At 45.7% G+C, this 227,500-nt stretch overlaps 2 protein-coding genes across 4 annotated transcripts; one reads left to right on the top strand and one right to left on the bottom strand.

Annotated features, from left to right (window-relative positions):
* Positions 1-75,838: 75,838 nt before the first annotated feature.
* PCMT1 (protein-L-isoaspartate (D-aspartate) O-methyltransferase) lies at positions 75,839-146,286 on the top strand. Of its 3 annotated transcripts, none has more exons than XM_075339814.1 (8): positions 75,839-76,187; positions 102,338-102,442; positions 111,621-111,652; positions 117,115-117,219; positions 133,908-134,028; positions 138,502-138,587; positions 142,385-142,554; positions 145,460-146,286. In XM_075339814.1, exons 1-8 carry the CDS (start codon positions 75,914-75,916, stop codon positions 145,470-145,472), a joined length of 906 nt encoding a protein of 301 aa, XP_075195929.1. In that variant the 5' UTR covers positions 75,839-75,913; the 3' UTR covers positions 145,473-146,286. The 3 variants fall into 3 exon arrangements, with proteins under 3 accessions (XP_075195929.1, XP_075195931.1, XP_075195930.1); XM_075339816.1 differs by having other exon boundaries at positions 75,847-76,187; positions 142,385-142,610; XM_075339815.1 differs by having other exon boundaries at positions 75,899-76,187; positions 142,385-142,603.
* Positions 146,287-151,002: 4,716 nt separating this feature from the next.
* On the bottom strand, positions 151,003-197,851 carry LRP11 (LDL receptor related protein 11). The gene is made up of 8 exons (XM_075339813.1): positions 196,951-197,851; positions 189,338-189,495; positions 173,343-173,484; positions 167,464-167,598; positions 154,434-154,628; positions 153,833-153,889; positions 151,868-151,960; positions 151,003-151,259 (listed from the first exon to the last, which is right to left on the bottom strand). The coding sequence occupies exons 1-8, from the start codon at positions 197,636-197,638 to the stop codon at positions 151,105-151,107; spliced, it is 1,623 nt and encodes a 540-aa protein (XP_075195928.1). The 5' UTR covers positions 197,639-197,851; the 3' UTR covers positions 151,003-151,104.
* Between the last annotated feature and the right edge of the window lie 29,649 nt (positions 197,852-227,500).

Raw genomic sequence — 227,500 nt, 5'->3', positions numbered from 1 at the left:
TTGAACCTGCATCAAAGCATCACAATTGTCACGGCACTTCTGTGAGGGTATGGGTGCTCAGGTAGGGTCCAAGTCCATATGAAGAAAAATAAGCACCAGGCACTCCAATTGATGTGAAAAAAGAATACATTTTCTTGCAACTTCAAGCAGTTCAACATTTCGGTCGCTGATTGGACCTTCTTCAAAAACCTGTCTTATGATGGTTGAAACAAGCGGTGGATACCACATGTTATACTCTTGCCCATTCAGTGACGTCAGCCAGATTACCTTATCTTTATTACAAGCGGTGTATACTGCACATCTCTTTTCTGCCCTTTCTGGAGCAATCCTCATCATTACTGGTTACTGATTCACACACAGTTTGCTATAGGTGAATTTCCATTCAAAACCTTTTTATAACAGGTCCACTTCCCACCTGGTTTCTTATCCATACTTGAACTTCCTTTGTTCGCTTTTCAACCATCATAAGACAGGTTCTTGAAGAAGGTCCAATCAGTGACCGAAACGTTGAACTGCTTGAAGTTGCAATAAAATGTATTCTTTTTTTACATCAATTGGAGTGCCTGGTGCTTATTTTTCTGCATCAAAGAATCAGACCCGATATATGACCAACCAGGAAGTCATACATCGGCAATGAGTTAAAAAATCAGAAAGTTGTGTAAAAAGAAAATACAATAACTCTAATTGCAGGCTTAGATTTTAGTTTCCGGATTTAAGGCAGTCCAAGATGCACCCAATTTATTAAGAGGTGTGCGCCTTTAGTTTAAGACTAGTATTATATAACTCTATTTTTCGTAAATGGTATCTGGTATGTAGAGATGAGTGAACCTTTTGAGGTTCGGTTTGCCAGGTACATTTAAACCTTAGATAGATTGTTTTTTTACATTGACTTAAATCGAACCTCAATGGAAGTCAGTAATTGGGCAGTTCGTGGCTCCACCCACATGCTGCCAGCCATAAGCAGAACATTTCCGAAGGAGAGTTGGTGGGATTTTAAAAAAAAATAATTTTTTGTTTGTGTGGCTCACTGCATCTGATCACACTAAATTTTACCCCAAATGTGAGGCGATCAAACACTGCAAGGGACTCACATGGAGTTGAGCATCACTCATACCCAAGCACAGCGCTGTTTGCATGAGTGGTTTGCACTCGTAACTCCCTTGAACTTCGAGCCCAAACTTTTTTTTAGAAGTCGCTTTCCGAACCCAAACCTGAACTCCAAACATTGAACCTCAGAATTGCCCATCTCTACTGGTGCGTATGCATATTTATTTAAGTAGCTTTTATTTAGGACAAAAACAGAATCTACGTTTTCTGAAAATATTTGATAGAGGTTTGACAAATGTTTAATTTAGAATTTAAACATTTGTTTAGTAATGTGCAATAGAATGAAATACAAAGTAAAAAATGGCTAGAAACCCATGACAGCAAATGGGTTAGGCCATATCACTATAAAAAGAAAAATTCAAATCCCTTAAAATCCAAAATTGTATTTATTGATAGATTAAAACCACCCAAGTAATCTATCAATAAATACAATTTTGGATTTTAAGGGATTTGAATTTTTCTGTTAACTTTAAATTACGCATTCCCGCATACATTTGTGCTTGTTAAATTTTGTCATATCACTATAAAACTCGAAATGTACTCATAGTGTTCCTTAAAGAAATTGGCGATGATTGGAAACAGACTGTCACTACCCCTGTCCAATGGTGTATCTAGGGTGGACACAGCTAACAGGGTGATGCCATGGGGCCCTGTGATGCAGCGGTCCAAGGTGTCTCCCCGGCGGTTGCATTTTGCCGCCCCCCATAGTGGGAGTTTGCCGTACTTTGAGCTGGCTCTCAATCTGACAGCAGGCTCAGTGAAAGTGCAGCACGCCGGCTACAAGTGATCTTTCAGATGCAAGTACAATTGAAGCCATGACCACCAGCACTTTGGGGTCAGGACAAAGGCAGCAAGTTAGTTGATCACAATGCTGACGTCACTCATCAGCGCAGCATAGACGACAAACGTATGGTGTGGTAAGTGCTCCAATGGAGCTGAAAAAAACAGAAGACACATTGTAAAAGAGGGAAGAAATTTGAGGACACAGTATGAGGAGCAAGGGTGGGTAAATTTGAGGACACACTACAGGGAGCAAGATGGGATGGGTGCGGAGGGAGTGAAAGGACAGTATGTGGTAAGAAAAATGTGAAGGGGCACAAAATACAGACTGGGTAGTGTGTGGGCAGGAGGTATGGAGAGGGGGCAGCATGGGGGGGACAGTGTGAGGCTACAGAAAGGAAGGGACAAAAATTCAGGAATCCGGCACAGCACCTTCATAAAAAACGAATTTTATTATTCCAGTAAAACCCAATAAAATGGACAGGACGCGTTTCGGGGACAACCTTGTTCACAATCCGTGAAGGGAAAGGAAGGGACAGTATTCAGAACAGGGAAAGCATGATGACGAAGCACAGTATAGAGACTGGGCAGTGAAGGGGGACACAGTGGGAGAGGGCAGTGTAAAGGGGGGTGGGGCAGTATGGAAAGAAGAAGGCATCAATCATATTTTGTACAGGGAACACAGTGAGGGGCAATTATTTATTCAGGGATACAGCATACAGCAGATATTATTATTCAGGAGCATTTTAATGAAACTGGTATTTTTATGGGTAACATGTCAAAATGTGCTGCAGAAGACCGGAGCAGATGGAAGTCTGCGGAGACAAGCTGTAGATGTGAAAATCATCATAGCATCTCAACAAGATGAAGAAAAGAAAGAAATTAACTCCAATCAAAGACGTCATTTATAAGGTACAGTGGAACCTTGGTTAACGAGAACAATCCGCTCTGGGAGTGTGCTTGTTAACCAAGTTACTCGTTCAGCAAAGCAAGATTTCCCATAGGAAATCATTGAAATGCAGACAATTCGTTCCACAACTTGTTAAATCTCCCATCCTGGTCCCCTGTTGTGCCATTCCACACACGTTCAAACACACACACACACAAACATGCACAAACACGCACAAACACGCACGCACACACACATATTATGCGCACCTTACCTTCCGTTCCATCGCCGGCTCGCTGGATCTTGTAGTTCGCCGGTGCGGGCTGTGTATCGGGTAACTAAGGCGACCAATGCATGACCTTCAGCTCCCAGCGCGCTGACGTCAAAGGCAAAGCAGCTTGCCTCTGATTGGCCAGCGCGCTGCCTTTGAGTAGCGCCTGACAGGGGAAGTTCCTCCGTCGTCGCCGATGGTTACCGGATACATATCCTGGAGCGGCGAACTACAAGAACCAGCGGGCCGGCGATGGAACGGAAGGTAAGGTGAGCATAATGTGTACCTTCTGTTCTACTGCCGGCCTCCTGGGTCTTGTAGTTCACAGGTACAGCATGTGTATCGGCAAGCCTCGCGACGAGGGAGGACCTTCCACTGTCAGGCGCTACTCACAGGCAGCACACTGGCCAATCAGAGGCAAGCGGCTCTGCCTTTGACGTCAGTGCGCTGGGAGCTGAAGTATCAGTCACCTTGGTTACTCGATACATGACACTTCCAGGAGGCCAGCGAGGGAACGGAAGGTAAGGTGAGCATAATATATGTGTGCGTGCGTGTTTGTGTGTGTTTGTGTGGACTGCAAGAGTGGGTTAGAGCGCGGTGGATGTATGGAACCAGAAGTGTGTGCGGTGAGTATTTTGCTCGTACAACAAAGCTTTCTCATAAACCGAGTTACAAATTTACAGAAAGCTTTGCTTGTTAAGCGAAATTCTCGTTGGGTGTAAATGATTATTTGTGATACTGATTAATTCTCATTAGTTCTTTGGTTCCTATAAGGTTTGCCATCTGGTGATGACTGATAACTCCCAGTATCTCCTTTCCATTGTTAGGGATGTACTGGAAATTATAAGTTCACGCAATACAAATGTATATGATTTTGACTTGGCATTTTCATTGACAGACCATGTACTGATGGTCTTGTGATGTATTCCTCTACTTTGAGGGGTTTGATGCTTTGTTTCTGTACTGATGATGGAGGTTCTAGTGATGTGTTTCTGTACTGATGGGGGTTCTCATGATGTATTTCCATACAGCTGGAGGCTCTAATGATATATTCTTGTCCTGTTTTAGTTCTGATCCTGTAGTATACACATCTAACAATCCATAACTTGTAAGATTATGTGATACATGGCTATGATAATTAAGTGTTGTGCTGTCTGACAACTTAGGAGTACTATGTTTTTATTTATGTTAGCAGCATTAAAGGGGTTATCCAAGTTTGTGATGAGTCTGCAGTATTTCCATGTGACTGCAGACCTCTGAATTCTCGCAGCTCATGCACTGCACACTGTCAGGATAGTCTGGTGACGGCAGCGAGAGTGGGAAGCAAGAAAACAACAAGTAGGCAATTTACATACATCCAGACAGTGATGACTAGACATGCGTGGACTTGCTCAATGAAAATGAAGTGAACAAAGTCAGACACGTCTAGTCAGAATGTAGCCAGACGTATGGAAATGTTATAATTGTGCTCCCATGACTAACCACTTACCACTGGCAAGGGAGAATCCTAAAAGTGTGCAGAGCACGATCTGTGAGAATTCAGAAGTCGGCAGTCACCTAGAGTGACTGCAAACTTTCATCTCAAACCCCATTAATTATAATATATACTGTATACGGTATATCTATCTATATATATATATTTTATATATATATATATATATATATATATATATACATACATAGCTATATATATATCTATATATATATATATAAATATACGGTAGCTATATAGATATGTATGTATATATATATATATATATACTTATACATGTATATTTAATTATATTTATACATTTTTTATATATATATATATATATATATATACATATATATTTCCATATATATACAGTACAGACCAAAAGTTTGGACACACATTCTCATTCAAAGACTTTTCTTTATTTTCATGACTCTGAAAATTGTAGATTTGCATTGAAGGCATCAAAGCTATGAATTAACACATGTGGAATGAAATACTTAACAAAAAAGTGTGAAACAACTGAAATTTTGTCTTATATTCTAGGTTCTTCAAAGTAGCCACCTTTTGCCTTGATTACTGCTTTGCACACTCTTGGCATTCTCTTGATGAGCTTCAAGAGGTTGTCACCAGAAATGGTCTTCGAACAGTCTTGAAGAAGTTCCCAGAGATGCTTAGCACTTGTTGGCCCATTTGCCTTCACTCTGCGGTCCAGCTCACCCCAAACCATCTCGATTCGGTGCAGGTCTTGTGACTTTGGAGGCCAGGTCATCTGGCGTAGCACCTCATCACTCTCCTTCTTAGTCAAATAGCCCTTACACACCACAGTTCAAAAGTTTGGGGTCACCCAGACAATTTTGTCTTTTCCATGAAATCATACTTTTATTTATCAAATGACTTGCATAATGAATAGAAAATATAGGCCAGACATTGACGAGGTTAGAAATAATGATTTTTACTTGAAATGATAATTTTATCCTTCAAACTTTGCTTTCGTCATAGAATGCTCCCTTTTGGCATTCTAGCTGTTAATTTGCAGAGGTAATCTGGAGATATTTCACGTCATACTTCCAGAAGCCGCTCCCACATGTTGGATTGATGGGCACTTTTTGCGTACCATACGGTCAAGCTGCTCCCATAACAGCTCAATAGGGTTGAAATCTGGCGACTGGGCTGGCCACTCCATTACAGAAAGAATACCAGCTGCCTGTTTCTTCCCTAAATAGTTCATGCATAATTTGGAGATGTGCTTTAGGTCATTGTCCTGTTTTGTAGGATGAAATTGGCTCCAATCAAGAGCCGTCCACAGGCTATGGCATGGCATTGCAAAATGGAGTGATAACCTTCCATATTCAAAATCCCTTTCACCTTGTAAAAATCCCCCACTTTACCAGCACCAAAGCAACCCCAGACCATCACATTACCTCCACCATGCTTGACAGATGGCGTCAGGCACTCTTCCAGCATCTTTTCAGTTGTTCTGTGTCTCATAAATGTTCTTCTGTGTGATCCAAATGTGTCGCCCAGGGCTAAGGGATACTCGGTCCCAGGTCCCATGTATGGGGATGCTGTGCCACGGTTGTATAATGGCCGATGCCCGCTTCCGTGACCCTGGGGACGCTTTTTAAAAGGGGGTTATATACAGGGGAGTGAAAGAGTTTGTACTGTGACGCCACTTGCGGGTTGCGGTTATGGTGATGGAACCACCGCTGCACAGTCTATTACCTCTGGGGCTGATGGTGGTGGCAGCCGGGATGGTAGGCCCTCCGCAAGTAGGGCTGGGCCCCAGGGAGTGAATGGTGGGATCCGTCGCAGAAAGAAGGGAAACCACATGGTGGGAATGCAGTGCAATTTCTGTTTACTAAGGACAGCTGGTTCAGACCCCTGGTCCCTTTTGTCCCAGTGCCGGTGTGGTGACCTGGTAGTCTCTTTCCCCAGCACCTCTCTTGTGTTGGTGGGATCCCGTAGCCTGGATCGTTTGTGGGTCCATTACTGTCTTTTTGCTGTCTCTCATCCGTACGGCGGCAGTCCAAACCTTGTATGGTCGGTGTTCTGTTTTGGTCCCTGGCTCAATCTTTACTGCTGGTGCTCCTGGATTCTTGGGTCAGTGAGGTCCGTGAAGGTCACCTCACTGTGCAGGTATTTGTCAGGTTGCCTAAAGCTATTGCCTGACCTAGGGCCCTGGGCCCCATCGGTGCTCTGGTTCCAGAGGTACCTGACTGTACTGTCCCTGGCAACCACTCTCCTTGCCACCTGGGTCACCGTTACACGACCTCAATCTGGAGACACGTCGGTCCCCTTCAACTGTCAATACGGGACTCCTCTGTCTGAGTGTCTGTCTGTGTCTGCTTCTCTCCTCCTACTGGGCTGCCTTATAGTGGACTGGACTGGCTCCGCCTTTAGGTGGCCATCCATTGGGTCCCGGACTAGTAAGTCATCCCTAATGGAAAGTGGGAAACTGGGTATGTTATGTGTGTTGTTGGTACTGGCACTGGGTTTCAAGCTCCCTGGGGGGTAGGCCCTGCATCTTTGTCAGGATGCATTACCTAGTAGTGCCCTGAGGGGTTCAGGGGCGCTACACAAACACCTCAAACTTTGATTCGTCTGTACATAACACTTTTTTCCAATCCTCCTCTGCCCAATGTCTGTGTTATTTTGCTCATATTAATCTTTTCCTTTTATTAGCCAGTCTCAGATATGGCTTTTTCTTTGCCATTCTACCCTGAAGGCCAGCATCCCGGAGTCACCTCTTCACTGTAGATATTGACACTGGCGTTTTGCAGCTACTATTTAATGAAGCTGCCAGTTGAAGACCAGTTGAGGACCTGTGAGGCGTCAATTTCTCAAACTAGAGACACTAATGTACTTGTCTTGTTGCTCAGTTGTGCAGCGGGGCCTCCCATTTCTCTTTCTACTCTGGTTAGAGCTTAGAAAAATAAAAGAAATAAAAAAAACCCTGTTCCAACAATAAATAATAATATTGTCACTGTAAATATATAAAAATTATGTACAAGGATATAATAAGACCACCACTGTAGTCACCATCAGAACCACTAGGATAAAACTAACACAAAAGAGCCCGACAAAAATGATCTGAGTCTCACAGATCTCATTTTCGGAGCTGTGATTTTCACAGATATGAGAATGGATCTATGAAACTTTAAAGGGTGCTTTACACGCTGCGACATCGCTACCGATATATCGTCGGGGTCACATCATTAGTGACGCACATCCGGCGCCGGTAGCGACATCGCAGTGTGTGACACCAAGGAGCGAAAATCAACGATCACAAAATCGTTCAAAAACGGTGATCGTTGACACGTCGCTCCTTTCCTTAATATCACTGCTGCCACAGGTATGACGTTGTTCGTCGTTCCTGCGGCACCACACATCGCTATGTGTGACACCGCAGGAGCGACGAACATCTCCTTACCTGCGTCCACCGGCGATGCGGAAGTAAGGAGGTGGGCGGGATGTTACGTCCCGCTCATCTCCGCCCCTCCGCTTCTATTGGCCGGCCGCTTAGTGACGCCGCAGTGACGTTGCTATGACGCCGAACGCACCTCCCCCTTGATGGAGGGATTGTTCGGTGGTCACAGCGACGTCGCTGACAAGGTATGTGCGTGTGACGCTGCCGTAGCGATTATGTTCGCTACGGCAGCGATCACCACATATCGCTGGAACGACGGGGCGGGTGCTAACGCTCGCGACATCGCTAGCAATCACTAGGGATGTCGCAGCGTGTAAAGAACCCTTAAGAGTCCGTGTGCCGTCAGATAAAAAATGTGTGGCAACACACGAACATAGCACACAAATGTGAGAATGTAACCTAAGGGGTTTAACATATAACTGCATTACTCCAAGTCATACAGTACAGAATAAAAATTTTCATAAAGTTACTTACTGCTGACATCTTATCTGATTAGTTTTCTGTTGTTTCTTTTGGTCAGATCTTCATGTCGCCATCTTCCAGCCACAACTTGTCTTGTCACACTGAAAGCCCTGAAAATAACAGTCACATACAAGTGCATCTAAATAAATTAGTATATCATCAAAAAGTTTATTTATTTCAGTAATTCAATACAAAAAGGGAAACATATATTATATAGAGTCATTACACACAGAGTGATCTATTTCAAGTGTTTAATCTGTTAATGTTGATGATTATGGCTTACGGCCAATGAAAACCCAAAAGTAATTTTCTCAGAAAATTAGAATATTATATAAGACCAACTGGAAAAATGATTTTAAACTCAGAAATGATGGCACCTACTGAAAAGTATGTACAGTAAATGCACTCAATACTTGGTCGGGGCGCCTTTTGCATGAATTACTGCATCAATGCGGCGTGGCATGGAGGTGATCAACCTGTGGCACTGCTGAGGTGTTATGGAAGCCCAGGTTGCTTTGATAGCAGCCTTCAGCTCGTCTGCATTGTTGGGTCTGATGTCTCTCATTTTCTTCTTGACAATACCCCACAGATTCTCTATGGGGTTTAGGTCAGGTGAGTTTGCTGGCCAATCAAGCACAGTAATACTGTGATAATTAAATGGTACTTTTGGCAGTGTGGACAGGTGCCAAGTCCTGCTGGAAAATGAAATTTCCATCTCCAAAAAGCTTCTTGACAGAGAGAAGCATGAAGTGCTCTAAAATTTCCTAGTAGGCGGCTGTGCTGACTTTGGTCTTGATAAAACACAGTGGACCTACACCAGCAGATGACATGGCTCCCCAAATCATCACTGATTGTGGAAACTTCCCACTAGACCTCAAGCAGCATGGATTGTGTGCCTCTCTACTCTTCCTCCAGACTCTGAGACCTTGATTTCCTAATGAAATGCAAAATTTACTTTAACCTGAAAACAACACCTTGGACCAGTGAGCAACAGCCCAGTTCTTTTTCTCCTTGTCCCAGGTAATACGCTTATGGCGTTGTCTATTGGTCATGAGTGGCTTGACACAAAAAATGCGACAGTTGTAGCTCATGTTCTGGATACATCTGTGTGTGGTGGCTCTTGAAGCACTGAATCCAGCATCAGTCCACTCCTTGTGAATCTCCCCCAAATTTTTGAATGGCCTTTTCTTAACAATCCTATCAAGGTTGTGGTTATCCTAGTTGCTTGTGCACTTTTTTCTACCACTCGTTTTCCTTCCACTCAACTTTCTATTAATATGCTTGGATACAGCACTCCGTCAACAGCCAGCTTCTTTAGCAATGAACCTTTGTGGCTTACCCTCTTTGTGGAGTGTGTTAATGGCTGCCTTCTGGACATCTGTCAAGTCAGCAGTCTTCCCCATGATTGCGTAGCCTATTGATTCAGATTAAGGGACCATTTTAAACACTTAAGAAGCATTTGCAGGTGTTTTGTAGTAATTTTTCTAATTTTCTGAGATAATGACTTTTGGGTTTTCATTGGCTCTAAGCCATAATCAACAACATTAACAGAAATAAACACTTGAAATAAATCACTCTGTTTGTAATGAGTCTATATAATATGTTTCCCTTTTTGTATTGAATTACTGAAATAAATTAACTCTTTGATGATATTCCAATTTATTGAGATACACTTGTATATTGTGTCTATACAATTGCATCTTGAATAAAAAATCCCACAGACTGTGAGGTTATCAGGGCCATATCATGAATTGTGGGGTAGGGAGAACAATACGAGGGTCATATAATGAATTGTGGGGTGGGGAGGATATTATTAGGGCCATATAATTTGTGGAGTGGGGGAGGACACTATGTGGGCCATGTAATGAAATGTGAGGTGGGGAGGAGGCTATGAGGCCATATAATGAATTGTGGGGAGGAAGCTTTGAGCAACTTAGCATCGTCCCTCACCATGCAATTAATTTTAAAGGTAATTTGTCAGGTTCCCCATACCCTCCAACCCAGCAGCATTTGTATCTGTATGTCAAAGTTTCCTGCCTAACCCGCCATGTGTAAAGTTAAACTGAAAAATTAATCTTTAAAAAAAGCATTTCCACAGGTTTGCACTGAATATTGAGAGAATTAGGAATAGCAGCTTGTTACCACATGACTGTAAGGCCTGCAACACACATCCATGTTTCCGGTATGTGTTTGGTACGTATTTGCACGTACTGGAGACATGGAGACCAATGTTACTCTATTGTTGATGGCACACAAACGTAAAATCACACGGAACGTGTGTCCGTGTCGTAAGTACGTGTGTGCGGTTTTCTACACGGACGACATGTCCGTTTTTGTCCGGCAGCACGCAGGCATGGACCCGCTATAGTCTATGGGTCCGTGCCTGCATGGACCGCACACGGAGTATGTCCGTGTTCAGCACGTATCGTCCGTGTCCGTTTTTAATCAAAAAATTTGAAACACTTGTTACCAATCTATTAGGTCAATTGTAGGCCATTAATTCTGGCGCCAAACATACATTTCCTGTCTCATTTGCACGCCAGACAGCAGATGGGCACCTGTCCTCTCACTGCAGGGGAACTTTGAGCTCAGAGAACACCACAGGTACTGATCATGGCACCCAGAATCGATACAGAGAGGCTGATTGGAGAAGTAGAGAGGCATCCAGAGCTGTGGGACACACGTGATGATGGCTACCATGACAGACTAATGGTGGAACGAGCATGGATGTCTGTGGCTTAGCTAGTCTACCCCAGGAATGGATGGTCTCAATGCACCCCTGGAAGGAAAAATAGATATGGTGAGTACAGATATTTTCATTACTTCTGTCTTTACCTACATGTGCACATTCTGTAGGCAGAATCTAGCCATATTTGTATACTTTGTTTGGCATGTATTAATGGGCCTGACTCATTTTGAGCTACACTGGAGACTTACAAACAGGATAGTGTTGTTACTTTGGCTTTAAAAATAATCCTTGTTGTTTTGTAGTAATGTCATCATGTGTATATGGGTTGCAAAGCACTTCATGCATGTACAAAAGGCATTTCAGGCTGCTAAAGCATTATTCAAACATGTTGTTTTTTATTATTTTTTTCTAAGGCTTTTTTAAATGTGCTGTTAAATGTCTATACATTAATCTTTTATTGGTTTTTTTTCATGCATTACCCTTGTTGCCACCATTTCTGTAATGGTAACTGTAAATTGTAGTTTGTAATGTACAAGATTTGCGTAACATATGGCACTTCATGGGTTTTGAAATATTTAGGGTCTCATGGCTTACTGATGTTTTTTTTTGTTTGTTTTTTTTAAACCAAGTTGTAAGTGATAAATGATTATACATTGGTTTAATCTGTGTAATGGTGAACTGGTTTACTTCGTCGTGTTATTTTTGTTATTATGTCACTATATGATTGTCATGGATTGCAGTATTAATCCACGTGATTTTGTTAACCTAATTATTGAATAGTTTGGGAGACAAGATCAATGTGCCTTTTTTAATGGAAAATATTGTGTTCATGATGTTGATATATTATGATATTATGGGTTGTTTTTTTTTAAACAGTGGATCTTGTGAAACGCCGTTGGCGGTCTGCACGTGACCAGTTCAGAAGAGAATATAACCCAGTGCCAACCACAGCTGCAACATCCAAAAAAAAATATGTGCATTATGCAAGACTCAGCTTCCTCATGCCCATTATGGAAGTCTAAAAGTAAGTTTTAACCATCATATCACATGGCGGTCTTTATTAAATGCACACACTATTTTTTATTTTTTTTTCATTACACAAAAGTACAGAGGATAATCTAGAAGACAGTGAGGAGGCACAGTCAGCAGTCTTAACAGCTACAGCTACCTCTGCTTCCGAGATGGAGCCAACCTCCTACCAACCACCCCCAATCCCCAACGCCAGCCAGCCAGATGCAGAAGAAATGTCATCTGATTTGGGTTTGGGAACAAGTCAATCCACTACTGTAATTCCAGGCCAGTCTACAAGTCAACAAAGTGGTCCTTCACCAGTTCTTGCAGAGAGTAGTCCACAGCAACCAACAGGCCCACAGCCAAGAATAACAACTAATACCATGCGCACTATAGCCCAATCTATCCATGGTCGCAGGCATAGGCGTTTTGAAGATTTACGGTTCCTGCCTGAGATCATTCATACAAGAATAATACACATGATGAACTCACTGATACCAGAGAGTGATGGAGAGAGATTTTGCCGCTCCCTTACTCCCTCTCTTGCATTGGTCCAAGCTGATAGGCAAGACAAGTTAAGGGCATCCTTAATAACACTGATATCTGCTACCCAGTGTGAGCCTGAACCCATATATTGTTTTGAAGTGATTGAGCAATGGAAAGCAAATCCACGTGGCCCACACACAAACACAATCCTACAAACTGTGGAAACCCAAACAGATGAACATTACTCAAATACACAACTAAATACTGTAGTGCAACCAACACATATACAGTGGCCTTCTTCTTCTATGGGAAGGGATGTACAAATTAGGCCAACAATTGTCCCTCATCAAACTGGTACATTAATGATACAAAAGCCATCTCAACAGCCATCATTTAGCCCACAAGGCCCCCAACAGACACCAATACAATCCTCTTTTACCTATCCAAGTAATGTTAGTAATGTTCATAGACTACCTCAAATGATCCAACAACCTACATCCTACCATGTGCCTAATAATCCACAACAACAGTACTTTCAACATCAGCCTTACCCACCTAACTAGACATACACACATACTCAGCCTCTTCAAACACATCAATATGTACCACCTACACTTGGTCTTCCATCTGCTCAAACAACTGCATCATTATTTGTTCCAAGTACAACAACTGTTACTAGTAGAAACATTGATCAGTCACTCACTACAACATCTAGTGTTGTGCAACAAACATATTCAGTAGGTGTCAATGTAATGGAGACTACACAAGAAAGCATCACTAGCCTAGAGGATTTAGTTGACTCATAATGTGATTAAGTATGCAATGTTAAACATTTTGTTATGTTTTCAGGGTTATAGATGGTCACAAAACATTTCAAAATGTTAAACTTTAATTACTCTATATGCATGGGGAAATATTTGTCATTATGTTTCCAATATTTAAACAGAAAGTTACTCTATCACTTCCTAAACATTACCGGCCTGTAAGAATGTTGCCTTGCTCTGGACATGGTGTTTTGTCAATTTATCAGACAAAACTGTGGTTATAGAAAAAATGCATGCACATAAACTACTACACTAACATTCAAACACCCTTATTACTAAAAATCTACGCATTATGTATTATCTGCATATGGTCTGGTCCCATACTTGTATTCCAACAGTGTCAAACAAATCATGTTTGCGTGACATTATTGCATAATACAGTATGGTGTTTTGTATGGGATTATGTCCCTGACAAAAATCTTTAGAAAAAATAATAGAATACAGTGTGTTTTGCAAAAGAAAAAAGACATACATAGGCACAATAAACAATCTGGACTACAATTTTTTAAAAAATATAGCAATTTTTTAAATTACTCAGCTACATTCAGAAGTAATGTCACTGTCAAAACCATATTTACTTAATTTTTTAACAAAAAAAAAAAATATTAAACAATAGCTTATTGGTAGCTGAAACACAACAAAACAACAAAGTACACCAAACAATATACCTATGTATGGTGATTTTCTCCTTTGTATTACATATGTGTTTGTAATTATGTACCTGAGATAACAAAATATATAACAATGTCAAGTTTATACATGACTATGGAGATGTAAACTAAAATAATCCTTAAACTGATTCCTCACTTGTAGACCAGAAGAGGACAAATTGGTTCTTATAGTACCATTATTTACAAATGTGGCATTTAAAACAGGCAACTCTTTCATGTCTTCGTCATTGCTTTCATGTAATCTACAGTAATTATGTAACACTACTGTAGCTTTCATGACAGCCTTGACGGTGGATGGTTGGAGTTGGATGGTGGTTTGAAAAATGCGCCATGTTGAGGCCAAAATGCCAAAGGCACGTTCAACATAGCAACGTGCTCTTGCCAAATTGCTATTAAATTTGGCTTTTGATCTGTCCAGCCCCCTTCTGGGATATGGACGCATCAAATGCCTAGACAAGACAAACCCCTAATCTGCAACCATGACAAAAGGTAAAATAGGCCCATTAGTACCAGGCAATGGTCTTGGTGCAGGAAAACTTAAACTATCAGACATTAATCTTCTTGCTAAACGTGAGCTTCTGAAAATGCGCGCATGTGAGGCACTGCCATAGGCCCCAATATCAGTAAAAACAAAGCAGGTGTTTGTATCTACCATTGCCAATATAACTACAGAAAAAAACTTGTGAAAATTATAATATCTTGATGCAGAGTTAGGTGGTTTCTTCACTCTAATGTGTTTTCCGTCAATGGCGCCAATACAATTTGGGAAAGATGTTTTCGCCAAAAATTCATCCGAAATGTGCATCCAATCCTGTGTAGTTGGCTGCTGCATGACATGATGCCTAAAGGTCTCCCATAGCACAGTGCAGGTATGCAGTATTATCTTGCCTATTGTAGACCTTCCCAATAAGAATTCGAAATGTAGACTGCTGATGGATTGCCCAGTTGCAAAGTAACTGAAATTGAAACAGAACAAGACATTACTTTGTGTAATCATTACAGTTGGTTTTCAATACAAATATTTGTGTCATGCAGTGGCTGGCAACATACTCTGTATGACTATTATTTTATTGTTTTTGTGGTTAAAACATATTTGTTGATATTTACTTTCCATATTGGAAACAAATACACTGATCTGTTTAATAAACAAGATTGTTTGATGTTTGTCTCTTGTGTGTTATATTTTTTAAACAATAGAATGGTATGTGTAAGCACTCAGACCATTAGCATTGTTTACAATGAGGTTATGTCGTCTATAATCATTTTCAGCACACACAGAACATAAAAAAAACATAGTTTAGCTAAATGCATGTCTTTTTTTTTTTTAAATTTTACAACATTTTTGCCAACACATGAGTATACATAACAAAACCTACCGTAAAGTAACCAACAGTCATTCCTCAGGGGAGATGCTGAGGCGCATAGAGGTATCCTGATGCTTCAGACGATTATACACAAGGCCAAGGATGTTGTCAAATGAATTAATGGTGAGATGGCAGTAGGCTTGGAATTTTGCAAGAAATTTCCGCATTTCGGCATAGAGAATATTAAAATGCCCATGTGTTTTCCTGAGCTTCACAAGGGGGTGAATCCACATCCTTTTCTGTTTTCACAGGGTTTTTAAACACAAAAACAAAATCGAGAAGTTAATTGTCCAATTACACACAACTGAGCACATCATGATGGGTTAACAAGGTTAATAGTGGTAAAATACGGTTCTTAAAAAACGGACCGCACACGGACAGCACACGTGCATATTTTATGACACTACGGACATCCCACACGTACACACGGCTCGCATACGCCATCACACGGATGCCATACGTACCGGAGAAACGCCCCTAAAATACGGAACACGGACCCGAAAAATGGAACGTGAGACACGTACGCTTTTTATGCGGAAGTGTGTTTTAGGCCTAAGTGTGCAAATCACATATGAATGATTGGTCATATGAAGACTTCTCAAATCACTTTATGGGGAGCACTATACTGAATTCATGCCCCACATGCCGAAAAACCTTGATACACCTCTGCTTTGTCCCTTTCAGAAAGTGGAAGATCAAGAATAAATTTTGTAACGGCTCTAGCACTTTTATGTATCCAAGTGATTATCTCCAAGTATATAGTGGCAATGGTTCATGCATCCAATTATTTTTTTTTTTACTTTTGCTATATGTAGTGGCTAATGGCTGCTCAAAAAATAAAGAAAAGTGGCCCTCATATGTACTTGAAGCTTAACATATTTTAAAATGGCAAAAAATGGTATGAACACAGAATTAGTGAACTTTCTCGGTATATGCGAGACACCATTAACTAGGCTAATTTCAAAACAAAATATTACTAAATGTGTCAATTAAATGTTCACATTTTACCAAATTATCCCCCTCAATGATTCATGCTATTATTTCCTCTCATTGTAATAGAGTTGAAAAGCTTTTGACAGCTATACAATGCATATATCGCGAAGAAATAAATAATTAAAAAAATAATTCTTTTTCTATGAAGCTTATTCACATGTATGACTAATATAACTAATCCCTTAAGTTGTACTTCTTAGAATGGAAACTGCTGCTGTAAAGTGTATATGACAAAACATAAAGAAATAAAAGAAATTAGAAAAAACTAAAATTCAAACCAAACAAGACAAAAATTAAATGATGTTTAAAATATATCCCATTTACAGATCATCTGTTTCTATTTAAAGGGATAGTACATCATCTGTTTCCTCATTCATCTTACACCTATACTATACCAATGAAAGGAATAGAATGTCATAGGGTACGGTACCACTTACGCATAGGTTCAGATACACGAGCATCAGAAGCGATATGCTAATGACCCTCTTCTGCGAGTGTGAGACGAGGGTCATGCGACTGTGATCCGATCTTGAGATCGGATCAGAGCTGCGGAGAAGAGGGGGGGAGCCCTTTCTCCCTCTCTTCCCTGGCCTGTCTCTGTGTACATCGTACTGCAGTCGGATGACATGAGAGTACAGTGCGATGTTTCACACACTCCCATAGACTTGTATGGGTGTGTGTGAGCCGAGAGTCACTGCCAAATGCAGCATGCTGCGATTCATCTCTCATGACAATATGGCATGAGAAGTCAATCTCCGATGGACACTGCCCCATAGTTTTGCACTGGTGCCAGTGCAATCCGATGTTTTATTGGATTGCACTCATCTGTGCAAAACGCAAGGGGAATTGTATCCATGTAGTCATTCTCATGCAATCCATAGGATTTAAAAGGATTCAGTCAGCAAGTTTTCGCTATGTAATCTGAGGACAGTATGAGGTAGGGGTTCAATCACTGAATTCAATGATGTGTCACATGTCAAGCTCCAGTGCTGTTTACATAAAAGGGTTGTCCAGTCTAAAATGATAAGTCTGCACTTGCTCTATGTCACTGCAGACTTATGAGTCCATCCAGGGCACACACCGTGCGCTGCAAGGATTCGCTGGTTTCTTACTTTGGGAACAGCGCTCACGTTATGCGATATGCATGTTTCCATCCAGAACCCCACTAGTGGGAGTGGCCTCGCTCAATGCAAGTATATGGAATAGTAGGTGCGGCCATCTAGTCGGCACAACCTTGCTTAATATATTACAAACCCACTTGTCGGATTCTGGCCGTGAACATGGATATCGCACAATTGCAGTCACATGACCACTGTTTCCCCTATTCAGTATATTGTGATCCTCAATACTTCTTTCTGGGTGTATTCAGGAAGATTGGCTAAAAACTCTACAGGGAGGGCCATAAGTATGGATACACTCTGATAAAATGGAAGTGGTTGCTGATATCTCCTTACCGTTTGTGGCATATTAGTACATGGGAGGGGCCAAACATTTGAGGCCGGGTGATGCCCATGGCGGCCATCTGCAAATCCGCCGTTTTGAATTCTACTTTACTTTTTTCAATGGAAAGGGGGTCTTGTGACACATCAAACACATAGAGAATTGCACAAGAAAAACAATGGTGCGCTCATTTTTAACGTTTATTATCCAGTTATTGACATGATTGTGGTTTGTTACATGGAACAATGACAGTAACCCACTAAACGATGTGCTCAAAGTGCTGCCCATTGTGTTGAATTGTCAACGCGATTCTCTTCTACCACTCTTGACACACTGAGAGCAATACACAGATCTAGGATCCAGGATATGGGGCACCTGAAACAACGGATACAGGAGGCTAGTGGTATAATTTCTTCTGCGGTATTGCTCTCGTTGTGTCAAGAGTGGGAGAAAAGAATCGCGTTGACAATTCAAGACAATGGGCAGCACTTTGAGCACATCCTTTAGTGGGTTACTGTCGTTGTTCCATTTCACAAACATGTCAATAACTCAATAATGAATAAAGCTATGTTAATAATGAGCCCACCATTGTTTTTCTTGTGCAATTCTCTATGTGTTTGATGTGTCACATGACCTCTTCCCATTTTAAAGTTGAATTCAAAATGGTGGCTTTGCAGATGGCCGTCATGGGCGTCACCCGCCCTCAAATGTTTAGCCCCTCCCATGTACTAATATGCCACAAATGGTCAGGTGATATCAGCAACCACTTCCATTTTATCAGCCTGTATCCATACTTATGGCCCACCCTGTAGATTTAAAGATGTTAGAAAGTTTTGAAATTCAAATTCGCAAATTGTCCTGAATTATCCTAAACAATTTAATGTGATTTGCTGGGAATTCTCAATACAGCAAAGCCTATAATTGTCCAGAAAATACGAGTGTAAGGTTATGTTCACACGCTTTTTCTGGAGCCAAAACCTGTTCTCTTGGTAGTAAAAAAAGATCCTTCCAAAAAGCAGCTTTTACTGCGTTTTTGCTGTGATTTTTGGTTGTGTTTTTGGTGTTTCATTTGTCTACATGTTTATTAAAGTTAGTTTCATTCACCACAAAAGCAGAAAAACGCAGCAAAAATGGAGCGGTTGCATTTTTCCACTTTCTCATTTCTTTCAATGGCGAAAAACACTGCAAAAACACTGAAAGCATTGACATGCTGCTTCTTTCAAAAAGGCAGCAGTTTTACATTTTAGTCAGGAAAAAAAAGCAAGTGTGAGTGAGATTTCTAAAATCTTCTAGGTTATGCTAGTACTGTAAAAAGCATCTTTTAATTGCATAAAACTAATGAAAAAACACTGCAAAAAAATTGCTACATAAGGGCAACTTATGAAAATAGCCTTAAACTCTAAGATCTCCTAATACTTTATTCAACTCCTTTTCAGCTCTTTAAAGCACCACTCCAGAGGGTTTTTTTTTTTTACTTCACCACTGGGGTGCCCCTAGTCTTTAATACACTCTGCAGCATCTTCATCTGTTATCTGCATCGCTGCAATCAGTCTTCTCTAGTTTGTGACCTGCTGGCTGCTTTAGTGTTTCATGCAACGCACCGGAGCTCACAACTTGATGAAAGTCTATAAGAGCCTTGTTCTGGCTCTCATAGACTTGTATTGAAAGCTTGTGTCTTAACTTCTGACTTCAGGCCATTCAGAAGTTGCAGTAACAAGATGCCATCGCAGGACCAGAGAGATGCTGAAAAATGTGAAGATGCTGGAGGAGAAGTATAATACTAGGGGAAAGCACCACTCCAGCATATAAAAAAATGCTGGAGTGGTGTTTTAACCCCTTAAAGATGAAGTCAATTTTGTCCCTAATGACCAAGGCCAAATTTTACAAACCTGACAGTGTCACTTTATGAGGTTATAACTCTGGAACGCTTCAACAGATCCTGGTGAATCTAAGATTGTTTTTGTGACATATTGTACATCTTGATAGTGATCAATTTAGCATAATATTTTTTGCATTTATTTGTGAAAAAAAATCGGAAATTTGGACAACATTTTTAAAATTTCGCAATTTTCGAATTTTATTTGTATGCCCTTAAACCAGACAGTTATGTCACACAAAGTAGTTAATAAATAACATTTCCCACATGTCTACTCTACATCAGCATCATTTTTGAAACATCATTTTTTTTTGTTAGGAAGTTAGAACGGTTAAAAGATTATCAATAGGGATGAGCGGAACGGTGAAAGTTTAGGTTCACCGGGTTTACTTCAGTTAAAATTTCGATTCGGAATCCAGACTTGACCCGAACTTGACCCTGAACCCCATATAATTCAATAGAGACCAGAAGATCTGTTCTATAAAATGGCTGTAAAATAGTTGTAGTAAGTGATGGGGACTGTAAGACCTAAGCCACATGGCATGAAAATCGGGGAGAGTGGAATGTGATAAAACATTGCATTCCACTCGGACCAATATTAGCCTATTTCCCAGCACCCATGAGCAATTATTTTCTCAGCCCTAATCGGACTGAGAAAACAATCGCAGCATGCTGTGACTGTAATGCGATCCTTCTTTCTCTTGCACACCGGTATACCGCGAGTGCAGAGCGAGAATAGCAATAGCCGGCAACAGAGGAGAGAGGGAGATAAATCCCTCCCTCCCCTCTTCAGCGTCAGCCCTCCTCAGAGACGGCCCACCCCCCACAGTTGAGGTCTGATCGCATGATCAGACCTCAGTCGCAGTGACACGCGCATGATACTCGGCTCCCGCTGTGCTGCCAGCGTGAGCCAAGTGTTATGCAAGGATCGCAGTAGTAACCCATGTGACCCCGGCCTTAAAGGAAGCAAAATAGGGGCAATTATCCTGCAAACAAATGTGGAATATTTAAAATGACTTGGGGACCTGCTTATTTTTGATAACCGGGCCATGTACAGCAGACATCTTCGGGCTGCAACCCTCAGCTGTGAGCTTTACCATGCTGGTTATCAAAAATAGAGGGGATGTAAAACGGCTTAGGCGTTCCAATATACTTGATAATCAGCCAAGGTAAAAAAGACAGCTGGGAGCTGGTATCATCAGGCTGGAAAGGTTCATGGTTATTTGCCCCCTCCCAACCTAAAAATAGCAACCTGCAGCTGTCACAAAAGTAGCGCATCCTGTTGTGAATACGTTTTCCAGTTTGGGGCTCCCTCTTGTGGTCAGTGCTGGTGGTGCAGTTGATGTGTGGAATGAAAGCCACACACCTGTGGAGGACTGGCAATCAGGGTCAGATTGGACTAGTTAACTGAATAGTTTTCTCTTGTTACTTGCCGGTGCTCAATGGCTCCTGTGTGTTAAGGACATTCTATAACCAGCTCTGCTCACTACCAGAACTCCTCTCAGATAAGTTGTCTTTGAATGTCTGCTGTTTGTTTTCCACTTTCTTGTTGTTTTTTCTGCTTTAATACTAATTCTTGATTCCTATTTTGTCTGTGTGAACGTCTTGGTGGAATGGGATCATTCCCTGCTGGGAGTGTCTGTATACTTAGCGCCATGATTCTGCAAGGTATTGTGTTTGTCATGCTTGGTATTAATTCAGTCCCTCATCTGTAGTAGTGTTTTTGGATTCCAGTAACATCAGAGTGCTGATACAGTGGGGGAGAGGTTGTGTGACCTCAGGATTTTTCCATATCAGAAGTGCTGGTATTTATTAGGGTTTTTTACAGCTGCAGACAGTTGCTCCTTCCTATCCTTTCCTATAAAGATAGTGTGGGCCTTACCTTTGCTGAATCCGTCTTTTCTAGCTTTGTATTGTGTTTTTCTATATCACCGTAGCCTTTACATGTGGGGGGCTATCTATCTATCTTTGGGCACTGCTCCGAGGCAGATTAGCTTTCTTATATCTCTATCTGTGAGAGTATTTAGCTCTCCGGCTGTGTGAAGATAAATAGGTCATCGTAGGCTCGTCCCATGGCTACTTCTAGTTGTGTGTCAGGATTAGGTCTGCAATCCATTTAGGTTCCAGCCACTCTGTTACCATTTGGGATACCGCATTTTTTGATCCTCCTTGGTCCCTGAATCATAACAGCATCCATTAGATGCGCCAATTCTGGCACGTTGCTTAACTCTTCCTGATTGCTAGAGAGGTGGCAATCAGGTAACACGATTGAGGATTATGTAAGCTGTGAATTGACAGCTGGCATCAAGCCCCGTGGTTAGTAATGGATAAGCATCTATCAGGCATCCATATTACTAATCCAGTAATTATAAAATTAAAAAAAACACACAGGAAAAAAATAGTTATTTGAATAAACACTCCCCCACACTCCCTTGTTCGCCAATTTATTAATGAAAAAGAAATCCTCAAAGTTCCGACATAATACAATTGCACTGCTCTGTAGAGCACATGCGATTGAATGAACGCAACTTCAAGTCACCTAAGAGGACTAGTAAAAACAGTAAAAAATTAAAAAAAAGTTTTCAAAATATGAGAAAAAGAAAAAAAACATAAAAGTACAACTCACCCCGCAAAAATAAAGCCCTCACATGACTATATCAATGGAAAAATAAAACAAATATGACTCTTGGAATTAGAGGAGGAAAAAAACAAAAGTACCAAAATGAAAAATTGCCCGGTCCTTAAGAGGTTAAAGGGGTTTCCAACAAATAAAGTTAATTTTAAAGTAGACTTTTTCAATAGATCTTGGAATAATAATAATTACCATAGTTGTATGTGTTTAAAAAATGTTCCTGTGCTGAGATAATCTGTCATTGTGTTCCTGCTAAGTACTGTGTAATGGCCGTGTCTGACTGTACAGGGACATGGCCTGAACTTATGACATTTCATGGCCAGGAGAGGATGTAAAAGAGAATACAAATAGTTCACAATGGGATCACAGCTGATTCTTTTGTGAGGTAAATCATTTCCTTGCCTGTTTTTAAAAAATGTTTTACCTCAAAGAATAATTTGCGATCCCATACTGTAATGTCTGTATACTCTTGTGTCCTTACCTGCTCAGCAGATGTGGTATGATCAGACCAAGTCCCCGTACAGTCAGACACGGCCATTACACAGTAAATAGCAGAGACACATTTATAAGATTATCTCAGCACAGAACACTTTCCATAAAACACAGCCAATTGTGGAAATTATTATTATTATTCTAAGATCTATTGATTAAAATGAACTTTAAAATGACTTTGTTGGTGGGAAAATACGTTAAGGCCATGTGCGCACTAGAAATTGACTTTTTCTAAAGGAAAATCCGGACCCTCTGAAAGAATCCCACACCTGCAGTAAAAAAACGCACCAAAACCGCAACGAAATCTGCATACGGTTTGGTGCTGATTTGCCGCGGTTGGTCCCTGCGGGTTTTTACCATTATCTATGTCAAAAATCGCAGGTACCTGCAGAAAAGAAGTGACATGCACATTAATTCCGCATCAGAAATTCCGCGGGTAAATCTGCAGGTATAAAAAAACGCATTGTGCGCACAGCATTTTTTTATACCCATAAGTTTTGCTGGGGAATGACTGCAGAAATGTTAGGCACATTTTCTGCAGCAAATCCGCGGTAAACTCCACGGTACATCCACAGAGTGCGCACATAGCCTAGGCCCAGTGCCCACACTGCGTATTTTGATGCGGATTTTGACGCTGATTTTCAGAAATCTACAGCAAAATCTGCATGTCCATTGTGAAGCCAGTAAAGTCTATGAGAATTCAGAAGTGCTGTGCCCACGCTGAGTATTTTTCCCTTGCTTATTTGTTGCAGATTTCTTTTTTTCTGCACCAAATCTGCACCAAATGCGCAAGGCAAAAATAAGCAACATGGGCACAGCACTTCTGAATTCTCATAGACTCTGCTGGCTTCACAATGGACATGCAGATTTTGCTGCAGATTTCTGAAAATACGCATCAAAACTACACAGCGTGGGCACTGGGCCTAAGGGTTCTTTAGAAATACCTGTCCAATTTTACTTAAATTAGAACATCAATTTACATTGAGCTGTGAAAATGGCCAAATGATATTAACCCCTTCCCAACATAGCAGATTTTAATTTTTTGCATTTTTTCCTCCCTTTCTTTTAAGAATCAAAACTTTTTTATTTTTCTGTCCACACAGTTTCAGTATATGAAACCTATTTTTCTGTGGCACGAGATGTACTTTTGAATGACACAATACATTATACCATATAATGTACTGGAAAATAGCGAAAAATTCCAACTGTTGTGAAATTACAAAAAAAAAATGTTAAATTATTTTTTTCTTTTAACCGTTTTTTATGGTGTATATTGTGTGTTAAAATGACTTGGCAATATGATTCTCCTCGAAACTATGATTATGGTCATACGAACCTTGTCCATATTATTTATTTTAGTGGTAACAAACTTTTTGGGGAGATTGTAGCTTTATTTTCCAAGATCTGTAACATTTCCATTTTACATTCGATGCAGCTCTGCCGGGTAAGATATTATTACTGATTGCATTTTGTGTTAGACATGACATTTTGATTATTTTTTACAGCATTTTTTGTGCAGTTATGGAGACCAAAAAAACCCCACAATTTTAGCATCTTTAATTGTTTTTTTGTTTACAGTGTTTGCAGATTGCTTTGATTTTTAGATTTTGATAGATTGGACTTTTATGAACATGGCGATACCACGTTGGTGTTTTTGTTTTTTTTTTGTTTTGTTTTTTTTTTTTAAATATTTGAATATGTATGATTCTAACATATTTTTTGGGGAGCTTTTTTTCATATTTTTAAAACTTTTTCCTACTTTTTATGTATTTGTTACCTGTACTTAAATCTACGATTGTCTATCGTGTGTGCAATATACAACAGTACCACAGTATTAAGGCAGAGTCACACTTGCATATTGCTTCTGATGCGAAAACATCGGATGCGATATACTAATGACCCTCGGCTCAGGCTCTGCTGCGAGTGTGAGCCGAGAGTCATGCAACTGTGGTCCATTCCTGAGATCGGATCACAGCTGCGGAGATAAGGAGGAGATTAATCTCCCCATCTCCTCCATTGTTAGCCTGTGCGTATATCACACTGCATTTGGATAACATCCAAGTGCAGTCCGATGTTTCTCTTGCACCCATAGACTTGTATGGATGCAAGCGATGAGAGACTCGCAGACAATGGCAGCATGCTGTGATTTTTTTCTTCAGTCCACTGACACTATCAGGCTGATTCTCTACATACCATTAGTGGTCAGCTCGGATGTTTACATTTTGAAATCCAAGAAAGTAAAGTTTATAAAATCGGCAGCTTCTTTAGTGACAGCAGCTATGGATCAAACAATATTTGTGGGGTATACATAGTTATCCCCTCCCTCTGTTTGTATAATACTTATGCTCATTCTAACAGAGGGAGGGGATAACTATTAATATCCCCCAGATATTATCTGATCCTCAGCTGCTGCAACTCAAGCAGCTGCTGATTTTATAAACTTTACTTTCTTGGATTTCAAAACATAAACATCCGAGCTGACCACTAAAGCTATGTAGAGAATCAGCCTGATAGTGAAAGTATAGCACTGGCTTTAGGTTATATACGAAAATCCTGGTGATTGGTTACATTTAAATGGGGCAGAGTGCAATACGAGATTTTCTCATATTGCACTCATACGAGTCATTCTCAATCGTGACTCTGCCCTTAGACAGAGAGCCATTATCTGCCTGGTACAGGGATGGCTCAGCCTTTTAGCTTGCTCCATACATGTACGGTGGCTAACAGTGGGGGTTAAATCTGCCTTATCTGCCAGAAAACTGAACTGAAATGCATAAAACTGGAAATAACTTGTAAAAGATTTCTGAAAGACAACTGTAATATAGGGAATAGATAGCTTGTATTCCCTGCTTTACGACAACGATGAGAATTTGGGTACAGTTCCACTAGCGTATAGCTTCCTATGCAAGAGCATGGAAAGCGATATGCTAATGACCCTCTACTGCGAGCATCAGCCGACGGTCATGCGACTGTGATGCGATCTTGCGAGCGCGTCACAGGTGTGGAGAAGATGGTGGGAGCATTTTCTCCCATCTCCTCCACTGCCTATCTCTGCGTGCACTGCACAGCAGTCGCATAACATGCGAGTGTAGTGGGATGTTTCACATGCTCCCATAGGGTTATATGGGGGTGCGTGAGCCAATACTCGCTGCCAAATGCAGCATGCTGCTATTCATCCTGCATGGTGCGATTGCACAGAGAGCACAATTTGTGTCGAAGAAAAATAATCAAGAGGACACTGCCTCGTTGATTAACATTGGTGCGAGTGCGATCCAATGTTTTATCAGATCGCACTCGCACATGAAAAACGCAAGTGGAAAAGAGCCCTTAGTCTCACAATACACTCATGTTTCCCCTTTTGTGGGGATGGGGGATGGAAGGTGTACAATGAAAACCACAGGATCTGCCATTGACAAAAAGGAAATTGTCACAACTCAACTACAGCACTAATAATAATCATAAAGGCCACATTCACATTTTGAGTATTTGGTGAGTTTCTTTCTTTTGTATTTATAAGGCCATGTGCACAAACTGAGAATTTGGTGAGTTTTTTACCTCAGTATTTAAGGCCAGAATCACACTTGCTAGTGCCTCGCCTGTAACTCACGCGAGTCTCTCATGATAGAACCCGGCATGGCCGCACACTATGCATACAGGAGCGTCTGAGCTGCATAGAGATACATGCAACCGACCCGCTCCTGTCAGGGGAGTGCGCGGCCAAGCCGGGTTCTACCATGAGAGACTCGCGCGAGTTACACGTGAGGCACTAGCAAGTGTGATTCTGGTCTAAGGCCACGTGCACACATTGAGTATTTGGTGAGTATTTTACCTCAGTATTTATAAGGTCACATGAACACGTTGAGAATTTGGTAAGTTTTTACCTCAGTATTTGTAATGTCACGTGCCCATGATGAGTATTTGGTGAGTTTTTTACCTCCGTCTTTATAAGCCAAACCCAGGAGTGAGACAATCAGAGGAAAGTATAATAGAAACACGGGCACCAATTCTGCATTTTTTACCCACTCCAGGTTTTGGCTTACATATACTGAGGTAAAAAACTTACCAAATACTCAACGTGTGAACGTGGCCTTACAAATATTGATGTAAAAACGCACCAAATACTCAATGCGTGTACGTGGCCTTACAGATCCCGAGGTAAACGAAACTCAATAAACACTCAACATGTGTATGTGGCCTTACAAAAACTGAGGTAATAACTCACCAAATACTCAACATGTGAACGTGGCCTTACAAATACTAAGGTAAAAAAAAACTCACTAAATACTCAACATGTGCACATGGCCTTACTAATACTGAGGTAAAAAAAAACCTCACCGAACACAACGTGAGCATGTGGCCTTACAAATACTGAGGTAAAAACTCACCAAATACGCGCGTGTACGTGGCCTTAGGCTATGTGCGCACTTTGCGTTTTCACCTGTGTTTCCGCAGCGTTTTAAGCTGAAGCGTTTTCATGCCAAAAGGCATGCGTTTTGATTTTCCATAATAGTCTATGGAAAATGGTGAATTTCTGTCCGCACTTTGCGTTTCAAAACGCTGCATTTAATTTGCATATTTTGTGGCAAAAACCTTGCGTTCAAAGAAGCAGCATGTCAATTGTTTTTGCCATTTCTGCAGCGTTTTGCTAACATTGAAGTCAATGAGAAGTTGTAAAAAGCAAGAAACATCAAACTTCTAGCGTTTTACCTGCTTTTTAGCTGCAGAAACACTGCGTTTTAGAATACCAAAACGCATGCTTTTCTGACATTAAAATAATGGAATAATATGTCCCTTTACACACAAACATAGGCTGACAATTATATTAATGAAAAAAATAAATTTATTGCTATTTTACCGCTAAATAGTATAAAACCGTTATAATTATATGAAATATAACTATTTTCTTTATTATTTCAAAAATTATGTGTTCCTTTTTTTTCCCTTTTTTCATTGTGTTTGACTGTTTAAACTTTATTTAGCAGTGTCTTTATGTTCAAAACACATCTTTCAAAACGCAAGGGAAAAGCATGTAAAAAGCGCTGAAAATGCCGCTAAAACGCGGTAAATACGCATGCGTTTTTAGCGCTATTTTGTGGTCAAAAGCAACTTTGGCAAAATCAATTACTGCCAGAGGATGCGTTTAGAACTGCAAGTAGGACGACGCAAAGTACGGACATAGCCTTACAAATATTGAAGTAAAAAAACTCACAAATAACCTGTGCACATGGCCTTAAGCGGGCTTTACATGCTGCGATATCGGTCCCGATATCACCAGCGTGGGTACCCGCCCCCATCTGTTGTGCGACACGGGCAAATCGCTGCCCGTGCCGCACAACATCGCCCAGACCCGTCACACATACTTACCTGCCCGGCGACATCGCTGTGACCGGCGAACCGCCTCCTTTCTAAGGGGGCGGTCCGTGCGGCGTCACAACGACATCACTGAGCGGCCGCCCAATAGCAGTGGAGGGGCGGAGCTGATCGGGACGTAACATCCCGCCCACCTCCTTCCTTCCGCATAGCGGCCGGGAGGCAGGTAAGGAGAGCTTCCTCGTTCCTGCGGCGTCACACATAGCGATGTGTGCTGCCGCAGGAACGAGGAACAACCTCGTTACTGCTGCAGTAACGATTTTTGAGAATCGACCCCCATGTCACCGATGAGCGATTTTGCACGTTTTTGCAACGATGCAAAATCGTTCATCGGTGTCACACGCAACGGCATCGCTAATGCGGCCGGATGTGCGTCACCAATTCCGTGACCCCAACGAGTTCGCATTAGCGATGTCGTAGCATGTAAAGCCCCCTTTACTCAAGCCAGAAAGCATGCTTAGAAAGTTCTCCCATAGTAGTTAATAAAAATCTTCATACTATTGTCTTATTTAGGCTATGTGCGCACTTTGCGTTGAGGTAGTTGCATTTCAAAACGCATCCTCTGCCAGAACTTGTCTTTGTCAAATTTGGTTTTGACCACAAAAACTCTAAAAATACGCTTGCGTTTTTACCGCGTTTTAGCCGCGTTTTGGCAGCGTTTTTACCGCGATTTACATGCTTTTTCATTGCTTAAAGTCAGATGCGTTTTGAATACAAATACACTACTAAATAAAGTTTAAACATTAAAACACTATGAAAAAAAAGAAAAAAATTATTACAAATATCATGATTAAAATCATATACAAAATAGCTAATTTTAATAAAATGCTAATTGTGTTGTAATATTTATGTGTAAAATTATGTTAATTTATTGATTTTCATTATTTTAATTGTCGGACTATGTGTGTGTAAAGGGACATATCATGTCCTTAATATAATGTCAAAAACGCATGTAAAACGCTAGGATTTTGATTTTGAATGCGTTTTGAAACTTCTCATTGACTCTAATGTTAGCAAAACGCGGCCAAAATGGCAAAAATAATTGACATGTTGCTTCTTTAAACGCAGAGATTTTGACAAATTTTCAGCACCTAAAACGCTATGGTTTAAACAGCATTGTGCGCACAAAAAAGCCCTATTTTCCATAGACTTTGCTTGAAAATCAAAACGCATGTATTTTTGCATTAACACGCTGAGTTGAAAACTCTGCGGAAACACAGGGAAAAAAAGCAAAGTGCGCACACAGCCTTAGCCATTGTGACGGCTGTAAATTGCATGTCTGAATACTGACAATAGAAGCTTGTGCAAGACGAACCCCAAAATCATGTATAGAAAATAAAATGCAAAATGTAAGATCAGAAACTAAAAACAGATTAGCAAAAAATAGAATATGTTTTACTATCTGGCTTCAATTGGTAAAAAATAAACATTCCCTTTGAAGATGACTCTGACCAAAACTACCATATAACAAAGAAGACAAGAATGAGGATGAAGAACTTCAGTAGGGATATACCTTAATGACTGGCAACAGTGTGCTGTATTCACTAAAGCCTGTCACCTGACAATGCCATTAAGCGTGCATATTCCTTTCAGCCTTTTATACAGCACTTCTTGATTTTAATTCATCACAATAGCAATGTATAAGGAGTAATCATATGGTGAACAAATATTAAGCTGCATTTGCAGGTGATCTGCTATTATACATATGTAAAAGAAAATTGACAAGAACCTCGTCAAAATACAAAGAAGTATACAAATCCTACTGCACACTGATCGCTATGGTGTATGTATATGTATAAAGCGCTGTGAAATTAATGGCGTTAAATAAGCGAGTAAAATAAATATCGCTGAAATCGGGGTCTCTGCCCTTACATCATGCTATTATCAGATGGAGGAGATAAATCCTGGTAGCACATTCCCTTTAATATGCTCCAAATCGGTGAGCACCAGGGTTCTGAGACCCCGACCTATTGCTCATAAGACCGCTGACAAGTGCACAGCTCAGGAGGCAGGAGTATAGAGCTCCTCTATAAACATGTACACAAAGTGGAGTATGCAGTTTAGGGTACAGTTCCACTAGCGTATAGCTTTCATTGCGAGAGCATCAGAAGCGATATGCTAATGACCCTCTGCTGCGAGTGTTAGCTGAGGGTCATGCGACTGTGATGTAATCTTGTGATTGGATCACAGCTGTGGGGAAGAGGGGGGAGCACTTTCTCCCCATCTCCTCCGCGGCTTGTCTCTGCGTACATTGCACTGCGGTCAGATTACATGTGTCGCGGGCGGCGGGACGCTGCGCTCGCTAACGCTCGGGTCCGGCGCTGCTGCTGCTCGGTGGCTCGAGCAGTGGGCCGGATCCGGGACCTCGAGCGGCGCTCCTCGCCCGTGAGTGAAAAGGGCGTTGATTTGTTTTGGGGATTTAGTCCGTGATGCCACCCACGAGTTGTGGTGAAGATGGGCACCACCGCTGCTGGTGACGGGGATCCCGGGAGCGATGGTAGGGAGCAGCTGAGATGTTGTTTTCCCCCTCCGTGGGTAGGGGTTGGTGGTCCCGGGGCCTGGTGGTGTGACGGGGAGGCAGGGTCGGTGAGGTGCAGGGCTGCAGGGACAGCGCGGCACGGTGCCGGATGGCACTGGTGTACTCACTCAGTAAATGAGGTACAAAGTCTCCGGTAAACCAAACGGCTGGATGGACGGGTCCCGCAGCCGGCTGCAGTCTCTCTCCCCGGACAGGTGATGGTGGCTGTCTCTCCTTGCACATTTGTGTACTGAGTTGACTCCAATGGCTTCCCAACGGTAGTCCGCTCCCCGGTGTATAGATACCGGAGGAGCCCGTTTTGCCTGCAGGCGCTGGCCCTTGGATTTCTAGCCAGTGGCAGTGGCTGTATATCCTCACGGTGTGAGCGGTTGCCTTCAATCGGGACTTGGTTGTTAGGGAACCCCGGGGGTTCCTGTCACATTTGGATTTGACTATTGACGGCGGCTCCAAGCATGGTCGGGGTCCGATGGCCCTGCCTGTGTGTGCTTAGCTTCACTCCGTTCCCTAGTCCGGTACCGGTGGGCCGCCGCCCAGCCCCGGTACTTACGGCTCTGCGGAGTTCCACCAACTCCTGCAGACGGCCACCACCATCTGCCAACCTTGCTGTAAGCGTCCGGGCTCCGACCCAGACACCTCAAGTGTTTTCTCCTCTCACTTTCACCTCCAAGACTCAACTGTCACTTTTCCCGCCTCCAGGCCTGTGAACTCCTCGGTGGGTGGGGTCAACCGCCTGGCGCCGCCCCACCTGGTGTGGACATCAGACCCTGGAGGGAGGCAACAAGGGTTTTGTGTCTGACTAATGTAACTGTCCGGGGGTGGGGTGTGTGTGTGTGTTGTCTGTGGCTACCTGGCTAGTCCTGGGCACCACACATGCGATTGCAGTGCTATGTTTCACACACTCCCATAGACTTATATGGGGTTGCGTGAGCCCAGACTCACTGCCAAACATAACATGCTGCAATCCATTCCGCATGCCACTATGGCATGAGAAATCAATTGCAGATGGACACTGTCCCATAGTTTTGCACTGGTGCTAGTGCAATCTGATGTTTTATCGTATTGCATTCGTCTGTGCAAAACGTAAGTGGAACCGTACCCATATAGAAAGTCTAATGATTAGAGATAATCAAATTTTTTGAATTCGTATTAGCCAGGTTCAACAAAATTTACAAAAAATGTTGATTCACAGTGAATCAATTCCCCATAAGTTGCAATACTGCAAAGCCTCTAACTGCCCTGAAAATACATTTGTAAAATTCTGAGCTCTCCCAGTACTGTATCCGATAACTTTTAAGCTCTTTAAAGGGAATCTGTCAGCAAGTTTTTGTTATGTAATCTGAAGACACCATGCTGTAGGGGTTAACAACACGCAGATTTTAGCAATACTTCTCTTATGACACTATGTGCTTGTCACAATGACTTTGTGATAGCGGGTAAACCAAGGCACCTAAGTTGTCCCTAAAGCTAGGATGTCTTATGCTATCTCTATTCTCAAGGACCCCTAAGGCTATGTGCACACGTTGCGTCTTGTCCCTGCAGACATTTCTGCAGGGATTTGACAGCACATGTGCACTTCAAATTGCTGCAGAAACACTGCATAATGGATGTAGTGTTTCTGCAGAAAAAAAGCCGATTTTATGCGCTCTGGATGCCGCCTCTCCCATAGACAGAGCAGGAGCTGTATCCAAAGCACAGTTACGCTGCGGCGCAATACGCAGCTTAAATGCATGAAATTTGGCAACGTGCGCACATAGCCTAATAGTGGAGATGTCTGAGTCTCTTTCCTGGCCCTGCTCCTGAGCAGTCCTGAGTGTAACGTGGCAGGGGCGGCTCAAAGAATTGATCAATTATTTGCTAAAAATCTCATTTTGTATTATAATATAAAATAAATCCGTGTATTTGCACTTTTTATATGATACATCTCATTCTCAGATCGTGCTGGCTCTCTTTTCTCAGATGAGGTAGCAAAATCCTGGTGACTAATGATGTACTCGGCCCTGCACAGTACTCAATCGAGTAGCAGGGTGCTCAAATACTCGGCTGAATATCGTGGATACGCGGATGTGTCATTCATGAAACATCGAGCACAAAAAGCACAGGGTCGCTTTATTGAATGATGGGAGCCAGCACCCCAGTGAGAGCCACTTGAAATCTCTGAATGGCACTAACTTGGTGTAAAAACATTTTTGGATGTAGTGTATTAAAAAAACAAACCCTCTCTCCCCTTGAAATGCTCTGTTTATGGCTGACTGCATGTGAAGGAAAGCAGACCTGGCCACTTATTGACTTCTATTATACTCGTTACTCAAGTTCAACCGGTCCAAGTGTCTGACCAGCTCAACTTGAATAATGAGCACTGGAGCATCTGTCATAAGTGTGTCATGGCCTGATGTGATTCTTGGGGGGACCTGGGATCACAAGGTCACAGTGTATTGCTGATCGCAGTTCTGCTTTAGTGACCGATTGTCATTTACCCTGAGTTGGAGAGTATTTATTTCCATCTCGTACTGAAGGGGTTAAGGTTCATTTCTATCCTGTAGTTATCTAACAGGTAGTTGTAACCTCAGCTACAGGCACTCTGTTCTACTATAATTATTCGCTCCTCACTCCTCCCTATGCCAGGTATAGCTCATATCTATATGCCCCTTTGGAGAAGCTGAGGTGTCGCTTCTGTTGCAGCTGAGAAGTTCCTGCTGGTGAAGCTGTGGAGTATTATTTGTTGTGTCTTTCCCTATCTGTTTGTCTTATATTCCTCATGTTGTCTTATTGCAGTGGTGAGACTAGTGTCTCCTTGGCCTTCACTAGTCAGGGTGCGTTCAGGGTCAATGAGGGCCTAGGCACATGACAGCACATGGGGAAAGGACCTGACTGGAGATGTTAAGGTGCGCAGCGATCAGCCTCCAGTGAGTTTCAGAAGGTGATCCTGCTCCCTTTTCCCTAGTGCCAGGGCCTTCCGTTGTAATGTTACCCTGGTATTCCCTCTGTGTTGCGCTGCTCACAGGGAGTCCTCTCATACCTTTCGTGACACCTGTAGTCACATTGTGACAGCATCGTAGTGTTCACTCACCATTTGAAGTACTGAGCACTGTACTGCTCACCCATCATTACTGGTGGCAGATTCCCTTTAACATAAATACATACTTAGTGTCACGCGCAAGTGCCGCAACACACAGGATACACCAAGAACACAATACAATAGTGGCGTCATGATCCAGGACCAGTATTCTCCGCTCCAGAGTTTTCCAGACCCAGCCTGGTCATGTCAGGGGGTAACTTCCATCAGCCTCTTTCTGGTTTCAGGAGTCACTATATCTGGTCTCTGCACTTGCATTCCTGTGCTGGTTATAGTTTTGCTCTGTACCCTGTGACTGGCTCTGGTGAGATTTCCTGTTTGATCTGACTCCTTGTTACAGTACCCTGACCTTTACCCTCCCCCGTTTGTCCGTCTGTCCCAGTCCCTGACTTCCTGCTCCTGTCTGTTGTTTGTGTTTCCCTCTGCATACCTGATCTCCCAACTTCTGACTAGGTTCTGTTTTCTGACTTGATTTTGATCCTCTCTTTGCAGTGACTTGACTTTCCTGGCTAGACCCTGACTGTTTGCCTATTCTATTGCCCCCTGGTGGTTCGCCTGTTAAATGCCTGCTGAAGTTACTCTGCTGTACTTCAGCTGCCTTTCTGTTACAGTGTTACTTTGACTTTCCTCCACTATTCTGCTGCCACCTAGTGGGGAATATGCTGCACTAAGTCTTAGTAGCCCTTTGTACAGCGTGACAAGTGGGCCCTGGCGATAGGAAAAGTGAAGCAGGGTCATCTATTAAACTCACTTGGAGCTGATCTTTGAACTCCCTAACTTCCCTATAAGGGTTCTTTCACCCCGTCACCAATCTCGTGCCTATCCCTGTCTTTCCATTGACTCAGCCCTGTCTAGTGAGCAGGGCAGCGGGAAACCTCTCTAGATTAAACACACAGAGAGGATTAGACAGACAGCGGTAAAATAAACAACAATCATACAAAGCACTCCAAATGACAGGAGAAAGCAATGAGGAATGGAACAGAGGGACAAAACCAAAAAGCAATAAGGAAGGGGAAAACACAACACAATTTTCACACAGCAAATAATCTCTCAATGACTTCCTGATCCACAGCTCATAGGTTTCCTCTGGAGGCAAGCTAAGCAGAAGCTATCACCGGCATTTACCTGTTAAGAGAAGAGACAAACAGGGGTAAGTGTATTTGTATTTGGGATGACAGGTAATATGAAACTTGGGGGTAAAGAGATTTATTTTGTTACCTGATGGTAGCACTTTTTGTTGACTAAAATTGGATAATTTGAAGAAAAAGTGTAGTTAAGGGTGGGTTTTTAAAAAAAGAAAAAAAAAAAAAAAAGGGAAAATGCAAAATCATCAATTGGAAAAAATATAAAATGTGTGAGATTATCTTTGTGAGCAGTGAGGAGGGCTCACTATCCATATAGCCTATATGGATGGAGTCTTAAAAACGACTTGTAGCAATGAAAATCGCAGGTTATCTATTTATAGTTCAATTGTAAAATAAATCCTGATAGTAATGGAGGTAGATACCTGATATGTTGTACTCCTTTGAATTCTATCCAATAGAACCTGATCCTATAAGGAGTTCAGAGGCAAAAAAATGTATAAATAAAAAAAAATTAAAAGTAAAAAAATATTGTATGTATGTATGTATATATATATATATATATATATATATATATATATATATATATATATATATATATATATATATATATATGAAAAATCAACTAAAAATTAGTTTTTATATAAATGTAAGTGGTGATGAAAAAAGCCGAGGGAGAGAAATATAGTATAGAGTATAAGCACAATAAAGGCTCAAAAACAAAGGAGACACCTAGCTAATCACAGTGCATGTGTGCAGGGCTTACATGCATAAATTCTGAGCCATTGTTCTTGAGGCAACAAGCGTTGGTCAGCTAGTAAAAGCTGGAGAAGTTTAGGGGATTTAATTAAGTCTGTTCCGTAAATGGAGCTGCAAGATTAGACGTCTCTTAGGTAGTGGAGTGAAGTTCCCTGGAACTAAGTGGGGCTGTTGGGGACGAAACCTTAAGTGGTCTGCCGGTGCCTGGCACTCTCACCTAATCACTGTTTTCATTGTGAAGGTGATGGTTCGTCCGATGTCCGTTGTTTGTCGGGGGAGCTGTCAACTCATCAGATGAGCTAGGTCAGCGGGGCAGCCATGTGGAGTGCGACGGCGTCGGCTGCAAAAACAGAAGAAAACTAGAGGCTCCGGCCGGAAAACCTCGTGTCAGTCTCGTGTGCTGTCAAAGTCAGTGACGTCACTGGATAGAAGCGGGAAAAATTAAATGAATGCGAGGATGCACCAGACCACAAGATCCTACGTGTTTCGAAGGGTCTCAGACCTTCTTCATCAGGGATGACGTCTAGGTGTATACCTCGAACAAAAAAAAAAAAAAACAAAACTTTGAAAGCTTCCGTTGGGACAGTGTGTATATTAACCTGAAGCCTGAAAGCATCATCATCACTATCAAACATGGAGGTGCCAGCATTATGCTGTGGGGTTGCTTTATGTCAACAGGGACAGGGAAACTGGTCAAAGTTGATGGAGGATGGAGCAAAATACAGGACAATTCAGGAGGAAAATCTGTTAGGGGCTTCAAAAGAATGGAAACTAGGGCATAGGTTTAACTTCCAGTAAGACAATAATTGTAAACATACTGACAGAGATATAATCTATATATATAATTGCTTTATTCTGTCTGTCTGTCTGTCTTGCTCCAAAATTGTGTCTCGGTGAGTGTCATTACAGTGACAACCGTCTGATTGGCCGCTGGCTCGGCCTGGCCCCGCCCCCCCACGGATTGGTCGCTCGCCTCGGCCTGGCCCCGCCCTCTGCATGGATTGGCTGCTCGCCCCGCCCTCCGCACGCATCGCCAGACATAACCTTGCGCTGCTGGAATCGTGACGGAGCCAGTGTACGCTGGTAACCATTATACACATCGGGTAACTAAGGTCCCTTAGTTACCCGATGTGTATCATAGTTACCAGCATACACCGGCTCCGTCACGATCCCAGCAGCGCCAGACATAACCTTGCGATGCTGGGATCGTGACGGAGACGGTGAACGCTGGTAACCATTATACACATCGGGTAACTAAGGTCCCTTAGTTACCCGATGTGTATCATAGTTACCAGCATACACCGGCTCCGTCATGATCCCAGCAGCGCCAGACATAACCTTGCGATGCTGGGATCGTGACGGCGCCAGTGTACGCTGGTAACCATTATACAGGTTAGTTACCTGATGTTACCCGATGTGTATCATAGTTACCAGCGTACACCGGCTCCCGGTACACATGTGCAGGGAGCCGGCATTATACTCCTCTCCCCCCAGGACTACTCCTCCTATTATAGTCCTCCTATTATACTCCTCTCTGAATATAATAGGAGAACTATTATAGCATGGGGGATGGAGCACGATGGGGAGTGCGCAGCATGGGGGATAGAGCACGATGGGGAGTGCGCAGCATGGAGGATGTAGCACGATGGGGAGTGCATAGCATGGGGGATGGAGCACGATGGGGAGTGCACAGCATGGGGAATGGAGCACGATGGGGAGTGCGCAGCATGGAGGATGGAGCACGATGGGGAGTGCACAGCATGGGGGATGGAGCACGATGGGGGTTCGCAGCATGGGGGATGGAGCACGATGGGGGTGCGCAGCATGGGGAATGGAGCACGATGGGGAGTGCGCAGCATGGAGGATGGAGCACGATGGGGAGTGCACAGCATGGGGGATGTAGCACGATGGGGAGTGCGCAGCATGGGGGATGGAGCACGATGGGGAGTGCGCAGCATGGGGGATGGAGCATGATGGGGAGTGCGCAGCATGGGGGATGGAGCACGATGGGGAGTGCGCAGCATGGGGGATGGAGAACGATGGGGGTGCACACTTCCCCCCCAAAACACACACACACCGCCATAGCGCACCGCACAACACACCACACACACACACTGGGAACCACAAACACCGCCCTACACAAGCACCCACAAACACAGACAACGCCGCACACACACAACACCCAACACACAAACACCGCAGCATACACAAATATACGCACATACCGCGCAACACACACACATTGCACAAAACATACCTCCCCCAAAACACACACACGCACCCCACACCCCCCACAAACCGCGCAACACACACATCACCACACACACACAGCGCTCCACAAACAACGCAACACACACAACGCAACACACAAACAACACCACCCTCACCCCCCCCACACCCAGACAACACCCAGAACATTTACAGCGCCCTACACAAACACTTGGCAACTACACACAACAACATCTATATATATAACAAAAATCATACATTAACTACACAATAAATTCTAGAATACCCGATGCGTTAGAATCGGGCCACCTTCTAGTGGTATAATATACAGCATAAGATATTCATGTGTTTGAACGGCCCAGTAAAGATCCAGACCTAAATCCCATTGAGAATCTGTGTCAAGACTTGAAAATTGTGTTCACAGACGCCTCCATCCAAACTCACTGAGCTAGAGCTAGTTTACAAAGAACAATGGGCAATAACTACAGCCTCCTAGATGTGCAAAGCTGGTGGAGACATCATAACTCAATTCCTAGCCGTAAACATAAAGCTCTCCAAAATCTAGACAGAAACTGGACTCCTCTGTCGGATACAATGTTTTCAGGGATACCATGCAAACGAACCACCTGACGGAGAAACAAGGGCACCAACTCCGAAGACGATGGCAACGTAGGCAGTGGCACCAAATGGACCATTTTGGAAAATCTATCACAGATTACCCAAATTACCGTCATCCTCTGAGAAACAGGGAGATCAGAAATAAAATCCATTAAGATGTGAGTCCATGGTCTCTTAGGCACCAGCAATGGCAATAACAATCCACTAGAACGAGAACAACAAGGCTTGGATCTAGAACAAATCTCACAGGATTGCACAAAACTCCTCACATCACGAGATAAAGAAGGCCACCAAAAGGACCTACTCACCAAATCCCTGGTGCCAAAAATCCCATGATGACCAGCCAACGCAGAACAATGAATTTCAGACATCACTTTACTCCTCCACTGGTCAGGAACGTACAATTTCCCCACAGCACATCTTTCAGGTTTGTCCTTCTGAAATTCCTCAAGAGCTAGTCTCAAATCGGGTGAAATAGCAGAGAGAACCACTCCCTCATGCAGGATGGTAGCAGGCTCAGTCACATCAAGAGAATCAGCAAAGAAACTCCTAGAGAGGGCATCTGCCTTAATATTCTTAGTGCCCGGAAGATAAGAGACCACAAAATTAAAGCGCGTCAAAAACAAGACCCATCTAGCCTGCCTGGGATTCAACCTCCTGGCTGATTCGTGATAGATCAGATTCTTATGATCGGTGAGTACAATAATTTGATGTTTTGCCCCCTCCAACCAATGTCTCCATTCTTCAAAGGCCCACTTCATGGCCAATAATTCCCGATTCCCCATATCATAATTTCGTTCCGGTGGTGAAATTTTCGGGAAAAGAAGGCACAAAGTTTCATTTTAGAAGTCACAGAATCTCTGTGAGACAAGACAGCCCCTGCTCCGATCTCTGACGCATCGATCTCCACCTGAAACGGAAGAGACACATCAAGCTGCCGCAAAACTGGAGCAGAAGTGAACCTCCTTTTAAGCTCCTGAAAAGCCAAGACTGCCTCTGGAGACCAATTCACAACATCAGCTCCCTTTTTGGTCAAGATCAGTCAATGGCTTGACAATACCAGAAAAATTACCTTTACAATAGAAATTAGCAAAACCCAAAAACTTCTGAAGGGCTTTCAAAGAAGTAGGCTGAACCCAATCATAAATGGCCCGGACCTTGACCGGATTGATTTCAAGAAAAGATGGGGACAAAATGAACCACAAGAAAGACATACGCCAAAAAGACATTTCGATCCCTTAACATATAGCGCATTATCCCTGAGAACCTGAAACACTGTCCGGACCTGTTCAACATGAGAATCCCAGTCGTCAGAAAAAATCAAAATGTCGTCCAAATAGACAATCAAAAACTTGTTAACAAAGTCCCGGAAAATATCATTCATGAAAGATTGGAAGACGGAAGGGGGGGCATTAGTGAGCCCAAAGGGCATCACTAGGTACTCAAAATGCCCCTCAGGGGTAATAAACACTGTCTTCCATTCATCACCCTGCTTAATGCGAATGAGATTATACGCCCCTGAAGATCGAGCCTAGTAAACCAACTAGAACCCTTTACTCTAGAAAACAGGTCAGAAATCAGAGGCAATGGATACTGATATTTAACCGTAATTTTATTAAGGAGACGATAATCAATACAGGGCCGCAATGATCCAGCCTTCTTGGCCACAAAGAAAAAAACGGCACCCAAAGGTGAAGATGACGGTCTAATGTGACCCTTTTCCAATGACTCCTTAATATAAGTCCGCATAGCAGCACGTTCAGGTACAGATAAATTGAAAAGCCGTCCCTTGGGAAATTTACATCCAGGCACAATTCAATAACGCAGTTATAGTCCCTATGCGGAGGCAAGGACGCAGCCTAGGTCTCATTAATCACATCCACGAAATCCGACAAATAGTCAGGGACCTCCTGTGTCTGAGATGAAATAGACAAAACAGGAGTATCACTATGCACACATTGACAGCCCCAACTAGTCACAGACAAAGATGTCCAATGCAGAACTGGATTATGGGTTTGCAAGCAAGGGAAACCCAGTACCAAAATGTCATGCAAATTATGCAACACCAAAAACTTACAATCCTCCTGGTAGTCTGGTGCAACCCGCATCGTCACCTGGGTCCAAAACTGGGGCTTACTTTCAGCTAAAGAAGTAGCATCAATACCCCTCAAAGGGATAGGAGCATACAGCGGCACCATGGGAAAACCACAACACTCAGCAAACCCAAAATCCATCAAGTTCAGGGCAGCTCCTGAATCAATAAAAGCCATAGCAGAAAATGATGACAGGGAACAGATCAAAGAAACTGACAAAAGAAACTTAGGCTGTACATTACCCAAAGTAAATAAACGGGCAAATCATTTTTCACTCTTAGGGCAGACGGAAATAGTATGACAGGCGTCTCCACAGAAGAAACATAGCTTATTACGCCATCTAAAATCCTTCCGTTCAGCCTTAGAAAGGACCCTATCACACTGCATAGGCTCCGGAGACTGCTCTGAGAGCGATACTTCGCTCGCATTGTGTTACGTTCACATAAACGTCTGTTAATCTGAATGGCCAATGACATAGAGTCATTGAGACCAGAGGGGACAGGAAAACCCATCACAACATCCTTTACAGGCTCTGCCAAACCCTTCCGACAAAGAGCCGCAAGAGCCGCATCGTTCAATTTAATAAGGACCGCCCACTTTTGAAATTTCTGACAATATATCTCTCTGGGTTCCTGACCCTGGATCAAAGCCAATAATGTATTCTCAGCTTGATCAGTAGCATTGGGTTCATCATACAACAACCCCAGAGCCTGAAAAAAAATCCACATCAGCAAGAATCAGATCTCCAGGCGCCAGGGAAAAAGTCCAATCCTGGGGGTTACCACACAACAGGGAGATAACAATCTTGACTCGCTGCATGGAGGACCCTGAGGACTTTGGTTTCAAGGCAAAAAATAACTTACAATTGTTCTTAAAGTTCAAAATTTTAGACCGATCCCCAGAAAATAAATCAGGGACAGGGATCTTAGGTTCTACAGCAGGTGTCTGAGCAAGATAATCGGATATATCCTTAACCTGAGAAGCAAGATGATCAACTCGATCAGCCAATTGTGTAACATCAATTGCAGCACAAGATCCTCCATGACACCCAGAGAAAAACAAGAAAAATACAAAAAAATAATAATTCTGACACACTTCCTTTTTTTTTTCTCCTTCTATTGAGTACCTTTGTATCTTAAATATGGCCGGTGATACTGTTATGATTCAGTGACCGAGGAGGATCAAAAAAGGGCAAAAATTAGGAAACCCAGAGAATCATCAGAGTGGTTGGAAACTCAGCTGACTGCAGACCTGTAACTGACAACACAAGTAGAAGTAGCCGTGGGACATGCCTACGATGACCTAGTCACCTCGACACAGCCGGAGAGCTAATTATTCCTAAAGAGAGAAAAACAAGGAAAGCTAATCTGCCTCAGAGTAGTCCCCCAAAGATATAGATAGCCCCCAAACATGTAAAGCCGGGGAGACAAGATGAGACACAGTACACAGGTAGAAAACAGATTCAGCAAAGATGAGGCCCAAACTATCTATATAGGAAAGGACATAAAAGTGCACTGTCTGTAGCCATGCAATACCCTAAAAAAAACAACACACCTGATATGAAAAAAGCTGAGACCACACGGCCTCTCTCCCACTATGTTAGTACTCTGGTGTTACTGGAATCCAAGTAAAACACTAATATAGAGGAAGGACTGACATTAATACCAAGCATGAAAAAACAAAAATACATTGCAGAATATGGAGCAAGGTACACAGATATTCCCAGCAGGGAATGATCCAACTCCACCCAGAACTCCACACAAGCAAAACCAGGAAACAAGCCTTAAGGCCACTTTACACGCTACTAAAGCGATGTCGTTGGGGTCACAGAATTTGTGACGCACATCCGGCCATGTTAACGATGTTGTTGCATGTGACACCTATGAGCGATTTTGAATCGTCGCAAAAACGTGCAAAATCGCTAATCGGTGACATGCCCCCCTATTTCCAATTATTGTTGCTGCTGCAGGTACGATGTTGTTCATTGTTCCTGCGGCAGCATACATCGCTATGTGTGACACCGCAGGAACGAGGAACCTCACCTTACCTGCGGCAATGAGGAAGGAAGGAGGTGGGTGGGATGTTCGGCCAGCTCATCTCCGCCCCTCCACTTTGATTGGGTGGCCACTTAGTGATGTTGCTGTGATGCCGAACGAACCGCCCGCTTAGAAAGGAGGCGGTTCGCCGGTCACAGCAACGTCGCTAGGCAGGTAAGTCCGTGTGACGGGTCCGCACGATTTTGTGCGCCACGGGCAGCGATTTGCCCGTGATGCACAAACGATTGGGGCGGGCACGTTTTAGTACCACAAAAATAAAACAACAAGAAAATGGAAACAAACCAGCAAGAGGTACAAAGACAAAACTTATCTGCAAGGAGTTCAGGTAGAAACAGAAGATAGGCCAGGCTCCAGAATGTCCACAGCACCACAGGAGACAACATTAATCACCGGCCCAGACCAAGAGAACACTACTCAGTTATAGGCCCAGTCTGAGCAGCCTGAGCAGCACTGGCCACAAGAGGGAGCCACAAACCAGAACCCAGTCCAAATGTGTTCACAACAGCAAGGCCTAAAGGGGCCTGGCTGCATCCTGTACAAAAAAATATGAGTTTTTCGTAGGTATTATGGCCAGAATACGGAAGCCTACAACCCCATACCTCCCAACTTTTCAATAAAGGAAAGAGCGACAAAGCATGCGGCGCGCGCAAATTTTGACCACGCCCCTAGCGACACCCCTAGCCACACCCATTTGGCAGTAAGGGTCATTCAGCAGATGCACTGGACTGTTCATTGATATTCATAGCAGTCAGAATTTTTTTATATTTCTTTGTGTCACTATATGACATGTTGCTTATTTGTGCCTATAAGGCCGTGTTCACACTCTGCATAAATTCTGTTTCTTTTTGTTTCTGCCGCTGTCGGCACCAAACTACACAATAACAATCTTCTCATTTTTGATGCATTTTTTCTGCCTTTTCTCCATTATTTAATGTGTTTTTGGTTCAGATGTGAATCTGCGTTTTTAAGTGTTTTTATTTTACACAGAAGCTTTTTCCTGCATTTTTTTTAAGCTCCACATAGAAACCTCCAGAGAAAAAAACCCCGAAAACCGCAGAATTCAGCGGCGTCTTCTCATGGAATCACATCCACTTTACTTGGACAATTAAACACAGCAGAATAAATGTGCAAAAAAAAAAAGCAGAAAAAAAAATGCAGCATTTACACTACATGTGAGCACGGACTAATTATCCAAGCAAAGTGGATGAGACGTCATGAAATCTCCGCCCCTTTTGCGTGTAAAGATGCCGCTGAACTGTGCGGATTTGGTGGGGTTTTTTTCCTTATAAGCGGCAGGATTCACATCTCCACCAAATTCACATTCACATCTGCACCAAACATGTATCAAATAAAGGGACAATGCATAAAAAATACCGCAAACACGCAATAATCAGAGGAGATTGTTATTGCACTCGTGGTGCAGACACCTGCAGAAAAAAAATGCAGAATTTAGCTACGTGTGAACACGGCCTCAGTGATACATTTTTATTATATTTTTTATGGGTTTTAATAAAGAAAAATAATAAATTGCGCCATTTTTTTCCCGCCATTTACCGATCCCCATAAATAATATGATCGCTGTGTTGTTCGGGTCGTTACGATTAGAGGGACACCAACTATGTCCATGTTATTTGCTGATTTGTGATGTTTATTATTTTATAAAAAAAAAAAGTGTAATAAAATTACATTATTCTATTTTTTTTATTATTTTTAGTAATTTTATTACAAGAAATAAAAACCCCTCTTTTCCTCTCCCTCTAGAATACAGAACATAGAGACACTGCTGTGTACAATGGAGCTCTGTGTCCTGTGTAATCTGCTGTGTAATCAGGGCTTCATTGTAGGTTCATTTATGCAAAATCCTCCCTCTGAAATCATCACTTCCCAATGGCTCAACAGCTTAGATCAGGTAGAAAGGCTAGGAGGCTGCTGGACACAAGTTTTGAAAGTTGCTGGTTTGAATCCAAGGTGGTGAAGATAAAAAAAAAATGTATTTGTATTTTTTTTCCTCATTGCTTTATGGTAGTTTTATAGCAAATGAATCTGACTCTTTCCTTCACCTACAAAGAGATGCAGTATTTATCTATCTATCTATGTATCTATCTATCTATCTATCCCTCTATCTACTCATCTATCTGTCTTTCTATCTATCAGTCTATCTATCCCTCTATCTATCTATGATTCTTTCTATCTAACTATCTATCTATCCATCTATCTATGATTCTATCTATCTATCCCTCTATCTATGATTCTATCTATGATTCTATCTATCTATGATTCTATCTATCTATCCATCCATCTATCTAAGATTCTATCTATCTAAGATTCTATCTATCTATCTGAGTCTATCTATCTATCTACCATGTATGTATCTATTATCTGTCATGTATCTATATATCCCTCTATCATCCATCCATCCCTCTACCATCCATCCATCCCACTATCATCCATCCATCCATCCATCCATCCCTCTATCATCCATTCATCCCTCTATCATTCATCCATCCCTCTATCATCCATGCATCCCTTCCTCTATCCCTTCCTCTATCTCTTCCTCTATCCCTTCCTCTATCCCTTCCTCTATCCCTTCCTCTATCCCTTCCTCTATCCCTTCCTCTATCCCTTCCTCTATCCCTTCCTCTATCCCTTCCTCTATCCCTCCCTCTATCCCTCCCTCTATCCATCCCTCCTTCCATTCATCCATCCCTCCATCCATCTTTGCAGCTGAATAATCTGCTTCTGGTTTCTCACCTGCAATATAGAGGTCAAGATAACCAAATCTTCCTATGCTTTTCAATACAGGCAGGCTCAGTGGTAGAGCTGCTGCCTATGGAACAATGAGCTTCACGGTTCACGGGTTCGAGTCCTGGCCGCCCCGTAAATCCAGACCTGATGAGAATTTAATTTAGTCACTGTACTGAGGGGAGGAGCCAGGACATCCGCTGTGAGCCGCGGGACACACCTCTAAAATTGGGGCAGTCCCGCAGAATCTGATGATCTGGGAATGCTTCAGCAGGGCTGGAATTGGGCAGACTAAACTTTGCCGCATACAAGGTTATTCTGGAAAAACAGTTGCTTCCCTCTGCTCAGGCAACTCTGAGGGTTGTTTTTTCCAGCAGGACAATGCGCCATGCCACACAGCTAGGTCAATCAATGTGTGGATAAATTACTACCACATCAAAACCCTGTCATGGACAGCCCAATCTCCAGACCTAAACCTCATTGAAAACCTCTGGAATGTAATCAAGTGGAAGATGGATAGTCACAAGCCATCAAACAAAGAACTGCTTACATTTTTGTGCCATGAGTGGCATAAGGTCACCCAAAAGTAGTGTGACAGACTGGTGGAAAGCATGCCAAGACGCATGAAAGCTGTGATTAAAAATCATGGTTATCCCACAAAATATTCATTTCTGATCTCTTCCTGAGTTAAAATATTAGTATGTTGTTTCTAAATGATTCTGAACTTGTTTTCTTTTCATTATTTGAGGTCTGAAAGCAATGCATTTTTTTTGTTATTTTGACCATTTCTCATTTTCATAAAATAAATAGAAAACTTTTTACTTGGAAATTTGGAGACATGCTGTCAGTAGTTTAAAGAATAAAATAATAATTTACATTTTACCCAGAAATATACCTATAAAGAGAAAAATCAGAAAAACTGATAATTTGGAAGTGGTCTTTTAATTTTTGCCAGAGCTGTGTATATATATATATATATATTTATATGTATATATATATATATATATATATATATATATATATATATATATATATATATATATATGTGTCATATGAAAAAGTTTAGGCACCCCTATTAATGTTAACCTTTTTTCTTTATCACAATTTGGGTTTTTGCAACAGCTATTTCAGTTTCATATGTCTAATAGTTGATGGACTGGATTGAATATATTTCTGGATTGAAATGAGATTTATTGTATTAACAGAAAATGTGCAATCCGCATTTAAACAAAATTTGACCAAAAGTAAAAGAGCAAAAGTATGGGCACCTCAACATAAAAGTGACATTAATATTTTGTAAATCCTCCTTTTGCAAAAATCACAGCCTCTAGTCGCTTCCTGTAGCTTTTAATGAGTTCCTGGATCCTGGATGAAGGTATATTTGACCATTCCTGTTTACAAAAGAATTCCAGTTCAGTTAAGTTTGATGGTCGCCGAGCATGGACAGCACGCTTCAAATCATCCCACAGATTTTCAATGATATTCAGGTCTGGGGACTGGGATGTCCACTCCAGAACATTGTAATTGTTCCTCTGCATGAATGCCTGAGTAGATTTGGAGTGGTGTTTTGGATCATTGTCTTGCTGAAATATCCATCCCCTGCATAACTTCAACTTCGGCACTGATTCTTGCACATTATTGTCAAGAATCTGCTGATATTGAGTTGAATCCATGCGACCCTCAACTTTAACAAGATTCCCAGTGCCGGCATTGGCCACACAGCCCCAAAACATGAAGGAACCTCCACCAAATTTTGCTGTGGGTAGCAAGTGCTTTTTTTGCCTCCATGCATAACGCCTTTTGTATGACCAAACAACTCAATCTTTGTTTCATCAGTCCACAGGACCTTCTTCCAAAATGTAACTGGCTTGTCCAAATGTGCTTTTGCATACCTCAGGCGACTCTGTTTGTGGTGTGCTTGCAGAAATGGCTTCTTTCGCATTACTCTCCCATACAGCTTCTCCTTGTGCAACGTGCAGTCTATTGTTGACCAATGCACATTGACACCATCTACAGCAAGATGAAGCTGCAGGTCTTTGGAGGTGGTCTGTGGATTGTCCTTGACTGTTCTCACCATTATTCTTCTCTGCCTTTCTGATATTTTTCTTGGCCTGCCACTTCTGGGCTTAACAAGAACTGTACCTGTGTTCTTCCATTTGCTTACTATGTTCCTCACAGTGGAAACTGACAGTTTAAATCTCTGAGACAACTTTTTGTATTCTTCCCCTGAACAACTATGTTGAATAATCTTTGTTTTCAGATCATTTGATAGTTGTTTTGAGGAGCCCATGATGCCACTCTTCATAGGAGATTCAAATAGGAGAACAACTTGCAAGTGGCCACCTTAAATACCTTTTCTCATGATTGGATACACCTGCCTATGAAGTTCAAAGCTCAATGAGGTTACAAAACCAATTTAGTGCTTTAGTAAGTCAGTAAAAAGTAGTTAGGAGTGTTCAAATCAAGAAATTGATAAGGGTGCCCATACGTTTGCACCGGTCAAATTTTGTTTAAATGCGGATTGCACATTGTCTGTTAGTGTAATAACCTGCAGGTAACGGGATACGCAAGGACTGCACGGAACCACGGGGGTTAATCAATGCAAATTTAATAACATATTGCACAACACAGGTGGAGGAATAGTGCGGGAAAGGAAGGAGAGAAAAGCGGGAATGTGCACAGCAGTAGATATAATGTAATATACATACAACCACTTTGAATAGCTTGTCAAGGGTGGGAAGCCTCAGATTGTACTCCCAAAAGCAAAACACAAAAATCCTTATTAAACAAAAAAACTGCAGGGTCCTTGTTACCTTACTTGCATAACACAGTGCAGAGTCTTTTCCTATCTGTCCCTAACTAAAAGTAGTGTGCACACTTAACTGCAGGTTTCAGCGTGGGGTACCTCGTCACCGTTGGGGCCCGTATTCCGCCGGCAGACACCTCTAAAGTTCAGTCTTTGTCCTGTCTCTGTAATTTGCCCGTGCTGTCTGGCTCCTCGCTCCACATCCAGCCTTTCTTGGATCTGTGTCTTGGGGAGATGTCACGCAACACTCAGGTAATTGGACCTTGTTCAGCAGGGCAGAATGCGGCCTTGCCTCCTTCAGCACGTCCGAACACACACACCTCAGCATAAACAGCTACCAAACAAAACTAGCTCCTCCTCACATCCTGTTCAGGACTGTACCAAGTAAATCAAGCAGCAGGGGTTTGTGCCCGCTGTTCTTTGTTTTGACAGCAGGTGGCAGCATAACAAGAAACGTTCACAGTCTTCTAACCTATATATGTAAATGTTAACAGGTCTTACATTAGTACAATAAACCTCATTTCAATCCAGAAATATTACTCAGTCCATCAGTTATTAGATATATGACACTGAAATAGCTGTTGCAAAAACCCAAATTGTTATAAAGAAAAAAGGTTAACATTAATAGGGGTGCCCAAACTTTTTCATATGACTATATATATATATATATATATACTGTATATATGTATGTATATATATATATATATATATATATATATCTACAGTATTTATCTCTCTTTATATACTGTAGATATCTCATATTTCTATCTGTCACTATTTCTCTCTATATCTATTTTTTATTTATATCTCAGATAGATAGATAGATGAGATATATAATAGATAGATACACCCTGACAAAAGCCCAAATAAAAGAGATCTCAGAGAGCTGCAAGATGCAATACATCGAGGATTGGAAGAGTGAATTAGAGAACTCCCAGAAACTCACCATCTACCGGTCACTGCAGAGGGACTACACTCTGGCCCCGTATCTGGAAAGGTTACACCACCCCAAAGACAGGCAGAACCTGAGCCTGTACAGACTGAGTGCCCACAGCCTAGAGGTGGAAACAGGGTGGCACCGACAGACATACAAGCCACGGGAGAACAGACTGTGCCAGCACTGCCAGCAGGGGGCTCTGGAGGACAAGGCGCATTTCCTGCTGCACTGTAACAAATACTCAGCAGTGAGAGCCCCCCACTTCCAGATACTTACCACTCATAACCCGGACTTTCCATCCATGGACGAGGAGATGAAACTCCGCTTCCTACTGGGGGAAGAAGAATCAACTGTGGTGATCGCCACCCAATATGTCACCACTTGTCATAAGCTGAGGGGAACATAAAGCCCCTAAAAGGACTTCAGAGCCCAAATTGTGCCCCTAACTCCCTATAACCCTGATCCCCTCCCACCACACTCACTGTATTTCCCTTGCTTTGGCAATACTAATTGTATTTTGGTCCTGCCATTAAAGCATATTTGAATTTGAATTTGATACTGTATAATAGACCTACAGATAGGTGCATAGATAGATTCTTGATAGATATGATAGATAAGACAGATATCTATAAATAGATATTTATAGAGATATCTATCTAAATCATATCTGTCTCTATCATATCTGTAGTGTGTAGCACATAATACATTTATTGAGTGTGCTGAGGCATTGGCTGAAATTGTATCACAGTCAGACAACACAGGAGGCAGCAGTAGAGAAGTGCCTGAGCAGAGCAGGAGCTAGATGACATCAGAGGAACTTGTGCACAGGGCGGGGGGACGGAACTGTGTGCACAGTGCAGGGAGGCTGTGTGCCAAGCTAGTAGCTGACCAACCACTGAGAAGCAGAGCAGGAAGACAGATCAGATAAGCCTGTGTGAGGAAGGGCATCGTTTGTGCTGACACCCTTAGGCTATGTGCGCACGTTGCGTACTGTCCCTGCAGACATTTCTGCAGCGATTTGAACAGCACACGTGCGCTTCAAATCGCTGCAGAAAGAGTCCGTAATGAAAAAAAAAAAGCCGATTCCATGCGCTCTGACTGCAGCCCCTCCCATAGACAGAGCGGGGACTGCAAGCAGAACGCAGGAAAGAAGTGACATATCACTTCTTAGAACACGCGCTTCGGGCACCAGCCGAAGCGCTGCGCTCTAATACGCCACGTGCGCACGGCTCCTGCATAATCTTCATAGATTATGCAGGGGATGCAGGACGCATGCAGTTACGCTGCGGTGCAGATCGCAGCATGTAAATACGCAACGTGCGCACATAGCCTTACAGAGCTTAGCACTGTGCAGTAGCCTGAGGTAAACTGATCCTGCATCAGCTGCTGCTGGGAACTGAACACTGTGTAGTCTCTGCCCCCACCCTCAGAAGGCTGGATTTAGCGTGTGTGGAGCTGAATACAGATTTTCTCTGACAACAATTTTTCCCTTGTCATATCTTTAAACTTGTCAAAAAGCTGGATATTGACTAAAAGGGCCACTTAATATGGTGGTTATGGTGGTCTCCTAAAAAAAGTCACCCCTTGGCTGGGCCCTCCCCGGAGGGATATCTGGATGGTTTCTGTGTTGAGACTCCTAACAGAGGCTCCACGGACCTTTTTGATTAACAATTTATGTCTGATTTAGAAACAGCCTAGGGGGACATCTCCAAGGAGGTTTTTGAAAGGTTTATTTCCTGATTTGAATTATAAAGTATATTTGAAAGTTTCTTAAAATTGCTTGCCCAACATTATTATTAGACAAAAATGAAAACGACAGTTATGCTTTAAGTCATGCTCATCTGAGCATCCAATGCTTGTTACGCAGGGCCGTATTTGGGGTTTATGCTGCCATAGGCACAGTCAGAGGTGGCGCCCCCTTATGATCAGTCAGATTAAGGATATGTGCCCACAGCATTTTGTTTCAGCCAGATCCGCCCTGTAACCCGCCCAAAAAACCCAAACTCTAAAAATAAAAAGAATGAATTCATACACTGCAATGTAAAAACGACTTGCTGTCCATATGTTCAGTCTTTGGAGTTTTTTTTTTAAGCGCGTCAGGTTTCCTCATGAAGCCGCTAAAAGTGACCGGTCCATTATATGGGCGGCTGCTGCTTGGATGCTGCTTACTAGTTTATTTAAAAAATAAGTAAAATCCAGTAGCTAAAAGATGTTGGAAAAAAACAAGAAGCAACAGCAAAAAAAAATATTTGCTTCAGGATAAAATGATTACTGTCCTGAAGTGTTTTCTGTCTGAATAACTCAAAAGGAACAAGACGTGTGCACATGCCCCGAGACTGCCCAGAGCCTTCAGATAGTAGTTAAGACCTCCATACACATTAATCTAAAGTTGTCTAAACCAGTCAATATTGACAGGTTCTGCTGACAGCCCAATGTGAATGGGGGCTCTAACTTCTGATTGTCGGGGGGAATAAGGATCCAGCATGTCCAAATAAAGTGTAGATTCGATTATCCTCTAAATGATAAGCTGCTGGCACTAATAACACTTGGCAGAATGAGGACTCCTGTATATGGGAGAGCCGAGCAAGATAGCTGCCAGTCGAAAGATCAGACGATAGTGTATGGGGGCTTTAGTATATTGCTTATTAGGCCGGGGCCACACGGGGATTACTGCGATCCCCTCGCATGACACTCGGCTCACGCTGGCAGTACAGCAGAGCCGAGTGTCACTGTGACTGAGGTCCGATCGGACACCGCTTTACTGCTAGTGCAGTGCGATTTTTCTCTCGCCCCAGTCACTTGAATGGGTGCGAGAGAAAACAGGATTGCATTACAGTCGCAGCATGCTGCAATTGTTTTCTCGGTCCGATTAGGGCTGAGAAAATAATCGCTCATGTGCGCTGACACACAGGCTAATATTGGTCCGAGTGGAATGCATTTTTTTATTGCACTCCGCTCGCACCGTTTTTCTTGCCATGTGTCTTAGGCCTTAGGCTGACAGACATGCAGATAGCTGTATTTTTAGTCCAGCACACTGTCCTATGTTTTAGGATCAAGACAGAAGGTAAAGATTACAACATCCACATGACTGTCACCAGAACCACCATCAGTACAGTAATACATCACTAAAACCACACTAAATACAAGAATACAACACCAAAACCACAGTTAGTACAGTAATAAATCACCAGAACTACTGTCAATACAGTAATACATCACCAAAACAACCATCAGTACATGACTACATTGCCAACTTTGTACAGCAATCAAGTGCAGTGTCAGGTTAGACCCATATACACATATGTATTGCATGAACGTACAAATCCCAGTATGTCCTTAACAATGGTAAGGAGATGCTGGTAGTGGTTACTAGCCATCATTAGATTGTGAACCATATAGGAACTACAATACTAATTAGTCGAAGGCAGTAGACGTAACTTTTGGAGGATATCTTATATGTTTAGGTCCATTAATTCTGAGATTAGTAAGGGCAGAGGTGGGCATCATGGGGTGTACTTGAGACCCCCACCAATTGCTCAAAAGACCTCTTAAGTGCACAACTCAGGAGACAGGACTGTGAAATTCTAATCCTGGCATCCATTCTGTCTGCATGTTCTGGTACTTGGAAACACTTGGGGCCACGGTAGTCTGACCCCCAGCAATTGGAAAATGATTTCCCATCTCAAGGATGGGGGGTAAGTTTCCAATGTGAGACAACCCCAAGCAGCATTAACACTGCAGCCAAAGATGGGAAACTGATTTATCTAAACAGCGTCAATCACCCGATGCACGAGCAAAAACTTGCATTCGTCAGGTGAGATGATTTTTAAGCTGACTGAAAGGGAATCTCTCACCCCAAAATGACACCAAGACTGCAGAAATATTTATATGTGGGACGTGGTCCATGGAGAAATAATCCCACCTATATAGAGTTTAGTTTAAAAGGAACCCGGTCACGTCATTTTTTAATATTAAAGTGCCCCAAATATCTTGCTAGTCAGATAATGTGCATCACTTACACTGCGTCACTAACAAGACATTGGGGGCAGTTTAATATCGAAAAACTGTGCAACAGGTTCCCTTTATTATTTACTGAAAAGCCACATTTATTTAGTATGAAAATGAGGACATTTCTGCGCACCCTCGGTGCGGCCTAAGCCTTGGTGCACCGATACCACCTAATATAGGAAAATATTAGCCAGCCCTATGTCTTGATTTATAGTGATCAATTGGAAAGAGTGAGCACCGTAACATCAGATCTCCTGTCTGCACTGCGCCCAACACTAGTGGAGCACAGAGGCACACTCCAAGTGTCAGTGCATGTGTGCAAACAATACAGGAGGAGCACAGCTGCATACTCCAGTGTCAGTGCTGTGTTCTGATGCCTGGATCCTGTGTCTGCAGCTGCCACTTGATGCACCTGGAAGTATAGCAAGTGAGCGGCTCCAGTGGGGAGGGGGACACGGCGCTGTGATCTGCTGTCTGCTCACTTCAACAACCTTCATCATTAAATCTGCAGTCAAATACAGGCAGCAACTAGTTGTCAGAACATTCCTGCAGTCATATTGTGTGCGCACCCACGCTGACACTGCAGTCACACTGCGTGCACACCCACGCTGACACCGCAGTCACACTGCGTGCACACCCACGCTGACACCGCAGTCACACTGCGTGCGCACCCACGCTGACACTGCAGTCACATGGCGTGCGCACCCACGCTGACACTGCAGTCACACTGTGTGCGCACCCGCACCGACACTTGGAGTGCTATTCTGCTCCTCCAGTGTCAGGACACGTGCAGAAATACTAAGTGATTTTATACAGCACTGACTCTCACCAAAGGACGTCTGTCAGTTAAGAAGAGGGATTGTCTTTAGTATGCAAATAGGAGGGTGCACCGCTGCACCAAGACATCAGCCCCACCAGGGGGGACAAAACCGTCTGCATATAAAAAATAAAATATTAAGTTAAAACTGTATATGCCAGAGCGACGTCCCCTGTATAAATGTGTATGCAGATTAATTGGCATTTTGGGAGTAAAAAATTTCTTAAAAATGTCATTGCTCTTAGCAACACATTGTCCTGCATCTCCCAAGACTTCCCTCTTGTCTGGTCTGCTGCAGAACATACCGAAACGGTGCCCATACAGGGAATCTGTCACCAGGTTTTTGCTCCCCCATCTGAGAGCAGTATAATGTAGAGACAGAGCCCCTGATTCCAGTGATGTGTCACTTACTGAGCTGTTTACTGTCATTTCCTCTGCTGCACATCTAGCAGTTATACAGACCTCATGAATATGCTGGACTACCTGCAGCACACCAAGTAGTCCTGTAATGATAAGCTACTGCTGATTAAACAGTGATTTTAGCAAAACTACACTAAGCAGACCAGTAAGTGATACATTGCATGAAATCAGGATTTCTGCCCCTACATTATGCTGCTTTCAGATTAGGTGGCAAAAACCTGGTGACAGATCCTCTTTACGACAAACCGTGTCAATATAATGCTGCTCACTAAAGAGTAACCACCCTAAGTAAGCCCAAGGCTATGCCCAAGAAGCGCCCCCCACATCACGCTCCATGCCCCCCATCCTCCATGTTGCGCCCCCTCACATCACGCTCCATGCCCCCCATCCTCCATGTTGCACCCCCCCACATTACGATCCATGCCCCCCATCCTCCATGTTGCGCCCCCCCACATCACGCTCCATGCCCCCCATCCTCCATCTTGCGCCCCCCCACATCACGATCCATGCCCCCCATCCTCCATGTTGCGCCCCCCCACATCACGCTCCATGCCCCCCATCCTCCATGTTGCACCCCCCCACATCACGAGCCATGCCCCCCATCCTCCATGTTGTTCTCCCCCACATCACGCTCCATGCCCCCCATCCTCCATGTTGCACCCCCCCACATCACGAGCCATGCCCCCCATCCTCCATGTTGTTCTCCCCCACATCACACTCCATGCCCCCCATCCTCCATGTTGCGCCCCCCCACATCACACTCCATGCCCCCCATCCTCCATGTTGCGCCCCCCCACATCACGCTCCATGCCCCTCATCCTTCATGTTACGCCCCCCCACATCACGCTCCATGCCCCCCATCCTCCATGTTGCGCCCCCCCACATCACGCTCCATGCCCCCCATCCTCCATGTTGCACCCCCCCACATCACGCTCCATGCCCCCCATCCTCCATGTTGCGCCCCCCCACATCACGCTCCATGCCCCCCATCCTCCATGTTGCGCCCCCCCACATCACGCTCCATGCCCCCCATCCTCCATGTTGCGCCCCCCACATCACGCTCCATGCCCCCCATCCTCCATGTTGCGCCCCTCACATCACGCTCCATGCCCCCCATCCTCCATGTTGCGCCCCTCACATCACGCTCCATCCCCCATCCTCCATATTGTGCCCCCACATCACGCTCCATCCCCCATCTTCCATATTGCGCCCCCACATCACGCTCCATGCACCCATCCTCTATATTGCGCCCCCACATCACGCTCCATCCCCCATCCTCTATATTGTGCCCCCACATCACGCTCCATCCCCCATCCTCTATATTGTGCCCCCACATCACGCTCCATCCCCCATCCTCTATATTGCGCCCCCCCCCCCGGGCTGTTTGTTTGGCGCTGTCTTCGGCTGTAAAGTGCCTACCTGCTCCAGGCTGAATCTCCAGTTTGCGGCGGCGACTGAATCTCTGGTCCTCGGCGGGAGCGGCGGCGGCTGAATCTCCGGTCTTGGGCGGCAGCGGCTGAATCTCCGGTCCTCGGCAGCGATAGCAGCGGCTGAATCTCCGGTCCTGGGCGGCGGCAGCGGTTGAATCTCCGTTCCTCGGCGGCGGTGGCGGATCCATTTCCCGTCCTCCTCTGCGCTGCGCTGCTTCACGCTGCTATGACCTCTGCAGAGTGAGCGCACGGCCGTACGTCGGGGCAGGGAGCTGATTGGAGCTTCGCTGACCCGGAAGTTCTGGCGCGCTCATAGCTTCATTTATATTTGGGTGTCTGATAGACACGAATATAAATCACTGCGGTGTGCCCTTCCTCCTACAATAAAGAGTTTGGATGAGGGAAAAAAAAAATTTTATTTTTTTTTAGTTTCGGTCATAGCGCCGCCTCCTGGAAAGCGCCGCCCCAGGCACGTGCCCTCCAGTGCCTAATGGTAAATACGGCCCTGTTGTTACGAGCACCCGAGCATGGTAGTGTTCTCTCATCACTAGTGTTCCTAATGATGAGCAATCACTAAAGAGCTCAAGAGCGCTTTACTCAAGCAGGTCAGATGCTCTGAGGGGATTGAGTCGAGTAACGAGTATAATGAAAGTCAATTATTGGGCAGTCCGGCTCTCCTTTCGCATACGGCCAGCCATAAACAAAGCATTTCCGGGGGAGGGTGGGCTGATGTTTTTTTTTTTATTATTTAACACAGCATCCGAACATGTTGTTTTTACCTTTACTGAGAGCCATTTAGACACTGCTAGCGGCTGCCATCATTCACTGACCAGAGCTGGTTGTTTGTGTTGGATCATTCACAAACGACACATCAGACCACCCACCATACTCAGCCAAGTACCGAACGTACTCAAGTACCCCAATGCTCTATTGAGAATGGCGCAGTGGCGAGCATGCTTGCTCATCATTATTAATAAATAACATTTCACACATGTCTATGCTTGCTGCTCAGTACTCAAAATGATGAGTGAAAACTACGATGCTCCAGTGCTCATTACTCCAGTCGAGCTGGTCAGATGCTCGGACAGGCTCAATTTGAGTAACGAGTATAATGGAAGTCAATGATTGGGCAGTTCAGCTCTCCGCCCACATACTGCCATCTATACACAGCGTATTTCTGGGGGAGGGAAGGCGGCTTTTTTTGACGCCCTACATCTGAAAATGTTGTATTTAACCCCAGTGTAAGCCATTCAGAGACTGCAAGGGTGCCTGCTCGCATCATTCAGTAAAGTGAGCCTAAGCTTTGTGTTAGATATTTCATGAATGACACATCCAAGCACCCGCGGTACCTGGTCGAGCACCGCGAAAACCAGAGTACCCCTATACTCAATCGAGTACCGAGCAGTTTGTGAATACTGAGCAGTGGCGAGCACGCTCGCCCATCATTAATCAGAATCATTTTTAAAACATTATTTTTTTTTGTTAGAAGAGTGACAAGATTATCAGTAATGATGAAAACTCTAAATATATCACAATTGCGGCACCTAGTAAATGTAGTGATACATCTCAGGAATCAGGGTCTCTTTCCTATATTATGCTGCTCTCAGCTGAAAAAGCAAAAATCTGGTAACAGATTTCAATTAATTAACCCCTTCCCTACATTGGACATACTAGTATGTCATATTTTACATTGCGTTCCAAAAAATAGATGCATCGTTACATCATGTAGATCATACAGGCACAGTAGTTGTGCCCGCATGATCGCCGCTGGGAGCTCAACTTACATGACAGCCGAGACTGGATGTCACAGCCATGGCAGGTGTCTGTGTACCGCCCCGGGGCTCGGCCGGCTGCCGAGCCGCTCGGATCCGTGCTCGTTGGTGGGTGGCTAAAGCTCCTCCCGGACCCGGGGGTCACGTCGCTCTGAAGGGAAGCTGGTGCTACGTGTAGGGATTTCGGTGGGGAAGGTTCACGGCCGAGGCTGTGGAGTTTAGGGGTGTAAGTTCGTGACGCCACCCACGGGTTGTGGTGAATGTGGACACCACCGCTGCCATTAACAAGGCTCCTGGGGACGGTGTTATGCAGCCTGGTGTTGACCCCTCCATGGGCATGGGGGTGATGGTCCCGGGGCCCGGTCGTTGCGAGGTGTGGGCGGTGTGGTGCGGTGCGCGGCCCGAGGGCACTGTTGTACTCACTATGACAGATACACCGGAGTCTCTGGTAAACCAAAAAGGATGGTGGTCTGTGCCCGCAGCCGACTGCGCTTTGCCCCTTTCTCAGGTTGGTGGTTCCCGCCTTTCTCCTGCACCTCTGTGGTACAACTTCACTGCCTATGCTTCAGCAATGGTAGTCCGCTCCCCGGCTTTATGTGTGTTGGGGAACCCATTTGCCCGCAGGCGCTGGCCCGTGGGATCTCTGTGCCTGTGCGGTGGCTTTCTATCCCCCTCGGTGTGCTGTTGCCATCTTTTGGGTCTTGGGATGTGAAAGGACCTAAGGTCCTGACTTCAATCAGTGAATTCGACGTGGTCCAGTGGCTTCTGGACCTCGTTCTGGGTCTGAGTACCCCTCCTGGTGCTCCGGTTTCCAGTTGGCTCCCCGGTTCGGTACCGGCGGGCCACTACCCTGTTCCGGTCCCTTACGGTTCCACCAGCCGTCTTCCCGCTCCTGCAGGCGGCAACCACCGTTTGCCTCATGGTCACAGGGAATCTGGGCTCCTACCCAGATCCCTGACAGACGTTAACACACAGCTACTACTCTCCTCTCCTCCCTAACAGATCTGCTTCTTTGTGTTTTTCCCGCCTCAGGCTCTCCGAACTCCTCAGAGGGCGTGGCCAACCGCCTGGCTTCGCCCCCGGGTGTGAATGTCAAGGCCTGAGAGGGGTGACTCAAGGGTTTTTAGGTTGGCTGGTTACACCTATTTAGGGGCTGGTGTTTGTGCAGGGGGTCTACCTGTGACTACCTGGCTAGTCCAGGGCATCACATCTGTTACGAAGCTCAGGGTCCGAGGCCGGGTTGTAGGGTCAGGCGGGATCCGGAACCTGCTGAGCGATGGAACGGGTCACCGAATGGAGCCAGGGACTGGAGACTGGCGGAGCTGCAGAGGTGGTGGAACATCCGCCGAAGTCACCGTCAGGGTCCAGGGATGGACTTGGTTCGGAGCGACTGGCGTGGCAGGACAGGCTCTACGAGACAGGACAGGGTTAATACAAGGCAAAGCACAGGGCAAAGCAATATGGGGACCTGAACACTAGCTTGCTAAACACGTAGAACAGGCCCCGCCCACCAGGAAAGTGCCTCTTAAAATACCCTGTACCTGTCTATGCAATTTCCTGTTTCTAGGTGCTGGCCCTTTAAGAAAGGGTCAATGACCGCGCGCGCGCCCTAATGCGCATGCGCGAGGCCCGAGTACCAGAAGCCAGTCCAGGGAGCGGTGCGGAGGAAGCAGGGGTGCCCGGCTGGAAGTCCCACGTCGCAGAGGAGCGCCGGTAGCGGGGAGCTGGACGCATGGAGGCCGCAGGCGGGGAAGAGGAGGCCGGGACCGGAGTGGTGAGCAGGGGACGCCGCCGGGGAGCGGAGAGCGGGGCCAGGGGACCGGGAAGCGTAACAGTACCCCCTCCCCCCCCCCACACCCCACGCAAGCGGGACAGGAAGGCACGAATCAGAGGAGTGCCAACATTCTCCCGGGGCTCCCAGGATCTATCCTCGGGACCATAACCCGCCCAGTCTACCAGGAAGTATTGCCGACCTCGCACGCTCTTCATGGCCACGATATCCCTTACCGCATAGATGTCATCGTCAGCAATAGGAGGGGGAGCAGTACCGACCTCAGCGGAGAAGGGACCAAGGACAACAGGCTTGAGTAAGGAGACATGGAAGGAGTTGGGTATCCGCATCGTGGCCGGGAGCTGCAGCTTGTAGGAGACTGCATTGATCTTGCTGATGATCTTAAACGGCCCGATGTAGCGAGGACCCAACTTGTACGAAGGTAACTTCAATCGGACATATCTGGATGCAAGCCAGACCAGATCACCTGGGGAGAAACACGGGGGATCCAGGCGCCTCTTGTCCGCATGTCTCTTCATCCGCAATGAAGCATGTTCTAGGGAAGACTTGACAGAGTTCCATATAGCTGAGAAGTCCCGAACCAGAGCATCTGCTGCGGGGACGTCGGAAGCCGAGGATACTGGCAACGGGACAGAAGGCTGCAGTCCGTAAACGACCTGGAAGGGAGAGCTGGGGGTGGACTCGCTGATGTGTTGGTTGTGGGAGAATTCAGCCCAAGGAAGGAGCGTGGACCAGTCGTCATGATGGATGTTGACGTAGTGGCGCAGGAAGGAGGTCAGGATCTGATTGACCCGTTCCACTTGGCCATTCGACTGAGGATGGTAGGCCGAAGAAAAGTCCAAGAACACTCCCAGATGTTTGCAGAGAGCCCTCCAGAAACGCGAGGTAAACTGAGTTCCTCTGTCGGATACAATGTGTACGGGGAAGCCATGCAATCGGAATATGTGCTGTATGAAGGAGTCAGCTAGCTCCTGGGCAGAGGGCAGCCCTGCCATGGGAACGAAGTGGGCCATCTTTGAGAAGCGATCCACCACAACCCATATGACCGTATGTCCGGAGGATAAGGGTAAGTCCATAATGAAGTCCATTGCGATATGTTGCCACGGAACGGAAGGAATGGGCAAAGGCAGAAGACGTCCATATGGTAGGTGCTTGGGTGTCTTGTTCTGGTCACAGGATGGACAGGCTGAGACGAAGGTTGCGATGTCTTTACGGAGGGACGGCCACCAGTAGTGACGGACAATCGTACTCCAAGTCTTCTTCTGACCAGCATGGCCGGCGATCTTAGAGGCATGGCCCCAGTGCAGGACTCTCTGTCTGTCAGTATCTGAGACATAGGTTTTCCCAGGGGGTATCTGAGTTAGAGCGACAGGAGTCCCCGGAATGACTTTACTGGGGTTGATGATGGGCTGGTATGTCTCCTCCTCCAACTCCACGGGCACGAAGGACCTGGACAAAGCGTCTGCCCGCACGTTCTTCTCCGCAGGCCGAAAATGGAGTTGGAAATCAAATCGAGCAAAAAACAAGGACCAGCGGGCTTGTCGTGGGTTCAGTCTTTGGGCAGACCGCAGGTACTCCAGATTCTTGTGGTCCGTGTATATGATCACAGGGTATACTGCTCCCTCCAAGAGGTAGCACCATTCCTCCAAGGCCAGCTTCACGGCCAGTAGCTCCCGATCCCCGATGGTGTAGTTGCGTTCGGGTGCCGAAAAGCTCTTGGAGAAGAATCCACAAGTGACCATCTTTCCGGAGGGGGAGTTCTGCATCAACACTGCCCCGGCTCCGGAGGAGGAGGCATCCACCTCTAAGGTGAACTGTCGGTTCAATTCAGGGCGATGGAGAACCGGGGAAGAAGCAAACGCCTGTTTCAAAGAGCAGAACGCGGCATCGGCCGCCGGGGACCAGTCCTTAGGATTAGCTCCTTTCTTAGTCAAGGCAGAGAGAGGTGCAGTCAAGGCAGAGAAATGCGGGATGAATTGACGGTAATAGTTCGCAAAGCCGAGAAAGCGTTGGATAGCCTTCAGTCCGGAAGGAGGAGGCCAGTTGATGATGGCAGACACTTTCTCTGGGTCCATCTGCAGGCCAGTGTCCGAGATTACATAACCCAGGAAGGGAAGAGATGACTTTTCAAAGATGCATTTCTCGTACTTGGCGTATAGACGGTTCTCTCTAAGCCTCTGGAGAACTAGCTGCACGTTCTCTCGGTGGGTTTGTAGATCCGGAGAGAAGACCAGGATGTCGTCCAGATACACCACGACACAGACATAGAGGAGATCTCTGAACACGTCGTTCACCAGTTCTTGGAAGACTGCCGGAGCATTACACAGACCAAAAGGCATGACACACTACTCGTAGTGCCCATCCCGAGTGTTGAATGCGGTTTTCCATTCGTCTCCAGAGCGAATGCGAACCAGGTTATAGGCCCCACGGAGGTCCAACTTGGTGAATACCCGGGCTCCTCGGAGCCGATCGAATAGTTCGGGGATAAGCGGCAGAGGGTATTTGTTTTTTACGGTAATCTGGTTTAATCCCCGGTAGTCAATGCAAGGGCGCAGATCACCTTCCTTTTTCTTGACGAAGAAAAACCCTGCTCCGGCAGGGGACGAGCACCTCCGAATGAACCCTTTAGCCAGGCTCTCGGTGATATAGGCAGACATAGCTCGTGTTTCAGCAGGGGACAAGGGGTATATCCGTCCTCTAGGAGGCGTAGTTCCTGGCAGTAAATCAATGGCACAGTCGTAGGGACGATGAGGCGGTAGTACCTCTGACTCTTTTTTGTCAAAAACGTCCGAGAAGGACCAGTAGGCAGAAGGCAGTCCTAGTAGAGACTCTGGAACCGGAGGGCGTCGGACGGGCTGGATGGATTTCAGACATCTCTCGTGACACGAGGAGCCCCATCGGGTGATTTCACCTGTACTCCAGCTGACCGATGGTTCGTGTGTCCGTAACCATGGGAGTCCCAGCAGGATCTGATGAGACATGCGCGGGAGGACGTAGAAGGTGATCTTCTTGGTGTGCAGGGCACCGATCCGTACTTCCACAGGCTTGGTGATCAGTGAGACGGTGTCAGAGAGGGGTCTCCCATCTACAGAGGAGATCACCAGCGGTTTCTCTAGTGGGAGGACAGGCACCTGGTACTTATCCACCGTGGCCTGCTGGATGAAGTTGCCTGCTGCTCCGGAATCGAGATACGCCTCTGCCGTGAACCGGGTCTCTTCTGTAGTGACTTGAATAGTCCAGGTAACGGAGTCTGAGAGAGTCCCAGCACCTAGGGTGGCCTCTCCTACCAAGCCTAGGCTTTGGAGTTTCCCGGCTTCTCGGGACAGGAGCGTAGCAGGTGTGTGCCATCACCGCAGTAGAAGCAGAGACCCTTTGCTAGTCGTTCTGCTCGGCGTTGCTCCGACTGCCTCAGGCGGTCAATCTGCATGGGCTCGTAGGTAGACGAGCCAGGTGACGCCAACTGGGGAGCGATGGACTTCTGTGGTGGGGAAGGAAGAGTGCCGTATCGGACGCCTCTCGCGGGACACCTCTTTGGATCGTTCCTGAAAGCAAAGATCCATTCGAGTCGCTAGAGCAATCAGGACATCCAGGGTGGACGGCACGTCACGACCAGCCAGCTCATCTTTAATACGACCCGAGAGTCCCTCCCAGAAGGCGGCGGTTAGGGCCTCATTGTTCCACCCGAGTTCCGAGGCCAAGGTGCGAAAATGAATGGCATATTGGCCCACCGTCAGAGTCCCCTGACGTAGCCGGAGGAGGGATGAGGCAGACGCGGAGGCGCGTCCGGGCTCGTCAAAGGTGCTGCGAAATGCCTGCAGGATGTTGGTGGTTACCGGATCCTCCTTCTCCCACAAGGGGTTCATCCAGGCCAGTGCCTCTCCCTCTAGATGGGACATCATGAACGCGACCTTGGCTTGGTCAGAGGCAAAAAGGTGCGGCAGCAGCTTGAAATGGAGGGAGCATTGATTGATGAATCCCCTGCAGGTCTTGGGATCTCCGGCGTACCGGGGTAGTGAGGCCAAACGAAGTTTGGAAGCATCCGAGGAGGCTACCACGTGTTACGAGGGGGACCCGGGGAAGCGTGCCAAGATGGGAAATGGACAGCTTCCGCCAGTCAAGGTCCACTGTGCGGTGTAAGGGACCGCTGCTCTGGTCAGGAAAGAGTGAGCGGGTTGCTGCTAGTGATCGTCTGGAACGTCACAGACGATCTATGTACACCGGTCCGCCCTAACCCGTGAAGGTTGTATGGCTCGGGGCTTCTCGTACGGTGTACCTGTTGCACGGGGACGCACAGAGGTGCCTACACACGTGTGCCAGCGGGAGTCACAGGAATATGGCACGGGGGTAGCACAGAGGTGCCCACGCACGTGTGCTTCAGAAACTAAGTGAGTCCGACAGAGACTCGAGGAGCTCACCTGGGACAGGAACACAGCCTGTTAAACGGGATACTGCCGGAGCAGCAAGGCAGGGGCAAGACCTGAAAACTAGGTGCTGCCTGAGGAGCAAGGGCAAAGCCCACAAAAGACAATAATGCCTAAGCAGTGGCGTGGCAGCATGCTGCCAGACATCCAAACATAGAAGGACGGTCGCGCACCGCCATGATGGCAGGGGGAGCTTTTAAGGAGGTGTAGCTCCACCCAAGGGCGGGCGCGAGACGGGCGTGACCCAATCAGGGTTCGTGACGTCCTGGCCCAGCCAGTCAGGATTCAGCACATCACCAGCCTCGCCATGGGGCCGTGTGATATCAGTGAGCGAAACAGAAGACGTCACGTGGAGCACATGCTCATCTTCCTGCCTCTGGGTCATAAAGGCGGGATCCCCGGTTTCACAATGTGCAGAGACATGGGAAGTCTTGCTGCTTCCCTGAGCATCTATTCTTTGCACACTGCGCAACCTCCCAGAGCCTCTGTGATGCTGAGCAGGAGAGCTCGTGGCAGGCAAGGGATGGGAGACCGCTCCATTCCTTGCAAGGGGAGAACCACTAGGTGTCACCCTTCTGCTGTGTCTCTGAGAAGGCAACTACTGCAGACTGCGCAGTCTCCCAGACCTTTGGTGCTGCTGAGCAGGAGGGCTCATGGCCAACAAGGAATGGGGGACCACCTCATTCCTTGCAATAAGAGAGCCACGATGTGTAACATTACCCCCCTGTCTAGGGCCCCCCACCTCGCCTGCGCCTGAAGGCCGCCACCAAACCTGGGGTGTGGACATGCTCCTCCAATTCCCAGGACCTATGCTCTGGGCCACGACCGACCCACTCCACGAGGAAGTACCTCTTGCCCTGCACAATTTTTGTTCTTACTAGCTTCGCTACTTAAGGGTCGTCGGACGAGAAGCCAACCTGGGACAGCAGAGACCCCGAGGTTTTAGGTCGTACGGGTTTCAGGAGAGATACATGAAAAGTATTAGAAATAGCCCAGCGCGGAGGGAGCTGGAGTCGATATGTTACCGGGGTTACCTGCTCTATTACTGTAAACGGGCCAAGGTACCTAGGAGCAAACTCGGCTGTCTGTATCGGAAGGTTAATATGTTTAGAAGACAGCCACACTAGGTCACCAGGTGCGAAAGATGGTACAGGATGTGGAAGACCCGCAGGCCTCCGCCTGAACGGTATATTATACGCACACGATGTACGGACTCCCATATTCTTCTGTACATCCTGAGCTACCGCCGGCCCCCAATAATGCCTGACCCCTAGGTCTCTGGTCCTGTCGACCCCTAAGTGGGCCCCAACTTTGGAGGCATGATCCCATGACAGCACACCGTTCCGTGAGTCAGAGGAAGTGAGGGTCTTACCAGGTGGCACCTGGTCTTGGGAAGTGGAAATGACCCTCCTCACGCTGATTGAAGGTGAAACAAGACACTGACTTTCTTCCGAAGGTTTCAAACATCGGGTAGCTACATGTCCCCCCTGCCCACAGGCAAAGCAATTGGCCGACGGCAGAGAACCTGTGGTAGAGGAGACCACTTTGGAGACTTCCATTGGCTCCACAGAGTCATCAACAGAGCTGGCTGGGAGACCGGTCTGGTGGGGAAAGGAAGTCAGAGGCTCTGTAGACCAGGTAAACGTGGGTGCCGAAGAGACCTTGAGCCTCCGCTCCGCGTGGCGGATGTCTATGCAAGAGGCAAGCCGAATCAAGGACTCTAAGGTGGTCGGCACGTCACGCGTGGCCAGCGCGTCTTTGACGAACCCTGCCAGACCCTCCCAGAACACAGCACAAAAGACAATAATGCCTAAGCAGTGGCGTGGCAGCACGCTGCCAGACATCCAAACATAGAAGGACGGTCGCGCACCGCCATGATGGCAGGGGGAGCTTTTAAGGAGGTGTAGCTCCACCCAAGGGCGGGCGCGAGACGGGCGTGACCCAATCAGGGTTCATGACGTCCTGGCCCAGCCAGTCAGGATTCAGCACATCACCAGCCTCGTCATGGGGCCGTGTGATATCAGTGAGCGAATCAGAAGACGTCACGTGGAGCACATGCTCATCTTCCTGCCTCTGGGTCATAAAGGCGGGATCCCCGGTTTCACAATGTGCAGAGACATGGGAAGTCTTGCTGCTTCCCTGAGCATCTATTCTTTGCACACTGCGCAACCTCCCAGAGCCTCCGTGATGCTGAGCAGGAGAGCTCGTGGCAGGCAAGGGATGGGAGACCGCTCCATTCCTTGCAAGGGGAGAACCACTAGGTGTCACCCTTCTGCTGTGTCTCTGAGAAGGCAACTCCTGCAGACTGCGCAGTCTCCCAGACCTTTGGTGCTGCTGAGCAGGAGGGCTCGTGGCCGACAAGGAATGGGGGACCACCTCATTCCTTGCAATAAGAGAGCCACGACGTGTAACAGCCACGGGAGCTGTGGCCGTGGATTGTACAGTGGAAACCTGAGATGCCAAGGATGTGGCCGTCGCTTGTAGCATGTTCAGGCGGGTATCCACAGAAGACATAAAGTTCAGCATGCAGGTCTGGGTCTCGCGCTGGTGTACGAGTTCCTGCCGCTAGTGCTTCGGCGGGATCCATGGCCTGTTCTAGCTGTTACGTCCGGATGGTGGAAGCACTGGACCGTACACTGATTTCCCCTGAAGAGGCAGCCAGGCCGGTGACCCTGCCAGAGGGTCCTGATACACGGCAGCCAAAGCACAATTGGTAGCTGGACAGTCCGTAGAGGAGCAGGAAAGGTGGATGGCGCAGAGCACACAAAGTTCTGGACGGTAGCCTGGGTGACGAAGCTCAGGGTCCGAGGCCGGGTTGTAGTGTCAGGCAGGATCCGGAACCTGCTGAGCGATGGAACGGGTCACCGAATGGAGCCAGGGACTGGAGACTGGCGGAACTGCAGAGGTGGTGGAACATTCGCCGAAGTCACCATCAGGGTCCAGGGATGGACTTGGTTCGGAGCGACTGGCGTGGCAGGACAGGCTCTATGAGACAGGACAGGGTTAATACAGGGCAAAGCAATATGGGGACCTGAACACTAGCTTGCTAAACACGTAGAACAGGCCCCGCCCACCAGGAAAGTGCCTCTTAAAATACCCTGTACCTGTCTATGCAATTTCCTGTTTCTAGGTGCTGGCCCTTTAAGAAAGGGTCAATGACTGCGCGTGCGCCCTAATGCGCATGCGCAAGGCCTGAGTACCAGAAGCCAGTCCAGGGAGCGGTGCGGAGGAAGCAGGGGTGCCCAGCTGGAAGTCCCACGTCGCAGAGGAGCGCCGGTAGTGGGGAGCTGGACGCATGGAGGCCGCAGGCGGGGAAGAGGAGGCCGGGACCGGAGTGGTGAGCAGGGGACGCCGCCGGAGAGCGGGGCCAGGGGACCGGGAAGCGTGACAGCATCTGCACCACCTGTTGCAGTTTAGCCCCTAAATGCTGTGATCGATAGCGATAGCAGCATTTAAGGGAGTAGGAGAGGGAGTGCGCTTTCTCTCCCACCCGATCAGGATGCAATGAGATCATGGGGTCCATATCGTTGCCATGGTAACCTAAGGTCAAATGATGACTTCGGTTACCTGGCTACGGTAGCTTCTTATACCATGCCAGAAGCATGGTCTAAGAAGTGATCAGTCAGTGTAATACAATGCCGTTTGACTGAGCACTTCTTTTCCATTAGCTTAAGGTGATATTTAAGTTTCTATTAGCAGGTTCCTCTGAACCCTCTAACCTTGACACTGGCTGCTGGGTACACATAAAACTAGCCCTTTTTATGCACAAAGTGTATCAATTATTAAATATATTCCCTTAGCAGAAATGCATGTTCAAATTACTGTAGTATAAAATGTCTGCATGCCTTAGTATTTCACAATGCAGCTATTTATTTGTTAGAATACGCTTCATGTTCACTATGCGCCTATTCACACTTGTCTGTTAGGAAGTAGTGACAGTTTTTATCATTTTAGATTATAGGGTCATGCCTTCTGACTAAGCACTCATTTCCCACCACCTTGAGGCGATTTTTAATTTCCTAATAGCAGGTTCCTGCTGACCATAAGATTGTTGGCTTTTTCAGCCCGGATAAGCATTTTAGGTAGGAACACAGCATAACAAGACACCTTGACGCCAGATTCTGGGCTCACATAAAACTGGCTTTTTTATACGCTAAGTGTCTTAATTTTTACATTTCTTTTCTTAGCAGTAAAGCATGTTCAAATTCCAGTATTCATTATTTGCATGCCTTAGCGTTTCAGAGTGCAGCTGTTTATTTGTTATGTATGTTTCATGTTCAGTATGCACCTGTTCACACTTGTCTGTTAGGAAGTGCCGTCAGTTTTATTTTTTCATTTTAAATGAATGGAACTGTTACCATGTTTTTTTGTTTCCTCATCTGAGAGCAGTATAAATGTAGGAAAGATACTGATTCCAACAATGTATCACTAAGTTTACTGGATGCAGCAGTTGTGATATAATTAGAGTTTTCTCTGCTGTAGATGTAGAAGTAGTCATAAAGCTAACCCTATATAAAAAAATGTGTTCAGCTCACCCCTCTTCACTCTAGGATCCACCACCGATGCACGGAACGCCCTGGCCCGGGCGGAGAGACACAGTCATGGAGAGAAAAATATCCAGCATCGGAAGTCGGAGAGATTAGGATAAAACTGGGAATTTTATTAAATCCATTAAAAGCAGGATGCAACACGCAAAAGGAGCATGGGGACACACAGTGAAAAACACGAGACTTATCCTACGCGTTTCAACCTTGCGGTCTTAGTCATGGATGCTGGATATTTTTCTCTCCATGACTATAAAGCTAACCCTGCCCACACCACTGATTAGCAGCTTTATATGTACACTGTATACTGGCAAAAAGCTGTTAATCAGTGGTGGGGGTGTGGTAGAACCAGAGAGCATGTGGCCAGCTAGTCTGGCAGAGATAATCCCCAGCTGAAAAAACACTTATTGTGTTGAAAGAACAGCACACAGCCTAATAAGTGACACAGTACTGAAATCAGTGTCTCAGCATATTACCCCCAGATTATATAGTAAAAACCTGCTTTAAAGGAAAATTATAGTTGTATATATTTTCTAAATTCATGTACAAAGAAACAATACGGATGCAGAAGAGGTAGACTTTAGTCCAGCTGTATGGATGGGTGACGGTGGCATTCTACCCCTCTGGCCTCCACGGTTGTTGGCTGACCAGAGAAATTGTACAATCAGTTTCTGTGGTCAGCCAATTGTACAACCTGGAATGGAGCGCATCAATGCATTCCACCGCCAGGTCCTCCATGCGTTCCACTGCGCTGCATCCCAGGTTCCTCTGCTGGCCAAAAGTAGTCGGTATTGTCGGATGGGGTGAGTGTGTGCGATCTGATGTGTGATTGTGTGTGTGACCTGATGTGTGTGGGTGTGCGATCTGATGTATGTGTGTGATCTGATCTGTGTGTGTGTGTGTGCGATCTGGTGTGCGTGTGATCTGATGTGTTTGTGTGTGCGATCTGGTGTGCGGGTGTGCGATCTGATGTGTGTGTGCGATCTGATGTGCGTGCGTGTGTGATCTGATGTATGTGTGTGGGTGTGCAATCTGATGTGGGTGTGCTATCTGATGTGTGATTGTGTGTGCTATCTGATGTGTGTGTGTGTACGCAATCTGATGTGATTGTGTGTGTCATCTGATGTGTGCAATATCTGATGTGTGTGATCTGATATGTGTGATCTGATGTGTGTGATCTGATGTGTGTGTGTGTGTGTGTGTATGCGCAATCTGATGTGTGCACTATCTGATGTGTGTTTCTGCCATCTGATGTGTGTGATCTGTGTGTGTGCGATCCACCTCAGGTCCTTGATGTGTTCCACTGCAGATCCTCCTGTTGGGCGTCTGGTGAGTATGATTGCAGGATCTCCTATCTTCTTTCTTCCCTCTTTTGGAAGTGTCTGTGTTCTATAATGAAGTGTCCTGCAGTATCTAACTTTTTACCTGCAAGGTCACTTCATTATTGAACCGCGACTAGGGCTTATTTTTGGGGAAACACGGTAGTATTGTGAAACAGACTGATTTGTTTGGGCAGGTTAGGGACACTGTGTCTGCTAACAGGCAGCAACAGAGACAGGAGGGCAAGAGGGACGAGATACAGGAGGGTCATTAGTGCCCAGGCACTGGATGTTGTTCTATAGGAAATGTTGCAGGCGGGGGCCGCTGCCGCTTCTTCTCGGGGGCCTGCTCGGATCTGGGTTCGCTGCTGCGGCTCGAGTGGTGACCGGACCCAGGCTCGCACAGCCGCCCGTCCTCACAACCGTCGGAAAGGGGAGATATTTACAAGGGAGGTGTTGTGTCTGTGATGCCACCTGTGGATTTCGGTTAGGGATGGTGACACCGCCGCTGCCTGGTGATGGGTGCGCCCGGGTCTGATGGAGCGAGGCAGCAAGATGGGATCCCCTCCACGGGTAGGGGAGGTGTAGTCCCGGGGTCCGGTGTCGTTACATGGGAGTAATGGCTGCTGGAGGTGGCACGCCGGGCTGGACCGGGGGACAATGGTGTACTCACAGTTCAGTAATTTCACACAAGTCCAGTGGTAAATCAAGTTGCCAGTGGCCGGCTGCCTTTGGAGGGTGCATTCGGGTCCCGTACCCAGATTGATGAACAGGTTTCCCTTCCTCCTGCACTTTGTATTTTCCTTTCCTTTTTGGATGACTTCACTTGGAACGGAGAAGTCCACTCCCGGTTCTTTGTGTGTTGGGAGCAGTGGCCCGCGAAGGCTGACCCTTGGGATTTTAGTGGGTTCTGGCGGGCACCCTTTCCCCCTCATTGGGCTTCCGTTTCGCTCTATCTGGGCAGTTTATGGGACAACGTCTGGAACCTTGTCCCCGGCTGGTCAATTAACGAGAGGGTTTGCAACCGTCCTCGTCCTAGGGTCCAGGCACTCCGACTGTGTATGGCCTCTGGACCAGATTCCCGCTGTCGGTACCGGCGGGCTACAACCCTGCCCCGGTCCACTTAAGGTCTCCCGCGACCAGATCTCAGTCGCCTGTGGCCCTGTTCACCGTCTGCCACCTAGCCTGGTAGTCCAAGGGCTCCTACCCCTGACTACACTGCTGTCAGCTCCCCACACTTCCACTTCAAATTGAGCTCAACTCAGAACCCAAACTTGACTGTTGAGTTCCCACCTCAGACACCTCAGGACCCCTAGGTGGGCGTTCACAACCGCCTGATCCCGCCCACTGGTGTGTCCCTATTATCATGAGGGGGTGGCTAGGTTTTAATGGCTGTATGTTATGTCTAAAGCGGGCTTTACACGCTACGAGATCGCTACAGCAATCTCGTTGGGGTCACGGATATTGTGACGCACATCCGGCCGCTGTAGCGATGCTGTTACGTGTGACACCTATGAGCGATTTTGCTTCGTCGCAAAACGTGCAAAATCGCTCATTGGCGACATGGGGGTCCATTCTCAAATATCATTACTGCAGCAGTAATGAAGTTGTTCCTCATTCCTACGGCAGCACACATCGCTCCGTGTGACACCGCAGGAACGAGGAACCTCTCCTTACCTGCCTCCCGGCCACAATGCGGAAGGAAGGAGGTGGGCTGGATGTTCGTCCCGCTCATCTCCGCCCCTATTGGGCGGCGGTTCAGTGACACTGCTGTGACGTTGAACGAACCGCCCCCTTAGAAACGAGGCGGTTCGCCGGTCACAGCGACGTCACAGGGAAGGTAAGTAGTGTGACGGGTCCGGCCGATGTTGTGCGACACAGGCAGAGATTTGCGCGTGTCGCACAACCGATGGGGGCGGGTACGCATGATGGCGATATCGGTATCGATATCGCAGCGTGTAAAGCGGCCTTAAGTGCGGGTTTTTGGTGATAGCAAGGAGGATTGGCTCTTTTGTGACTACCTGGTTTTACCAGGGCGTCACCCTCCCGCTTGGTTGAATATAGCCTGTCCGCGGGCTGTCCGGCCACTGATGTTTATTTTTGCAGCAACTGAAAGTAGAAAAGAAAAATGCATAACATCATCAATTATAAAAACATTTCTTCCCTTACCAGGAGGCACATTTCTTAAACGTTACAGTAAACAAGATGTACATCTACTTCTCCCGCTTTCCCCCGCAACCCAAAACACCTGAACCCACCCTCGGTGCCACCGCTAATCCAAGTTGACACTGTTCCGGGTTCCTGGGGGTGTTCGCAATGTCCAGGTAAAGTACCTCACCTGCCAATCCACCCCAAGAGTTCCATAGTCCGGGAACCCTTGGCCTGGAGGTTAGCCACCAGTTTTGTTAGTAACTGGGCCTCGGCCGACTCTACCGCAGGCCCTTCCTCCAACCAACCTCTCCAGAGGCGTTGCAGTCCTGATGGTGAGACAACAAGAAAGTAGATAGGGTTATTTACAAGACCGAAGAAAGTTTTTGGGGTGGCCTTTCCAGTCCAAAGGCCATGGTCCATTTCAACATTTAAACAGGGAAGTAAACATTAAACTGTAGAAGGGTAGCCGGGATCCGCTACCTACTCCTTTTCTTCAAAAAGGTGACGGTGGGAGGCGAGGCAAGGTGTTTCGTTCACCACCACCCATTTCTTGATGTCTAGAGCAAACCACACTCGCTCTCGGCAATTCCGGGTGTAGCTCATCATATTCCCGGATTCCAGATCTCGGTTAGGACGGCCGGTGGGTAGGTGAGGGGCTACATCCCTCCAGGACACAAAGATTTCTGAATCCAGTCCCAGTTCGTATATGAAACCCCATCCTTTCTGGGGGTCAAAATACCGGACCTGTCCTCTGTAGGTCGGGCCCCGGACCTGGAAAGTAGCCTGCCGCAGGTCGTCCTTCTCTTTATAGGTGCAGGCCAGCACCTCTGCCTTGCGCTTCTTTCTAGCGGCAATCTCTTGGCGCAGCTGCCGTTGCTGCCGCTCCCAATACGGGGCACGGGTTCTGTGCTCCGCCTCCTGCTCGGGAGCCAGGCCTACACAGATGCCCTCGGCGCTGGCGACGTCTGGCCTCTCACATTGCCGTGGGCCCCATTGCTCAGAAGCCTGCTCCGCCTCTCTGCAGGTGCACTCCCGCTGTTCCACAGCCGAGACGGGACATTTGAGAGCGGCGAGCACTGTGGCTGGGGCAGGCTTCCAGTCGGGTTCCACCTCCGTTGCGGCCGGGGCGGACTGCCGGAGCCGTCGTCATCTCTGTCGCGGCCGGGCGGACTGCCGGAGCCGTCGCCATCTCCGTCACGGCCGGGCGGACTGCCGGAGCCGTCGCCATCTCCGTCGCGGCCGGACGGACTGCCGGAGCCGTCGTCATCTCTGTCGCGGCCGGGCGGACTGCCGGAGCCGTTGTCATCTCCGTCGCGGCCGGGCGGACTGCCGGAGCCGTCATCATCTCTGTTGCGGCCGGGCGGACTGCCGGAGCTGGGAAAGACGCCCTCAGGGTTGCGGTCTGACTCGGGGCCGGACGGGATGTTATCAGGGTTGCGGCCTGGCTCAGGGCCGAGACGGGTGCCGGCGAGGCCCGAGGTCCCCGTTGCCGGGTCCTCCTCTTTAGGCAAGAAAGGGTTCCGCTGCCGTTGCTTGGGGTAGTGGGCCGATCGGGGCACTGGCCGCAGACATGGGCGGCGAGGGAGGTGACGTGGCGGACAGGGGCAGGCCAGACCCCTCAGCTGGGATGGCCGGTTCCTGGAGAACATAGGGGCGTGGGTCACTTCTTACCGGCTCCTCCAAGGCCATCTCTATCTCGCGTGACCGGACAGCTCCAGCCAGGCCCTTCATTTCGGTTGTCCACCACGTCAAGATGAAATGTGCCTGGGCCTGAATTCTTCGGCACATCTTGTCCGTCTGCTCCTCAATCCAGTCGGCGGTCCTGGGGACAGGACCCTCCACACGCTGGTTGCCGGACCGCTGAGACATGCTGTCGCTCTTGTGTCCGGGAACGGGATTTGGCAAAGTCCTGGTGTCCCTGCCCTTTATCCTCTCGGATCACATGCCCCTCTTCCTGTCCTCCCCCCTGGTTTTTCAACAGCAGTTCGGCGGGACCCACTGTCCTTTGCGCTTCCTCTCTTGGGAGTCACCAGTTTCCTCCCACGTTCCCAGGGGGCGGGGCTTCGGGTCTTTTTCAGGTACGATGATGGCGTTGCTGTTTTGGTGCCAAAAATGGCGGGCAAGATGGCGGCAGTTCAAAATTTCAAACAGTTCACAGAATTTGAAGCAAGGCGCACGTCATCTACTGATGGGGTAATCCTGTTCGTGATGCCAGGTTCGGGTTTTTGCGGGCGGGGGCCGCTGCCGCTTCTTCTCTTGGGGGCCTGCTCGGATCCGGGTTCGCTGCTGCGGCTCGAGTGGTGACCGGACCCAGGCTCGCACGGCCGCCTGTCCTCACCACCGTTGGAAAGGGGAGATATTTATAAGGGAGGTGTTGTGTCTGTGATGCCACCCGTGGGTTGCGGTGAGGGATGGTGACACCGCCGCTGCCTAGTGATGGGGGCGCCCGGGGGATGGAGCGAGGCAGCAAGATGGGATCCCCTCCACGGGTAGGGGAGGTGTAGTGCCGGGGCCCGGAGTGATGGCTGCTTGAGGTGGCGCGGGTTGGACCGGGGGACAATGGTGTACTCACAGTTCAGTAATTCCACAAAAGTCCAGTAGTAAACTAAGTTGCCAGTGGCCGGCTGCCTTAGGAGGGTGCATTCGGGTCCCGCACCCAGATTGATGAACAGGTTTCCCTTCCTCCTGCACTTTGTGTTTTCCTTTCCTTTTTGGACGACTTCACTTGGAACGGAGAAGTCCACTCCCGGTTCTATGTGTGTTGGGAGCTGTGGCCCGCGAAAGCTGACCCTTGGGATTTTAGTGGGTTCTGGCAGACACCCTATCCCCAGCGTTGGGCTTCCGTTTCGCTCTATCTGGGCAGTTTATGGGACAACGTCTGGAACCTTGTCCCCGGCTCGTCAATTAACGAGGGGGCTTGCTACCGTCCTCGTCCTTGGTTCCAGGCACCCCGACTGTGCATGGCCTCAGGACCGGATTCCCGCTGTCGGTACCGGCGGGCTACAACCTTGCCCTGGTCCACTTAAGGTCTCCCGCGATCAGATCTCCGTCGCTTGTGGCCCTGTTCACCGTCTGCCACCTAGCTGGGTAGTCCAAGGGCTACTACCCCGGACTACACTGCTGTCAGCTCTCCACACTTCCACTTCAACTTGAACTCAACTCAGAACCCAAACTTGACTGTTGTGTTCCAGCCTTACACACTTCAGTACCCCTAGGTGGGCGTTTAAAACCGCCTGATCCCGCCCACTGGTGTGTCCCTATTATCATGAGGGGGTGGTTAGGGTTTAATGGCTGCCGCTGTGTGTTATGTCTAAGCGCGGGTTTTTGGTGGTAGCAAGGATTGGCTCTTTTGTGACTACCTGGTTTTGCCAGGGCGTCACAGAAATATATATATATATTTACACATAAAAAGGTAATATAGAGTGTTGTACAGAAACTATTTGTACAATAAGTGGACTTGTTTGTCTGATTTCATCAGTGCCGTACATGTATAATTGTAAACACTGCACTTCAGATGGGACGTTCTCCAGAGCACAGCATTAATGTCACCAGGTGCGGGGATCGCTGCAGCGGCCCCAACACACAGAACAGCTGCAGGCTTGTCTCTCTGTAGCTCCGCTCCTGGCATATGACTGCTGTGATGAGGACTTCATGCTCCTGGCTCTGGCATATGACAGCTGTGATGAGGGGTAGCTGCACTGGAGCACACAGCAGCCGTGCGAGGAGCAGATAGGGCCACTCACACCTATCGCAGGGAGCGCCGGGCTCATAGCTCACAGATGACTGCAGCGCCTACGTGGGCCGGCCATGACCGAGGGAGGAGCCTCATTTTATTATTGAGCATGCACAGTGTACGGCACCGCTGCAGACAGCTCGTATACTCAGTAGAGCACCGGCAGCCATCGTCCTGGGAGTGACCGGAGCACAGGCAGCCGCACACGCACACACACACTGCTCGCTATCAAGCTGCTGCAGCAGCCGACCTCGGAAAACAAGTCCGCGATCTACGCACTGCGCATGCGGAAGAACCCGTGACGTAATCCATGCCAGCGCTGGGCGTGGTCGAGAATGCGTCCCGTGTGCTCGAGTTGGGCGTGGCCACAGGGCCTCTACACGGCGCTCAGCTTGTGCGTGGCTCCGCCCCCTCTGGGCCCGCGGATGACGTCTCCTGGCTGGAGGTGTTGGGCTTCCTGGGCAAACTGCTGGGCGCAGTCGCCGCTCTGAAAGCCGCAGAGTACCTGCTCCGTGCGCTGTGTGTAGCCATGGCCTGGAAGTCAGGGGGAGCCAGCCACTCGGAGCTGGTCGGCAACCTGCGCAGTGAGTGTGCGGGGGGCATGAACACAGTGACCTGCCATTTACTGCTGTGCCTGTGTGTGGCTGTGATGGCTGGTGCTGTGTATGCTGCCAGTGTGTATATGTGTCCATGCTCCGCTATTGGCAGGTGGCTGCTGCTTCCACTCATCATGCAGCTGATAATGTCATTAGTGCCGAATTCTGCTAGTGGTTATTGTGGCCAGTGGCTTCTGATGCCTGTAGCCCTGCAGTGTGAGCCCCTTGTCATTGCTGGACCCCTCTGTGTAGGACAGTCCTGGCTAGCACCGCTACGAGCCAACGCATCGCTGGGCCAACAAGTGTCAGCAGTCGTTAGGGCTTGAGCTGGTGGCCATCGGCTACAAATTTTTAGCCCTCATTTTTTCCCAGACCTGTCATGTTCAGGCTCTGGTTTCACATTCATGTCAGTTTCAACAGATTTGATTGTAGCCATAATGGCTACCACTGTAAGGGGCCTATGCTCAGTAGATAAGTGTCTGGTGGACGATGGCTCGGTGATAGTTTGGCCGGTAGCTATCGCTCCATACGCAGGAACGTTCCTGTGGATTCTGTGAAAGAGCCACTGTTTGTCTATTTTGGTAGCCACTTATCTTGCCAAGAACCAAAATATTCGCAGACCTAAATCAGACCTGCCAAAGAGTTGGGGTTGTCCAGGCTTGGGAAGAAAGCCCCTCTGTAACCAGACTTCTGAATCTTGGCAATGCGTGGTGTGCACACTGTCAGGATTCTCCTGTGAGAGCAGGCCTTTGCGTGATTTGCTTACTTGCGATCACATGTCGACTTGACTTGTTCGACCTGAGCACTGAGTGAGGATGAGCATGTCTAGTAGGAATGTGAGCAGAGGTACGCGAATCAAATGACATGACTGCCAGCACCACCGGAGGATCCTGACAGTGTGTCCACCGCACTTTATGCGACCACAGGCTCTTATCCCAAGCTTGGACCACCCCCTTTAAGTGAAAAAGATGCAATGGTGACTAGAGCCATTAATGGACAGGTCATTGGATGGGATGCAGTGCTTCTTACCCTCAGATGGCTCTGCGGACAGCCTGCTTTCTGCCAGGTCTCCCTCACAGAGCGGCTGATCTCTGGGTGTCTCGGGACTGTTTTAACCCTTGCTTAGAATATGTATTTGTAGAGTAACTGTGTGATTACTCAGTATATATTCCAGGGCAGATGGCCCACTCTGGAGAGGACCTTCCAGTATACGGAGTGATGGAGGGTCTCCTGTAAACTGTTCCAGGCCATCTCCCTGTTTATCTCATGTGCACTGCCTCCTATTCAGAGAGTCTGCACAAAACGTGATGCACCCAGATATGAAGGTGTCTGCGCTTTGCTCCTAACAGGGTATGTTCACACAGAGGTTTTAGATGACTTTTTAGCTTTTGATGAGAATTTTTGTTGAGTTTTTGCTCAGTTCTTGCTCCAAATACTCCAGTGGGTTAGGCTAAGTTCACACAGGGCATCTTTTGCTGCGGTTTTAGGCTATGTTCACACTAGAAAAATGATTTTTCTCAAGAAATTTCTGCAGCAAAAACGGACCCAAAACGCAGGTAAAAAACGCAGTGTGTGAACCAGGGCTGTGGAGTCGGTAAGCCAAACCTTCGACTCCGACTCCGACTCCGACTCCTCAAATTCTCTTGCACCGACTCCGACTCCGGCTCCGACTCCGACTCCGGCTCCGACTCCGGCTCCGACTCCGACTCCTACATATATTGCTTATAGTTAGGTGAAAAATTTATTGTAGTACATGAATATGTGTATGTGAACATCAGACATTTAATAATTTTTATGATACAATAATCAAGATATTTGGATAGAACATAAAATATATTTATTGGAATACAACTTTAGAACACAAAAAACTGTAATAAATTGTAAATATGTAATACACTATGTAATATACAGTAGATTACATATATATCTTGTGTGTGTGTATATACACTGTATATATATATATATATATATATATATATTATATATATTACATATTTACAATTTATTAGTTTTTTTGTGTTCTAAAGTTGTATTCCAATAAATATTTTATGTTCTATCCAAATATCTTGATTATTGTATCATAAAAACAATTAAATGTCTGATGTTCACATTGTACTACAATAAATTTTTCACTTAAATATAAGCATTATACTAAATGTTGTTATTTAGTAAAATATTCAGCACATTCTGCATTGCACTCCTGTCCCCAATTTATTATATATTTTAGGAGTCGGAGTCGGTGCATTTTATACCGACTCCGACTCCGACTCCGACTCCACCAAAATGAGCTCCGACTCCGACTCCACGACTCCGACTCCGACTCCACAGCCCTGGTGTGAACATAGCCTAAGGTCACAAAGATGCACCTAAATGCATGCATTTCCTGCTCCCAGCAAAGTCTGAGATTTTGATTTTGCTGTCCACACTGGGCATTTTTTGTTGGCTGCGTTTTTGAAGATGCAGCATGTCAATTATTTCTGCGTTTTTGCAGCGTTTTTGAGCTCTTCCAGCCAATAGATTTGACTTAAAAACGCATTTGTCAAAAACGCGGTAAAAACACAATGCATTTTTGCTGCAATATGTTTTTGATGCACTGGCAAAAAGATGCCACGTGTGGACATAGCTTAAGGCTATGTGCACACAGAGAATTGTTGAGGAGGGTTTATTTTTTTCTTCAAAGGATCAGTTTAATGCTGAAAAAACTCCCAACAGTTTGCTCTTAGGCTACTTTCACACATCCGGTTTCTGCAATGCGGCACAATACGGCACTCTGCAGAAAAACCGCAACCGTTTTTTTTTTGCCGCCGGTTGCGGGTTTTTTTGCATAGACTTACATTAGTGCCGTATTGTGCCGCAGGGGCTTGCGTTCGGTCCGGTTTTTGCCGCATGCGGCAGATTTAGCCGATGCCGCGGCTGGATAGAACGTTCCCTGCAACGTTTTTTGCTCCGGCAAAAATAGCCGCATCCGGTCGCTGCGGCGCATTTTCAATGCATGCCTATGGACGCCAGATGTGGCGCGATGCGGAAAAAAACGCATCCGGCCGCCGCGTGCGGTTTTTTCCACTGCACATGCACAGTAGCGTGCCGCAACCGGAAAAAAACGGACCGGCCGCATGTAAAAACTTATGCAAAGGATGCGGTGTTTTCGCCGCATCCGTTGCATAGGTTTCACAGCCGGATTGAGCCGCACTGCTCAAACCGGATGTGTGAAAGTAGCCTAAGGCTCTGTGCGCACGTTGCGTATTCGTATTTGCATGCAGTTACGCTGCGATCTGCACCGCAGCGTAACTGCATGCGTCCTGCGTCCCCTGCATAATCTACGAAGATTATGCAGGAGACGTGCGCGTGTGGCGTATTAGAGCGCAGCGCTTCGGCTGCTGCCCGAAGCGCGCGTTCTAAGAAGTGACATGTCGCTTCTTTCCTGCGCTCTGCCTGCAGCTCCTGCTCTGTCTATGGGAGGGGCTGCAGTCAGAGCGCATGGAATTGGCTTTTTTTTTTTTTCTTCATTACGGACTGTTTCTGCAGCTATTTGAAGCGCACGTGTGCTGTTCAAATCGCTGCAGAAATTTCTGCAAGGACAAACGCTACGTGCGCACATAGCCTTAGGCGTGCAGTGCTGGTGACCTGGCAGGACTTCCAGAGGGCTCATTACTGGTCCAGCTAGTGGTCGCAGATGTCCTACATCAGGAGCCATGAAGGCCATAGTGATGTCTAGATATAGCACTCACATGTCAGCCAAGTCGTGCGTTTAGAACTGCAGTGTAAATGCATGCGTCCTGCGTCTCCATCACAATCTATGAAGATTGTGCATAATCCGTGCGCAAAATGCTTTTTTAAACGCAGCAATTTGAGTTTAAAAAAATGTGTTAATCTCTGCATTTAAAAATGCAGCATGTCACTTATTCCGTGCGCTTTGGATGCTGCTCCCACTCTGTCTATGGGAGAGGCAGCATCCACAGTGCATGAAATCTGCATCTATTCTGCAGACACACTGCATCCATTACGCACTGTTTCTGCAGCGATTTGAAGCGCACATGCACTGCCAAATCGCTGCAGAAATTTCTGCAGGGACACGACGCAACGTGCGCACGAGCCCTAAAGAGGAGCTTTTAAAACCTTTTTATGTGGTAGGACTAATTGTCATGTAACTCATTCAGCAGCCGGGAATGTGCAGGTAACCACTTGTGAAAGCCAAATAGGGCACCGTTTTTAAAGCGCCTCTCCAGCTTTTTTTTTTTTTTTCTTTTCAGTGCTGGAGTGGCGCTTTAAATGTAAACCCCCTGTTATATACAGTAATCTCCTTCTGGCATCTTCACCTTTCACCGATGCTGCGGCGGTCCTGTGGTGCCATCTTGTGCCCGTCACTTCTGACTGGTCGGAAGCCATAAGTTATCTTACAAGCTCTCAATGCACCTCTATGAGAGCCAGAACGAGGGCAGAACAAGGCTCTCACAGAACTATATTGAGCTGTGACCACTGGCGTTTTCCAAGAAAAATTGGAGCAGCCAGCAGATCACAAATCACTGGAGCGGCGATAGAAGATCAAGCAGCCAGGGGGTGAGTATATGTCAGAGGTCAGGGACTTGCATGTAAAGCGCCACTCCATCAGTGCAATAACAAAAAACAAAAAATCTGGAGTGGTGCTTTAATGAAACCCAGTTATACACCCCTCACATATTTGTAAATATTTTGTCTTTTCATGGGACAACACTGAAGATATGACACTTTGATACATTGTAAAGTAGTCAGTGTACAGCTTGTATAACAGTGTAATTGTGGTATGCCCTCTAACGCTATACACATCCATTAATGTCTCACCTGCTGGCCAGAAAAGACTACACCCCTAATGGAAACCGGCCAAATCTTGCGCAATTAGCCATTTTCTCTCCCCAGTGTCATGTGACTCATTAGTGTTATAAGGTCTCAGGTGTGAATCTGGAGCAAATGTGATAAATTTGGTGTTATCGCTCACACACGCTCTCATACTGGTCACTGGAAGTTTAACATGGCACCTCCATGGCAAAAAATTATGAGGATCTGAAAAAAAAATGGGAATGAAACTGAGCTGCAGCATGGTGGCCAAGACCATAAAGCGGTTTAACATGACAGGTTTCACTCAGAATAGGCTTCACTATGGTAGACCAAAGAAGCTGAGTGCACGTGCTCAGGGTCATATCCAGAGATTGCCTTTTCAAAATAAAGGCATGAGTGCTGCCAGCATTATTGCAGAGGTTAAAGGGGTGGGGAGCTCAGACAATATGCTGCACACTGCTTCAAATTGATCTGCATGGCTGTTGTCCCAGAAGGAAGCCTCTTGTAAAGATTATACACCAGAAAAGCCTGCAAACAGTTTGCTGAGGACAAGCAGACTAAGGACATGGATTACTGGAATCATGTCTTGCGGTCTGATGAGACCAAGGTAAACTTATTTGGTTCACATGGTGTCAAGCGTGTGTGGCAGCAACTAGGTGAGTAGAGATGAGTGGTTCAGTTCGCCAGCAGCAAACGAGCCGAGCCTCCACTGGCTTGAGCTTGACCTGAACTCCAGAGCAAGTAAATGATTGGCAGTTTGAGTCTCCATTCTAGCCATAACTAGATCACTTCCGGGGGAAACTCGGCGGGCTTTTTCAAACTATTTTTTTGCGTTGCACACTACATGTAATTGTGCTGATGTTACCCCCAGTGCGAGCCGTTCAAAAACTGTACAGGGCTGAGCACAGCATTGCTTGTGCAAGTGAAGTCCGCATGTAAAGCACCTGAATCTTGATTTTTTTTTTAGTTGGTGTTAGGTTCGACAATCGTACCTCAGGTTCGCTCATCTCTGTAGGTGAGGAATACAAAGACAAGTGTGCCTTGCCTACAGTCAAACATGGTGGTGGGAGTGTCATGGTTTGGGGCTGCATGAGTGCTGCCAGATGTGGGGAGCTACAGTTCATTAAGGGAACCATGAATACCAACATGTACTGTAATATATTGAAGCAGAAAATGATCCTCTCCCTTTGGAAACTGGGCCATAGAGCAGTATTCCAACATGATAAAGACCCCCCCCCCCAAATACACATACCAAGATGACCGTTGTCTTGCTAAAGAAACAGAGTAAAAGTGCTAGACTGGCCGAGCATTTCTCCAGGCTAAACCCTATTGAGAATCTGTGGGACATCCTCAAACAGAAGGTGAAGGAGTGCAAGGTGTCTACCATCCACCGGCTCTGTGATGTCGTCATGGAGGAGGATGCCAGAGGCTCTAGTGAACTCCTTGTAAAAGAGAGTTAAGGCAGTGCTTAAAAATAATGGTGGTCACACAAAATATTGCCACTTTGTGCCATTTTCACGTAGGCTTTTGTTGCCAGCGGTTTAGACATTAATGGCTGTGTGTTGAGTTATTTAGAGGGCACCAAATTTACACTGTCAAACTAAGGACACACGGTGAGTAAAGCAGAGCGAGTGGAATGCGATAAATTGCATTCTACTCAGACCAGCTTTACTCTATGGGCTGCTCCCATGAACAATTTTTTTTTCTCAGCCTTAGGCCATGTGCGCACTAGAAATTGACTTTTTCTCAAGGAAAATCCGGACCCTCTTAAAGAATCCCGCACCTGCAGTAAAGAAACACACCAAAACCACAACGAAATCCGCATGCGTTTTTTTCGCAGGTTGCTCCATGCAGATTTGTACCATTATGGCAAAAACTGCAGGTACCTGCGGAAAAGAAGTGACATGCACATTAATTCCACAGTGGAAATTCCACAGGTAAATCCGCAGGTTTAAAGAAACACTGTGTGCGCACAGCATTTTTTTTTATACCCATAGGTTTTGCTGGGGATGGACCGCAGAAATGTGAGGCTATGTGCCCACGTATTTTCATGCAGTTACGCTGCGTTCTGCACCGCAGCATAACTGCATGCGTCCTGCGTCCCCAGCACAATCTATGAAGATTGTGCCTAACCCATGCCCACATGGCGTATTAGAACGCAGCGCTTCGGCTGCTGCCGAAGCGCTGCGTTCTAAAAAGCAACATGTCACTTCTTTCATGCGCGCTGCATGCAGCCCCCGCTCTGTCTATGAGAGGGGCTCTATCCAGAGCGCATGAAATCGGCTTTTCATTATGCAATGTTTCTGCAGCGATGTGAAGCGCACGTGTGCTGTTCAAATCGCTGTAGAAATTTCTGCAGGGACAGAACGCAACGTGGGTACATAGCCTTAGACACATTTTCTGCGGCAAATCTGCGGTAAATCCGCAGCGTGCGCACAGGGCCTAAATCAGACTGTTAAAACAATTGCAACATGCTGCAGGTGGAATCCGATTTGTTTTCACTTGCACCTATACAAGTCTATGGGGGAGAGATACGCATCACACTGCATTCTCATTACAGCGGAGTTCAGTGCGATATACGCATCAGCTGATAATGGAGGAGATTAATCCCTCCCTCTCCTCTGCAACTGTGCTCCGATCGCAGGATCCCATCACAGTGTAATGACACTCTGCTTACATTCACAGCACCGTGGGAGCTGAGTGTCATGCGATGCACTCGCAGTAATGCCGTGTGGTCCCAGCCTTATACAAGCTGTACACTGACTACTTTACATTTTATCAAAATGTCATATCTTCAATGTTGTCTGTGAAAAGATATAATAAATATTTACAAAAATGAGAGGGGTATACTCAGGGTCTTATATTACTTATTGCTCCAAAAGATGGGGTAGGGCTTAATTTCAGGGGATGTCTTACTTCTTTTCCATGAACAACAATCCACAATTAATCTTGAACAAAAAAAAATATCCACATATATTCAAGTATAACAATATTCATTAGACAAATAATATCTGGCTGGGATTATGTTGTCAAAATGGCTGCATGGTCCCCCCTATAATCATGGACAAAAACAGTCTGGGAATAAAGTCCTACATTGTAGTACTATAGTCTTGTATTAGAAATACAAAAGCCTTTGATACAATTACGACATGAAATCACAATATGTAATAAAATACATTGAGAGGGGGTAATATGAAGGTAAACACCGAAGGAATTGGAGATGCAAGTTCATTCACTGCAAAATATGTGCACACATCACATTGCCAGTTTATATGGAGGAGTAAAATATCTAAACCCTGACACACAAAGGTCTGTATAGTACCAGGTCATATGTGCCTTACATTGAATATATAGCACAAACTGACGTCAATGACACTGACCAATACATAATGGCAGATAAAAACAGGTTTATACATTGAAATATAATCATGTTATGATGCACACACTGCATACACACTTGTAAATATATACACACCGAACATATAGTACATAGCAGCCGGTCTACTCTTCAGTTTCTCTAGACTCCTGCAGTGAAAGGGATCCTGTCAGGTGCAAATGCACCGAGAACCAATCCGTGCCTAACCGTCCCTGTATCTAGAAGCAAACAAAAAGATCTTTACAAAAAATATTTCTAAAGATCCTTTATGATATTCTAATGAGCGCAGGGACTAGTCGCAAGGGCATTAGTTCCTGCACTCAGTTCGCCCTCTTAGCACGTCCACAGAGGCGTGCATGCTATTCAATGTCCATCGCCCAGCGTCATCAGCGGTGACGCATGTGCCTGTTCATTGTCAATGCTGGGTTTAGGCTCCGTGCGCATGAGAAGTTCCCGGTCATGTGCACTAGCCCTGTCTGAAGCTGGAATGTGTACACCCAGCTTCATAGTGCTCATGACCAGAAGTGCTTGGACTTCTGACCATAAACTCGGCATCTGAAGTGGTGAGAATGGATACAGGTACGCACATTACCGCTGATGACGCTGGGCAATGGGCATTGAGTAGCATGTTAGCATGCCCCTGTGGGGCGGACTAGTTGGGAGAAATAATGCCCTTGCGACTAGTCCCTGCCCTTATTATCATATCATAAAGAATTTATAGTAATACTTTTTTCTATAGATCTTTTTATCTATGCTACTAGATACAGGGACAGTTAGGCAGGGAATAGCAATATACACCTAGAACTGCTTGTAGGTCTGGGTGCACATTGCACCTGACAGGTTCCCTTTAAAGGACCTTTGGTGACAACATGGTCACATAACCATGATGTCACCAAAGGTCTTTAACCAGTTTTAATCTCGGATTGGAAATGCTGGGGATCCCTAAGAAAGTGGGGGTTCTACAGAACTCGCCAGCCCCCATGATCGCCAATTCTGAGTGTGACTAGGGCTTATTTTTGGTGTAGGGCTTGTATTTTAAGCATACTCCAATAATATTCTGTAAAATCATGCGAGTGCTTATTTTCAGGGTAGGTCTTATTTTCTGAGGGGAAAAGTATGTGTGTGTGTGTATGTGTGTGTGTGTGTGTGTGTGTGTGTGTGTGTGTGTGTGTGTGTGTATATAGATTTTTTTTTTTGAACTGCTGGAGTAATGTTTTACATGGAAGTCCCCTGCCCCCGGTCTTATACTCACCCGCTGCCATCTTCCTGTGTTTTGAGTGATTTGTGATCTGCTGGCAGCTCCAGTGTTCCATGTAGTGCGCCAGAGGTCACAAATCAATGTATCTCTACGAGAGCCTCATTCTGGCTCATAGAGATGCATTGGGAGGTTGTGATGTGAGTATATGACGAGGGGCAGAGGCTTACATTTAGTTCGGAGTCACACTTGCGAGTGACTTGCAACTCATCACCCAGCACGGCTGCACACTCCTGAAAGGAGCGGATCGGCTGCATGTATTTCTATGCAGCTGAGACGCTGGTGTTTGGCCATGTCGGGTGATGCGATGCAAGTCACTTGCAACGTGCGCACGTTGAATATTTGGTTGCAGAAATTTCTGCACCTCTTGGCAGGAAAGTCAGCTCAAAAACTGTGCTTTTTTGATGCATTTTTTTGCTTGCGTTTTTTCTCATTGCTTTCAGTGGTGAAAAACATTGCATCAAATCTGCAAGGAAAAAAAATCAGTGTGTGTACTACACTTCAGGATTCTCGTTGACTGCTGGCAAAATTATTTGCTTGCAGTTTTGTGACAAAACTGCATTAAAAATCTCCTTGAAGTGTCAGTCCAGCGATGCTGGAGTGGTTCTTTAAGTTTTTACTTGCGGGATTGCTTCCATCTAGGCGATTCCTGGCTCATATGGGAATACCTTTCCATATTCTGGGAGCGCTGTTTTTGTAACTTCCATTTGCCTCTATGAGAGCGTAGCACAGGCTGGTCATCGCATTCTGTAATCGCGACGTCCTCTGGCCACTGCATATAGAAGAGTATTCCCATCTCAGCCATTCCACTTTAGGCTGCTTTCACACATCCGGTTTTTGCTGTGCGGCACAATCCGGCTCCTTGCAGAAAAAACGCAACAGGTTTTTTTTGCCGCCGGTTGTTTTTTTTTGCATAGACTTTCATTAGTGCCGGATTGTGCCGCATGGCCTAGCGTTCGGTCCGTTTTTTGGCGGATGCGGCATATTTAGCCCATGTGGCGGCCGGATGGAACGTTGCCTGGCACCACTGTTGCCCAGTTCCTGGGTGACAAAGATTTGTGTTCCATGGATGAGTGAAACCTAACAATGCACTATATTGTTGTCTGGTATATGTAGCCAATGATAGCTGCACAGGTGTAATGTGTGCAAGAATAGTTATTCTCCAAGGCTTTACACATCTATACTTTACCAACGCTATGTATGGTCCATGTTATCGGTGCATATTTTATGCCAAAAAATAATCACTTTAGACGAAGGCTAACTTTTCCGTTCTTCTAGCAGAATTATTTACTGTGGGGTTTTTTGGTTCATAAAATTATGTTTTACTCTATATATTTAAAGCATTTTTTTTCAACATTATCTAAATGCTTCAGTATTTCCTCTACTTCCGTTTGCATCAATATGTAGTCCTCAGTGCCACTTTCTAGATTTGTTGCAATACCGCTATTTTTGTGGAGACCTGTCTGCTTTTGTAAAAGAAGTTGCACTTCTGGACCATCTTTTCTTAGGAGTAGTCTGTGTTGTGCTGTTTCTGTTAATAGTCCTAGAAATGGAAGAATAAATTGACTATTAGGTGTGCACTAGTGATGAGCGAGTACTGCCATGCTCAGGTGCTCGGTATTCATAACAAGCAGTTGGTTGATCACATGAGTGCATCTCAAGTACCCAAATATAATGGAAGTCAATAGGGAACTCGAGCATTTTTCTGAAGGATTTCTTTCAAAAATCCTCATGTTTCTCAATGACTCATTATATTCATGTACTCAAGTTGAGCCCATCCAAGCACTAACTGCTAGTTACGAGTACAGATTACCAGAGCATGATAGTGCTCACTCATAACTAGTATTCACAAGTTGAAACTGCAATATAGTTTTTGGAAGAATTGCAACATATGTGGCCAAACACTGCATTTCAGGCTAGGTTCACATTTCCGTCAATTTGTATCAGTCACAATGCGCAGCTCTGGTAAACAACGGAATCAGTTTGGCGGATTCCGTTGTTCCCTTAGACTTGTATGAGCGGCGGATTGTGACTGATGACGCTGTGTTGCATCCTCCGCCCGACTGATCAGTCGTCGACCGACTGACCGCCGGGCGGCAGGAACGCAGCTTGTAACGTTTTTTGAGCAGCGCAGTCCGTAGGATTTTGCTGTGCATGCTCTCTCTGGCTCCTTGCACACGTAACCAGGGTACACATTGGGTTACTAAGCAAAGCGCTTTGCTTAGTTACCCGATATTTACCCTGGCTACGTGTGCAAGGAGTCAGTGCTAAGCGGTGTACGCTGGTAACAAAGGTAAATATCGGGTAACCAAACAAAGTGCTTTGCTTAGTTATCCAATATTTACCCTAGCTACGTGTGCACGGAGCCCGACACTTCCCCACTCGGCTCCGCCCCCTCCTGCACTTGGCATGTGTACACACACACACACACGCACGCACGCACGCACGCACACACACTCTTGCCTGTCCCCGACACTGACGTCCTCAGCGCCATGGCCCTGCTCGACTCCACCCACCCCGTACTCCGCCCCCCGCACATATTCTCAGCGGCCGGCTGCTGTGAGCGATCGGCTGATCGCTCTCTTTAGCCGGCTGCCGGAAGATCATCTGTTCGCTCTCAAAAGCCGTCCGGCTATTGTGAATAATCAGCTTATCGCTCTCTCTTTTACAACTGAGTCCGACAATGAATTCTAATTCTTGTCATCCATTGTACAACGCATCAGTCACAACCGTCAAGCAACGCATGTGACTGATGCAAAACAACGGAAATGTGAATTATTATTATTATTATTATTAATTTATTTATAGAGCACCATTGATTCCATGGTGCTGTACATGAGAAGGGGGTTACATACAGAATACACATACAAGTAACAATAGACAGACTAGTACAGAGGGAAGAGGGCCCTGCCCTTGCAGGCTTACATTCTAATGCTGTGAGCACAGCCTTTAAAGGGGTTGTCCACTTCACTTCTCAGGCAATCCCTTCTCATTCTCCATGTTTTTATTAAAATTAAAAAGCTTATACTCCCCTCCCATGCTGGCGCTGGTTCAGTGGTGTTGGCATTTGCATTCCCAAGGGTTATATGAGGTTGTTGAATCACACAAGCCTCGCTCCCAGTTATTGTCGGCTTCACTGTCCCTGCCATCAGATGTATAAGTAATCAACAAAAAGTGAGTGGACAGCCATAGCTCTCCCTTCCTATTGTTTACTTGTATGTCCGAAGACTGGGAGAGAAGCCTTTGGCGCGGCGCTCTTGTGACTTGACAGCTTCACGTGGGCATCGGGAATGTGAGAGTCAACACCACTGAAACGACGCCAGCATGGGAGGTGAGTATAAGCTTTTTTTATTCGAAGCGGGACAAACGTGGGGAATTGAGAAGGGGTTGTGCAAGTATTGGACAACCCCTTTAACATTAGGGTGTGCCACTGTACAGACTGGTTTTATCCAATCAGAGGTGATCGTGTAAGGACACAACCATTTGACACAGAAATGGATAACTGTTAACTCTGAGATTTTACAGCAGAAACTAAATGGAAATTTTAGAAATCCTCCTCAAAACTTGGAGTTTGCACACAGATTCCTGCCCAAACATTTAGTAATAGACAATGGCCGCGATTTATCCAGACCAGCATTTTTCACGGCGGTCTTGATGAGGCAACTCTCGTCAGATGCTCCTGATTTTTTGAGGCGCGCACCACCTAATGAATCACGAGCATCTGAACAGTGGCATGTAGACTGTGACTAAGTTTGTGGCATAAGGAACGCCACTGCTCATCATGGAATTTGAAGAGCAAAGGTTGCCACTCTCGTGGTTTTAAATAAGGTGCCATAAGTTGCTAAATATTAGTAGTTTCACATGGCGCCAACAGTTTGTGAGTTCCCAAAGCTTTGCTATATTTGTGTTTCAGATATATTTTGCATTTTCCTTGACCGTTTAGAATTTATTTATTTTTTTACAAAAAGCGCCATGGCAAGGGAGCTGTAAAATACTTCTATTGATGATAAAATCAGTATGCCAGCCATGAGATGTCGTAGGGAAGAAGAAACCATTGAATATGGTTTTATCCATTTGGTGCCGTTTGCACGGTTTTTGCTGTCTCAAACATGAATGGATTTTACTACACTAATGAATATCCCGCACAGCTCAGTGGGCTATAAATGTACTTGTGCTTATATAGCTTTTCCTTACTACCAATTGTTAAGGGTGGCCAGGGCCAGATGCCAGCTCAGTTTGGCTGGCATCCCACATGTACATACAGTTCTGGCCTGCTTTGCTTCCAGGACTGGGTTGATATGCTTCTGAAATTAGAACTGCCTGTTGGAAGTCCAGAATATCTACTCGCTGTGCAGATATAGAAACATAGTTGACTTGCTGTGTAAAAGTTATTACTGTACTGTGCTGCGCAAGTGCTAAGGGTTAATGAGGTCCTTGTTGTCTTGCCCCCTGTAAATTGGATGCCAATATGAATGCATATGCAGTATATCACAAACGTGAGTACACCCCTTACATTTTTGTAAATATTTTGTTTTTTCATGGGACAACGCTGGAGATATGACCCTGTGATACAATGTAAAGTAGTGAATGTACAGCTTGTATTATAGCATAAATTTGGTGTCTCCTCTAAATAACTCAGCACACAGCCATTACTGTCTAAACTACTGGCCACAAAAGTGGGTACACCAATAAATGAAAATGCCCAAAGTGTCAATACTTTGTGTAGCAACCATTATTTTCAAGCAGTACCTTGACTCTCTTGGGCATGGAATTCTCCAGAGCTTCACAGGGGCCGCTGGATGCTCCTCCATGATGACATCACAAAGCTGGTAGTTGTTAGAGGCCTTGCTCTTCTCAACCTTCCGTTTGAGGATACCCCACAGATGCTCAATAGGGTTTAAGTCTGGAGACATGCTTGGCCAGTCCAGCACCTTTTACCTTCAGTTTGTTGGGGTTTTATTAGCAAGGCAGTGGTCATCTTGGAGGTGAGTTTTGGGTCACTAATACCTCTATTTTGTAAGACAGCCTCTGGATGTGACGCTGAGCATGTGGACTCAACTTCTTCTGTAGACCAGAAACCTGTCTTGTTAAACTGCTCTATGGTCTTGGCCACCATCATGCTTCAGCTCAGTTTCAGGATCCTGGCAATCTTCTTATATCCTAGGCCATCTTTATTAGAGTAACAATTCTTTTTTTCACATCCTCAGAGAATTCTTTGCCATGGGGTGACATGTTGAACACTTCCAGTGACCAGTACGAGAGACCTTGTAACAGAGATATGACAATGGGGAGGGAAAATGGCTAATTGGGCACAATTTGGACATCTTCACTTGGGTGTACTCACTTTTGTTGCCAGTGGTTTAGACATAAATGGCTATGTTGATTGGACACACCAAATTTACAATGTGTTTACATTGTATCAAAGTGTCATATCTTCAGTGTTGTTCCATGAAAAGATACAAGAAAATATTAACAAATGTGAGGTGTGTACTCACTTTTGTGATATATACTATAGAATAGATATATCCTGTTACTGGTGAAATTCTAGGTATCCAGTGCCTTCGGGTGGCTTCTGCTGGCTCCCAACTTTTTAGGTGTCTTCTATGGACACAACCTTCTAGGAGTTTGATGGATTTTTAATGCAGTAGGGAGTAAACTAGTGAATATTTGAGTGGGTGTCCATTACTGTTAATTTGAGCACTCCAAGTATACTCAAAAGTATACAACAATGTACAGTCATGGCCAAAAGTTTTGAGAATGACACCAAAATTATATTTTCACATGATCTGTTGCCCTCTGGTTTTTAATTGTGTTTGTCTGATGTTTACATCACATACAGAAATATAATTGCAATCATATTATGAGTACCAAAAGGTTATATTGACAGAATGAGTTAATGCAGCAAGCAATGCCTGCATTTTGCCAGAATTTGTTGGTTTTTGTTTGTCCACCCGTCTCTTGATGATTGCCCACAAATTCTCAATGGGATTAAGATCTGGGGAGTTACCAGGACATGGACCCAAAATCTCTATGTTTTGTTCCATGAGCCATTTAGCTGGCTATGGAGAAGAGAGGGAGATAAATCCCACCTTCCACCCCCTCCCCCCTCCTCCGTGCCAGCCCGCCCCTCCTGGGAGCCTACCCACCCCCGCAGCTGTGGTCCGTTCGCACGGTCGGACCGCAGACGCAGGGACACTAGCATGACACTCGGCTCCTGCTGTGCTGCCAGCATGAGCCGAGTGTCATGCGAGCATCACAGTAGTGCCCCGTGTGGCCCCAGCCTCCCTCTCCCTCTCACCGATCACGGGCGCAGTGCTGCACGGCTGTCACACTGCTCTGGCGGCTTCTCCTGATTTGAAAATGCCGGCCGCCCATTATTCAATCTCGTATTCACTGCTTTCCCCGCCCACCGGCGCCTATGATTGGTTGCAGTCAGACACGCCCCCACGCTAAGTGACAGCTGTCTTACTGCAACCAATCACAACCGCCAGTGGGCGGGTCTATATCTTGCAGTAAAATGAATAATTTAAAAAAAAAAAACTGCATGCGGTCCCCCCCAATTTTGATACCAGCCAGGGTAAAGCCACACGGCTGAAGGCTGGTATTCTCAGGATGGGGAGCTCCACATTATGTGGAGCTCCCCATCCTAACAATCTCAGCCAGCAGCTGCCTGGAATTGCCGCATGCATTAGATGCGACAGTCCCGGGACTCTACCCGGCTCATCCCGAATTGCCCTGGTGCGGTGGCAATCGGGATAATAAGGGGTTAAACATGGGAGAAGTCTATGAGACACCCCAAATGATTAACCTGTAAGTGAAAGTAAATAAACACACACACAAAAAAAAACTTTATTTGGAATAAAGGACAAAAAAACACCCTCTTTCACCATTTTATTAAAATCCCCAAATACCCCTCCTGGTCCGACGTAATCCACAGAGGTCCCGCGACGCTTTCAGCTCTGCTACATGAAGCTGACAGGAGCGGCCGTGGAACACCTCCGCTCTCTATCAGCTCCACGCAGCAACTGAGGGAGTCGCGCTGTCAGCGGTGACGTCACTGAGGTAGTGTCGGGGTGTGCGGTGATGATGAAGTTGCGTGCGGGAGTGCCGGGGTGCGTGCGGGGATGATGCGTGCGGGAGTGCTGGGGTGTGTGCGGGGATGATGCGTGCGGGAGTGCCGGGGTGTGTGCGGGGATGATGCGTGCGGGAGTGCCGGGGTGTGTGCCAGGATGATGCGTGCGGGAGTGCCGGGGTGTGTGCCAGGATGATGCGTGCGGGAGTGCCGGGGTGTGTGCCAGGATGATGCGTGCGGGAGTGCTGGGGTGTGTGCCAGGATGATGCGTGCGGGAGTGCCGGGGTGTGTGCCAGGATGATGCGTGCGGGAGTGCTGGGGTGTGTGCGGGGATGACAGGTGTCTCCCTCTCTCTCTCTCAGCTTTAAAAAAAAAAAAAAAAACGGATCTGTTTTTTACTGGATCCGTCGCATCAGGTTTTACACACTCTGACACGGATCTGTTGCATCAGGCACAAACCGGATTGTGCCTGATTGCAAAAAACTGATGTGTGAAACTAGCCTTAAAGGCCCCGTCACACTAAGCAACATCGCTAGCAACATCGCTGCTAACGAACAACTTTTGTGACGTTGCTAGCGATGTTGCTGTGTGTGACATCCAGCAACAACCTGGCCCCTGCTGTGAGGTCGTTGGTTGTTGCTGAATGTCCTGGGCCATTTTTTAGTTGTTGCTGTCCTGCTGTGAAGCACAGATCGCTGTGTGTGACAGCGAGACAGCAACAACTAAATGTGCAGGCAGCAGGAGCCGGCTTCTGCGGAGGCTGGTAACCAATGTAAACATCGGGTAACCAAGAAGCCCTGTCCTTGGTTACCCGATATTTACCTTCGATACCAGCCTCCTCCACTCTCACTGTCAGTGCCGACTCCTGCTCTGTGCACATGTAGCTGCAGCACACATCGGGTTAATTAACCCGATGTGTGCTGTAACTAGGAGATCAAGGAGCCAGCGCTAAGCATTGTGCGCTGCTCCCTGCTCTGTGCACATTTAGCTGCAGCACACATCGGGTAATTAACCCGATGTGTGCTGTAACTAGGAGAGCAGGGAGCCAGTGCTCAGTGTGCGCTGCTCCCTGCTCTCTGCACGTGTAGCTCCGTGCGGTGGTAACCAAGGTAAATATCGGGTTGCTTACCCGATATTTACCTTAGTTACCAAGCGCAGCATCTTCCACGCTGCGCTGGGGGCTTGTCACTGGTTGCTGGTGAGCTCACCAGCAACTTGTGTAGCGACGCTCCAGCGATCCCTGCCAGGTCAGGTTGCTGGTGGGATCGCTGGAGCGTCGCAGTGTGACATCTCACCAGCAACCTCCTAGCAACTTACCAGCGATCCCTATCGTTGTTGGGATCGCTGGTAAGTTGCTTAGTATGACGGTACCTTAGGAGGATTAAGATAACTTCAAATTCCATGTAAAGTGGCTGTCCTCAAAAATGCACCATACTCTAGCATGAGCATAAGGTCTCATTCCGACGTCCATTTATTTGACATATGAAAAATGGACTGAGTGTTATTGGTGGTGGTCATCAGTTTCAACAGATGTTCATTAGTTTAGTCAGTACTCAGTTTCATTGTTTGCTTGTTTGTTTTTTTTTCTTTCCCCACTGATGTATTTAAAAAGAAAAAATTTCCACCTTCTCCTTTCAGTCAATGAAAAACGGCTACCACACGGATGGCACCAAGTGGCATCTGTTTTTTTTTTTTTTTTCACGGACCCATAGACTTTCATTGTGCCCAGTTTGATCCAACACTCTGTTAAATATTGGTCATGGCTCCTTGATTTTTGCATGGACCATTTTGTCTGAAAAAAAGTCACGGACTACCTCATAGACTGTCACCGGTATGAGTGCCATATGTGAAAAACTGACGTTTGAATGAGCCCTTAGTCTTACCGCCCCCATTAGCTAAACTTTACAACTTTTTTTTTTTTTTTCGGGAGGGCTAGTTAGGGATACTGACTCCAACATACAATATCATATTAAAGGGATTCTCCAATTTACAAAAGCTGTGAACTATTCAGCTCCTCCGTTTTGGGAGAATATCTGTTTTTAGGGTATGTGAGCATGTCCTCGTATAGACGCTGGTGTACCATCAGAGGAAGACTTATTTTTGGATATGCCAGAGTTTTTTTCTGGTGTCATTTTGATCGTGTTTTTTCTGCTATTGATGTAAACTCTTGAGCGGCTTCCAAAGGAAACCCACGTGAAGACTGATCTGGTCACTCCTTTTAGCTACTTCAAGGCTTTCAAAGCTCAAACTGGTTCAAAGGAGCTGAAAGGACTTTTTAAGCTTTCTCAGGTGGATTTCAGTTGGAGCCCACCTGAAAAAGACTTGTGCACATACCCGTAGGGTGGTATTGAATAGTTGTGTTCACTAATGTACTTTTTTGGATCCTTGACATTTTGTTTTCCTCAAAAGCAATTTGTTAGATTTTATTTATGTAGGAAAATAATTCATGTGAAAAGAACCCCTAAGAAACCTGTAGAAAACAAACAAAACCTGAAAATCCTGGTGCTTTGCATGCGATTCCTCATACAGTTGCTATTAATATATTCCCTTGTCTGATTATATTGGCTGTGTAAGCATCCAGTGTACTGTGAATTGCACACTCCTAAGAGTTGCTCGGAGAACATCAAAGCTTCCCCTTTCCTTCTTGATTATACAATATTTATGAGTGACCTCATGAAGTTGGGTTTTGTTATCTTGTGCTACCTTTCTATGATTTTAGCATGGCTGAATAAAGCTGGAGAAAACGAGCTTACTGTGCAAATTCCAGCTGTGTTCCCGAACATGGTCCGCAGTGGTAGCCTGACCTGGGATTCTGAAAGCCGGCTTATTCCAATTGCCCACGCAGAGCTGTCAAAACACAAGTCTTTTTTTTTTTTTTCCTTCCCCTTCTTGATGAACTGTTCCACACAATAAAGTTTTATACAGTGAGCTTTGTCTTTATTAGCTGTTCTATAGCCATGATTTTTTTTTTTTTTTTTTTTTTTTCTGGACCATGCAAGTGGTCCATGCAAAATTGCAGAGACATGTCCAACATTGACGCAAGTGTTGGCTCGAACTCCACATTGAAAGCATATAGGTCCATGAAAAAATCGCACAGGACTTGGATGACTTGTTCTGTCTGATGGAAGAATGTTGCGGTAAAAAAGAAAAACTGAGGACACTGGAGACATCACTAATGAAACTCACTAATTTGAAAAAAAAAACCTACGATAGCGTCTGCTGCAGCTAATCAGTAAGATCAGCTGTTCTTCAGTCCTGTTGTGACCGTGTGCGCTCCCGCGGTCATAACGAGATCTGAGGAAGTGAGGGCGCATGCGCCGCCCTCTCAGGCACAAAACTGGGTAATGCAGGCTTCAGAAATATGGTGCCGGAGATAAGCGCTATGCACAGGCGCCAACTCCGACGCCGTGTTTCTGAATAGGGAAATTTGCATACAGCCAGAGAGAGGGAGGAACAGGCACCAGGGGAGGGGGGGTGGTCGCGGGAATCATGTGCATAACCCGCCCGGATATTATCTGGAGTGGTGCACACATCAATCAAAAAGTGGATGAATTTTCAAACTTCATAAACTTGGATTTCACAGCCTAAACATCCGAGCTGCCCACTAATGGTATGTACAGCCTGTGCCTGATAGTGCCAGTACTGCACTGGCTTTACCTTTATATACCAAATTCCTGATGTTTGGTTCCCTTTAAATCCTATGTCTTATGAAAAAGCTTGTTTAAAAAGCCACATTTGACTTTCAGGATTGCTACTTCCAATAGGTGGCGCTAGAGTTTGTCTCTTCCCTCACTGAAGGGACAATTTGATTAATTCCCAGAGGGGCATTGCAGCTATAAGTCCCCTTACTGACAGGCAGACAGGCTTGTCAGGTCTCCATAAGGAGAATAGTCTTCCCCGTGGTCCCCACATAGCTTCTCATAAGCCAGATCAGATACCCACATTTTGCACTGACGAGGGGCAATCACCCCGAAACACCGTGTCTGCAAATTGGGATTCTGATCTAAAAATAAATCCTAAGTCTTATGAAAAGGCCACATTTGACTTTTAGGATTTCTACTTCCAATAGGTGGTGTTAGTTTGTCTCCTCCCTTACTAGAGGGACAATTTCATTATCTCTGGCTAACTCTACTTTTTTTTTCTATTATAGTTTACAGCTAGTTACCAAGGAGTCTGGCCATTGCTGACATATAGATGTGGTGCCTGAGTGTGTGGAGTGCTTACAAGCACTTTTCTACTGAAAGTATGACACCAAGGCTGTCTTTTATCCCTAGAATATTCTGTTTTTCATGCTTAACTGTCACTCAAGCATTCGAGAGGTTGGGGAAAAGTAAACACCTGTTGACAAAATTGGAACAACCCTTTAAAGTGGGTCGATCTTCCTGAGAATCTGCCCCCAGAGCTTATTTTAAATGAAAAGGGTAGTTACCAGTCTGAAACATGTAGAGTAGACTGTCAGTCATTACATCTCTCATACTGGTAACATCCCATGCCAGGGCTGACGACGGATCTTCTGATATCAACTTTTCTGACGTGCCTATGAGGTTGTTAGCTAAAGGTACCATCACACATAACGAGATCGCTAGCGAGATCGCTGCTGAGTCACGGTTTCCGTGATGCAGTAGCGATCCCGTTAGCGATCTCGTTATGTGTGACACCTACCAGTGATCAGGCCCCTGCTGTGAGATCTCTGGTCGTTGCAGAATGGTCCAGGCCATTTTCTTCAAAGGCAATGTCCTGCTGGGCAGGACACATCGCTGTGTTTGACACTGTGTGACAGGGTCACAGTGACTGCTGAGATCGTTATACAGGTCGCTACTGCGTCCTGTATTGTTCCTGCATCGCTGGTAAGGTCTGACTGTGTGACATCTCACCAGCGACCTCCCAGCGATCCCTATCAGGTCGCATCGTTTTCGTGATCGCTGGTAAGTCGTTGTGTGTGACTGGGCCTTTAGAGTTGTGTGACCTGCAGTTGTTCTGGGTAAGGAACTATAAAGCGATTACATTATCAATCAGTAACTACTGCAATAATGTTACTGCTTGATAAAGGTTGAAAGCGCAAGCAGCAGTTGCTTAGTCAGAACAGCAAGATCTGACCGCCTGACAGCAAATGCGGCAGTGAAAGGTTGTTGGAAGTCACACAGCATGCTGGTTTCCCACAACTCTGAGATGACTTTTATTAGGCTGTTTATGGACAGTTTTCTATATTTTAAATTCTGGGGATGTACTAAAATTGTAAAGTGAATAAAGGGCTATTATTCTAGGACCGATCTTACTATTTTCCTACCACTCAGCCTCTGAGATGGGACCACAGTCTTGCTGCCATCTTATTCATAGCTTATTATGGCACTAAGGCTGTACTTTGGAGAGACTTTTTATACACCTTAAGTACCTAGTAAGCAATGCTTCTATCTGTAATTCTATCCAGGGAGGATAGACGAGAGGTTTTATACAATCCGATGATGGCTCTGAAGCCTTATTTCAAGTGCTTTGCGCGCACCTGTAAATACTAGGCCGTTTCTATATATTAAATTCTAAAACCAGTTGGTCAAAGATTTTGTTTTTTTTTTTGTTAGGAGTTTTGGTATAGTTATGAAACCGGCCTTCCGCCAACTTTCAAGTCCTCCCAAATATGTATGCATTTTTCCCAGTTTGTCAGAATATAATAAGTTTATAATATAATAAGAGTTTAGAATATAATAAGTTTAGTTGATGCAGTTAGAAATTATTTGTTAAGGTGTTTACCATACCTCCCAACGATGTCACCTTTGATGATGATGTGCCAAGAGAGGAAACTCTTTCCTAGGTCAAGCACAGGGCTCAAAGTTGACCTCCCAAGGTTGCATTGGAAACTAACAAAAGTACCGTACTTGTAGTAATCTATCTTAAGCCTAATCTATCCTAATTTTTGTAACTTTTCATGCTTTTGCCTTACTATTTTTGTACTGTTTTACAAAAATCAAGCTAAGTTCACATTGTATTTTGGCTACACATTAGCGGCTCTATCAGAGCTTTCAACTGAAGCCCTTAAAAACTGGGGTTCTGCTAAAATTCCCAACTGAATCGTGTACGATAATGAGGCATGTGCAGTCACTTTCTACCCTCTGCCCTCCATTTCGGTAGTGTCTGCCTCTTTGAGACAAAAGCTTGGTTAACCACGACTCTGCCAAAACAGAGGAGTTCGGTTCTAATCATGTTTTTCAGGATTTCAGATGGAGGCCGTAACGAGGTCACCAAAAAATGGCCCAAACCACATGTCTATATAAGGGCTTTCAATATTTAGCCAGTTGCCCTGTGAAATAGTCATTTATTGATCTGCATTCTACTGGCAAAATACAGCAAAAAAATTTAGGCACAGATTTCATTTATTGCGTTTGTGCCTTTAGTATAAGTTTTGGTGTTTTTTCCATGTTTTTCTGCCTTTTTAATTTGTGCCTTTTTTTTATTATTTTTTTATTTTTTAAGACTATTTTATGTGTTTTTAAATGTTCATCATTGTAGACAGTTTGGTGTTTACAGATGTCTCAGGATTTGTCACGTGTACTCCAGTCACCAGCTGTTTGGATTTTTATGTACACAGATGATTTGAAACATTTTTTTCGAAGAATGGAACTTTTTTATGTTTTTGGGTTTTGTTTTTTATTCCATTTTGCTCAAAATTAATAGACGGCTTGTGCAATTTTGATGTATTGGTGCAACAAAGTGCAATAAATACCACAAAACACAACATGAAAAAAAGTAAACTACAACTACAAGTGATGTATCAAGGTTGTAGTTTTCTACTAAAATCCATATTTTTCTACACCCCTCCACTACTTTTGCTGAAATATTGGTATGACCACATCTTCACATTGGATAAGAGTGCAACGTTTGTATCTTGCAGGTCTTTTGGTGCATCTGTTTTTTTTTGTTGCATATGAGATATTCTTGTGCACAGCTTTCACACTATGGCAACAGTAAATGGTCTGTCTACTTGGACAACCTCTTCTTGTTAAACCAAAATAGGACGTAGAGCTCCATATTCATTATTAATTACACATAGCAAACCTCACCATATTTGCACTAACAACCAAAAGTTGAGTTTGCAAACAATTTCTTAAATAATCAAAATAGTATTTTTATTTGTCAATTCATCACATCAAAGATTATAATACAATAAATGTAGCAAAATTTCATTTTATTCATAGAATGCTGGTACAGACAGATTAATTAAAACCACCCTACACCATAAAACCAAAGAAAAAACAGACTGGTGCAGTGTAGTGTGATTGATAAAAATCAAGGCAAACTTATTGCACAGATGTCTGGACCGATGGGCACATAAAAGGTTAAATGTGTGACACCTACCACTGATATTGCACCACCATAAAGTGCAAGTGCAATATTGCAAAAAAGAGAGACAGACGACCACAAATAAAGAGATATATATATATATATATATATATATATATATATATATATATTATGAACAACAACAAGGCAGAGTCTAGCAATAACGTGAGCAATCCAGGATGCTGTTAAAAAATGTTTTCCTTCTTTTTATTGATAAATTCATTAAAATATAATGGTCCAAGCAATTCAGAACAGCATTATCGCAGGAAAATAGCGCAGATAGGACTACGCGTTTCAGCGGTAAAATCCGCCTTCTTCACGGTCCAGAATCTGATCTGCTTTCCAAACATAGAACCTTATATACATCTCACTCCCATCAGGGTAATTACAAACATGTGTGAGAGATTTAAAAACATAAGCTAGAAAAGCAAATCAAACATGTAAGCTATCCGCATATTAATCAATATACAGCATGCATAAGAGTTATAAGGAAAGGATTCAACATTTTGGAGAAAAATACAATCAGAAAATCCAATAACCTGACCATAAAATTATTTTTAAAGTGATACAAAAAGCCTAACACAGTAGTAATTGCCAGCAACATATAATGCAACAATGTATCAATAGTGCATAATGATGTCCATACGATTGTTAAAGCCCTGTGGCATGCGGGTCCCCAGCTCAAATATCCACCTACTCTCTCTTGCAAGCACTTTTTTATGAAAATCTCCCCCTCTCAATGGTTTTTTTACATGCTCTATGCCCATAAAAGAAAAACCGCGTAAATCCCCATTGTGTTTTTTTGAAAAATGTCGGGATACTACTGATGCACCAACCAATGCGATAATGCTGTTCTGAATTGCTTGGACCATTATATTTTAATGAATTTATTAATAAAAAGAAGGAAAATTTTTTTTAACAGCATCCTGGATTGCTCACATTATTGCTGGACTCTGCCTTGTTGTTGTTCACATTTGTATGGATGGACTCCTACGTCCTGATCCGGGCACAACGGAGTTAACCAGGTCAGCTGAGGATCCAGGTGATTCACAGGAGTGAGCTGGTCTACATTGTTGGACATATATAGCCAGGTGGGAATTCCCAACCCAGTCATTATATCAAAACCTGGCCAAAATTGATGCAATACCTTCCGGGCAAAATATCACCAGATATCAAGTATATTGAATATGGTCAGCCACCCCTAAAGTTAGTGGGAGGCCATCACAGAGGATGAATAATCAATAAGCAAACCCCAAGGGTCAAAACACACACCGCCCAGCACCTCGACGCGCGTTTCGCCACCGCTTCGTCAGGAGGTGCTGGGGTAGTCGCAAGGCGCGCGCCAGCAAAACGATCTCAGGTGGGCTTTCTACATAAAAAGGTGACCCGGCGATGGGCGGTGTGTGTTTTTTGCTACATTTATTGTATTATAATCTTTGATGTGATGAATTGACAAATAAAAATACTATTTTGATTATTTAAGAAATTGTTTGCAAACTCAATTTTTGGTTGTTAACCTCTTCTTATTATCCATGTATACCCTCGTTATATAAAACAGTGTATGGTCACCTCCCATGCTGGCATCTTTCCAGCTGTGACGACACTCGCTCTCCTGGGGCTCTCGTGAGGTTGCTTCATCATGCGAGCTTCATGCCAAATCACCGCCAACTTAGCTCTCTTCTCCTTCGGACGTATAAGTAATCGGGAAGTTCTGACTTGCTCTTGATTTCTTATTTGTCTGAAGGCGGGGACAGTGAAGCCGGCACTGATTAAGTACAGAGCTTGCGTGACATAACAACCTTATGTGAGCCCCAGGAGAGCGATTGCAGACACCGCTGGAACGGCGCCAGCACGGGAGAGGAGTAGAAGCTTTTTTTACTTTAACAAGGGGAATGACGAGGGGTTGTCCAAGTAGTGGTCAACCCCCATAATATGTTCTATTCAAAGAAAACGTTTTTGTTTATATGCTGAGTTTGAAACCTAGTAAAGATGTAACATACAACTGAAGGTTTTCTATTGGTACATACAGACTGAAACATTTCACACAGGAATGAGTTTGGTGCCTGTGTGCCTGGATTTACAGGGCTGGTTGAAAAAAAAAAAAAAAAAAATGTTCCCTATAACTACAAACTGTAAGTGTTGAGGAATTGAAACACAAATCCTAGTAGAAAGTCACATAACCTCTTGTAAGAATCAGAAAATTAATTTAATTACAATTGTGTTTTATTTCCTCTGGGGAGTGCACGCAACATTTCTAAAATCTTTTCTTTGTTTTTTGTTTTTTTTTTCAGAAAATAATATTATAAAATCAGATAAAGTATATGAAGTAATGTTGGCTACTGATCGCAAACATTATGCAAAATGCAATCCCTATATGGACTCTCCACAATCAATAGGTAAGGTGACTTACTGTTAACATTGCTCATAGTATTTGCAGTAATCATCAACGTTCCCCCTGTGTTTGTGTGGGTTTCCTCCGAGTACTCTGGCTTTGTTTCGCCTGTGTTTGTATGAATATTGAGTGAGTACTCTGATTTCATTCTCCCTGTGTGTGTAGGTTTCCTCCTGGCACTCCTGTTTTATTCTTGTCATTGTGAGGGTTTCTTCTAGGTGATCTGGTTTTATTCCCCCTGTTTTTGTGTGGGTTTCCTCCAGGTACTTTGGTTTTCTCCCTGTGTTTGTGTAGATTGCTTCCAGGTACTCTGATTTTGTTCTCCCTGTGTTTTGTGTGGGTTTCCTCAGGTTACTAAGGTTATGGTCTCCTTTTGTGTGGGTTTCCTTCGGGCACTCTGGATTTATTCTCCCTTTTGTATGGGTTTTCCCCCTGATACTCCCTGTGTTTGTGAGGGTTTTGTTTGGGTACTGGTTTTTTTATTTTTCCTCTCCCTGTGTTTTCGTGTGGATTTCCTCAGGGTCTTCTGGTTTTGTTCCTCCTGTGTTTGTGTGGGTTTCCTCCAGGAACTCTGGTTTTCATCCTCCTGTGTTTGTGTGAATTTCCTCAGGGTACTCTTGTTTTGTTCCTTCTGTGTTTGTGTGGGTTTCCTCTGGGTATTCTGGTTTTGTTCACCCATTTTCTGTGGGTGTCCTCCAGGTACTCTGATTTTGTTCTCCCTGTGTTTTGTATGGGTTTCTTCAGGGCACTGTGTTTATTTTCTCCTTTTGTGTGGGTTTTCTTTGGGCATTCTGGATTAATTGTACCTGTGCTCATGAGGGTTTTCTCTGGGTGTTCTAGTTTTGTTCCCCCTGTGTTTGTGTGAGTTTCCTCCTGTTATTCTGGTTTTGATCTCCGTGTTTTGTGTAGATTTCTTCCGGGCACTCTGGTTTGATTCCACTTGTGTTTGTGTGGGTTTTCGCCAGACACTTTGGCTTTCTCCCTGTATTTGTGTAGATTTCTTCCGGGCACTCTGGTTTTGTTCTCCCTGTGTTTTGTGTGGGTTTCCTCAGAGCACTGTGGTTATGTTCTCCTTTTGTGTGGTTTTCCTTCGGGCATTCTGGATTAATTGTCCTCGTGTTTGTGAGCTTTCTCTGGGAACTCTTGCTTTATTCCCACACTACAAGAACCTCGTTATTGGGAAATTAGTTATCCTAGTGGGGACTGTGACGATAATGTCTTTAAAGCACTGCAGAATATGATCATTCTATATAACCAAGAATAAATAAATGCATCTAGTTATAAGTTATTCATTCACATATACGTAAAAACAATGGACTGTTAAATGGGGTATTCTCATCTCAGGCTCGTAAATGTCCAGAATACCGGATTAGCTACTTCTGGAACGCCCACAGACTATAAATATATGGGCAGTCCACACATTACTCTTCACTGACGCTCTAAAATGCAGAGTAAAGCCCCTTTCACACATCAGTTTTTTGCCACCAGTCACAATCTGTTGAATTTTGAAAAAAAAAACGGATCCAGCGACTGATGCCGCTGGATCCGTTTTTTTTTTTTTCCCATTGACTTGTATTAGCGACAGATGGCCTCATGTTTTATCCGTCGTTAGACGGGTCTATCGAAAAATGTTTGTCCGTCGGACGGAGACTACTTCCACAGTAAAGTTTTTTTTTTTTTTTTTTTTTTTTTAATACGTCGAAAAAACGGACAGTGACGGATCCGTCGTCGTCCATCGTTTGGTATAATGGAAGCCTATGGGCGCAGGATCCGTCGTTATCCGTCAAGTGACGGATTCCGTTCTTTTTAACTGAGCATGCTCCAATTATTATTTCGCCCCCAACTAGTCGCATCAGTTTAGCCACAATCTGCGACGGATCCGTCGAGAAAACGGATGGTGACTGATGGTAAAAAAAACAAACCTGATGTGTGAAAGCAGCTCACACAACATTGGGGAGCCTGACTCCCACCAGTGAGGATGAACTTCTTTTATCACCATGTTTGTTAACCTTTTCAATCATTGTATTCACAGTGCTCCACCAGCCTTTGTGTATACAGATTAGTTGGCAATTAACAATGCATCCTGTCCTGGACTGGTGTTCATGTGATTGCTGGATGCAGCAATATAGCAGAAATTACTGGTACCTATGAGACCCAATCAGCCCTGCTACGCAGTCTGGAGGCTGAATTTCCCATTAAAATGGGATTAATATATACGCAAAATCTGCAAGAAAAAGAATGTATTAATGTGTTAACATGGCCTTCAAAGATTTTTTTTTTTTTTTTTTAAGACTTTTTGGGAGCACAGTTCGTAAGATAAATAGAAAAAAAAATAAAGCAGAAATGGGAAATAAAAATTGTAGATAAACAACTTTGATTCAAGCATGTAATGCTCGTTCCAACTCACCTGTGGTAAGTAACAAGTGTGGGCAATATGAAAATCACATTCAAAACCTGATGAAAAGTGGAGACATTGACTCAATCTTTGCATTGCATTGTGTGTGTGTGTGTGTGCGACACTAAGCATGGAGAATGGAAAGAGAAGTGAACTGTCTGTGGACTTGAATAATTGTTGAATATCAACAATATCAAAGTTACAAGTCCATCACCAAAGATCTTGATGTTCCTTTGTCCATTGTGCGCAACATAATCAAGAAGTTTACCACCCATGGCACTGTAGCTACTCTCCCTGGACATGGACACAAAGAAAAATTGATGAAATGTTGCAACACAGAATATTCTGGATGATGGATAAGCAGTTCCAATGAAATTCAAGCTGTCATGCAAGCTCAGGGTGCATCAGTGTCAGCGCAAATTATTTGTCAACATTTGACTGAATAAAACACTATAGTAGGAAACACAGGAGTACCCCACTGCTGACACAGCGATAATAAACAGCTAGACTGCAGTTCGTCAAAATTTACGTGAGTAAGCCAAAACTCTTCTGGGAAAGCATCTTGTAGACAGATGAGACCAAGATAAAGCTTTTTGGTAAATCACATTTTACTGTTTACCAAAAACAGAATGAAGCCTACAAAGAATAAAACACAGTACCTACAGTCAAATATGATGGTGGTTCAAAGATGTTTTGGGGTAGTTTTGCTGCCTCTGGCACTGGGTGCCTTAACTGTGCTTACCAAAGGATTTTAAGTGGCAATATAGAGCCCAGTGTCAGAAAGCTGTGATTGCGTCCAAGGTCCTGGATCTTCCAGCAGGACAATGACCCCAAATATACTTCAAGAAGCAACCAGAAATGGCTGGAAACAAAGTACTGGAGCGTTCTGAAGTAGCAGCAATGGGTCCAAATCTATATCCCATTGGACACCTGTGGAATGACCTTTTAAAGTTGCTGTTGGGAGAAGGCGCCTTCAAATATGAGAGATCGGGAGCAGTTTACAAAAGAGTGGTCCAAAATTCCAGTTGAGAGTTGTAAGAAGCTTGTTGGTGGTTATAGCAAGCGATTGATTGCAGTTATTTATTCCAAAGAGCGTGTAGCCAAATATTAAATTTAGGGGGCCAAGAATTGTCCTGCCCATTTTTGGGGGTTTGGGTGAAACGATGTCTAAATTGCCAATACACACAAAGGAAATAAATGTGTACAACAAAACATGTTATTGCAATAATTTTCTGTGAGAAATACTTAATTTTCTGGAAAGATTTAAAGGGTGCCAACACTTTTGCCCATGACTGTATGAGGCTCAAAGTTCATATCACTTTAATGTGAGCATTTTTATATAATATGTAGGCATATTTATTATTTTAAATACAAATACAGTCCATGTTAGTGCCCTTTTCACACAGTTCTCATGCTATCCTATGATTTCGACTTTAAAGGAACCTTGTCACCAACTAAACCGCGGCTACCACCAGTGGGCTGTTATATACAGCATTCTGAAATGTATTATAAGAGCCCAGGCCTCTGTGTAGAACGTAAAAAAACACTTTTATTAGACTCACCCAGAGGATAGTGAAGTCCAATGTGTTTCGCTGCTCGCCGGTCCGGTGAATCATCTCTACGGCATTTGCTGGCCTCCTCCTGAGGCCCGTGTGTATGACATGCCCTACGTCATCCACACAGGCCGGCATTGCGGTCCTGCACAGTCGCACTTTAATCTGCCCTGCTTGAGGCTGATCTGAGTTTTGTTGTGCGTATGCACGAGCGGTCTTTAACCTTTCCTCACGTCTGCGCATTACAGTAGTTTGATCTGCCCTCAGCAGGACAAATCAAAGTGCGCCTGCGCAAGACCGCAATGTCTGCCTGTATGGATGGCGTGGAACACCATACTGGGCTGCGTAGGGCATAGATTGCAGCAGAGAGGAAGCGCCTGACTGTAGAACAGCGACAGACATCGGACCTTACCACCCCTAAGGTGAGTATTACAAAAGTTATTTTTTTATGTTATACAGAGCGGCCTGTTCTCTTATATACAGTATTATAGTGGTGGTGGCCGCAGCTCATAAGGGACAAATCTGGTGACAGGTTCCCTTTTAACACTAAAGTGGAAATCCCTACTACTTGTCTCATCTGTCAATGACGCGGAAATATTTTGAAGGGACAAGCTTAAAATTCAACTGTGAATGCTATGACTGAACCATATGGAAAGATTTTTGAGATGAAGGGTTGTTTTTTTCTTTTTTTTTTTACTATGCAGATTGTTTAAAATACTGTATATTGAAGGGTACAGACATTAGGGGAACTGTTCTGTAAGAAACAGCTCAGGTTTTATCAAGGTATGGGCACCTTTTTTTTTTTTTTTTTTTTTATTTCTTTCAGGTTTTGTAAGTCCTTTTAGTATATCTCTATATTAAAAATCTTGTCCAAACACTTGATATTTTTAATTTTTTTTTTACCAGGCTTACAATTGTATACAATTAAGTGAGTAAAGGCCGCTTTATACTCTACGACATCACTAAAGCGATCTCGTTGGGGTCACAGATTTTGTGATGCACATCCGGCCGCTTTAGCGATGTCGTTGCGTGTGACGCCTATTAGCGATTTTGAATCGTTGCAAAAACGTTCAAAGTCGCTAATCGATGACATCCCCCTCCTAATGTCAATTATCGTTGCCTTTTGCAGTAACTATGTTGTTCGTAGTTCCTGCGGCAGCACACATCGCTATGTGTGACACCACAGGAACTAGGAACCTCACCTTACCTGCGTCCCGTCAGCAATGAGGAAGGAAGGAGGTGGGCGGGATGTTCGTCCCGCTCATCTCTGCCTTTCCGCTTTGATTGGGCGGCCACTTAGTGACGTCGCTGTGACGCCGAACATACCGCCCCCTTAGAAGGTAGGCGGTTTGCCGGTCACAGCGACGTCGCTAGTCAGGTAAGTATGTGTGACGAGTCCGCACGATGTTGTGCGCCCCTAGCAGCAATTTGCCCGTGTCGCACAGCAGATGGGGGCGGGTACGCACGCTAGCGATATCGGTAACTATATCGCAGCGTGTAAAGTGGCCTTAACACTTGCCTTACAAATCCTCTTTTTCTATGCATCTCCAATCCCTCGCAAGTCTTTGTTCTGGCCTCCCCAATCCTCCTCTTTTTCCATGCATCCCCAGTCCCTTGCCAGTCCTTTGTCCTGGCCACCCCAATCCTCCTTTTTCCATGAATCCCCAGTCCCTGGCAAGTCTTTATTCTGGCCTCCCCAATCCTCCTCTTTTTCCATGCATCTCCAGTCCCTCGCCAGTCTCTTTATTGTGGCTTTTCCAATCCTCTTTTTCCATGCATCTCCAGTCCCTCGTCAGTCTTTGTCCTGGCCTCCTCAATCCTCCTCTTTTTTTCCATGCATCTCCAGTCCCTAGCCAGTCTCTTCTCCCTTGCCTCCGCAATCCTTCGTTCCCAATGTATCCCCAGTCTCTCACCAGTCCTGGTCCTAGCCTTCAACTATGACACTATAACACTTGTGTGCTGTGTGCTACAGCTGATGATTAGTCTACAGCATCCCTGTGCCTGCATTGAGACCCCCCTCTGAGGATTCAGAAACCTTAGGGTGACTTGAGAAATGGCGGTGTGGAAGGCAATGGGGATCCGTATTAATTTCTATATTTTTAAGCTCATCAATGAATTCTGTAACTTCTTTATAAAGAATAATCCATGAAATAACATCCATCAGGAGTCTTTATAAAACTTCATTATTATTTTTTTTTTTTTTAAATATTCATTATAATGGCCAATAGAAAAACTGATATACTGCTATGGCAACGCATTTCAAACCGTGACATTTTATGTAAAATCCTCTTTAAAGAAAAGGTTCTTCATTTTAAGCGTTGGTTCTCAATCTTCTGACACATTGAGAAAAAAATAATAGTGAATGTTGTTAGTGGGGTCTCTTAAGTGGTACTGTACCAATAAAGAAAAAAAAAATCAAAGGGAAGGGTGAACCTCCAAATCTAGTATAGGTTGTTTTTTTTTTTTTTCTAAATAGTGCTATAGATCTTTATTCACGCATTTCGATTCTGAGCTCAGTGTGGTACCACAGATGGCATATTTGGGCTGAGCTGGTCATTTTATGCAATGAGTTGAAGAGAAGCTGATGATACGCTCATATCTTTGAACTCAAAATAGGCGGCAATAACTTTGTATCTGTATATCTTACTGTTTCCAATGCTGTCACTAGTGATGAGCGAACACTACCGTGCTCTGTATTCAAAATGAGCAGGTCACACTTTTTGGGCAGATCTTCCGGAAAAATGCTGGAGTTTCCCATAATTTTCATTGTACTCGGTACTTGAGTCGAGCCAGTCTGAGCATCTGAACTGTTCATTTCGAGTAACAAGCATAGTTGTTCTCGCTCATCACTACTGTTAATCTACGGTAATGTCTACTTTGAATAATGAGTGAGTGTGTTTACCACTACTCGAACGAGCATCGGGGTGAACGATCCAACACAAGGAGCCAGCTCCCTTAAGTGAATGATGTCAGCACCCCAATGAGAGCCACTTGCAGTCTCTGAATGGCTCTCGCTGGAAGTAAAACGTTTTTGGATGCTGTGGGGAAAAAAAAAAATCCAACAAATACTTTGCTTATGGCTGGCTGTATATGGGTGGAGAGCCGCATCATTGACTTCCATTATACCGTTACTTGTCAGAGCGACTGATCTGCTCGTCTCGAGTAAAGCGCACTTGAGCTGTTTTGTGCTCACTCATCATTAACTGTGAGACCTAATGGTTAGAGAGGAGACTTATCACTTGCCATAAGCAGTCATGGCCTAAAGTGTTGGCACCCTGGAAATTTTTCCATAAAATGAAAACTTTCTCCCAGAAAATGATTGCAGTTACACATTTTGTCATGTACAAGTTTATTTCTTTTGTGTCCATTGGGACAACACAAAGGAAGAAAAAAAAAAAAAAGACAAACTGGACATAATTTTATACACCGCCCCAAAAATGATTCGGACAAAATAGTTGGCACCTTTCCAAAATTGTAGATTAACAACTTTGATTCAAGCACGTGATGCTCGTTCAAACTGCCCTGTGGCAAGTAACAGGTGTGGGCAATATGAAAATCACACCTGAAACCAGATAAAAAGGAGAGATGTTTAGGCCGGTTTCACACATCCGGCTTTTTGCCGTTTTGCCGGATGCGGCGCTCTCCCATACAGTGACTACAGTACAGTGACAGCGCAACAAGCGCCGGTCACATGCTGTCATGTGACCGGCGCAAGTGACCCGGAAGTTACAGCGCTGTCACTGTACTGTATTGTCTGTACGGGAGAGCGCCGGATCCGGTAAACCGGCGAAAAGCCGGATGTGTGAAACCGGCCTTACTTAATCTTTCCATTGTGTGTCTGTGTATGTCACACTAAGCATGGTGAAGAGAACTGTCTGAGAACTTGAGAACCAAAATTGTGTAAAATATCAACAATCTCAAGGTTGTTAGATATTATATCTAACAATATCTATAACTAAGATGTTAGAAGCTTTAAAAGTGTAGTAGCAATTTTTTTTTTTTTTGTTTTCAAGGAAATTTACAAAATGTTTATTTCCAGGGATCTATTAGGATTTTAAGTGTCTTTGGGGGGACTATGGTTTGGAAACCCCCAAAGTGACAAATTTAAAAATAGCGCCCCTCAACATACTGAAAACTTTTGTCAGGTAAATCAAATCAAATCTTTATTTTTATATAGCGCTAACATATTCCGCAGCGCTTTACATACACTGTCCCCCATTGGGGCTCACAATCTAAAGTCCCTATCTGTATGTCTTTGGAGTGTGGGAGGAAACCGGAGAACCCGGAGGAAACCCACGCAAACACGGGGAGAACATACAAACTCCTTGCAGATGGTGTCCTTGATGGGATTTGAACCCAGGACCCTAGCGCTGCAAGACTGCAGTGCTAACCACTGTGCCACCGTGCCGTTTATTAACCCTTTAGCTTTTCAGGAATTAATCCTAAGGGTGCGGTTCCACTTGTGCATAGCTTCCGATGTGAGAGCATCAGAAGCGATATGCTAATGACCCTCTGCTGCAAGCGTCAGCTGTGGGTCATGCGACTGTGATCTGATCTTGCGATCGGATTAGAGCTGCGGAGAAGGGGGGGAGCACTTTCTCAATCTCCTCTGTTGCCTGTCTCTGCATATATCGCACTGCAGTTGGATTACATGCGAGTACAGTGCGTTGTTTCACGCACACCCATAGACTTGTATGGGGGTGCGTGAGCCGAGCCGAGATTCGTTGCCAAACACAACATGCTGCGATTCATTCCGCACGCTGCTATGGCATGAGAAATCAATCGTAGATGAACACTGCCCCATAGCTTTGCACTAGAGTGAGAGCAATCCAATGTTTTATCGGTTTGCACTCGTCTGTGTAAAATGCAAGTAGAACCAAGGCCTAACTGGCATGACAGGAAAGATGTATGTAATTCTTACCACTTAAATGTTGCTAACTTCTGAACAGGTCACTATAAATGGCAGCCTCTAAGGCCATTATTTGGCTGTGAATTGCCATGACAGCCATTAGGACCACACAATCATGATATCGGGGTGCCAATGGGGTTAAAGAGGAAGCCTCCTCATTGCAACTAATGTAAAATGCACCATATACTAAATCCAGTGTCCTGTTTTATCCTATTTGTAGCATCCTATAAAATAAATTGGACCTTTTTGTTTCTTGTGGGTAGAATATAGACTGCCATGCGGAGTACAAGCTGCATAAACTAAATATGTTTTTGTCCACTTACAGGTTATCAAGCAACAATTAGCGCACCTCACATGGTATGTGTTGTTTTTTTAGGATTTATATTCAATTTTTTTCATAACCTATTTTATTCATCTTAAGAATGACAACTTGTATCTGTCATATGCCCCTTGTGTCTGGCCAGTTGTTGTTGTATGCCATGCTGGGAGAGAACTGTAGACAAAGTTGTGCATCCATAGCCAGACATACACCCGCTACGGTCAATGTTGTTCTGTTTGTTGCAGGCAACTGCAGCACATTTAGTGCAATAGGGTGTATGTGAGCGTTGAATTTATGAGTTTTGAACTGCATTAAAGCACTGCTCCAGCATTTTGTTTTTTTTCAGCGCTGGAGTGACGCTTTAAATATAAGTCCACTGCTCACTGTATTATACTCACTTGCTGTCGTCTTCATCTTTTTGGGCACACCTCTGGTGTTGTGGCTCTATCTTGTGCCCGTATCTTCTGACTGGTCAGATGTTTCGCCACCAGTGCTCAATGAATCTCTGAGAGTGAGAATGAGTCCAGAAGCGTTGTATTGCGTTGTGACCTCTCGTGCGTTCTATAAAATACTGGAGCTTCAGGCAGGTCACAAATCGCTGGAGACTGATGGGAGCAGCGGTGATAGAATATGAAGACGACGAAAGGTGAGTATAAGAACTGTGGCAGGGAACTTACAATTAACGCACCACTTCAATGGGGAAATAAACAAAAAAATAATTTAAAAAAAAACACACTGGAGTGCTGCTTTAATACTATATAGTCTATACCAGTCATGGCGAACCTTTTACAGGCCGAGTGCCCAAACTGTAGCCCTAAACCTATTTTTTTTTTCCGAAGTGCCAACCAATCCTATTATGTAAATAGTTGATTTTAACCTTACCTTTGCAGTCTTCTCTTCTCTCCAGCAGGGGGCATCACGCTCATGCATGCCTACCGCACATTGAAGCTGAGCCCCTGCCCTTTTCAGACACAGCAGTTGGATTGATCTTTCTGGAAAAAATTGCAGCATATTAGACAGAGATTTTAGCGTGGAATGCAATCAGATGTCACCCTGTAATCCACATCTACATTTCAAAGTCTGAACATCTTGAAATCCCATAAAGACGTGCGAGTTGCTCCCCTCCCCCTTCATTGTGTAGTTCTGCCCCCTAACTGGCCACTTCCTGGTAAACATGTCCCCCATCCTGATATATATTTCCTACATTCTGGTATATTTGTCCACATCATGGCCCCATCCTGGTATATGTACCCCATCCTGGTAAATGTACCCAATCATTGTAAATGTATCCCATCCTGGCATGTTCCCCCATGCTGTTAAATGACTCCATCCTGGTAAATGTACCTCATCCAGGCATGTTCCCTTATCCTGGTAAATGTCCCCTTTCCTGGTAAATGTACCCCATCCTGGCATTTTTCCTCATCCTGGCATGTTCATGTACCCCCATCCTGACATGTTTCCCCCCCATTCTGGTAAATGTATCCCCCCCCCCCATTCTGGTAAATGTATCCCCCCCCCCCCATTCTGGTAAATGTATCCCCCCCCCCATTCTGGTAAATGTATCCCCCCCCCATTCTGGTAAATGTATCCCCCCCCATTCTGGTAAATGTATACCCCCCCATTCTGGTAAATGTATACCCCCCCATTCTGGTAAATGTATACCCCCCCCATTCTGGTAAATGTATACCCCCCCATTCTGGTAAATGTATACCCCCCCATCCTGGTAAATGCATCACCCCATCCTGGTAAATGCATCACCCCATCCTGGTAAATGCATCACCCCATCCTGGTAAATGTATCGCCCCATCCTGGTAAATGTATCGCCCCATCCTGGTAAATGTATCGCCCCATCCTGGTAAATGTATCGCCCCATCCTGGTAAATGTATCGCCCCATCCTGGTAAATGTATCGCCCCATCCTGGTAAATGTATCGCCCCATCCTGGTAAATGTATCGCCCCATCCTGGTAAATGTATCGCCCCATCCTGGTAAATGTATCGCCCCATCCTGGTAAATGTATCGCCCCATCCTGGTAAATGTATCGCCCCATCCTGGTAAATGTATCGCCCCATCCTGGTAAATGTATCGCCCCATCCTGGTAAATGTATCGCCCCATCCTGGTAAATGTATCGCCCCATCCTGGTAAATGTATCGCCCCATCCTGGTAAATGTATCGCCCCATCCTGGTAAATGTATCGCCCCATCCTGGTAAATGTATCGCCCCATCCTGGTAAATGTATCGCCCCATCCTGGTAAATGTATCGCCCCATCCTGGTAAATGTATCGCCCCATCCTGGTAAATGTATCGCCCCATCCTGGTAAATGTATCGCCCCATCCTGGTAAATGTATCGCCCCATCCTGGTAAATGTATCGCCCCATCCTGGTAAATGTATCGCCCCATCCTGGTAAATGTATCGCCCCATCCTGGTAAATGTATCGCCCCATCCTGGTAAATGTATCGCCCCATCCTGGTAAATGTATCGCCCCATCCTGGTAAATGTATCGCCCCATCCTGGTAAATGTATCGCCCCATCCTGGCATGTTTCCCTTCCTGCTAAATGTACCCCATCCTGGCATGTTTTCCCCCATCCTTGCAGTCATGTTTTCCCCCATCCTTGCAGTCATGTTTACCCCCATCCTTGCAGTCATGTTTACCCCCATCCTTGCAGTCATGTTTACCCCCATCCTTGCAGTCATGTTTACCCCCATCCTTGCAGTCATGTTTACCCCCATCCTTGCAGTCATGTTTACCCCCATCCTTGCAGTCATGTTTACCCCCATCCTTGCAGTCATGTTTACCCCCATCCTTGCAGTCATGTTTACCCCCATCCTTGCAGTCATGTTTACCCCCATCTTTGCAGTCATGTTTACCCCCATCTTTGCAGTCATGTTTACCCCCATCTTTGCATGTTTCTCTCCCTCTTTGCATGTTTCTCTCCCTCTTTGCATGTTTCTCTCCCTCTTTGCACGTTTCCCCCATCTTTGCACGTTTCCCCCATCTTTGCACGTTTCCCCCATCTTTGCACGTTTCCCCCATCTTTGCACGTTTCCCCCATCTTTGCACGTTTCCCCCATCTTTGCACGTTTCCCCCATCTTTGCACGTTTCCCCCATCTTTGCACGTTTCCCCCATCTTTGCACGTTTCCCCCATCTTTGCACGTTTCCCCCATCTTTGCACGTTTCCCCCATCTTTGCACGTTTCCCCCATCTTTGCACGTTTCCCCCATCTTTGCACGTTTCCCCCATCCTTGCACGTTTCCCCCATCCTTGCACGTTTCCCCCATCTTTGCACGTTTCCCCCATCCTTGCACGTTTCCCCCATCCTTGCAGCCATGTTTGCCCCGTGCTCTCCATGTTTGCCCCGTGCTCTCCATGTTTGCCCCGTGCTCTCCATGTTTGCCCCGTGCTCTCCATGTTTGCCCCGTGCTCTCCATGTTTGCCCCGTGCTCTCCATGTTTGCCCCGTGCTCTCCATGTTTGCCCCGTGCTCTCCATGTTTGCCCCGTGCTCTCCATGTTTGCCCCGTGCTCTCCATGTTTGCCCCGTGCTCTCCATGTTTGCCCCGTGCTCTCCATGTTTGCCCCGTGCTCTCCATGTTTGCCCCGTGCTCTCCATGTCCCCCCACACCTTGGCACAGCCGCACAGAGCTTAAAAATTAAAAAAAAAACTCACCTTCTAGCCCCCACTCCTCCACTGCTGCGTCCTCAGTCACTTCAGTTCCCGCGCGGCCACAAGACGCCGGCGCCGCCTACTGACGCTCCTCAGTCTGCTAGGCAACAGGCCTACAGCCCAGGAGAGGAGGCGTGTGAGAGCGAGGAGAAATGTCTTCTATGCTTAAACACCACTTTGAACTGCTGGCGCGAACACACCGGCAGTGCAAAGTGGTGCAGTGTGGCGACAGCGCGCGTGCCAGCAAAAAGGGCTCTGCGTGCCCAGTCTGGCACGCGTGCCATAGGTTCGCCATCACTGGCCTATACTGATAACATCTCAATTCTAAGTGTAGAAGCTGACCAATTCAAATGTGCCCGTCTGCCACAACAAGTGTCCTTCATAGATAGGAACCTATACATTTAAAATTACCTGTTATGGGTCAACACCTACAAATTTAAAGGCCAGATAAACTCCAGCCCTAATTAAAAAAACATTAGGCTACATACAGTATGTTGTCATTTTTATGTCCATGTTAAACTGGCCATTTTTCTCTCACGAGTCATTCATTTTGTATTAATGTCGCATTAGGTTTTTTTTTTCCCCATCCACTCTTTTCCCTAAATTAAGAAGACCTGAACTTTTTTTTTTCCAACCATTAACAATGGATGTGTTAAAAATGGATGAAACCTGGATAGAACACTAAAGTGCACAGTATGGCTTTCATTTTAATGAATCTCCATAGAATATAGTAGCGGAGTTTGATCATCAAAACTAACAAGAATAGGACATAGTCCACATGGATCCGTTTCTAGAACTCGTGTGTTTGGCTCATTGAAACTCTAGAGGGCATAGTGCTATCTGCTTACAGGGAACCTATCAGGTCCAATGGGCACCCAGAACCACTAGCAGTTCTAGGTTGAATATTGCTAATACCTACCTAACCGTCTCTGTATACACTAGCATAGATAAAGAAATCTTTAGATAAAGAATCTTAAGAAATACTTTATTATATGCTAATAAGGTCAGGGACTAGTCTCAAGGGCGTTACTTCCCTTGGTTAGTTGGCCCACATAGAATACACCCACAGGGGCTAATGAATGCACAGCGACGCTGCATATACCTCACTCTTAATGACGGCCAACGGAGGATGGATGCGCACTGCACATAATCTGGAGTCCTGTGGGCTTCCGCTCATGCGCACTAAACTGATGCCGGGTGTAAGCTTCCCGGCTTCAGTGAGGTATAGTACACATAACCGGAAGTGCTGGGACTCCCGGTCATGCGCAGTGTGCATCCATTCTCCGTTGGCTGCTATCAAGAGTGATCTTTATGCGGCGTTTCTACCTATTCATTAGCATGTTAGTACACCCACAGGGGTGTGCTAACATACTATGTGGGCCGACTAGCCAAGGAAAGTAACGCCCCTGTGACTAGGTTCTGGCCTCATTAGCATATATAAAGGATCATTAGGATATTTCAGGTGCTGAACTACCCCTTTTAATGGAGTCTTTGAAAAGTACAACTCATTTCACAAAACACAAACCCTTTTCTTGTCTGTGGATAGAAAATTAAAAAAGTTATGGGCCTTGGAAAAAGGGCAGGGAAAAACAAAAATGCAAAAAATGGAATTTTCCAAGTCTGGTAAGAGTTAATAAATATGCTGTATTACTTTACAATAACCAATACTGCCATGCTTTAGATCCAGCTAATGTGAATAAAAGGATTTGCAGGACAGGCTTTTCATTTGGCATTACGTGTAATGGCCTGTACGTGAAGAGAAATGTCACGAATGCTGAAAATGCATGAAGCGCTGTTTATATCTGACATTTGACAATATTTATTTTATTTAGCATGCATATGCATTAGAACTCCTCCACGATCAGTTACATGAAGGTGCCAAAGCGCTGGATGTAGGCTCTGGAAGCGGAATTCTTACCGCATGTTTTTCAAGAATGGTAAGTCTTTTCTCTTTATTACTATTCTAAATCCACCATGAGATGACCATTATATGGAAATGAAATAGACCGCACTTTCTGGGGGCTTCACTGTGCTGATGGATAGTGCAGAATTGATTGTGTGATTCACCGAACATTAGTTCACGTTACTCTTCATAGCCACTATTTCACTTAAGAGGTGGCTCTAACCTAAAAATGGGATTTAGAACTCCATAGGGTTTCTGCAACATTAAGATTTTAGTTGTGTATTTATGCCCCAAAGTCATCAAAATTGGTGGTATTCATATCAATCTTGATGAGTCAGAATTGCCTGATTCAGTAAGAAGCGCATGCTTTGTAATGAATCAGGTCTGTCTTAAAAGTGGCACGTTCCCCTGTGAGCTGCCCCACAAATCTTAGTCCAGTCAGGAACTGAATTAAGTATCAGGATTAGTGACGGGAAGTAAGACACCGCTCACCATGAATTAGACGAGCGGGCATCGCCATCCCACCTCTGTGCTGATCCAGCTCCCCCCATTTTTTCAGAATTGAACAAAATTTGCATCGAAGGTTGAAAAATCTTTGCACAATCTCCCATTTCACAAACAGTTAGCAACTTTTCAAAATGTTTTATGATAATTTTCTGGTGTAAAAACTGTGATGAATCCAAACCTAAATGTGTTTTTTTTGGGATCTGTGAAAAGATTCCCATGTATTCTTAAAGGGGTTATTCCCTGAACAACATATCACCTATCATGTGTGATCTTTGGGAGTCCGACTACCGGCATTTCTAATAATCTTAAAGGTGTTCTTTGGTCTAAAACGACAAGTCTGTAGTCCCTCTATGTGACTGTAGACTTGTGAATCCTCACATCACACATACTTTGAGCATTCACCGGTGTCCATGCCGGGAACAGTAGTCATGTGACTGGAAGTATGCGCTATGTATACTCTCTCTGCCAAAATCTGACTAGGTGGTTTCCGGATCACTTATTTATTTGTTATGCATTCCTTATAGAGCACCATCATACTCTGCAGCACTCTACAGACATCATCATCACTGTTCCCAAACTGGAAACAGTCTAGTCAAAATCTGGCCTTACTCGCAGCCACGTGACCACTGTTCCCGGCTCTGACACTGGAGAGTCCTCCTAATGCATAGTGCGTGGGATGTGAGGATCCTCTAGTCTGCAGTTACATAGACTGACACATAGTGACTGCAGACTTGTCATGTTAGACAAGTAAATGTAGCAGGTTTTCACTTTTATGGGTCTATGGTGGCAGTAGTGTGGCTTGCATGACCAGTATTCCCATAGACAGTGAATGGAGCAGTGGTCACTTTTCTACAATATGTCTATTGCCAGGAGGCGTTAAAAACCCTTTATTCCATGATCAGATCACAACTGATGCATAGAATGGGGAATAAATATAGGTGCGATAACCCCTGTAAAGGGGGTTGTGCAGGGTTACAAAAAGGGTTTATTTCCCCTCCCCCTCCACCCCAGTTGACCTGAAACACCATACACACATCATGGCTCTTTTTTTATATAAAGAAAAAGCAGGCGTTTTATCCTGGACATGCCATTTAAGAGAACGTTTCAGCCTAGCATTATGCAGACACTCTGGGTAATTGCCTGCCATGTCTCGTCTAAGCATGTATGGTTGAATGCTATTAGTCCCATTGCTATGTTTTAGCTTTCGTGACTCCAGATCACCCCTGGCAAGTTGCAAGTGTGTGCTGGTTTCAGAGAGCGTGAATTTCTAATAGTAATGCTCCTTACTGAAGACCGCACATTACAGTAGCCTCAGTGATGGACTCTCCGCACTCTGAACGTGGGGATGATTCCAAGCATTGCTTTACATAAATAGCCTCTTTCTGCTGAGTGCAGGGCCTGCTGTCAGCTGATGTCTCCCTCCATGTAATCCTTACGGAGGACATTGCTACCTCCTTGCCAACATCTAGTGCCAGGCGTTTCACAAACAAACCGTATCCTATGGTTGTCGTAGTGAAAACCCTTAGCCGTTCCCATGGGGCTGCTTCTCCGAGCTCTCCTGATACTTCTCTGTTGTGCCTCATGCATTCGGTTATAGCACTTCTTCTCTGTATTGTCATACCTAACTGTGGGTTTTAATGATGGCACTTCCAAATCTGGTAAACCTGCAGGCATTTCACATACTTATCATCACTACCTAGAAAAATAACAAAGCATGACATTTAGGTTACTGCAAATTGACCTAAAGGGTATTTTAGAGAACAAGCAGGAAAGAGTAAATTAACCCTGTCTCTGGGTATATGTACATATATTTATCTTCTATAGGACCATCATATTCTCCAGCACATTAGACATCATCATCACTGTCCCCATTGGGGCTCTCTTTGGTGTGTGGGAGGTAACCCACACAAACATAGGGAGAAGATATATGCCCCTTGCAGAATGTTGTCTTTGATGGGATTTGAACTAGCAACGCCAGCACTGGTCCACTGTGATGCCCAATGTGGTGATACATCATGTATCTTGCTGGTGTATGTAAAGCGATATGGAATTAATGGTGCTACATAAATGAATAAATTATTATTATTACTACATTAACCCCTTCTGCCCCAAGCCTATTTTGACCCTAAAGACCAGGCCATTTTTTGCAATTCTGACCAGTGTCACTTTATGAGGTTATAACTCTGGAACGCTTCAGCGGATCCCGGTGAGTCTGAGATTGTTTTTTCGTGACATATTGGGCTTCATGTTAGTGGTAAATTTAGGCCGATATTTTTTGTGTTTCTTTGTGAAAAAAATGGAAATTTCGCGAAAATTTTGTAATTTTCAAACTTTTAATTTTTATGCTCTAAAACCAACGAGACATATGACACAAAATAATTAATAAATTACATTTCCCACATGTCTACTTTACATCAGAACAATTTGGGGGAAAAAAACAAATTTAAGTAAGTTATAGGGGTTCAAAGTTTGAGCAATTTCTAATTTTTACAACAAAATTTACAAAGCCACATTTTTTAGGGACCACATCACATTTGAAGTGATTTTGAGAGGTCTACATGACACAGAACACCCAAAAGTGACACCATTCCAAAAACTGCACCCCTCAGGCTACTCAAAACCACATTCAAGAAGGTTATTAACCCTTCAGGTGCTTCACAGTGACTAAAGCAATGTGGAAGGAAAAAATGAACATTTTACTTTTTCCAACAAAAATGTTAATTTAGCCTCAAATATTGCATATTCACAAGGGTAGCAGGATTAAATGAACCCCCAAAATTTGTTGGGCAATTTCTTCTGAGCACGCAGATACCTCATATGTGGCGAAAAAACACTGTTTGGGCGCACGACGGGACTCGGAAGGGAAGGAGCGCCATTTGACTTTTTGAACAGAAAAATAGCTGGAATCGTTAGCCGCACCATGTTGCGTTTGGAGAGCCCCTGAGGTGCCGAAACAGTGGAGCTCCCCCACATGTGACCCCATTTTGGAAACTAGACACCTCATGGAATTTATCTAGATGTTTATTGAGCACTTTGAACCTCTGGGGGCTTTACAAAAGTTAATAGAGTTGAGCCGTGCAAATAAAAAAATTTTTTTTTAACACAAAATTGTTACTTCAACCAGGTAGCTTTTTTTTTCACAAGGGTATCAGGAAAAATTGCACCATAAAATGTATTGTGCAATTTCTCCTGAGTACACAGACACCTCATATGTGGTGGAAATCAAATGTTTGGGTGCACAGCAGGGCTCAGAATGCAAGGAGCGTCATTTGACGTTTCAAACGCAAAATTGTCTAGGATAATTAGCGTATTCCATGTTGTGTTTGGAGACTCCCTGAGGTGCCGAAACAGTGGAGCTCCCCCACATGTTCGCTTACTGGTCAGGTGGTTGACCGCCACCATGCCGTGCACGCCCAGTGTGGTTTGCAAATTCCTTCTGTTGCCATCTAAATTTATGTTTGAGCCTGTTCACATACAGCCACCGCCTCCTGTTCCATAGGCATATTTACTTAAGCACCACCTGCCTGGGGCTGTTCCGCCCTTCATTCATGTTTGCTGGTCTGGCACTGTGGGGGTCAGTTCTGACATTGTGCTGGTGTGTGTGGTTCTGCCGCACACACTGGCACCTGGACTGCCCTTCTACTCGCAGTTGTCAGCCCTTGCAGCATGGGAGCGGTTCTGACACTTCTCAGGTAGGTGATGTTCTCATATGGTCCTGCGCATTACACGAGACCTTATGGTACGTATGTATATTATAAATGTAGTGTAGGGACCCCCCTTATAATGATTTGCCGTGACGGGGCAGGGGGGGTCAAATTATTGATCAATTATTTGCCAAAAATCTCATTGAATTGTTATAGCAGGAATGAATTTGTGAATATTACACTTTTTTTACTTTTTCATTGTTGCATGCCACTCACAAGCAGTGCTGGCTCCCCTCCACCATTTCTCCCCCACATGTGACCCCATTTTGGAAACTAGACCCCCATGGCATAGAAAAAAAAATAGGGCGCACGCACAAATGTTCTGCAAAAAAAGGGGGGGGACTAGGTGGGATGGAAAAAAGAAGTCCTGTCCAAAGTAGAGTACGACTGCAGGACGATTGCTGATCAGGTACCTAATTGTTCAAGTTTTGTTTTTGTTTTTTTTTTTTATTTGGGGTGCACAAAAAAAAAGCAAAAACTATAGCAACAATTACGTACCTGATCAACCAATCACGTAGCTGATCAGCACTTGGCGGCAGGCAGGTGGGGGAGGAGGGGGGGAGAGGGAGTGGGAGATATGATTGGGGATAGTTAGAAAAGAGCCACGAACAATACTTACAGGATGGATCAGAACAGCGGCAGATTGGGGGGCGGCAGATTATGGGGCGGCGGCAGATGGGAGGGCAGCGGCATATAAAGGGAGCATCTGTGAATGTGAGACGGCGGCGGCTTGGATAGGGTGGGGGCGGATGGGAGAGGGCGCAGTGGATGCAGGAGCGGCAGAGGATAGGGGGGATGGGAGAAAAGGGGATTGGGAGGTGAGACACGGGGGTGACAGGGGAGGGGAGCACACATCACGGGGGTGACGGGGGAGGGAACACACATCACGGGGGTGACGGGGGAGGGAGCACACATCACGGGGGTGACGGGGGAGGGAGCACACATCACGGGGGTGACGGGGGAGGGAGCACACATCACGGGGGTGACGGGGGAGGGAGCACACATCACGGGGGTGACGGGGGAGGGAGCACACATCACGGGGGTGACGGGGGAGGGAGCACACATCACGGGGGTGACGGGGGAGGGAGCACACATCACGGGGGTGACGGGGGAGGGAGCACACATCACGGGGGTGACGGGGGAGGGAGCACACATCACGGGGGTGACGGGGGAGGGAGCACACATCACGGGGGTGACGGGGGAGGGAGCACACATCACGGGGGTGACGGGGGAGGGGGCACACATCACGGGGGTGACGGGGGAGGGAGCACACATCACGGGGGTGACGGGGGAGGGAGCACACATCACGGGGGTGACGGGGGAGGGAGCACACATCACGGGGGTGACGGGGGAGGGAGCACACATCACGGGGGTGACGGGGGAGGGAGCACACATCACGGGGGTGACGGGGGAGGGAGCACACATCACGGGGGTGACGGGGGAGGGAGCACACATCACGGGGGTGACGGGGGAGGGAGCACACATCACGGGGGTGACGGGGGAGGGAGCACACATCACGGGGGTGACGGGGGAGGGAGCACACATCACGGGGGTGACGGGGGAGGGAGCACACATCACGGGGGTGACGGGGGAGGGAGCACACATCACGGGGGTGACGGGGGAGGGAGCACACATCACGGGGGTGACGGGGGAGGGAGCACACATCACGGGGGTGACGGGGGAGGGAGCACACATCACGGGGGTGACGGAGGTGGGGAGCACACATCACGGGGGTGACGGGGGTGGGGGCGAGCAGCACATAACGGAGGGGAGGGGGCGAGCACCGATCGCGAGGGGGAGGGGCCGGGCAGCAGATCGGAGGGAGCGGTGGCACTATGGCAGATGGAGGAGGAGAGGGAGCGCGCAGCACATAACGGAGGTGAGGGGGCGGGCACCGATCACGAGGGGGAGGGGCCGGGCAGCAGATCGGGAGAAGCGGTGGCACTGTGGCAGATGGAGGGTGGCGGCGGATCGGGAGGCTTTTCGCCGGTTTCATACAGTGGCATGGCAGCGCGGCAACTTCCGGGTCCCATGCTCCGGTTCCATAACAGCATGGGACCGGAGCTTGTCGCCCTGCCATTGCACTGTGTACACTCACTGTGCTGGCGTGCTGCAGGGAAGTGAAGCTGATGGGGGCGGTCACCGGCAACAGGTCCACTGTGATTGGAGAGATCGGTCACAAGGTCAATCTCTCCAATCAGAGCTACTGGAGCTGGGGGAGGGTGATCCAGTGAGGACACCCAGCTCCAGCCAATGGCCAGTGCTACAGCTGCACTGGTTAGGGCTGGATTTCAATGTTTCAGTCACTTTAAATGGCTGGAACATTACAGTGGCTGTGATTGGTTGAGCGGCGTTCGTCAGACAATCACAGCCTCCGTAGGTCCGGGGAGGAGGTACCACCCCTCCTGAGGTCAGGAACAGGTCCCCTCCTCCCCGAATCTGCGGTTTGTGTTAACCGATTGCAGTCACCGGAGGCTCCGGTGCCGTGATTCCGCCATGACTGAAAGATCTGTCCTTGGTCGTTAAGGCCCAGGGCACCATGACGGATCTTTCCGTCCATGGTCGTGAAGGGGTTAAAGTGAATCTGTCACCAGGTTTTTGTCATGTAATCTGAGAGCAGCATAATGTAGGGGCTGAGATCCTGATTCCAGCGATGTGTCACTTAGGGCCGTTTCACACATCCGGCTTTTTGCCGGATTGGCAGATCTGGCGCACTCCAGTACAGTGTGATACAGTACAATGGCAGCGCGGCAGCTTTCGGGTCACATGCTCCGGTCACATGACAGCATGTGACCGGAGCTTGTCGCGCTGCCATTGTACTGTATCACACTGTACTGTAGTGTGACGGATCCGGCAATCCAGCGATAAGCCGGATGTGTGAAACTAGCCTTGATTGCTCAGTTCCTTATTTATTTCTAATGGGAAAAACGACTAGTAAAATGTTTATTCTGCATTCAGTAAAACAGAATGACCAAAAGCAAATTAATATATCAAAAAGAATGACCCACCCATCCAACAGATGTGAACAGGTGCTGGCTAAAAACACAATGTAACTACAAAATACATACAGCTGCACTCTAAAATGCTAACCATAAATAAGGGAACTCTGGTATTGCATTACTGCTGTAGGAATATTTGAAAAAAGAGGCACTTAGCTTACGTATTGGACAGTGCATGTGAGCTTGGTAACCAGTGACAAGGTGATTTCAATATACCGAGTCCCTAACTTAAAGGAGTTGTCCGACATAAACTCAAAAATGTTTGTTAAGCTAATCTGTGCTGTATTGTCATATAAATCACCTCTACATTATTTTTTGTTTTCTAACTTTTGTTCCTCTTGAATTCACCCTTTATTTTCTGCAGCTCTTTGTTTACATTCAGCTCTAGCAAACTGACCACTTCCTGTGCCACACCTCCCAGTCAGAGCGGGCACCGCCCGGCCCCAGTGTCCAGCCTCGCCCTCTGCCCGCCCTCTGCACACACATTCCCTGTCAGTATTCTTCCCCAGCACCTGACCTGGTATCACTACAGCATTGCAAATAACAGCCCCACATCGGGCTCTGCACCCCACACACGCACATCGGGCTCTGCACCCCACACACACGCACATCGGGCTCTGCACCCCACACACACGCACATCGGGCTCTGCACCCCACACACACGCACATCGGGCTCTGCACCCGACACACACGCACATCGGGCTCTGCACCCGACACACACGCACATCGGGCTCTGCACCCGACACACACGCACATCGGGCTCTGCACCCGACACACACGCACATCGGGCTCTGCACCCGACACACACGCACATCGGGCTCTGCACCCGACACACACGCACATCGGGCTCTGCACCCCACACACACGCACATCGGGCTCTGCACCCCACACACACGCACATCGGGCTCTGCACCCCACACACACGCACATCGGGCTCTGCACCCCACACACACGCACATCGAGCTCTGCACCCCACACACACGCACATCGAGCTCTGCACCCCACACACACGCACATCGGGCTCTGCACCCCACACACACGCACATCGGGCTCTGCACCCCACACACACGCACATCGGGCTCTGCACCCCACACACACGCACATCGGGCTCTGCACCCCACACACACGCACATCGGGCTCTGCACCCCACACACACGCACATCGGGCTCTGTACCCCACACACACGCACATCGGGCTCTGTACCGATCCCCCCACCCCCATAGGGAACACATGTAGGGAGTACATACTCACCCGTCCTCGGTCCCCGCCGCTCCTGCGCGTTCGCACGCTGTCTGTGCTCTGGACATATCAGCACAGTAGTGACGTTACCACTGTGCTGAAGAGAGCACAGACAGCGGGACAATGATGAGAAGCAGCGCTGCGCTCCCTCTCATCAGCGCTTTCAAATGTACCGGCATCTGTGATCTGTGATGCCGGTACATTTGAATGTGCGATCCTGAGCAGGGGCCCGCTGCTGGCGCTGACACCACGGCAGTTGCCGCCAGGCCCCTCCCCCAGGTCACGGACCCCACAGCAGTGCAGGGGCAGGTTACTGGAGGTGCGGGGGAATGTGTGGGAGGGTGCAGAGAAGGGGGCGGGGCTCATCGCACTGTAGCCGCCCAGCAGAGAGGCGACATGCTGTTCCAGATTTGCATGTCAACATGGTCCTGCCCATGTTGACATGAAATGACCGAAAGCAGCAAAATCGCGGCAGGAGCGGTCACATGACCACTCTGAGCCGGGGGAGAGGGGCTGACAACAGGGCAGGTAAGTGGTCACTAACTACTTACCTGCCCCAATGTAGCCCAATAGGGTAATAAAAAAAAAAAAAGTCATAAGAAGCCGGATAACACCTTTAAATGCCTCCACCTGTTGGATGTGCAGGTCAGTCTTTTTGATATATTTGTAATGCCTTTCTGTCTGACTGAGCACTCCACCCTTTAACCAGGCTGTGTCCGTCCTCCTTTATAGTTGGAGCCTAGCTGCCCAGACATGTAGGTTTTTAACCCAGATAGAGGCATTTCAGTTGGGGTCCTGGTATATTAAGATACACCTTGTTACCGGGCTCACATGCATTGGCCAATACATAAGCTAAATATCTTTTTTCCAATACATTGTAACTTTGGATTACGAGCATAATTTGTTCCGGGAGTCTGCTCTTAAACCAAGTTACTCTTATATTAAAGCGAATTTTCCCATAGGAAATAACTGAAACGCAGACAATTCGTTCCACAACCCAAAAATATTTACTGTATTTATACAAACTTATTACAGTAATACAAAATAATCTACTGTATTCATATAAAATCATTACAGTACACTAATACAAAATACTGTACAGTATAGTAAACATACAATACTAGTTAAACTGCACTTTACCTTGCAATAAAATTGTTGGTGTGCGAGAGGTACAGTATAAACAATGTGCTGTACTGGTTATCAATAAGAAAGTACAATACTGTACCCACAAATGCAAACTGATAGACATGCTATATAGTATATACTGTACTGTACAATGGTATACAGTATATATGTATACAAATTTACCTCCAGAGCGGGTCAGAGCGCGGTGAAAGGACGGAACAGGAAGTGTGCACGGTGAGAATTTGCTCTTATTGCAAAGCATTGCTCTTAATCCAATTACAAATTTTTAAAAAGCTTTGCTTGTCTTCCAAAACTCTCTCAAACCAAGTTACTCTTAATCCAAGGTTCCACTGTATTCCTATAGGAGTAATGCAATACCAGAGTTCCCTTATTCATTGTTAGCATTTTAGTGTGCAGCTGTATGTATTTTGTAGTCAAAAGCAAATTAATGACCCCCACATTCATTGGTGCTGTTTATCTGATGAAGTTGTGCAAGTATAAGCACACACACGCACATCGGGCTCTGCACCCCACACACACGCACATCGGGCTCTGCACCCCACACACACGCACATCGAGCTCTGCACCCCACACACACGCACATCGAGCTCTGCACCCCACACACACGCACATCGGGCTCTGCACCCCACACACACGCACATCGGGCTCTGCACCCCACACACACGCACATCGGGCTCTGCACCCCACACACACGCACATCGGGCTCTGCACCCCACACACACGCACATCGGGCTCTGCACCCCACACACACGCACATCGGGCTCTGCACCCCACACACACGCACATCGGGCTCTGTACCGATCCCCCCACCCCCATAGGGAACACATGTAGGGAGTACATACTCACCCGTCCTCGGTCCCCGCCGCTCCTGCGCGTTCGCACGCTGTCTGTGCTCTGGACATATCAGCACAGTAGTGACGTTACCACTGTGCTGAAGAGAGCACAGACAGCGGGACAATGATGAGAAGCAGCGCTGCGCTCCCTCTCATCAGCGCTTTCAAATGTACCGGCATCTGTGATCTGTGATGCCGGTACATTTGAATGTGCGATCCTGAGCAGGGGCCCGCTGCTGGCGCTGACACCACGGCAGTTGCCGCCAGGCCCCTCCCCCAGGTCACGGACCCCACAGCAGTGCAGGGGCAGGTTACTGGAGGTGCGGGGGAATGTGTGGGAGGGTGCAGAGAAGGGGGGCGGGGCTCATCGCACTGTAGCCGCCCAGCAGGGAGGCGACATGCTGTTCCAGATTTGCATGTCAACATGGTCCTGCCCATGTTGACATGAAATGACCGAAAGCAGCAAAATCGCGGCAGGAGCGGTCACATGACCACTCTGAGCCGGGGGAGAGGGGCTGACAACAGGGCAGGTAAGTGGTCACTAACTACTTACCTGCCCCAATGTAGCCCAATAGGGTAATAAAAAAAAAAAAAGTCATAAGAAGCCGGATAACCCCTTTAAATGCCTCCACCTGTTGGATGTGCAGGTCAGTCTTTTTGATATATTTGTAATGCCTTTCTGTCTGACTGAGCACTCCACCCTTTAACCAGGCTGTGTCCGTCCTCCTTTATAGTTGGAGCCTAGCTGCCCAGACATGTAGGTTTTTAACCCAGATAGAGGCATTTCAGTTGGGGTCCTGGTATATTAAGATACACCTTGTTACCGGGCTCACATGCATTGGCCAATACATAAGCTAAATATCTTTTTTCCAATACATTGTAACTTTGGATTACGAGCATAATTTGTTCCGGGAGTCTGCTCTTAAACCAAGTTACTCTTATATTAAAGCGAATTTTCCCATAGGAAATAACTGAAACGCAGACAATTCGTTCCACAACCCAAAAATATTTACTGTATTTATACAAACTTATTACAGTAATACAAAATAATCTACTGTATTCATATAAAATCATTACAGTACACTAATACAAAATACTGTACAGTATAGTAAACATACAATACTAGTTAAACTGCACTTTACCTTGCAATAAAATTGTTGGTGTGCGAGAGGTACAGTATAAACAATGTGCTGTACTGGTTATCAATAAGAAAGTACAATACTGTACCCACAAATGCAAACTGATAGACATGCTATATAGTATATACTGTACTGTACAATGGTATACAGTATATATGTATACAAATTTACCTCCAGAGCGGGTCAGAGCGCGGTGAAAGGACGGAACAGGAAGTGTGCACGGTGAGAATTTGCTCTTATTGCAAAGCATTGCTCTTAATCCAATTACAAATTTTTAAAAAGCTTTGCTTGTCTTCCAAAACTCTCTCAAACCAAGTTACTCTTAATCCAAGGTTCCACTGTATTCCTATAGGAGTAATGCAATACCAGAGTTCCCTTATTCATTGTTAGCATTTTAGTGTGCAGCTGTATGTATTTTGTAGTCAAAAGCAAATTAATGACCCCCACATTCATTGGTGCTGTTTATCTGATGAAGTTGTGCAAGTATAAGCACACACACGCACATCGGGCTCTGCACCCCACACACACGCACATCGGGCTCTGCACCCCACACACACGCACATCGAGCTCTGCACCCCACACACACGCACATCGAGCTCTGCACCCCACACACACGCACATCGGGCTCTGCACCCCACACACACGCACATCGGGCTCTGCACCCCACACACACGCACATCGGGCTCTGCACCCCACACACACGCACATCGGGCTCTGCACCCCACACACACGCACATCGGGCTCTGCACCCCACACACACGCACATCGGGCTCTGCACCCCACACACACGCACATCGGGCTCTGTACCGATCCCCCCACCCCCATAGGGAACACATGTAGGGAGTACATACTCACCCGTCCTCGGTCCCCGCCGCTCCTGCGCGTTCGCACGCTGTCTGTGCTCTGGACATATCAGCACAGTAGTGACGTTACCACTGTGCTGAAGAGAGCACAGACAGCGGGACAATGATGAGAAGCAGCGCTGCGCTCCCTCTCATCAGCGCTTTCAAATGTACCGGCATCTGTGATCTGTGATGCCGGTACATTTGAATGTGCGATCCTGAGCAGGGGCCCGCTGCTGGCGCTGACACCACGGCAGTTGCCGCCAGGCCCCTCCCCCAGGTCACGGACCCCACAGCAGTGCAGGGGCAGGTTACTGGAGGTGCGGGGGAATGTGTGGGAGGGTGCAGAGAAGGGGGGCGGGGCTCATCGCACTGTAGCCGCCCAGCAGGGAGGCGACATGCTGTTCCAGATTTGCATGTCAACATGGTCCTGCCCATGTTGACATGAAATGACCGAAAGCAGCAAAATCGCGGCAGGAGCGGTCACATGACCACTCTGAGCCGGGGGAGAGGGGCTGACAACAGGGCAGGTAAGTGGTCACTAACTACTTACCTGCCCCAATGTAGCCCAATAGGGTAATAAAAAAAAAAAAAGTCATAAGAAGCCGGATAACCCCTTTAAATGCCTCCACCTGTTGGATGTGCAGGTCAGTCTTTTTGATATATTTGTAATGCCTTTCTGTCTGACTGAGCACTCCACCCTTTAACCAGGCTGTGTCCGTCCTCCTTTATAGTTGGAGCCTAGCTGCCCAGTCATGTAGGTTTTTAACCCAGATAGAGGCATTTCAGTTGGGGTCCTGGTATATTAAGATACACCTTGTTACCGGGCTCACATGCATTGGCCAATACATAAGCTAAATATCTTTTTTCCAATACATTGTAACTTTGGATTACGAGCATAATTTGTTCCGGGAGTCTGCTCTTAAACCAAGTTACTCTTATATTAAAGCGAATTTTCCCATAGGAAATAACTGAAACGCAGACAATTCGTTCCACAACCCAAAAATATTTACTGTATTTATACAAACTTATTACAGTAATACAAAATAATCTACTGTATTCATATAAAATCATTACAGTACACTAATACAAAATACTGTACAGTATAGTAAACATACAATACTAGTTAAACTGCACTTTACCTTGCAATAAAATTGTTGGTGTGCGAGAGGTACAGTATAAACAATGTGCTGTACTGGTTATCAATAAGAAAGTACAATACTGTACCCACAAATGCAAACTGATAGACATGCTATATAGTATATACTGTACTGTACAATGGTATACAGTATATATGTATACAAATTTACCTCCAGAGCGGGTCAGAGCGCGGTGAAAGGACGGAACAGGAAGTGTGCACGGTGAGAATTTGCTCTTATTGCAAAGCATTGCTCTTAATCCAATTACAAATTTTTAAAAAGCTTTGCTTGTCTTCCAAAACTCTCTCAAACCAAGTTACTCTTAATCCAAGGTTCCACTGTATTCCTATAGGAGTAATGCAATACCAGAGTTCCCTTATTCATTGTTAGCATTTTAGTGTGCAGCTGTATGTATTTTGTAGTCAAAAGCAAATTAATGACCCCCACATTCATTGGTGCTATTTATCTGATGAAGTTGTGCAAGTATAAGCACAACACTATTGAGAAAATAGGAGAAAAAGGTTTTCTGCACTCCGCTAATCATCAGTAGGAGAAATCGGATCCACTAGTTTAGCATATAGATAGCAGAAAAAGACTGGTGCTGTGTAGTACCTCACTACAGCATGTAATACTTTACTATTTCTCGATACAGAATACAGTTAGAAGAAAAAAAAATGTGGGATGCATTGCTAATGTGATACAAGAGTCCTTAGTCATGCTTCATGGTCAAGTACCTTCTTTATTCCACACTACACGCTTCAAGGCCGAATTGATTCTCTTAAAGGGGTACTCATGTTAATAAATTGTTTTGGCTATCATAAGAATAGGCAAGTTTGCTTCACTTTCTTGTTCTATCTATTGTCATTCTACTGCAGTGAAAACTTTTATTTTTTATAATGTACAGTTGGTTTCCATGGAGCTCTGCCACTGGTGCCTGCCCAGATCCTGGCCCAAAGTGTGCAGTTGTTACATTCCAGGCTGAGTTAACTCCTAACATACTAGTAATCTGTTATGCACATTGATTTCTATATTGCATTTAGCTGCTCACTTTCCCCCAGCATCGGCAGTTTCCAGAGCAATATCTACTATTCATGGCTGTAGCTTTCCTGAGCTGTGTGCCTGTTGTTTAAAATCCATATTATCTCTGTATGTAAATATAGTCAGAACAGTGTAGATTTAGAACAAGCACTAACAGACCGTTAATGTGTAGTGGCAGAATGAAGCTGCTCACTAGAATTGGTATTCAAGGAGGAGCATCCGCCACCCCCGAAGCAATCGGGAAGTAAAGAGACTGAACAGCTCTGAGCTGCTCAAGAGAGAACTTGAGACTACTCCTTAAATGGACTTACTGAAGAGCACAATTCTCTTGAAACACATAGCCCAGAATTAAGTACAATTGAGTCTTTAAAGAGGACCTTTCACCAGTTTTCGCATGTTAAACTCACCAAATTATAGAATAGTGGTTGCAGAGCTGTGTATCTCTACAAACACCTCTCTGTATCTATCCCAGACATTGGGAAATAATGGCCTAACAATGGGCATAGATCTGGAGTGGTATTTGTAACACTCTGCAGCTCTCATCCCGTAGCATTGACCTTGTTGGGAAAGAGGGAGAAGTGTAGAGCAGACAGTGCTGTGAGATGAAATTTGCAGCATGCCACATACACTGCCTTTGATTTGTTTAATCCATAGGGGGATTCTTCATTGAAGTGAGATGTCTCCTCATCGGGTGGGGAGCAGGACTGTGTTTCATTACAAATCGTACTGTCACATTTCTACCCTTTTCTGGGTATTTTCTTAATCTTTGTTGCAGCCCCTTTGTAATAGTGGAAAATAGCAAATTTAGGTGCCATCAATTTTACTAGCTAATATCTGCAAAGGAGAAGAGAAATAAAAAAAAAAAAAAAATCAGCTCCTCAGCCACTATTCCATGGTGTGGCCAGTTTAAAATGCTAAAACTGGTGAAATATCCTCTTTTAAAGGAGATATCACTACACCACTTAAGAATACCTATATACTACTACACATTCATGTTAAAAGTTGCTGGGCATTTTTCTTTTGTAGTGTCGGCCATAGAAACTCCTAAATAAAAGCTGTTCATTTTTGGTGATGATTGAGCAAGCAGGACTCTGACTGCCCAAACCATTGTGGCTAATAAATCAAGCAATACATACCTATATTCTCTCCAGCTCGGATCCTCTCTATCCTGCTGGATAGGCCGCTGATGGTACCGTAGATTGGTGGGGGGCCGTACTTGATGTTGTATAGACCAATATATGTGAATAATGAATAGGTCTCATTTCTCACAAAAGTGCTTTGGCCTCTTTATTGTGCGGATTAGATGGGATTCGTTAAGTCGGACTTCTACCAGTACAAGCTGCGATGCCAAAACAGCATTTTCAAGCAGTAGCGTGTATTCTGACTTTTGCACTGTGCTATACTCTCAGAATGAATGACCTTCCATTCATTAAGAGTCTTGCTGCAGTTTGTGTTACTTGTTGGTGTGTTTATCAGATTGATTTCATAGCTGGCGATATCGACTGCTTTACAGGCGGGATATAACTAAGGGTACTTTCACACTTGCGTTTTTTTCCTTCAGTCGCAATCCTCTGTTTTGGAAAACGGCGCAATCTGTTAACGGATTCTGCTGCTTCCCATAGACTTGTATGGACGACGCATTGCGACTGATGGTCCTGCGTTTCATCCGCTGGCCGACGCTCCTTTGCATCCACCGGGTGGAAAGAACGCAGCATTGTAGCGTTTTTCTGTGCTTCCCAGAGCGTAAAAAAACGCAATGTGCTAGATTCCGTCGGCATCTGTCATTTTGAGAATGGAAGCCTATGGTGGCGGAATCCGTCATTTGACGGATTCCTGTGACGGATCCGTCTTTACACAACTGCGCATGCTCAGTTGAGTAAATTGCTGATAAAAAAAAAAGCTACAACGGATTCCATTGTTTTGCAGGATCTGTCGCATGAGTTGTGCCACTATATGCAACACATCCGTTACATCCGTCACGCAACGCAATGCTACGGAAGCCGTCCAACGCAAGAGTGAAACTAGCCTACTAGGGGTAAATGGGCGTGTGAACCTCTAAAACAAGGTTTGATGAACTCGAATGCACATCACGTTAATGGTCCCAAAAAATCAATGATATATATTTTTTATATTTAGGTTGGTGCCAAGGGAAGAGTGGTAGGAATTGATCACATCAAGGAGTTAGTAGATGATTCTGTAAATAACGTGAAGAAAGACGATCCGTTGTTACTATCTTCTGGTCGGGTGAATCTTTTAGGTAAGTGTAATGTACATTTTCACTTTATGGACATAAGTGCTGTTTGTCATACATATTTAAAAGGGTAGTGTCTATAAAGGGCATATAGTCTGACCAATGATGGCAAAGACTGTAAAATTCATGTCCTACAAATCCTAGATTAAATAGCCAGGTGGTGTTTTACATCCATATTAAAGCAGGACCGGTGGTGGGGATGTGTTAACCACTTAGTTACTGCACTATTACATGCTGTCAGCCAAATGTCACTACAACTTACAGAAATCACACTGCTGCTCTGTGGCATAAATGCAAAGCTAGAAAGTAATTGCTTAATGACAACTATTTTCACCCCTTTAGAACAAGGGACAAGCCCATTTTCGTTTTTTGTGCCTTTTCTTACCCTTTCTAAGACGCACAACTTTTTTTTTTCTGTTTTTTTTTGCGTGCATTAATGTAGTTTTCTTTAACTTTATATCATTTTGGGGTACATTTTTATTGCATTTTGGGGGAAAACTGCCTTGACTGAAACTGCAGATTATTGTTTACATTTTTTTTGTCATTCTTTGAAAACTGGGAAAATTGATTTGATTTAAACCTTGGTTTTATATTTTTTCCATTTTTTTAGCCCCACTAGGAGACTTTAACCTGTAATTGTTTTATACTTGTACTATGTTCTGCAAATTATAAATTGCGGTCTACTATTGCTGATTCTCAGAGGTGTACCAACATGGCGGACATAGAGGGTGCCTTCAGCAGGCATCTGACTGTAAGGGTAACCAATTGGTTCGTCACAATTGCATTGTGGGGCAGTGGGTTCCGGTGAGTGCTCACACAGTCATTGCACGATTTAATTGCTTTTTTCAGTGATTGACAGTATCATCTAATGGTTTACCCTCTTTACGACATCCCGCTGTACAGCTCAAGTTGGAAGCAAATGTATGAAGTGGGCTCATGGGGTGAGCCTAACACATATTCGGCTGGAAATGGCTGTGTGTCACAGCCAAGACCTGCCTGTAACAATCACTGGTGGAGCGGAGTTCCGCCCACGATTGTTAACCTTTTAAATGCCACTGTCAGACTCTGACAGCGGGGTTTCACGCAACCCATTTTAAGCACCTATTGGCACACCCGTGATCACAGGTCACCGATGAGTTACTATGACATTTAGGATCTGCTGCAGACTTCCATGCTTGTCATAGCAGAGTTTCTTTGAGACCCTGCTTGTGGCCAGGCTTCAAAGGAGACTGTGATTTTCACTTTCAGTAATGCTATGACATTACCGTATATAGAACACGCAATCAGACGATCGCAGCTTCAAGTCCCCTAAGGGGACTATTTAAAAAATGTTGTAAAAAAAACCCACAAGTTTAAATCACCCCCCATTTGCCCCATTAAAAATAAAGCTAAAAAAATATACGTGGTGCCGCCGCCTTCAGAAAAGTGTGATCTATCAAAATTATTAATAAAGTCGGTAAACCCTGTAAAAAAAAAAATAAATAAATAAACGACAAAATTATGGGTTTTTTTGGGTCACTGCAACTGCACAAAAAATGCTTTAACAAGCGATCAAAAAGTCCTATCTATCCCAAAATGGTATCTTTGTTTCACCCCACAGAAAAATAAGCCCTCACACAGTTCCATCGACCAAAAAATGAAAATCTTTTGGGTCTTCAGAAAACACGACACAGGAGGGGATTTTTTCCACAATTTCTCCCCATTTTTTTTTTCTTTTTACCTGTTTTACCTTAAATAATGTGGTAAAATTGTCATTCAAAAGTGCAATCGTCCAGCAAAAAAAAAACAAACAAGCCCTCATATGTTTGTGGCCTAAAAAAATAAAAAAAGATATGGCTCTGAGAAGAAGGGAAGGAAAAAAAATGAAAGACAAAGACAAATTGGCTGCGTTGCACGGAAAATTGCTTGAGTCTCCCATTGACTTCCATTATACTCGGGTACTCGAGTCGCGCCCATCCAAGCACCAAACTGCTCGTTAAAGTACCAAGCATGGTAGTGCTCGCTCATCTTTCCCACCAAGCCTTGAGACGTCCTTACTGTCCATTATAGTATGTCGGACAGCAACAGGATATAAAACCAATGGGTAGTAGTTGCTACTGCAAAACACTGTAGATTCCTTAAAGCTGCTAGATTCAGTTGGTCATTGACAACCTACTCTGTGACTACTGAACCTTCTTTTTGGCCAAGCAATGTATTGTGGAGTCTATTGGCAGTGTAAGAAGGGCTATTTAAGACTGTGATTGTGAGGCAAAGATTGCTCCAGGTGCCAAATGCTATAGCTACTCAATTTTAGCTTTCCACCCCCACTGTTAAATGATCCAGAGTGGTTGGGTTGCTGCTGGGATATTTTATGCTGGATTTTAGCAATAAGCAGAAAAAAGGGCAAAGTGTAATTGGCTCAGTATTATCTTAATGTACAATATATGAATATATGTGCTTGGGGGATAAATGACTTGGAGTGTGAACGGTCCACAGGGGAGGGGGCGTGAAATATATGCTTTGCCTGGGCGGTGGCAACCCACGCTATACCATTGACTGCAATGATCCTTGGCTTAGGATATATTCATAGCACAATAGTAGCCTCAGTTTCATGCATATGTTATGAAATCATATGATGTATTGTATACCACTGTATAGGCATAAATCACCCTTAGGCTCTGTTGTACTGCAGTCATGCCCCACAAAGTCAGCCTCTGGCCTACAGTTCACTGAATGAGTGGGCACAGAGGAGATCCTGAGCACTCATTACAAGAATCCCCATAGTGTTAGGGTGCAGAGGATATGATCGAGGAGTGGTCCTTAAATCCTGGATCATTTCACAGGGCACGGAATACTGGGTGGGAAGTGGACATAGTGCAAACTCCAGGCACAGAAGAAGGAAAACCCCAGAGGAGTACTGCAGATTGTGCCACTGACCAGACTGATACAGAGAGACCCTTCATAATGCCTGCCTCATCATCATGAATGTTATGTTACTATGTGATCCCTCGAACTATCACTACTGTGTGTGGTGTGCCTGCTTCCCTGCCAGTGTGTGACAGCATAAGTGATGCCAGCTTGGAGCGGCTAGTTAAAGCAGTTCTGCAGACCACCTTATTGGGTATTCTCATGATAATTGCATCTCTGAGCTCTGCAGTCATCCTCTTTTAAAGTAGTATGAGAAAAACAGTCTCATGCACAGAAATGTGTCCTAAGGGGGAGGACGACGCTTGCTCTCCTTTATCAGTAAAATGCCCAAAATATTATTGCATGTCATGACAGGCGCTAAGCATGTAATAGGAGTCTGCAACTGTAGATGTTATTTCTTATGTAATTGAGCTGTGTCATAGCTACCTCAGACACAATCCTCAAGACAAGTAGGTCTGATAAGAGGATGTGTGCAACGTATCTGGCCGCGTGACGCACAATCTGTCACCCGGGCACTACTCGCTGTCCATGAGAAGCGGTAATTTATGCCATCAGCCTGCCCACACCATGCTGCCATTTCCCTTTTGGCCCTGCCTTTTGGGTCATGTTAAATGTGTTTTTGAATGAAACAGAAAATTGAGCGTCATTTAAATTGGCAAATAATTCAAAATAGTTTGATTAATCTCACAGCCCTAAATAAATACTCAGTCAGATTCCCTCCATACATTTGCAGTTCAATTGGCCATTCCACCATTAAAGCACCACTACAGTTGTTTTGTTTTTTTTTCTAAGTGCTGGAGTGGTGCTTTTCATGTAAGGTCCCTGACCCTACACTTATACTCACCCTCCGGCGTCTTCGCTTTTTATCGATAACGCTCTGGTCTCGTGGCACCATCTTGTGACCACAATTTCTCACTCGCCAGATGTTGCGTCACAGTCTGTTAATGCAAATCTATGAGAGATAGAAAAATGCTTCCATTGACTTGTATTGAGTTTTGATCTTTGGCTTGAGAGAGAGTGCGCGCTGGGTATGTGTACAAGCTCAGACATCAGAAAGCTCAGACATCAGAGGGCGAGCGCTGCATATGTGTGCAAGCCCATACATGAGAGAGAGAGAGCTGGGTAGGTGTACGATCCCATATCATAGGGAAAAAGCACTGGGTATTGGTACGATGCAATACATGAGAGAGCGATGGGTATGTGTGTGAGCCCATACAAGAGAGAGAGCGCAGTGTGTGTGTGTGTGTGTGTGTGTGTGTGTGTGTGCACGCGCGCCCATACAAGAGAAAGTGCTGGGTATGTGTACGAACCCATACATGAGAGAGAGAGTTGGGTATGTGTACGAGCTCATACACGAGAGAGCGCTGCGTATGTGTGAGCTAGTACAAGAGAGCGTGCTGGGCATGTGTGTGAGCCAGTACAAGAGAGCATGCAGGGTTTGTGTGCAAGCCCTTACACGAGAGCGTGCTTGGCATGTGTGTGAACCCTGCTCGTGAATCAGTTGTGTGGTCAGTACAACAGACGACAGCCTGATGTGATCTTCTTATGTCGTGTTTTTGTGTGTGTCTATAGTTGGCGATGGAAGAATGGGTTATCTTGAAGAAGCACCATATGATGCTATTCACGTTGGAGCCGCCGCACCAGTTGTACCACAAGCTGTAAGTACTTTATTCTTCTAGTCTTTGGTAAATATATTGCTCTGTACAATCTTTGGCTGTAAAGAAGAATCTGAAAATGGATTGTTAGTTATTTCTCTCACACGTCAGGAGATGTAGCTTTCATCCTAGGAGCTGAGAAATTACCATTTGAGTTCGCTCAGAGGAACTTACAAAGTTTATTGTACATTCGAAAACATGATGTATAAATAGGAGGACATGTAATCCTGTGAGGTTTTCTCTTAAAGGGAAGGTATCGTCAAAAAAAAAAAATATAATAACTGAAAAAATGTAAAGTAATAATGTTTAAATGTTTTGTTTAAATATTATTATTTTTTTTTAATTGTGCAAAATATAAAAAAAAAATTAAAAAGTTTGATATTTCCACTGTTAAACACTAGGGGGAGCAGCTTCTGAAATCCTACTGAATTTCCACTGTATAAAAAGCTCAGATTACAGCCTGCCGTAAAGTGGGCGGAGTCTGCTCTCCTGTGTGTGATGGCACGCCTCCCCCCTCCTAATCTGAGTGTTTACAACAGATAACAGAGAATGACATGTAAGGACACAGTGCACAGCCATTTTCCTGGTGACCAGAAATGTCTAAAGTGTCACCAAGGACAGCAGGAGTATCACACAGGAGAGAATTAGATACATGGCTCTGCAGACAGTATCACGCAGGATGGGATTAGATACACGGCTCAGCAGACAGTATCACACAGGATAGGATTAGATACACGGCTCTGCAGACAGTATCACACAGGATAGGATTAGAGACACAGCTCAGCAGACAGTATCACACAGGAGAAGATTAGATACACAGCTCAGCAGACAGTATCACACAGGATAGGATTAGATACACAGCTCAGCAGACAGTATCACACAGGATAGGATTAGATACACAGCTCAGCAGACAGTATCACACAGGAGAGGATTAGATACACAGCTCAGCAGACAGTATCACACAGGAGAGGATTAGATACACGGCTCAGCAGACAGTATCACACAGGAGAGGATTAGATACACAGCCCTGCAGACAGTATCACACAGGAGAGGATTAGATAAACAACCCTGCAGACAGTATCACCGGTACACACAGGTACTCACATGCAGTCGCGCGCGCACACACACACACACACACACACACACAATCACCCCTGAAGGGGACCTTGTGCGCCACACACACACACACACACACACAAAATCACCCCTGATGGGGACCTTGTGCCACACACACACACACACACACACACCTTTCACATCATTCCTCCCTGTGACCTCCGGTGGGCGCTCCAGGCAGCTGTGCTGCATGCCATCCTCCCCTGCGTCCGGCTTACACTCACACATCCGATCGCTTACACTCACACATCCGATCGCTTACACTCACACATCCGATCGCATACACTCACACATCCGATCGCATACACTCACACATCCGATCGCATGCACTCACACATCCGATCGCATGCACTCACACACACTCACGATATCGCACATACCTGTACAATCGCGCGCACACACTCACAATATCCGGAGATATCACATGCTTCCCATGTGATCCTCTCGCAGGTCCTGGAAGCTCACTGCACAGCATCGCAAGCGCTGACACACACTCACAATCACCCCTGATGGGGACCTTGTGACACACACACACACACACAGCAGTGGCGGGCAGAGCTGGGGGAGCTGCGGCAGCGGGCAGAGCGGGGACTTGGGAGAACGGAGGGAGGGGGTGTCATTGGAGAGGGTAACGGCGGGGGGAGGGGTGGCGGCAGTAGCTGGGGCAGAGCAGGGGCTGGGGAGAACGGAGAGATGGGATGTCATCGGAGACAGTAACGAGGGGAGGGGAGGCGGCCCGTGCTCACACATCCCGGCGGGTGACAGGGGTAATAAAGTGGGGCAAACAGCACACGCTGTGAGCTCCACAATGATGGCGCTGGTCTCCTCCCTCTGTTGTGTTCTGGACAGCCCAGGGGGCGCGTCCAGGTCACAGCAGACGCCCACTGTAACGTACTTCATGGGGTCGGAGCGCGACTATCAGAGTCTATGCACAGGGGCTGCCATAAAGGAAGGAGTTACTGTCGTTACACACACACACAGCAAATCCAGCATGGCAGCCCCCAGTGCCTCCAGTAAAATAAGAATTACATAAAAACTAAATAAGCTGCGATTTTCATTTTGTATTAGAAATACTTGATTTCCTAATCACTATTTTTAATACAAAAATAAAAAACCGCGATACCTTCCCTTTTTAAGCTTACCATTGATAGAGGCATTTACCTACTTGTATCAACTGATTAACAGCAACAAGTGTCGAGGAGCACTCGTAAAATATTGAAGTGTTCTTTCAAGTTTTTAAATGTTAACACAAGAAATTTTGCTATTCTTATTAAAAATCTCAATTGAGATCATGCCAGCTTGGTTCCCCCCCCGCTCTTCACATGCTGCAGAAACCAAGCTGCTTCTACAAGCTGCATAGAGGAGCGTGCTGTTCACCATCAGTACAACCATGCCACGGAGCACTCCTGGAGAAACAAAATGTGGCCCATGTGTGGTGAACATACCTGGTGCTTTCCTTAACATACCTGGTGCTTTCCTTATGACGTATCCTACTACTGTTTCTTGGCATCGCCAGCAACAGGGGCAGTGCAGGGGGTGGGAGTGAGTACAGCGCTCTTCGTAGCATTGATTGCAGCAGCTGAGTCCAGTGCTGGATATTACACTGTATCCACACTCATTCCATCCACATTAGAGAACCAGAGGGCTCATACCCAGGGTTGTTCCGTGCGAGTGAGACATTAGACCAATATTCTGTCCTTCCAGTGCGTTTTCTCAGGTTCAATACTGCACAAAGGCTAGAAATGTAAAGGTGGTGTCACAGCGACAACGACATCGCTGCTAAGTCGCCATTTTCTGTGACGTAGCAACGACCTCAACAGCGATGTCGCTGTGTGTGACACATAACAACGATTAGACCCCTGCTGCGAAATCGCTGCTCGCTCCTGAATATTCCAGGTCATTTTTTGATCGCTGCTATCCCGCTGCACCATGATGATAAGCTCAGCATCCTTGTGTTTGACACCGCAGCAGCGACGGTCGCGACGACGCTGAAGGCAGTGACGTAGGACTGAAGGCAGGACAAGGCCGTGTTTTTGCGGTGTATTTTACAACGCCCCTACGACTCCGATTGGTGGTTACAACAGCGTTCCGATTGGGTACCTCGCCGAAGGCGTTACAGTGATTTCATTCTTTAAGTTCCATTCTTTGTTCCACGTAGTAGATTGTCTGGTGTCGCTAGTGTGTCGTTCTTTGTGGATCTGAATGAAATGAAATAGAATGAATGAAAGCACTACTGCGTCTTCCTTTGTTTGGCACGCTCACCCAATCAGGCGCCGCTGTAGTGATCACCAATTGGAATAGAGGGGCGTGAAAAAAGGCAACACAAAGGCGCTGTAGCAATCACCAATCGGAACAGAGGGGCGTGAAAAGAGGCAACGCAAAACATGTCTAGGGGTAAACACCACGCCTCTATCAAGGTCTGAGTCGTCGCATAGCGACGTGTGTGACACCGCACAACGACCGTCGAGGTCGCTATGATCGCTGCTCCGTCGCTGCTTAAAATTACATGTTTGACAGCTTACTAGCGATCATCTAAGGTCGCTGTTAAGTCACAGGAAATGGTGACTTAACAGCGACGTCATTGTCGTTGTGTGTGAACCCAGCTTAAGTGTTTGGGGCACTGAGGCTCTTAAAATTGCACTTGTTTCTATCTTATTTATTTATCCTGTGATTTGCTTTTCCAGCTTATAGATCAGCTTAAACCTGGAGGAAGATTAATCCTACCTGTCGGACCTGCCGGAGGAAACCAAATGTTGGAGCAATACGATAAGTTAGAAGACGGAAGTGTCAAAATGAAACCTCTGATGGGGGTGATCTATGTGCCTTTAACAGACAAAGAAAAGCAATGGTCAAGGTGGAAGTGATTTTCTGTCCCACTCTTTCTCCCTCCAGTTACACACAAGGTGAAAGGTCTGGATATTAGCAGATGACTGGAACGACTGCATTTGCTGCTGTCACTGCTTTCTGCTACTTCCATACCATTTAACACTAATGTATGATGAATTGTTACCCCTATCCTACAACACCTACAAATAAATGGTGTGCATGGCTTTTGGAAAGCAAAGGGCCCACATGCTAGTCAGCAATATTTGCCAATCTTTTATAGCTCTGCCTTTTTTTCTTGCAACATGTTTTTATTTAATTCAGCATTTGGTCTCACAGCTACATTTGCATTGTTTTTACCTGCGTATAAAAGAACCATATTCAGTGTTAAATGGCTCCTGTCTATATGTGGTTCATTGGGATTTGTAATTTATAAGCAATTTATTTATTTTTCAAAGAGCGATAATACAATAAGTATATTATAGATATGTAAAATAGTTTAGCCATTCTGGAATAAAAAGCATTAAATATGTCTTCCAAATAATCAATATGTCCTAAGAAAAGGGGGGAGAAGACAAGTTATATTCTCGCGCCAGCTAAACTTCCCTCTTATGTGTCTATTTATTCAGTAACAGGTATGAGTGCCATATGCAGAAATATACATATCAGTCAGGATATTATTGGTTGTCCGAGAACTCTTCTGCCATACTCGATCCACTTGTGCACACAAATCATCCACATTACCAGTTGAGAGCTTTCTTGGCAATCGGGGTCTAATGATGTCCCGGATGTGTTCAGTGCTCAAAGGGAGACTAATCTGGAGATGCTGCACGCCATTGGAGCAGGTTTATGGCATGTAGGCTGCACACAGCCGCACAAGTAACACACGACCTGGCAATGACACATTAAAGGCTCTCCTGGAACATTGAGGAGAAATAGCCATACCACTTGGTTCACAGCCAAATCAATGTAACGTCGAGCTGTTAGTGATGGTTGTCTGGCAACTATATATTACACCACACCATAATCCTGGGAAATGGACTGGTGGGATGTTCCCTTATGAAGCCCTCTTCACTGACGTTACGCCACCCGTCTTAGAGACTATAATGGTGCACGTGTAGATTGCATTGGAGGTCTATCTTGTTTAGCTGTGATTCCCGCTTTTGTCTGGCTGCAGTGACAGTGTAGCACTCCTGCTCTCGTGCTTGGGCTATTCTAATTCTCCATTTGCATGGTCCTGTCTGCCCGTAAATTGTAGGTTTTTTTCAACCAGAAGAGAGGTATTAGTTTGGTAGGGACCCAACAAAAAGAGGTTGGCTACCAGGTTCATCAAAAATTGGCTATTTTGTGTATCTAAATTTTAGCATGTTTTTCATAGCAGTAATGCATGGTTATATTCCCATGTTCATTGTTCCACATGTTTTAACACTACAGAGTGCAACGGTGTCCTTTTTGTTACTATGTTGTTGTGAATGCAGTGATAACCAGAGGGCAAAGCCATGAAGAAGCCTTCACAAGGGAATTTCATGGTGGTCCTACTTTTGGGATTATCGTGTGGGATGGCATCATTTAGCGCAGCCAGGCTTGGCTGAGCTTCACGTTTTCTATAGCTTTATAGTATGCTGCCCAAAGATTGGACTGCATGTACGCGAGTTTCTCATTAAGGCTGCTTTCACACTAGGTTTTTTTAACATCCGTCATGAACGTTTTTTTAACGCAAAAACGGATCCAGTGCAAATGCGTTTTCATTTCAATGCATTTGCAATGGACTCGCGTCATCATGCGTTCACCTGCGTTTGCGTGCGTTATAGTAAGGATCCAGCGACTTGCAGTTTTTTAACTTTTTTCAAAAACGCTACTTGTAGCGTTTTTGAGCTGCTTCCAAATACTACAAATTGCTGGATCCTGACTAAACAGCATGCAAACGCATGTGAACGCTGGCATTCTGATAGACAAGATCCTGCTTGCTCTACTGAGCATGCCCAGAAACCAGCCTGGTGTGATCAGTCCCTTTCTCCACCTCCCTCCCTCCCTCTCTCTCCACTCTCCCCCGCCTGAGAGCGGAGGACGCTCGTAACCAAGGTAAACATCGGGTAACCGCGGTCTTAGTTACCCGATGTTTATCTTGGTTACATGTGCAGGGAGCAGGCAGCCGCCTCCTAGCAGCTGCAGACGCTCGTAACCAATGTAAAGATCGGGTATCCAAGCAAGTTACCCAATGTTTACCTTGGTTACGAGCCTCCGCAGCTCGGCTCCCAGTATTTCACGTTCAGTTCCACTGACTCCCGATCACATGACTACATTGCCCGCCTATAAACTTAAAGTGACAGTATCCTGCAAAATAACACATGCGTTTGCTTGCGTTTTTTTGCTGTAAAGCAGGATCCGCTTTTGCAGCAAAAAAAGTTCATGATGCATGTTAAAGAAAGGTAGTGTGAAAGCAGCCTGAGGTGTAAGCTAATAATTGACAAAACTGGCATCAAGCTGGGACCCCATTTTAATATGACAAACACTAGCTACTTCTGAGTTAGAATCCAGCAGACGTTTACTTGCACAGGAGCATTTAAGATTTCAGTTTTGGAGGTACACTTTAAGTAGAGCATAAAAATAACAATTTATCTTCTGGACATAATTTTTAGCTTTAATCCAATTGGACCGTCTAGAGGTACAATATAATGGCAATGGATATTTCAATGTAAGAAAATGTATTTCACTGTGGTCCCAAATGCTGCAATTAAGAAAACATGTCACTTGAGATAAGCCTCCAGTTTGCTACGCGGCACATTATTTATTCTGCTCTGCATCACTTTTGTGTTGTCTCTTAATAAGATACTTACTATAACAAGCTTTTACTTTGTTGCTTTGCTTTTCTCCATGTTCTTTCCTGGCACACCTCCCAGTAGCAAAGCTTTCTAATTCCCTTTTTGTCTTTTCAGGGATGAATTGTAACAGCTCCATCACTCCGATCCAAACATAGTGTTATGGTGTGGTGCTCTCCTGCACCTCCAAAAGCTTCTTCAGACTCATCGGCAGTGCAGCTTCTTCTGGATTTTTGTTTTCCCCCTGCTGAATTGGCATGGAAGTTGTTTCGTTTTGTTTGTTTAGTTTTTTTTCTTTTTCTTTTTTTTTTTTTTCCTTTTGGCTTTTAAAAATATTGTTAAACTGTGCAGATCACATTTGAAATATTCTAATTTAAGATCTCCTTATTTTTGTTTATGGGTTTGAAAGTGTCGGAGTGTTTGACCGACAATGCAGATACTCAATATTGCGAACTATAAAAAAAAAAAAGCACTTATTTTGTTTTAATTTCTGGATACATATAATGTCAGCATCACTGTATCGTCTTCAGACCGCCACCAAATGACACTACAATGCATAACGTCAAGTTTCCGCTAAATGCTGCTAAACATATACAACTGAGCTTTTTGACGTGGTGTCGTAGAATAGCATGTGGACGCAGTCAGCAGCTTAATCTTACCACCGGGATATATTTCTGTCCTTTCTAGTCTCTGTGCCACCAGGTCATGACACTCATAGCCCAGTGCATCAGAGCCAGCTGTAGACTACTTGGAACGATGCTGGTCATATCCAACACATACGAAATAGTTTTCATTGGTAACACTTGGCAGCCTCTGCTACATCCGAGCTTTTTCTGTTGCTGCAGTTTATAGATCACTGCTGTGTACAGCACGTGCTGTGTAAACCATATTCTCAAACAGTTTATGCAGTTACGCTTTGCCAAATAAAGTACAAAACCCCAAAATGCGCCTGTACGTCTTTTGTCTTAATGCTAAAGGCTGTGACATGAATGCGGTTCACGGCATGAAAATAGAGACAAATTATTGTTCTGCCTGTCAGCTCAGAAGTCATAACCTACATGTTAATTCCCCCTTGTACAGTAGATGCTGTTGTCTATGGAACAGGTGCTAAATTTGAGAAAACTGCTGGATTCTGGCACAGCACGTCTAGGTGTCACGTACTCGTATAACCCTTAATTTAGACATTATCACAGGGAGAATCTGACTGGCACATAACAGTTTAGTATTCAGGTTTGCTGGAAGTACTGTAAAGGCAGAGTACAACAAAGCAAACCTTCCATCAAGAAATGGCAGAACACCATCTGCTCGCTACAGGGAAAACCGCATTGGGAACTGCTCAAAGCGCTTCCAGTTATGATTACCTCTGATTGTGAGGAAGTGTACCTAAAATATCGGGGCGTTGGAGAACTGTAACAGTGTGTTCTCCTCTACCAGATGGGATGCAGGTATTCTTCTCAATAGGGTTTACACAAATAACCCCAGAAGTGATCATCTGTGGCCGAGATTTCGGAAACAAATCTGTCACGTGGGGCTACAGTAAGTTGTTCACACTTTTCATGCAATGGATTCGGTTTTCAGTGAGACAGAAAGATATTTACTATTTAGACGGCTGCCCCAGCACTTGACATAAAACCACAGCTCAGATGTTCACTTTAGACCATTGATGATCACCCTGGTCTGTTCGGTGAATGTGGTTGGATGTTACTGTCCTATGACTGCACATGGGAACACTGATAATCTATAGGAGAAATGGAAGTAAATAAGTTCATCTGTTTCCTTATCTTCAGTGCAGTAATGAAAGGTGACCTTTGGCGCATTATTGCCAGCCCGGAACATTCTATGAATATAAATGGGAATAGTTGGAACATTTCTGCAGTACTGATAGAAATGGAAACGTAAATGTAGACATATCTCTGGTGTAAGAACTGTCCCCTGTGTACACACAATCCCTACACGTCATGTATGACCTGTGTATGCATGAAGAGTAGCAGACCATGCCCACTGTACATTAAACATGGGCAAGTGGAGCAAAGAGGTCTGGTTTGCAGGTCAATGTCCTCTTTACCTATTTACAAATATACAAATCTGAGGGAAAAAATCATTTCCAGTAGGAGAACAGATGGTGAGTTTCTAGTATTTCAAGAAAATGTGACATGAGGAAGAAATGGAATAAAAATTAGATGTAACCTATAGTCATGCATATTACTCCCCCACGCTCCAGTGGTCCCGGCTTCCTGCACTGATGGTATTTTGTCTATATGCACCTGAATGCTGTAACCCCTTATTGGCAGTCACGTACGGTACATGTATGTATTAATGATGAACGCGCACTAAAATGCTCGAGAGTACTCGGGATCAAGCAGGTCTGACGGGGTCGACTCAAGTAACGAGTATAATGGAAGTCAACTATTGGGCAGTTTGGCTCTCTGCCCACATACAGCCATATACAGGATTTACTGCTGGGGATGGTGTTTTTTCTTATGTTTTTACACACCGCATCCAAACGTGATTTTACCCCCAGTAAGAGTCATTGAGATGTAAGCAGCTCTCCCTGGGGGTACTGGCTCCCAGTTTTGGTCTCTGCCCACATACAGCCAGCCATAAGCAGAGCATTTCCGGGAGAGGGTGGGATTTTTTTTCTTTTTTCTACACACAGCATCCCAACACATTGTTTTTACCTCCAAGCAGAGACTGCTAGCGGCTCTCACTGGGGTGTCGGCTCCCATCATTCAGTGAAGGGAGCCGGCGCTTTGTATTGGATTGTTCACAAACTATGCATCTGAGCGTACCCAATGCTTGATCGAGTGTCGAGCACGCTTGCTCGCTCATCATTGGTCATAATTGCCACGGAGGCTATAAGGACTGGCTGTATAGACGGCACATCATCGCTGCTAAAAGTGACTAGAGACCAGGGGACACAGGAGAATAGATTCCCCAGCACAAGGGCTAAAACTCTCACCAGTCTCATCTGAAACTTGCGGTTGGGATTCGCACTGCTCATCTGTATTGGGTAGGAGCATAATAGTTTCCTTCTCTTGACATGCACTAGTCCGATCTAGTACATGCTGCCATTTTTTTTTTCCCTACGGATCATCTGTCTATTAGAAAAAAAAAAATGTTGGTGTGCACTGGAACATCAGTTACTATTGGATTAGTGTGCCGTCCATTGGTCAAATAGCACACTCAGCAAAAATGACAGTGTGCATCCACCCTAAGGTCCATCAAAACTGGAGATACATTATAAATTGAAAGGAGCAAGGAATCAAAAATGTGATTTCTAGTGATGAGTGGGCATTACTGTGCTTAGTACTCATAATAAGCTGTTGGATGCTTGGATGGGCGCAACTTGGGTACCCGAGTATAACGGAAGTCTATGGAGAACTTAAGCATTTTTCCTGGAATTACGCTTGAGTCACCCATTGACTTCCATTATACTCAGGTGCTTGTGTTGCGCCCATCCGAGCTTCACCGGGTTGTTATGAGTCTAAGCATGGCAGTGCTCACTCAGCACTAGTGGTTTGTAAATGCATGATGAGCTTTTTAGTCATCTCAGACATGTTCTAAATCCAATGCTGAAAATCCACAGAAATATTGCAGTAAACACTGATCTTCAGGCATTTCTAATGTAACTTGGTAAAAAAAAAAAGGTGCATGAAAGTCTAAGCTTTTGCCACCGATAAAACTGTAATCAAGTTTTTCATCAGTGACCAATATTCTGGCACCTGAACCCAAAGTAATAAGCTGGTATAGCATATAGAGCTCCATTACATCAGAACGTACACTTCTGAGCGCTGACCTCCTTCAATCCCCTTTATATACAGTTAAGTCCAGAAATATTTGGACAGTGACACAATTTTCACGAGTTGGGCTCTGCATGCCACCACATTGGATTTGAAATGAAACTTCTACAACAGAATTCAAGTGCAGATTGTAACGTTTAATTTGAAGGTTTGAACAAAAATATCTGATAGAAATTGTAGGAATTGTACACATTTCTTTACAAACACTCCACATTTTAGGAGGTCAAAAGTAATTAGACAAATAAACCAAACCCAAACAAAATATTTTTATTTTCAATATTTTGTTGCGAATCCTTTGGAGGCAATCACTGCCTTAAGTCTGGAACCCATGGACATCACCAAACGCTGGGTTTCCTCCTTATTAATGCTTTGCCACGCCTTTACAGCCGCAGCCTTCAGGTCTTGCTTGTTTGTGGGTCTTTCCGTCTTAAGTCTGGATTTGAGCAAGTGAAATGCATGCTCAATTGGGTTAAGATCTGGTGATTGACTTGGCCATTGCAGAATGTTCCACTTTTTTGCACTCATGAACTCCTGGGTAGCTTTGGCTGTATGCTTGGGGTCATTGTCCATCTGTACTATGAAGCGCCGTCCGATCAACTTTGCGGCATTTGGCTGAATCTGGGCTGAAAGTATATCCCTGTACACTTCAGAATTCATCCGGCTACTCTTGTCTGCTGTTATGTCATCAATAAACACAAGTGACCCAGTGCCATTGAAAGCCATGCATGCCCATGCCATCACGTTGCCTCCACCATGTTTTACAGAGGATGTGGTGTGCCTTGGATCATGTGCCGTTCCCTTTCTTCTCCAAACTTTTTTCTTCCCATCATTCTGGTACAGGTTGATCTTTGTCTCATCTGTCCATAGAATACTTTTCTAGAACTGAGCTGGCTTCATGAGGTGTTTTTCAGCAAATTTAACTCTGGCCTGTCTATTTTTGGAATTGATGAATGGTTTGCATCTAGATGTGAACCCTTTGTATTTACTTTCATGGAGTCTTCTCTTTACTGTTGACTTAGAGACAGATACAACTACTTCACTGAGAGTGTTCTGGACTTCAGTTGATGTTGTGAACGGGTTCTTCTTCACCAAAGAAAGTATGCGGCGATCATCCACCACTGTTGTCATCCGTGGACGCCCAGGCCTTTTTGAGTTCTCAAGCTCACCAGTCAATTCCTTTTTTCTCAGAATGTACCCGACTGTTGATTTTGCTACTCCAAGCATGTCTGCTATCTCTCTGATGGATTTTTTCTTTTTTTTCAGCCTCAGGATGTTCTGCTTCACCTCAATTGAGAGTTCCTTAGACCGCATGTTGTCTGGTCACAGCAACAGCTTCCAAATGCAAAACCACACACCTGTAATCAATCCCAGACCTTTTAACTACTTCATTGATTACAGGTTAACGAGGGAGACGCCTTCAGAGTTAATTGCAGCCCTTAGAGTCCCTTGTCCAATTACTTTTGGTCCCTTGAAAAAGAGGCGGCTATGCATTACAGAGCTATGATTCCTAAACCCTTTCTCCGATTTGGATGTGAAAACTCTCATATTGCAGCTGGGAGTGTGCACTTTCAGCCCATATTATATATATAATTGTGTTTCTGAACATGTTTTTGTAAACAGCTAAAATAACAAAACTTGTCACTGTCCAAATATTTCTGGCCCTGACTGTAGCAGCAAGTTCATAATAAAGATATTTAATATTATCAGACCACTAGTGGGGAATGTGGAAAGTTTTAGTATCACCTAAAGGGTTACATACACATTAATTTTTCGATCCACAATGACATTTATCCAAAGAACAGTATAGTAATATGCTTACATTTACTTTCCTCTCATTACCACATAAAGAGAAACAAAAAATGAGGATATGGTCCCTTTAATTATTCCAAGTATTTTCAGATTTCGGGTGTATGGACAATAAGTTAAGGTATGCAGGGGCCGGAAAACAGAGGGGCACAAGCGTTACAGATACATGCCATTTATCAGATAGTCCGACTCTTCAGAAGTTAATGGACGAGCCTTCTTCAGCTTCTGTCTCACCAGCTGGAGACGACAAACCACCATCAACAGCAGCAAAGAAGTAATCGCCAAACCGAGGGCCAATGGCAAAACCGCTCCTGAAAGCAAACACAAATACTGTATGGGAAATCTACTTTTTATAATGTTCTGTTTTTACATTGTTGAAACAGCAAATGAAAAATATCGCGGCAAAAACCGTAGCATGCGCACAGGGCTTGAGACTTAAAGGAATATTCCCTTCTCCAAGATCCTATCTCAATATGTAGTAGGTGTAATAATATTAGCAAATACCTCCAATTAGGCCCCTTTCACACTGCGTTTTGCCTTGCGTTTAGTGGTCCCGTCGGGGCATCCGTCTGAACACCCCCCCCCACACCCCGCAAAGCGTGTTTCTGACACATGCGCCGACAGGGCCATTGACTGTAATGGAGCAGACTACATTAGCGTGTGCTCTGTTTTGTACTATTTTCGGGCACAGACGTTTTCTGCAGGCAGACACCAAAACGTAGTCGACTATGTTTTGGTGTCCACCTGCAGAAAACGTATATACCCGAAAATAGTGCATAGTGTGCATAGTACCTGTGTGACGTGTGCACAGTGCCTGTGTGACGTGTGCATAGATCTTCCAAATGACACTTAGTCATCAGAAACAAGCAGTGCAGCCTTTTGACTTGTGGCTATCGGCCATAAAGAATCTGAAAGTTACCTGCTTCAGGCGCAGGGTGTCCGTTTCCCTTTACAGTGTTTTTCGAGACTAAGAAATTCTTCTCCACTTTGTCCATTTTTGATGAAACAGTGTCTAGAAAAATGAAGAATATGTCTCAATAAGAAAGTGTTCACTGTATCCATGAAAAAATCATCAATTATCTGTGCCTGATTGTTCTTTATAACGGGAAAATGCACGTATGAAAACTGCAATAATTTCATTGTAACATGGATAGACGTGGCAAAGTATAAATAGTAGCAAAAACATTAAACGATCATTCACTGCCTGCTGCTAGGATATCTGTCTGGTTGGTATCTTGTAGCCTATTATCAGACACAATTTCTCATTATTGGACATTTTGCATTGCCATCTGAAAGCAGCATGATATAGGGGGAGAAAGCCTGATTCCAGTAATGTATTGCTTAGAGGCTGCTTTCTGCAGTTTTGATAAATCACTGTGGGGATCTCCAGAATTCCCTTTAATAAGACAGCGGTTGTAAAGCTTGCAGTGTAAGGGCAGCAAGCTGGATTAGGCTACTTTCACACATCCGGTTTGAGCCGTGCGGCTAAATACGGCTGTGAAACCTATGCAACGGATGCGGCGAAAACACCGCATCCTTTGCCTAAGTTTTTACATGCGGCCGGTCCGTTTTTTTCCGGTTGCGGCATGCTACTGAGCATGCGCAGTGGAAGAAACCGCATGTGGCGGCCGGATGCGTTTTTTTCCGCATCGCGCCGCATCCGGCGTCCATAGGCATGCATTGAAAAATGCGCCGCAGCGGCCGGATGCGGCGCGATGCGTTTTTTTTTTGCCAGAGCAAAAAACGTTGCAGGCAACGTTCCATCCGGCCGCGGCATCGGCTAAATCTGCCGCATGCGGCAAAAAACGGACCGAATGCAAGCCCATGCGGCACAATACGGCACTAATGTAAGTCTATGCAAAAAAACCCGCAACCGGCGGCAAAAAAAAACGGTTGCGGTTTTTCTGCAGAGCGCCGTATTGTGCCGCATAGCAAAAACCGGATGTGTGAAAGTAGCCTTAGTGGACTCACTGGACCACATGGTGGACCTGGGCTCACTCTTTAGTGGGAGGGGCTTAAACGCCCACCGCGAGGCGGATGCCAGGTACCACTCCCAGGGCAGTGACCGGGACTGTGGTAGCTGACCCCCAGGGCACGTGACGGACTCAGGAATAACTGGGTACAGGCAGGGTGACTGAGGCAGGCTGGACAGGTGGGGACGGACAGGAATGGTGAGCAAGGCAGGGGCACACAAGTATGGGAAGGTATGTGCTGGAAATGGACACAGGGTTAAGAGGACCTGACAACTAGCTAGCAGACTGGTATACTGACTAACTGAATGTGTTGCGCAGGCACCTCCCCTAATGGGAGGTTGCCTTAAATACACTGTGCCTCTCAGCCATAGGCTGAGAGGCATTTCCAGGAAATAGCACACTGGCTGTTAAGTGCGCATGTGTCTTAGGTGCACTCCCAGGAACCCTGTGCGGCATGTACAGGGCCCGGGAGGGGAAGGAGGCAGCAGCACACGTGGATGGCCTGGGGAGTGCAGGGGAGGATGCGAGCCAGCCGGAGAGGTAAGTCGGCAATTCTGCAGAGACGCCGGTGCTACAGAGGACCAATGCGAGGCACAGCAATAGCTGTGTATATATTGTGATGGAATGTCCCAGCCCCTTTATTCTGTTGATCAGCAGTTGACCGGTAGCGGTTGGACCCCTACAGATTGAATATTGAAGCCATCTATGGGCCGTCATTATTTAAAGGGATCCTGTCACTATGATAATTGCTATTTACCTGCAGATATAGGAAGAAATAGGAGTAATCTGCAGGTAAATAGCATTTCTCGTACTCAAAAACCTCTATAATCCATCCACATCTGTCATTCAATAGCAGGAAAATTAAAAAAAGCTGTTTTTGTATCTAGAAAAATAGAAGATCAGCAATATACCTGGTGCTGCTTCCAGATTTCGTCTTGGGTCCAAAGTTGTAGAAGGTAGAATGGCTCCTACACAAAGGCACAATAAAAAATACCTAAGAACGGATAGATTTCCTTCGCTAAACATTACGGTGATGTGAACTGTAGCGGCCATTGTAAGTTTAGTAACTTGTAGCAATTATTCTTTATTTCCCTCCTTATTCTTTTTACCCATCTGATGTATTTCAGTTTTATATTTCCCAAAATGTTAATTTTTTATAACCGCCCCAAAACATTCAAAATTGATCATAGATATGGGGTATAAAAACTGCTGATGTGTTCCCTTTAAAAAAATGTTCCTGCCGGGAGCTGCCACTAGGGGGAGCTAAAACTCTTATTACAGGCAGACTTATTAGAGCTATATAACTCAGTCTTCAGCAGCGGCTGCAGGTGGAGGGGACTTAACTATGGCTGCATAGACAGGTTATGTTGTACTCTATCCAAAAATCAGAGCTCCAACCTCTATAAAGATATTAAAAGTAATCTGAATTGTAGACTTATTAAGGAAACAATGTAGGATCACCAGGTCTTAGATCTTAAGTATGTCATATACTTGCTCCATTAAATATCTCACCTGTCTTGATTTTATTATCGCCATTCCTTGCCTCGAGAAGAGTGCGATTTTTTACACTGGAGGATACAGATATTTTCTGTCCTGTGACTCTGGGTTTTTCCACAGCAGATTCCCTGTCTTTGTCCACCTCACTTCCCGAGCCATGGCTGCTAGTCTTGTCAGATATGTGGATCACCGTCTTCCGACCAGAACTGACTGCATGAATATGATTGACTGGTTATATATCACAAGTAGGAACATCACAAAGACAAAAAACAGCATGCTGCCTTATTTCTGTATGTACGTGTGGTGTGATGTTAATTCAGTAGAAAAGAGGCGCTGCAGCAGCTGTGGCATGGGACTATGATGCGCACAGCAACTGCTGAGGAACCTCTTTTTACAAAAGGAGAACTTCAGACGTATACAGTCAGGGCCATAAATATTTGGACAGTGACACAAGTTTTGTTATTTTAGCTGTTTACAAAAACATGTTCAGAAATACAATTATATATATAATATGGGCTGAAAGTGCACACTCCCAGCTGCAATATGAGAGTTTTCACATCCAAATCGGAGAAAGGGTTTAGGAATCATAGCTCTGTAATGCATAGCCTCCTCTTTTTCAAGGGACCAAAAGTAATTGGACAAGGGACTCTAAGGGCTGCAATTAACTCTGAAGGCGTCTCCCTCGTTAACCTGTAATCAATGAAGTAGTTAAAAGGTCTGGGGTTGATTACAGGTGTGTGGTTTTGCATTTGGAAGCTGTTGCTATGACCAGACAACATGCGGTCTAAGGAACTCTCAATTGAGGTGAAGCAGAACATCCTGAGGCTGAAAAAAAAGAAAAAATCCATCAGAGAGATAGCAGACATGCTTGGAGTAGCCAAATCAACAGCCGGGTACATTCTGAGAAACAAGGAATTGACTGGTGAGCTTGGGAACTCAAAAAGGCCTGGGCGTCCACGGATGACAACAGTGGTGGATGATCGCCGCATATTTTCTTTGGTGAAGAAGAACCCGTTCACAACATCAACTGAAGTCCAGAACACTCTCAGTGAAGTAGGTGTATCTGTCTCTAAGTCAACAGTAAAGAGAAGACTCCATGAAAGTAAATACAAAGGGTTCACATCTAGATGCAAACCATTCATCAATTCCAAAAATAGACAGGCCAGAGTTAAATTTGCTGAAAAACACCTCATGAAGCCAGCTCAGTTCTGGAAAAGTATTCTATGGACAGATGAGACAAAGATCAACCTGTACCAGAATGATGGGAAGAAAAAAGTTTGGAGAAGAAAGGGAACGGCACATGATCCAAGGCACACCACATCCTCTGTAAAACATGGTGGAGGCAACGTGATGGCATGGGCATGCATGGCTTTCAATGGCACTGGGTCACTTGTATTTATTGATGACATAACAGCAGACAAGAGTAGCCGGATGAATTCTGCAGTGTACCGGGATATACTTTCAGCCCAGATTCAGCCAAATGCCGCAAAGTTGATCGGACGGCGCTTCATAGTACAGATGGACAATGACCCCAAGCATACAGCCAAAGCTACCCAGGAGTTCATGAGTGCAAAAAAGTGGAACATTCTGCAATGGCCAAGTCAATCACCAGATCTTAACCCAATTGAGCATGCATTTCACTTGCTCAAATCCAGACTTAAGACGGAAAGACCCACAAACAAGCAAGACCTGAAGGCTGCGGCTGTAAAGGCCTGGCAAAGCATTAAGAAGGAGGAAACCCAGCGTTTGGTGATGTCCATGGGTTCCAGACTTAAGGCAGTGATTGCCTCCAAAGGATTCGCAACAAAATATTGAAAATAAAAATATTTTGTTTGGGTTTGGTTTATTTGTCCAATTACTTTTGACCTCCTAAAATGTGGAGTGTTTGTAAAGAAATGTGTACAATTCCTACAATTTCTATCAGATATTTTTGTTCAAACCTTCAAATTAAACGTTACAATCTGCACTTGAATTCTGTTGTAGAGGTTTCATTTCAAATCCAATGTGGTGGCATGCAGAGCCCAACTCGCGAAAATTGTGTCACTGTCCAAATATTTCTGGACCTAACTGTATGTCAGTAAGTAAGGTGCTGGCACAGGCATAGGGTAAGTTCACAAAGTGCGTTTTTCGCGGCGTTTTTGCGCGTTTTTCAGGTGCGTTTTTGGCCTCAAAACTGCATGACTTTGCTTCCCCAGCAAAGTCTATGAGTTTTCATTTTTGCTGCCGGCACACGACTTTTTTTTTAAGCTGCGTTTTTGAGCTTAAAAAAAAAAATGGACATGTCAATTCTTTCCTGCGTTTTTCTGCGTTTTCCCCCCATGCAATGCATTGGAAAAACGCAGAAAAACGCAGAGATCAAAAACGCAGCAAAACGCAGCCAAAAACGCACCAAATCGCGGCAAAAACGCATGCGGTTTTTGCCATGTTTTTTTGTCGCGGGTGCGTTTTTAGCGGCCAAAAACGCAGCGTCAAAAAAACGCAGCGCGTGCACATAGCCTTAGACTCTGTACCCGTCTGCCGGAAGAGATTAGCAGTGGCACCTAGTCATGGTGGTAATGAGACACCTTTTTATAGGCCATCACTTTATATTATTTGTCACAGTAGCAAGATTACTTTTTATTCCTGCTGATGTCATGACTTTCCGTGGCATTTTGGACCTCTCATTCTTCATGTGTTCAATACTTTTCCTGTGTCATTTCTCATTATTACACATGACTAAATTTATGGACACCTAAAGATTGCTTTCTTTGCCTGTGTGGATAGGATGGGTTGTTACCAATATCTAGTGAGAATTTCATGCCATTAGAACCTTTCAAAATATATTTACTTAGAAAATTGGTAACAAGTTCATTACTTATTTCACCCGCTGTATACATATGCATACTGATTATTTCATGCATTATTACTGCATTGTGCCATCACTTGGGGCTATTAACTGTCTTGCCTATTTTTCCTGTTGTCTATTTCTTAGGCCTGCGACACACATCCGTGCCGCCGGTACGTGTTTGTCATTTTTTACACGTTCCGGTGGCACGGAGACACGTTAAGCAATGCTACCCTATTGTAGCAGCCACACATATAAAAACCACACGGAACGTGTGTCCGTGTGCGTTTGTACGTGTGTGCGTTTTTCAAAGCGCTGACATGTCAGTGTTTTCTCCCGCAGCACGGGTGTCACACGGCCCGCACCCGTACCACACGGGTGTAGTGTGGATGCGGTCCCATGTGACACGCGCCGGAGAAAACACACGTGTCAGTGAACAAAAACCAAAACATTTACTCACCTTCTCCAGCCCTCCTGTCTCTGCTGCTGCTGCCACTTGCTGCCGACCGCCACTCATTATTCTCATTTAATATTCACTTCACTGCCTGGCAGCAGCAGCAGCGGGGAGACGGGAGGGCTGGAGTCCGAGGATCAGCACCACGGACAGCAGCGCGGACAGCAGGAAGGACCAGGTGAGTATGTAAATTACCGGTTCTACGTGTGCTATCACAGATAGCACACATAGAACACACGTGGCCCGCACGTACCAGAGACACGTACTTACCTGCACGCAACACGCAGGGGAAATACGTGTCTCTCGGCACGTGCGTGAATTTCACGTGAGTGTGGCAGAGGCCTTATAGGGGGTTGCTCACTACTTGGATAACCCCTTCTCACGTCACATGTTTCCCCCAATTAAATTAAAAAAGCTCATACTCACCTCCGGTGATAGCACAGGTCCAACGGGGTCGGAGTTCGGGGCTCATGTGAGGTTGTGATGTCATGCAGGCACCACATCCAATCACTGCCGGCTTCTCTCTCCCACCTTTGGATTTAGGAGTAATCAACAGGAGGAGAGCGGCAGCAGCAGTTCCGACTTTCTGTTGAGTAACTCATATGAGAGAGAAACTAGCAGTGATTGGCTATGGTGCTTGCATGACGTCACACCTCACATAAGCCCCGGGAGTGAGAGCGCTGATCGAAGCCAGCAGTGATTGGCCATGGTGCTTGCATGACGTCACACCTCACATAAGCCCCGGGAGTGAGAGCGCTGATCGAAGCCGGCAGTGATTGGCCATGGTGCTTGCATGATGTCGCACCTCACATAAGCCCCGGGAGTGAGAGCGCTGATCGAAGCCGGCAGTGATTGGCCATGGTGCTTGCATGATGTCGCACCTCACATAATCCCCGGGAGTGAGAGCGCTGATCGAAGCCGGCAGTGATTGGCCATGGTGCTTGCATGATGTCACACCTCACATGAGCCCCGGGAGTGAGAGCGCTGATCGAAGCCGGCAGTGATTGGCCATGGTGCTTGCATGATGTCACACCTCACATAATCCCCGGGAGAGAGAGCGCTGATCAAAGCCGACAGTGATTGGCCATGGTGCTTGCATGACGTCACACCTCACATGAGCCCTGGGAGTGAGAGCGCTGATCGAAGCCGCAGTGATTGGACATGGTGCTTGCATGACATCACATGAGCCCTAAGAATGCAAACGCTGACACCTCTGGAAGGCGCCACCAGTGGAGGTATATAGTTACATAGTTACTAAGGTTGAAAAAAGACTTAGGTCCATCTAGTTCAACCTTCCTCCACCAGTTCTACATTTAGTCACTAAGTCATTTATAACCAACAATGTTGTGTGTACTGAGGAAATCATCCAGCCCTTTTTTGAAAGCTGTTATAGTATCTGCCATTACTACCTCTTGTGGTAGGGTATTCCACAGTCTGACTGCTCTAACTGTAAAGAACCCTTTCCTATTTAGCTGTCGGAATCGCTTTTCTTCCACTCGCAGTGAGTGCCCCCTGGTCCTTAGTATTGTCTTCGGAAGAAATAAGTCATGTGCCAGTCCTTTATATTGACCACACATATATTTATACATATAAATGAGATTGGCCTTTTGGTATGAGCTTTTTTATTTTAATTGGGGGAAACGTGGAGTGAGAAGTGGTTGTCCAAGTAGTGGACCTTGTATGGATTCCTGCACTCTATCTTTTATGTTTTCTTTTGCATTTCTATATGGTCTTAGTCATGCTTCTCACGCTAGGGTCTTTCTGATATGCTGCATGTGACCTGTACTTATACACTACCGTTCAAAAGTTTGGGGTCACCCAGACAATGTTGTCTTTTCCATGACAAATCATACTTTTATTTATCAACTGAGTTGCATAATGAATAGAAAATATTATCCAGACATTGACGAGGTTAGAAATAATGATTTTTACTTGAAATAATAATTTTCTCCTTCAAACTTTGCTTTCGTCACAGAATGCTCCTTTGCAGCAATTCCAGCTTTGCAGGCCTTTGGCATTCTAGCTGTTAATTTGCGGAGGTAATCTGGAGATATTTCAACCCCCTCCCCCCCCCTCCCACAAGTTGGATTGGCTTGATGGGCACTTTTTGCGTACCATACGGTCAAGCTGCTCCCACAACAGCTCTATATTGTTGAGATCTGGTGACTGGGCTGGCCACTCCATTACAGAGAGAATACCAGCTGCCTGCTTCTTTCCTAAATAGTTCATGCATAATTTGGAGGTGTGCTTTGGGTCATTGTCCTGTTGTAGGATGAAATTGGCTCCAATCAAGCACTGTCCACAGGGTATGGCATGATGTTGCAAAATGGAGTGATAGCCTTCCTTATTCAAAATCCCTTTTACCTTGTACAAATCTCCCACTTTACCAGCACCAAAGCAGCCCCAGATCATCACATTACCTCCACCATGCTTGACAGATGGCGTCAGGAACTCTTTCAGCATATTTTCAGCTGTTCTGCATCTCAGAAATGTTCTTCTGTGTGACCCAAACACCTTAAACTTCCATTCGTCTGTCCATAACACTTTTTTCCAATCTTCCTCTCTCCAATGTCTGTGTTCTTTTGCCCATATTAATCTTTTACTTTTATTAGCCAGTCTCAGATATGGCTTTTTCTTTGCCACTATGCCCTGAAGGCCAGCATCCCGGAGTCGCCTCTGCACTATAGACGTTGACACTGGCATTTTGCGGGTACTATTTAATGAAGCTGCCAGTTGAGGACCTGTGAGGCATGGATCTGTCAAACTAGAGACTAATGTACTTGTCTTGTTGCTCAGTTGTGAAGCGGGGCCTCCCACTTCTCTTTCTACTCTGGTTAGAGCCTGTTTTTTCTCTCGTCTGAAGGGAGTAGTACACACCATTGTAGGAAATCTTCAGTTTCTTGGTAATTTCTCGCATGGAATATCCTTCATTTCTAAGAACAAGAATAGACTGTCGAGTTTCACATGAAGTTCTCTTTTTTTGGCCATTTTGAGAGTTTAATGGAACCAACAAATGTAATGCTCCAGATTCTCAACTAGCTCAAAGGAAGGTCAGTTTTATAGCTTCTCTAATCAGCAAAACTGTTTTCAGCTGTGCTAACATACGGTACTTGCTCAAGGGTTTTTAAGGGATTTCTAAACATCCATTAGCCTTCTAACACAGTTAGCAAACACAATGTACCATTAGAACACTGGAGTGGTGGAAATGGGCCTCTATACACCCATGTAGATATTGCATTAAAAAACAGATATTTGAAGCTAGAATAGTCATTTACCACATTAGCAAGGTATAGAGTGTATTTCTGTTTAATTTAATGTCAGCTTCATTGAAAAAAAGTAGGATTTTTGTGTACTCACCGTAAAATCTCTTTCTCTGAGTCTTCATTGGGGGACACAGGACCATGGGTTATGCTGCTGTCACTAGGAGGCTGACACTAAGTAAACATAAAAAAGTTAGCTCCTCCCTAGCAGCATACACCCCGAGCCGGAGGCGGGCTCAGATCAGTTGGTGCACAAGCAGTAGGAGGAGTACCAGAATCACCATACATAAAAACAAGTTGTAACTAAAACAATGCAGCCGTGTAAACAAGAGGTCTATGAACATAAGACCGCTGAAAAATAGCAGGCAAATGCAATTGAACAACCAAAAAACCAAGCAGGGTGGGTGCTGTGTCCCCCAATGAAGACTCAGAGAAAGAGATTTTACGGTGAGTACACAAAAATCCTACTTTCTCTATCGTTTCATTGGGGGACACAGGACCATGGGACGTCCAAAAGCAGTCCCTGGGTGGGAATACCGAAAAACCCGCAGATAGGAAGAAAACAACAACCTCCCTCGGCGGGCTTGCACTATAATTGAATGCTGCCACCCTATTACAGGTGTGCAACTGCTGCCTGCAAGACCATTCTCCCAAAACTAGCATCTGCCGATGCTTGGGTGTGAACCTGGTAGAACCTAGTAAAGGTGTGCAGGCTAGACCAGGTGGCGGCCTTGCAGACCTGGTCGGCCGACGCCTGATGCCTAATCGCCCAAGAGGCTCCCACTGCACGGGTAGAGTGCGCTCTTACCCCCCGCGGCGGAGACTTGTCCCGAATCCGATAGGCCTCTGATATGGCGGAACGGATCCATCTGGCAATTGTGGCCTTGGATGCCGATTCACCCCTCTTGGGACCAGAAGGGAGGACAAACAGACCATCTGACTTACGGAACGGCGCGGTTCTGGAGACATAAATTCTAAGTGAACGCACTAGGTCCAGGGTGTGCAAGGAGCTCTCCAAGCTGTGAGAGGGGCCAGGACAGAAGGATGGAAGAACGATTTCTTCGTTAAGATGGAACGGGGAGACCACCTTTGGGAGAAAAGCGGGATCTGGCCGGAGAACCGCTTTGTCCTGGTGAAAAATCAAAAAGGGGGAACGACAAGAGAGAGCTGCCAGCTCTGACGTCCTGCGAATAGAAGTGATGGCAACGAGAAACACCACCTTCCAAAACAGGTGAGAAAGGGAAGATTCTCGCAAGGGCTCGAATGGGGGGCCCTGAAGTGACCCTAGGACTAGATTAAGGTCCCACGGCTCTAGAGGCCGACGGTACGGCGGTGCCAGGTGGGCCACTCCCTGGATGAAGGTCTTAACCTGTGAACGAGCGGCCAGTGGCTTCTGAAACAGGATTGATAACGCCGATATCTGGCCCTTTAGTGTTGCGAGCGAGAGACCCGCATCTAGGCCTGACTGCAAGAATGCCAATAGGGAAGGAAGGGAGAAGGCGAGTGGAGAAGAAATATTATGTTCTTCACACCATCTGAAGAAAACCTTCCACGTGCGGTAGTACATTTTTGATGAAGATGGCTTCCTGGCCCTAATCATTGTCTGAATCACTCTTGAGGAAAAACCAGCCTTAGCTAGAACCCAGGATTCAATGGCCAGGCCGTCAAATTTAGGACCTGTGAGTTCTGATGGAAAAGAGGTCCCTGCTGCAGGAGATCTGGACGGTCTGGAAGGCGCCACGGAGCGTCTGCGAGGAGCTGAGTGAGTTCCGCGAACCATGCTCGCCTGGGCCAGTCCGGAGCCACTAGGATGACCGGAATTCCTTCCGCCTTGATCTTCTTGAGGACCCTCGGAATTAGAGGGAGCGGAGGGAAGATGTACGGGAGACTGAACTGGCTCCATGACAGGGTGAGGGCGTCGACTCCTAAAGCCAAGCGGTCGCGGCACCGCGCTACAAACTGCGGAACCTGACGGTTGAACCGGGAGGCCATTAGGTCCACGTCCGGAACTCCCCATCTGTCGCAGATCTGGTTGAAGACTTCCCGGTTGAGGGACCATTCTCCGGAGGCGAGGCCTTCCCTGCTGAGGAAGTCCGCCGCCCAATTGTCCACGCCTGGGATGTGTACCGCTGAGATCAGGGAGTGATGACATTCGGCCCAGTGCAAAATCTTCTTGACTTCTCGCATTGCCCCGACACTTCTTGTGCCGCCTTGGTGGTTGATGTACGCCACCGCCGTCGCATTGTCCGACTGGATCCTGACCGGGCAACCCTGTACTAGGTGCCGAAACTGCTGCAAGGCTAGTCGGATGGCTCTTATCTCCAAAATGTTGATCTGGAGACAACTCTCCCTCGGTGACCATCGGCCCTGCGCTGTGTGATGCCGAAACACTGCTCCCCAGCCCTGGAGACTGGCGTCGGTGGTTACTATCTTCCAGTGGAGCGGGAGGAAAGACCTTCCTGATGTGAGGTTGCGTTAATTGAGCCACCAACGGAGGGAATGGCGGGTCTCCGGCGAAAGATGAAACCTGCGGTCCAGAGAAAAGGGAGATCTGTCCCACTTCTTCAGCAAGGCCAGCTGGAGGGGCCGGAGATGGAACTGTGCAAAGGGTACCGCTTCCATCGCCGCCACCATACGACCGAGGACCCGCATGCCGAACCTGATGGAAACTTGGCGCTGACGCCGGAGAGCGCGGAGGCCTCGTTGTAGGGAGGACATCTTCTCCTGTGTGAGGAAAACTCGCCCTTGGATGGTATCGAATACCATGCCTAAAAAGGTGATCCGACGGGCCGGGGTCAGAGAGGACTTCTTCCGATTTATCAGCCACCCTAACCGTGAAAGGGTGTCGATCGTGAACTGAACCCCAAGACGACAGTCCTCGAAGGAAGAGCCCTTTATCAACATATCGTCCAAGTACGGGATGACCATGACACCCCTGGAATGCAGGACGGACATGGCAGCAGCCATGATCTTCGTAAAGACCCTGGGTGCGGATGCGAGGCCGAAGGGGAGAGCCGTGAACTGGAAGTGATCTTCCGCTATCACAAAGCGGAGGAACTGTTGGTGAGGGGTGGCTATCGGGACGTGAAGATAGGCGTCTTGAATATCCAGCGATGCCAGGAATTCGCCTACCTCCATGGACGCGATGACGGACCGGAGTGACTCCATTCGAAACGGCCGAGGCCTCACCAACCTGTTTAGAAGCTTTAGGTCGAGGACGGGACGGACAGAGCCGTCCTTTTTGGGGACCACGAAAAGGTTGGAAAGAACCCCTTGAAACGCTCTGCGGGAGGGACTGGTACCACGACTCCGGCTCGGAGGAGGGAGTCTATGGAGTGAAAGAACGCGCGAGCCCGCGCGGGAGACTCGGGAGGGCGAGATAGGAAAAAACGTCTCGGTGGCTTTGCTTCGAATTCTATTTTGTAGCCTGATGTGATGATCTCTCTGACCCAGGCATCGGCAGTCAGGGGGATCCACACATGCTGAAAACGAGACAGACGCCCTCCCACAAGTCTGGCGCTGTTGCGCGCCGACCGCGAGTCACTTGGAGGAACGTCGGCGGTAACCAGAAGAGGATCTCGTGGGCTGGCGGGGGCGTGAACGCCAGGTGGGATTGGTCTTGAATGACGGGGTCTTCCTGTCTCTCGGAGGAGAGCGGCTTTTCCGCGGCTGGGGATTGGAGTTGAAGCTGCGAAAGGGCCGGAAACGAGCGGTGGGGCGCCGATTCTGGAAGCGCTTAGGGCGCAATTGGGGGAGAGATGTACTCTTTCCTCCCGTTGCATCGGAGATCAGCTGGTCCAGCCTATCTCCGAAGAGACGCTCCCCTAGGAAGGGCAGGGAAGTTAGTGACTTCTTAGAGGCCGCATCCGCGTTCCAGGACCGGAACCAGAGGGCTCGACGGATGGCCACATTGTTGCTGGCGGCCTGGGTCGCGCAACTTGCAGACGCCAGGGCTGCATTGAGCAAGTACTCACCCGCGAGGGAAATCTGCGAGGCGATGGGAACCAGGTCCGGATTGGCAGGAATGGCGCGGAGACCGCAACGTAGCGTGTCCGCCCAGGACATCAGGGCCTTCGCAACCCAAACCGAGGCAAAGGCCGGAGAGAGGGATGTGCCCGCTGCCTCAAAGGCGGAGCGGGCCAACCTGTCAATAGTACGGTCCGTAGGGTCCTTGAGAGACGTACCGTTAGTGAGTGGAAGGACTGTATGAGAAGACAGGCGGGAGATTGGGGGGTCGACCACAGGGGAGCCTGCCCAATCCTTTCGAAGACCCTCAGGAAAGGGATAATGCAAATCGATGGACTTACCGCTGGTAAATACCCTGTCCGGCTGTTGCCTGTGGCTGCGCAGTAACTCAGCGAATTCTGGATGTCCGCTGAATGTGTTCTGGGCCCGCTTCACCCGCTTAAACGAGACCTGGGTGCTCTGGGAGGAGACGGGGTCCACCTGTACCTTCAAGGTCTGGTTTACTGCTTCTATCAGGCTATTCACCATGCGCCGAATATCAGCCGCCTGCTCTGAGTCCTGCAGGGGTGCCGCATCGGAATCATCATCGGAGCAGTCAGAAGGCTCCCTGGAGGACTGACGGTCTGGACCTGGGGATGAAGGTGAAACCTTGGAAGAGTCTGAGGACGAGACCTGGCGGGTCCGTTTTTGAGCAGCAGAGGAGGACCCTGCAACGGGGCTCACCTGCTCCGGAGGCGATTGCGCCGGGACTGCGGGAATCTGGGCGAGCGACGGCAGCAGGCGCAGAGCTTGCGCGATGGTCCGAGAAGCCTCAGAGAGGGAATCTACGGACTGGGACAGGTACGCTAGCCAGTCGGGGGGGGCAGGACGCAGGGCCCTGCAGCATATGGCGCTGTGGCGTCTGCGGTATCAGAAGCGTCGGCCGCGGAGTCCTGCGGAGGCTGTGCGTCTGTAGAACAGACGGAGCATAGTGGGGCGTCCTGACCCTGGGGAAACTTGGACTTGCAGGAGGAGCATGCAAAAAATAGTGCAAAGGGGGCCTGCTTGGATTGGGTGGGTTTAGCCTTAGGCATGGTGAAAACAGGTACTCTCCCTGGTGGCTGCTAGGAAGGAGACAGGAGAGGGTTAACTCGTCCCTAAACTCAGAGAATGCTGCCTAGTGAGGGCTACTCCTTAGGAGCAGAGCTTACCCAGGTCCTGCGTGCTGCCCACCAGTCCAGAAGAGGAGTCCAGGAGTGAGCTGGCCAGAAGAGTCAGAACGCCGGCGCGCTGCAGCCTCAGGGGACCAGAGGCAGGCTAAAATGGCGAGGGGACGCTGGAGGAGGCTGGGGGAGGAGCAGGATTCCGGCGCGAAAACCCGGAGGATTCACAGCCCCCACCATCAGCCAGGAGGCAGATCAGTGAGAGGATACAGAGGGAGACGACCGGCGGCCAATAGCGCTGCAGCGGGGGCGTGGCTAGGACGCAGGAGCGACTAGGCCGAGACCGGGGACTAAATTTATGGAGAGGGCCGGGGGAAAGTGCAGGAAAGGTCGGTCCTACCTGCAATCGGCGGCGCCGGCCCAGCGATGGATGCGGTGCAGGCAGGGCTCCCTGGCCCTGCCTGTGTACAGCGCTGCTCGTCCAGGAAGGCTCCGGGGGAGAGCGTGCTGAGGCAGGGTAGTGGACATCATGATGGGGGTAGATCAGCCCCCTAACAGGAGAAGGCAGCGTGACAGGGCCCCATCTATTACACACGCTGCGGAGGTTCCATCCCTGCTGTACTCCCCTGTATGCCCTTTGGGGTGATACCGCAGGGCGAATCAGGGGTGCCCACAAAACAACCTGCCCACACGCGCACCCCCGGGAGTGGTACCACGGGGACGGGCGGGAGAGAGGGCCCGAAGTCTCAAGCCCCCTGCGACCCTGGGGAGTGGTACCCACAGGGCTGCGGAGGATGAGTGAAGCGAATACCTGCAGAGAAAAAGACGACAGGTATGAAAGTGATGAGCGGCGCCGAAATAAAAGAAAAAAGCGCAAAAACATACATGGCTGAGGGGGGCCGAGACGGCCCACATCAGCCTCCTACGACACTAAGCTAAAACTGATCTGAGCCCGCCTCCGGCTCGGGGTGTATGCTGCTAGGGAGGAGCTAACTTTTTTATGTTTACTTAGTGTCAGCCTCCTAGTGACAGCAGCATAACCCATGGTTCTGTGTCCCCCAATGAAACGATAGAGAAATGTGCTTTTCTTTCAAAAATAAGGAAATATCTAAGTGACCCTAAACTTTTGAACTGTAGTGTATGTGGGACTGTATTGGTATTATTGCAAATGAAAAACAGGTCCAAAAAAACACCAAAAATTAGACATAAAAAAGGCACAAATCGAATAATGAATCGGGCCAAAATACCACATTCTGCGATGTAATAACAAACGAGTCCTTCTGCAGACAAGCTAACGAGATACAATGGCAGCTCTCTGTGCACATTTTGCAGTTTTTGTGATTCATAAGCAGCTGTAATGTTTTAAGCCAAGACTTAAATGTGGAGAAGAAAGACTCACAGTTCTGGCAGAAAGCTTCGTCAGAGCCGTCCGGACACTGCACCACTCGGTCACAGGCCAGCGTGATGTCTATACAACAGCCATCGTCACAGATAAACTGGTAGCGGGAACAAGCCCCGCTGCACGATGTGGACGCTGGGAGGGAAGAAAGCAGGAAAATACTAAATACAATAGTAGGGGATGTACACTGGTGTCATTTATCACTGGGGAAAGCTGCATGTGGTTACACTAAAAAGTGGGGCATGAGTGACCACGTTATAAATTGTCACCCTCGGTCCTGTGAATACAAGGGGGTCCAACATATATGAAAAGAGCTGTCCTAATAGATATATTGGGACATAGATATTTCTATGCTATCCTAGGTGTTACATACTTATATGGACCCTTTAGAGGCCTGCATGTCCGCCTATCAGCTGATGTATGCACGCACCTCCTGCAGAAGACATATGCACGGCCAATATTTGTGTCCTATATACGTTGGATAAGGATTAGAGCGGGTTCTAGGTGGATGTGATAAATTCTATGTGTAGGCTGAATGCAATAGGTTATGAGTAGCCAGTTATCATAAAGGATATTTTCTATAGGTGATCATCATTACGCTCCATCAGATACATGTGAAGCACATCACTTACATTCACACGTTACAGAAAATGTATACGCCCACAGACAGTAATGTCCGCCCTACTGTATTAGTAAGCATGGGGTAGGGTGTTGTCTATTTGCAGCGTTGAGGTCGTCATTTGAAATCCGCCCATTTCCATGTGGATATTTTCTGCATCATGTGAATGAGATTTTTAAAAACCCATTTGCTTGTATTGTACTGTACGATTTCAGCACAAATTTGCAATGTGTGAACTTGGCCTTACTGTTTACGTAAACATATCTTTATGCATTGCAGATGCAGTTCCCGCTTTTTGACACTAGATGGCAATATTGTCAAACAGATCAGATGTGAAGTTTAGTAACTGACAGACTCTTCAGACTGGGAGGCTTCAGTTCTCACCGGAGAGGACCCCTAATTGTTGGTGCGGTGGTCCAGAGAATCATATATCATGTTGTGAGTGCTGATTCCCCAGTAGAAAACCCTGTTGTATATGTATGTAAAGCACAACGGGATATGATGGCGCTATATGAGCAATCAACATAATAAATAATAACAATAATGAAATCATCACATTAAATATAAATAATCAAGTTCATTTGAGAAGGAAACAACTTGCAAAATAGAAGATAAAATGCATATATGTGTTATATGACACGCACCTCTCCAGATGAGCAGTGTTATCTCGTGGAGATGAGTTTGTCATTTGGAATTGAAAGCGTTTTTCTCATTGTGTCCTCTGGACTGCACCGCTCCGCAGACTCCCAGCTTCCTTTTTGTGACAGACTTGACTGATAGACAGTATGGGCCGGCAGCATGGTTGTATACAACCCCTAGCCCAAACTGTGGTATCTCCAATGCTGTAAGCATAGGCAGCTTTATACAGTGTGTCCACCCATATCCTGTCATTAACTTGAGAACGGCGGCAGCTATAGGAATAGAAGTGGTGTCTAGGTATAGTAAAGTATCCATGCGCTACGCAATGAAACCACCTATAGCGCCACCTGGTGGAAAACAACGGAGTTAGCATTTTTATCTTGAGATCGGAACGAGAGAGAAAAAAAGTGAATTAAAAAATTGTAGGGCATCATCAATTCAATACGAATCGACACCTTGCATACAGAGATGCTAGGATATGAAACCCTGACCCCCCCCCCAAAACATTCAATGCTGGTCACGCATATGGTACTCATTTAACTTTGATGCTCAAAGTGGCCACCGTCAGCTGCAATGCACATCTGGACTCTGTAGAGCATACTGTATCTTGCTGCACATTGGGCAATATGGTAGGTGACATGTTTGCACAAGCATCTGTAATACGTCGTCGTAGGTCCTGCAATGTTGGTGGAGGGGTCGCATACACCTACTGTTTGATGTGACCTCACAGAAAGAAGTCCAATGGGGTCAGGTCAGGTGAGCGTGGAGGCCACTCCATGCAGCCACCATACCCAATGACTTGTAGGAAGGTCTCCATGAGGTATCGCTTCATGTTCACAGCCGTGTGAGTTTTACATGTTTTAATCATAGCATTTCTGTATACAAGGTGTAGATTCGTATTGAATTGATGAAGCTCTACAACTTTGTAATTCACTTTTTTTCTCTATCTCGTTCCGTTTTCGAGATAAAAATGCTAACTCCGTTGTTTTCCACCAGGTGGCGCTATAGGTGGTTTCATTGCGTAGCGCATTGATACTTTACTATACCTAGACACCAGTTCTATGCCTATAGCTGCCACCATTCTCAAGTTAATGGCGGTGGACAGGATATGGGTGGACACACTGTATGTGCAGCAACAGATTCAGCCATCTGGTGATCTTCTGAGCAGCGCTTACAAGCTTTTGAAAAAGCTTGTAAGCACTTCAACTACTTGCATATGAAACCAACTACCAGTGATAGACTGCAAAAGTCGCCGGCAAGCTGGACTTGCTTGCTCTGTGGGGAGATTTGGAGATCTGTCTCATTTCATAATTCTCCCAAGCAAGCTGGAAGACCAGATGAGTATGACGTGCACTGTTACCGCTAGATTAGTGTAAAAGGATCAGTTTGCCAAATTGACGTGATGCCTGAGTGTATGCATTCTGTAAAGTGCCACACACAAAAGTACACACAGAGGATGCCTACAAACCCCACACTGACAAATGATAGATGATACCTGAACAATTCTCTACTCGTAAAATCCAAAAGACCCTGTAAGGGTCAGAGGCAAGTAGCATGTCCTCTCCAAAGCTAAGCAATGCCAATAAGCAGTGCTGGCATGTCACACTGGAGTGGGTATAACCCAGGAACAATGGTCTCCTGGTAATTACTTCAGGTCTTACTATAATGGCAGAAGCGGAATTACTTTGGTAATGAGATCAGTCTTATGTTGCCAGTGCAGAAATGTGTTGACATGCCATTAATACTACCATACTACATGATTCATTCTTATGGGAGTGCCGAAGAGCAGCAGAGCGGAGCACCAAGCTATCCCTGGTGGTCCCACTAAGAATGAAGTGCGCATGAGTGACCTCCAGTCCCTCCGCAGAGCCCCAGTTCTTGGGATCGTGGAGGTCTGAGGTCGGATTACCAGCAATTGGGAAATTATCCCCATGGATTGAAGATGTCTTCCAAACTTGAGAATAACCATGTAATAACACAGAATGTCTGATGTGGAAAAACAACATAATTTCAAGGAAACAAATAATTTTGTTCCCCTAAACTGCCCACAGTATAAGTGTATATATATACAGGGTGGTCCAAAAGTAGGTGGACAGTATGTGTAATAGGGTTATGAAGGGGGAGATTTATCAAACATGGAGTAAAGTGAAACTGACTCAGCTGCCCTTAGCAACCAATCAGATTCCACCTTTCATTTTCCAAAGAGTCTGTGAAGAATGAAAAGTGGAATCTGATTGGTTGCTAAGGGCAACTGAGTCAGTTTCACTTTACACCATGTTTGATAAATCTCCCCCTTCATAGCCCTATTACACATACTGTCCACCTACTTTTGGACCACCCTGTATATATATATATCTATACACACACTCATACTGTGAGCAGTTTAGGGGAACAAAATTATTCGTTACCTTTAAATTATGTTTTTTTCCCACATCAGACACTTCTGAGTTATTACATGGGTATTCTCAAATTCATAACCCTATTACACATACTGTCCACCTACTTATGGACCACCCAGTATAGTGTATTAGTATTTTAACTTGTACCCGCCATATGACAAAGCAATGCTGAACACATACACATATTGTGTTTGCTCCTCCTATGCTAGTTACCAGCTTCCAGTCAAGTGGGAGGGGCTGGATCACAGAAGAGTCAGACCTCTAATTGCCCCCACTGGTGTATGATTGATGGGCTGAAGCGGTTCCTGAACTGTACATATCCCACACATGCTCGCTGACAGCTGGCTCTCTGGGGATGCACAGGGCAGTTGGGTATGCTTCCCCAGCTTCACGCTTACATTGAACGTGCTCCGGAATCAGCAGGAAGTGACAGTCGTACACCCTGAACTGCGTACATGCACAAAATCTGTGTCACGGTCGGAATGGCAAATGTCCAGTGCATGGCATGACAGACGCACATGGACCAACGACTGATTAGTTCACACAGCAAAACATATAGGAATCAATAAAGAAGGCACTGACAATAGGGAGCTGGGGTTGGGAAACCTCCTGACCCCGTGTCTGTCCTCTAACATCCCTAAAATTCCTTTTACCCTCTTCGCCGTCACGTGCCTTGTCCTTAACTGTCCCTCCAATCACCCTGTATAGTACCAAAACCGGGCAGTGCACTAGACGTCACCACTACGGTAATATTCCATTGGGGACCATAGACAAAAAAGTATATACACCAACTTCCACAGTTGCAGCTAAGCCCCATTCCTCCAAAAGACAAGGCTTTCACCAGCAGAACTACAACAGCAATGCTTCAGCAGCAGCAGTACTCCAGTGGCTACCAGAGCTTCCTTACTCTGCGGTGGCTACTTAATAATGAAAATTCTATTACCGGCATCATGCAATGGAGAATGTGACTATTTAAAGGAGATGGAAGTAGTCACAAACCTCACCTGACGAGAAATAACCAGGAGTTGCTAGCAAGTAAAAGGACATTAACCCTTGCTGCACCAAGAAAACGCAAACGTTTAAAATCCCAGCGTTTCACAAGGCAATGTAAGACTAAGATCCCAGAGCTGTCACAAGTCTCCTAGAGGTGGTAGACACTTGTGACAATCTGTATAGCATGATGGTGGAAACAAGTCAGCCCATCGATTAAACTCTTGTAATGTGATTAGATGCTCTGAAGCTTGACTGTTTCAAGATTTGGCACTTGCCACTTGATTGAAAGCAGGTAACTAGCAAAGGAGGCGCAAACACAAAAAAGGACTATTTTGCAGAATTTCATGGACAGTTTAGTTTTACTCTAGTATATACAGGCTAAAAGATTAATACAACCCTAAGGTGCCATAATGAAGTGGCAAGTTTCTGTTGATGTTAAGGCGTATCGCTAAGATTATCAAACAATGAAGGTCCAACATTTGGAAGTCCACTTGTGCTTGGTACTACCACACAACCCTTCTCAAGTAAATACTAGTGAATGTTAAGTGCTGTAGATCCTTCAGTAATTTTCCATTTATGTTATTTAGTAACATGGGAAAACCCTGTAAACGAATAAAGTGCTGGGTAGTAGACTGGTACACTAAGGGGTGCTTTACACGCTGCGATATCGGTATTGATATCGCTAGCGAGCGTACCCGCCCCCGTCGGTTGTGCGTCACGGGCAAATCGCTGCCCTTGTCGCACAACCTCGCTTACACCTGTCACACGCACTTACCTGCCTAGCGACGTCGCTGTGACCAGCGAACCACCTCCTTTCTAAGGGGGCGGTTCGTTCGGCGTCATAGCGACGTCACTAAGCGGCCGCCCAATAGCAGAGGAGGGGCGGAGATGAGCGGGCCGAACATCCCGTCCACCTCCTTCCTTCCTCATTGCCGGTGGGACGCAGGTAAGATGTTCATCGCTCCTGCGGTGTCACACATAGCGATGTGTGATGACGCAGGAACGAGGAACAGCATCGCTACTTACCTGACAACGACTTTTTTGTAATTAAACGACCTCTCCAAGACAAACGTTTTTTGTCTTTTTTGCGATCATTTTAGGTCGCTCCAACCTGTCACACGCTGCGACGTAACGACGCCGGATGTACGTCACAAACACCGTGACCCCGACGATATATAGTGATGTCGCAGCGTGTAAAGCACCCCTAAGAATAATATGTAGGAACCTACCTGACTTATGATGTTCTTCAGGGAGGACACTAACGGAAACGTTGTCTGAGCTCTTCTGACCAGATGTATCAGTAACAGTCAGCTTCAGAGTATAAACGCCTTCTTGCAAATGGGAAAGCCTCAGTGTCCCTGGTTGGGGAACCTATAAAAATACCACGTGTTAGTTATCTGACATATTTATCCAATTCTAGTAAGCATTCATATGGAAGTGATGGGAATATCACTGCCATTATTTACCACATAGCACATATAACTTGTACTTTCACGCCAACTTCTTCCAGTAGCTCCTGCCTTCCATCAAGTAAAGGAGATTTCCTCCTCTTCGAGGCGCGTGTTAGACAAGTAATAATTACAGAGCTTATATTAGTTGATGTAGTACGGCATGTTTGATACATATGTTTGACAGTATCCACAGCGTTATTACTAAGGATAAAGCACACAATAAGACACAATGCAGAACTTAGTAATATTATTCAGTTATACAAATGTTTCTAGCATCTGACATGTGGTACAGAAAGTCTGATCAGCACATCAGTGAGGATTATATCAAAGTCCCTACAAACCATCCCAACTAGTGGCCAGCAATGCATTACATCTCCACTGAATTTAAAGGGGTTATCCAGCACTATGCTTATTAATTCAGAGGGGCTACGCTGTTAAGACAGGTAGTTGATGTTACAAGTGGCTAGCTAAGAAGACTTAAGACAGGGATCCCTGCGCCGACCCTCAACCCAGAGGTACACTTAGGGTAGTGATGTCTGGGCCTCCAGCGTGTCCCTGTCTCCTATTCACTTCTGACTTAACCCAACGCTACCCTCCACCCCCGGGGTGAGCAGGACACACCGAGATAACCCCCCCTCCCAAAAAGACACAGACAATGGTAAGAATTAGAACTCATTCACTCTGCAGACAACCAGAAAAGGAAGACAATAAAGGGACAGGAGGAAATAAAATATAAGGGAGGAAGTAAAGCACACCAACGGACACTTCCACACCACACAAGCAACAGATCGCAGGCCACTAAAAAAGGATTCCCAAAGGCACCGGATATTAGCACGAGCAGATTCTATCTTCGGCGATCTAACAAACTCCCCAGCCTTAAATAGGGAGAGGCCAACTGTGAATCAGCAACTTGACTCTCAGAAGAGTCACTCACTACTCAGAAAAGGATTAATTCCTACAGGGCTGGGAGCAGTGGACACAACTCAGCTGATGTCTATTAGAGCTCAGCATTTAAGAGAAACCAGGTTGCCTGTCGGACGTTGAAATGTGAACAGGGACTGGCACCATGGCTGTAATCTGCAAGTGCGAATCCCGACAGCACAAGGGAGTTAAGCAGCTAGGAGCTGGCTGTCAATTAGTATAACTTTGGCAGAGGCGGCCCATCGACAGAGCAAAATGGGAAAGAATCAGGGATATATACATTTCTGGGCCAGGGGCACTATCAGGCCAAATAATGTGGTATTGCCATCAGGAGCAAATAAAAAAGATTGGATGAAACTTGCCACCTGCAGGGTCCCATTCAGTTAAATAGGTTGTCTGGGACTTTAAACATTGATGACCTATCTTTAGGATAAGTCATCAATGTCTAAGTGGTTGGTGTGCGACATCCGACACCTCCACCAATCAGCTGTTCCCGATGCCACTGCCGATGGCTGATACCTTTCAGTTGCAGAGCTGCACAGCTCTATAGATAAAATAGTAAATGCAGCCAGGTAATGCACATCGCCCTGTATTGATTAGAATAGGGGGCAGATATGCAGTACCAGCCAAGGATATTATACAGTTGACAAAGACGTGCAGCTCTACATCTGAGTAGTTCCGACGGGCGGAGGCAGCAGGAGCAACTGATCGGTGGAGGCACCAGGTGTCACACCCCCACCAATCAGACATTGATGACTTATCCAAATGATAGGTCATCAATGTTAAAGTTCCAAACAAACCCTTTACCTGATCACAGATATGTGGCGTTGCCCTCATAAATTTAATTTGGTGAACAGAACATATCAATAACAACAAAGTGAAAGGGAAGCTGTCTGCAGATTTTTGCTACCCCATTTGAGAGCAGCATGATGTAGGGGGATAGATGATGTATCATTTACATACCTGCTTGATGCAGTTTTGATTAAATCACTATTTTATTTTCTGCTGATCTACCAGCAGTTCTCTGAATGCTGAGCTCTGTATAACTACATTCACATCACTGATTAGCAGCTTTGTGTGGATACTGTGCGTAGGCAGAAAGCTGCTAATCAGTGTTGGGGTGGGGTTATACAGAGCACATGAATAAGGAACAGTATACGTAATCAGGATTATTAGTCCTCTGTTGATAATCTCCTCCTAATAAAACAAAGATTTTATAAACACAACAGAAAGCAGTTTAGTAATGACACGTTGTTTGAATCTGTGTATAAGTTATGCTGCTTTCAGATAAGGTGACAAAACCTGGTGAAAGATTCCATTTAAATGATAAGTCTTCAATCAATCATGTGAGTGCGAAGTCTGGGTCCTTCCATCTTCCCTTCCTCCACCACAATGATGTAATATGCATGCCCTCATAAGGCAGAGATTTCTGTATCTATTAGAGCAGGGGTGGGCAATTAATTTTCCCAAGGGGCTACATGAGAGACCATGACTGATGTGGAGGGTTACATGACAGCTGAGCTCTGACTCTCACAACCAGGGATGGTCCAAGTGCCAACCCTGGCTGTTTAACCCTTTAAATGCTGTGATTGATAGATTGTAGCATTTAGGGGGCTGGGCGAGGGAGTGCACGCCTCCTATCCGATTGGTGCCTCCGCAAAGATATCGCAAGGGCCCAATTCTTGCAATGGCAACCAGAAGTCGTCATGATGACCTCCGGGTTACCCAGCTATGGAAAGCCTCTGAGATCATGCCAGGAGCATGATCTCAGAGGTTTGTGTCAGTGCAGCACTGACATATACTGTATAATTATTGCAATGCGAGTGCATTACAATGCATTATATTAGTGATCAGAGCAATGAAAGTTAATGTCCCATATAGAGATTAAGTAAAGAAGAAAATAAAATGTAAAAATATTTAAAAAAAAATCAGAAACTAAAGAAGAAATAAAATGAAAAAAAATTATACAATAAATATGCATATTTATGTTAAAAAAGTACACATATTTGATATCGTCACGTCCAACAATCCGATCTAGAAGGCTAGTTAACCCCTTCTTTGAATGCTGTAAACAAAACATTTTGCAAAAACTGTCTTTTCATCATGCAGCTAACAAAAAGGTGGAATAAAACGTGATCAAAAAGGCACATGTAAATAAAAATGGTATCACTGAAAACGTCATCTTGTCCCGCAAAAAAAAACAAAACTGCCATACAGTGCTGCCAGCCAAAAAATAAAAAAAAGTTATAGCTCTTAGAATACAGCAATGCAAAAACTTTTTTTTTTACTATAAAATTGTTAAGACGGTGTAAAAGCGGCAAAACATAAAAAATCATGTAAATGTGGTATCGCTGTAATCATACTGACCTGGAGAATAAAACTGTCTTATCATTTTTACGACATGGTGAGCAGCATAAAAAAAATCCTAGATTGTTCTTTCTTCTTGATTCTGCCTCACAAAAAGCAGAATAGAAAGCGATCAAAAAATATTATGTAGCCTTTATTTGGTAAAAAAAAAGTTTTTTAGTGTGGTAAAAGCCAAGCCTAAAAAAAATCTTATGTAGATCTGGTATCACTGTAATCATACTCACATGAGGAATAAAGCTGCCCTATCACTTACATTATTATTATTATTATTATTATTATAGCGCCATTTATTCCATGGCACTTTAAAAGTGAAAGAGGGTATACGTACAACAATCATTAACAGTACAAAACAGACTGGTATAGGAGGAGAGAGGACCCCGCCCGCGAGGGCTCAGTCTACAGGGAATGGGTGAGGATACAATAGGTGAGGACAGAGCTGGTTGCGCAGTGGTGTACTGGACTGAGGGCTATTGTAGGTTGTAGGCTTGTTGGAAGAGGTGGGTCTTCAGGTTCCTCTTGAAGCTTTCCACGGTAGGGGAGCGTTTGATATGCTGAGGTAGAGCGTTCCAGAGTATGGGGGAGGCACGGGAGAAATCTTGTACGCGATTGTGGGAAGAGGAGATAAGAGAGGAGTAGAGAAGGAGATCTTGTGAGGATCTGAGGTTGCGTGCAGGTAGGTACCGGGAGACTAGGTCACAAATGTAAGGAGGAGACAGGTTGTGGATGGCTTTGTATGTCATGGTTAATGTTTTGAACTGGAGTCGTTGGGCGATGGGAAGCCAGTGAAGGGCTTGGCAGAGTGGCGAGGCTGGGGAATAGCGGTGGGAGAGGTGGAGTAAGCGGGCCGCAGAGTTTAGGATAGATTGGAGGGGTGCAAGAGTGTTGGAAGGGAGTCCAGAGAGCAGGAGGTTGCAGTAGTCGAGGCGGAAGAGGATGAGGGGATGCACTAATGTTTTTGCTGATTCTTGGTTAAGGAAAGCACGGATCTGGGAGATATTTTTGAGCTGTAGTCTGCATGAGGTGAAAAGGGCTTGGATGTGTGGCTTGCAAGGTGAACGGCATAAAAAACAGTAATAAATCCAATTCTTCAACTGGTGTTGATTTGTTTATTTTGCTTCCTGAAGATGGCTTTAAGGAGCGGCTCATATTTATCCTGCACTCTACGCTGAGCGTTTACATTGGGGATTACTTATAAATCTCTGAAAAACAAAATTCCCAAAGGAAAATTCACTGTAATGAGGCCCATGAAGTCACTTTAAACTACCGTCTGGCCTGTGGTCCATCTTCTTACGCATCTTTTCAGGCTTGCACAAAAGTGCGGTCAACAACAGTGTTTTGCTTACCTTTGAAAAGTGGACAATGCTGTACAGAGTCTGGAGTAACTCTGGTGACTCATTATAGTGAATGGATCCATCGGGGATTTCACCTGAATTACATATTTTGGAGATGTAGATGGAAACCCCAATGTAAGTGCTCAGTATAGAGCAGAGAATAAATTTGAAACGATCCAAAATGTTCAAGCAAAATCTGCACTCCCAAATCTAAAAGACCTCCTCTCTTCTGAGCACCACAATATGTCTAAACCACAGTTAACATCCACATTTTTGGTATTCTTGGAATGAGGAGAGTCCGCTTGATTTATGGGCTGATGTGTTTTCAGAAGCACGAGCTTACGCACAATGTAGAGGAACTACAATGTACTGGGCATGAAAATATATTGGGCCTTACAACGACATGTTTGCTAGTTTTAATTCTGCAAAATTCACTGTGTATTGTGGAGGTCACCTGAGCTGTAGTATGTTTGTTTAAACGTAATAAGAATATCTGTGTATATAAATAATCAAAATGAAGATGTAGTTGTATAATTATCTGTCTGTCTATGTAGCCATCGCACAGACCTATAGTATAATTCAAAGTTGTATAATCATGAAGGAGTTAACCAAAGATGATGAAGCCAGAATGTGAAGCTGTAAAAAGTGTTATCAGTAATGTTCACATAGAAGGAATGTACGGGAGGCAGGCAATGTGATGTGAGATATCGGGGAGTGAAAAGCACTCCTTGTTAGCTTCAAGGTTATTCATGCTTACGGTATAATTGGATCTATCTAATTAAACCAGTTCAGTTGGTGACGCTGGCTGAAAAGAGAGCATGTCTGTGTTCTTTGTCTTATATACATTGATATATATTTTGGCACTGATATACAGCTAATACGGCACCGTCTCTGGATATCCCAAATGAGGACTCCATTAGCAGTCTTCAATGTAAATTCCTCCCTTGACAGTATGACTTCATGGGTGTTTTCCAGAGACTAAATCATCATTACACCTGTAGATGAACTCCCAGAGGGGTGTAATTTCTAAACTTTGGTCACTTGAGGGAGTTTCTGCTAATCTAGCACTTAGGGACTCCAAATGGAGTCCGCAAACTATTCTAGCCAAATTAGAATAGCCAAACAGTACTTTACACTCACATGTGGGGTATTGCCACATTCAGGAGAAATTGTGTCACACACTATGAGGCCTTTCTACCTATTCCCTTTTGAAAATTCAAAAACTGAGGTTAAACCAACATTTTAGTTTTAAAAAGGTAATATTTTTTTCTTTACCGCTGAATAGTATAAAATTTTGTGACACACCTGTAGTGTCAATATGCTCACCGAACCCCTACATGAATTCATTGAGGGTTGCACTTTGTAAAATGGGGTCACTTGTGGGAGGTTTCTGCTGTTCTGGCACCTCAGTGCTCTGCTAATGTGACATGGCACCTGCAAACCATTCCAACTAAACCTGAACTCAAATATAGTGTTCCTTTCCTTCTTCACTTTTTACTGTGCCTCAAAAGTAGTTGTTGATCACATATGGTGTATTAGCGAACTTCAGGAGAAATTGCACAACAAATTGTACAGTCTATTTTCTTTTGTTCCCCTTTCAAAAATTAAAAATTTGGGGTTAAAGAAACATTTTTGTGGTGAACTTTTATTTTTTCATTTTCATGGCTCAACGTTATAAAATTGTGTGAGGCACTTGGGGCTTCAAGGTGCTCGCCAAAAATCTAGATAAATTTAGTGAGGGGTAATTTCCAAAATGGGGTAATTTGTGGTGGAGCTCCACTGTTTAGGCAGATCAGGGGCTCTCCAAAAGTGACATGGCATCCGTTAACGATTCCAGCCAATTTTGCATTCAAAAAGTCAAATGGCGCTCAATCCCTTCCGAGCCCTGCCGTGTACACTTAAAGAGTAGTTTACCACCACATATGGAGTATTGGCGTAGTCAAGAGCAATTGCACCATAAATTGTAAGGTGCAATTTTTCCTGAGGTTAAAGCAACATTTTTATGGTAAAAATGTATTTTTTCATTTTCATGTTTCAATGTTATAAAATTCTGTGAAGCACCAGGGGGGTTCAAGGTGCGCACCAAACATCTAAATACATTTATTGAGGGGCATAGTTTCCACAGTTCATGCACGAGGGCCTCTCCAAACGCAACATGGCGCCCACTAACGGTTCCAGCGAATTGTGCGGTTTCTGAGCTCTATCGGTCACCCAAATAGTAGATTTCCACCATATTTGGGATATCAGTGTACTCTAGAGTAATTGCACAACAAATTTAATGGTGCATTTTCTCCAGTTACCCTTGTGAAAATACAAGATTTGGGGCTAAAGTAACATTTTTGTGTAAAGAAGTAACATTTTCATTTTTTCCTTAATTTCTGTGATGCACCTAAAGGATTAATAAACTTCTTTGATGTGATTTTGAGCACTATGACGGGTGCAGCTTTTAGAAATGTGTCACTTTTGGGTATTTTCTGTCACGTAGGCCTCTTAAAGTCACTTCAAATGTGATGTGGTCGCTAAAAAAAAATGGTTTTGTAAATTTTGCTGGAAAAATGAGAAATTGCTGATGAACTTTGAACCCTTCTAACTTCCTAACAAAAAAAATTATGTTTCAAAAATTGTGCTGGTGTAAAGTAGACATGTGGGAAATGTAATTTAGTTACTATGTTGTGTGACATAACTCTCTGGTTTGATATGTCCGTTTTTCTCTGGTATCACTAGTGTCACACAATGGTGTGATCCATATAACACCTTCCAGAGAAAACACATATCTTTAAAATAAAATGATTTTTATACTCACCTACTCCAGCGATGCTGTCTCCGGCCGCTGCTGTCTCCTGCTTCCAGGCTGGCTAATTATGCTGATGAATATTCACTGCACTGTGACACAGAAGTAACAGCAGAGAGGAGACAGCGGTGGCCGGAGACAGAATCGCGGGAAACTTCAGCACCACGGAGAGCAGCGACAGGGACAGGTAAGTATAGGATCACGGATAGCACACGGAGAACCAACGTTGAAAAAAATCATAGCACACGGAGGGCCAAATGCATCTTTAACACCTCAGTGAAAAACTTGTGTGTTTTTGACTGAGGTGTGAAAGAGGCCTAACGTGAAGTATAATATTTCACAAAAAAAATCAGTCTCAGAATCACCAGGATCCATTGAAGTGTTCCAGAGTTATTATCTGACGCTAGTCCGAATTGATAATATTTGTCGGTCAGGAAGGTGAAAATGGGCTGAGGATGAAGGCATTAAAGCATATGAACAACTTGGCTGCCGAATGTCATTGAAATTGGATTTCTTACATTCCCATCTCGACTTTTTTCCACCCCATTTGGGACACGTAAGTGACGAACATTAAAGGCTGCTTTACCCGCTGCGATATCGTTACCGATATCGCTAGCGTGCGTACCCGCCCCCATCGGTTGTGTGACACGGGCAAATCGTTGCCCGTGGCGCACAACCTCGTTAATCCCCATCACACGGACTAACCTGTCCTGCGACGTCGCTCTGGCCGGCGAACCGCCTCCTTTCTAAGGGGGCGGTTCGTGCGGTGTCACAGCGACGTCACACGGCAGGTGTCCAATAGAAGTGGAGTGGCGGAGATGAACGGGACGTAACATCCCGCCCACCTCCTTCATTCCGCATTGGCGGTGGAGGCAGGTAAGGAGATGTATGTCGCTCCTGCGGTGTCACACACAGCGATGTGTGCTGCCGCAGGAACGACAAACAACATCGTACCTGTCGCAGCAGCAATATTAAGGAAATGAGCGACGTGTCAACGAGCAACAATTTTTCACGTTATTGTGCTCGTTGATCGTCGCTCATTGGTGTTACACGCTGCGATGTCGGTAACGGCGCCGGATGTGTGTCACTACTGACGTAACCCCCGACGATATATCGCTACCGATATCGCAGCGTGTAAAGCCCCCTTAAGAAAGGTTCCATAGAGATATTTCTACAATGGAGAATTTCTATCAAGACCGCTGGAATCCCAACATGATGGGGGACCACTCACAAGTGCAAAAGCAGATGCCTGAAGCATTTTTAACAGTACTGGGCCTTGTATAAGTAAGACTTTTACACTGGATTACGAGACTTTTTGAAATGTGGTTATTCCATTACATTTTCATATACTGTTTACTATGAAGACTTTGATGTAAATTAGGTAATTGTTGGCGTAAAACTTGTTCTCTAGAAAATTATTGAAAGCTTTCCAAGTGGTTAATTCAGTTGGGCAAACTTATTTCCTGAAGTGTTACAACAATTTTGTCTTCAGTTTGGAATACGCACTCTATTTAGTATAAGACACGTGTTTTTTTGCCAAGTAGCAGACAAAAAAAAATGTTTGGGCCGTGTAATTAAATAAGATTTAATTTATTAGTGATTCAACCTCCAATCAAAAAATAGACCTGAGTAACAAGTGGCTGTCTCCCAAGTCAGCTCCAAGGGGAGTTTTATTCAGCGTGAGCCTTGTATAGCAATTAATTGTAAAAAACAAAAAAACATATATTTGATAAAAAACAGCTCAGATTCATACTACTTAGGGGTTAGTGATCCCCCTATATAATACCCCACTGTTTCTTTACCACCTTTGAACCTCAATGCTCAGCAAAAATCAATACCACAAACAACATAAAGGCAAGCAGTTGTCACAGAGGCAGATGATCACATATTGCCGGGCCATTAACTATCCGTACAAGGTTTTAGAAACCGATCGCCCTACCATCAGCCATCTGTTCTTCATGGGCGTGGAGTAATGTATCTCTCACCATACTTTTGAGCACTTAACAAATATATGTCATACAAATATTGTATGTTCTAAGCCACTGTTTAATTGATAATTGTATTCTTTTCCCACAATATGAAGTGTTTTATTGTTATACTGTATCTTGTGTTGTACAGCTCTGGATGAAACTGCACATGGGTTATTTGGGACTCGCAGCTTTCAGCCTATGTCCAGTATAGCAGCTCTTTCTTAAGGCTCATTCAGACATCAGTTTTTCACAAGCGATTTCTCTGTGTTTTTGACAGTGGACCGAGCCCTATACAGACTTTTGTGCATAGGTTAAGTTTTCTGAGCGTCTTTTAACCTCTTCAGGTTTAGAAACATGCCAAGCAGTTAATAGAAATGACCTGACCATTTCTCGGGTGTGTTTGGCTCAGGAGGCATCAATGAGAAGGCTCTTTTTAAGATGCCTGGGCGTCCACTTCAGGGTTTTGACAATCTTTTTGCTTTAATAGCCCGCTATCGGTTTCCTCATTATTGAATGGAGTTTGCAAAATATCCAGAAAATGCCTCAAGACCGCGGAAAAAAAAAAGTGCTCCCTGAAGCATCTTCATTTGAGCAACTCGGCGGGTTCATCTGAAAAAAATGTTGTGTGCAAAAACTTTAAAGTGGTTGTCCACTATTTGCACAACCCCTTCTCAATGAAGACGTCCCCCCTTAGAAATTAATAACACCTATACTCACCTCCAGTTTGTGCACCATACCAGTGGTGTGGGCACTGGCTCTCCCGGGGCTCGCCTGACATAATCTCTACGGCCAATCACTGTCCACTTCACTGTCCCCTCCTTTGGACAAATCAGATTTCCAGAGGAAGTGAAGGAGCAACTGTAGTTCTGACTTTCTCTGGATCTCAGTTACATCCGAAGGAGGGGACAGTGAAGTGGCCGGCGATTGCCACAGGAACTGTTATGCCATACAATCCTCGGAAAAGCCAGTGCTAACACCACTGGTACGGTGCACATACTGAAGGTGAGAATAGGTGTTATTATTTTAATTGGGGTGATGGAGAAGGAACTGCCCTTGTAGTTGACAACCCCTTTAATATGAGGGACATTTTTCAAAGTGGTTTATGCCGTCTTCAAATAGCCGAGTCTAGGTTTACTTGGCTTATTTTGTGCCATATTTTGGGGAAAGAAGTAGAATGTAGGGCACACCCCTTCTCAATTGACGTTGCCCCTCTTCAGCAAGATCACACCCACTTGTCAAACAAGGTAAGGCGTCTTTCACACGTCAGTGAAAAACACACACATTTTTCACTAACGTGGTGAAGGTGCATATGGCCCTCTGCGTGCCGTGATTTTGGCACACGTGTGTTCTCCATGTGTTATCCATGATAGCACACGGAGAGCAGGAACTTTCTACACACCAGTCCACGCCGCGGTGGTGTTGATGTCTCCGGGGCTGCAGTCACACTTGTTTCCGGGTCCGCGGTGCAGTAGATATGCAATGAGCATAAAGAGCGGGCCTGGAAGCAGGAGACAGCAGCACCATAGATAGCAGCGCTGGAGACAAGTGAGTACAGAAATTCATTTTATTTCACAGACACGTGTTTTCTCTGGTATGTGTCACACTGATCACACACTGTGTGGTCTATGTGACATCTTTAATGCAAGAGAAAAACAGACTTATCTCCATGCAGAACACACGGACACGCGTGTGCGCCACATGGTCCTTGTGAAAATCCTGATGTGTGCGCAGACCCATTGATTTTAATGGGTCTGCATATGTCCGTGATTCTGGTACGTATGAAAACGGCGTCATACCTACCGGAATCACTGACGAGTGAAGGGGGCCCAAGTCATAGCAACTGTCTAAAATGCATTGCCAGTATAGTCCATGTAATACAGCTTTTTCCCACAAGCTGAATCAGGATTCTGTCTTAAATTAGCGAAATATGTTCCATATAATTCTATAGCCACACAAAACATTCTCAATTCATATTACAGGTGATGACTTAGCGATCGCTGTAGGTTTGACCAGTGGACCCCTCAGCACTCACAAGCAGGGGCTCTGCAGCCCCATCTGAACATCTGGCTATGAATTATAGTGCCGGAGCATGCTGACAGCCGCTGCCCCATGGGTATGAATGGTGACTGCCTGCGCTGACGTGCCTGTATGAATTAAAGCCTGCAGCTACTGGGAAGAATAAAGTTAATTTTCTCCTTGTAGCTGCACTTTCAGTATAGAGACCAGGAACCTTCCTAACACTACTGACCTGCAGATGGACCCTATATCTGCAGGTTAATAGAATTATCCGATGTGACAGATTCCCTTTAGGCCTCTTTTACACATCCATGAAAATCACGCACGTGTTTCACGGACAAGTCAAAGGTGCATATTGCCCTCGGTGTGCTGTGTGTATGGCACACATGTGTTCTCCGTGATAACACACGGAGAACGGGAACTTTCTACTCACCTGTCCCTGGCTTTGCTGTCCATGGTGCTGATCTTCGGTCTCCGGTCCTGCCGACTACCCGCTGCTGCAGCTTCCAGCCGCAGTGAAGTGAATATTCAATGAGCATAATGAGCGGCGGTCGGCAGGGCTGGAGAAGGTTAGTAAAGATTTGGGGTTTTTTTCTCACAGACACATGTCTTCTCTCCGGTGCGTGTCACACGGAACACATCCGTGTGGTCCGTGTGTGTTACGTGTGACACGTTTGCGTTCTGTGTGACACCTGTGATGCCGGAGAGAAAACAGACATGTCGGCGAGAGAAACTCACGGGCACACGTAAGTACAGAACGGACACACGTTCCGTGCGCAAATACTTACGTGTGTCCAAAACCATAGGAATACATAGGTCTACGTGTGTACGTGTCTCCGGTACGTGAGAAAACTGCCAAACATGTACCGGAGGCACATACGCGTGAAAGAGGCCTTAAATATATTTTCATGTCAGTACACACATGTATGAATCTCAACAATGGTAAAATACTAAACTAATGTGAATAACTGCTTTTCTTCTGTAGAGATAATGGCCCAGCAGCAGGTTAGAATATTATATTGGACCTGCAAATATTTCCGAGGCAAAGTAACCGATCTGACAAGATGTATACAGCGTTCCCAGGTACAGCACAATGAACCATTGTTACAAGTCCACCCGGCTGTTCATGGTTCATTGGTCTTGTACCTTTTCATCTGTATCTTCTTTGTGCACATTTGTAATGCAATGGAAATGTGATATTTTGATGGCTGCATATTTTTGGACCTTGAACCAGTATGTGACTGCAGACTGTATGGAAACAGAAATATAGCTACTAGAATAGAAGTATCCAAACAAGAAGCCTCATGGTTATACCTTAAGGTCTCATATAGGTCACACTGAAAAGGGTATACATTGACCCTCCAGTGTGACCACGAGACAGCACACTCCAAGAGACATATAATAAACAAGAGCACGAGGAGTTATGGTGCAAAAATAGAAGATTTATTTTAATCTCAATAGATAACAGGAAAAGAGTAAAGGACATACTAAGCACAAGAGTGGGGAATTAAATACCCAGGTCCCGTGGACCACTAATATCAGTATTAATAAATAAATGCATTAATACAGTGGGACTCAAATTCATAGTCGACCTAACGGGGTCACAGAGCATATTGTGAGCTAGGCAGGACACAAAGGATATTCTAAGTCTGTTATATACTTATATGAAAGGCTGTATATAGTATAATGTAGTATAGTGTAAAATACACAAGCCTATATCAAAAAAGAGTACAAGTTTAAATAGATTGCCTGTCTGCTCACAGCTGTGGTGCAGGGGAGCCAGATCAGAGAATTATCTCCATCCAGGTCCCATGGACCCCAGCCATGCTAAGATTTAAAAGTATAGGTAATTGCTAAAAAGAGCCCACATGAGGTAGCACGTATAATTCATTATAGGTAAGGCAGTGTATTTACAAAAAATCCACTTATAAGGGAACCCCTGAGACAAATAAGAGTCAACAAAGTATAATGTATATTAAAGAGTCTCAGCGGTAACCCATATATAGAGTGGGTCATGAGCAAAGATGGAGCGCTTACCAAATAAGTGAAGTGGTGCAGGGGGACCCAGCCAGAGGGGATCTCCGACGGCCGTTTCGCGGTATACTACCGCTTCTTCCGGGAGGAGTAAGTGCTCATGACCCACTCTATATATGGGTTACCGCTGAGACTCTTTAATATACATTATACTTTGTTGACTCTTATTTGTCTCAGGGGTTCCCTTATAAGTGGATTTTTTGTAAATACACTGCCTTACCTATAATGAATTATACGTGCTACCTCATGTGGGCTCTTTTTAGCAATTACCTATACTTTTAAATCTTAGCATGGCTGGGGTCCATGGGACCTGGATGGAGATAATTCTCTGATCTGGCTCCCCTGCACCACAGCTGTGAGCAGACAGGCAATCTATTTAAACTTGTACTCTTTTTTGATATAGGCTTGTGTATTTTACACTATACTACATTATACTATATACAGCCTTTCATATAAGTATATAACAGACTTAGAATATCCTTTGTGTCCTGCCTAGCTCACAATATGCTCTGTGACCCCGTTAGGTCGACTATGAATTTGAGTCCCACTGTATTAATGCATTTATTTATTAATACTGATATTAGTGGTCCACGGGACCTGGGTATTTAATTCCCCACTCTTGTGCTTAGTATGTCCTTTACTCTTTTCCTGTTATCTATTGAGATTAAAATAAATCTTCTATTTTTGCACCATAACTCCTCGTGCTCTTGTTTATTATATAGAATAGAAGTATACATAGTGGTAAAAAGAAATAGGCTTCTAGGATGTGTTGTCAAATTAGACAGGGTGGGTCATAAATACCTATAACAATGACGGTCACGTCCGTGTCTGCCTGCATTGATCTTGTAAGATATTTATAAGGAAGGCTTGAAGACATAAACTCTGTAAACGCAGTGCTGGATCCGAGTTCTGTTTCCTATGAAATGCAATTTACTTCTGCCTGACAACTCATTTGTACACTGTGATGGATGACAGCAGCGGTTGTCACTATGATAATATCAGAGTTTTGACAACCTACGATTTGACATAGATCAGAAGGACTATGTTGTACAGTGCAATGCAAGATTTTTAGGCAAAAAAATGCTGCACAGTAAGAAAAGTAATGAAAAAACAGACTTGGACAACCCCTTCTCGTTCACCATCTGTGCCCCCGTTAAAATAAAACCCCTTGAACTCATCTCTTGTGCCAACACCTCTCCAGTGGTATCGGAACTTGCTCTCCTTGAGCTCACGTGACGTAGTTACGTCATGCGAGACCTGTAACCAATCAGTGCCGGCTTCACACTCCCCACCTTCAGACATATCAAACATCAATAGGTTGTGAGTGGCGAGCTAGAGTTCTGACTTCCTATTGATGTTTAATTTGTTTGAATGTCGGGACAGTGAAGCCAGTGCTGATTGGTCACTGGACTCACATGATGTTAGTATGTCACGTGAGCCCCAGGAGAGCGGATGCTGATACCGCTGGAAAGGTGCCAGCACAAGAGCTGAGTATAAGCAATTTTATTTTAACGGGGGCAAACATGGTGAATGAGAAGGGGTTGGCCAAGTAGTGGACAACCCCTTTAACACTTCTGTTTTTTCTATAGCATTCTTACTGTGACCAACCCCTTTAATAGTTATTTTTTGTCTATTAAAATGCAAAGTGAATGAACAAAAAAGAAATCAAATGACTATTTGTTCTGATCACTAGTGATCATGGAACTGCTTGATTCTCGGTACTTGAAATGGGCATTTTGGTGCTCGGGTGCGTTTACAGAGTATAATAGAAGTCATTGTGGAACATTGTTAAAGAAAATCTACCCTCCCTGGAAATGCTGTGTTTATGGCTGGCTGTATGTGGGCAGAGAGGCGAACTGCCCAATCATTGACCTCCATTATACTCGTTACTCGAGTTGAGCCCTTTCAGAGGGTCTGACCTGCTCGGCAGGAGTAATGAGCATTAGAGCATTTTAGTGTTCGCCCATCACTAGGGACCATCTTCTACCTTCAAATCATCCTCAATTCTTCCAGAGACACTTGCACACAGTTTTTGAAGGAACTCTTCAGACTTGATGATTTTTGAGGGTTTTTGCCCTGAAGAGTTCTTTGCAGCCTTTTGATTGAACAGTGCCTAGTTTGGAGAAGTCAACATGCAATTTTTTTAAACATCCTCAGGAAACAAAGCTAAAAAACAAACCTCACATATGAACAGCAGAGTGTATTTCCCGTAGACTTGTTTTCCAATAGTTTTTGAAGCAGTTTTTGAGGTGGATATTGGCGAGGACCACCTCAAAAAAACTCCTGAAAAAAATTTCAATGTGAACATACTTTATATTCTTAAAATAGCCTAAGCTATAATACCTTCATTTCCACTGACGGGTCCCCTTGAAGCAGGGTCCAGTCATATCGAATGATAGCGTGGTCGTCACTGCTCTCACGTCCATCCAGTAGGACCCAATCCACAGGCAGCTGAAGAACCACGTCTTGTCCAGCATTGCTGTTGGGTGGCTTGTCAGGATCTGTAAGAGGACGAGTGACATTCTGTAACTTCAGGGATCTCTAAATTATATAACTGTGAAAGTAAAGAAACTTCTAGGTGTCTACGGCCATAGAATGAAACTCTCGTAAAGTCAATTGTTACCTTTCAGGGAAATGTATTCTGCATATAAGAACTTTGGTGAATCCCGAGTATGCTTAGTACTGAAAACATATTGAGAACATATTGTGTATTGTACATCAGTGTGCACATGATATACAGCGGTGCCCTGTGTGCGGTACATCACCATCTGCTATGCCGTCTGCCGAATCTCAGGGAGTGAATGTTCCTTTCCGAAAACTACTAATTAGCTGAATTGTTTATATGCTGGAAATATGTTAGCAAGTATTGTGTATCTATTCTTCTGCACCTCATTTACCCCCATTTACAAGAATATACCGCCACGCCATAGTCTGGATGTTAAGGTATTGGCACCGTTATTCATCATGTGTATTTCTGGAGAAATGAACATAAACCTAGAAGAGTGGTCTACAACCAGGCCAGACAATCGAGCAGCAGATCAGTAGCAGAAACTTTACAAATATCTTCTATATCCTTATGGCATTTGTGTCAGAGCAGTCTCTCTACATTTAGAGACTTGTGACAGGATCTGGGCCAGAGTCTCTCATTGCCATCTGATGCTCCTCACATTAAACATATTTCCCTTTTTTTTGGTGCTGAAAGGGTTAGTGACAGTTTTGCTTTCCAGCAGCTTCTGACTACTGGCCTCGGGTGCTTCCGGTTGGTGACCACTAACTTCTCCTCTATATGGTCACATCTCCCAGTAGAGGGCACTGGTTATTTTGAATCCATTCTGTAGCTAGGCCTGAGGTGGAAGGAGCTGCTGGAGACCTTGTTGCTGTGAAGTGGTGTAGGTTGCAGTTCTGGTGTCTGACTGCAGCCATGAAGTTGGGCTTTATCCTTTGTCGTTCCCCCTGTTGGTCGTACATTCCCTTCATGTTGTGTTAGTTCAACAGTGGGACTAGCAATCCTCACCTGCCAACTCACTAGCCAGGGTTATTACATAGTATATCAGGGTTTCAGGTATCCTGTTCAGCGACCAGTGTGGAACCTGTATAGGGACTAACCAGAAGATTAGGGTACAGCCGCAGGTGAGTGCAGGACGTGTCCCATCTTCCCCCTCGCTAGCGCCAGGGTAATTTCTTTTCCTAGATCTGAACAGCTCATTTACATATTACGAAAAATGTGCATTTCTCTGGAATAAAGATATCAATGTATCATTTTATTCAACTTTCTGTGACCTGCATGCCCATATAGATGGCATAAGGGGGCTAATTCTACTGATAGATGCCTTTTAATGCACATAAATATACTATTTTTAGAAGTAATGGCTTCACATCAGCGGTATTCTGCAGCACTGCTGGATCCGGCACAAATGCAGTACAGTTCAATACAGTTCACAGGCATCGTGGCAAGCTCCGGTCACATGCTGTCACATGCTCCGGTCACATGACCGCATGTGACCAGAGCTTGCCGCGATGCCTGTGAAGTGTATTTGTGCCGGATCCGGCAGTGCAGCAGAGTACCGCTGATGTGAAACCAGCCTAAGCTACATACTTTTCTTTTGAAGAGTTGAGTTGCAGTACCTAGAAGTGGCCACCAACCAGTGAACGGCGCTGTCTTTTCTAGCTCTGTACACCTATACATCCAGCCTGATAACAGCTGACTAGTGGGGATACGAAGCATTAGACCCCCACTGTTCTGATATGTCGGACTCCCACTGAGCATCAATATCAAAGTAGTAGACAACCTATTTAATGCTTTTATTCTCTATCCTCATACTCCGTTCCATTGTATGGTGCCTAAATTAAAGGAAGGGATGGTTTTTAATGTTTATACAAACCTCTATGCAAATATTTATTCCAGTGCATAAAATGAAAAACCTTATCCCCTTCCTCACATAATGAATTTCCATTTTTGCGGCTTTGTTTTTCTTCTCGTTTTCGTTTATTCTTCCATATCTTTTTATTTCTCTGTACAAACAGCCGTACGAAGGCTTGTTTTTGTGGGACAAGTTTTCAAGTCGTTTTGAAGGACACTGATCATTTTATCACATGATGTACTAAAAACAGAAAAAAAATTCCAAGTGGGGTAGGGTAAAATTGCTAAAAAAAAAAATGCAATTCCACAATTGTTTTTACGGCATTCATTAGGCAGTAAAATTTAACCAGCGGTATGATTCTAAAGGTCAGTACGATTACGGCGGCACTACCAAACTTATTTTTTATAGTTTAAGTGGAAAAAATGCTTGAAAAAATGTACCATTTTCTGAGACTTTTAATTTTTTTATGTTTTCATTTTTTGGTATATGGGGCTGTGCGTGGGCTTATCTTTTTGCACCCTGGGAAGAAACAGAAGTCACCATGGCCATAATTATATACACAGTAACCTGTCATTTGATTCATTGGTTGGGAAAACAGACCCCACACCGTCACAGAAGCAGGCCCCCACCTTGATAAGTCCCCAAATCAGGGTTGCTTGCAGCAATTAAAAGGTTAACAGCTTTCATTACTTTTCTTTAGAGGGAAGGTGTCGCATTTTTTTATTTTTGTATTAATAATAGTGATTATGTATTCAAGTATTTTTAATACAAAATTAAATTCACAGTTTATTTAGTTTTTATTTAATACTAGTGTTACTGAAGCCCTGGGGGCTGCCATCTTGGATGTGCTGTGTGTAATGTTACTCAAGTCAAATATGGCAGTGCCTGTGCATAGGAGACAGTTGTCAGGCTGCGACCCTATACGTAACACAGAGACCGCTTGTGCTGTGAGCTGAATACGCCCCCTGGGCTGTCCAGATCACAGCAGAGGGAGGAGATTGCCACCATCTTTGTGCAGCTCACTTGCATGCTGTGTGCTGCACTTACCCCTGTCATCTGTTTGGGTTGTGTGAGTACTGCCGCCAGGCTGCCCTCCCTTCCCACCCCAGCCCCCCGCTGCCTCTCCACCCCGCCTCCGCTCTCTTTCCCCCGCTGCCGCCCCTCCCCCCACCGCTGCCGACACCGCCCCCCCCCCACCGTTCCCCCTGCTCTCGTGTGCTCCTTCGCGCCGCCGCTTCTACGAAATACAGCAGAGCATGGAATACAGCAGAGCGCAGTATACAGAGGCGCACGGAATATAGCAGAGCTCGGTATACAGCAGGGCGCAGAATACAGCGGCGCACATAATACAGCAGAGCACAGTATACAGCGAAGCGTGGAATACACCAGAGCGCGGTATGCTGAGGATCACGGAATACAGCAGAGCGTGGTATATGGAGGAGCACGGAATGCGAGCATGCGTGTGGCAGAGCATTGCGATTGTGCATGTGGCAGATCATTGTGGGTGTGCGAGTGTGTGTGTGGCAGAGCATTCTGGGTGTGTGAACGTGCGTTTGGCAGAGCATTGCGGGTGGGCGTGCTGCAGAGCATTGCAGGCGGACGTGCCTGCAGCAGAACATTGCTGGTACGGGGTGTGAAGAGCACTATGTGGGGAGCACTATGCAGCTGTCCTTGGTGACACTTTAGACATTAGGATCACTTTGCGATCACCAACAAAATGACTCCGCACTGTGATCCTAAACTTCATCTTCTCATCCTTTTGGAAACACCCAGATTGGGAGGGGAGGTGACATCACACACAAGAGAGCGGATTCTGCACACTTTTACTGCAGCTGTAATGTGAGCTAGGTCTATAGTAGGATTTTAGCAGCTGCTCCCCCTAGTGTTTAAGAGTGCAAAATATCAAACTTTTTTTATTTTATTTTATTTTTTTATATATTTTGCTCAATTAAAAACAAATAATAATAATATTTAAAAAAAATTAAAACATTAATACTTTATATTTTTTCAGTTATTGATTTTTTTTTTTTACGGCACCTTCCCTTTAAGCCTAGGAATCACATATTAGGATTCAGCCCCAAGAAGGGGAAGGTGGGTTGAAAAAAGTATACATACAAAAGCATGCACCTGACATTTTCTCTGGATCCATCAGAGACATAGAGCTCCTTCTTCGTGGTGCCCCAGTAATGTATATTAATGATAAGGCCTATAGAAGAGGTTAGACATGTCATGATAATAATGTGCTTAGGTAGACAGGAGAGGTTAGGGATAAAATAGGTGCCAACTCCCTAGAACAGCGGTGGGGAACCTCCGGCCCGCAGGCCGCATGCGGCCCGCCATGACCTTTTATATGGCCCCCGGGCAGATTCCCGGGGGAGGCAGTTCTCGTGCTGTCACTGCGGTCTTGCTGCCGCCGGCCCTTTAAATCCACACATTGCTGTTTGTGCTGCAATGTGTTCTTCCATCGGCCAGTGCCAATTGTGGGCGGGTCCACAGCAGCCTCACAGCTTCCAGCGTTGTGTGCACGCCCCCTGCCCTCCGGAGATCAGTGCCCGCCTTCTCCTTCTGATGCAGTGTGTCCGGCTCCTGCACTCCGGTGATGTGAATGCAATGCTGCTGTGAGTCCAGCGCCGACCCTCTGCTGCTATGTGCCCTGCCCAATGCTTTGTGCCTAAACCCCAGTTCTGTAAACCCTCTCCCCCAGAGTTGCAAGAAACTCTCAGCACAGTGTGCCCCCCAATGTCCTGTGTGCACCCCCCACACAATCCTGTGCGCAGCCCCCCAATGTCCTGTGTGCACCCCCCACACAATCCTGTGTGCAGCCCCCCCCCAGTCCTGTGTGCTGCCCATCACCCAGTCCTGTGTGCAGCCCCCCAATGTCCTGTGTGCACCCCCCACACAATCCTGTGTGCACCCCCCACACAATCCTGTGTGCACCCCCCACACAATCCTGTGTGCAGCCCCCCCAGTCCTATGTGCAGACCATCACCCAGTCCTGTGTGCACCCCCCCAGTCCTGTGTGCACCCCTCCCCCAGTCCTGTGTGCACCCCCCCAATGTCCTGTGTGCAGCCTCCCCCCCAGTCCTATGTGCTGCCCATCACCCAGTCCTGTGTGCACCCCCACACAATCCTGTGTGCAGCCCAGCCCCCAGTCCTGTGTGCAGCCCAGCCCCCAGTCCTGTGTGCAAAGCAACCTCCGTGAGGTGCCTGTGCCCCCAGCCCCGCGTGAGGTGCCTGTGCCCTCAGCCCCGCGTGAGGTGCCTGTGCCCCCAGCCCCGCGTGAGGTGCCTGTGCCCCCAGCCCCGCGTGAGGTGCCTGTGCCCCCAGCCCCGCGTGAGGTGCCTGTGTTTCCCCAGCCCCGCGTGAGGTGCCTGTGCCCCCAACCCCGCGTGAGGTGCCTGTGCCCCCAGCCCCGCGTGAGGTGCCTGTGCCCCCAGCCCCGCGTGAGGTGCCTGTGTCCCCAGCCCCGCGTGCCTGTGCCCCCAGCCCCGCGTGCCTGTGCCCCCAGCCCCGCGTGCCTGTGCCCCCAGCCCCGCGTGCCTGTGCCTGTGCCCCCAGCCCCGCGTGCCTGTGCCTGTGCCCCCAGCCCCGCGTGCCTGTGCCTGTGCCCCCAGCCCCGCGTGCCTGTGCCCCGCGTGAGGTGCCTGTGCCCCGCGTGAGGTGCCTGTGCCCCGCGTGAGGTGCCTGTGCCCCCAGCCCCGTGTGAGGTGCCTGTGCCCCCAGCCCCGCGTGTGGTGCCTGTGCCCCCAGCCCCCTCTTGTGATGTGCATGCCCCCAGCCCCATGCCCCCGTTAATTAATTGTTTCACCCAATATAGCAGGGTCATTTAAACATTGATAATTTTGTGCAGCCCCCGAAGGTTGGTAGAAATTTCCAAATGGCCCCCAACAGAAAAAAGGTTCCCCACCCCTGCCCTAGAGTATATATTATAGTTGGGTTTTAAAAGGATTGTCCACTTCAGAGGTCTTTTTATACTTTACTACTTGTATTTGAAGCTAAAAACTATATTTGCAATTGTGTTTCAATGAAAATGTTGCAACGTTTGTCTTTTACAGGATCCTTGTATCCCGTAACATTCAACTTTGATGTAGTCTGTTGTCATAATTCGGCTTAGAGGGACTCAAAAAAAAGACAAATAAAAGAGTTACAAAGTCCCCATTATGATGGATTCTCAGCTAACGCATTCTGCAGTCAGCAATATACACTCAGGTGACTGGGCTCCTGGATGGGTGGGTGGGTGACTGGGCTCCTGGATGGGTGGGTTGTGACTGGGCACCTGAATGAATGGATGACTGGGCTCCTGGATGGGTGGGTGGGTGACTGGGCTCCTGGATGGGTGGGTTGTGACTGGGGACCTGGATGAATGGGTGACTGGGCTCCTGGATGGGTGAATGGGGACCTGGATGAATGGGTGACTGGGCTCCTGGATGGGTGGGTTGGTGACTGGGGACATGAATGAATGGGTGACTGGGCTCCTGGATGGGTGGGTGGGTGACTGGGGACCTGGATGAATGGGTGACTGGGCTCCTGGATGGGTGGGTGGGTGACTGGGGACCTGGATGAATGGGTGACTGGGCTCCTGGATGGGTGAATGGGGACCTGGATGAATGGGTGACTGGGGACATGAATGAATGGGTGACTGGGCTCTTGGATGGGTGGGTGAATGGGCTCCTGGATGGGTGGGTGGGTGACCGGGGACCTGGATGAATGTGTGACTGGGCTCTTGGATGGGTGGGTGAATGGGGACTTGGATGAATGGGTGACTGGGCACCTGGATGAGTGGGTGACTGGGCACCTGGATGAGTGGGTGACTGGGCACCTGGATGAGTGGGTGACTAAGCATCTGGATGAGTGGGTGACGGGTTAGGGGGCCTGGGTGACTTAGTAGAGTGCGCTAGATGACTTGGTAGAGTGGCCTAGATGACTTGGTAGGGGGCCTGGATGACTTGGTAGGAGGGCCTGGATGACTTGGTAGGAGGGTAGGAGGGCCTGGATGACTTGGTAGGAGGGCCTGGATGACTTGGTAGGAGGGCCTGGATGACTTGGTCGGAGGGCCTGGATGACTTGGTCGGAGGGCCTGGATGACTTGGTCGGAGGGCCTGGATGACTTGGTCGGAGGGCGTGGATGACTTGGTCGGAGGGCGTGGATGACTTGGTCGGAGGGCGTGGATGACTTGGTCGGAGGGATTGGATGACTTGGTCGGAGGGCCTGGGTCACTTGGTAGAGGGGCCTGAGTCACTTGGTAGGGGGGCCTGGGTCACTTGGTAAGGGGGGCCTGGGTCACTTGGTAAGGGGGGCCTGGGTCACTTGGTAAGGGGGGCCTGGGTCACTTGGTCAGAGTGCCTAGATGACTTGGTAGAGGGGCCTGGGTGACTTTGTCGGAGGGCCTGGATGACTTGGTAGGGGGGCCTGGATGACTTGGTAAGGGGGGGCCTGGATGATTTGGTAAGGGGGGCCTGGATGACTTGGTAAGGGGGGCCTGGATGACTTGGTAAGGGGGGGCCTGGATGACTTGGTAAGGGGGGGCCTGGATGAATTGATAGATAGGGGTCCTGGCATTGGGAATGGATCTATCCTAAGCATCTACCTCTTACCCAGGATGCTGGTCACAGTGCCGGGAGAAGGCCAGGAAGCATTGCGGCCGGTGAGGGTGAAGCTGGTGTAGTCCCGGTGCGGAGAGAACTGGCACACATTGTGCCCTCGGTGGGTACAGTCAAAGAGGAAGCAGCTGAAGCCGCGGCCGGACCTCTCCACCACCGCGGCCGAGCACCGGGGCAGGGAGCAGCACACCTGCAGGCACTGCTTCCAGCTGTACACCTCGTCCGGGGCCTGCAGGAAGGCGGCTCCGGCCTCCAGCGAGTCCTTGGTGCGGATGATGAAGTCCTCCAGCCGGTTGAAGTTGCACACATCCTCGCCGGAGTCTCCGGACGGCCGCACGGCCACCTCCTGCAGCTGCTCCTGCATAGCAGCCTCCTCCTCCGCCTCCCGGCCATCCCCGTGCGGCCGGTGCCGGGGCCAGTCCTCCGCCTCCCGGCCTTCCCCGTGCGGCCGGTGCCAGTCCTCCGCCTCCTGCCCCGGCGCTTGTCTCTGCTGCTGCAGCTGCTTACGGAATTCCTCCAGCAGCTCCTCCACCCCGGAGATCTGGGACCGGAGATCCGTCAGCTGAGGAGCAGGCGAGCCCGAGGAGACCCTCCGGGAGCCCCCCGGATCGGAGCAGAGCAGCAGTGTGAGCAGGCTGAGGCAGACCACCGGGACGTGATGGGCAGGGAAGGGGTAGATCATGGCGACTCCTGGGCCCCGGGAGGTCAGTACGGTGGGCAGCCTGGCAGTGTCATTGTGATGGATGGGCTACACGGCAGCAGGACGCAGCCAAAGGCCAGAGCATGGCAGCCGTGACCACCGGAGGATGTGACGGGAGGGCTCCACAGTGCCAGGTGGACGGGAAGGGCAATCAGCACCGGGAGGAGGGACAGCTCCAGTGACGTCACCGCCGCCCTGCTGGAGACCAGACGTCATCCTGGCCGGCATCTGCTCTGTACACGGGGGATGCGGGAGAATACACGGGGAATACAGGAGCAGGAGGGTAACGCAGGGGGAATACACAGGGGATACGCAGGGAAATACACAGTGAGGGGAGAGAATACACGGGGGAATACAGGAGCAGGAGGGTAACGCAGGGGGAATACACAGGGGATACGCAGGGAAATACACTGGGAATACACAGGGGAGAGAATACACGGGGGGCATACAGTGTATACACGGGGGGAAATAAAGGGGGTATACACAGGGGGAATACACATTGTATAAGCAGCAGAATACACTGGGAATATGGGTGGGAATACACTGTGGGTGAGGCAATACACAGGGGCGTACAGGAGTGTATACACAAGGGGAATACAGGAGCAGGGGGAATACACATTGTATAAGCAGCAGAATACACTGGGAATATGGGTGGGAATACATGGTGGGTGAGGCTATACACGGGGAGTACATGAGTGTATACACAAGGGGAATACGTGGGTGAATACACAGGGTATAAGCAGGGAATACAGGAGATTCTACATAGGGGGAATACACAGAAGGGGATAGGGGGGAAATACACGGGGGAATGCAGTATGGTATATACAGGGGCAATACACGAGGGGGATACACTGGGGGTATATACGTAGGGATTACACAAGAGACATACATAGGTGTATACACAGGGAACATACGGCGGAATACACAGGGTGATATACTCAGGGGAATACATTGTGGAATACACAGGGGAATAGTGAAGACCTGGCCCTGGTCTTGTCATCTGATCCAGGGGCAGACATATCATTGGTGCAACCAGCCACATTGAGGTCAGGTTACCTGCGATCACAGGTTGGAGGACTATGGGAATTCCCAGCTGTGGCCGAGGCTAACCTAAGTGTGATGTCATCGCACATCACTGCTCAGTCTCTGCTTGAATTTACAGCATATGGTCATGTACCATGATTGTGTGCTGTGATTCAGATGTAGCAGAGCTGGAATCGTTGTGTGACCTCTTGTGGATCCTGCAGGGGTGTTTTAGGTGGTAATAAAGTGGTGAAAGAGGGTGTTCTTTTGTATTTTCTTTCAAATAAAGAATTTTTTAGGCGCTTGTGTTTATTTCATATTCACTTACAGATTAGTAATGGGGGCTGTCTCATAGACGCCTCCCATTACAAATCTAAAGCTTAGTGTCAGCTGTGAGCTGACACTATAACCCCTTATTACCCCAATTGCTACCACACCAGGGCAATCAGGAAGAGTCTGGTAAACTGCAGGGGTTGTTGCATCAAATGGATGCAACAACCCTGGGCAGCTGCAGGCTGATATATTTAGGCTGGGGTGGGTCCAATAAACATGGATTTCGCCAGCCTGAGAATACCAGCCCCCAGCTGTCTGGCTTTATCTTGGCTGGGTATCAAAATAGGGGGACCGAACACTTTTTTTTTTTTTTTTAATTATTTATTTAAATAATTTTATTTTTTTTAAAATGCACGCTGTTCCACCTATTTTGATACACAGGCAAGATAAGAGCACGGTTGGGGGCTGTAGCCATGGCTTTATCTGTGCTGGGTATCATAATATGGGGCACGGCTGCCTATAGGACTTTCAAGGCCCCATACTGACAAAATTTTCGGGCCCCCTCGAGACTCCGCCCAAGCTCCACCTCTACCCCTCAAACCTTCCCCAGACTCACCACCACTCTTGGAAATACGTGTGTGTGTATATATATATACACAGTATATATATATATATATATATATATATATATATATACTGTATATATATCCACACATACATACACACACAGTCATGGCCAAGGCCAAAAATGTTAGCACCCTTGAGGTTGTTCTAGAAAATGAAATATTTCCCTCAGAAAATTAATAATGCAACCCCTACACTGCCCCTCTCCATAATATTGCTCTCACGGTGCCCCTATGTACAATATCCCCCACATACTGACCATTTAACTACACACAATGCCCCTCTATATATCTCTCACACACACACTGTCTCTCTGTATAATATCCCCGCACAGACCCACTGCTCCTCTGTATAATATAACCTACACACACTGCTCGTCTGTATATCATCCCCTCACACACTGCTCCTCTATATAATATCCCCCACACACTGCCCCATTGTATAAAATACCCACACACACACTGCTTCTCTGTATATCCCACACACACTGCCCCTCTGTACAATATTCACACACACTGCCTCTCTGTATAATATCCCTCAAGTACGCTACCCCTTTGTATACTATCCCCCAAACAAGCTGCCCCTCTTTATATATCCTACCACATACACTGCCCCTCTGTATAATATCCTCCTGGTATATATGTCTAGTCCTGGCATTTATGTCCCTTTCCTGGAATATATGTCCCCATCCTGGTATGTATGTCCCCATCCTGGTTTATTGTCCTACTCTTCCTAGCATATATATCCTACTCCTGGTCCCCATCATGGTTTATTTGTCCCCATCCTGGTATATTTGTCCCATCCTGGGTCCCTTCTGATGTATTTCTCCCCTCCTGGGCATATTCTGTTATGTATGTCCCCATCCTGGTTTCTGTCCCCTTCCTGGTATATATGTCTTATTCCTGGTTTATTTGTCCTTTTCTCAGCATATATGTTCTTCTCCTGGTATATGTCTCCATTCTGGGCCCCTCCTGGTGTATATAAATATCCCCCTCCTGGACACATTCTGATATATATGTCCCCATCCTGGTTTCTGTCCCCTTCCTGGTATATATTGCCTCCTCCTGGTATATGTGTCCTATTATTGGTTTATTTGTCCCCTTCCTAGCTTATATGTCCTCCTAGTATATGTGTCCCCATCCTGGGCCCCTCCTGGTGTATATATAAATTCCCCCCCTGGGCACATTCTGGTATGTATGTCCCCATCCTGGTTTTTGTACCCTTTTATAATACCTTCTCCTTCTTGTATATATGCCCCAATCCTGTTTTATGTCCCCTTCCTTTTATATACACTACAGTTCAAAAGTTTAGGGTCACTTAGATATTTCCTTATTCTTGATAGAAAGCACATTTGTTTTCAATGATGCTACCATTAAATTAAACAGAAATACACTCTATACATTGCTAATGTGGTAAATGACTATTCTAGCTTCAAATGTTTGGTTTTTAATGCAATATCTACATAGGTGTATAGAGGCCCATTTCTAACAACAACCACTCCAGTGTTCTAATGGTACATTGTGTTTGCTAACGATGTTAGAAGGCTAATGGATGTTTAGAAATACCTTGAAAACCCTTGTGAAAGTATGTTAGCACAGCTGAAAACAGTTTTGCTGATTAGAGAAGCTATAAAACTGACCTTCCTTTGAGCTAGTTGAGAATCTGGAGCATTACATTTGTTGGTTCCTTTAAACTCTCAAAATGGCCAGAAAAAGAGAACTCTCATGTGAAACTCGACAGTCTATTCTTGTTCTTAGAAATGAAGGATATTCCATGCGAGAAATTGCCAAGAAACTGAAGATTTCCTACAACGGTGTGTACTACTCCCTTCAGAGGAGAGCAAAAACAGGCTCTAACCAGAGAAGAAAGAGAAGTGGGAGGCCTTGCTGCACAACTGAGCAACAAGACAAGTACATTAGTCTCTAGTTTGAGAAATCGACGTCTCACAGGTCCTCAAATTGCAGCTTCTTTAAATAGTACCCGCAAAACGCCAGTGTCAATGTCTACAGTGAAGAGCGACTCTGGGATGCTGGCCTTCAGTACAGAGTGGCAAAGAAAAAGCCATATCTGAGACTGGATAATAAAAGGAAAAGATTAATATGGGAACACAGATATTGGACAGAGGTAGATTGGAACAAAGTGTTATGGACAGACAAATCAAAGTTTGAGGTGTTTGGATCACACAGAAGAACATTTGTGAGATGCAGAACTACTGAAAAGATGCTGGAAGAGTGCCTGACGCCATCTGTCAAGCATGGTGGAGGTAATGTGATGATCTGGGGTTGCTTTGGTGCTGGTAAAGTGGGAGATTTGTACAAGGTAAAAAGAATTTTGAATTAGGAAGGCAACGCCATGCTATACCCTATGGATAGCGCTTGATTGGAGCCAATTTCATCCTACAATAGGGCAATGACCCAAAGCACACCTCCAAATCATGCATGAACTATTTAGGGAAGAAGCAGGCAGTTGGTATTCTATCTGTAATGGAGTGGCCAGCCCAGCCACCAGATCTCAACCCTATGGAGTTGTTGTGGGAGCAGCTTGACCGTATGGTACGCAAAAAGTGCCCATCAATCCAACATGTGGGAGCGGCTTCTGGAAGCATGGGGTGAAATATCTCCAGATTATATAATCAAATTAACAGCTAGAATGCCAAAGGCCTGCAAAGCTGGAATTGCTGCAAAGGAGCATTCTGTGACGAAAGCAAAGTGTGAAGGAGAAAATTATTATTTCAAGTAAAAATCATTATTTCTAATCTCGTCAATGTTTGGACTATATTTTCTATTCATTATGCAAGTCAGTTGATAAAAGTATGATTTTTCATGGAAAAGACAAAATTGTCTGGGTGACCCCAAACTTTTGAACTGTAGTGTATGTCCTCCTTCTTGTATATATGTCCCCTTCCTGGGCCTCTCCTGGTATATTTGTCTGCCGCAAGAAGAAGAAAAAACAAAAACATTTTACTCACCCTCCCCGACTTCTACGTTGTATGGCATCCGCTCTGAGCCGCGATGCATTTCTGCTGGATGTGCGCCCTACAATGCACATCCAGCTGAAGCATGGCAGGGACTGGGGTCAGTGGGCCCCCCCACCACACCTAGCAATCTTCAGCTCATGGAGCACCTACCTTTCCCCAGTGGAAGCTGCGTCCTCGCCACCTCCGCAGATCTTGATTGCCTGCAGCAGTGTGATGAGGCCGCAGAGTGTACTCTGCTCCACTGATCTTGCTTCAGCCACATGGCTAATTTGCATGCAATGCAAATCAGCAGGGTGTTGTGGCCGAAGCGACACAGCCGGCTCCCTCTGCTGCGGCTGTAATTGTGGCCTGGTGAAATGGGGGACCGGCCAGACCCGGGGCATAATAAAGCTAATTAATCACCCCAGACCCTCTCTTCATTGGGCCCCATACACCAGTCATGGTTGTCATGCCCTGATGGCGACCCTGATATGGGGGGACCCTACGTCAATTTTTTTAAATTTATTTTTACTGTATGCTATAGACCCACAGACCAGGACTGTGATTGGAAGTGTCAGACATGCTGTCACTCAGCGAGGTGGTGCGTCTGACTGCAACCAGTCTCAGTCGGGGGAAGCAGTGAATATGCATGAGCCTAATGAGCTGCCCATGAAGAAGAATCAGAGGCCACGGGAGCATACAGCCGCACCGGTGAATTTGTAAGTATGAAGCGTGTATTCCTTCCTACCCTTTTGCGCCAGATTCTGATTCCGATAGATTATTTGGGGACTAGCATCCGGCCAGATACCAGGGATCAATCCCCCGCCAACCCCGAGTCGGCGGGGGATTGATGTGCGAGTCCTCCCATCACTAGTGAGAAATGCAGGGATAAAAGAATTGAAACATCCTGCAGTTATTTTGTCAGAAGTTTGCGACAAATAAACTGCAGAAAATAAAACTGCAACGTGCGCAGAGCAAATCTGAATTCTCATAGACTTTGCTGGGAAGTCAAAAGTGAGAACTTTCTGTCAACAAAACTGCACCAAAAACATGACAAAAAACGCAGTGTGCGCATGTAGGCTAAGAATCAGCTTCTTACCTTACAGATAATGTAATCTGTAGGTACAGAGATGGAATAAACGGTGGGCATGCTACCAATTGAAAACCAGAATTAGGTAGTGGCATTGAGGTTACTTATCTTCCATATATCCTCTTCCCAATATTGTAGACAGCAGAATCCAGTCCTTCTTTCAGGGCCAACAGAGGATAAGGTTATGGTTGCACTTACTCACAATTTAATCCTGGACCATGCTATATGTCTCTGCAATATGTCTCGTCTCATATCCCAGTGTCCCGGTTCATCAGGAGGCAAACAGGATGATACATTGTATATGCCATATCACAGCTGCATCACACTGATGCTGGGTCATCTCACCCAGACATATGGAGGTGGATGCGTTTTTTTTTTTTTATCTCAGACTACTTTTTGTATGCAAGACTCCATTATACTCCTTTATGGGAAGAGGATATATGGAAGATAAGTAACCTCAAGCCAGGACCTGCTCGTGGTTTTCAATTGGATGCATACCCACAGTTTATTACATCTATGGACAAATATGTTACTTTAACTGTTTTTCTCCCAAGGCTTGGACTGCCATTATTTAGTTAGTGGTCATATTTAGTCTGAGGGAGGGTCAGTCGTAGTGGAGTAGGGGCATCAATAAAAATAAGGATGTAAAATCTCCACTGGTAGTCAGGGTCAATTGTTCTCATGGGATTATCCCAGGGAGATAGGCCTGGAATTGCCAACATATTTATTTGTAACACGGTTATTGGTATTTTGGTGCTTTTAAAAAAATGTTTTGTCAATAAACTATCTTTTAATGGCAGACTCTTCCTGTCACTGCATTGTTACTGTTTTGCTCCTAGTGGTGGAAAAATCTTTTTCTTCCTGTATACTACAAATTACAACCTGTTCTCACATTCCCTCATAGTTCATTGTGTTATTAAGTTTATTCCCAAGCAAAAAATCACTGGTTTAACTGAGGAGCAGCCATGAAGAGGATTTTCGAAGAAAAAAAGGAACATCATCCAGATAATCGAATGTGATCTCTCAGCCAAGAAAAGTGAGTGCCATGACAGTTTGAAGAATATGAAATTCAGTCCATCCATCCATTCAAAAGTGAAGCTGTGGATGTCCAGACAAAAGATTAGGAGTCAACATGTCGCCTCATCGCAAGGTCTACTAGTTCTAGCATGACAAAGACGGCAGTGGAGGCTGCTCATATGCTTCATAACAGTGAGATCACAGATGCCCATACAAGCACTGTGTGGTGCACGTTACACAAGTCTGGAATGGTGGCCCGAAAAAGTGATGAATCCTCAACTTCAATATCGTCATAAGAAGCATCGGTGTCATGCAGCCAAGTGACAGAGTGGGGAACCTCAGACTAGGGACCCTGCACTGTCAATTAGCTCACAGGTACGTTTGATGGTAGTGAGGTCTGAGTCGCCAGCATGACCCTAACTCCTGTCCAAGCCCTGGTATACCTCCCCTCCCCCTACTCCACCCAAGGGGTCAGTCGGGACCATAGTCACAAACCCCACAACAAAACACGGATGGGGAGAAACCAAAACTCATACACACAGCAAGCAAACACATAAGAGCAACAATACGTGCCCAGAGGAAAATAGTATAAAAGGGGGAAGTAAACTCACAATCGGGAAACTTCCAAACCGCACAATAACCACAGCACAGATTACCAAAATAGGATCACCACAATAAGACTGGAATCGGCCGGCCGCAGTCTTCCTGAGTCACTGGGCTGTGGGCAGTGTTTCAGCGCTCAGCACAGCCCAGCGTGACAGCCCATCAGCTCCCTCCTCCCTCACAGCAAAGCGCTGCAAGCAGGAGACACACTGGGCTGTGACGAGCGTTGAAAAACCACCCACAGCCCAGTGACTCAGGAAGACTGCGGCCGGCCGCGGTGATATCACATGATCTGGAACTTGAGGTGACATCACCAGATCCCCGAGGTCACTGAGCCCTGCGGTCACGCGATGGGGAAGAGTGATCCGCAATAGCGCCTCTCACAGTATTGCCAACATAAGGTGTTTGAGAGAAACATTGTTTCTCAACATAATATCGATCTAGCAAATAATAAATATGGGTGAACCACCCCTTTAATGTTTTTTGTGGATAACCACACCCAATGACCCACACACATGTCTCTGGACCAGGCACAAACCCACATGTTTATACCAAGAACCCATGCTACACAAGCGCTGCTGAACCCTATTCCAGGTAGACGATAATACTGACCCTGCCTGATCCTTGTCCGGGAGCCCAGAAGAGTGACCCTTACATAATGTACAAAACTGAGGGTGTTGCCCATAAACACAGAAAGAGGGTGATACCCCAGAGGACTTATTACCTCTTACTGTGGTTGTTAATAGTGGATTCTGCCAGAGGAAGGAACGCCGACCACTCTTCCTGCTTGTCAGACACAAAACAGTGCAAATATTGTTCCAGATTTTGATTCATGTGCTCCACCTGGCCATTGGACTGCCGGTGGAAGGCCGACGAGTGCAACAATTTGATCCTCAACTGAGAGCAGAATTCTTTCCAGAAGTTCGCAATTAACGGAGTACCCTTATCAGATACAATCTCAGACGGGAATCCATGGAGTCTGACAGTCTCGCATATAAAAACTGGGGCTCAAGTCTTGGTGTTAGGTAGTGACAGTAAGGCAACAAAGTGGGTCATTTTAGAGACTCTGTCAACCACCACTAAAATAACCGTGCTGCCAGGAGAGGGGGGCAGATCCGTAATGAAATCCATGAATATGTCCGTCCAGGATTTGCTAGGTACACCTAGAGTTAGCAAAATACTTCGAGAGTGCGATGGTTTGAATTGCGCACAGACAGTACATGCAGACACGAAGGAGACCTCATCCTTGGGACGCCAAAACCAACACAATAGGAGGTCTAATGTATCTTTCACCCAAGGGTGACGAGCTAGAACAGAATCGTGATGCTCACCCAGGGGAAAAAAAATGACCTGTTTGCTGGAATCCCCTTGACCTCAGGTATCTCAGAGTCCACTTCAGTAATGAGTGTCGACACAACCACTCCTTTCTGCAGGATGGGCACTGGTTGCTCCTGAGGTTCTCCCCCAGGGAAACACCTGGAAAAGGCATCCGCCTTAGTGTTCTTAGATCATAGATCCAGAGCGGTAGGTGACAAAAAAAGTTAAATCTGTGAAAGAACAAGGACCACCGAGCTTGTCTCGGAGAAAGGCGCTTAGCAGTCTCGAGGTACAACAGATTCCTGTGGGCATTAATAACAGTAACTGGGTGGGTGGACCCCTCCAGGAAGTGTTGCTATTCCTCAATGCCAACTTGATTGCGAGTAATTCCCTGTTACCTATGTCATAATTACATTCTGCGGGCGACAACTTCCTGGAAAAGAAAGCACATGAGCACATGAGCAAAGCTTATCCATTGATGGACCCCGAGACAACACATCCCCCACCCCCACCTCACAAGCGTCCCCCTCCACATTAAAAGGAAGCTGACACAAAACACTATTTTTAACCACTCAAAAGTGTGTAAAGCACTCTCAGTCCAGTCAGAGAAGTCCCTCCATTTCTTCATCATAAAGTACCAGTTAGAGGTCTGCCTATGGCAGAAAAATTCCTAATAAATTTTCTGTAATAATTTGTGAAACCTAAGAACCGCTGTAGCACTTAAAGGTTTTCAGGACGGTCGCAATTTAAAATAGCTTGCACCATTGAGAGATCCATCCTGAACCAAGACGCAGAAATAGTGTACCACAAGAAAGGCAACTCTTGAACTGAGGATACACACTTCTCCGGTTTGGCGTAAAGCTTGTTTGCTCTGAGTAACTGTAACACTTTCTTAACCCTAGAACGCATACCTGGGGCCTCGCAGGCCTGCTAGGTCATTTATTTTCTATGGTAGATTGTTATGCTTGCGCGTTCTAGGGTTAATGTGTTCTTTATGTGACCTACGGACTTGGGAATAAATGAGGATATCATCCAGTTAAATGACAACAAATCTACCCAACAGCTCAGCAAACACGTCATTAATAAAGTGTTGAAATACTGCAGGCGCATTGGTTAGACCAAAGGGCATTTCCAGATTTTTATAGTGACCCTATTGACCCTATGGAAGTGAGGTCTCAATCGCCAGCGTGACCCTAACTTCTGTCCAAGCCCTGGTATAACTCTCCTCACTCTCCTTCACCCAAGGATGAGCCAGGACCGTTGTCACAAACCCCACAACAAAACGGGGACAGGGGAGAAACCAGGACTCGTACACATGACAAACGCAAAGGAGCGACAATGCATGCACAGGGGAAAATAACATAAAAGGGGGAAAGTAAACTGACAACCGGGAAACTTCCACACTGCACAATATACACACCACAGATCACCAAAATAGGATCAACACAATAAAACTGGAATCGCTGCACAAACTAGAGCTATTATCGGTGCAGACTGAAAGAAAACGATACCTTAAATAGGAAGGAGATAGCTGCACGTTGCAATTAGCAACCTGACCTCCTAGTTCCTGCTCACGAGTCTGCAGGAATTAACCACTGCAGGGCTAAAGACCAGTGAACCTGAATCAGCTAAGGCTGCTTTCACACATCCGGTTTGAGCCGTGCGGCTCAATCCGGTGGTGAAACCTATGCAACGGATGCGGTGAAAACACCGCATCCTTTGCATAAGTTTTTTACATGCGGCCCGTCCGGTTTTTGACGCTTGCGGCATGCTACTGAGCATGCGCAGTGGCAAAAACCACATGCGGCGGTCGGATGCGTTTTTTGCCGCATCCGGCATCCATAGGGATGCATTGGGAAAAGCGCCGCATAGGCTGGATGCGGCGCGATGCGGTTATTTTTGCCGCACAAAAAAATGTGCCAGGCAACGTTCCATCTGGCCGCCGCATCGGCTAAATCTGCCGCATGCGGCAACAACCGGATGGAACGCAAGGCCATGCGGCACAATGCAGCACTAATTAAAGTCTATGCAGGAAAAACGCAACCGGTAGCAAAAAAAAACGGTTGCGTTTTTCCTGCAAAGTGCCGGATTGTGCCGCATAGCAAAAACCGGAGGTATGAAAGCTGCCTAACACCCAGCTCTGGCTCAGCAACTTTGAAGCATCAGGTTGCTTGTCAGACTCTGTAGTGTGAACAGAGTCCGACACCGCCGTGCCACCAAGTGCATGCAGAACAGAACATCGCATGATAGTCGGCTCGAGTTTGAAAAGAAGTACTAAAAGTGGACAGTAGAAAGTTGGAAATGGGTAAATTGAAGCTATGAGATGAAAGTCAATAGACTAGGCTCTAATGGGTGAAAAAAGTCTGAAATAAAGAAGGAAAACTGGGATAACGGATCAAGCAATTGAGTGGAGGAAGCCTGATATGGGGTTGTTTCACAGCCAAAGGCGTTGGATATTTGACAAGGACCGATATTGGTCTCAATGCTGAGCTACATGTGAGTATCCTACAAGACGAGTTACTTCATACATTCCAGTGCTATGGGTATGAAACGGGCAACATTATATTCCAGCCGGACAAAGATCCAACGCATATGTCAAGATTGGCGATGAAATGGTTCAATGACAAAAAAGTATAAGTGGTGGATTGGCCCCCACAGACCTCAACCCAATCGGACACTTGTAGGTAGAGTTGAAGAAAAATCTGTATACATACCCAAGTGAGTTGACCAGTAGGCACCAACATTGGGAACATGTGGAAGAGACTTGGAATCAGATGTGGGTAGAGACATGCTTAAATCTGATAGAGAAGATGCCCAGAAGGATTCAGGCAGTGTTGAAAGCCAAAGGTGAATTTACAAAATACTAACAAACTAAAATGTAAATTTAGATTTTTAGTAGCAAAATAGTGACAATGCAGTAACATGACAAGTGTGCCGCCCCTGCAGCAGTCAAACTGCTTGGATCCGGGGTTGCTATGGCTCGAGGGTCTCCGGACCCGGTGGCTTGCGGCCACTCGAATGTAAAAGAAGTATTTACAGGGGATAAATGCTTGTAACGCCACCTGCGGGTTGCGGTAAGGGGAGTACCGCCGCTGCCGAAGGGAGTACCGGGGCAGATGGTGTGGGGGCAGCAAGGTGTCAGTCCCTCCGCAGGTAGTGAAGGCTCCGGATTGTGGGGGAAAGCAGGGTTGGTGATTGGGTGGCACGGCTTTGGAAAGCAGGGTGCAGGGGTCAGGTTACTCACTGCGGTAGCTGGATTAGGTGGAATAAGCAGACACTCACACAGATGGTAAACCAAAGTCTCTACGTACCGCAGTCTCTGCGGGGGAGCTCGTCCAGGTCCCGCTCCCACCGGTGTCACTTGGTAAGTTGGGAGCCCTGCCTCCATGCACAAATTGATTGGCTGTTGTGGCCCCTTGGCTTGAAGCTTTCGGGGCCCCGCTACCCGTGTGTATGGCAGCTGTGCTCTTGATGACTTGCACTTGGGATTTTAGTGGGTTGTTTGCTTTGGAGAACCCTATCCCCCACCATGTGCTGATGCCTCTAACCTCTGAGCTCTTGGGGAAAGTTCATAAAGAGACTATCCTCCACAGGTTAATTATCAAGGCACCTGAAGCTCTTCCCTGATCTAGGGTCCTGTATCCTGCCATGCTCAGTACCGGTAAGGTAATTGGGCTTTCTGGTGCCAACAGTCCTCCTAGACTGCGTCCGTCACACCCGTCCAGTGTTCCTGATACCGGTCCCCGACTCCTGTAGTCCCGGACCACCGTCTGCAACCCAACATGTCGCTCCTCCCTGGGAGCTACAACTCTCCAGCTCCTCACTCTTTAAGGGCTAACACTCAACTCCCCTCCCACCAGTCTGCCTGACCCCTAGTTGGGCGGCCCTGCTCCAACTTGACCAACCCACTGGTGTGTCTGTACAGGTCATGGTGTGAGGTGTGGTTGGGATTTGTAGTGTGGATGTTAGTGACACCATTGTTGGGAACCTGGAACCATGGGGGGGTAGGCCCTGCACCCTTTGTGACAGGATGCAGTTCCCTGTAGCACCCTGATGTATTCAGGGGCGCTACAACAAGAATCTGCATAACTAATCATATGCTAAATTGTTGTAAGTCAAATTTATGTATGAGATAGTCAAGACGATGGTCTATAAAATTAAGGTAGTCTCAAGCTCAAAGCTGCAGTGGAGGGTGAGATATGGAGCCTAAAAGTTCAAAGTTCAAAATATTGTTAGCCTTTTGCTCATCACTGTATATCACAAAATTGAATACACCCCTCAAATTTTTGTAAATATTTTTTATACCTTTTCATGAGACAACACTGAAGATAAGATACTTTGACACAATGTAAAGTACTCAGTGTACAGCTTGTATAACAGTGTAAATTATTCAACATACAGCCATTAATGTCTAAACTGCTAACAACAAAAGTGACTAAATCCCTAAGTGAAAATAGCAAATTGTGCCAATTAGCCATTTTCCCTCACCGGTGTCATGTGACTCATTAGGCCAGAGTCACACTGACTCGGCGAGTCTCGCATTAGCATCACCAGGCACGGCCGCACACTCTATGGACAGGAGCTTCTCAGCTGCATGAATTTCAATGCAGCTGACCCACTCCTGTCCGGAGACTGTGCGGTCAGGCCGATGCGAGACTCGCCGAGACATACGCAAGTGTAACTCTGGCCTTAGTGTTACAAGGTCTCAGGTGTGAATGGGTAGCAGGTGTATTTGATATTATTGCTCACACACTCTCATACTGGTAACTAGAGGTTCAACATGGCACCTCATGGCAAAGAATTCTATAAGGGTCTGAAAAAAAGGAATTAGTGCTTTATATAAAGGTGTCCTAGGTGATAAGAAGATTGTGAACACCCTGAAAGTGAGCTGCAGCACAGTGGCCAAGACCATACAGTGGTTTAGCAAGACAGGTTACACTCAGAACAGGCCATACCATAGTCGATTAAAGAAGCTGAACACATCTTCAGCATCATATCCAGAGGTTGTATTTAAAAATAGATGTGTGAGTACTGCCAGCAATGCTGCAGAGGATAAAGGGGATGGGGGTCAGCCTGTCAGTGCTCTGACCATATGCCCCACACTGCTTCAAATTGTTCTGCATGGGTGTCTTCCCAGAAGGAAGCCTCTTCTAAGGATGATGCACATGAAAGCCTGCAAACAGTTTGCTGAAGACAAGCAGACTAAGAATATGAATTACTGAAATCATGTCCTGTGGTCTGATGAGACCAAGATACATTTATTTGGTTCAGATAGTGTCAAGCATGTGTGGCAGCAAACAGGTGAGGAGTACAAAGACAAGTGTGTTTTGCCCTTAGTCAAGCATGGTGGTGGGAATTTCATGGTTTGGGGCTGCATAGGTGCTTCCAGCTATGGGGAGCTACAGTAAATTGAGAGAACCATGAGTGCCAACATTTACTATGACATACTGAAGCAGAGTATGATTTCCTTCCTTTTAAAACCGGGCTGCGGCGCAGTGTTCCAACATGATAACGAGCCCAAACACACCTCTACTGATGGGTCTTTTTGGTTTGCAATTAGATGTTCTCACATTTCTATTTTGTCTGTGCCCTATCACATCCAAGGTGAGGCAATTTATACTCACCTGTCACCAGCCATCTCTACAGGCTACACTCCTAGATGGATTGTTGCATGGAGTGAAAGCCATCCTGTTAAAGGAATTTGTCACCAGTAGATTTGGGCGGACTTGCAGATAACCAGGACCGGCGGGTCTAATCAGCTTAAAAAAACAAAACGTTCTGGCCCGGGATTGATCCCGGTTATCTGGTTGGATGCTAGCCCCCATATAAGTCTATGGGGTCCAGAATAAAGATATTAACAATGGTGGTAGAAGAGATGGGGGATAGGAGCAAGCGCTTCATGTTTACTGAATCTCTGGCGCGGCTGTAACTGCTCCTGTGGCCACTCATTTACCTTCCTTGCATATGCACTGCTTCCCCCACCCACCAGCATCTGTGATGGGTTGCAGTCAGAGGCGTCCCTACCATGAGTGACAGCGTCTCTGACAGTTCCAATCACAGGCAGCTGTCTGCGTGTTTAATCATGGTATAAAATAAATAAAACAGTTGGCGTAGGGTCCCCCCATATTGTGATACCCAGCACAGATAAAGCATGCGGCTACAGGCTGCAGCTCCGAGCCGTGCGTTTACCTTGGCTGTGTATCAAAATAAGAGGAACTACATGCAACTTTTTTTTTTTTTTTTCTTAACCCCTTAACGACCTTTGACGTACTGGGTACGTCATGGTGACATGGTGCTAAACGACCCATGACGTACCCAGTACGTCATGGCGAAATCGCGGTCCCGGAGCCCCGGGGAGTCCAATTTCTTTAATTAAGCGGTAGATTCGGGAAGGAGGGGACCTCTGCCTGACCTCAGGAGGGGTGGTGCCTCCTCCCCGAACCTACAGAGGCTGTGATTGGCTGACAAACGCCGCTCAGCCAATTACAGTCACTGTAATGTTCCAGCCATTGAAAATGGGTGGAACATTGAAATCCAGCCCTGATCAGTGCTGCTGTAGCACTGGCCCTTGGCTGGAGCTGGGTGATCGGTGCTTCACCCGCCCCAGCTCTGATTGGAGAGACCGGTCTTGTGACCGGTCTCTCCAATCCATGTGGATCTGGGGCCTGTGACCGTCCCTGGAAGCCGAAGCTCTGCGGGTGCCCAACGGTAAGTTGCTGCCCCCGCTGCTCGCCCCTGTCCCCGATCGCCCGCCCCTGTCCCCGCCGCTCGCCCCTGTCCCCGATCGCCCGCCCCTGTCCCCGCCGCTCACCCCTGTCCCCGATCGCCCTACCAGCCCCGCCGCTCGCCCCTGTCCCCAATCGCCCTGCCCGCCACCGCCGCTGTCTCCGATCGCCCCGCCTGCCACCGCCAGCCCCGCCGCGGGTCCGATCGCCACCGCCAGCCCCGCCGCTGTCTCCGATCGCCCCGCCAGCCCCGCCGCTGCTCCCGATCCACCGCTGTCCCCGCCGCCACGCTCGATTTACCGCTGTCCCCGCCGCCGCTCCCGATCCACCGTTGTCCCCGCCGCCACGCTGCCACGCTCGATCCACTGCTGTCCCCGCCGCCACGCTCGCCACTGTCCCCGCCGCCGCTCCCGATCCACCGCTGTCCCCGCCGCCACGCTCGATCCACCGCTGTCCCCGCCGCTCCCGATCCACCGCTGTCCCCGCCGCTGCTCTTGATTCACCGCTGTCACGCTCGATCCACCGCTGTCCCCGCCGCCACGCTCGCCACTGTCCCCGCCGCCGCTCCCGATCCACCGCTGTCCCCGCCGCCACGCTCGATCCACCGCTGTCACCGCCGCCACGCTCGATCCACCGCTGTCCCCACCGCCACGCTCGATCCACCGCTGTCCCCACCGCCACGCTCGATCCACCGCTGTCCCCACCGCCACGCTCGATCCACCGCTGTCCCCGCCGCCACGCTCGCTGCCGCTCCCAATCCACCGCTGTCCCCGCCGACGCTCCCGATCCACCGCTGTCCCCGCTGCCACGCTCGATCCACCGCTGTCCCCGCTGCCACGCTCGATCCACCGCTGTCCCCGCCGCTGCGCTCGATCCACCGTTGTCCCCGCCGCCACACTCACCGCTGTCCCCACCGCCACACTCGATCCACCGCTGTCCCCACCGCCACGCTCGATCCACCGCTGTCCCCGCCGCCACGCTCGATCCACCGCTCCCGATCCACCGCTGTCCCCGCCGCCACGCTCGCCGCCGCTCCCGATCCACCGCTGTCCCCGCCGCCACGCTCGCCACTGTCCCCGCCGCCGTCGCACCCACCTTTTTCAGCCGCTGCTGCCCCCGAATCGGCCGCCGCCTCCTTCATCGCCACTACACCTCCTATCCCTCCATGTGCTGCAAGCCACCTTCCCCCCACATGTGGGGGGAGGGTGGCTTGCAGCACATGTGGGGGGAGGGTGGCTTGCAGTGCTCCACATGTGGGGGGAGGGTGGCTTGCAGCACATGTGGGGGGAGGGTAGCTTGCAGTGCTCCACATGTGGGGGGAGGGTGGCTTGCAGCACATGTGGGGGGAGGGTGGCTTGCAGTGCTCCACATGTGGGGGGAGGGTGGCTTGCAGCACATGTGGGGGGAGGGTGGCTTGCAGTGTTGCAAGCCACCCTCCCCCCACATGTGCTGCAAGCCACCCTCCCCCCTCCATGTTCTGGGGGCCACCCTCCTCCATGTGCCATCTCTCTCTCCCATCAGACTCTGCCCCCCTCCCCGATCTGCTGCCTGCTCTCTCCCATCCTCTTCATCTACTGCCCCCTCTCACCCTCCTCAATCTGTTGCCTCCTTCATCTGCTGCCTCTTCTGTCTGCTGTGATCCTGCTGCCTAGATCCATCCTGTAAGGTAGGTATCCCCATCTCACCTCCCTCCCCCCCCATCCTCTGCCGCTCCTCCGCCCGCTGCGCCATTTCCCATCATCCATCCGCTGCGCCCTTTCCCATCCTTTGCCGCTCCTCCATCCGCTGCGCCCTTTCCCATCCTCTGCCGCTCCTCCATCCGCTGCGCCATTTTCCATCCGCTGCGCCCTTTCTCATCTGCCGCCTCGCCCTCTCGCATCGCATTATCCAGCGCAGTTGCTCACTTCCAGACTGCAGTGGATGATGCGATGCGAGACTCGTGCATCGCTCTCACGTTTGGCACTGGTCTTAGTGGCAGGCGCTCATATTTTTTTTTTTTACTGATGTCTGTATTTTTTATTTCGCCAAACAAATTTTTTTGTATGGGGGGGGGTCTAGTTTCCAAAATGGGATCACATGTGGGGGAGCTCCATTGTTTAGGCACCTCAGGGGGTCTCCAAATGCAACATGGCGTCTGCTAATAATTCCAATCAATTTTACTGTGAAATGGCGCTCCTTCTCTTCTGAGCCCCACCGTACGCCCAAACAATTGATTTCCACCACATATGAGGTACCTGTGTACTCAGGAGAAATTGCACAATACATTTTATGGTGCATTTTTTCCTGATACCGTTGTGATAAAAAAAGCTACCTGTTTGAAAAAACAATTTTGTGGTAAAAATAATAATATAATATTTTCACAGCTGAACATTACAAACGTTTGTGAAGCCTCCAGGGGTTCAAAGTGCTCACTAAATAGCTAGATAAATTCCAATGAGGGGTCTAGTTTCCAAAATGGGATCACATGTGGGGGAGCTCCATTGTTTAGGCACTTCAGGGGGGTCTCCAAACGCAACATGGCGTCCGCTAATAATTCCAACCAATTTTGCTGTGAAATGGTGCTCCTTGCCTTCCGAGTCCTGCTGTGTGCCCAAACATTTGATTTCCACCACATATGAGGTATCTGCGTACTCAGGAGAAAATGCACAATACATTTTATGGTGCATTTTTTCCTGATACCGTTGTGAAAAAAAAGCTACCTGGTTGAAGCAACAGTTTTGTGGTAAAAAAAAAATGTTTTCTTTTCACGGCTCAACGTTATAAACTTCTGTGAAGCCCCCAGGGGTTCAAAGTTCTCATCAAACATCTAGAAAAAATATTTGAGGGGTCTAGTTTGGGGTCATTTGTGGGGGAGCTCCATTGTTTAGGCACCTCAGGGAGTCTTCAAACCCGACATGGCGTCCGCTAATGAGTGCAGCTAATTTTGCACTCAAAAATTCAAATGGCGCTCCTTGCCTTCCGAGTCCTGCCGTGTGCCCAAACATTTGATTTCCATCACATATGAGGTATCTGCATACTCAGGAGAAAATGCACAATACATTTTATGATGCATTTTTCCTGATACCCTTGTGAAAATACTAAGTTTTATGGCTAAAGTAACATTTTTGTGTTAAAAAAGTAAAATTTTCATTTTGTCGTCTACATTGCTTTGGTTGCTGTGAAGCTCCTAAAGGGTTAATAAACTTCTTGGATGTGGTTTTGAGCAGAGTGAAGGGTGCAGATTTTAGAATGGGGTCACTTTTGGGTATTTTCTGTCGCCTAGGTTTCTCAAATCACTCCAAATGTGATGTGATACCTAAACATTTTTTTTATGTAAATTTTGTTGGAAAAATGAGAAATTGCTGATGAACTTTGAACCCTTCTAACTTCCTAACGGAATTTTTTTTTTTTTCAAAAATTGCGCTGGTGTAAAGCAGACAAGTGGGAAATGTTATTTAGTAACTATTTTGTGTGACATATCTCAGATTTATGGGCATAAATTTTCAAATTTTGAAAATTGCGAAATTTTCAAAATTTTCGCCAAATTTCCGAAATTTTCACAAATTAACGCAAAACATATCGGCCTAAATTTACCACTGACATGAAGTACAATGTCACGAAAAAACAATCTCAGAATCACCAGGATCCGTTGAAGTGTTCCAGAGTTATAACCCGTCAAAGTGACACTGGTCAAAATTGCAAAAAATGGCCGGGTCTTTAAGGTGAAAACAGGCTGGGGGCTGAAGGGGTTAAATAATTTAAAAAAAAAAAAAACAGTGTGCAGTCCCCCCAATTTTGATACCCAAACATGATAAAGTCTGACAGCTGGGGGCTGGTATTTTTAGGCTGGGAAGACCCATACTTATTTGGCCCCTCAGCCTAAAAATAGCACCCTACAGCCGCCCAGGATTGCCGCATCCATTAGATGTGACAATCTCAGAGCTTTATTCAGCTCTTCCCGATTGCCCTGGTGCAGTGGCAATCAGGATAATAAGGGGTTGATGGCAGCCCACAGCTGCCACTAACCCCTAGATTAGTAATGGAAGGCGTTTATGAGACCCTCACTCCTATTACTAATCTGTAAGGGAAAAGAAATAAAAACACAAACATCGAAAAAATTCATTATTTGAAATAAAAGACAAAAAGCACCATCTTTCACCCCTTTATTAACCCCATTAACACCCCCTGCAGGTCCGACATAATCCACACGAGGTCCCACAACGATTTCAGCTCTTCTACATATAAAGCTGGGTCTGCAGATTTAACTAGATTTTATTAGGGGGGCAAGGAGCCATGTCACCTTTCCAGACCCTTTGTCTTACCAGTAATGTAGAGTATCCCTATAATTTCAGTGACAGATGACGAACCCGAGTAGGAGCTTGTTTTGTTCAGGATAATTTAGGGTTTTTATTGGTAACATTTTGGAGTACATAATATTTTTGGAACGCTTTCGGTATATGGCTAAGATCACATTCTTTTATTCAATATGTTTTACTTACACCAGGGTTTCGATGTAAATCCCATAAAAACGCGATTAAAGACCTGACAGAACCACACACTATGATGAGACAAATCTGCATCAAATTACGCAGCGTGGGCACAGAGCCTTAGTGTATGTAAACTTTTGACTTAAAAGTAATAAAAATGCCTTAACACATTTTTGGTCCCATTATTCTGGCATTTGGCATATATTAATAATCATGGTTCCTAATTGACCTAACACGGGAAATATTTATTCTGATTTCAGGTCATATAGTGATAAAAACAAGCATATGTGTCTTTTTAGATAGTGTATGTAAACTTCTAGTTTCAACTGTATGTCACAAAATGTTATACAATTGGGCAGTGAAGAAATAATAATGATATTTTTACCATTACAATGCCAAACGTGGACATGAACTGTGGTTTAGGCACATTGTAGGGCTCAGAAAGGAGGGGAGTATTTGAATTTCGGAGTGAAGATTTTGCAGATTTGTTTTTAGGGTAATCCATAGCATTTTTACAGAGCCTTTGTGCTACCAGTAACATGGAAGCCCCCAAATTTCCATTAACAGATGACTGACTTGAGTGCGAACTTTGTGAGTTGAGTTGAATACTATTTGGAGGTAATTTGGTCTACCGAACATTTTGGATCAGTTCACATTTATCTTAAGCTCTGTTTATAAGCGCTTATATCAGGGTTTCCATCTCAGAAATATGTGATTCAAATGAAATCCCCAACAGATCCATTCACTATAAAGAGGCAGCAGAGTTACTCCGGAGTATGTTTAGCCTCTATGTCCATCTTTTCAAAAGGTGGACAAAAAACAGTTGTTGATAGCAAATTGTGCACGTCTAAGGACAAGTAAAAAGATGAACACCACAGGCCAGACCGGAGTTCAAAGTGACTCTGCTTCATTACAGTGAATTTTCTGTTGCGAATTGTATCTGAATCTCGAGCTTCAGAAATTTAGAAGTAATCCCCGATGTACAGTTAGGTCCAGAAATATTTGGATAGTGACACAAGTTTTGTTATTTTAGCTGTTTACAAAAACATGTTCAGAAATACAATTATATATATAATATGGGCTGAAAGTGCACACTCCCAGCTGCAATATGAGTTTTCACATCCAAATCGGAGAAAGGGTTTAGGAATCATAGCTCTGTAATGCATAGCCTCCTCTTTTTCAAGGGACCAAAAGTAATTGGACAAGGGACTCTAAGGGCTGCAATTAACTCTGAAGGCGTCTCCCTCATTAACCTGTAATCAATGAAGTAGTTAAAAGGTCTGGGGTTGATTACAGGTGTGTGGTTTTGCATTTGGAAGCTGTTGCTGTGACCAGACAACATGCGGTCTAAGGAACTCTCAATTGAGGTGAAGCAGAACATCCTGAGGCTGAAAAAAAAGAAAAAATCCATCAGAGAGATAGCAGACATGCTTGGAGTAGCAAAATCAACAGTCGGGTACATTCTGAGAAAAAAGGAATTGACTGGTGAGCTTGGGAACTCAAAAAGGCCTGGGCGTCCACGGATGACAACAGTGGTGGATGATCGCCGCATACTTTCTTTGGTGAAGAAGAACCCGTTCACAACATCAACTGAAGTCCAGAACACTCTCAGTGAAGTAGGTGTATCTGTCTCTAAGTCAACAGTAAAGAGAAGACTCCATGAAAGTAAATACAAAGGGTTCACATCTAGATGCAAACCATTCATCAATTCCAAAAATAGACAGGCCAGAGTTAAATTTGCTGAAAAACACCTCATGAAGCCAGCTCAGTTCTGGAAAAGTATTCTATGGACAGATGAGACCAAGATCAACCTGTACCAAAATGATAGGAAGAAAAAAGTTTGGAGAAGAAAGGGAACGGCACATGATCCAAGGCACACCACATCCTCTGTAAAACATGGTGGAGGCAACGTGATGGCATGGGCATGCATGGCTTTCAATGGCACTGGGTCACTTGTGTTTATTGATGACATAACAGCAGACAAGAGTAGCCGGATGAATTCTGAAGTGTACCGGGATATACTTTCAGCCCAGATTCAGCCAAATGCCGCAAAGTTGATCGGACGGCGCTTCATAGTACAGATGGACAATGACCCCAAGCATACAGCCAAAGCTACCCAGGAGTTCATGAGTGCAAAAAAGTGGAACATTTTGCAATGGCCAAGTCAATCACCAGATCTTAACCCAATTGAGCATGCATTTCACTTGCTTGTAAAGGCCTGGCAAAGCATTAAGAAGGAGGAAACCCAGCGTTTGGTGATGTCCATGGGTTCCAGACTTAAGGCAGTGATTGCCTCCAAAGGATTCGCAACAAAATATTGAAAATAAAAATATTTTGTTTGGGTTTGGTTTATTTGTCCAATTACTTTTGACCTCCTAAAATGTGGAGTGTTTGTAAAGAAATGTGTACAATTCCTACAATTTCTATCAGATATTTTTGTTCAAACCTTCAAATTAAACGTAACAATCTGCACTTGAATTCTGTTGTAGAGATTTCATTTCAAATCCAATGTGGTGGCATGCAGAGCCCAACTCACGAAAATTGTGTCACTGTCCAAATATTTCTGGACCTAACTAAGTGCTCAGCATAGAGCACAGGATAAACATGAGCAGCGCCGTACTGCGATCTTTGGAAGTCCTAATGAGAGATCAAACAGCAGTTGAAGAATTTGCTTTATTGATTTATATATCTTTTACGTTGTACACCGTGCAATATAAGTGATTAGGCGGCTTTATTTCTCTGGTCAGTACAATTACAGTGATACCGGATTATATATAATTTTTTTTTTTTTAGGTTTGGCTACCATCACGCTAAAAAACACATTTTTACAAAATAATGTTTTTTTGCATCACTGAATTTTGAAGGCTAACTTTTCTTTTTCTTTTATTTACCTGCCTAGAGTCATGAGAGGGCTTGTTTACTGCAGGATGGGTTGGAGTCTTTATTGGTACTATTTAGGACTACATAACATATTTTGATCACGTTCTATTCAACGTTATGTGGAGCAGAATCAAGAACAGCAATTCAGGATTATTTTTTTTTTGTTACACCATTCAACTTGCGGTAAAAGTGATAACACAGCTTTATTCTTCAGGTCCACGTGATGACAGCGATACCACATTTATATAGGTTTTGCCACTTTTACAACATAAGAAGTATATTATAGAAAAAAAAAAAAAGGATTTTCATTGCTGTATTCTGAGAGCAATAGCTTTTTTTATTTTTTCGTTGATGAAGCGAAGACATATCGCGGTTTTTTGTGGTCCAAGATGACATTTTCAGAGGTAGCTTTTTTTTTTACATATGAGTTTTTGATTTAATTGTATTCCAGTTTTTGTCAGCTGTATGATGAAAAGACCGTTTTTGCTTTTTTATGGTGTTCACTGAACGGTTTAATTAATGTGAGTTTTATAGATAGGGATGTTACTGACTCAGCAATACTATCTGTAATTTTTGCGTAAATGTAGCTATTTATTGGAAAAAATTGTCGGGTTTTTTGTTCTTTATTTTTTGGGGTTGTGTTTTTTTTTACTTTTATTGTTAGATCATTGCAATACAGTGTAGCTGTCAGAGCTGCACGGTCAGAAGTTTCAGGGATCATGCTCCTGGCATCATTCCTGAGGCTTCACTTAGCTAGATGTCCCAGAGGTAGTCATGACAATCTTGGGTCACAATGGAAACAACCAGACCCTCATGATCACATCACAGGGGCACCGATTGAAGGGGAGAGGGAGCATGAGTCCTGCCCCAATCCCCTAACCTTCTGTGGCACCGCGATTTCCAGGACGTACCGGTACATACACGGTCGTGAATGGGTTAAAAATGGAGCCTTCATACTGTTAACCATCTAGGAGGTCGTAGTCACTATTGACAGCAGCACCTGCCGTGGCCTGTGCCAACACCAATCATGGCTAATGCAGCAGGGTGTCAGCTATAGTGTACAGCTGACAGCTACTGCATTTTCAGTCAGGGTATGCCAATCAAATATCTCAGTTTTATTGGTCACTAAGGGGTTGAATTAATGGCTTAATAGTAGTTAGTAAAAAGCTACCATCATTGCCAGTGATTCTGAAGAACTGTATTTAACATTTAGCTGTTCTAGTAGGATCTTCCTGACATATTCTTAATTGCATTTTACAGCAAAAGTCAATAGTTCGTAAACATTGTATAACAGCAAAATGATTTCAATTTTGAAAGTTATACGTCAGGAGGGTACAAAATATTCCAAGGCATTCAATCTACCATGGAATACTGAAGACTCATCAAGAAATGACTTAAATTTCGCATAACAGTGACATTATTTGGAACTGTATGTCCATCAAAAATTGACAAAAAGACAAGAAGAAAATTGGTCCGGGAGGCGGTCAAGTGGCCCATAACCACATTAAAGGAGCTGCAGGAATTTATGGTAAGTACATATTGTGAATTCCATGTGAGAACAATCTCCCCATGTATTTCATGTCTGGTCTGTATTATAGGGTGGCAAGACAAAAGCTTTTTCTTGCAAAGAAAACATTTAGGCCTGGCTATGTTTTACCAAAAATAAGTCTGCCAAAAGCTTATGGAATAATGTGTTATGGTCTGATGAGACCAAGGTTCAACTTTTTGCCCATAATTTCAAAGGGTATGTTTGGTGCAAAGTCAACAGTGCGCAACAAAAAAAAAAGATCACCATACCTCCAATTTAAACAGGGGTGTGTAGATGTTTTTATCTACTGTATATTAAATTCTAAGTAAATTGCCCATTGTGTCAGCACTGACTGCCTGTCCCCTTTGCTTCCTTTACTACAGCCAATTATTCCACATGACAAAAAGTGTTTTTCAGATGCAAGATGTGAATGAGAGGGGTTTTTTTGGTTTTTAAGTTTTATTCACTTAAATGCAAAATTCAGATTATTCAACATATGTATTTTTTGATCCAGTCCAAACAAGATCCAGAAATAAGGCAATAGCAGATAAGACCAGTCTGTAGTTCAAAGGCAAGAGTAATAAAGTAAATCCAAATTCCTTTCCTCAGTAGCCATGTACTGTAGTTACTTGGCATTTTGTTAAAGAGGAAGTCAGCACAAAACGCACAGCTCAAACCAAGCATAATAGCTCCATTCACCTGTGTCATGGCCCCACAGTGAAGTGCACCCATCCATCGACTTTATTTTCAGCTATTGTATCTCTGCCCCATCTGCCTTGACTAACAGCTCTGAATTTACAGGAGCTGGAGGAGCAGAAAGATGGAAAACAAGGGAAGGGGAAAAGTGCACTGAACGCTCTGCAATGCCAAGGATGCACCGAGCATGCCTGGTTTGAACATTCATTTTGTACTTCCAAAAACACTGGACAAATGACAAAATGTAATTGGTTTTCCATGAATTTATATTAATGGCCTCTTAGGATAGGACTGTGGAGCATAAAGTAGTACGGTGGTTGTGCCTGGCACTTGAATAGAGCTATGCTGCAGTACCGGACACATCCGCATGTAAGATAAAAGTTACTCTGTCTGGTACAAAAGTAAAGCAGGCAAGATGCTCCACACCTTATATTCTGGGTAATCTGAAGAGGAAACGTGTGTGAAGAGGAAAGATGTGCATCAGAGTGATTCCTTTCCTGAAGAAGGGGGGCTCAGACTCCTGAAACGCATAGAAATAAAATCACTCCTTTTATTATACAAAAAGTTTTTTTTGTATTTTTCCTGTCACGAGCAGCGCAGTAATACCTCCTCCTGCTCCTCCAGTCTACATTCTGGGTAATCTGTGAGGGGGCTGACAATCACACTGATTGCCTATCCAATAGCAAATAAAAGCAGCTTCCCATACAAACCCCCTGTAAATCTAAAGGAAAGCAGTGACCTAGTTGCTACTGGTACCACTGACAGACCCCAAGAATATACAAGTCTGACCCACAGAAAGAAGAATATGTATCAGTCTGTCCACAAATGTAGCGTTTTTTGGTAACAGCAAAATGAATAAGATTTCCAAAATCTCATTCACGGTGCGGTTTTAAAGATTCTACTGTGCAGAAGCTTATATAGAAGAAAAGCCTGTCACACTGGCAGCACTACCGGTGTAATGGCTACAAAGCAAGCCACTATTAATAAAAGCTAAAATTAGAAATATATAAAATGTTCCAATCAATAATTTATTTTGTACTAGCTAAATTATGACAAGTGATAGTGTATAGGAGGTATGACTTGAAGAAAGCTTTATAGTGGCACTTTCAGGTTGTAGCACCTTAAATTACATAAAGTTACATAAAGTTGAACAGAAGCAAATAAACGTAGTGAATTAAAGAAAAAAAGCAATACATTTTAGATTGTGAACAAAACAAAGTACATTTAGAATGATAAAACTTTTGAAAGGACAGAAACAAAAGACAAAATGGTCAAATTGCAAGTCCAAAGGCACTGACTATGCAGTACATAGTCTTGTTCTCCCATCTCACGGTACAGCTTCCTGCAAAGAAACAATATGGAGATTAACTAGTGTACAATGCATTCAATGTGCACAGGTACTTACAAAAAGAAACATTTTACTGCTCACATAAAACTAATCGCTTGCTAGAAAAAAAATGTAATATAAAATATATATATATATATATATATATATATATATATATATATATATATATATATATATATATATATATATATAATTGTATTTTTCGGACTATAAGACGCACCGGACCATAAGACGCAGCCTGGTTTTAGAGGAGGAAAATAGGAAAATAAAATTTTAAGCAAAAAATGTGGTCATGACACACTTATGGGGCGAGGATCTGCTGCTGACACTGTTATGGGGTAATGTCCTGCTCATATACTCCCCATGCTGCTCATATACTCCCCATGCTGCTCCCGTTCCCCTGCAGCATCGCGATCTCCTCCTGTCTGTGTCGGCGGCTGCGTGTGGACATCTGTGCACAGCGATGACGTCATCGCTGTGCGCGCCGCTAGTCTCCACGCAAGTCAGCTGACCGGCACAGACAGGAGGAGATCGTGATGCTGCAGGGGAACGGTGAGTAATGTGTACGGATTCACTGCCCCCCACACGGATTATGATGTTCGGGGGGCAGTGAATACAGAAGCACATGATCACTCCAGGCTGCAGTTGCCAGGGGTGATCATGAGGGCCGGCTGTTTATCCCTCACCCATCACCCCACCCACCTGTCAGTGTCGGCTTCAGCGCGAGAGATGATGGGCGGGAGGATGGGTGTGCATATTAAATGAGCGGGTCCACGTGGTCACGGCAGGCGCTGCTGCAGCCTGCTCGTGCCGCTGATGACCCTCTCCACCGCAGCACCCTCATTCCCTGCAGCCCTATATTCAGACCATAAGACGCACCCCCCCACTTTCCCCCAACATTTGGGGGGAAAAAAAAAGTGCGTCTTATGGTCCGAAAAATATGGTGTGTGTGAGATTATATATATATATATATATATCCATCCATGTCCCACAATCATAAGTATTCCATCCTAGAGAAAGAGAAATTGTCCTGATCCGTACAGCTCATTATCACACTTGTTTGCCACTTTGCATGTAACTTAGAGATATTTCTCAAGTTGTCTCTTGAGCAACTCCTAGCTCTGCAGTCTTCTCACTTCCTGGCGGGGTGGCCATTCCTACTTGAGTGAGAACTCTGAGTAGCAGAACTGTAGTATTTGTAGAACTATGAAGTACCGTATTTTTCGGACTATAAGACGCACCGGACTATAAGACGCACCCTGGTTTTAGAGGAGGAAAATGGGAAAATAAAACTTTAAGCAAAAAATGTGGTCATGACACACTGTTATGGGGCGAGGATCTGCTGCTGACACTGTTATGGGGGTAATGTCCCCAAATTCTCTACTAAGGTACCCCATCCTGGTAATGATCCTCCTGCCTTGTATATGATCCTGCTATAAACCCCCATCCTGTTCACACATCCCCATCCTGTTCACACATCCCCATCCTGTTCACACATCCCCATCCTGTTCACACATCCCCATCCTGTTCACACACCCCCATCCTGTTCACACACCCCCATCCTGTTCACACACCCCCATCCTGTTCACACACCCCCATCCTGTTCACACACCCCCATCCTGTTCACACACCCCCATCCTGTTCACACACCCCCATCCTGTTCACACACCCCCATCCTGTTCACACACCCCCATCCTGCCTGTTCACACACCCCCATCCTGCTATATGCCCCCATCGTGCTCATATACCATCCTGGTATATGGCCTGTATCCTAGAAAAAAAACAAAAAACGTTATACTCCCTGCAGCACCGATCATATCTTCCTCTCTGCGCCACTGACCTGTGTGTGTGTGTGGAGCCGTTCCCCTGCTGCATCGCGATGTCTTACTGTCTGTGCCGATCAGCTGATCAGCTCAGCACAGATCAGCTGACCGGCACAGACAGGAAGACATCGCGTGCAGCAGGGGGACTGCTCCACTCACGGGGACGGGTGAGTGTAATGATTCACTGCACCCCGCGCTGGTAATGATGCGCGGGGAGCAGTGAATACAGCCGCACATGATCACTCCAGGCTGTAATTGCCAGGGGTGATCATGCGGACCGGCTCTTTGCTATGCGCGCGTCCCCGCTCGTCCTCCCGCCCACCTGTCAGTGCCGGCTTCAGCGCTGAGAGATGGGCGGGAGGATGGGCGTGCATATGTAATGAGCGGGCCCACGTGGTCACGGCAGGCGCTGCTGCTGCCTGCTCGTGCCCCCGATGACCCGCAGCACCCTCATTCCCAGCCGTAGCCCTATAGTCAGACCATAAGACGCACCCCCAACTTTCCCCCAACATTTGGGGGGAAAAAAGTGTGTCTTATGGTCTGAAAAATACGGTATAACAAAATGCCTTATTATATATCACAAGGCACTTGAACACACGACTTTGCTCCAAAAAAAGCTGCGATTAGGATAATTGCTTGATGCTGGTAATTTTACAAGACTTCTAATAGCAACTTGGCTGGAGCGGAGAGGGAGGGTGAGGGAATGAGCAGATAACTGCTGTATAGAAATCAATGGACTGAATAGAGGTGGCTGGTATATTAGACTATAGCTGCCATCCTGGAATGTACCTAATGGCACGCTCAGCCAGAGTCTGGGCAAGCACATGTGGCCAGCCTCCATGAAAAAACAGCTGTACACTATGAAAAATAAAAGTTCTCATTGCGGGAGAATGACAGGAGACTACAAAAATTAAGTCAATGTCTAAATAATTAAAGCAATTTAATAACATGTGAACATCCTTATAAAAGGTTATTCACATCGTCCATAGAGGAGCATTGTTGGATAGCACTTGTTAAAATAATCACTTTAGCAATTCACTGCTTATTAAAATTTATAGCCGTTCTCTAGATATTAAAGGAAACCTGTCATGTCAGAGAATGCTGCTAGCATGCAGATATAGGTTTAATCTGCAGGTTAAGAGCATTATTAATTTGTCCTGCAACAGGCGGAAGAATATTAACTTTATTTCTACTGGGAGCTTCTGGTTTATGACATGCAGCATGCACACAGCAATTACAGTAACCTCTCATCACACAGTGACCAGGGGCTGGAATCATGCACTTGCACTGATTGATAGCTGGCTCTGCAGCACAGTACACCGCTCACAGCGCAGTGCTGTGGGCACGCCTGCATGACTGAAAGCCGGCTGCTCCTGGGAGAAATAAAGCTTACATTTCTCCCGGGCGCAGCACTATCAGTTTGGCGGCCTAGCAACTTGATAACGCTATTAACCTGCAGAGTAATCCTATATCTG

This window comes from Anomaloglossus baeobatrachus, chromosome 3 (assembly GCF_048569485.1).
Source record: "Anomaloglossus baeobatrachus isolate aAnoBae1 chromosome 3, aAnoBae1.hap1, whole genome shotgun sequence".
In the NCBI taxonomy this organism is placed as follows: Eukaryota; Metazoa; Chordata; class Amphibia; order Anura; family Aromobatidae; genus Anomaloglossus; species Anomaloglossus baeobatrachus.
Note: the sequence above shows the minus strand (reverse complement) of the source record. Positions and strands in the feature narration are given on the sequence as shown.

What these genes read in the sequence shown, in the direction of transcription:
- PCMT1 (XM_075339814.1), top strand. Translation starts at nt 75,914, where the DNA reads ATGCCAGCGCTGGGCGTGGTCGAGAATGCGTCCCGTGTGCTCGAGTTG. An exon ending in GCTGGTCGGCAACCTGCGCA is followed by an intron (nt 76,188 to 102,337) that starts GTGAGTGTGCGG and finishes TTTTTTTTTCAG; the next exon opens with AAAATAATATTATAAAATCA. An exon ending in CACCAGTTGTACCACAAGCT is followed by an intron (nt 138,588 to 142,384) that starts GTAAGTACTTTA and finishes TTGCTTTTCCAG; the next exon opens with CTTATAGATCAGCTTAAACC.
- LRP11 (XM_075339813.1), bottom strand. Translation starts at nt 197,638, where the DNA reads ATGATCTACCCCTTCCCTGCCCATCACGTCCCGGTGGTCTGCCTCAGC. An exon ending in TGAAGAACATCATAAGTCAG is followed by an intron (nt 167,599 to 173,342) that starts GTAGGTTCCTAC and finishes CTTCCCTCCCAG; the next exon opens with CGTCCACATCGTGCAGCGGG. An exon ending in CGAAGCTTTCTGCCAGAACT is followed by an intron (nt 154,629 to 167,463) that starts GTGAGTCTTTCT and finishes ATATTCATGCAG; the next exon opens with TCAGTTCTGGTCGGAAGACG.